The sequence below is a fragment of the Microtus pennsylvanicus genome, chromosome 1, assembly GCF_037038515.1.
Source record: "Microtus pennsylvanicus isolate mMicPen1 chromosome 1, mMicPen1.hap1, whole genome shotgun sequence".
Taxonomy (NCBI): Eukaryota; Metazoa; Chordata; class Mammalia; order Rodentia; family Cricetidae; genus Microtus; species Microtus pennsylvanicus.
In genome coordinates, this window is record NC_134579.1 from 218,977,205 (window position 1) to 219,265,562 (window position 288,358).

The following is a 288,358-nucleotide window of genomic DNA, read 5'->3' on the forward strand; positions in this document are numbered from 1 at the left end:
GCAGTCAGAGCAGGGAAGGAAAAACTTCCCAACACTGAATAGAGAAGAAGGTTGCAAATTAATTGGAAACCGTGACACAGAAATGCTGCTTCAGAAAATGATTCAATTGAAAAAAATCAGATTTCATTTCATTCCCAAAGTTCCCTTTTGTGCCCTATAAACCCCAAGCCCATGTGCTGTGGCACAATCTCCACTTAGGGAGAGAAGTTGCTGCACTGATTAAAGGGCTCTCTGTTTCTGAAAACAAAACAAAACAGATTTCAGGATTAAAAAGAAAAAACATACTCTTCCAAATTTTTACTAACTCTAGATAGATATTTCAAGCAAATATTATTAAATAAATAGAATTAGTTTCTAATTCTATGTAAGCATGTCAATTATTTCACTTTTGGAAGAATCTGTAGATATTTTTTCTATTTATGGCCAAATTGATCAGATCTCTTAAGATCTGCTCTTCATGACCCTCTACGACTCAGGCCTGGTTAGCTTTAATACTTCCCTGTGTCTCTTTTCTCTCGTTATGGAAACCCAGTCAGTCATCCTATTTGAGAACCAGTTCTTCTGCCTCACAGAATCCTCTCTGCACAGAAACATTCCTTCTCCTTTTAGTTTTCCCTAATGAAATACAGCATTCCACTTTCAACTTTGTACCTCCCTGCAGGACCTATGATTCCTGCCTGCCTTGAGTTTTAAAAAACAATCCTTTAAAATTCTGAATTAGACAAAATTCTGTTTTTCTCATAGAAAATTTTTATGTCTTCATTATACTGCCTCCCATAAATGCACATAATTTTGTTCTTGTTGTTTTTAGACATAGAGTTAGATGTATTATTAGAATTTAAGTTTCTAAATTGCAAGTCAGGGAAGAAAAAAATCTTAAATTGTTTGCTACAGACCAACACATTTTAAAATATTTTTTGAAAGTATAATATAATTAAATTATTTTTCTCTTCCTTTTCCTCCTCCCAGCCTTTCCCATAGATCTCCTCTTGCTCATGCTCACATTCATAGCCCCCTTTCCTCTCACTGCTGTCATTCATAAATAAGTGTGTTGTATATGGTAATATAAAGGGAATTCCTGCACACCTAAATACAACGGGCTCAATCCATACACTGGCGTTTTGTATGTCTCTGGTCTCAGGATTGACCCCATGGTATTGAGTAGTCTAGGGAATCTTCCCTGGGGAAGAGTATTTCTCCTGCTCTTAGCTCCCCCATTGCCTGTAGTTCATCTAGAAGACTTTACCTGTAGAAGGCAGACTCTCTCAAAGGTGGTAACAGCCATCCATGCTCCATTTCTGTTTTCCCCTTGGGGGAGTTTTCAGGATAAATAAAAAAATACATACATATATATAACACCAAAATAAAAATTCCCATGAAAATTTCCAAGTAGGCATTCACATCAAGCAGTATTAAACCTACACTCCCAGGGAATAACATTTCAGAAGAGAGTTGATGTCTTCACAAAGTATAAGTTCTCGGGAAATTGGAGAGCCCAGAGGATGCTTCCTTAGACCCTGAAAGGTTCGCAAAGACAAGTCTTGAATAGATCCACAAAAGGATTAAAAAGTCTTTTAGCTAAGGTAACCTTATACAAATCAAACCCCAAATGAAGTCTACAAGGCTATCACAAACACACACACACACACACACACACACACACACACACACACACACGGACAATCCAACTGAGAAGATTCTCCAGGACAGGAAGGTCTAGACACGGAAACTGATGGTGCAAAGGGCACCAAGCATGGTGTCTCAGTTCTCCCACGGCTGCTCAGACCCCACTTCTGACACTAGTATAGAGGACAGAGAGAGAGAGAGAGAGAGAGAGAGAGAAAGGAAAGGGATTGGAAGTATTTGAAAGTATTTCTGAAAAGTTGTTGTGTGGTAATGGAGTCTTTGTAAAATGTTATTGTCAGATGTGCATATGTGAGACCCCAACGTTCCCCTCTGTTTATTCATGAATGTACTTATTTGTTTGGTTAGAACCAGACAAACCCAGCTCCCCCTACCTTTATTTTGAATTTTGGCAAGGTTCACAGTTCCCACATGCTGTGTGGAGTTGTCTAGGTTGTACTTGTGTGTGACTGGCAGCCTAGCAACATCACAAACAGGTAACATGCTGCCCTGTGACATTCTAATGGCTACATACAAGGTGACAAGATAGTTTTTGGCTTCACATCACCATCTGATACTGTTATCTCCACAGTGCCCAGATTACTAGGGTGGAGGACTATGCATCCTGAGGTCAACTTTTCAAACTTGCCGTTCATTTTTTTCTCTACTCCATACCCTTGGCCTCTGCACAATTCTAATCCTAATACATACAACTAGGGCAAAAATAATCCCCACAAAACGCATGTGGTACCAGGTGAGTAGCTTGGAAGGGTAAGTGGACTGTGTGTTTCACTTGCTAATATAGAAACACTGTTAGTTAAAAGTAGTTAAGTTACATTTTCCTAAGCCCTTTATCCATGAGCCTAGGCATTCTTGGACATCAGTGAAAAGATTTGGGTTGAAAATATTTGTTCTTTGACTTAGCCATTTATGTCAATGTGGTCTCTGAGGTTAAGTAGCTCATGCATAAGTGAGTCATCTCTGGACAATCAAGAGGAAGATGTAGCAGGGCATTAACACATTGTGATCTTTAACACTCAGCTCATTTCATAATCAACTTTTAATTCTTTATTCTTAAACACATTTGGAGTTCCACAAATCTTGCTTGCACAGGACCCTGCCCAGGTTCCACACAGCCCCCCCGGCAGGACAGGTGTACCCACACTCTACCCACTTAGTCATCTCTTTAGAGGCCAGTCTCAGCCTGCTGTCTTCAGCTTCTCCGTGTGCTGCTTCTTTAGCCTCCTCTAGGGCTTTGCTTCTGCTCTGTTCTGTCTTACCTTCTCCTTATGTCTCTGTTCCCAGTTCAGGTGAACCCCAAGCACTGATACACCCCACTGATAACCCAGAGTTGTTACCCAGTAGTGGGTGATGTGGTATCCTGAGACTGGAGATCTTTACTGGTGGTATTCTTAAATTCCAGCCCTGCTCTTCCCCTTCAGGTGTGGGCTGCTCCCAGGAGGGTCCTTTCACCTCCCAGCTGGGCAGTGATATATTTACACATTTAAAGAAAATACAAAAGCCCAGATCTACACTTAGATTTCTTCACAGCACAGTGATTCCATCTGCCCCGGGTTATATCCCAGGGTTTATCTGTGGTGCAGAAGGAAATGATACTCGGAGTGCCCCAGCCGGTATGACAAACTATATGGTCACCCCCCTTATACACCACAATTATATGCACACGGCTAACTCTTGATGAAAACAGAAACACCTATAATCATATTAATCACCATCATCATGAACATAGGGGACATCTTTAAAATAACTCCATTTTCATTAAACATAGTTTATTAAACCACAGGAGTACAGGCATGTTTAAGAAACCAATGTGGTAGAATAAAGAAATGTAGTGATTCTGGTTCCTTGGGAGGAAGAATTAAAGTCCATGGGTACAGGGACATTTGGACCCTCCTGTAAGAGACCATAATTACAGTCTCTTAAGTAACAACCCAAAGAGCCAGAGTTTCAGCTGTGACACAGAGGGAAAGAATGGGATTTTTTTTCTACGCTTGCCCTTTAACTAAGAAGGAAAACTTCTCTCTAAGCATTTAGGGAAATAAGAGACAGCCGCAGGAAATTACAACCGTAGAATCAGCTCATGAGATTACAGGCTGCCCTCAGCGGCCATGCTGCCCGGGGAAGTCTCTTGTTATTAAACATGGATTGCCGCAAAGATATAAACTGCGGATCATGTGTTGGAAAGGACCCCTGGCTCCTCCCTGCACTTATCACAGACTGGCCAGGGGTGCATGAGCTCACACAGCAGGCAGCTGCCCATTTGCCTTTTGACCGCAGGGCTGTGGTGTTGCTTTGCCCATAATGACTTCCCCAGAACGAGAGAAGGTATTTGAGCACACGCATGCACACATTTGTCAAATACTTAGATGCCTTTTACCCACAAATATAGCCTTCTTCTTCTTCGTAATTTGATTGTGCAATTAAACTGAGTGGCCTCTTTAATGACAGTTGGGTCTCGTCACGGCCCGTGTGAGCAGGAGCCACAGGGCCATGTGCGGAAATAGGAACTATCTCTGAAGTATCCGGCCTGTGTCTCTGACCGTGAAACAGTTAAACTGTCCTGAGCTTGAGGGTCTTTCTTAAATGCAGACAGAAGCATAAAGGTTTTACTGAAACAGCAGCACCACCATGGTTCTGATCAGATGTCGGGGTCTAGCGTTGATGGAGTTCCCACATTCCAGGGTACGTGCTTGTGGATTAGAAATATTAGGCTGAAGGAACAGAGAAATAAAAGAAAATGACAGAGATGCATAATAGAGTCAGGAGGGCAACCCACATTTACTTTCCATATGCTTATATACCCCACTCCAAAAAGGAGGGAAGAAGGCAAAAGACTAGTGTTTTTATTGATTTTTTATTGAGCTCTACATTTTTCTCTGCTCTCCTCCCTGCCTCGTCCCTCCCCTTCAACTCTCTCCCAAGGTCCCCACGCTCCCAAGGTACTCAGGAGATCTTGGCAAAAGAGTAATTTAACATGCTACAAAGAACAAATGGAGCAATTACCTCTTTAATACCTAAAGCCTCAAGCAACTATACCCTGAGTTTAGTATTCTAAGTGCTCTAGTGTTTAGGCAGGACAAGCAGAGACCACACCTTAGGGAAAGCACCCTGTAGGCACTCACTCCCAGGGTCAATCCTACTGTCCTGTCGTTGAAGAAGCGGGAATAGGCCTGAACTCTCTGACCTTTGGCCAAAGTGTAATAGAGCCACCTCTGTGGGCCTTCTTAATACCCAAAACACCAAGACACCACACCCTAGGCCAGGATATCTTGTTAGCAGCCACACCTTAAGTGAATAAACTTGAAAGAGTAAAAATCAGCCTTAATTCTGACCTCTAGCCAAGGTGGAATGGACCCACTTCTGTGGGTTCCCACACCAAACCAGTGCTGTGTTTCCTGACTTGAGGGACGGAGTGAGGAAATGACCAAGCGTCTGTGTCAGGTGAGAAAAAAAGACAGAAAGCAGAATCCAGAAGGGAGGCTGACACAGTGAGCACCAGACCTTGTCCCTCGCGCACTGAAGCGGCCACAGAGGATAAACCACCGCACCCTGACCGGAGGGCAGGGGAGTGGGCCCTGCACAAGGAAATACACAGGGTGATGCCACAGACCCGAGAGAGCCCTCTGCCTCCTTCCCCATATCCCCATAAACACTGCATACTCTGCTAGTCCTGTCCACAGGAGACTGAGGCAACAGCCACAGTCTCCAGGCAGCTTGGAGAGTGGCCTGGAGTTCATGGACCTGTGTTCCCAGACAGGGGTTCATGTTATAGACTCTCTAACCTATGTGTGACTAAAGCTGCCCTCTTAAAACTGATTCATGGTGTTTTTGATTTTAGCCATTCTGACAGGTGTGAGATGAGGTATCTTAAAGTTGTCTTGATTTGCATTTCCCTGATCGCTAAGGAAGTTGAACATGACCTTAAGTGTCTTTTGGCCATTTGAACTTCTTCTGTTGAGAATTCTCTGTTCAGCTCAGTGCCCCATTTTATAATTGGGTTGATTACCCTTTTACGGTCTAGTTTCTTTATGTATTTTGGAGATCTTTATGTATTTTGGAGAACACCAATGATAGCCTTTGCTGGAGAGGTTGTGGAGAAAGGGGTACACTCATTCATTGCTGGTGGAATGCAAACTTGTGCAACCACTCTGGAAAGCAGTGTGGCGGTTTCTCAGGAAATTCGGGATCAACTTACCCCTGGACCCAGCAATACCACTCTTGGGAATATACCCAAGAGAGGCCTTATCATACAACAAAAGTATATGCTCTACTATGTTCATAGCAGCATTGTTTGTAATAGCCAGAACCTGGAAACAACCTAGATGCCCTTCAATGGAAGAATGGATCAAGAAAGTATGGAATATTTACATATTAGAGTACTACTCAGCAGTAAAAAACAAGGACTTCTTGAATTTTGCATGCAAATGGATGGAAATAGAAAACACTATCCTGAGTGAGGTAAGCCAGACCCAAAAAGAGGAGCATGGTATTTACTCACTCATATTTGGTTTCTAGCCATAAACAAAGGACATTGAGCCTATAATTAGTGATCCTAGAGAAGCTAAATAAGGAGAACCTAAAGAAAAGCATATAGGCATCCCCCTGAATATTAACCTTCATCAGGCAATGAAAGGAGACAGAGGCAGAGACCCACATTGGAGCACCGGAAAGAAATCTCAAGGTCCAAATCAGGAGCAGAAGAAGAGAGAGCACGAGCAAGGAACTCGGGACCGCAAGGGGTGCACCCACACACTGAGACAATGGGGATGTTCTATTGGGAACTCACCAAGGCCAGCTGGCCTGGGTCTGAAAAAGCCTGGGATAAAACTGGACTCGCTGAACATAGCGGACAATGAGGACTACTGAGAACTCAAGAACAATGGCAATGGGTTTCTGATCCTACTGCACGTACTGGCTTTGTGGGAGCCTAGGCAATTTGGATGCTCACCTTACAAGACCTGGATGGAGGTGGGGGTTCCTTGGACTTCCCACAGGGCAGGGAACCCTGATTGCTCTTTGGGCTGACGAGGGAGGGGGACTTGATTGGGGGAGGAAGAGGGAAATGGGAGGCAGTGGAGGGGAAGAGACAGAAATCTTTAATAAATAAATAAATTTAAAAAAACTGATTCATGGTTAGAGCATATCCCACGTAGGGCCAGCAGTCACAGTGAATTTCCATTCTTAGGATAACAACATATTCACGTGAGAGCTCAGAGCCCAGCCAATTACAAAAGCCACCCTCCAAGGACTAATGGGTCACAAAACCCAGTTAGTCCCCCAGGAAACCGGCAGGCAGACTTAGAGAGTGCCCTGATGTGTTCACACACATCTGCACCCTACCTAACAGCTGGACGGCAGCTTTGCCTCCCTCTGATGTAGGATATCCTTCTGTATATGTGTTAACTTTTATTGGATAATGAATAAAACTGCTTTGGCCAATGGCTTAGCAGAGTAAAGCAAGGTGGAAAATTCGAACAGAGATATAGAGAGAGTAGGCAGAGTCAGGGAAATTCCATGTAGCTGCCAAAGGAGGCAGACACCATGTAGCTGCCCGAGAAACAAGAGGTAGCAATCCATGAGCCTTGTGGTAAAATACAAAATAATAGAAAAGGGTTAATTAAAGATACACGAGCTAGCTAAAAATAGACCTAATTTGGCCAAACAATGTTGTAATTAATATAGTTTCTGTGTGATTATGCAGGTCTGGGCAGTCAGGAAACAAGCAAGCAGTCTCTGGTTAAACTCCACAGCTGACCAGTACACAGCTTCTGACCATCACACAAAACAGGCCAAGCCAGCCAGGAGGCAGCTTTGTTCCTGTAGTGAATGAGCCTGCTGCACATCTGGTCAGTCTGCAGTACACAGTGTGCCTGCATCCAGACCTCTAGACCCTGGATGACAGCCCCGACCACTGGTCTGAGCCATGAGCTGTGTAGTCAAATCCTAAGATTCCTGGGCAGATGCAAACATCGCCAACATCTGCCTCAAAAAACAATAATAGATTTCAAGTAGCATAATAATGCAACTCAAATAACTAAAATAAAAGAACAAATGAAACCTAAAATTTCATAAATAATAATGATCAGAGCAGAATTAAACAAAATTCAGACTAAAGGACTATACAAAAGAATATGAATCAAAAATTTATTGTTTGAAATCACCAAACCTTTAGATGAGCAAAGAAAAAAGAAAGAAGCAATTACATAAATTTATATACTAAAACAGGACACATTATCATTGATAACAGAAATGTGGAATCTTATTAAAGATCATTCCAGCAAAAGTTGGATAATCAGAAGACATGAATAGATTCATGTGCTCTTCAGGCTTATGAATTTTTGATCTTGAAGAAATAAAAAATTTAATGTCAATATTGACAAACAAAATTGATTCGACCTTTCTAATAACTGACGCTGGGAAAACTAGATATGCATCTGTGCGAAGATGAATTTAACCCCTTCCTCTCAGATCATGTTAAAATCAACACAAAATGATCAGAAAACGAAATACAAATTCTTAACCTGCAGTTTCTGGAAGAAACCAGGGTCTGGCTGGTACACCAAAGCCAGTGGGCCCCTTCCTCCACTTTGTCTTCAAGAGTTGAAGTAAAGAAAAACACCTCCTAGAGGAACCTACACCCAACTTAATAATATAATTGGGCATCAGTATCTGTGGGTTCAGCCAACCGGATGGAAAATATCTTAATCGTGTTTTTATTCAGCATGTGCACTTTTTCCTCGCTGTTCTCCCCTGAATCACACAGTTCAGCAACCACTTACACTTCATCACACTGCACCAGATCATGTCAGCAATCTAGAGATGAGCGGAACGGCGTGATTCTCTGTAAATACCAGCCTGTTTGCCTGAGGTATTGGCACGTCCATCGTGGATTTGGTAATCTGGGACCAGGCACAGTTGCTGTGGATATGAGGACATGGATACTCAGCAGATTCATCTAGAACCCTCAAGAGAAGCCTCTGTCCTCTTGATAAAGGGTCAATAGGAGAAGAGCATTATTCCAGGCCCCAGTCGGCCGTATTGTATGACTGACTCCACAGGTCTTGTTGACTGGTTCTTCTGGGGAAATAAGGACAGTCCTCATCTCCTCAAGTTATCACAGATCAGCGGTATTGTCTGCTGTTCTTGCATGAAGATTTTTAGGTAAGGAATCCAGTGAATTGAGTTCAGTCTCTTGTGCACCTTCTCTTAGAGGAGGCCCCATGCTGTCTCTCAGAAACAAAGCAGTACACCCTGTTTCATCAATACATTAGAGTAATAAAGTAAGACCTGGACAACGAATCTCGGAGCAGAGCAATTTCCCCAGACCCTGTTCTTTGCTCCTCATGGATATTAGAAGGCAAAAGATGCTGGCACACTCCACCTGAACCGGCCAACTCTCACTTTCTCCAAGTCAGTTAATTTATTAAAATAGTCACCTGTGGGTAAATGAACGCGCTCATGTTTATCTTGAGTCGAATATTATTTTTAGGATAGAATTTTTCCTGAGTCAAATGATGGCAGGCTGGGAGGACTGCTGGCTCAACCGGTTTGTTTTCCACTCATATTCTTATTAAGAAACATATTGGCTTTAGAATATTAAACTTTGCCTGACTTTATTCTTCTGCTGGCTTGGTCCTCTGAGACTGTAGCAGTGCAAAGTGTACTTAATGTTTTTGGATCCTCCTTCTTGTCTTCTCAGACCGACCTCAGTGCATCAGGCATCTGTGGGCTGGGTTATCTCCACAGTAGAAGAAAAGGCTTCCAGGCACATCCCGCTCTGACCTAAGGCCCCCAACACTGGGGCTGTGGCGCGGAGCCTTCTCCAGGCTAAGGACCCATTTGTTTTTCCAAGTCTGAGCCTCTTCACTCAGCTGGTTGTCATTAGGGCCTCTGCAGTAGCTGAGAGATTAACTACAGCCAAGTCCTTAAATTCTGACACATCCTCAAACAAAATATGATTTGCGATGTTGAAGATGAGTTGAGAAGGTGAAGGAGGAGACGTGGCTCCCTCGTGTTCTGGACACCATGACTTACATGGTTGAGAGAAAGTCCTAGCCCCTTCATAAAAACCGAATGCCTGTGCTGGGGATTCGGCTCAATTAGTAGAATATGCACAAAACTGGGTTAAATTCCCAGCAGTACAGAAACTAGGTGTGGTGGTGTATTACTGTAATCCCAGCACTCAGGGGACAGAGGCAAAAGAACCAGAGGTTCAAGGTCACCCTCAACTCCATAACAAGTTCAAGGCCAATCTTGGCTACTTGAGAATATTTTTCTCAAAACATTATGAGGAGCTAGAGGTGATTTGATTTTCAGTATTAAAATACTGAAATTTTAATACTACAATAAAGATAGATCCCAGAGAGAGCTTCAGTGTCATATTTAGATGGGAAAACAGTCTCCAGTCCATGCGGCCCTTCACTGGTCACTTCAGATCTGAACTACACAGGGCTTCATTCTGTCAGCTGTTATCCTTCCCCACGAATACTGGCGACAACCAGAAAACACTTCAAAGTAGTTTCTGGAAACATACCTCCAGGACTGGTCACGTGCAGGAGCTGCGCACCAGTGCAGGAGTGTGTCAGTGTGATGTACTTAGTAAGGGTATAGCCCATGTCTTCCAGGAACAAGGATGTGGCCTCTGATCTCTATTGACCAGGGGATTGTAGGTGTGAGGCTTGCAGGAGTCAAGGGAAGCTTTTTGGGTAGGTAGTCACCACAGCGTTAACAAATTCTGGACAGCTATTAAGTATTCTAGGCTCTGTTTAAATTTGTGAAATTATGGGAATTGAGAAAATGACCTCAAATAGACCTCCTAAGTTGCATTTACTATTAACTATCTTTGCCTCTCAGTTATCTCATAGTGATGAAATATTGGAACAAACATTCAAGTATGAACTGTGGATGCAAGCGTGTTAGATAACAGGTATTTGTAAATGTTAATCTGAAGAAATGTCTCATTTTAGCTATATTGAACAATGAATCAGATGTGAAAAAATATCTGACTATTAAGTCAGTCTCTGTGCAACCAGACATTAAAACATATTAGTGATTTTTTTTTTTTTTTTGGGTTTTTCGAGACAGGGTTTCTCTGTGGCTTTGGAGCCTGTCCTGGAACTAGCTCTTGTATACCAGGCTGGTCTCGAACTCACAGAGATCCGCCTGCCTCTGCCTCCCGAGTGCTGGGATTAAAGGCGTGCGCCACCATCGCCCGGCCATATTAGTGATTTTAAGTATAAATAAAATGAGAATAAACTGTTCAGAAGTCTTTATTTTCTGTGAAATGTACAATCATAAAGCACATATACCATTTGATTAGAAATGTCTACTCTATATGGAATAAAACATTTAACATATAATAAAATAGTTACATACTTCTATAAAATCACATTTAGTTTTTCCATAATCATTTAAATAAAATTTTTATTCTAAAATCATTACACAATCCCCAAAACAACAAACAAGCCCAAATGGTGATGTAGAGATGATGAGCAACCCTACAAAAGTAAAGGCACTTGCCACCAAGTCTGACAACCTGATGTGAGCCACATTTTTGGGATGACTTCATCTGCAATCCTAGCCATGGCGGGTTCATATATTCCATGGTAGGGGGGTTTTAAACATTAGGTAGAAGGAGTAGAGGTAAGAAACACACAGAGGCAGGATAGTAAAGGGAGGGCAACTCAGCCAATACTGAATGCTGAATTCTGACTTCTGAGTTCACCCATGTTTAATTTTCCATACACTTTTATACCAGATGCAAAAGGGGGGAAGAAGGTGGAAGACTGATTTAACATGATACAAAGGACATCCACAACACTTACTTGCCCCAATACTTAAGACATCAAGCCATTATTTCTTAAGAAAAGCATCTGATGCTTGGGGCAGTGAAAGCACCCTAGACCAAGTGTCCTGCAGGCTACTACTCCCTTAGTCAAACCTCCTATTTCAAAAGAAGGAACAGAAGCATGCTTGAATTCTCTGACCTTTGGTCAGGGTGGAGTGGACCTACCACCATGGGCTAGCCTAATGTTCAAAACAGCAAGCAACCACACCCTAGGTCAGGGCGTGTAGCCGCGCTTGTTGTCAAGAGAACAGAGTAAGCTTAAACTCTCTGACCTTCAGGGAAGGTGGAATAAGCTCACATTTTTGGACCTCCACAGGGACTTACATGGTAGAAAGTAAGAATCCAGTACCAAAAGTTTTATTTTTACTTTCACACAGAATGTGGCACATACATCAACATATAAGGTTAACTAATTAATTAAAAATCATAATTATAAAACAAAATTATATAATAGATGCAAATGTAAATACATCAATATTGAATACTTGTACTAAAATAAAAATATAATATATATTCCAATAAGAGATTCTTAGATTTTAAAAACAATTATATACTTCAAAACAAAGATAATTGAACTTTATACACAAAGAAAATACTAAGTAAATATAAAAACAGAATCTATGCCTTTCATATTCTGTACCCAAGCATGCTAGTAAGGAGAGGCTGGTTCCAGATAATAAATAAATAAGTAAGTAAGTAAATAAATAAATAGAAAAGAGCATTTTTAAATGGTAAAATGACATGTTCACCAAGACCATTTAAAACCTCAAAATGTGTATCAAAGCAGATAGGGTTCGAGGGAGAATCACAATAGAATTCAGTGACAATCACAAGCCGTGTATTATCTGAGAAATGTTCTTGTAAAGTCCGTAACACACTTCTCACTACTTGAGAGCTCAAATGTCTTCCAAATATCAGTGTGTGTTAATGCTATTAGGCTGCTCTGGTTTTAGATCCTGCTTCGGTTGTTAGCAATCAGACATGCCCCCTTTGTTGGTTGTCTTACTTGTTTTGCTTGTTTCTCTGATAACTTGTCCTGACAAAAGCAACTTAAAGAAGGGATGGACACGTTTGCTGTGGTCACAGTCTACCCTGGCAGCAGAGTCCTGGAAGCAAGAATGAGACGTAGATGGTCGCATTGCACACACTCGGAAAGCAGGGTCAATGGTTGGTGGTGGTCAGCTAGTGTTCTGTATCTACATAGTCAAGAGTTGATGCCCAGGGAATGGTGCTGCCCAAGGAATCAGGATAGCTCCTCACACGCACGTCTCCTCAGTGATTCTATAGCCTCTCAAGTTGATAACAATTATCAGTCATCACAAATCCACACTTGTGTTGATTTGACACCCAAACACATCACTTTTAAGCCATAACCTCCCAGCCCTTTTTCCATGTTTAATAATAATTTCAACCTTGTTTAAAAGGGCAACGTTCAAAGTCTCATCTGAGCTCCTAACTGTGAGCGCTCATCACACCACAAACCAAGTTATGTGCTCGGCTTCTGCCATTACTTCAGGCTGTGGACCCAGATCTCAAGATGTGGAACCAGGACAAATAAGAGAGCCTATGGTAGTGTTTTGTCCTCTGGGTCTGAGTGGCCTTACTCAGTAAAAGGTTTTCTGGTTCCATCCATTCACCTACATATTTCATGGTTCAATTTTCTTTACTGCTGAATGGAATTGCATTGTGCATACATACCATGTTTTCACTATCTTTCATCAGTTAAGGATATTTAGGTTGTTTCTATGCCCTACCTGTGTTAGTCATGGTTCTCTAGGGTAACGGACTTATAGGATTCATATTTATATACATACAGGGATTATGTAAGTATTAGAATTACTTACAGGCCACGATCCAGCTAGCCCAACAGTGGTTGCCTACCAATAGAAGGTTCAAGCATCCAGTAATTAGTTGTTCAGTCCATGAGGCAGTGTGTCTCAGCTGGTTTTCAGTATACATCAGAATCACAAAGAAGTAGGCTCTAATGCCAGTGAAGTGATAGACATGCCAACAAGACTAAGCACGCAAAGAGAAAAATTCCTTCTTCTGTGTCCTTTACAGAGGCTGCCTCAGAAGATGTGGTCAAGATTAAAGGTGAATCTTCCCACCTCAAAAGATTTCCATTTAAAGTGTTTCTTCTAACTTCAGATAATTAAGAAAAAATTCCTCACAGGTGTATGCAGCCTCTGGGTTGTAGTTAATTCCAAATGTCTTGGTGACAATCAGAAAAGCCATCACATGACCTATTGTGACAAGGGCGACAATACACATGGCTGAGCAAGAATTGGTAGAACAGGATCTTGAGTCCTTTGGGTATATGCAAGGAGTGATAGAGCTGTGTCATATGACAGATCTACATTTTATTGTTCTGAGAAATCTCCACCCTAATTTCCAGAATGGCTACGCCAGTTTGCAGTCCCACCAAAGTGAACGAGGTCCTCTTTCCCCACATCCTAAGTCACAGTTATTGTTGGTGTTTTGTTGGTCTGAGCTGGGATAAGAAAATATGTCAGAGTTATTTTAGTTTGTACTTCCTTAATTGCTAAGGATGTTAAGTTGTTTTCTTGATTTTTTTTATTTTATTTTTTGCTGTGGGATGGTGTTTTCTAGACATGGCATGTAGCTGTACCAGTGAAACCTCAACAGCACAGTTGCCTGAACAAGACCTGCACAATGAAACCACAGCTGACATGCCAACATGTCACAAGACTCCATCCCTAGGTGAAGCGCTACAGGCAACCAATGGCTGCTGAGAAGGAATAGTCGGTATGCCAGGAATGATTCCCTATAAAAGGTTACCTGAACCAAGAAGTCAGTCACGTATACATACAAGCAACACTAAATGGACTTAGGTTACACACACACACACACACACACACACACGTAAAAATAGTAATAAGGGAAAAGAGATCTTGAATGTGAGAGGAGAGAAGAGGAACCTGAGAGGAGTTAACTGCGGAGAGGGAGAGGTGGAAATGTTAAATATAGTACTCATGGAAGGAATCCTCAAAAAATTAAAAACTTCTCAACAACAAGAAAAAAAAACCCTAGTTATATACCTCTCTGTGCAGTGCCCCAAAGAAAAACATTCGCATTCCAAGGGGGTAGAATTATGTCACACTAGAGAATTCTCAGCTAACCCAGATATTCCCCATGGGTATTCCCAGGGGCTCTTCTAGACTTTGTAATTTTATCTCTCTGTATGAAACCCACAGAAGTTCTGCATCCAGCTCCCATACACACGCAAGACCCTTGCTCTTATGACCCTTGCTCTAATTCGGCTGCTCGCTGAATTCTATCAGCCAGCTCTCCTGGCAAGGTCACACAGGTTTCACGCCTACAGCCTTGATTGCCAACCACTTCAGACTGACTTTATGTAAACATTGTTGGTGTGTTTTGTGGACTTAACCATTCAAACCTGCCCTACCCAGGGAATGTCTGGGTCAGGAAACAGGTCATGTGTAAACTTAGTAAGCATTGGTGGAGAATATTGCTGGAATCATAGATCATTTCACAACCCTCGTGATTGGTGAGGTTCTCCACACTGAGCCCTCAACCGCTGGGTAGAGGCCTCTGTAGCCTAAGGTATCCTGGTGAGGGTATAGTTCCATTCCCTGTGGCTTTTTTGTTATGTCTTAGCCACTAAAGTCTTAGCCCCTTCCCCAAATGCCCACTGGCCACTGGAGTACTTACTTTGATCAAGTGTTCCTGGAGTTTGCTGCTCAGCTTTTATTGTGGCTGAATGTCTTCCTCTAGTTGATTTGTGGGTGTTCTTTCTGTGTTGTGGAGATGGATGAAAATCTTACTTTCCTAAGGTTATTCTCTGAGAAATATGTGTTCTAAATATGTGCTAAAGTCTAATTTATCCATGATCGCTATTTGAGGTAATTTGTTTTATTTTATTTATTTTATTATTGATTTTATTGAGCTCTACATTTTTCTCTGCTCCATTGTGTAAATGTACCACATTTTCCTTATCCATTCTTCAGTCGAGGGGCATTTAGGTTGTTTCCAAGTTCTGGCTATAACTAACAATGCTGCTATGAACATAGTTGAGCACATGTCCTTGTGGCACAATTGAGCATCCTTTGGATATATACCCATATTTGGGGTAATTTTTATGCCTTGAGATATTATTGGCCCCAAAGGTATCAAGACATTTATTTATAAGACAAATTTCTAGAGCAGTATTTCTCAGTCTGTGGGTTGTGACCCCTTTGGAGATCAAATGACCCTTTCAATGGAGTCATCTAAGACTTTCTGAAAACATAAATGTTTAATTTATGATTCATAACAGTAGCAAGATTACAGTTATGAAGTAGCAATGAAATAATTTTATAGTCAGGAGTCAACACAGCATGAGGAACTGTATTAAAAGATCACAGCATTAGGAAGGTTGAGAACCACTGTTCTAGAAAGACACGGCTAAATCCAACCTGACAAATGTGTGAGGGAGAACTAGAAGATAAATTTAGTGATGTCCTTCTCACAGATTTACCCAGTTTCTTATTCTTGCAATTGATGAAAAACAGAAGATAAAGTTGGTCTAATAAACAGTCACAAACTAAGTTAAAGGGTGGCATCTGAAACATCAGAAAGAACTTTCCTGGGGTTCAGGGCGAAAGAAATCAGAGCAGAAGGTTCATCAAGAGAGAAAGAAGTCCTCACTCACAGCCAATGCCTATAAAAAGGCGAGCCCGTTCCATGCCAGGGATGCTATCTTAAGGGAAGTGATTTATGCAGACATCATAAAAATGCTCAATCAAAGGACACAGATTCAAGAGTCTCTTCAGGCTGGCATAAACAATGGTGCCTTGTGCCAAGAGCATGGTCAGGCCAGGCCCGGAACATTCCTGCCCTGAAGAGTAATTGCAGCCTCAGCGTCAGAACTGAGACCAAGCTTTGCCTGTGAACTTTCTTCTTCTTTCCTCTCCAAGTCTCCTAGAACACACTCAACTGTTATTGTTTTTTGCAAACGGATTGCTGGTGATGAAAATCTGAACAGACAGCTAATTCTACTGGGAAGATTCTTCTCTAATCACAGCTCACATTCCAGAACAAACAGAATAGCTGACAGCCCTTTGTCTAAATCAAACGTTGAATTGTCCCAGCAGTCAGATAGCCCAGCGTTCAGTAAAACTAGAGATAAACACATGAGTATTTCAGGATCAGCTTTTGGGGAATTAGGAGAACACTTAAAGTCAGAACTGCTTTCTTGTTTTAGATTTTTTTTTTAACTAATAGCTTTTATCAAGAAAAAGTTTGGGAAAGAAATTGTGGCGATGACATTAAAATATCTTGTTAAATATGGAAAGCTTGGCCTGTGGGTCCTTGGCTGGCTCCATGAGCCCCACGTAGGTTGTTTGCACAATATGCTGGGACCACATTGTGAGATGCTCTTCCCACATCTGTGCCCATCTCCTCATGACATCACCACTCCTGCGAATTAGCATCTTGTGCTCATCCTTTTTTCCACTGACCGGACCTGCTTTTGTTTTGGCCCTTCTCTCGATGTTGTGGGCTCATTTCAAAGCATGTGTTCCCACAGTCATTGTCTGGATGTTGGTGATGCCGTGAACCCAGGACACCTGTGACTGCTTCTACTTGATTCACCTGTCCCTTGACTGTGACACCCACTCACTAAGCCCCTCGTGCTATGACAAAGCTGGTGCTCTCTCTCTTTTCAAAATAGTCTCTCTTGCTGTCTGTGAAAAGTGCCCACACCTGGTGCTTCCACTAAATGACAATAAAAATAAGCTTGACCCTGGGCCCAGGCACTACGGATCCTCACTGTCACCTCCAGTGACCCTTCCGTTGTCTTCACAGCCTTCTCTGCACTTACATCTTATACCTTGTCTCCCTCTCACCTGTGACTTCTGCAGCTCCCTACAGAACGTCAGTGTCCACGGATAATGAACTCCAAGCTATGTCCTCTCAGATCATGGCGGTCTTCTGAAGCCCAGAACAAGAGGGGTTTGGAATTGGCTGACACAACTCCAGTTCCTTCCTGCCTATGTGTTCCGGGTCTCCACCACCATTGTTTCTCCCCCCTGCTCCTCATCTGTCAACTGCATGAGAAATAAGGAAAGGGGGGAAGGAAACAGAGAAAAGAGAGGAAAGGGAGGAAATGGAGGAGTTTCTGAGGTCTTAAATCAGGTTGGAGACCCAGGACATGCTGATGCTACAGTCTTGGTTGAGTCTTAAGGCTTAATGAAAACTCAGTCAGAATTCCTTTTTCCCAGGGGCCTTGAGTCTTTTCTCTGAAGGCCTTCAATTGCCTAGATGGTCCCCCAACAGTAGAAAGTCCTCTATTTTACAATAAGACTACTTGTTTAAATACTTAGCTCATATATCCTATCACAGCAAACCCTATGCTGTGTTTGACACAGCAATCACAAGGAACAGAAAACGCATTATCTCAATCACAGTTTGTATGGTCCTTTTGTTCTGTCCAGCACCCTAAATTGTGTCTTCTTTAACTTTTTACCTCTTTCACTTGGAGAAAACAACTCCAAATGGACCCGGCTAGCCCCAGCCTGGCATTCCTGAGTGCTCAGAATCCTGGGATGGGCACCATATAGGTGGTAGTCAACAGACAAAATGGGCCAATGTGTTGACAGAGGTTTCTGTTCCACCCAGTCCCACAGCCTTTCAGTCCCAAAGAAACACACAGAGGTCTACATTAACTATAAACTGGTTGGCCTATTAGCTCAGGCTTCTTATTAACTCTTAAAACTTACATTAGCCCAAAATTTTGTCTGTGTTAGCCTTGTGGCTTGGTACCTTTTACCAGTGAGGCATTCTCATCTTGCTTCCTCTGCATCTGGATGACGACTGCAAACTGACTTTCCTTTTCCCAGAATTCTCCTGTTCTGGTTACCCTGCCTATACTTCCTGCCTGGCTACTGGCCAATCAGTGTTTTTATTAAAGCAATACAACCAACAAATCTTTAAAGGGTACAAGATCATTGTCCCACAGCACCAATGTGCTTCCAACCTTTCTGTTATTCAGTTTACCTGGGATCTAATCCCTGTTCTGTCATGGGCCCCATGATGACTGCAGCCTCTCTTGCCACCTGCTATACAGAGAAAGTCAGAGTTCCCCCATCCTGCCCTCTATTCTGGGCCCTTCTGTCTCCTTAGAAGGTGCCCACAGCCCAGCGAGCGTCTGAGAGCCCACCCTGTGTCATGCTTGTGTTTGTCTCAGTGTTCTTCCAGACCTGCATTGTTCTGGAATTCCTACCTGTTTCTGTCTGATGCATACATCATGGGCTCAAAGCCCATCTGGGCTGTCCCATTTACCTCTTCTCCCACCTCAGGGTTCTAACCCACACACAGTTCATTCTCCCCCTCTCCCCACAAGCAGCTGGCTCCTATCGATACCACGCACAACCCAAACATCCACAATCAAGACCTTAGTAAAGAAGCCACATCCTGCAACTGGCCTCTTCTGGTTTTTGCCAGCCCTCTTTTCCCTTGTCTTTTGTCCTCACATTGCATGGACTGCCTGATGCTTCTCTGGACAGCAAGAGTCTTTTTTCCCCAAGATCTCACTTTCCTTCTTGAAGACATCAAGATGTTTATATGGCCTGAGGCCCAGCCATGGGCTTGAAGTTTTGACTCTTTGAGTTTCCAGGGTCCTTGTCTATATTGCACATTTATCCACCATCCACTTGCTGGTGAAAACAGATGCTGCACACAAATCTCTATTGAGCATTGAGATTATCCTGATTTTCTTAAGACAAAGGAGGCTTCAGACAAAACACCATTCCGTGGAGCTCAGTGCCTGTACCACAGCAGAAAGGTGACGGCAAAAACCAGTGCAGGACTGAACCTCAAAGACAAAAACAAGGAACTGTGCCCTCAACATAAATATTCCAAGGGCTTCCAAGGTCAGAGAGTAGATTAAAGGAAGTCAGGACGTAGAAGAATGGATGCAGCCTGGGGTCATCTATGCTCAGTAATAGCCCATGGACTCTGGTCAGTCAAACCTCAGGTACTGGAACTAGCACATTCTCCTCTCCCTCTCTCTCCCTCTGTCTGTCTGTGTGTGTATGGGTGTGTGTGTGTGTGTGTGTGTGTGAGAGAGAGAGAGAGAGAGAGAGAGAGAGAGAGAGAGAGAGAGAGAGAAAGACAGAGACAGAGAGGGAGAGAAGGCGGGAGGGAGAGAGAGTTAGAGTTCTTCATTTCAGACATTTGAGAGGAACATGTGCTGCACTGATCAGTTTTGTATCAGCTGACGCAAGCTAGAGTCATCAGAGAGGAAGAAGCCTCAATTGAGGAAATGCCTCTATAAGATTCAGCTTTAAGTCATTTTTCATTCAGTAACCAATGTGGGAGGGCCCAGCCCATGGTGGTTGGTGCCATCCCTGGCCTGGTCATCCAGGGTTCTCTAAGAAAGCAGGCTAAGCAAGCCATGGGGAGCAAGCCAGTAAGCAACACCCTCCATGGCCTCTGTATCAACTCCTGCCTCCAGGTTCCTGCCCTGTTTGAGTTCCTGTCCTGACCTCCTTTGGTGATGAAAAGCAATGTAGAGGTATAAACTGGATAAACCCCTTTGTCCCCAACTTACTTTTAGGTCACTGTATTATGTTGCAGCAATAGAAACTCTAAGACAAGTGTCCTTTGCTCGGAAGAAGTGATGGGCAAGGTCCTGGGTCTTTCTGGACTTAACCAGAGATGCCATCTTCACAGTCTCAAGACAGGAACAGGAACCAGAAATGTTCAGAGTGAGTCCCAAGGAGATGGCATGTAGATTCCAATTGGACTCGGCAAGCAAAGTTTCTCAGTCAGTAAATAATTCTTAAAATACTCATCCGATGCTTCACACTTATGTTAACCAAACATATGGATCAAATTTTCCTTAACAATTCCATGCTTTGAAAACCAAGCAGGAAAATGCCTGCAAGTACTATTAAGGCTATTTTTTCAGATGGTTTGGTTTTAATTATAAATATTTTCAGAAACCCCGAAAATCCATGGGACCCACCCATCTCAACCAAAGTAATAAAAGTTACTGGCATACAAACCTCATAGCAAGTGTGGTACAGCCCCCTTGTTCCCCAGATTCCATAGCTCTGGACTCAGATGTTAGCTCAGAGTACAGCTTCATTACTTTATCCTTTATGTCAGCTTTCTTTAGCTATTGATTCTAATGCTAGTGCCTCTCACGACATTTTAATATTTAAACACAATGCAGAATTCTCACCTCAGAACAGGATAGCCCAGTGAGTTCTGGCAGCCAACATGTGCGCTTTGGGAAGCCATTTCTTTCCAGAAAATAAGTTTTTTCTTTTTTATTGATTTTTATTGCAGAAAATAAATTTTTATTTTGAATTCAAGGACCATCAGGTTACAGTGAATGAAGAGCGTCTTACTTTATGCCCCCCTTTCTTAGTTGACTGTAGTGATATTCTTCCTATAGATTTACAGAGTATGTGCATATGTCTTTACACTCTGTGTGTGTGTATGCGTGTGTGTGTGTGTGTGTGTGTGTGTGTGTGTGCCTACAGCATGCACACATGGTAGGCTGAGCCTCAGGTGCCTCCACGGCTCTGCACGTATGGAACTGGGCCCTGAACACTGGGACCACAGTGCCTCTCTTCAAGGGCTTCCAGGTCATCTCTGAGCAGCCTTTTCCTGTGACTCCTTCTTTTCTCTAGTGCCCTGTTCTTGGTTCATGAATGCGAGATCTTAAATCTCCAAGGAGAGCAGTGGTTCTTCTGGTACTGGCATACCTTTGGACCTTCTATTCTGCTTCCTTCTCTGTAGGGTTTTGTCTTCCACTGTAAGACGTCTCTTGGGTGCTCGCTCCATCCTGATTACCTAGTCAAAATTAAAACCAAGATCACATTCCTGATGTTAGAAGATGCAGTCCTTGTGGGTTCTGAAATTGACTGGAAAGTAGGGTACATGCTGCCTGCTCAGCTTCTCCTTCACAGGTTGGGTGCTTCAACCCCACTGAACACTGCTACCCAGGGCAGGACAACAGGCTGCATCCCATACTCTATACATGCAGAGATAAGCAGGTGAAAATTATCCGGACCTGGCAAGGCTGAGATCATTCACGCCTAACAGACGGCTGCTAAAAAAGACACAGCCTCTGACAGGAAGCAAGGGATGGAAAGAGGAACTAGATATCTGAGGACATTCCCGGATTCCTCCACCAGAGCCGATGGGTGGCTGGTGCTGCTCAGAGGTCAGGGGAGTGAGTGCAGCTTGGGCTGGTCCCCAGTCCTCCCCTGCTGCTTTCTCTCACCTGCGCTGCTCATCCTGGTGGGCGCGTGCGGGGAGGTGAAGTGTCTTCCTGCCTGTCACTCTTCTTTAACCCAGGTGCTGCAAGTTTTCTTCCAAGGACAACTTTGCATACAGCTCTCAATACATCTGGAAGTGACTTTGGCACACTGGAGGGATGGTTTTCCAACTGCATCCGAACAGAACGTTCTCAAATACCACTCTTTCAATCATTTGTTCTCTGAAGTCAAAGCCATGGATCGTTGGGACTGGACATCAGACAAGTTGGGTTTCGGTCCCAGAATCTGCTCCTAATTAGTTCTGTAAGTTGGGGGATCTGCTGATCCTTGTATAGCCTTGGATCTTCCTGGAATATACAGATACCAGTGTATACAATCCAAATGTCCCATGCCATCCTGGTCTGAAACTTCCACATTAAAAGGGATAGAGTCCCAATGTCCAATACCTCCCTAGCCTCAAACCTCTACATTATATAGGATGTAGCCCCAACGTCCCATGTCTCCTGGACCTCAAATCCCCACTTAAAGAGGCAGCAATCCACTGTTGATGAGGAGGCTCAGGTCTGACCACAGCGGAGGGGGGAACAGAGGACAACAATGAAGGTAAAGGGAACCCGGGCTCCCTTACATAGTCTCTCTCTCTTCCACCCCAGGATCCTTTGAAACACAAAGAAAGAAATGACTTGCGGCTTTCTCTTTGTACTTTTTTTCACGTTTGAGAAAGATAGGGAGCAGTGAGAGGGCCACCCTTACTCCACCCCAGAATATGGAATTTAAGAAGTCTCAGTCATCAATATTGACACACGAGGCCAGGAAAACCTAGAGCAAACATCCCCCCAGCAGCACCCACCCCCTTCACAGAGGACAGCAGAGAAGAACAGCTCAGCGGGGTTCTGGGGTTTTCAAAATGAGAGCCAAAGCCATCTCCAGAAGTCATCGGTGACTGTCAGCCTCTGACTACCTTGGGACATGTTCCAGGTAGGGTCACCGACACTAACACAGAAGAGATATGCACTGCAGTAAAGGGTGACAGTCAGTGCCTCCTCCCCAGGAAACTCGAAGCCTCTGTCTCTGAGCTGTGGCCCTGCTCACATTGCCACCCAGCCCCTCTGAAGACTGGGCTGACGGCATGGTCATTATCTGGTCTGTGCAGTGGACTGCATTCCCACCAGGGTCACCAGTTAGCTATGAACCTTGGTTCCAGACCCTCTGGGTTTCTCTGGTAGGTGTCCTTCAGTCAGACATCCCTGCCTGTTCTGATCAGCCTACGTGTGAAGGCGAAGGTGTAAGTCAAAAACAATCCCACACCAGTTTAGAATTATGATTAATAGAATGGTTATTTATTTAAAGGGGAAAAAACTTACAGATCACCGTCCCAGACAACAGCCCTCTGCGCAATCAGGAAGGGAGTCTGGTCGCCAGAAGTGGAGCAGGAAGTAAGAGAGAGCGAGAAGGGAAGTGGCCACTGTTTTAAAGGGAGAGAGACCATGCCCCAATGGCTATTGGCTAGAGGAGCGGAAGGACCTCCCGCAACATACGTGTATTTGTTAGGGTTTCTATTGCTGTGACGAAACACCATGACCAAAATTCAACTTGGGCAGGAAAGGGTTTATTTAGCTTAGACTTCCATATTGCTGTCTTGTTGGTCATCATTGAAGGAAGTCAGGACAGAAACTCAAACAGGGCAGAAACCTGGAGATGGGGCCTGATGAGGGATTATGGAGGGGTGCTACTTACTAGTTTTCTACTCATGGCTTGCTTATTCTATTTTCCTATAGAATCCAGGACTCTCAGCCCAGGGATGGCACCACCCACAATGGGCTGGGCCCTCCTCCATCAATCACTAATTAAGAAAATGCCTTACAACTGGAGTAGTTCTAGCTTGTGTCAAGTTGATATAAGACCAGCCACCATACCAAGTGAGGAAGTACACTAGGTTCTGTTGGTGGGCACCTCCCGTGTGTTACAAGCGGCCATCTCAGACATGAGAGCCAGGAGCCAGCTAGAACTGATCATTGTACTGAGGCAACAGTGGTAACCGGTGGACTTTGGGATAACTCTGTTCTTGTCATTCTTTCTTTATTATTTTTTCTTTATTCCAGGATATCAGATGACAAATAGGAACAACAACAGTCTAAAAACAGTCCGGCAGGCAAATTGTCACCCCAAATGCTTAAAGTAGCTATTTCAAAATATGCTATCTACTGGCAAAATGTGTTTTCCATTCTTGTTTTGGGCTCAGCCTGTATTGAGCAATCCAAGCTCCTGAGCAAAGGGTGTCCTGCTGGTACTGAGCAGCCCTCAAGAGATTGGTAGTGAGGGGTGGTCAGGAGGAGGCTGGAGCCTGGAAACCGACTTCCAGGGAAAAGAGAAACACTTGTGTAGATTCTACAAGGCTGATTAGGACTTCGAGATTGTAGAAAGTTGGAATGTTAACAGGTCCAGAGCCGAATCTATTAGTCTTAGGACCCACTGCCAGCGTCTGTGTCTAACATCTTTTCAATTACTAGATTAAACCTTTGGAATAGATTAAATTAGCACACCACTGATTTCCACCAACCAAAAAGATAGAAACGTCATCAGGTAGCTTCTGGGGCCTATGGCAGACATCCCACTGCCTTCCCTAGCCTGTCTACTCGAGGTTCACACCGATGTATTTGAAAAACGCTTTCAGTCTTTCTTTCATTTTGTGGCTATAAAGATTCGTGTGGTAGCTTCCATGTTGGAACAAGGGGCAACCTGAACTCATTTCCAGTCACGGTTACAGATATTTGGCTCAGAAAAAAAAGCTCATGTCCTCTTCCCTCTGAAGAGAGAACTGCATTCTATAAGGACAGGTGACCTTCATCTGGGTGCTCAGCCATCTTCGTAGCCCAAGACAGTGGTTATGTTTAGATCCCAAACCTACAATGGCTTTCGCTGACATCTGAGATCTCAAACTTAGCAAAGTGGAAGAACCAGTGGTTTCTCTCCTGTGAAGTAGAGCATCTAGGAACTTTTACATGGCCTCAGAAACCAAGATGGAGCCCTGGATAGCAGATTTCATGCCACAGCTGGAGCCCTGAAGCTCTGTGTGGCTGGTACATGTATGAGGTCACACAGAAACACAGGACAGGCAGAGAGGAAGATGTCAGGTCCCTATAAAGTTAAGTCAGAAAGGAAGGCCTGCTATGGAAAAGACCATTTCCCAGGGATGAAACGGCCCAGATCTGCAGGGGTGCGAACAGCCCTTAGAAGAATCTGGCGCAGTACAGCCATCTCCATTTTGACATTCTAACCTCCTTAGAAGGCTTACCTGGGGCTGTGGTGGGTTTCATAATATAACAGGTAGCCATCAAAGGGCCTCCCCAAACTAGGGCATGGAACTGGCCCCATCAGAGATGCTGAGAAACCCCACTTTCTTCATGGTCATTGGCAGTTTGGTTTCCTTCTCTGTATCGTTGACACCTGCATCTCCACCTCCCCACTGGCCTATAAACTCCTTGGCAGCAGGACTTAGCTGTTTTCATCATTGCGATGCTTTCCTTAGCATACAGCCTGGTGAGCGGCTGGCTGGGGGTTTGAACTCATAATTTCTTATCCACTGGGCTTTGCTCAAGTCATACCCAGCTTCGGGCTGTCAGACAGTAAGTGTTGCCCTCTGGAGCAATTTATTGTGCTTAATCGTATCATCATGTCCACTTGGGTACACTCACCAAAGGAAAAGGAAAATTAGTGCCCCATCCACAGAGGAGACACAGATCCCAGAATCTGCCCCGTCCACAGGTGAGACACTGGCCCCAGATCCAGACCACAGCCACAGGTGGGTCAATGATATAATCTCTTTCAAAGCAGAAAAGAAGATTTTCTGCCCACAAGGTTAAGCTAGGATAACTGACCTTTTTTGAAAAGATTTTTGTTTAATTTTGATAGATACAAAAGAACACTACAGTGTTACTTATTTAACAAGTACCATGTGAGGTCTACATACAAGCATACGTCATGTGGTGTTTACATCAGGTTCAACACAGTGTTTCCTCCAGTCCTCGTCGTGTGTTATGCTACAAACATTAAGATTTTTTTTCCTGCGGCTTCTCTAAGCGAGGGCTGTATTCGTTTCTTTTGTTGTTGTTGTTGCAACAAAATACCTGACAAAAACCACTTACAGATGGTAGAATTTATTTATTTTGGTTCACAGATCAAAGATACAGTCCACCTTTTGGCATGGAACTGATGGCCACAGGAATGTGCAGTGGCTGGTTACACTGCACCCACCATCAGGAAGCAGAGAGCGATGAGAGCTGATACTTTGATTTCTCCTTTTTATTCTGTCAAGGACCCCAACCCATGAAGAGGGACCATCTACATTTAGGGTGAGTCTTCCTACATTAAACTCATCTTTCCTACCTGGATTAATCTAGTCTAGATAAGCCCTCAGATGATGGGGGAGAGTCTTCTGTTTTGTGTTAATTTCATTGGTTAAATAAAGCGACTGCCTTGGCCCTGATAGGACAGAAATTTGAGTAGGCGGAGTAGACAGAACGGAATTCTGGGAGAAAGAAGCCGAGTCAGGCAGTTGCCATGATTCTCCCACTCCAGACAGACGCAGGTTAAGATCTTTCCTGGTAAGCCACCTTGTGGTTCTACACAGACTATTAGAAATAGGTTAGATCAATATGTAAGAGCTAGCCAATAAGAGGTTAAAACTAATGGGTCAAGCAGTGTTTAAAAGAATACAGTTTCCGTGTAATTATTTCGGGTAAAGCTAGCCAGGTGGCGGACACCGCAGTCCGCAGCTCTTACTACACTCAGAGAAATGCCCTAAGGCTTACCCCTTCAGTGTTTCTAGGTCCTGTCAAGGATCAGCATTTACTATCATAGAGAATCAGCAGGTGTCCACAGACACTGAGCAGGTGCCCGCAGACACACATGTGCAGGTCCCCACAGAGACTGTGCAGGTACCCACAGACACTGTGCAGGTGTCCACAAACACGCACATGCATGTACCCACAGACACTGAGCAGGTGCCCACAGACACTGAGCAGGTGCCCACAGACACTGTGCAGGTGCCCACAGACACTGAGCAGGTGCCCACAGACACAGCAGGTACCCACAGACACTGTGCAGGTACCCCCACACACTGAGAAGGTACCCACAGACACTGTGCAGGTGTCCACAGACACTGAACAGGTACCCACAGACACTGTGCAGGTGTCCACAGACACTGAGCAGGTGCCCACAGTTGCCTTTCATGAAGTAGTACACCAGAGGCTTTTGACTTCTGTCTGCCATTGATCAGATACCCAACCAGGCACTGTGAGGTTGCTGCCTTGTACAATAGGTAGCCAGACACTTCATCCAGCTGTCTGTGGCTGCTCAGGGGTAACTTAGAAACAGATCATGGTTAGAACCACACTGGTTGGAGTCTATGTGCCAGAGATCCCAGAGGGGATCAGCTGGGGTAGAGGATCCACATTCCAGACCCTAGCTCTGTAGGTGTTTGGGCAGGGACAAAAGGAACAGAAAGACCCAGGCCAACCAAGAAGTAACTGCTGCCCCTCGGAGTTCAGACAAATATCCAGATGGGAGAAAAGACTAGGCTGTTTCTTGGTATGGAGTCAGTTGCTGATGGCTTCTGGGAGGAGTTCAGCTAGAACCCTGCCCATAATCTTGCCTTCCATCTCCCATGGGCTCCCCCCCCAGCCTTCTCTCCCAGAAGTCCCTGGGTTCAAACTCAGCTCAGTATTGCTTCTTTTCTTCTGAGTCACAGTACCCACACAGGCACAAGGAAAGGCTCTGACCACACCCCTCAGATCCAGACCTGACAAGCGACTATGGTCTTCACAGAAACTGGTCCTACCAGGTAGGTTTTCTGACTGAGGTCTGATATTATACCTGGCCCTGCTGTGGATCACATAAAAATGTACCCAAAGTCTACATCCCGGATCTCTGTAGTCCACAAAAATAATTTCTTACACCTGAGGAGAGTAAAGTTGAATGTGGAATTAAGGGTACAGCAGTGGTTTGAAAGAAAATGACCCCCATAGAGAGTGGCACTATTAGGAGGTGTGGCCTTGCTAAAGAAAGTGTATCACATTGGGAGTAGGGTGTGAGGTCTCCCATGCTCAAGCTACACCCAGTAAAACAGTTCACTTCCTGTTGCCTGCAGATAAAGATGTAGAACACTCAGCTCCTTCTCCAGTGCCACATCTTCCTGCCACCATTGTCCTGCCATGATGATAATGGACTAAACCTCTGAAACTCTAATTAAAAACCCCTAATTAAAGATTTTCCTTTGTAAGAGTTGCCATGGTCTTGGTGTCTCTTCAAAGCAATAGAAACCCTAACTAAGACAGAAATTGGTACCAGGGATTGGGGTATTCCTGTGATAAGCCTGGAGGAATCTGGACTTTGGGAGTTTGGATTAGATCAGGAGAATACTTTAAAGACTGCTTCATGAGCCATACTGGTAGGGGCATGGAAGACAATGATGCTGAGGGTGATTTGACCTGTGGGGGCCTGGCTAAAGAGGCTTCAGAGAAAAATTTTAGTATGTTGCCTAGATATCATTCTTATGATATTTTGGTGAAGAATGTTGCTGCTTTTTGCCCTTGTCCAAAGAGTCTTCCAGAGGCTAAAGTGAAGAGATTTGGATTAATTCCACTGGAAGAAGGAAATCTCAAAACAGACTAGTACAGATTCTGTCCTGTGGTTATTACTGTTAACTCTAATGATGATATTTATAACCGAAAAGGAGCAACCTGAGGAAACAAAAAAAAATGAAATGTACATTTTGAGGAAAGAAGGACTAGGAAGTAGAATGGAATGAAGTCCTGTATTTTTATTTTGTTTTTTGGCAGTCCACTTTATAGCTTTATTGTGCAGGACAGAGGGCCACACTTCTGCATGCCCACCTCCAAACTTTTACATTGCTATTGCTCTGAGATCCTGGTGACCCCTTTCATGATCTCCACTGGAGTTTGAAGAGAGTATAACGGAGAAAGCTCAAAGCTTCCTTCCTTAAACACAGGCAGTATATTATATTACAGTTTGTCTTTACATTGAAGATGAAAACCACCCTGGAATTCATCATTAGGCTAAATTTATTTTTCCTTCTTAAATGTCTTTGCTACATACTTTTAGCTATTCTTGTGACTTCTTGTCCTTAACTTTGTGGTGCATACAACGTCTTCATCCTTTTTTGGAACTTTTGCATCTTTCTTGGCACCCCAAGTTACTTTTGGGTTAGGTTCACTGTCCAAAGTGACTCCAGTTTTTCTGGATCTCAAAGACCTGGCATCTAAATCTCCAGAGACCCCTTTCTCTTTCTGAGTCTTCAAGATTTCTGCACCAGCCTCACTTGTCTTCTCTGCTGCATGAGGCTGGGGAACTCACTCTGTCCTCCAGACCCTAAGCTCATTCTTTTCCCACTGGCTTTGCCCCAGATGTAGACCTCTTGGCTCCGTCATCTGTGTTCTGCAGATCTGTCTCCTGGGAGGCTTCTCGTTTGCCTTCATCCCGTCCTTCTCTGCAGATGCACCAGCCTTGGGTCTTGGATGCTTTTCAATCACTTCCTTTCGGTACCTGGAGTGAGAGGTGTTTTCTGATCAAGAGGGGTTGAGTTTTCTACTTAAACAGATTAAGAAATGGAATAAAGGGAATGGTGGCTTCAGAAAAAAGATCCCATCCAGCTAAGTTTCCAAGTTGGGAAAAGGAATTAAGTTTAGCGCTGGGTGTGGTGGTGCAAGCCTTTCCTCCCAGCACTCCAGAGGCAGAGGTACACAGCTTTCTGAGTTTGAGGCCAGCTGATCTTCAGAGCAAGTTCCAGAACAGCCAAGCTTAGGTAGTGAAGGAAACCATCAAAACCAAAAATACTGGTAAAGATGTAATTGAAAGATCTCTGAGTTCAAGGACATCCTGGTCTACAGAACTAGCTTCAGAGCTGCTGTGATATTTTGTTTGTGCTCTGAAAATAAATCTTGCATGGAGGTCAGAGGGCAGTGTTAACCCCTAGTTAGCAATAGAGGCCAAATAGTGGAGGCAGATCTTTAATCCCAGCACCTAGGAGGCTCAAGCCTTTGATCCCAGAGCATAGGAAGTACACACCTTTAATCTCAGCTAAGAAGGTAGAGACAGCGATGTAAGGTGAGTGGAGACAGGATTTGAATCCATTTCGTCTGAGTATTTGACCTCCCCTTCAGTCTGAGGATTTCTAGACAGAATCTCCCCCTTTCAGTCTGAGAATTCATAGAGACAGGATCACCCACCATTTGGTCTGAGGTTTCATGGTGGCTGTTCTGTTTCTCTAATCTTTCAGCTTTACCCTAATATGTAATTCTGTATTTTTATTGATTAAGACTAATTAGATTAACACTTTACAGGACAGCCAAGCTAACGCAGTGAAGGACAGAAAGCTGGACAGAAGATGTCATTGAACGAGGGGACCCTGTTCCAGCCCTAGTAAACAGCAGAACTTGGCAGCTCCAACTGCATGGTTCTGGCTTTAGAACCAACGATAGATGAAAAGAAACATGGAATGTTCATGAGGACAGCTGCTGAAGCCAGGCTTGTGGCAGGGGTGTCCCTAAATGGTGGCCCAGAGATGCCATTGCATGAAGCCGTGAAGGTGAAGCCTGGATAGCCTTGGAGATCCCAAGATGTTGGAGATGCTAGAGCCATGGGAGACCTGCTGAGGACAGCTGCTAACAGGAAGTGGAACCGATCAAGAGAATCATGCTGCAATCGACAAAGCTGAAAGGAGTTGGAGATCTGAAGAGCTCTTTGACATCACACATGGAGATGCAGAGTCTGGAATTTACCCAGTTGTTCTTCGATCTTGCTTTGGTCCAATGTTTTCTTGCTACACCCTCTTTCCCACATTTTGGAATGGTATATCCTGTGCCATTATATATTGGAAGTCTGATCTTTTTTATTTTTATTTTACAGGGGATTACAGTTAAGAGACTGTCTGAATCTCAGAAGATACTTTGAATTTTAGACCTTTAAATAAGTTTGAGACTGTTATAAACTATGGGGACTTTTGAAGTTGGACTGAATGCAGTTTTGCTTGTGAAATAGCTATAAGCTTATGAGGGCCAGGGAGTGGAAAGTGTTGGTCTAAAAGAAAATAGCTCCCACAGGTGTAGCAGCTGTGTGGAGTAGGTGTGGCCTTGTTGAAGGAAGTGTGTCACTACAGGGGTGGGCTTTGAGGCCTCCTATGCTCAAACTGCACCCAGAGAAACAGTTCACTTCCTGTTGCCTGCAGATCAAGATATTAAAATCTCAGCTCCTTCTCCAGCACCATTTCTGCCTGCTCGCCACCGTGTGTAGCCATGATGATAATGGACTATAAACCTCTGAAAATGTAAACCACCCCAATTAAATGGTTTCCCTTATAAGAGTTGCCATGGTCATGGTGTCTCTTCACAGCAATAGAAACCCTAACTAAGGCAGGTACTGATCAGTTTAGTGAGATGGGTGAGTGCCTTGGAAGAGGCAGGCAGATGCAGGAGGTCACATGAGCTGAGAAGGACAGAGACTGACAAGCACAGGGAAGACCTGGCCACCTTGCTAGCTGTGAAGCTGGAATCCAGTATTGGTTATCAGTGCTGGGCTGGCTCTTATCTTATAGCCAATGGGACACATCAGTACCTCTTGTTCTATACCTCATGGAAGAGCTGAAGGAAGGGAGGTGGCAGCACCTCTCAGCCTGGGTTAGTTCTAAAGGACCAGGGTTCCAGGCATCTAGCACTGTTAGATCAAGGATGCCTCTGATGTAAGCCACTGCACATGAAAGAACTTGTTATAACCACAAGGACAAACCAGGACAGCAGTTAGTTTCTCACACATTCCGAAACCTAATGTAAAGGTTAAAACTATACCACTGCCAGGATGGCAGACAAACCTTCACATATAACCAGGAAGGATTTTCCAGCTGATGGTGGAGAATAACACATCTCACTAGCAGCATGGTCAACCTTGCTTCCCCTCCATTGACATGGAATCATCCAGATACCCCAGTCAGTTCCTGTCAGCTCCTCAGAGTGTTTCTAGACTACTTTTCCATTCCTGTATCCTCTCTGTGTGGCTGTTTAAGTAGGTCCCTTGTTGTGTCTGGTGACTTGACAAGCCCAATTTCTGCATCCTCCCTGTGTGGCTGTTTAAGTAGGTCCCTTGTTGTGTCTGGTGACTTGACAGGCCCGGTTCTTCTACTTCAGGTTGGTTTTCAGTGTGAGTTTTATTGCCCCACAGATCACCTTCCATTCATAGGAAGCCACCTGGACCTTCACTTGAAGCATATGAGAAAGCTGTGGTTCCTCTGGAGAGCAGGACATCCTGGCAGCACAGGGCTGTTTCCATCATCCAAAACTTCTCAACGCAGCATGCACGACATTATATGTATAACAGACTTTATCTTTCCTGCTGCAGTTATCTGTAGGGGTGTGGAGTATGAGCAATGACTGTAGGTGTGTGTGTGTTGTGTGTTGTGCTGTTACAAGTATGTGAAAGTCTCCCTGGTCTCATGCAAAGGTTCCAACTGTATCTGAATAAGTAGCCGTTCCCCAAGAAGTGTCTTTTTAAAGTGCTGGCAGCCTTGATTTCCTTATTCTCTTCAGTCATGGGCTCAAGTGGCCTTTAGCTCAACGTGTGTCTCCAGATTCTCAGGAGTGACCCTGGACTGGAGTCAGAGGAACGTTCCCTGCCAAGATGGAAATCTGTCTCCACTCTGACGCGCTAAGATCATATTATTTGCTAACATTTCCTCAGCCACTGTCAAGGTGACCGAAGCTATGGTAAGCTGTTGTCCTGGACTTGCTGATGCCGAATGCCCTCACCCATGGTGTGGTAATGCACGGCCACCCTCTTCAGCGCATCGTTCCGTAGTCTTTGCTGGAGTTCGCTCTTACCAGAATTTAAATGACTCACACCTGCTTCGTAAAGCTGGTCACTGTGTTCTCCCACATTCCCGAGGCCCCAGACATGCATGAATTTATAACTATTTCCTATTTTTAAAAACCATTTTCGTCTAGACCCACAAAGCCGTCTGAGTCCAGTGTCATTTTTGTGGGATGTCTAGACCCACAAAGCTGTCTGGGTCCAGTGTCATTTTTGTGGGATGCTCTATTGCTACAGTTGTAGCTTTTATTACCTTTATTTTTGGAAGCTCAAGTTTTTCAAGATATTTCTTACTGATAGTGAATTGTGAGAGTCCATGTTAATAACTCATATGTCTTGCTTTATAGTGATTTATAAAATGAAAAAAAAGCAAAACTGGTACTTTCCAATATGGACAAAAACAAAACCTCACACGCATTATGCTTTTTGCTGGTCAGCTTGATGGTTTTGCGTTGACTGTTGGGAGCCCTTCTATTCTGTATCAGGGGACTGACAGTTCTCTAAAACTATCTGCCAGCACAAAACCTTACTGATGTCATATGTCTAGACACTCTCATTCAGCGGTGGACAGACTGACACTTTGCCTCTGTGTCAGTAGGGCGCATGCAGCCTTCTCAAGTCCCTATTCCTGGGCATCCCAGCTGACCAGTGGGGGAAGCTGAGCATCCCGGCTAGACAGTGAGGGAGCTGGGTACCCCAACTGGGCAGTGGGGGGGGGGTAGCTGAGCACCCCAGCTGGGTCATTGGGGGCAGCTGGGCATCCCAACTGGGCAGTGGGGACAGCTGGGCGTCCCAACTGGGCAGTGCGGGCAGTTGAGCATCCCGGCTGGCCGATGAGGGCAGTTGAGCATCCCGGCTGGCCGATGAGGGCAGTTGAGCATCCCGGCTGGCCGATGAGGGCAGTTGAGCATCCCGGCTGGCCGATGAGGGCAGTTGAGCATCCCGGCTGGCCGATGAGGGCAGTTGAGCATCCCGGCTGGCCGATGAGGGCAGTTGAGCATCCCGGCTGGCCGATGAGGGCAGTTGAGCATCCCGGCTGGCCGATGAGGGCAGTTGAGCATCCCGGTTGGGCCAGTTGGGGCAGCTCTGATATCAGGCTGTTCTTCTCAGCCCTGTTGCTCCTTTAATGTCAGGATTTATTAGAGCACTGAGGGAGACAGAGGGATTTTTATAGTAGATCTGTTTTTAATTATGTTTGTTTTGGTCAGAATGTTGAAAATATTTTCTTCTTTTTTATATAATTTTTGGTAGAATATATTTTCTCTAAGTGTTCTCTTAATAATTTTATCCATGAAGTTCCCTCTGGATCTAAGACCTCAAATTCATATGGCTGCGAATACACACACAGACCACACGCACGCACACACACACGCGCACACGCACACACCAGGTCTTCTCTATGGTACTGTGGGTTGGCTCAACAGTCACCATCCGCCCTGTCTCCCACCAGACTGTCAAAGCCTTGCTACGTTGCCTTTATAGAGACCCATCTGCATGTGCCCTCTGTGTTACCAGTCAGCATGTTAGACTCAGTCTGGTGTGTACCACGTTCTCACGGTCAACATCTGTTTTACTCTAATCCATTATTTTACCATTTACCGCCGTTTCCCTTTCAGGAAATAATTTCCCGCAGGTTGGAGAACACCTGCCTGCTCCCTCTGCACTCACGCATTTTAGTCGTGTTTTACATTAATTTAAACTTTTCATAATAGACCTTAAATAATGCTACTTTGCCTTTCTATGCACTTATCACATTTATGTTCTGGTATTGGTGGTGGTAGTTTTTTATTTTGTTTTATGGTTTGATTTTTAGATGTGGTCTTATGCATAGTGGGCTGGCCTCAAACATTGATCCTTCTGCCTCTCCCCACCCCCATCTGTCTGCTAGGATTATAAGCATGTGCCACCACGCCCAGTTCAGGTGGTCCTGGGGATCAAACCCGGGGTATGGTGCCTTCTAGGCTCCTCTACACACATTCATCAAAAGATCACTTTGTCAGAAGTCATGCTGTCCGTGAAAGACTATGGGGTTTTCTCTTAGAAGCTCCTTTCCCCCCTAGTGTAGTAGTTAGAACATCTTCTGACCATGACAGGAGAAAACTGAGACCCATAATCTGAACACGCCCCAGGCCTGGGACCAGATGTCTCCCAGGTGCTCAGCTCCTGGAATTTCATCTCCCAGAATACACTGGCTCCTCAGTGGCTTTCTTACAATTAGTGTGACCTTGCTCCCCAATACTAATAGGGATGTATCATTGAAGAAAAGAGAAAATGTCATCCACCCTTCAGAAATCTCCGTCACTGCAGCTTCAGAGAAACTCAGTATGTGCGTGACTACTGACTGTTGTGTGATCAAACTTAGCTTAAAACCAGAGAGGTTGACAAAGTTTATGGCAAAGAAAACATGAATGTTCTCTGCTGAGCCTGTGGCTCAGGTGTTAAGCTTCATGCTTTGGTTGTGGTCTCTCTTGATGCTGAACCAAAAACGGAAGTACTGTAAGCTCACTGAAGGGACTTTGGACTGGAGGCTCCAGTCACCCAGATTATTGGGATGAGAGCTTCCTTTCCTTAGGGACTGAGTTGCTGCTCAGGATTCTATGGCTACCAGAGTGAGGACTGCAGACCCAAGGAGCTACTGGACTAAGGCCTTCAATTCCCTGTGGTTCATTGGCTGAGTGCCTCCGTCCACTGAGTATTGAGGCGAGGTCTTTAGACCCCTATGGCTGCTGGACTAAAGTCTTCAATTCCCTATGGTTTGTTAGGGTGAGGGCTCCATTCCTGTGTGTGCTGCCGGTGTTGGGGCTGAGAACCCTGTTCCTGTGTGAGCTGCCAGTATGGGGGCTGAGGCCCCATTCCCGTGTGGGCTGTCAGTGTGGGGACTTCAGTCACATCTGTGCTGTGTGACTCTTCCCTCAGCAGTGCTATTATGATCTGAACCTGAAATGCCCACCAGCAAACTCTTGTTTCAGGTGCCTACCTCAACCAGACGCACTATTTTTAGAAGTTTTAGAGACTTTAGGAGATGGAATCTAGCTAGCATAGTTAACTTGCTGTGGGTGATAACTAAAACTCCCTGGGTCTTTCCACTGTGCTCTGTTTCCTGGCTGCCATGATGTGAACAGCTGCCTGCTGCCACATACCGCTGCTGCCATGCTGAGTCTGGGGCCCAACACATATGGACTGAACCCTGTGAACATGTAATCCTAAATAGAGAATTCTTCCCTTAACTTGGTTCTGCCATGTATTTTGGCCATAGCAATGCACAAGCAACTGTTACTGACAACAGTGGCAAAGACTTCTGACTAAACCTGTCTCATTGTTATGCCTTCAGACTGTTTATAAAAGGAAATCGGAGGAGGGTGGGGACATGAGATAGAGACGACCTGAAGGCTCACGGGGATATCTTAACGTGTGCTCAGAGGACCAGGGTGTGGATGCAAAGGACAATAAAGGACTAAGGTTCTGAAGCTTCAGACAGAACCAAGGACTGCGTTGGGAACTGTCCTAGAGACTGATCACATCACATTCTGGCAAAGAACTTGTCTACGTTTTACTCACAGACAGCAAATTTTGTGATGCTTAATTCAAAAGTCATGGGTTAATCAATTTGACATAGGAAATTCCACAATAGTGTTTAGCATTCAGGCTGTGACATGGTTATTACTGGTTGCTTTAAGGCAAGTTTGACCGTGAGAAACAGGAGCAAAAAGCAGAGAAGCGAAATGTGTAAAGCAAGCAGTTTGACCAAAACAAAGAACAGGAGCACTTTAAAAGTTGTGAACAAAGAATTGTTAAAGACATTAGTGCCTGGGGCTGGAGAGATGGCTCAGAGGTTAAGAGCACTGACTGCTCTTCTGGAGGAACTGAGTTCAATTTCCAGCACCCACATGGCAGCTCATAATTGCCTGTAACTCCAGTTTCAGGGAATTCAACACTTTCACACAGACATACATGAAGGCAAAACATGAATGTAGATGAAATAAAAATAAAGAAATTATTTAAAAAGAGAGAGAGATTAGTATGTAGCACCCTGACTTTGGTCCACGGGGACATGAAACAAGAGAGCTGACAAACAGGAGAGAGAGCAAACTGTCCTCTGATTGGCATCTCCCCAAGCAAAAATGAAATTGTAACCTTAAGCACATGTAAATTAAAAAGAGAGAAGCACATTGCACTAGGATAATAAAGAGGTAGACTGAGGGTGTTTTAGGAATTGGTGAGGCGTCATTCCATACATCACACTCTCCACTGTGTAAAACGGCAAACTCATTCGACAAATTTCCCTTTGAGAAATCCATGGCGTTGTTTAAGGAAGTCATCACAGATTCAAAACCAAGTGATACTAAGATGCCCATTGCCACAAATGCCACCATTCATACCCAACACTGCTTGAGCGGGCAGAGCTTGGTGTCATTCACATGGCATCTGGTTTAAAGGCATGCAGAATGCAAGAACCTCAGCAGCATGCAAGTTTCCCCCAGACGCTAAAGGAAGGTCTGTGAGGATGGCTGTGGATGGCAGGTTCAGATTCCCCAGGGGAGTCCCTGAAAAGACAGTGAGTGAGCTGTGTAGGTGAACCCTAAGCTGTGCTAGAGATCCAAGCATGCTGTAAACACCAGAAACACGGAGAGCTGTAGGTACTGAGTAGAGCAGCCAAGAAGAGAGACACCATGAGACTCACAGCAAAGGCATGGTGACAGGGCTGCCCAAATATGTTGGAACTCGTTGGTTCCACACATCCCTCAGATGGCAAACATGAAGCTATGGGATGACTGTTTGGCCTCTTTGGTTTTGGTCTTGGCTTTGGGTGACTCTTTCCCTGACATCATTCCATTTGTCCCCATTTGGAATGGAAGTATTTCCTCTGTGACCTTTTATATTGGAAATATTAACTTCCCTGTTGATTTTATAGCTCATCTTAATCCTCAGAAGAGAAACTTTGAGTTTGGAGTTGTAGGTAATGTTGGAACTGTTATTATTATGTAGTCTCACAACTGGGCTAAATGCATTTTGCATTGTGAGAAGGCTATAGACTTTGGGGGACCAGGGATGAAACCATGGCTTGACTATCAAAAGTCCCTCACAAGTTCATGTTTTGAATACTTGATTTCCAGGTATGGGCACTACTTGGGGGAAATTCTAGAAACGTTGGTAAATAAGACCTAGCTGGGGATAGGTCCTTAAGAAAATATTGTCCCCGTCACTGTCTGCTTCCTGGTCCACCATGGTACAAATTACTGTTCTTGGTCACAAGCTCCCACCTCTGTGATACTATTCTCAAGCAGGTAATCAGAAGTGAGGCAAAATAAGTAATTCTTCACTTATATTGTCTCTGCCGGGCATTTTGGTCACCAAGAATCAGAATTATTAACATCATGATCACAATGTCATAATTTGCTGATAAAACCTTGAAAGTCTGGAGAGCAAGAGAGAGCGAGAGACAGCAAAGAAGACCCAAAGGTGGAAATCTTCCTGTCACAGGTCTGTGCGTGAAGTCAGACATGTGGAGCTGCAATCTACTGGCTGGTCAGTTCCGACTCAAGAAAGAGACCAGGTCCTTTCACGATCAAAGCCAGAGCCTGGTTTCACTTTTCTTCATGGCCATGCATGTCTATACCTGAAAGTTTGGGTTCTTAGAGTGTTTACTAGTTTGACTTTCTAATGTTGGGAATTTCTCTGGCCTCATTTGCTCACCACAGAGTGGCGCTACCACCCACAGGGTGACGCTATCACCCACAGGGTGGTGTTATCACCCACGGGGTGGCGCTACCACCCACAGAGTGACCCTATCACCCACAGGGGGCGCTATCACCCACATACTGGTGCCGACTTGTATGCACAGAGCAATACTGACTCCCACCCACACTGTGGCACTGTCTTATACCCACCTACCAATGCTGACTGGGAGACACACAATGGTGACTGGTTTCCATATAGCTCCACTCACACATGGTGACATTGGTACCCACAGTAAGTTGCTGACTGGTACCCACTAGAGATGCGGACAGTCCTGTTTGGGGTTTTATAAACTTGACTCAAGTTAGAGTTGTCTGTGAAGAAGAAGATGCCTCCATCCATATTGCCTATAGGAAAGTCTGTATGGCATTTTCCTGATGGATGTGGAAGGGTTTGACCCACCATGGGAGGTGTCATCCCTAGGAAGGTGACCCTAGGGCATACAGAGCAAGCTGAACAAATCAGGCTGAGCAACCCAGTAAGCAGCATCCCTCCATGGTCTCTGCTTAAGTTCCTACCTCCAGATTGCTCCCTTGAGTTCCTGCCATGACTTCCCTCAGTGATAGACTGTGACCTGAGAAGTATAAGAAAAAATAAACCCCTCTTTCCACAGGTTGCCTTTGGACATGATGTTTTACCCCAGGAATAGAAACTAAGATGCTGACCAATATAATATTAAAGGTAAGTATTCATCCACTTATCCGCATAGAATCTCAGATGTGTGTGTGTGGGGGGGGGAATCCCAAATGTTACCGATACCTATTTTATTTTACTCTGAGGTCAAATATGATAATTTATGAACTCTCAAACATTTGCTATGATTAAAATATCAAACAGGTTTGTTCAAACTTTTTTTCTTAGCCGGAATAAAAACTATAGTAGATAGGAATGTAAAAAAATATCCAAGACTCTTACAGAATAGGGCAAACCCCATTTGAATTAGTAATGACTCCAAGAAACAAGAGCCTTCAACACAACCTATCAGAGCCATACATAGCAACAAGTATCTTGTAAATGGTTGAGTTCCTGGTCCAGAAGTTCCCCCTAGCAGAGCAGGGAAAGATGGAAGCGTAGAGTCAGAAAGAAGCGGAGAGGTTGTGTAAGCATGGCCCAGCTAGAAGCCTGTGGTGCTCAGATCAGATTCCAGGATTCCTTGGGAACCTATGCTCCTAGGTCACTATAATGTATGTGGCTGGGTCAGCATTGTGACTTGGTCAACAAGTCCACAGATATTTGAATGAACACAGAAATAAGATGTCTAATCAAAACTTGAACCAATAAGTGGATCAATCACCCCTTCCCTTCCCAAAATTCTGGTCCACACAAATGTGGCCTGAAGAGAATGGTGTTTTTTCTTACTTTTCTCACCAACCCAAAACATTCACATAGCAGCTTAAGGGGGAACGGGAAAGACATACCATGCTGTAAATGGGTCTCTGTACAGAGGAGACCGCTTCCCTCATCCCTGCGCAGCTTCAGGGGCTTGGCAGGCTGTAAGATGGCCAGTCACTCCTGAGACTGCTGAGGTTAGCAGCCAGCGCCCAGAGCCCAGCGCCCGCCGAGTTACTTCTGGAAAAATCTGGTCTCCGGATGCGTTTTCCATGTGGTGAGCAGAGCCTCTCTGTTCCAGCGGAGCAGCCAGCACTTCTCCCCTAGCGGCCTTAAATATTTTACAAAGTGGAAAATATTTTGCTTCCTTGGACTATGCAGGCTGCAGAAAATGGAAGGCTCTGTCCTGTGTTTGGGCTGTACACTCATTTTTCCACATCTGGTGATCTCTTAAGTCCGAGTGAACTGAAAGGGTTTCGGATTTGCAGTCGAACCTTGCAAACCAGAAATGTGTATTGTTAGCACTATAAGTAGAATCCATGTTGTTGTAACACTTTGAGTAGCATCTCCTTCCTTATCTCCTGGAAGTTGCGTTCATTTCTTTGCAGTAGAAGAGGAAAGCATTTAGATTAATGTTTATCCCTGCTGAGAACAGTGGGGTGGAAGTCTGGAGGCTAAGACAGGGTATCTGCCATTCGCAGTTCTTGGGTGCAGCGTGAGGCACACAGAACATTTGACCGCAGCCCACACCGAAACCAAACCTTACCAGCCATGCCCCCTGCACATCAATGTTTCAATCATTGTCTCAAGAAGTTAAAAAGCATACATTATAAGTTCTTAATAAAATGTTGGGTTACATACTCCTGAATAATGACCGACTAAAAACCTTAAGATTGAAATGGGATTCTTATCATTTTACTATAACTTAAATTACTACAATTGTCTTTAAAGACTCCATTTTAGCATTTTAGATTTTGTTTTCTTTAAAAGTGTAACCTATCTTCCCAGGGGCTACTCTCACACTGGCTAAGCCCATCTGACACGGAAGAACACAGTGATATATGCAGATGCTAAGCAGAATGAAGACAGGTTATATCAACTCGGGCTTTGATTTACTTTTATTGGGACAAGTCAGCTTTGACTAGGGCACTAATTTTTCAAAAAACCCAATTTGAGGAATGGTTCTCTGCAAGTGCTTTGCCAGATGACAGGAGGCTGCCAGAGCTGGAATAGATGAAGGTAAGAAGAGAAACTGTACAAAATACAATCCTTCAGGAGACAAGCCTCAGATGTAGAATTTATTCTCTAAGAAGTTTTGAGCTAGGTTGAATAATGAGTAGCAAAAAACTTAGAAACTTACATTTCCATCCACCCAACTTTATGACATTTTTCATAAGGATTATTTCTCAAAATACCTTCTGGTAAGAGCATTTGTACCCAGATCTTTATAACCAGAAGAATTAATAATTACCTTTTTATGAAAGGTGGGCAAATAATACTGGGGACAACGCAGCCCTAAAATTGAGGGCCTGGGCCTGAACTTGCCAACTTCACCTCTGTTTCCCACATCTGCTAATTAAGTCATTAGTGCCTTTGGACTCAAAAAGCTGAGGTTTCACTTGGGCTAACAGATGGGAACTGGGCCTTTAATAATTTGCTACTGAGTAAGATTCAGAAAAGATATTTGCATTTTTACTTTTTAAATTACATTAATTCTGAAAGTTAAAGTGAAATACATGTATCACATAAAGTTCTTAATTATAACCCTTAAGCCTATTACCACAACTCATGCCTGTCATCCTAGCCCTGGGGAAGCAGAGGTACAGAAAGCACTCCAAATTCAAGGCCGCCGTGGGCTACAGAGCGGCACTCTGTCTCAATGCATCTGTGCATACGAACATCAGACAGTCCACCATAGAGCAGAGTTCATAAGGCAGAATGTGTGATTGCTACCTAGGATGGGGACTTTTTTCACTCCCACAAAGGAAACTCCATGTCCTGTATCTTAGCAACAATCCCCTGTAAGCCCTAACCTGAAATCCACTGTCCCCAGATCCGCTTCTGAACATTCTCTACAAATCAAATGAGGCCGTGTGTGTGCGTGTGTGTGTTTAATGTGGTATCTGGTTTCTTTTATAGTCTTGTTGAGGCTCTTAAATACTGTAGCGTTTCTGTAATTTCTTCCATTTTTATTATGATTAAAATAACAAATAAAATTTAATCCTTAAGTCCACAGTTCAGTGGTTTTAAATATACTTGTACAATGTGCAGCTACCGTTATTACACCTCAGGTTCCCTCCCCAAGCACGCGCTCCCTGTTCCTCTTCATCCCTGGCTCCAGGCACCCACCTTGCAACTTCTTCTGTGCCTTGAAGCTGCTCGGGGGACCTTGAGTCGTGGTGTCTCTCAACACTAATACACTTCAGGGAATAGGCTGAAACCACATCAGGCCCCTTTTTGCCCATTTATTTATCATTATGGGTACAGTTTACTGTGTATCAGTTTTGTCTGAAACTTCAGTTATTGAAAAACTGGTCACATCTTCTTGGTTGTTCCTGCTGGGGAGAAACACACAGGTGCGCTAGCTGCTAGCCACATGCTCAGATGAGGAAAGAGTCAAGTGGAGGCCCCGCCCCCGCCCCGCCCCTACTCCAGCCCCCACTCTGCAGGAGTGAGCAGCTCTCTGTCTTTCAAGGAATTGTGTGCTGGGCTAAAGTGAAGGAGCTTCTAGCTCTTTCCTCCTGAACATCCAATCCTCCTCTTTCTCCTTTTCAGTATCAGTGGTATTAGACAAAGCCGGCTCACCAAAGTGCAACAGACTCCACAGGATCCGCTCCAGTTCGGTGCTCTCATGAGGAGTTTGGCTCCTGATGGTCCGTGACTCCCAACTCCAGCTTATTTTTACAGTGTGACATATTTAAAAGAAGAAGCATGGCGTATATCAGTTCGTGGACCATTTTCCTGTCATAATCTATTTTGAAAGGAAAGTAACATCTTGCCTTCCTGTAGGGCACCATCACCTCAACAGATGACTTTTCTTGTTCCAACAGGAAGGCCCAGGGCTAATAGCTACCCTTGTGCCCCAGAAATGTAATGTTAAACAAACCCCCAAATATTTAAGATCTGATTTTAATGATTGACTATGGCTTCAGAGAACTTTCAAGTGTTTGTAGGACTCAGCTGTTCACTAGTGGCACAGGAGGAAGGCCGGGTTTACATTTAAGTAAATGAATCAGTTATTTTAAAAGACATTAATTAGAACCCTAGGTGATAGCTATCTATCTCTCTGAGAGAGAGAGATATCGATATCTATATAGATATAAAGAGATATAGATAGAGAGAGAAAGAAAGAGAGAGAGAGGTCTCGTATATATCAACATAGTATGTCCATATAAAGTTGGCTATGATTACTCTTTTCTTTAGTCGTAACTTATAAACTATTTTAGGAAAAGGAAAAAAACGCAGGGTCTGGGGTCCTGACTCCCCCTACCACCATGGAAGTTTCTACAGATGCCTTTGAGCTCCTTCCGTCCCGGCAGGAAGTACTGGCTCAGCTTCAGCCACTGTAATAACCACACGCGGGTCTCTGGTTATTTAACACGCAGCCCTTGCCACAGCTTTTGCTGAGACCCCTTCCTCCTTCCTATGCTCACCAATGCTAAGAGGGAAGAAGAGGGCTAGGGAGAAGGGGTATGGAAGGGGCACAGATGTGCCTGGACCGGGGTGAACGGTTATTGGCATGCACGGGATGATGGGGAGTGTCGATGGTGTCCCTGCGAAACAGCGGAGGAGAAGGAGGACTTTTTCCTGACCTGTCCATCAGAGGCAGTATTTCTGGAACCTGTGGCCCTGTCTTCATGGACGAATTCCACCCTCTCTCACATCTGGTACACACACTTCCCCCACAAGTCTCGAATGGCAGTTCCTGTCTGGAATACCTCTTGACCCAGACCTGGGTCTTACGGGATAGACGTTTAGAAAAGCAACACTTAAAATATGCGTTATGACTGCAAAATATTCACAAACACCGCACAAGAGGAACACGCGGAATTAACCGGCCTCGTCCCCTTTGAATTTCTGATTTCACGAGTTTTAGGATTTAAATGCCTGGCAGACACACTGACATGTGGAATCCACATTCTTTCAGGCACACATGCTTTGAGTCATTGGGAAGAAGGCTAGACAGAGGTCCCAAGGATGGTTAACATGCCAGGGCACCCTGACCCTCGTGCAACAGGGCAAGAGTCGTATGGAGGGTGCGGGTCATGGCTCCCTGACTTCTCTCCTGCTCCCCTGGATGACGGAGGGATCCTCTCACTCCAGGGTTGCTTGCATGCTCCCTCAGCGGGCTTGGCAAGCTATGATGGCTCCATGACACGGCTATCCTACTTCTGACCCAGAGCTGGTTTTGAAAGAGCAGGAAGCAAAGAAGTGAGTTCTCACAGCCACGTATTCTTGTGTGCACATGGTCTCCTGACATGTGCTGTGGGTACCTACCTGCACACATATGCGTGTAACCTCACCATGTTCTTGAGTTTCTTGTCACGTGTGCTCACATGTATGTGTGCAAGGAGGAGGCAAGCCATTGGTGAAACCAAGTAGCAGAAAGCTGGAGAGGGTGGGGGACTCCACAGGCCATGAGAAGGTCTGTAGACCAGATCTGAAGCCAGCACTCTCTCTCCTTTGCAGTCTGTGCAGCAATAGCGTTTATACCCTGTCCATTCAGCTGAGATTTCTCCATCCAAACCCAGCCCGCTGACCGTGGGAAGCAGACCTAAACTCGCTTTTGGTGATCAGCACAACTGAATCTCCTGACAACATGCCCTTATGAGCGCAGAAACAATAGTTGTCAATCAGCAACAATGCAACACTATCAATGCAATGAGAGAAAGCCAAAGGGGCGCCCTGGGTGCCCCATGCCACCCACCTATGGGAGCTTTTGTGATACTGCCTTGGGTTTCTTTTTATAAACAAAAAAAAAACAAAGATTACAGGCATACTCCCAATTCTCTCACCTTCCAAGGGGGATCTGAGTGAGGTCCCATTGTGAAGGCTGTGAACGCACACACACACACACACACACACACACACACACACACACACACACACACACGTCACAGAGGCACCTCTGTCAAAAGCCTGGAGAGGGACCTGAATCCCAAGGAAAGAACAGCTAAAATATGTAGATGTGAGGCTGAGAGAGGTGAACAGGAAGAGACAGGTGGATCTGCCTGGCACTGCATTTAGAAAATAATTATTTTGTTCCCTCTGTGGCCAACTCTAATAAACGTTCCCAGCTTGCAGCATTAAATCACTAACACGTCATTTCACCATCATCTGTAAAACATGTACAGAAGAGTTGGTAAAGTCGATTACAAGGCGTGCTTCTTGATATGATAGCCCGGATTATGATGGATCAAAACCCCATTCTGTCCCAGAAGAACTCTGCTCGGACTGGAGCAGGTGCTACCTGAAGAAGGCATGTCACCTCATCATACATAAAATGTCCTTCCTGTGCACAGTTTCTGTGGAGGAGACCAAAAGTCAGTTATCAGAAAACACAAACTGAAAACAGAGCAAATCAAGTGTAGTGGTGTTGCCAGCCAGGTCTTTAGCAGGAAGCTGAACATGCCTTAGAAGCAGGGCTGTGCCCTAAGTCTGTGAGAACATGACGATCAGAGACCACAGGTGTGCCAAACCATCAAGTATGGTTGGATAGAACATGGAAAGGTCTCTGGACTGACCGCATGTGTGCAGGGGTCCACAGAATCTTCAGAAGTTCAGAGACCACATGGAGCTCCTGTGGCTCCAAGTATTACTGAGCTTGGGATGTGTACCATACGCCAAGGACAGAGTTGATGTGGATGGTTGGACCTGGCCCCAGGCCAAAGGGGTGGTGGCATTGGAGACAAATGCATGTTAAGATAATGTATAACATAAGCATATTTATTATATATTTGATTCTAATTCAGATGGAGAATTTTAACAAAGCAAAATCCAAACTTACTTCTGCACCTACATCATCAATTAAAGCAAAAGATCCTCCCAGTTCTTTAGGACATTTGACAGGAATGAATAATAGGGTCTCCCTTGGAGCTTCTATTGCTGTGATAAATCACCATGGCCATAAGCAACTTGGAGAGAGAAGGGTTTATATTGCTTCCACTTCCTCTCCCATTATGGAAGGAATTCAGGGCAGGAACTGATGCAGAGGCCATGCAGTGGGTGGAGAGTGAAAATGACTGAATGGACCCCGTCCTGGCTTACTCAGTTGTTTTGTTATAGCCCCTAGGACTGCCAGCCTGGGGGTGGTACAGCCATCTGAGCCCTCCAACATCAATTGTCAATCACAGGCTAATCTGGTGGGGTGTTTCCTCAACTGAGGCTTCTTCTTCCCAGATGACCCCAACTTGTGTCGAGTTGACATCAAACTAACCAGCACAGTGTCTGAAGCAACAATCAAGTGAGAATTGGATGTGGTTGGGAAGACTGGGACACTAAAATTCATACACGAGAGTGTGGCTCTGTATGACTCTTTTCAGAAATCTTGTTTTTTTCCCTCCTTCTTCTGTATTTATCTCCCTCCCCCTCCACAGTTAGGACCTCCTCTTTTGCCATTTCCTCCATCAAATCATGTACACCCTGATATCCCCCCTTTCTCTTGCTCCTCTCGCATCCCACCCGCATGCCCTGAAAACAGTCCCTTTTCACTTTTCTGCTTTCTGCAGTGATGCCAGGATATGTGCTCACATCTGAAGATGTAGAGCTAGCAACGTCTGATAACAGAGAGCATCCTCCCAGCTGCTATACCCCCTGCCATGATGATAATGAGCTAAACCTCGGAAACTGTAAGTCATCACCTTAATTAAATGTTTTCCTTTATAAGAGTTGCTGTGGTCATGGGGACTCTTCACAGCAACAGAAACCTGCTATGGAATATTAGTTTAAGATATGTTGTTGACAGAGGTTTCTGTCCTGCCCAGTCTCATAGCCCTTCAGTCCCAAAGAAACACACAGAGGTCTACTTTAATCATAAACTTGTTGACCTATTAGCTCAGGCTTCATATTAACTCTTACACCTGAAATTAGCACATATTTCTTGTCTGTGTCAGCCACATGGCTTGGTACCTTTTATCAGCGAGGCATTTTCATCTTGCTTCCTCTGTGTCTGGCTTTCTCTGTGATGACTGCAGACTCAGCCTTTCCTCTTCCCAGAACTCTCTTGTTCTGGTTGCCCTGCCTGGTCACCCCACCTATTCTGGTTGCCCTGCCTGGTCACCCCACCTATTCTTCTTGCCTGGTTACTGGCCAATCAGCATTTTATTAAAGAAATACAACTGACAAATCTTTACACAGTGCAAGACTATTGTCCCATGGCACTTCCCCCCTTTTTTATTCAAAACAAGAACTCTGAATCGAATCTCCCTTGTTTAGTTTCCTTCCTGACTATTATCCATAACAACTTGTAGCCAACACTCTAAACAAAGAAAAACTCCATAGTCCATTTTTTGGGAATGTAGGCATAGTTTTCTAGGCTACTTCCTGCTGATTGGGGGAACTGATAATCTCATGGGGACCTAAAGAAAATTGAGAATTATTGTCAAGTCCTAACTGGACTATTTTGTGAGTCTTGATCATCTTAGTCAACAGTCTTGAGGCTGTTCTTGATATAGAACTCAGACATCTGGGTCATTCCTCCTATTGGAGATGTCTCAGGGGTCTTCCTTGATCAACCCTGATTTTTTCTTAGCCCAGAATGAATCCACAGTCTCTCATGTCCTGTGGAAACAAAAGCGAAACCTCTTCTCCAAAGTAACATATTTTTTGACTTAAATTTTGAAGTCAAAGTATTTTCAAAATATGTATGTTGGATTAATCCAGCAGCATTTATAATCAAATGTCTTTTACTAGCTGTTGTTACTTCCTTAGCTATCAAACTATTCAAAGACAACACAATAATATACAATATCCAGACTCCCTGTGTATTTTCCATCTTTACGTGGCTCTATTTTAAACTCTATTTCTTTTCTTCTTACTTTTAATTTTTGATTTTTTTGAGACAGGGTTTCTCTGTGTATCTTTGGCTGTCCTGGAACTCACAGAGATCTGCCTGCCTCTGCCTCACTTGTTTCCCAAGTGCTGGGATTGAAGGTGTGTGCCACCACACCCAACTACTCTCTTTCTCTTCTCTTTTAAAACAGACTTCATCCTTTTTCTTTTCTCTCCCAAGCCTACAAATATTTTTAAACACACTGTAAACTGTTTAGAGGTTTTCTTCATCTGAATCTATCTTTACTGCATATCTCTTTTTTTCTGACCACATGTGATGGAGAAAGGTCATTGGTTAAAAAATAAAGAAACTGCCTTGGCCCATTTTATTGGTTAGAACATAGGTGGGTGGAGTAAACAGAACAGAATGCTGGGAGGAAGAGGAAGTGAGCTGAGAGACGCATTGCTCCCCTCTCTCTGGCAGATGCGATAGCTCTGCTCTCTGAGGCACATGCGATGAAGCTCCGACCCAGGATGGACATAGGCTAGAATCTTCCCGGTAAGACCAGTGCTACACAGTTTATTAGAGATGGGTTGATCGGGATATCAGAATTAGCCAGTAAGGGGTAGAGATAATGGGCCAAGCAGTGTTTAAAAGAATACAGTTTCCATGTAATTATTTCAGGGCATAAGCTAGCAGGCGGCCGGGGTGCTGGGGATGCAGCCCTGCCGCTCCTAATACTACACACATGAATCTTTAATTTGCTAAGTGATATGCCTAGGATTAAAATTGTGGATTTGACGGCTGGGATCCACCCCATTCCTTACCTTTCTGAGAATCTAGAAATAAGCATGGGAGCCATGCTTATTGGCACAACACTGTAGAGTTTCAAGGTCCCTGCCACCACCAAGAAGCATGCTGTTGGTTATTCACAAATACCATTTAAGTGTTTTGTGGCAGAGCCTCTTAAATGAGCCACAAGGCTTTTTCAGCTAAAGCTGAGTCAGGAAGCCTCTCTTAAATGAGATGCACTTGTCTCTAGCAAACAGAGCCCACCTGAGAAAATGCTGCTACCAAAAAGCCATGCTTAACCACGTTCTTTTGTGTCTAGAATTCCTTCCCAAGCTCTCTCCCATTTTATGTGGATGTAGTTGACCACGTTGGAATATTTGTTTAATGATGCAAAGATGTGTTGCATTCTTTTATTTTGCATTTGTTTAACTCTGTGAAGCTGTGTTACTTTGCCCATCTAAAACACCCGATTGTCTAATAAAGAGCTAAATGGCCAATAGCTAGGCAGGAGGGAGAAATAGGAGGGGCTGCCAGGTAGAGAGAAGAAATAGGAGGAGAAATCTAGGCACTAGGCTTGAGATAACAGCAGAAAAAGGAAAAGAAGACTTGAGAAAAGGAGGAGAGGAGGATGTCAGGGGCCAGTCAAACAGCCACACAGCCACACAGCCAGCCAAGGAGTAATACGTAAAGAAAAAAAAAAATATATATATATATATATATATATAATAAAGAATGATAAAAAGCCTCCATGTATTTATTCAGAAACTGGGGTGGCAGCCCCCACCCAGAGGAAAAAAACTACAGAAATACAGAAGACCTAACTAAGACAGTAACCATCAGCTCTCTAATTCAACTAATGACCTAATCAACAAGAGAAAAACCATGCCTGGTACTGGAAACCTAGTTAACTACCTGGGACTAGTGAATTCATAGATCTTGGAGGAGAGCCTATGACTGCCGTTTTACTAAACCATGGTGGTGGTGGTGGTGGTAAGACTTTGAAAGCCAGAAGATTGGGGAATTTACTGTGAGATTGTGTCTCCTAATAATGTCAAAAGTACACCCATAAAAATCTAACCAACATGACTCCCTAAACATGAGCTGGAGAAGAACAGCAACAGACATGCTCACGTGCATGCTCACACGGACAGATGAAACCCATGCGGTCTCAGTCCTACAGGCAAGTAAGGAATACTGAGAGAGAAGAAGACAATCTTCCTCAGGGAAGAGCACACCAACTAGTTATCCAATACCAAATGGTCAGTCCTAAAAACATACATGCAAATAACATTATACAGACCAAGCAGGCTATACATATGGTGTGTGTGTGTGTGTGTGTGTGTGTGTGTGTGTGTGTGTGTGTGTAAAAGAGGCCATGGATCTGAAGGAAAACAAGGAGGAATATATGGGAGAAATTGGAAGGAAGAAAGGGAATGGAAAAATGATGTGACTATATTATACTCCCAAAAAATAATTTAAAAATAAGGGGAAATATGATAAGTTAAAAATGACAATTGTTTAGTTTTTATTCCTGCAAATGTGTAAACTAGCCTGCTTTTCTGCTCGGTTTATCTTAAAATAAAACTCCCTCCTCAGAGAAAGAAGGAAGAAGCTCTTCCTCTTTCATAACGAACACAGATTTTTCTGGGAAAATACAAAAGGAGAAGATAAGTGTTGACCTTAATTCCCATTCTGTTCTGGTGACTGAGGCGAAAAGGCTGTTGTGAACTTCCCACACCACCATCCTCACACAGAGACTTCTCAATGTCTCAGGCCTTGCATAGGTGTGACTGTTGAAGGTGTGACTGTGTGAATGTTCCACCATTCCCCAAGAGTCTCAGCCGGCAGGTATTGAAGAGTGTGATCCGGTACAGAATCACCCCCATGCCCTCCAACATCCATGTTTACAGAGTCCCACTGAGAAGCCCATGTGCTACTTTCTGTCACAAGAATACGACCATTGCTCTGGTGGCTGGACCTCCTCTGGCAGATGACAGCAATGCACCCTCACTCAAGGGCTGCCTGATGGTGACCCTCTGGAATGAAAGGGGACTCTGCAGATGCTACACAGCTGACACCAAGTTCCTAGGAAACACCACAGAGCCTGGCTGTGTCCAGCTGCGAGTCAGGGATGAGGGCTGGCTGCCTGGAACAACAGAGCCCTGAGATGACTCCAGCCAGGATTTGAATGGCAGATTCAGTCCAAGAAGTGATTGACTGACACCATCCAGAGAGGAGGGGTAGGGGTCCAAGATTCGCTGAAGAAGACCCAGACTCAAACAGTATGTAAGCACAAACAGCATTTATTCTGCAGGAGTAGTCAGCATGCATGGGTCCATCATCCACAAAAAATGGCGATGGTGACCCTGGAAAAAGGTGCCCAGGCCCCTTTAACAAGGAACTTGGGGAATTCTTAGCATGAAGAGCTAATCTTTGTTCTAATTGGTCAATCAATGAGCTGTTACAGGGAGCACATGTTGATTGACCAGGGCTAATAACAGCTTTACCCATTGCAGGCTTTTTAGTCATATATGGTTAGTAGCAGCCATATTCTGTAACTTTGGGTCCCCCACACACACCTAGCTTTATAAGGTCAGGTTTGAAACTGTTTAGCTGATTGGTTAAACTTGGCTGGGGGACTTGCTGGACCCAGGCTTAGGTCGTTTTCTACAATGGAGCTGCTCTGTTAAGATGGAGTCACATTCAGGCCCCTTCAGAGCCTAGAGACAGTGCATTTATTAACCTGGAATCCCGCTGAACATGCTTCCAAGTCTCTCTTGAGTGCACATCATAAACTACACAGTGGGGTTCTTGTGAGTACCCTCTCCCTGCACTGTACCTGAGAACCACTGTACTCCTACACACACACACATGCCCATGCACGCCTGTACGCATGCACACACATGCACATGTGCATGTCCATACATGCACACATTTACACACATGCACACACATGCATGCATGCACACATGTGCGCACACACACACACACACACACACACACACACTGGTTCTGGCGACCTTCTGCATAGACGATCCAGCAGACATACTCTCTTCCACATTATTGCCATCTCCCAGCTGTATTACACACGAATGGGCCATCGATACTTGGGTCCTATGCCTGCTCCAGGCTGGATGACTACAGTTCAAACGCCTCCTTATGTAGATATTCATCTGCTTTCCCTCTTGGGTTTCTCCTGCATATCTTTACACCAATCTGTTTCCAATGGCTGTGACAGAAAAGAACAAAGACACCTGAAGAAATCAACTTAAAAGAGGAAAGGGAAACCTGGCTCATGTTTTCAGAGGTTTTGGTCCATGGTTCATGGACTCCAGTGATTGGGGGCCTGAGGTAAAGTGGAAATCATGGTGGGGAGTGTGAAACACTCACCTTGTAGAGGTCAGGAAATAACAATGAGACACAGGGGGAGACATCTGAGGATGGGGCTGGATTTTGACCATTTTGGACACCTCTGAGGCTAATCCTTCTTAAATATCACGAACCCTTTTCTGCTACACTTGCCACGAGCTATATACATGGCTGTCAGCATACACTCACATACAACTTCATGCCAAAAGTTTCTTAACCTTATTCATCATGGTGAGCTTGCTGTGGGACAATGGTTTTACCCTGTAAAGATTTGTTTCTTGTACTTGTTTAATAAAATACAGATTGGCCAGTAGCCAGGCAGGAAGTAGAGGTGGGGCAATGACAACAGGAGGATTCTGGGAAGGGGAAAGACTCAGTCTGCAGCTGTCACCCAGACACAGAGGCAGCAAGATGTGACTGCCTCGCTGAAAAAGGTACCAAGCCACATGGGCTAACACAGACAAGAATTGTGGGCTAATATAAGTTATAAAAGTTAATAAGAAGCCTGAGATAATAGGCCAATCAGTTTATAATTAATGTAGGCCTTTGTGTGTTTATTTGGGACTAAAAGGATGTGGGACCTGGTGGGGCAGAAATCTCAGCCCACAGTGAGCTGGTATATTATCCCAACTGATGTTATACACTTTCAGAATAATAGTTATAATAGTAATGATTCCCCCTGGTATTTAAGAGTATAGCTGTGCTCCTGAGCCTCTGGCCCTCAGACTTCAGGAGAGCTGGGTACTCTCCCCACCATCCAGCAGGTGCACAATGAATTGGAACATAACAAACATCCCAAGGACATGCACCAGAAGGCAAGCCCTGTAGCCTCAATGCTTCAAAACAGAGAGGCAGCCGCCCCCACAGAAACCTCCATGATGGCCCAGAATTTGTCCTTGGAGATACAGAGGGAGGTATGTTGTAGAACATTATGTTAAGATATGTTACATTTGTTTATGCTATGGAAATGTGTTTAATGATGCAAAGATGTGTTGCATTCTTTTATGTTGCATTTGTTTAACTCTGTGAAGCTGTGTTATTTTGCCTGTCTGAAACACCTGATTTATCTAATAAAGAGCAGAACGGCCAATAGCAAAGCAGGAGAAAGGACAGGCAGGGCTGGCAGGCAGAGAGGATAAATAGGAGGAGAAATCTGGGGCAAAGATAGAGCGAGAAACAGGAGAGGAGACCAGGACTCCCGGGGCCAGCCACCCAGCTACACAGCAAGCCACAGAGAAAGAAGTCCAGAAAAGTATATAGAAATAGAGAAAGATAAAAGTCCAGGTGCAAAAGGCAGACAGGATAATTTAAAGTTAAAAAATAAAAAAGCTGGCTAGAAATAAGCCATGCTAAGGTCAGGCATTCGTAAGTAAGAATACGGCTCCATGTGTATTTATTTGGTAACTGGGTGGTGGAGCCCCAAGAGAGCCAAGAAAATCAAGAGTATATAACAACCAACAGCACAGGTGTCCTCAGAGTCTTCTGGCATTGTAATGTCACATACGGGGGTACACAGAACTCCTGAGGCCTAGCTTCATTACCAGTAGGGATTGGTGATTGTGTGGAATGGGAATTCCTGCCATGGTCATATCCAGACCGGTGCACAGCAATGTGTGCACACACTGCCCACCACTGGCCCTCCCTGGCTTCTGCCGGAGTTGGGAGGCTCACAATGAAATGAATGTGTTGAGCAAATGTCTAACTGTACAACAAACCTCATAGGCTGCCTTCCTGCTGCCACCTCAGCCTCAGGCATTGATTAATAAGATCTGTGGTGGTTTGAATAAGAATGGTCCCCATAGGCTCATATATTTGAGTGCTTTGTCACCAGAGAATGTCAGCATTTGAAAGGATTAGAAGGATTAGGAGGTAAGCCCTTGTTGGAGGAGATGTGTCACTAGGAGTAAACTTTGAGGGTTTCAAAGGCTCACACCAGGCCCAGTGTGTCTATCTGTCTGTCTATCTGTGTGTGGGCGTATCAGGAATTAACATACTTAGCTACTGCTCCATCAAGCTTGCCAAAGAGGGTATTTGATAGTTTGAGTTTGGGGAGAACCTAATGGTAGCAAGTATGTAATGGCAGGCTTCACACTCAATATGAATCCTGGAAGCTGCTGTCACTACAAATGAGAAACTAAACACAAGAACAGTCAATGCCGTGGGACACTCCCACCGGCCTCATCTAGAACTCCAGGGTGACACAGAATTGCGAAATGTGTGGAAGGGGCTTTGTGTCAGTGGGAGTACCTGCCCATTTCTGGGTGTCTCCTCTGGCAGCTGCACCTGGAATCTGGCAGCTGGAGATGATGGCTAGAACCCACCTTTGGGTGAAAGCGAGGGAGTACTCGACAGGTGAGCAGGAACCCAGCTTCACAGTGAGAAGGGACTGCCTAGGGAACTGGCTCTTACTAACAGGATCAAACAGTCAAGAGCTCTGGCCTTTCCCTGTGCAAGCAGAGGCACTGTGGGAAGGAAGTTCAGCATGAGTTCCAGCCCAGAAGGGAGCTAGGGACACAGGGAGTCATGGCCTTGACACCTTTCCAGAGTTCACAGGCTGGTGGGAAGCTGGGAAAACCCAGTCACAGACCGACAGGAACCTGCTGCATGCTGTGGTGGACGGTAGGGCAGCCTTTGCAGGTGTGTATGGGGGTTGGGGTCCTTCTGGGAAGTGTAAGAAGATGAGCTATCAAGCTACAGAAGGGCCTGGGTGTCCAGGGAGTAGAAAGAAGTCCTGTCATTTAGGATTACGGGCAGGCACTAGGGAGAACTCCATGGCTGAAAATCCTGAGCAGGAGGGAGAGGATCCTGCAGTTCAGGATCAGTTCTCCTGGGGACAGTGGTGCTTTGTAGGGGGACTGGGTCAAGGCTTGGGTTCACACAGATGCATCTATATATCACCAGAGAATTGGGGCTGTCCGTAGGTGTTGTGTTCTATAATTGTGGAAGAAAGTAAACACAAAGCATTGGGAAGATCTCCACATGCTAAACAAGGGTCTAAGCATTGGGAAGATCTCAATATGCTAAACAAGGGTCTTTTTTTTATTGAAAAAAATTTCTGCCTCCTCCCAGCCTCCCATTTCACTCCCCCTCCCCCCACTTCTCTCCCCCTCCCTGTCCAGTCTGAAGAGCAGTCAGGGTTCCCTGCCCTGTGGAAAGTCCAAAGTCCTTCCCCCTCCATCCTGGTCTAGGAAGGTGAACATCCAAACTGGCTAGGCTCCCACAAAGCCAGAACATGAAGTAGGATCAAAACCCAGTGCCATTGTCCTTGGCTTCTCAGCAGCCCTCATTGTCCGCCATATTCAGAGAGTCCGGTTTTATCCCATGCTTTTTCAGTCACAGTCCTTTTTTGGTTTTTAAAGGAAGCTTTTAGCCTGTCCATGCAGATAAAATTATTTGACCATGTGCTTCAGACATAATTCGCTGCCAAAATTTCTTAACTATATATTTTTAGCAGAACCACTGCTTACCAGCACTAATTACACAGCGTTCTCTGCCTGAGAAATTACTACAGACTGCAGAGGAATTGCTAGGCTGACCTCCGATGTCCTGGTGCCATGTCCTACCAATAAAAACAACACTGCAGAAATGATATCCTTAAAAGAAGGGGAGAGATGCAGACCAATGAACCCAACTTCTTTCCTGTCATGGATATAGACAGTTAATATTTCTAAAATGGTGCAAAAAGATCTTTATTAGAATTGAACTATGGAAAATCTGTACTTCAAAACAACAGAGAAACTCCCAGAAGAACAACTCAGATGGTCCTTTGCCCTTTTTTTCACTAGGACTTGACTCACAGCACAAACTCTGCATGCACAGGAAACCAAATGAGTGTTGTTGGAGGCCGCTTGTTCGTTCCCCAGCCACCCAGACTCCCGAAATAACCACACAGAAACTATATTATTTAAATCACTGCTTAAACTACAATAATGGCTAGCTCTTACATTCTAAACTAGCCCATCTCCATTCATCTGTGTATCGCCACGTGGCTGTGGCTTAACAGATAATGTTCCGTCCCCAGCATCTGTCTCTGGCGGGGCTACATGGTGTTTCCTGACTCCACCTTCTTTCTCCCAGCATTCAGTTTAGTTTTCCCCACCTAGCTCTACTCTGCCCTATCACTGGCCAAGGCAGATTCTTTATTCATATAAAAGCAACACATATACAGAGGAACCTCCCACACCACATGAAATTTTCTGGAGTTGGAATTTACTTAAATTTGCTTCATATTTACATGTTTGTCTTTACAAGTTAACATGTTTGAAGTGTGCGCAACTTGGTCCTTGTCATAGCTTGTTTCTCTGTTGCCATGATAAAATACTGACCAAAAGCGACAGGGAGGAAAGCGCTTATTCGCATCATACGTTCTGACACAGTTCATTATTTAGCAGGCATCATGGAGGAACTAATAACTCGCTTGCTGCTCAAGGCTTGCTCAGCCCACCTGCCCAGGAGTAGCCCTGACCACAGTGGTTCCTCCCATATCAATCATTCACGAAAACGTTCCTCAGACTTGCCCACATGACAATCTGAGAGAGGTATTCCTCAGTGGAGGTCCCCTTTCTAGGTTTCTGTTGACAAAAACTAATAAGCACAACCCTTAAATACAGCAGGAAAATGGTATTTCTTGCTGGAGTGTGTTCACTGCTCAGCCTGCTGGATTGGAGGTGTCTTCTGTCACAGACTGGACAGTCTGCTGGGTTGGCTATGTCCTCTTCCTGGTGGCATCCTCTCTCACAGACTTAACACTTTGAGGGCTGGATGTGTCTTGTTCTGTATGTGCATCTTTCACATGTCACACAAAGGACATGTTCTATCCTAACCCAAACACAGAAGTGAGCTCACAAATGTGCGAGGCCTCATAGCTTTGGCTATGAAATGCGTAACCTCAGACTGGCATCTTAAATTCATTTGTTAATTCTGTAATCTCCAGGGCGAGCTAGTGTGGTGTATACAGTAGAAAAACACCACAGAGACCCTATTTTCAACAAAGTATAAGGTAAGGACTGACACTCAAGGTTTTCATCTGATATTCACACTCACTGTGGCACCGACACACCCAGGTTCAAACACACAAATGCACACACACACACACACACACACACACCACACACACACACACCACACACACACACACACACACTTATATAGCCATAGGCAAATTCTGATAAACTAGTTTTGATTATATAAGTTACTATAATACTTTTTAAACAAAATGCTTTATCTTTTTGTCCTCAGATATAAATATTGCTTTAAATATCTTCAAAGACAATAATAGTTCAATATAAAATTCCACTAAAATTAGACAAGTGGCTAATTAAAGAGGCCAAGAAAAGAAGTGGAGAAGGGTAGATGGAAATATCACAGGGAAACTCTACTTTGGAGTACCTGATACAAAAATCAATATTAAATAAAGCCTTTGCTACTATGTTTCATAGTAAAAATTACAAAATATTAATTCAAATATTAGTTACTTTTATATATTCACACTAAACAATATTTTCTGAATATGGAATCATGGCTGAAGCTTTTACCTGGCAGACAGTTCAGTGGGAAGAAGCAAGAGTGTCCAGGGATTGGTTTGATGGTCATGAACAAACAACTCTGGTGTTCAGGTCATATACAGACAGCACCATTCAGATAGTATCGATCATGATTATAACATGAAAGATTAGGAGTGGTTTTCAAAATTGAAAATGTTACTGTTATAAATATTTGCAGGCATTAAAACCTTACAGCACACCATAACCTCCCGAGTCACTGCAATGAAACTGGCATGTATGCTTACGGCAGAGACTGGGTGGCATGTGCTACTGTAGGGACTGTGCTCTTAAAATGTGAGCCAGCTGGGCAGTGCTGGCACACACCTTTAATCCCAGCACTCCGGAGGTAGAGGCAGGCGGATCTCTGTGAGCTGAGTGAGTTCCAGGAAAGCCAGGGCTGTTAGACAGAGAAGCGCTGTCTTGAAAACCAAATAAATAAATAAATACGCACACACACACAGACATACTTGTGAGCCAATTCATATGAAATGGTTTAGGTGACAGACTGGGAATCCCGTAGAGGGTGACACAGACTAAAACCAGGGCTGTTCCCCTCAGGAAGGCAAGGAGGAACCGTGCCAAGTGCCCTAGAGGTTCTGCGGCACAGCTTTGGTTGGGACAGGGGATGCGCCTAGCACAGAGTATTCACCTGAATTGTCACAAGAGTCTGGCACTGGGACACTGATGAACAGCCAGGAAAGAGGAGATGAGCACCAATGTTGGCCTTCCTGGCACAGTGTCCTTGAGGGCATTCCTGGTGCCTGTTACAAACAGCCCCACAGATTGTACTGTAGTCACTGGGGAGAGAGCAATGTAAGCCTGGGCCAACATAGAAGCTCAGCTGGGCTCACAGCTTGCAAGGTAGTAGGAGAGAAGCCAGAACATAACTAGACATGAAAGATTTCCCCAGAAGCAATCCATGGAGATCTTATCTAGAGTGGGCCAGGATATAAGGCCCTCTTTCAGAGGGAATAGAACAATAAATGATCAGCTCATGTCCATTCCCCCAAACACCTACTGTTCCTATTATCATATGGTTTTATAGCCCACCTCAGCTTCAGAGGGCAGGAGTGAAGGCATAGGCTGTAGACTTTTGGTCGACCGGTAGAGTAGTTTGCCTTTAAAGCTTGTATCGTTTCAAAGGCTTCAACCTGTAAGCTAGTTGGTTACACGGCAGTTTGTGCTAAGTGTTTGGCACCAGCAACCCCCATACAGAGCCACGGACACAAAAGACGTGTCCTGCACAGACCGGACAGATGGCGACCGGCTTCTACAGTTTACGAAACTGAAGTTCACTCATCCATTCTAGAAAAGCCTCTTGTTTTCTCTCCTGTTTCCAGTCAGACTCGTTGCCTCACACGAAGGATAATGTATACAAAGGTTCTGGACACACTCCAGGGAATTCCCGAGAAAGCTCACATTTGAGATTGCTGAGGCAAAAGAAAAAGGCTACAAAAAGCACTATTTTCTGAAATGCAGCCCAGTGAGTGGACATGCCTCCCAAATAGTGCTTACACCTGGGAGCAAGTATTCAAAACATTATCTTGTGGGGCTACTTCAGATTCAAACCACAAGATCATCTCATAAAACTACAATGATATTTGAACAAAGTAGAGTGAGAAACAGGTGGCCATTACCTAATTCAAAGGTGAAATGGTGTCTGTGTATCTGGGGTAGAAACTAACGCAGTCATTTAAATCTGCATTTGCATCAATGTTTTCATTTCCTCCTGACGCCTTTCTTCCAGACTTCACATTCACCAGCGGCTCCTCTTCTGTACTCTTGGAGAAAAACCAGAGCAGTAGTCCTTGACATCAGCCTGAGTGGTGGTCCCCCAGGAAACCCAGTCCTCACAAAGGCTGGGGAGGGCACAGTCTTAGGCACAGTGCTCTGTTGGAGGCGTGAAGTCCCAGTTGCTGCGGTGCTAGCACATGGCACCTCAACCTGAAGTTCCTCTTGTAAACAGCTTCTGTCGTAATTCAAAGGGCAACAGCCCTTGTGACTTCAGTGGTCCAGATGCTGTGGGAACCAAGGCCGCTCCCTGTGGGACACTACAGTCCCACGTGGAGACTCTTGGGTTGTGACTTGTCATCTTTGACCCCACCCGACAGGCCAGGCAAAGGACAGAAGAGCTGCTTGCCCTCTTCAGGAAGATGTTCTCTGCCCCAGCCCTCTATAAACTGTGCACTAACTGGTGCCTACCTGGGTGGGACTGTCCAGGGGGCTCCACAGCTCCAGCACAGGGATGTCAGACTCCCGCACTCGTGTTTAGAAAGAGATAAGCTGATCCTCTTTTCCAATATTCACAGGGAGAATATAACATTTCTATGAATGTAACTGTTATATAAACCAGTGTCAAGAGTCATAAAATAATCAGTGCAAGATGGCTCCCCCCTCCCCAGACTCCCTGGTTGAGGCCCAGGTACAGCCGTCCAGTCCTTATCTTCATCGTCATTTTGTTTTGTTGTCCCCATGTGAGTGACCATCCTTTCTGCCCATGTTCAGTTTCCTGATCACTCCAAACACTGCAGACACCCCCTTCAGCAGTTAGACAAATTTGTATCACTTCTCGTCTGAGCTACCTGTGCTATGTCCATTCAGCTCTTGTCTTTCTGGAATCTATGATGTCATAATGAAAGGAGAAAGGGGCACTCAACTCTCAATTTTTTAAAACACACTGTTTATGAGTTCAAGTGCATGCAGTAAGTAGATTAGTAAGACTCAGGCATCAGTAAGTGGGAGATGACTTGAAGCCTCAGGCGCCAAGGGACTAAGAGCCCCAACAGCTACCATAAATGGTCACCTACTCATCTGGGAAAATTTTTTACCAAAAAGAAAATTCCCCATGTATGTGGAGTGTCTCAACCTCTTCGGTGCCAGCAAATGTCATGAACTCAGCGTGCAAGGCACCATGGAGCTATGCCCCAGCAAACTCAGGGATAACAGGGGAACTTACACAGAAAAAACAAATCAAAGTTGATCCTAATTAGAATATGAGCAAATTTTGATCGGCAATAAAAACGGGAATAAAAGACATGAGAGAGAAAAGAACAAGGCAGCGAAGACATAGTTTTATGCTCACTCCTTTAGCGAGAAATTTCTGTGGTTAAAATGTGGTCAGGCAACCAACACACCAACAGTTCGGTTTTGCAGTAATACTGACAGTGAACTTCTGAGGGGCTGTCGCCTGTGGCCTGCATGCCCCTGAGACCCACAGACACCTGTACTGTACGTACACTTCGTCTTTTCCCCACTAGCCACCTGGTGTATGCACAGCACAGAGAACATTCATGCTAGACAGGAAAGGCCAGCTTCCTCCCAGACAGGCCTGGAATGCAGAGCAGTCTTTAAGCTGGAGACAAGAATGGGGTCCACATCTGCAAAGAAAGCCTTGCAAGGGAATGGGGAAAATGAACAAAAAATTGCTTATTCCAGAAGGTTTGGGCCAAATCCCTCTGTGGCCAGGCTTGGGACCACGACCACATTCTTGCTTTGATGTCTTCAAACACATGGATGTGCCAATGTTGAGCAAACCCATGACATATTCCCCAGAACATGAATCATTTTATCTTTCAAATACCAAAGGGAATCATAAGAACCTCCCGCTAGAGATTGAGAAGACCAAACTGAGTATGGTGTCCATCTTCTGTGCCCTGGGCCTTGTTCATCCTGAAGAAACCAAAGGGGGACATCAAGGTGGACAGTATCAGGCCATGGCATCCTTGTCACCTTGCACCCTCCAGTGCAGCTGCCACGGTAGGATGCATGAAGTGAGAAACTGCAGAGTGCAGAATAAGATGACCCGGCTTCTGTAGAGGCCAGTGCTGCTTCAGGCCCCCACCCTTCCTTCTCTCAAACGTACCAACAGGAAACAGACACCGACTCATCTTTATTGAAGAATAACTGCACAGATGGGCTATGGTTTCTAGGAGAAGGGAAGCTCAGAGGAGGGTGAGTCCTGCAGAAGGGGAATCCAGCAAGGGCCCCCTACAAAAACTGCCCCATCTGCCTCAATGGCAAGTCATGAATTCTTTCATTTCTTCCTGCAGTCTTATCCTCAGGCCAGCAGTCACTCAGCCACAAAGAGCTGAAGTTTCCCATCCAAGGTGGCAGTGGCAAGCTGTAACACAAAGGGGAGCCCTACATTACCACCAAACATTTTCTATTCACTGAGTAACCAGGGATAAAAGTGGCCACAGAGTTTACACATTAGTTGTAATGTTTCAGATCAAAGAGCAAAACTCATTAAATTAGTAAAATCTGTTGCAGTAGTATAATACTTATACTTCATTAGTCCAAGACACATTCCACTAATGCTTTAGAATCTGAAATGCTTTGACCTTAGAATTCTGAGTTTCAGAACAGCCTGGGTGATAAGATCTTATTTCCACAAAAAGTTAAAATAAAAATGGAGACCACAGGATGCATGGGGCTTTGTCAAGCAGACCAACATGTGCCCGAAGAACTCTAGGGACAAGAAGAGAATCAGGGAGAATATTTAAAGAAATATGACAAAAAAAAGAGATTCTAAAATTGATAAAAGATATATAAACATCTGTGCTCAATAGGCTCCCGAGATGAGCTAAAATAGCCTCACGCATCCATGATGCAGTAAATATCAAAAGCCAAAACCAGGCTGAATCCCAGAGGCAGCAGAAAAAAAGTGGCTCACGACCCAGGATACTCTCAGTGGCTGACAGACTAAAGAGATTAAAAGAAAGGGTCTCTCTCTGTCAACAGAGAATCCTGCATCTAGTAAACACACTTGAGTCGTGATGGGGAAATTGAGGCTTCCCAGATAGGCCAAGGGTCATTACCTCTAGTCCTGTCCTCTAAGGAACGCTAGAGGGAGCCCACTTTCCAGTGACATGAAGAACTGTGAATATGGACTTAAAGTCACATGAGGATAAAGGTCTTAATAAAGGCAAATGTATGAGCAATTACACCAATAGAACTCTATAATTTTTGAGACTTTATGTGTATGGGTGTTTTCCCTGCATGCATGTCTGTGTACCACATGCACGCAGTGCCATGGGGGCCAGAGGAGAGTGTCAGATTCCTGGGGACTGGACTTATGGAGGGTTGTGCACCATCATGTAGGCGCTGGGAGTTGAATCTAAGTCCTCTGGAAGAGCCATTTCTCCAGGCCCTCAGTAACTAATTTTAAGAGGCAAATACATTATTAAAAAATTGTTAGTGTCAAAGAATTAATGTTGTAACTTGGATTTGCAACTCTACATTTTCATACATAATTTAAGAAGCAAGTGAATTTTAAAATTATTATTGGCTTATACTTTGATGAACACACTATATTCATAAAATTGTAACTTTCAATTTTAATAACTGAAAAAAGGTTAGTGGGCTGCCCAAGCTTGACAACCTGAGTTCAATCTCAGGAACCGACGGAAAGGTGGGAGGAGGGAACAAATTCCACAAAGCTGTCCTCGGATCTCCACATGTCCACTGTGGCATGGATATTCTTCCTCAAAATAATAAAAATTTAAGCTGAAAAAGGCAGGGGTAGCAGTGATAGAAAAAGCAGAGTTTTGTGTGTTATTGAAGTTAGTCTAGTATAAATAAAATTCAAGTGTGTCAACTTTAAAAGGTTAAATGTAATCTCTACAAAGACAGTATCTATAAAATATACACAAAAGGAAATACTTTGAACCATTTTATTACAAGAATTGACTAACAACAAAGGAAGAACATATGCAAGAAAGGAGGGGAAAATCTAAACCACATGTGGGGAAAGTACAGAAGTAAGCTCCTTCTTATCTATAATTACTTTAAATGTAAGCAGATTGGCTCTGCAACAGCAAAAAGGTAAAGGTTGGAAGGATGTATTAAAACAAATGGTCCACCTATATGCTGTCTACAAGAAACTCATTTTAGATACAGCACCACAAATAAATTGAAATGAAAAGAAGGTATTCTATGCAAATAACAACCCAAAGTGAGTGGGGATGGCTCAGAAAACTAGACTTTAAATAAAATGAGATATTTTTATTGGTAAACATGTCAATGGCCCAAGACACAATGATACAAACATTCACATAGATCATAGAGACCACTGAAACACATGAAACAGAAATAAGGAAAATAAAGAGTAAGCTTTTTGACAATAACAGGTTTCAGTGCTTTCCTGTCTTCTGTCAACCCCATAGAAGGCCTGAGAAGGGAGATAATATTACTTGAGCAGGCAGGAAGTACAATCATGTAGCGTCCAAGGCGAGCAATATATGACAGAGACAATTAGCTACCTGAGCAATCACCCAAAGTCTCATTTTGCAATGTTGAAGCAACCAACTTTGGCTATGGCCTAGCATAATTTACAGACCATTTTCAGAGGCAGGAAATTTTTCAAAACTTGTCTTGGCAAGATTTGACAGTCTTTTTTTCTTGTATCCTGCTTGTCTTGTCTGGACATCATGCATTTTGTCAGTGGTCAATGCATGGGCAGTTCCTTGCCCAAAGGCCAATTTTGCCAAGAAGAAAACAAGCTCCAAGTGGAGTGTCTTTGGTGCTCAACATTCTCTCAGGAATAGATTAGTGCTGTCAGGAGCAATCATGTCTCATGTCAACAGAACCCTAAGTTATTTAAATGCCGTGTTCCACAGATCCTTGAAGTGGTTTGAAGATTACCTATCTAGACAGAATACAATCTCTATAGTGGTAAGGAACAATTGTCTATATTCTGTCAATTATGTTTTAAATAAATGTGACTGGCCAGTAGCCAGACAGGAAGGATAGATGGGACAACCAGACAGGAACTAGAGGCGGGTCAATGAGAACAGGAGAATTCTGGGAAGAGGGAATCTCCCTCTGCAGTCCTCTCCAGACAGTGAAGAAGCAAGATGTGACTATGCCACTGAAAAAGGTACCGAGCCATGTAGCTAACATAGATAAGAATAATGGGTTAATATAAGTTATAAGAGTTAATAAGAAGCCTGAGCTAATGGTCCAATCAGTTTATCATTAATATAGACCTCTGTGTGATTTCTTTGGGACTACATGGCTGTGGGACTTGGTGGGAGGACAAAAGCCGGGTAGAACAAGGACTTGGTAGGGCAAGAAACTCTGACAACATGCATCCTTGATTAAGTTCATTTCTTAGAAGCTTTCTTTTCTTTGAGGCTACTGTGAATGGAATTGTGTCCATAATCTCTTTCTCTGTATGTTTGTTGGTGGTGTGTAGAAAAGCTATTGATTTGTACAAGTTGATTCTGTATCCTGCCACATTGCTGGATTTGTTTATTGCTTCTAGATGCTTTCTGGTACAATGTTTAGAATCTCTACTGTATAGTAACTTGCCATCTTCTTTCCCTATTTCTATCCTTTGAATTTTTTTCTTGCCTTGTTGCCTCAACTAGCACTTGAGCAAAAGATTGAAAATGAGTGGGGATGCTGAAAATCCTTGTCTTATTCCTGAATTCAGTGGGATTGCATCAAGCTGTTTTTAGGATGTTGATGGCTGAGGGTTTCTCATATATAGCTTTTCTTATGTTGAGGTATGTTTCCTCCAGACCTACTCTGTCTAGAACTTTTATCATGAAGGCATCTTGGATTTTTATCAAAGGTATTTTTTTGAGATGATCATGTGATTTTTATCTTTAAGTCCATTTATGTGATATATTACCATTTATTTACTTATGTTTGCTGAATCATCCCTACATATAAGTACACAACCAACCTGTTCATGGCACATAATCTTTTTGATATATATGTGTATTCTGTTTGTAAATATTTTTTTTGATTTTCGAGACAGGGTTTCTCTGTAGCTTTTGGTTCCTGTCCTGGAACTAGCTCTTCTAGACCAGGCTGGCCTCGAACTCACAGAGATCGTCCTGCCTCTGCCTCCCAAGTGCTGGGATTAAAGGCGTGCACCACCACCACCCGGCTGTTTGTAAATATTTTATTGAATATTTTGAATCTATGTTCATCAGGAATATTGCTCTGTAGTTTTCTTTTCTATTGTTGTGTCTTTACCTGATTTGGGTATTACTATGATACTGGCTACGTAAAAGGAGTGTGGGAGAGTCCTTTTGTTTCTAACTTTTTAAAAATGAATTGTAAATGACTGACTGTAGATCTTTGAATGTCTGGTACAATTCTTCTGTGAATCCTCTAACCCTACCTTCTTTTTTTCTTAGCTGTAAATCTTTTTTTTAATTTTCCTTTAAATTTCTTTTTTTTAAGATTTTATTTATTTATTGTGTGTACAAGAGGGTACCAGATCTCATTACAGATGGTTATGAGCCACCATGTGGTTGCTGGGAATTGAACTCAGGACCTCTGGAAGAACAGTCAGTGTTCTTAATCTCTGAGCCATCTCTCCAGCCCCCAGCTGTAAAGATTTTTACGACTGTTTCAGTCTCCTCATTTGTTATGGGTCTGTTTAGGTTCTTTATTTTTCTTGATTAAATTTTGGTGGTTTGACTGAATCTAGAAATTCATTCATTCCTTTGCGGTTTTCCAGCTTAACAGAATACAGGTTTTTAAGGTACTATCTTACTATATTCTGAATTTCTTTAGTGTCTGCTGTAAAGTTTCCCTATAAGTTTCGGGGTCTCTTAATTTGGACCCTTTTCTTTCTTTTGGATAGTTGCACAAACAGTCTGTTAATCTTGCTCGTCTTCTCAAAGAGCTAGCACTGGACCCATTGGTTTTATGCACTGCTTTCTTTGCTTCTATCTCATTGATTTCTGCTCTGACTTTTATTATTTCTTGCCATTGACTGGGTTTGTTCTTATTTTTCCAACTTTTTGAACTGCATCATTAAGTCATTTATTTGTGCTCTTTATGATTTAGAGCCATAAATTCCCCTCATAGGACTGCTTTCTACGTGTCCCAGAGGTTTTGTTGTATTATATTTTTATTTAGTTCCAAGAGGTTATTTCTTTTTTGATTTTTTTTCTCTGACTCATCCATTATTCAGTAATGAATTGTTTAATCTCCATGAGTTTTGTATTTACTAGAGATTTGCTTGCTGTCAGTTTTATGTTTTATTACCTTGTGGTCAGATAGGATACAAGGAATTATTTAAATATTTTTTAATTTGTAAATATTTGGTTTTGCCCCAGTATGTGACCTATTTTAGAAGAGCTTCCACATGCTGATGAGTATAATGTGTATTCTTTGTTGTTTAGCTGGAATATTCTGTAGATAACTTTTAAGTCCATTTGATGTGTGATATCAATTAATTCTGATATTTCTCTATTCTTGTTCATTTGGCCTGTCTGTTGAAGGAAGTGGGGTAATGGGCTAGCACACTATTAATTGATTGTTAATCTGTGTCTTTCAGTAGTAGACATTTTTTTTATGAATTTGGGTGCCCAGAGTTTGGTGCAAGTATTTTTAGGATAGTATTATCTTCTTAATTGACTATTCCCTTGAGTAGAATTAAGCATCCTTCTTTTTCTCTTCTGACTGGGTTTATTTTGAAGTCCGTTTTGCTAGATGTTAGAACAGTGACAACGGCTTGCTTCCTGGTCCCTATTGGCTGGAGTATTTTCGTCCATCCCTTTGCTCTAAAACCGTACCTGTGTGGAAAGATAAGATGTGTTCCTTACAGACAACAGATGGGTGTATTCTATTCAGTTAGTCTACCTTTGATTGGAGAATTGAGGCCATTGATATTTAAAGTTATTATTGAAATATGTGTGTTAATTGTGGCCGCCATGTGGCTAATTTTTGGCATTGTTGTATTCTCAGTGTATTTGTCTTTTAATAATTATGGCACCATACTTCTTTTCATGGGTTCTCTAGAATGTTCATTCCTCTCTTCAACCTGAAATAATGCTCCTGTATTTTCCTTAGGTTTGGTGTATTGGAGATATATTTTTTAGGCTGTTTATGTTGTGAATTTTTCTCCTTTAATCATGGCAGATAGTTTTTCTGGGTATACTATTTTAGGTCTTTCAGGACTTGGAATGCATTGCTTCATGTTCTGTTATTCAAAGTTTTATTGAGAAATCAGCCATTATTCTGATGTGGTTTTCTTTATTTGTAACTTGGATTTTTCTCTTACGACTCTCAAAATGCTTTCTTTGTTACATATACTTAGTGTTTTAACTATGATATGAATTTTCTTTTCCAGTCTTGTCAATTTGATGCTCTGCATGCTTCTTGTGTCTGTACGGATGTGTCTTTCCTTGCTTGGGGAGTTTTCTGCTATGATCTTGTTGAAGACCTAGTCTATGTCACTGATTAAGGTGTCTTCTCCCTCCTGTGTGTCTATATTTCATAGTTTGGGGTGTTTTTTTCATAGTGTCCCACATTTACCATATTCCTTTCCTGCATTTTTAAAGATTGTTCATACTCCTTGCTTATTTGATCTGGATCCTTTATTTTACCTTGATATATTTTAGTCTTGATATTCTATCTTCTGCTTGATTCATTCTTCTTGTAAGGCTTTTCCTTTGAGTTTTATAGTTGAGCTACAGAGTTTTCACTTCAGTTTGAGTCCTCTTCAATATTTCTATCTCTTGATTGAGCTCCAATCTCAAGACTGTCTTTGTCATTTACATCTCTTACGTTTGTGTTTTCTTAGGCATCACTCAGACATTTCTTCTTCTTAAAGTCTTTCTCCTTAATTTCATCAAGCCATTTCTTTGTGTTTTCTTTAAAGTCTTGGATTCCTTGATGACATTTACTATTTTTTTAAATTCTGTATCCTGGGTTTATCTATGTATTTTCTGCGGGACTGGTAGATTTGGAAGTTGAATACTGACTTGATCTTTCATACTGTTTCTATCTTTGTGATGAGATCTGAGCATGTGGACTCACTTTGTTAGCTCTAAGTGTGATATGGATGGAGCAGATTGGGGCAGAAAAGAGGATGTGTGGGCAGGTTGGGCCTGGAGGCTGGAAATGGCTTGGGTAGAATCAAGTCAGGTGGACAGAGGAGATTAGGCAGTAAACTATGTTTCCTGGTCCAAGCCTATTGTGTTGGGATAAATCTGGCTGAATGGAAAGGTTGCATATGGCCTGTGAGAAACCTGTAGACTCTGGGTAGATAGGGCAGGTCCTGGCAGACACCTAGAGGTTGGTTGTGGTATAGGTAAGGGTGGCCAGACAAAGCTAGGGCATTGGATGTGGGGTCCAAGCTAGCTATGGCAGGTTGGAGAAAGGATAGGTGTGGAGAGACAGGAAGACGCATGGGACTAGAGCCTGGGTTAGGATGTGGGAGGCCTGGCTGGGTGGAGTGTTAACCAATCTTCATCATCAGTCTATCAGTAGCTTTCTGGGTTGACAATCTTTCAGACTGACATAAATGAACGATTGCTTTCTTAAGTGAATAACTAGTATCAGTGAAATTGTAGCAAGCCTGACCACCCTCTACAAGTGTCCAGGAGAATCAAAGGGAAACACAACAGAACTAGCAATGGAAGGAACTTTGCACGCTTATTAATGAGAGGCAAGATAAGAAAATATCATTAGGCTTACCTACCTGCAGGTTCAGCTTGAAAAGACAATTTTAAAACAGACTATATCCAATAGACTTCAGAAGATAAAGAATAAAGGTGATTCTTAGGAAGCAATTTTTAAAGAACAGAAAATTACACAGCTTAGATGCCAAATTGATGAGATTTTTAAAGTGTTGTTAGTAAGTTTATAGCGATGGAAATTTTACAACAAACCAAACTTCTATTTCATGGGAAGAAAAAAACAGACATTATCGGATAAAATATGGAACTTCAAAATATCAAATGTAGCTACAAAATATCACTGAAAAATCAAATAATGTATTACAAGAAAAGGAAAAAGTGACATAGAAAAAGTAGTGACCACAGAAACTGGTGAGAATTTAGCCTCTTTCTAGCAACAGCAAACCTATAGAGAGCACACCTATTGCAAACCTATAGAGAGAAAACCTATAGCAAACCCATAGAAAGCAAACTTACAATAAACCTACAGAGAGTACATCTACAGCAAACCTATAGAGAGCGCACCTATAGTAAACCTATAGAGAGCACAGCTATAGTAAACCTATGGGGGAAAACCTATAGCAAACTTATAGAGAGCACAGCTATGGTAAACCTATAGAGAGCACAACTATAGCAAACCTATAGGGAGAAAGCCTATAGCAAACCTATAGAGAGCACACCCATAGTAAACCTATAGGGAGAAAACCTATAGTAAACCCATAGAAAGCACACCTACAGTAAGCCTACAGAGAGAACACTTACAGTAAACCTATAGAGAGGACACCTATAGCAAACCTATAGAGAGCACACCTATAGCAAACCTATAGAGAGCACACCTATAGCAAACCTATAGAGAGCACAGCTATAGCAAACCTATAGGGAGAAAACCTATAGCAAACCCATAGAGAGAATGGACATGTTTGTTAGGACCTTATACTTGTCCAGGAAAAAACACATTTATCACAACTTCTGAATTTTTCAGTTGAATATTAAGTTATTAAATTCCAATTAAATTTAATTTTCAATAAATCAAAACATAAGGATAACGGTTAAAGAAAAAAGAACTATTTTATCTTCCAGTCAATAATATAAACTATATTAACTATAAGATATAAGATTATATAAAAAGCTAAATCAAACTTGAAGTAGGTGTGACCTCACTGCAGTTGTGACAGCATGTACAAAGACCTACACAAGCTCAAACCAGGCAAAATACCAGCATGGAGAGGGAAGGGAGGCACGAAGCACCAGGCCTAGCTAGGGAGCTATCGGCAACTGATAGCGAGTGGGAATTGGAGAGTCAGTTTCCTTTCTGCTTGTAGCTCCTGGTAGGTCAGCAATGCTTTAGTGGATGGACACACATCCAAGAATATGTGGACAGCAAAAACTGAACTTGAGGGTTGTTTTTAAAAAAGAAAGGAAGGAAGGGAGAGAGGAAAGAAGGGAGGGGGGAAGGGAGGGAGAGAGGGAGGAAGAGAGAGAGAGAGAGATAAATTGGATGGGTATAGAAGCAGAAGTACACCTGAAAGGAGTTGGGAAAGAAGAATAAATGTAATCAAAGTGCATTATACAACATTCTCAAAGAACTAATAATGTGCAGAAGAAAGAGATAACGAAGGGAATAACAGTAAAAGGAAGGCCTCCCAACTTCAGACATGAGGGCTGGTTTCCTGCAATGAGCTGATGAGAGCCTAGGAACCACTTCCTAAGCTTCATCAACACCACTCACCCATTGCTAACCGTGCTCTGAAAATATTAGTGTTAGGTTAGACTGCACAGGGATCATGTTGTTGGGAATATGTTTCTTGGAATTGAAAATTAACAATAAAATTATCTTTGAGTCATTGCTGCACGGGCATCTTGGGCAAGTTTGCCCACTTTCCGAATCCCTGGCCTGGTTCAGCTCTGGCTATTGTCCCTTTTCCACAGCATTACAGGAGCAGAAAAGAGTGTGATCGTGCTGGTAAGTGTGAGCTCAAAGTGACTGCCCTGCTGGCTGAAAAAGAATAAAATAGCAGCAGGGGTCAACTCAACAGGGAGCAGCACAGACAGGTAGGGCTAGCAACTCATAAAATGTGGGCAGTCTCCAAGACTGCCCTTCACTGTGTCTGAGTTTTTCACCTAGGGAACATGAAATAAACAAGTGGAACTCACTGCCTGCCTTAGGTGTCCGGGGAGAGATGAACACAGCCCAACATTTGAAGATGACGTCATGATACAATGTAAAATGATGGACATCCTTGAAGGACCACGCACAATGACCAAGCCGTGCTTACTAGGAGTGTAAAGCTGGTGGAGAATCACACTAGCTACTCCCCCGCTGATGTAGTGAAGTGTGAAGCTGGTGGAGAATCACACTAGCTACTCCCCTGCTGATGTAGTGAAGCTGGTGGAGAATCACACTAGCTACTCCCCTGCTGCTGTAGTGAAGTGTGAAGCTGGTGGAGAATCACACTAGCTACTCCCCTGCTGCTGTAGTGAAGTGTGAAGCTGGTGGAGAATCACACTAGCTACTCCCCTGCTGATGTAGTGAAGTGTGAAGCTGGTGGAGAATCACACTAACTACTCCCCTGCTGCTGTAGTGAAGTGTGAAGCTGGTGGAGAATCACACTAGCTACTCTCCTGCTGATGTAGTGAAGCTGGTGGAGAATCACACTAGCTACTCCCCTGCTGATGTAGTGAAGTGTGAAGCTGGTGGAGAATCACACTAACTACTCCCCTGCTGCTGTAGTGAAGTGTGAAGCTGGTGGAGAATCACACTAGCTACTCCCCTGCTGCTGTAGTGAAGTGTGAAGCTGGTGGAGAATCACACTAGCTACTCCCCTGCTGCTGTAGTGAAGCTGGTGGAGAATCACACTAGCTACTCCCCTGCTGCTGTAGTGAAGCTGGTGGAGCATCACACTAGCTACTCCCCTGCTGCTGTAGTGAAGCTAGTGGAGAATCACACTAGCTACTCCCCTGCTGCTGTAGTGAAGTGTGAAGCTGGTGGAGAATCACACTAGCTACTCCCCTGCTGCTGTAGTGAAGCTGGTGGAGAATCACACTAGCTACTCCCCTGCTGCTGTAGTGAAGCTGGTGGAGAATCACACTAGCTACTCCCCTGCTGCTGTAGTGAAGTGTGAAGCTGGTGGAGAATCACACTAGCTACTCCCCTGCTGCTGTAGTGAAGCTGGTGGAGAATCACACTAGCTACTCCCCTGCTGCTGTAGTGAAGCTGGTGGAGAATCACACTAGCTACTCCCCTGCTGCTGTAGTGAAGTGTGAAGCTGGTGGAGAATCACACTAGCTACTCCCCTGCTGCTGTAGTGAAGTGTGAAGCTGGTGGAGAATCACACTAGCTACTCCCCCGCTGCTGTAGTGAAGCTGGTGGAGAATCACACTAGCTACTCCCCCGCTGCTGTAGTGAAGCTGGTGGAGAATCACACTAGCTACTCCCCTGCTGCTGTAGTGAAGTGTAAAGCTGGTGGAGAATCACACTAACTACTCCCCTGCTGCTGTAGTGAAGCTGGTGGAGCATCACACTAGCTACTCCCCTGCTGCTGTAGTGAAGCTAGTGGAGAATCACACTAGCTACTCCCCTGCTGCTGTAGTGAAGTGTGAAGCTGGTGGAGAATCACACTAGCTACTCCCCTGCTGCTGTAGTGAAGTGTGAAGCTGGTGGAGAATCACACTAGCTACTCCCCTGCTGATGTAGTGAAGTGTGAAGCTGGTGGAGAATCACACTAGCTACTCCCCTGCTGATGTAGTGAAGTGTGAAGCTGGTGGAGAATCACACTAACTACTCCCCTGCTGCTGTAGTGAAGCTGGTGGAGAATCACACTAGCTACTCCCCTGCTGCTGTAGTGAAGTGTGAAGCTGGTGGAGAATCACACTAGCTACTCCCCTGCTGCTGTAGTGAAGTGTGAAGCTGGTGGAGAATCACACTAGCTACTCCCCTGCTGATGTAGTGAAGTGTGAAGCTGGTGGAGAATCACACTAGCTACTCCCCTGCTGATGTAGTGAAGTGTGAAGCTGGTGGAGAATCACACTAGCTACTCCCCTGCTGCTGTAGTGAAGCTGGTGGAGAATCACACTAGCTACTCCCCTGCTGCTGTAGTGAAGCTGGTGGAGAATCACACTAGCTACTCCCCTGCTGCTGTAGTGAAGCTGGTGGAGAATCACACTAGCTACTCCCCTGCTGCTGTAGTGAAGCTGGTGGAGAATCACACTAGCTACTCCCCTGCTGCTGTAGTGAAGCTGGTGGAGAATCACACTAGCTACTCCCCTGCTGCTGTAGTGAAGCTGGTGGAGAATCACACTAACTACTCCCCTGCTGATGTAGTGAAGCTGGTGGAGAATCACACTAGCTACTCCCCTGCTGCTGTAGTGAAGCTGGTGGAGAATCACACTAGCTACTCCCCTGCTGCTGTAGTGAAGTGTGAAGCTGGTGGAGAATCACACTAGCTACTCCCCTGCTGATGTAGTGAAGTGTGAAGCTGGTGGAGAATCACACTAACTACTCCCCTGCTGCTGTAGTGAAGCTGGTGGAGAATCACACTAGCTACTCCCCTGCTGCTGTAGTGAAGTGTGAAGCTGGTGGAGAATCACACTAGCTACTCCCCTGCTGCTGTAGTGAAGTGTGAAGCTGGTGGAGAATCACACTAGCTACTCCCCTGCTGATGTAGTGAAGTGTGAAGCTGGTGGAGAATCACACTAGCTACTCCCCTGCTGATGTAGTGAAGTGTGAAGCTGGTGGAGAATCACACTAGCTACTCCCCTGCTGCTGTAGTGAAGCTGGTGGAGAATCACACTAGCTACTCCCCTGCTGCTGTAGTGAAGCTGGTGGAGAATCACACTAGCTACTCCCCTGCTGCTGTAGTGAAGCTGGTGGAGAATCACACTAGCTACTCCCCTGCTGCTGTAGTGAAGCTGGTGGAGAATCACACTAGCTACTCCCCTGCTGCTGTAGTGAAGCTGGTGGAGAATCACACTAGCTACTCCCCTGCTGCTGTAGTGAAGCTGGTGGAGAATCACACTAACTACTCCCCTGCTGATGTAGTGAAGCTGGTGGAGAATCACACTAGCTACTCCCCTGCTGCTGTAGTGAAGCTGGTGGAGAATCACACTAGCTACTCCCCTGCTGCTGTAGTGAAGCTGGTGGAGAATCACACTAGCTACTCCCCTGCTGCTGTAGTGAAGTGTGAAGCTGGTGGAGAATCACACTAGCTACTCCCCTGCTGCTGTAGTGAAGCTGGTGGAGAATCACACTAGCTACTCCCCTGCTGATGTAGTGAAGCTGGTGGAGAATCACACTAGCTACTCCCCTGCTGCTGTAGTGAAGTGTGAAGCTGGTGGAGAATCACACTAGCTACTCCCCTGCTGATGTAGTGAAGTGTGAAGCTGGTGGAGAATCACACTAGCTACTCTCCTGCTGCTGTAGTGAAGCTGGTGGAGAATCACACTAGCTACTCCCCTGCTGATGTAGTGAAGTGTGAAGCTGGTGGAGAATCACACTAGCTACTCCCCTGCTGCTGTAGTGAAGCTGGTGGAGAATCACACTAGCTACTCCCCTGCTGCTGTAGTGAAGCTGGTGGAGAATCACATTAGCTACTCCCCTGCTGCTGTAGTGAAGCTGGTGGAGAATCACACTAGCTACTCCCCTGCTGATGTAGTGAAGCTGGTGGAGAATCACACTAGCTACTCCCCTGCTGCTGTAGTGAAGCTGGTGGAGAATCACACTAGCTACTCCCCTGCTGCTGTAGTGAAGCTGGTGGAGAATCACATTAGCTACTCCCCTGCTGCTGTAGTGAAGCTGGTGGAGAATCACACTAGCTACTCCCCTGCTGCTGTAGTGAAGCACCATGGCCAACGAACTCACAAAAGAAAATGTTTAATTAGTATTCCGTTTTCAGAGGGTTCAAGTCCATGATGGGGGAACAAAGGCATAGCTGAGAAATCTTTTCTCAAACTTCAAAGCAGGAGGCAGAGAAAATCACAATGGGAATGGCACCGCTCCCTTGAAACCTCAAAGCGTGCTAGAGATGTGACACCTCCTCTAGCAAGCCTAGGAGTCTTTCCCAAACAGCTCCACCCACTGGAGACCAAGTATTCAAACAAACACACATGGGAGTTGTTCTCCAATCAACACAAATTAGAAAGGAAGGAAGGAAGGGAGGGAGGGAGGGAGGGAGGGAGGGAGGGAGGGAGGGAGGGAGAGAGGGAGGGAAGGAAGGAGAAGGAAGGAAGAAAAAAGGAAGAAAGAAAAGAAATTCATCTGATGTACTATAATAAATTGAGTAAAGCCTGGACCATATGATCATCTCAACGGACAAAAATATGACACAGAAATTAAACAGCAAACAGACTAGCAATAAAGGGGGCTTCCTGCTACTGCACCAGGCATGCAAAGCCCACAACTAATGGCAAAGTCCTGGAAACGTCCGCTACAATCGGGAACACAACAAACAATCAGAGATCGGGAAAAAGAAACGCAACTCATCTGGAGTGGGAAGGCCTGAAACGGACTTTTTGGGTGATAGAATCATGTGTACACAAAGTAAGAAATGATCAAAAACTGTCACATACAATCAACAAGTCCAGCCAGATCACAAAGATCAATATATAAAAATTAACTTCAGCCGGGCGGTGGTGGCGCACGCCTTTAATCCCAGCACTCGGGAGGCAGAGGCAGGCGGATCTCTGTGAGTTCGAGACCAGCCTGGTCTACAAGAGCTAGTTCCAGGACAGGCTCCAAAACCACAGAGAAACCCTGTCTCGAAAAAACAAAAAACAAAACAAAAAAAAAATTAACTTCACTTTTATATGGTTATACCCCATGCCTATTCTAAAATTAAATTTAAAGATATTGGGTGGAAAGCAAGAGTAATAAATGGTACTGGCAGTTGGATCTCATTTTCTCCTGTGGACATGTGTATGTATAAACACATACACACCTACGCATACTCAGGAAGAAATACCTGAGAGCGTCCACAGTGGCCCCAGGGGGAAGGCTCAGGGCCTCAGAGATGTCACGGATTTTCCTCGTGTTTGCTCACCCTCTCCCTGTCCCCTTTCTCTCCTGCCTGTCTGTCTCTCTGTGCACACCCCTCTCCCCTTTCTCTCCTGCCTGTCTGTCTCTCTGTGCACAACCCTCTCCCCTTTCTCTCCTGCCTGTCTGTCTCTCTGTGCACAACCCTCTCCCCTTTCTCTCCTGCCTGTCTGTCTCTCTGTGCACAACCCTCTCCCCTTTCTCTCCTGCCTGTCTGTCTCTCTGTGCACAACCCTCTCCCCTTTCTCTCCTGCCTGTCTGTCTCTCTGTGCACAACCCTCTCCCCTTTCTCTCCTGCCTGTCTGTCTCTCTGTGCACAACCCTCCCCCTTCCCTTTCTCTCCTGCCTGTCTGTCTCTCTGTGCACACCCCGTCCATGTATTTCTTTCACTGTGATGGGAGTTGAACTCAGACCTTTTCTGCCTCTGAGATACAGTCCTCGCTGTCTGAAACTGGCTAACTCGAACTGGCTTCAGTTCCTGCCTCAGTCACCGAGCAGCTGGAATCGTGGACTTAATGGCCACACCTGTCATGCTTGCTCTGTTTCCCAAAATAACATGTACTATTTCTTCTTAAAAGCTGGAAAAAAATGAAAAAAAATCCAGTAATAGATGTCTCCGGAGCTATAAAAATAGTAACCCGACTAATTTTTTTGTACTTCAGGTTATATTTCCATAAAATACTGAATAATGTGTAATTTCTATTAAAGATAGATTGTTTCGTCACAGCCAAACTGTATGGATTAAGTTCCAGCTCGGATCCTTTTTTTAACCCGTCCTTGACCACAGTCAGCACAAAGGTACCAACACTTGCACAAGTCTGTGGGACACGGTTTCTGCATCTTCTCCCTTCAGAGTCTATTGCTCTCTTGAATCTGCTTGCCCTTGAGTAAAACATACTTGCCATTCTTATAATTCACAAAATTCATTAGCACAGCTCGATAACAGAACTCGATGTGTAACTGGAATCCTATGTGCTGAGAGTAACAAAAACGCTGCGACTCACATGAGATAAATTTTTAAGCTGGGTTTATAAATCACTTACAAAGAAATTGAGCAGAACTAGAATCCTGGCCCCGCTGTCACATTCCTACAGTGTGACCACAGTGTGCTCAGGGCCGGAGGCCACAGCAATGAGTGTTTGCAGACCTGGAAGCTGTGCCAGGCCATCAGGGACAAATATCCTCGCCAGCCAGATATTAGATCAACAACCATTAAACATAATCTGAACCATCTTAAGTGGCCAGGGCTCAAGAGCTGAAATCCAAACAGTCGCCCTGCCGCTGACTGTCCGTGCGCTGCACAGGCCCCTAGAGACCCCAGGGAGAACCCCAGGGCCATGCAGAGGACAGCAGCAGAGCCCAGACCTGCCTGGCATTTATCCCTCTTTCCCACGTAACTTGCAAAGCTGTTTGTTCAGGAGGCGCCTCTCCGGGGTCCCCTACTGCTCTGCACTCTCATGTGCCACGCGGTGCGGGTTTGCAGAGGACCGCACAGGACCTCTGCTGCGCGCAGATCTGACTCATGGATTCCCTGGATCGCTCACGCTGCATAATTGGCTCCATCGTGTGCAAAAACTGCTAGGGTTTGCTGCTCATCCAGCAGTGCTGCTCTAAGATGGGAGATCAGAGTCCTGGGAACTGTGATTGTTCCCTCCCTCCCTCCTTCCCTTTCTCCCTCCCAAGATGTTCCATCTCTCTGCTCTGTGGATCAAAGGAAGCAAATTCAAGAGAAGAAACGCTTCTGTCACCAAATTTTCCATGTCATAGGAGTGAATTCTATGATTTAAAAATTACATCCCTAAACAGTATTACAGGTTTCCTTGAGCACCACACCCGCTTTCTCTCTCTCTCTCTCTCTCTCTCTCTCTCTCTCTCTCTCTCTCTCTCTCTCTCTCTCCCCCCTCTCTCTCTCTCACACACACACACACACACACGCTTGTGCGCGCAGACACACACCCCGCATTGCTGAGGTCAGCAGTGTCTCTGTACCCACAGAATCTGCATCCGCTTATAGCTCCCGCCCCCCACACAGCAGTCTCCTCTGCACAGCACTCAACAGGACCCTCCTGACTGTTTCTGCTCACATGTCCATGGCTTGTTTCACACTAAGCCCCAGGGAAGCACTGATCCTCCTGTCTTGTTAGTTCCAATTCTCTGCACAGCTGAATGAGCCCTCTCCACTTTGCACCTTAAGTGGCTTTCTTGTTCGTGACCTTCCATCTCCTGTTCGGTTGTGGACTTCCTGTTTTCTTGGCTTGCTCCCACTCTTAGACCACACTTTTGCGTGTAGGTAAAAGCTGGGTAGCAATACAGCTCTGTGCAATACAGTTCTGTGCAATACAGCTCTGTGCAATACAGCAAGAGCAACATTCAAGCTTTGTCTTTTTCCTCCTGGAGTTCACCCATAATGGTTCTTTCTCTACACCTTGTCTTGAACCGAACATCCCTGTGGTGTGCACCTGATGTGAAACAGTTACCAAGCACGCCCTTCCAGGGGCCAGGAACTCGTGAACTGGAGAGCAATGCTCACACACTGGGTTTTGCTCTTCTGCTATGGTCTAGAGTTGACATCAAATGAGCTGACAGAAAATCACAACAGGTCTACATGACATCAGGGACTGTTTTGCACATCACTATCGGTTATGTCTCTCTCTGTGCAGCTGTGTGTCTAGACAGAGCACACATGACCTGTAAAGATTGATCTTAACATTGGTATGCAGACCCTAGACACTGGATTGCAAACGCTTTTTCTTTCCTATGAATATATTTAATAAGATGTCTTTAGTCTTAAGAAAACTAAACCATGCCATCTTTATTCAAAGTCAGAACACAATGAATCAAGTAGAAATTATATGCTTTTACTGTTAATGAAAGTGAAATTTTCTAAATAAATGTTTAAAGCATCTAAACTTCATTTTTAAATAATCTGAAATTTTGTTTTGATAAAAAAATATTTTCTGTATTTTTCTGTTTTATATAATTATCCTTTATCTGTTAGGGCTTTGGGTAACAGAGAACAAAGATACGCTGTGCAGGGGGCCCTGGGAATGCACAGCAGTGACCACTAGTGTCTAACAAGTCAGCCACCAGATACATGATTCCCTGAGGGGGACCCCACCCGTGGAACCGGGGGTCACTGGCTGTGGGAACCAGCTGCTCCTGTCTGCAATGTCTTCCGAGAACAGCTTTGGGTGCGTTCCCACTGCTTGTGTGTTTTATCTGGTGAAATAGTCCATCTACTGGGCACACACACAGCTATGCACGGTCAGGAGGCAGATTTCTACCATCTGTATAATTCTGATGAATAGAAAGAACACTAAGATATTTTACATTTCTCAGATTGTTACACAGACAGCTACTTTGGAGTTCAGAGCAAATTCAAAGCAAGCCAGTTCCCCATGAGACAAATATCTGGCTGTCCCTAGAGACAAATACATGAGGTCATTTTTTTCAGGTGTTGTTTTACTGACTCAAGGCTGGAGCCTGAAGTGACTTTAGCAATAAGTCCCTGCAGCAAACCTTTCTGCACGTACTCCCCAGCCTCAAGGTTCAGCCAATTGTTTTCTGTCTGGAAACCCTCCTCAAATTAGAGCTATGTACATGGGTCAGTGTGACATTCCTAGCCTAGGAGAAACTATGTGACTTGTCTGGAGTTTGCTGTGAGAGGGGGCAAAGCTGGAGAACAGAGGGCAGCAGCAATAGGGGTGGAGCGTGAAGGGTGGAGGCAGCAGTAGGGGTGGAGCGTGAAGGGTGGAGGCAGCAGTAGGGGTGGAGGGTGAAGGGTGGAGGCAGCAGTAGGGGTGGAGCGTGAAGGGTGGAGGCAGCAGTAGGGGTGGAGCGTGAAGGGTGGAGGCAGCAGTAGGGGTGGAGCGTGAAGGGTGGAGGCAGCAGGGCAGCAGCAGGGGTGGAGCGTGAAGGGTGGAGGCAGCAGGGGTGGAGCGTGAAGGGTGGAGGCAGCAGTAGAGGTGGAGCGTGAAGGGTGGAGGCAGCAGGGGTGGAGCGTGAAGGGTGGAGGCAGCAGTAGGGGTGGAGCATAAAGGGTGGAGGCAGCAGTAGGGATGGAGCGTGAAGGGTGGAGGCAGCAGGGCAGCAGCAGGGGTGGAGCGTGAAGGGTGGAGGCAGCAGGGGTGGAGCGTGAAGGGCGGAGGCAGCAGTAGAGGCGGAGCGTGAAGGGTGGAGGCAGCAGGGCAGCAGTAGGGGTGGAGCGTGAGGGAGCAGATGAAAGGGCAGCAGTAGGGGTGGAGCATGAAGGGTGGAGGCAGCAGGGGTGGAGCGTGAAGAGTGGAGGCAGCAGGGGTGGAGCGTGAAGAGTGGAGGCAGCAGGGGTGGAGTGTGAAGGGTGGAGGCAGCAGTAGGGGTGGAGCATAAAGGGTGGAGGCAGCAGTAGGGATGGAGCGTGAAGGGCGGAGGCAGCAGTAGAGGTGGAGCGTGAAGGGTGGAGGCAGCAGGGGTGGAGCGTGAAGGGTGGAGGAAGCAGTAGGGGTGGAGCATAAAGGGTGGAGGCAGCAGTAGGGATGGAGCGTGAAGGGCGGAGGCAGCAGTAGAGGTGGAGCGTGAAGGGCGGAGGCAGCAGTAGGGGTGGAGCGTGAAGGGTGGAGGCAGCAGGGGTGGAGCGTGAAGGGTGGAGGCAGCAGGGGTGGAGCGTGAAGGGCGGAGGCAGCAGTAGGGGTGGAGCATGAAGGGTGGAGGCAGCAGTAGGGGTGGAGCGTGAAGGGTGGAGGCAGCAGGGCAGCAGTAGGGGTGGAGCGTGAAGGGTGGAGGCAGCAGGGCAGCAGTAGGGGTGGAGCGTGAGGGAGCAGATGAAAGGGCAGCAGCCATGGGGCAGAGAGGAGGGAAAGCGAGAGAGATTTTAGAGAGCACCTTTTTTAAGATGAAGGAAAGAAAAAGTTAGCATCAGAAAGTGTCTGTGCTTCTTTTCCCCCTCAGATAGAAAACGTATAACCTTTAGACGGGTAAGAACTTTTCCTAGTTATCACCTCATTCGTGGATTTTCTTCTTTACCCTGGTTCTGACAGGGGGCTGGCACCCCGAGGTCAGCAAAAAAGACAAAACCTGACGGGGAGAAAAACCCACGAAGAATGGGTTATGTGGACTCCACAGGGACACACACCAACCCAGGAAGCAGCACACACAGGAGCTCTACCCCAGACCACATAGACACAGCTTTACCAGGGCCGCCATGTGGCCTCCTTCCTAAGTTCACTGCCGCACAGGACGTGTTGTTAGAGCTCTGAGTGGGCAGAAGATGCCTGTGTCACACACAAGCTCTCTAGAGGAGACTTGCTGAAGTGTCAGGCTCTCCACACGTCACGACACGACAGTCACACTGAAGAGTCAGTCCATCCACACACGACAGTCACACTGAAGAGTCAGTCCATCCACACACGACAGTCACACTGAAGAGTCAGTCCATCCACGCACGATAGTCACACTGAAGAGTCAGTCCTTCCACACACGACAGTCACACTGAAGAGTCAGTCCATCCACGCACGACAGTCACACTGAAGAGTCAGTCCATCCACACACGACAATCACACTGAAGAGTCAGTCCATCCACACACGACAGTCACACTGAAGAGTCAGTCCATCCACACATGACGGTCACACTGAAGAGTCAGTCCATCCGCACACGACGGTCACACTGAAGTGTCAGTCCATCCACACACGACAGTCACACTGAAGAGTCAGTCCATCCGCACACGACGGTCACACTGAAGAGTCAGTCCATCCACACACGACAGTCACACTGAAGAGTCAGTCCATCCACGCACGATAGTCACACTGAAGAGTCAGTCCTTCCACACACGACAGTCACACTGAAGAGTCAGTCCATCCACGCACGACAGTCACACTGAAGAGTCAGTCCATCCACACACGACAATCACACTGAAGAGTCAGTCCATCCACACACGACAGTCACACTGAAGAGTCAGTCCATCCACACATGACGGTCACACTGAAGAGTCAGTCCATCCGCACACGACGGTCACACTGAAGTGTCAGTCCATCCACACACGACAGTCACACTGAAGAGTCAGTCCATCCGCACACGACGGTCACACTGAAGAGTCAGTCCATCCACACACGACAGTCACACTGAAGAGTCAGTCCATCCACACATGACGGTCACACTGAAGAGTCAGTCCATCCACACACGACAGTCACAGTGAAGAGTCAGTCCATCCACACACGACTGTCACACTGAAGAGTCAGTCCATCCACACACGACAGTCACACTGAAGAGTCAGTCCATCCACACATGACGGTCGCACTGAAGTGTCAGTCCATCCACACACGACAGTCACACTGAAGAGTCAGTCCATCCACACACGACAGTCACACTGAAGAGTCAGTCCATCCACACACGACGGTCACACTGAAGTGTCAGTCCATCCACACACGACAGTCACACTGAAGAGTCAGTCCATCCACACACGACAGTCACACTGAAGAGTCAGTCCATCCACACACGACAGTCACACTGAAGAGTCAGTCCATCCACACACGACAGTCACACTGAAGAGTCAGTCCATCCACACACGACAGTCACACTGAAGAGTCAGTCCATCCACACATGACGGTCACACTGAAGTGTCAGTCCATCCACACACGACAGTCACACTGAAGAGTCAGTCCATCCACACACGACAGTCACACTGAAGAGTCAGTCCATCCACACATGACGGTCACACTGAAGTGTCAGTCCATCCACACACGACAGTCACACTGAAGAGTCAGTCCATCCACACACGACATCACACTGAAGAGTCAGTCCATCCACACACGACAGTCACACTGAAGAGTCAGTCCATCCACGCACGACAGTCACACTGAAGAGTCAGTCCTTCCACACACGACAGTCACACTGAAGAGTCAGTCCATCCACACACGACAGTCACACTGAAGAGTCAGTCCATCCACACATGACGGTCACACTGAAGAGTCAGTCCATCCACACATGACGGTCACACTGAAGTGTCAGTCCATCCACACACGACAGTCACACTGAAGAGTCAGTCCATCCACACACGACAGTCACACTGAAGAGTCAGTCCATCCACACATGACGGTCACACTGAAGTGTCAGTCCATCCACACACGACAGTCACACTGAAGAGTCAGTCCATCCACACACGACAGTCACACTGAAGAGTCAGTCCATCCACACATGACGGTCACACTGAAGTGTCAGTCCATCCACACACGACAGTCACACTGAAGAGTCAGTCCATCCACACACGACAGTCACACTGAAGAGTCAGTCCATCCACACACGACAGTCACACTGAAGAGTCAGTCCATCCACACATGACGGTCACACTGAAGAGTCAGTCCATCCACACACGACAGTCACACTGAAGAGTCAGTCCATCCACACATGACGGTCACACTGATGAGTCAGTCCACCCACACACGACAGTCACACTGAAGAGTCAGTCCATCCACACACGACGGTCACACTAAAGAGTCAGTCCATCCACACATGACGGTCACACTGAAGAGTCAGTCCATCCACACACGACAGTCACACTGAAGAGTCAGTCCATCCACACATGACGGTCACACTGAAGAGTCAGTCCATCCACACATGACAGTCACACTGAAGAGTCAGTCCACCCACACACGACAGTCACACTGAAGAGTCAGTCCATCCACACACGACAGTCACACTGAAGAGTCAGTCCATCCACACATGACGGTCACACTGAAGAGTCAGTCCACCCACACACGACAGTCACACTGAAGAGTCAGTCCACCCACACACGACAGTCACACTGAAGAGTCAGTCCACCCACACACGACAGTCACACTGAAGAGTCAGTCCATCCACACATGACAGTCACACTGAAGAGTCAGTCCATCCACACACGACAGTCACACTGAAGAGTCAGTCCATCCACACACGACGGTCACACTAAAGAGTCAGTCCATCCACACATGACGGTCACACTGAAGAGTCAGTCCATCCACACACGACAGTCACACTGAAGAGTCAGTCCATCCACACATGACGGTCACACTGAAGAGTCAGTCCATCCACACACGACAGTCACACTGAAGAGTCAGTCCATCCGCACATGACAGTCACACTGAAGAGTCAGTCCACCCACACACGACAGTCACACTGAAGAGTCAGTCCATCCACACACGACAGTCACACTGAAGAGTCAGTCCATCCACACATGACAGTCACACTGAAGAGTCAGTCCATCCACACACGACAGTCACACTGAAGAGTCAGTCCATCCACACACGACGGTCACACTAAAGAGTCAGTCCATCCACACATGACGGTCACACTGAAGAGTCAGTCCATCCACACACGACAGTCACACTGAAGAGTCAGTCCATCCACACATGACGGTCACACTGAAGAGTCAGTCCATCCACACACGACAGTCACACTGAAGAGTCAGTCCATCCGCACATGACGGTCACACTGAAGAGTCAGTCCACCCACACACGACAGTCACACTGAAGAGTCAGTCCATCCACACGTCCCGCACACGACAGTCACACTGAAGAGTCAGTCCATCCACACATGACGGGCACACTGAAGAGTCAGTCCATCCACACATGACAGTCACACTGAAGAGTCAGTCCACCCACACACGACAGTCACACTGAAGAGTCAGTCCATCCGCACATGACGGTCACACTGAAGAGTCAGTCCATCCACACATGACGGGCACACTGAAGAGTCAGTCCATCCACACATGACGGTCACACTGAAGAGTCAGTCCATCCACACACGACAGTCACACTGAAGAGTCAGTCCATCCGCACATGACGGTCACACTGAAGAGTCAGTCCACCCACACACGACAGTCACACTGAAGTGTCAGTCCATCCACACGTCCCGCACACGACAGTCACACTGAAGAGTCAGTCCATCCACACATGACGGGCACACTGAAGAGTCAGTCCATCCACACATGACAGTCACACTGAAGAGTCAGTCCACCCACACACGACAGTCACACGGAAGAGTCAGTCCACCCACACACGACAGTCACACTGAAGTGTCAGTCCATCCACACATGACGGTCACACTGAAGAGTCAGTCCATCCACACATGACGGGCACACTGAAGAGTCAGTTCATCCACACATGACGGTCACACTGAAGAGTCAGTCCATCCACACATGACAGTCACACTGAAGAGTCAGTCCATCCACACATGACGGTCACACTGAAGAGTCAGTCCATCCACACATGACGGTCACACTGAAGAGTCAGTCCATCCACACATGACATTCACACTGAAGAGTCAGTCCATCCACACACGACAGTCACACTGAAGAGTCAGTCCATCCACACATGACAGTCACACTGAAGAGTCAGTCCATCCACACACCCCACACATGACAGTCACACTATTGGGATATGTTTGCTCACATCAGATAAAGCTCAACTGTGTTGTTTTTCTCTATACAGGTGCATTCAGTGTGTTTTCTGATTCAGGTGTATTTAGTGAGATTGGCAGTTAAGCATCTTCTTTCATAACGTGTTAGTTGGTGGGAGAGTTCCAGTCCTTACTTTGACGAGACCTCAGACTTGGCCACCAATGGTAGACAGACATACCACAGAGCTGCATAGGGGTCTGCACAGGAGGGGTGCAAGATTCTGACAGAACTTCTCAGCTAAGGTCTACATCACATGACACCTAGACCCGGGAATTTTGGAGGAGACGGGAGGAAGACAAGTGTATAAAGAAGCTCAGCCAGGCACACTACAACACTGTCAAGAAGATGGACCCTGCCTAGAGGAAGACATGGACATGGGAACTGAAGACTCGGGGAGTCATCACAGGCTGGGAGACCACACCAGAAGAGAAAGTGTAGGACATGGAGAGGAACACAGGCACGGCCAAGCAGGTGACTTGTCATAAGATCTGGAGTAAGGCATTTTCTTACTTAGTGATTGATGACGGAGGCCCAGCCCATTGTAGATGATGCCATCCCTGGGCTGGTGGTCCTGGGCTCTATAAGAAAGCAGGACTTAGAAAGCCATGGGGAGGAAGCTAGTAAGCAGCACCCCTCCATGACCTCTGCCTCAGGTCCTGCCTCCAGGCTCCTGCCCCATTTGAGTTCCTGTCCTCACTTTCGTTGACAGTAAACTACAATCTGGAAGTGTAATCCAAAATCCTATACCCCCTCAACTTGCTTTTTGGTCATAGTGTTTCATTGCAGCAATAGAATAGGCTCATCTACCATAAATTCTCCTCCCTCTTCTTCTTTTATGATCTACTATAATCATGGAAAACAAAAGAGAAATTAAAAAGCAATAAAGAATGTGCGGTAGTTCCCTTTGTCCAGGGAAACGAGGCTGCAGCGCTGCCCAGAAGGACTTGACAAGGCTCAGCCCTAAAGTTCAGTTCAACGACTCTAGCATGTGCTATTGCTGGGTTCATGACCACCCACATTTCAGAACTGTCCGGCATCCTCTCAAGTGAGCCTCCTGTAAAGCTTGGAAGGTTAGGGAAGAGCCCCAGGGGAGAACAAAGGTAGCTTTGAAAGGGTCTGCGCCAATACACAGATTTATGTGGGCTGTTTGTAAACCATGGAAGCATATATCTGGTACACCGCTGTGGGAAATGCCAGTACTGAGCCACTGCCCCAGATCTTGTCCCCATCAAGCCCAAGTAAGCCCTTCCCACATTCTTTAATTTAGAGGAATTAAGACCAGTAACTACACACACGGCTAGGGGATCACTTTACAGCAGCATACCCAGGAGCTGCAGCGCCTGTCAGATTCCAGCCCTGGAAAATGTTCTCTGTGCCAATACAAAAACAATCCTCAAAGGGAGTGAAACTTGACATTCTGGGATAATCGCTCACATAAAGGGAAACCTTTTGTGGTTTCTAAGTATAAACCTTGCTTTTTGAGCAAGGGGGATTTTTAGGAAGGCAGCTGCAGCCTTGCACTAGGGCCAGTATCTCCCATGCAGACTGCACAACACCACTGAGTTTAGAAAACCACTTTTCTTGCCATTTAAATTCCTCTTGGTCCAGATTTCCATTTTCACTCTAAGGGCTGGAAAGTATCAGTCATTAAATATCTGCAAGAATATATTTTCCAAACTACGTCAATTGTTTTTTATAAATTTATTCTAACTGTGGCCACAAAAAATCTATTTGAACATATCTGATGTCTCTGTAGACACATGAGAAATGAATAATGAAACTGGCCTTGTTCTGAAACAACTACTTAAAACATGAATATGCTAGAAAACATGGACCTCACAATCCTCCCATAAAGACCAAGCACATTCACGCAGAACGTATACACTGGAGTCTTTCTAAGGTGAGCAATGTTCCGGGCTCTGGGAGTTTGCAGTTGGGCCATGAAGAATGGTCATGGGCAAATCAAGCGCAATCTGAAGTTCCACTGAAGATCAAGGACAAAGCAATACAGATTCTTCATTTCCTTTTATAGCTTTGGATAAATGAAGCCAGTGTACATGGCTTTGTTTACATACTAGGTACCTTAGGTCATGAAACATCCACACTGAATATGTTATACAAACACACAACAATGATTTATTTCTATAGACTTGTGACTTGTAGATTCATAAAATATAGACCCATTCACCATGTAATCCTAGTCCAGAGACATAATGCTAAACCTAACATATAGATAAGAATTCTTGTCACAGAAAACTCCAGATGCTGGGTAGGAAACAAAGGGGAAGGAAAGCAACAGAGAGAACAGGCAGAAGAATGCCAAGTAGCCCAGAGAATGGCCAACTTGGGTAATGGTGACCTAGAAAGGGTATCAGGACTCTGGACTAGGTACTAACACTAAGCCTGGAGTATATAAACTGTTTCTCAGTAAAGGTACTGTAACATGGGCCCTCATCTTCTGCCAGCTGTCAGTGTTGCTCAATTATTTATAAACAGAATGATATAATCAGTATTTTCTTCAAAATATGTAGGGTTTGTAGTTAGAGAAAGATAAACATAAAGCAAGACATGAATTGACACAGTTGAATGCAGGTCTAGTCTCAGGATGCTGAGACAAACAAACTCTATGTCAAACCATCAGATTCATGTTCACAATGTCTCCCAGTAACCGTTCACTGGTCACACAAAGGAAGAAATTTCTGGCAACAGATTGCACTTCTCTCAATTCACTTCCATCATAGAAAGTCCACACTCCAATCCACAACCCAGAACTTGTTCAGCATCAAGCGTGGCCACACTCTACACTGTAAAACTCAGAATCACCAGGTTTGGATTGTGCTAATTTATTTTGCAGGAAGAGCATATATTTATTTGATATTTCTACTACTTTATTTCTCTTTTTTATTAATTAAATGTTTTCTTTGACAATTTCAGACTTGTATAAGATGGATACAGCTCTCGCTTCGCCCTCTCAATTCTGCCCATCCCTATCTACCCAACCCTTTCCTACAAATCTCTTTCACATATTCATGCCTGTTTTGTTTCATTTTGTGACCCACACCTTTAACCCCAGCACTCAGGAGGCAAAGGCTGATGCATCTCTGAGTCAGTGTCAGCCTGGTCTACAGAGGGAGTGCCCGGACAACCAAAGCTACATTCTACCTTGAAAAACAAAAAAGACAAGGGTTTCAAAAATAGCAATTATTAATATGTTCAAGGACCTTAAAGAGGATATGAATAAACTACTTAATGAGGTCTGTGTAGACACAAGGAGTGGAATGAAAAATGGAAACAGTTTAATACATGGAAGCAGGAATAGAATCACTAAAGGAAAGCCAAACTGAGAAAAAAATGGAAATGAAAGTTTTAAGAAGTCAAGCAGAAACCTTAGAGGTGAGCCTCTCCAAGAGATAGACATGAAAGAGAGAGTCTCAGGTATTAAAAACAAGGTAGGTGTAATGAACATCTCAAAGAAAATGTTAAATCAAAGAAAGAAAGAAAGAAAGAAAGAAAGAAAGAAAGAAAGAAAGAAAGAAAGAAAGAAAGAAGAAAGGAAGAGGCACAAAACATCCAAGAGATCTTTGACACTAGGAAAAGACTAAATCTATGAATAACAGGAAAAGAAAAAGAAGAAACCCAGGTCAAAGGCAGAGAAAATAAATATTTTTAACAAAATTATGTAAGAACATTTCCCCAGCCTAAAGAAAGAAGTAGTCTATCAAGGTAATTAGAAACATACAGAATACCAAGCAGACAGGAACATAAAAGAAATTCCCCACAACACATAATAATAAAAACACTAAATATACAAACAAAGAAAGAATATTAAATGCTGAGAAGGAAAAAGACCAAGTAACGTTAAGGGCAGGTCATTTCGAATAATACCTGTCTTCTCAGTGAAGACTCCGGAAGCCAGAAGGGCCTGGCTGAATGTTCTACAAACTCTGAGAGACCACAGATGCCAGGCTAAACTATTATATCCAGCAAAACTATCAATACAATAGTTGTATAAAGAAAAAGATTCCATTATAAAACTGGAATTAAGAAATATCTACCAACCTATATCAACTCTATAGAAGGTACAAGAAGGAAAACTTCAGTCTGAAGAGGTTAAAGACACCAAAAAAGACACAAACCTGAGAATAGCAAATCAAAAGAAGGAGGGGCACTCATACCTTAACAACAAAATAACAGGATGCTTATCGATAACACTTGATATTAATGATCCAAAAATAGTGATCCTGCCTCCAGGAAACCTCAGAATGAAACTGGGGGTGAGAGCTGTCTGCTCCTGTTTTATAATCCTCTCTAGCATTGGGATTAAAGGTGTGCACCACTACCGCCTGGTTTCTATGTTTGGGGTTTCCATGGTTTCCCTTCAGCTAATGACTCAACTAGATGTGATCCATTCCTGGCACCGAATGTTTCTAATGAGGAAAGACACCCATCTGCAGCTCTGTCTTCCCCATTACTAGGTGACTCCATGTAGAGTTCTTTCATAATGTATATATTTTAGGATGCTCACTGAGTTATACATATATACAAAACATCACACTATCTTATTAAATATCAAATACCACAGCCAGTAACATCAACAAGGAAAAACTTATACCTATCAATTGATGCAGAAAGAACATTTAGCAAAAACCAAGGAGTATTTGTAATTAACAGTTCCAGTAATTTCAGAAGAATAAACAGTTACTTCAACTTTAGAAAAAGCTTCAATAAAATATTCACACATAGTATCATACTGGCTGGTATAAGTTCTAGAGAGAAATAAGCAAATGTTTATTTCATTTCATAAGAAGTGTAACAGATTAGAAAGGAAAGATAGCAGACCTACATGGAAATGATTATATGAGAATCCCCAAGAAGGCTTAAGGAACTAAGGCGAGAAGGGGGGAAAGCTTATAAGTCTAATAAATAAGTCATCAAGTCTGAAACTGTCACCATCACAGGAGGGTCACTCTTGCTTCTGAGCACTAGCAAGGACTCTGCGGTCACTCTTGAGGAAAGAATAGACTCTGTTACAACTTTTCAAACCATAGAAGCAGATGGCTCACCTGGCAGACATCTCTTCCTGCACTCTCAGATCACTAAGAGGGCTGAAATATCGAGCCTTCACCTAGACTAGGGCCACAGCCCTTTAATACAGTTCCTCATGCTGTGGTGACCCTCAACCGTTCAATTATTTTAGTGCTACTTCATACTGTAATTTTGCTACTGCTATGAACTGTAATGTAAATATCTGATATGCACGATATCTGATATGCAACCCTAAAAGAGGCTGCAATCCACAGGCTGAGAATTGCTGATCTAGACACATCTAAATGAGAGTTTCACATCAAGCACGGGAAGCAAGGCATATCTTTCCCTGCACTCAGACCCTTGATCTTATTAAGAAGGTTCCATACCAAAAGTAAAGCTTATCATGTATCCAACAGGAATCTAAAAAAGAAATTCTGGTAAAACTCTCCATCTCTCTTGCCACGTGTCCAATAACAACTGTAGAACCACCAAGCAAGATACGTGCTTTGCTAAATAGGCCTCTGGATCTTCTGAGGTTGTGAAAGGAATCACTGGTTCCCTCAGTGCAAACACAGTGCTCCAATGACTGAAAGCAATGAGCTCCCAGGACAGCAGCCCTGACCTGAGCCTCAGTCCACAGTGGGCTCCTCAGTCACTGCGCTGGTTTGTGTTTGGATTCTGCACAGAGAGAAAGCAACAGCAGGCGGAGACCATGTTTTCACTGGGATGAAGGTCTGGGTGCCAGTTATCCCTGATTATATGCTGGCTTCAATACCAAGGCCACCGTCTACAGAGGGACCTTCTCAAGGTACAGGGCATTTAGTGAATACCAGACACACAGAGTCCTAGTCTGTGATACAGGCCTACAGGGGTTGGCTAGGAGGCAGGCTCGGGGCCTGTGATTCACTGACAGAGGACCCTTCCCTGCAGTGCAGATATTTCCCTAGAGCTGGAGGAAGCAGACCTCACTGTGGTGTGTGCAGCACGTCCTCAACTCCTGCACACTTCCAGGATCCCACCCAAAGTCAACAGAGTTAAACACCAATTGGAAAATAGAAGCTAAATTACCAAAAAGGAAAAGAGAAAAAAGAATGAGCAGGTAGTTGCTCCAAGGTTCAAAAGCCCCTATTTACATTCGGGGCCACAGAGCTGCCTGCATGGAGCTCTCTAAAGCAACTGTGCATATGAAGAAATTAACGTGTCATTTCCTTCAGGGTGCTATAAAAACAGCGGCTGGGGGGGGGGGGTTGGCTCCACACCGTCTGTCCCCAGCCTGTTTTCCTTACTATCTCCACAAAGCTGCCACTAGCCAAGATCTCTGGAAACCACGGACCAGAGCCCCCTATCCACCGGACTCTGTTCCAAGACCTCTAGGGGCTGCCTAAAGCCACAGCTAGCACAAAGCCCTGTAATTCGGGGCACTTTTCCATCTTAACTAAGCTTTTGGCCACGAGTTCTACAGTCTGAGGTACAGCAACAAAACCAGTACAAATTTCTTTTTCCTTCTTCCCAGTCTGATGGAGAGAAAATCTGTTCTTATATAGATTTTAGCAATGTCAGCAGAAGCTTCGCCTTTGTCCTGTGAAGGACTCACACCACCTTCTCATGGAAAGGGAAATCTCTCTGGTCAGCTCAACTCCCACCATCAGTACTCTGGTACTTTGGGGCCACTGTGAAGACAAACAAGGGTCACTTGAAGACAAGCATATATAACAGAAGTATCCCGTGAGTGGGCAGTGAATACACTGTGGAACCTCCACAGACTACATAACTGCAGTCTCCCGTGAGTGGGTGGTGAACACACTGTGGAACCTCCACAGACTATATAACTGCAGTCTCCCTGAGTGGGAGGTGAACACACTGTGGAACCTCCACAGACTATATAACTGCAGTCTCCCGTGAGTGGGAGGTGAACACACTGTGGAACCTCCACAGACTATATAACTGCAGTCTCCCATGAGTGGGTGGTGAACACACTGTGGAACCTCCACAGACTATATAACTGCAGTCTCCCGTGAGTGGGAGGTGAACACACTGTGGAACCTCCACAGACTATATAACTGCAGTCTCCCATGAGTGGGTGGTGAACACAGTGGGCTCACTGGACAAAGGGTTGGCTAATGTCCCAGGTAAAACAGAGTAAGACGACACAGAACACTCAAAACGACAAAGAATTTAAACCTTGTAAATTATTCACTTCTGTAGTTTCTATCTAATATTTTTGGCTCATCAATGGGTAATTGAAGCTATAAACAATGACACTATGGGTATATGGGAGCTCCTGTGCTCATCTTGTGATAACTGACTTATCAGAACAGGACCATACGTTATCTACACAGCAGGGACTGTGTGTGAACTCCGTGATAAATGCCAAGTACCACAGCACATGAGAGCATGCCTCCTGACTTGCTGGGCTCGGAACCTTTCTGAAGCCTGAAGATGCCACATGCTGAGGTGCCCAGGTCCTTAGACACAGCAGGGACACAGCAGTGTCAAGGTGAAGATTAAATACAAAAAGGGCTGTCTTCATCATCTAATAAATCAAAACAAAACCAGAGTTTTGGTGTGTGTCTTCTGGATAATGACCGATTTCTGCACTCTCCTCTCTGAGGTACTCCAATATTAACGGCTAACAAAGAAGGTAAGGGGAAGATACAGACTTAAAAAAATAAAATAACAGATGGTGGGCTTGTACACACGGGGAATTGCTGGAGATGGTGGGTGTGGTTGGGAGAGGAGCTTGGTATGCTATGACATGTGTCCCAGAACCTGAAGCAGGAGAGTTTGTGTCTGACGGGAGAGAGTGGATCTGGAGCAGAGAAAGGGCAGAGGCGCGTAGGTGTCTGAAGACCACAGTGAGAAGGCAGGACAGCAGTGCCAGGAAGCCAAGAGGGCCTCCCAGGGAAGACTTGGAAACAGTGTCCGCTACTGCAGGAAGCTTTACTGTGAGACAGAAGGGACACATCCCGTGGAGCTGGCAGGCAGAGGAATCCCAGTGACTTCACCTGTTCTTTAACCATGCATCTCCCTGTATGATGCTCTGTCACGAACCTCAGAGCCAAATTGTACAGCTTTCTTGATTTCTCTTAAGTACCAAGAGAGCAACAGCCTTGTCTAGCTTCCCAGTAAAGCAGATCCTATTCTTCAACATCTTTGGGGAAGGACTGTATAATAGGCTCCCTCAGTTCATATGACCCCCGAGTTCAAACTCAACCTCTTAAGATAAGAAAGACTTATTATGAACTTGAGGTCTCTTCTGCTCCCTCCCCATCCTAATGGTCCCCAGAGCCATAACAACTGGCATGCTGCATTGGAACTCGTGACACTTGCCATGACTCTGTGTGGAGCCATGTTATCTATACTGACAATCTGGGAAATGTGTCCAAGACTGCATCTCAGGAAAAAAGTTTTGCCTCCCTTCTTGCTGGAGTGAACCTCTAAATATTAGCAATACTTGGATCAGGAGGACTAGGAGCATTTTCTAAAGCCAGGGAGGGAATGGTTTTTCATCAGGTTGGCCGCTTTCTGAGCAGAGATGTATAGAGATGTGTAACAGAGACATTATAGAGATGTATCTATAACAATGCACCTTAGACTTAGGGCTTCTGGGAACCCCCAATCTCATTCTAGAAGTAGGAATGTGGGAGTTCTACTCTGTCCTAATAAAGAGCTGAACAGACTCAACCCTGGACCCTTTCTGTGCTCCCAGAGAGAAGACCCAGGGCAAAGCAGTGACCCTACTAGAGAAAGGAGGAAAGCAAGGAACCCCTCCCGCCCAGATAGAGTGACTAAAACCAGTACCTTCAGGGACGCCGGCACTGCCCTTCACAAAGACCAAACAGGACAAGTCAGAGATTCAAACCTCCAGGGGAGAAGCCCCACTGTGAGAGCCTCCATCTCCATGGGAACCACTGGGTGTTCCTAAAACACCTAGGAGCATTTGTCCTCCTCAGGCCTGCTGTCGGGGAACCAACCAACCACAGCCCCCCTCCTGCTGGGGGCTGCTAGAGCTTAAATAACCGGAAAGGAAAAATTGTAACTTCAGTTAGCTAGCCTGTCCCATCTACAGGTAGGGTGTGAGAAGGCTGAGCCCAGGGACCAGGTTCATAAGATAAAAACCTCATCACAGCGCTAGAGGAGCTTTCAGTGCTTCCTTCAACTTAAACATTATACACCTAAATTTTAACAAAAAAATTACAAATCATACAAAAGTCCAAAAGGAATTTCAACAAATGTATCAACACCAGAAGCATATTCTACATGGTAGAGATATTAAAATGGAAACAAATTGAATTTTGAAAACTAAGATTAACTTGCTAAGGGAGAGCCCAAGGAGTAAGGCAGCCAGCATGCCAGACTGCGTGTGCTCCGAGGAGTAAGGCAGACAGCATGCCAGACTGCGCGTGCTCCGAGGAGTAAGGCAGCCAGCATGCCAGAATGCATGTGCAGTTCAAGTAGGGCAACAGAATCAGAGAATATCCATAAATAAATTCTGGAAAGCAGGACACTTAGAACAGAAGATCCAAAGAGTGTGGGGAAACATGAGCTGTGTGAATCCAAATGTGTCGTGGGAATACCCAGAAACGAGAGCGAATGGAGTAAAAGGTGTAATTTGGATGAACTGAATTTCCCTAAAGCAATGTCAGGAAGCTCAGAGAACTCACGCAGGATAAACATCAACAAAACTACAGTAGGAACAGCATTTACAAACTGAAGAAAAGTCAGAAAAGAAAAATTCTCCAAAGAAACCGGAAAGAAACGAACCTCAAAGAAAAGAGTAAGAATTCGAGCCAGTTCTCAGAAACTTTGCAAACCAGAGACAGTGATGTAGAGAATTTCAGGTACTGAAAGGGGAGAGGGAATCTCTCATTTAGTACCTTGGGAAATTCTCTAAAAAAAAAAAAAAAAAAAGTAAAACATCCTCAGCCCCCTAAAAAGAGAGAAAGAGGAGGATTTTGTTCCCAACAAAGCTTCCTCTCTAAAGCCTTCCCTGAAATCCGTTCTTTCAGCAGAAAGACAATGGTTTGGAAATTCAGATTCATGTCAAGATGAGCATCCAGGAGAAGAAACTGGAGGCAAAATAAAAGTTCCAATAATTGACGGACCTAACCCCTCTCCTCACAAACAAAAAACCCACTTGATTTAAAAGAAGAGCAACAGCGCGTTTGAAGGTGTTGGTGTGAATGCAGCTGTGCATTTGAAGGTGTCGGTGTGAATGCAGCTGTGCATTTGAAGGTGTCGGTGTGAATGCAGCTGTGCATTTGAAGGTGTCGGTGCAGTGCAACTGTGCATTTGAAGGTGTCGGTGTGAATGCAGCTGTGCATTTGAAGGTGTCGGTGCAGTGCAACTGTGCATTTGAAGGTGTCGGTGCAGTGCAACTGTGCATTTGAAGGTGTCGGTGTGAATGCAGCTGTGCATTTGAAGGTGTCGGTGCAGTGCAACTGTGCATTTGAAGGTGTCGGTGCAGTGCAACTGTGCATTTGAAGGTGTTGGTGCAATGCAACTGTGCATTTGAAGGTGTCGGTGCAGTGCAACTGTGCATTTGAAGGTGTCCGTGCAATGCAATTGTCAGTGAAATAACGGGAAATGGGAGGGATGGAGAAGAATGCGGACGTTGTTATTGTGCACTCACAGGATCTGTACGTCAGCTTGCTAGTCTGTAAACCTAGTTATAAATGTATATGAAAACTTTAGGATGAGCATCACAAGGCCAAAAGGAGTAAGAACTGAAAAGTTACAAGTTAAAGCTGATACACTAAGAAAGGAGAGAGGTGGAATCACACTCAATCAACGCCACAGAAGTCAGAAAAAGAGGGGGGAAAAAAAACCACAAAAACTGGAACAAATAACAAACCATGATAAAAATCTAGATGCATACTATTTACAAGAAACCGCATTTAAAGTACATACACATAGGTGTTAAAATCAATGGACTACGAGATAGATGTGATGCCAGCACTAACCAAACGACTCAGGAGCAGCCAATACGCTTCTCAGACACAGCGCACCTCAAACAAGAAAGTTCTCAGAGATGATAAAGGGATGAAGCTGACTCTCTACAGTGAGCGTGAACTGTGCTTGTGCCTCACAGAGCCCTACACTATACGACACGACACGACGGAAGACGGCTGGTACCACAGAGGACACAGTCCGCCGGTTCTGCTGGTGCCACCGAGAACACAGACAGTCCGCCGGTTCGGCTGGAGCTGCACCGTTCCACAGAGGACACAGAGAGCCCGGCCGGTTCAGCTGGTGCCACTGAGAACACAGACAGTCCACCGGTTCGACTGGAGCTTCACCAATACACCACCAGAAATGGGCATATGCAGCAGGCAGAACATCATAGACTCGGCTGAACTCAATCATACCATTAACCAACTGGATACAATTTATAGATTGCTTTATGCAACCACAGAATAACACACATTCTTCTCAAAGCTGCGTGGGACACTGACCAAGACAGACAACATTCAGAACTGTAACCTTATTCAGTTTAAAAGGATAAAAGTCATACAATGCCTACTCATATACAATGGGGATAAACTGGAGATCAGTAACAGAAATATAACCCAGAATAAATAACACACTTTACAGGGGGAAAAAATCTCCTAAGAAAATTTAAAATATCTTGAGTTACATAAAAATTAAAATGTTTTTATTAAAAATTGTAGAATGCCGTGAAAGCAAGGCACAGAGGGAAATTAATAGTACTGAATGCAAATATAAGAAAAGAATAAAGACCTTCTCAATCCCAGATTCCACCTTAGAAATTTGACAAAGGACATAAAATTAAATCCAGTATGAGTAGACAAAAAGAAATAAAAACCACAACAGAAATCAACACACTCAAAGGCAGAAAGTCAATGAAGAAAACCAGTAAAACCATTTCGAAATGATTAATAAAATTGACAAGCCACTGACTAAACCATGAAAAATCAACACAAAAAGAGAGAACACGTGATTATTATAAGAAACCAAGAGGTCGCGTTACTACAGATCCTGTGGATATTAAGAGAATAATGAAAGAATGCTACAAACAACTTTACGATCAATAGTCCTCCAACCTTTCCTTCACACAGAAAGAAGGAAATGCAACTAAGCTTATGATTCTTTTTAAAAACTGAATCAATAATTAATCATCTAAAACAGAGGACCAGATTCCTACAGACACTAGAAAGTTCTAGCAAACACCCAAAGAAGCACTTATGTTAATTCTCTATGATTTCTCTGGTGGACTAGCAATAAGGAGAATGCTCAGGAACTCATTCTGTGGAGCCAGGATTTACAAAGCCAAGGATCGGCACAAACAGCAACGTCACAGGGAAGAGAATCCAGACCGATCACTACCGGTCATAAACACGCATAAAGGTCCTCAGCAAACATTAGTAAGCCCGATATAATCTGTACGAAAACGATGATGCATTTCAAACAAGCAGGATTTTTGTAGTTATGCAGCTAGTTTAACATTCGAAAATCAACATAATCCATCATGCCAATTTTTAAAAAAAAAAAAGAAATAAAAATTGTAAGATCACATCAGTGATTGAAAAAAAAATCATTTGAGGAAATCTGACACACACTAATTAAAAAAAAAAACTTAGCCAACAGGAATAAAGGGAACTTTTCTTAACTCCATAAATAGCATCTACAAAAAACCGAAACTGTGGGACCTTTCCCATCAAGATCAGGAGAAACCAGGGCATCTCTTCTCACCATTTTTTGCTGCATGAAGCTAGGTTTACGAGGTAGTACATGAAATAGAGGCCTAGACTGGGCAGAACACGGTACCCAGGGAAGAGGCACTTTGCTGGAGTCTCTCTGTGCAGTGAGAATTTCAGTAGCCCTCAGCCATAACCAGCAAGCAGCTAGGGCCTTCAATCCTATGAATACAAATAATTAAACGCACCAACAGCTTGGGTGAACATGAAGGCAGACAGAATTAAAGCTACAGGAGTCCACAGCCCTGCTGATACCTTGCTTGCGCCTAATGAGTCCAGAGTTGAGGAAGCAGCCGAGTCTCACCCAGACTCTCCCTAAGCCATGATGGAGGAAGAGCAGAGGTGTATACTGGGGATCATAAGCAATTAGGTTCCTACAATGTCATTATACAGGAAAAGATACCAGTACATTTGATCAAAATATAAGTTAAAAATCTAAACTTCCTGGAAGAAGATAGGAGGTGATCTTTGCAGCCTTTGGGTCAATCTGTAGAAAATACTAGCCATAAATGTAAAATTTTGATTTTCCTCAAAATTAAAAACTTCTTTTTTTATATTTTAATCTTTATTTTTTATTGAGAAAATGAGAAAAAAAAACAAGTTTCCACCTCCTCCCAGCCTCCCATTTCCCTCCCCCTCCTCCCACCCTTCTCCCCCTCCTCCCACCCTTCTCCCCCTCCCCCCACTCCTTTCCCCCTCCCTTTCCAGTCCAAAGAGCTGTCAGGGTTCCCTGCCCTGTGGTAAGTCCTAGGTCCTCCCCACTAAAATTAAAAACTTCTGCTCCCTAAAGGATACCATTATATCCTAAAAAAGTAAGCCAGAGATTTGTGAACTTATTTATAATATACACACATATATGGCAGATGGCGAGAACATAGAAGACATTTTTCAAAGTTCTACAACTCAATAACAAAAAGTTAAAAGTCTATGAATATATGAAAAAAGTGTTTAGTATCACTGTAAAATAAATGCAAATTAAACAATTCTGTGCATCTACTTCATTGGCTAAAGTTTAAAAGACTAACAAAATTTAAAACAGCCAAGAGTCTGGAGATTGGAACCTCACTCAGACCTGTTGGGTATCACCTCGTATGACCATTTCCTTGAAGGTGGCTACACGATACCCTGAGACTGAACAAGCATGCAATTCAGGCCAGGAAGACAAGGCATCCATCCACACCAATGGTGTATAAGAACCTTCATGATGGCTTTCTACGTAATCACCAAAAATGGAGAATGAATGTTAAAAACCTGAAGAATATCGAATAGCTCATGTCACCATGTCTCCCACGTGGTCTGGAATTTCTAGGGTCAAGCAGGGAAGTAAGCCTGCACACACACTCGACACTTATGGGAGAGGCTGCCTCCTTTTGCAGTCAATGGTCATGAACAGAGAACCACAACTGGACCGTGTGAAGAAAGTGGAAGACTTGGGAGCACACAGCCCTAAATAGGACCTGGGTAGACGCAGAGGCAGAAAGGTAACAGGCAGAGGTGGTGGATGACCAAGGAGACAGCATCTTCCAGACACAATAGGACTGATGCGCAAACTCACAGATGGTGTCAGTAGGCACAAGACCCTAACAGAAATCAGAACAGATGCCTTATGAAGGTCTGTCATGGCAAAAAGAACATACTTCTTAACAAAGCCTCAACTCATAAAAAAGACATAGCAACTCTAAGTCCAACAGAGTAGTGTCGCTTCTAAACACAAGAAACTAGCAGAGTCATAGAGAAAGGGAAGAGAGGGACATCTACACACACATCAAAAAGTGACAATTGCTTAAGTGGATGCGACAGCAGAAAGCAAAGGAATTGGCCAACCCAACCCTAACTCCAATGCACAGGATCAGGGCTCAGAAAGGAACTGGGAGTAACCAGCAGCACCAGCAGGTTAGTGTTGCAGAGTTCCGGCAACCACATGCTAAGCAGCACTGATTTACATCACATGACAGGATGTCTAGAGTCAAAGCCAAGCATGTGCCAGGAACACCAGCAGGCCCTGGACCACAGCAATTCAGTGTCAGAGACAAGCATGGGTTAACAGAACGCTGTTGCACACAGGTCAGGCTGAAGCACATATAACGCGATTCCTTCTCGTAATCAAAGCTTGGGTTATAGAAAGACAGGTGAAGCTGACATTCCTGAAGACTCAGTCAGCAGATACAGAACATTTTTAAGTCTTCCACATTGTCCATAGCATCCATGTTTCTACACAGCTGGTTTGAAACTCTTATTCCCTCCTGGCCTTCAGTCATTAGGACAGTGTCTTTACAAACTCTGCGGTACCCTTCGTGCGCCCAAATTCTTTTCACACCTGTCTTCTGCTTGCTTTCTGAGTTCTGTCTACAGTGTTTGCACTTGGCTTGCACAGAGCTGCATCTGCCTTTGGGTACATATGGCTTTTATAATGCAGTAAGAGAAAACATACTCAATGTTAAAGACTTTAAGAAATCTATATTTCTCTTTCTCTCAATAAGTTTACTACCAAATTTCCTCTCCTGGTACCCAAAACTATCATATAATCTTTTCCTCGTTTTGATTTTTTTTTTGAGACAGGATCACATAAAGCCCAGGCTGACCCCGCAATGGATATGTAGCTCAGGATGACCCTTCTGCATCAATCTCTGGAGCACTGGGATTACAGGTACTGGGCACAGCTGTCTGCACTCTTTAATACCATGGAGACTTCATCAAAAGAAAACCTGGCCATCTTTTACATGTATCGTAAGACAGTATGAACTGGAGAGGCCCTGGTCACACCGGAAGACTGTACCTGAGGAGCTGCTGGGTTGAAGGCCACCTCAGTGACTGTGTCTGTGTGTCCTGCGAGACGGTAGAGGAAGCTGCTGGAGCCCATTTCATACACGTAGGCCTAGGAGACAAGACAAGCAGACGTTCGGGGCCGACAGGACTGGAGGTCACTAACTGTTAAAATCTCAGCTCCTTCACACTATGTGTGTAGCTCTCAAACCATATTATACTACATGTTTCCACTTCTTATTCTCCTACTTTAGAAGTCTTTCTAGGTAGGAGTCCTTTCTTATATGAAACTCAGAGCCTGGTGTATACCAGGTGCTCAGTATATCTGCATACGGGTCAGACCTGAGGCCCAAACCCATTTCTACAGACAATGAAGGAGAGACAAAACTTACACTTGTTAGACATCTATATTTACTAAGCAGCTGCTATATACCAGGCAAAGGGGGTGGATTGCTTTTCACTTTGACAAATGTCCAAGTCCTTATTATAGTAAAAAGAAAAGAAAAAAGGAAAGAAGGAAGGAAAGAAGGGAGGAGGGATGGAGGGAATGGAGAGAGAGAGAGAGAGAGAGAGAGAGAGAGAGAGAGAGAGAGAGAAGCCCGCTCTGCTGACTCAGCCTCCAGCGACCCCTTGCACACTTTTCAGGCAGTTTGCAGATGTTCTTTCATACACCATAGTAGTATTTTCCATGAAATATTTCTAAAACAACGGCTGTCAACCTTTCTAATGCTGTGACTTCATGCTGTGTTGATACCCAACCATAAAATTATTTTGTGGCTACTTCATAGCTGTAATTTTGCTACTGTTTGAAACCCTAATGTAAATACCTGCTATGCAGGATATCTGCTGTGCGGCTCCCAAAGGGGTCATGAGCGGTGGTTGAAAACCCCACTGCTCTGAACACTGTCTGAGTGAGGAGCGGATAGCTCTGGCTTTCATTCCAGTTTGACAAAGGAATACCAAAGCGCTCCTCCCTTTGGTGGCAGTGAAACAGTAGGATGCTTTTAAGTGCCAAACACCCATTTTTGTAAAAAGCTGAAGCACTGTGATCTATAGTACCACATGCAAAGCCAACCAGTGAGCTCTCAGAACACACTTTCCTTGGGTTGTTACCTGAATGCAAAGAGTCAGTTACAGAGAGCCTGTGGGTAATGATGGCAGACAAAATCAGAAGTGGAGTCAATGGTGTTTAAGTCTTCAGAGCTTTGTGTTAAACCTTAGAACTGCTTCTAAAAATGAAGTTGAGCAGTATTCCAGAGAAACGAGCCATTGTTCTCATGAATAAAGGGCCACACATATTTAAAGTCTTTTCTTTTCGAAGCTATTTAGTTTATTCTAGGATTTTGTTGACCACCAGTCTTCTTAATTTTGCTCCTCCTAGAGAAGGAATCAGCTGACCGTGTGAGCATTTTGCCATCCTGATGCCCTGCTTGTGAACAGAAGGTCTTGTCTTCTCCCATGGAGCCTGAGCTCCTTTCAGAGACTATGTTGCAGGACTGGGGCAGAACGAGGCGCACTGGGGCTCTTCTCTGTCCTCCAGCAGCACCAGTAAGCATCCCTCAGTCAGACCCAGGCCCTTGCTTGGGTACTACCATTTTTGGGCCTCGTGTGACTCTCAAAATGGATTTTTATGAGGACATTTTATAAAAGACAAGCCCTCAGTTCATTAAGTGACCTTTCAGATGGCAGAGGGATTTGAGACACATGGTGGAGGAAGAGGAAGGAGCCAGCAATTTCCAGCCAGGGAGCACCAAGACCTCACAAGAGGCTGGTCTCCTCTCCGGACTTAGCCTCCAGCTATGTGGCAGTGTGTCCCACAGTGCTGGGACTCTTTAGGACTTCTGTGTTCCAAGTCTGCAGGGGGTGTGGATCTGGCATGGAGGAAATGTGGCGAGGAGGGTGGCAGCTGCATGGGGAGAAGCATGCAGCTCACTACGCAATGCAATAGAGACAGGGCACCTTAGCACACATGAGCTGCACTGTATGGATTAGTGTCATCACCCTGTCAAGCCTACACCACACATTACAGGCGTTCAGGAGTGTGTGCCACTGTCTGTGATGACGAATAAGTGAAGAAGCGAGTGACGGATGGAAGTGCTACTGTGATTCAGTAAAACATAAGCCTCTGTGGCCATCTGTGGAGTGCTCATGCTGGGTGAGTCTCTTAAAATACTGTCAGGCTTGAAACAGGTCTTATTTTATCAACAAGGTCTATCTGATAACACCACGTAGAAACCCTACACTTAGAAAAAGCACAACATACATACATGTCTGTCCTCTGCACCACAGCCCACGAGCCTTCCACAAGGACTGAACGCAACTCCGCAAGGGTAGCAGCGGTGTGGATGCCCTTCAAAGCAGCGCACACACCTGCAGGGGGAGAAAGAAAGCCCTGGGCAGAAAATGACTGCGACATCTTAAGACACATTAGAAGACATCAACATGTTTTCCTTCACAAAATGAGCAAGTTAATAACTAAAAGAAAATACTTTCTTTGATGTCTGTGTGTAGTGTTGATACTCAAACCCATGTGTTTTTTTTTTTAGGCTAGACAAAACTTCTACCACTGAACTACATTCTTGAAAAAAACTTCATATTGAGAATTATTAAATGGTAGGTAATTAAGGAGACCTTTAAAATAATTCAAACTCTTTTCAAAATCATAAATTCCCAAAGATAACAAAACTAAGAGCAGATGAACCTTTATATATGAGAAATATTAAATAAGCAATTTCTATAATTTGGTTATTATAAATTCTTCAAACAAATCTTTTAAAATCGTAAATTATGGACAAAAACAGCCCATAGCTTTGGGGGAGGTGTAGCAATCTAGTAAGAGGGTTGAGTTTCATAACCACTTATCAAGTGCTGCATAAAACTTACCCATGGGGAAAAAAGACAATGATTTATGTAATTTTATTAAGAGGAATGGTCTGCACCCTTTAACAGTAGCCAAGGTCTTCCTTACATAGGTATTGAAAAGCATGGCCAGCACCTAGTGGGTACCCTGGGGCATGTTAAGACCAAACAGGGTCCCTGAATAGTAGGCAAGATCTCACTTAAACCATACAATGTAGAGGGAGGCTTTTCTATTTCTTCTACCAGCAAAGAACAAGGCACACTGCTAGTTGTTTCTGTGTGAATATCTGTGCACTATGAAAATATGTTAACACTGGCCACTTTTATGACTATACATATGTATGTATGTATGTATATATATATACATATATATGCACATATATGTAAATACCAGAAGATAAAGGTTAATGCTTAAATAGAAATGCCTTTATAAGAGGCAGATCAAGCAGCCTAAGGAGAAGTACCATCAGTGTGGCTCCAAGGGGCTATGTGAGCCCAGTGCTAGTGTCCAGTGTAAGCAAGACACATGTGGCAGGAAAAGAAAGAAACCTTCTCTGGGGTAGCTGCACTATAGTGCACACGCCATTTCTCACCTCTCTGACCCTCAGGAGCCACGTGTATGGTACGACCATAGATGAGAGATGGTAAGAATCTATGGTCTTATCATCCCCGAGTGTCGGCACTGGTTCTGTGCACAAGCCTGTCCGCTCAGAGCATACCTAGACTATTCACGGCCTTGTACTATCTGCAGCCAGGATCAGGCTGTGTTCCCAGCACAGCTCTAGCTTCCTTTGGGGCAGAGCTTTGATGCAGGCTGGCCTTACCTCAGAGTCCTCAAGTCCCACAGCCGAACCCCATCGCCAACAGCTGTGGTCAGGAAAAGATTATACGCCAGGGACTGCTGGGCGGCAAATGATGATCCCTGTTCAGTGGGGAAAACAAAAAGTCAACAAGAGCTTTCAAAAACATTTAACTGCCGGGTGGTGGTGGCACACGCCTGTAATCCTAGCACTCGGGAGGCAGAGGCAGGCGGATCTCTGTGAGTTTGAGGCCAGCCTGGTCTATGGTCTACAAGCTCTAAGGCTACAGAGAAACCCTGTCTCAAAAACAAAACATGTGTGTATGTGTGTGTGTGTGTGTGTGTGTGTGTGTGTGTGTGTGTGTACATATATAATCATTATACAACTTATTTAATTTGTTAGGGGATACATGCCACAGCATAAATTTGCAGGAGTTGGTTCTCTCTTTCTGCCATGAGGGACGTGGGGACCAAACTCACGTCATCCTCGGGCTTAGCCCCAAGTGCCCTACCTGTTTAGCCATCTCGCAGACCCCAAGATGAATCTGTAAAGGCTGATAACAGCTAACAATGCTGGAATCTAAAGGCAGAAGCCAACACAACCTTTCTCAAATGCATGGCTTGAGAGTGGGACTCTAAACCTCCATGAATAGCACAGCAACCTGTGTAGATAGCAGACTGCACATTAAACAGGGCCTCTGAAGACGGCCTGATGATGTCATAGCATACTAACCTAGGTAAGTGCACTCTGTGGCCAATGACGTAACTCTCAGAACACGACCTCAGGTTAAACGACGTCAGCGAGCATGATAACGAGGCAAATACACTCTAACCTTAGGAGTTAATGTCTGTTTGCTCCATACTCAATGCCACCGAGAGCCACAGAACTGGAAAGCAGCAAAATACAAAAAGACTAAGATGCGTACCCACCAGTGTTTGTGTCTCGGTAGTGACCATAATCTGGAATGGGGAGCATTCCTTTATGACACTTAGAGTTATTTTCCCGTTATCACCCTCTAAGACACCCGAGTGGGGTGCCTTGGTGATGAATCACATAAGGTCCTATGGGCCTCAGGACCCCGCATGTCACCAGGAGCAAATGCTCTGCAAGCCTCGGCTGTGACATCCGAGGACTCTGATGGTCCCCCGGAGAAGAATGGCTGTGTAAAACAGCTGAACACCATCGGAGGGGCCGCTAGGCTCAAATCGTTCTTTAAACACACTATAATTCATAAGAATTCCAGCTTCTTGCTTTGTCAAGATCACCTGAAATGTTACGACAGACTTGATATAAGATGGACCTAGAAGCCGTTCTCATTTACAAGCAGGAAATAAAGGCTCAGTTTAATTCCAGTGATAATCCACACTCTGAGGATTAACTGCCAGACAGCTACACACTTCTTCAGCTCTTCGTCCTTTTAGCAAACAAACTATCCAGTCCCCATCTATAGTCAGGAAATCTGATACTTGGTCTATTCACTGCCTCGCAGCTGTGAAACTCAAGCTGGTTGAACCCTGAGTTATCTGGCAGAAGAGTCTCAACTGGCGGATTGCCCAGGACAGGGGCAGTAGACTATGGTTGGTGGACAGGCTGGTGGAACCGGTCAACAGACTGTAGCTCTACGGGCAAAGCTGGTGCTGGCCCATGCAGGCAGCAGACTCCTGATGCAGTCAGTGTGGTCCTCAAACAATACATAAGACCTGAAGACGACACTGCCTCCCAAGCTCACTCAGACAGAAGCAGCCTCTCTAAAATAAAATAGCATTGTGTCTGCATCAACATAAAGGAGTTCTGAGATTTGCTATTCAACTCCATTTTACAAGGCAGGTCTGCAAGGCATCAAGGGTACGAAGAAACAGGGCCTAGCTTGTTCTCTTCCTGGGTGATAGCCCAAGGCATTCTTTTCTCTTAGGAGTCTTCACATGAAATGTGTCCGCCAGAGGCTTTAAGCTCTACTGCACGGCCTCTGTTCACGTGTGCCTGCACCGGGCCTTGTGGACTGACCAGAGACTTTAAGCTCTACTGCACGGCCTCTGTTCACGTGTGCCTGCACCGGGCCTTGTGGACTGACCAGAGGCTTTAAGCTCTACTGCACGGCCTCTGTTCACGTGTGCCTGCACCGGGCCTTGTGGACTGACCATCTTTTGAGAGTCGCTGTGCTGGGCTCTTAGATGGGAGGTGTTACGTTAGAAAAGATGGTTCTGCTTTGGGATTTTTGTTGCAAATGGGGAAATACCTCGTTTAAATTCCCGAAAGTAAACATCTGAGGGGGTGTGATGGAATGTGAGGAAGGGCACGAGGCCGCAGAGGCTCGCGGTGAGTTTCGTGGCTTGTACTCTGACATTTTTGTACACTGATGCAGAGCACGTCAGAGCGGCCAGACTCACCACAGCCGTGTGGGTGCTGTGGTTTGTGCTGGCCTTCCAGTTCAAGCACAGGAGCACTTAGGTCATACTTGACCCAAACATCAGATGTCAGTAAGAATGAAGTAGGCCAGTCTCACTCCGTGAAGCTTAGGAGCCAATGTGGTCAGTGCCAGCGAGGCTTCTTTTGAGTGTCTCTAGGCACCACCTAGAGCAGGGCTGTGAGAGAGGCCTCCAGTGGCTAAGCTGGACAGGCAGCGTTGGATTCACTGTTCTTCTGTATTAACACGAATGCCTCTGAACTGGGTTGGTGGCCAGTCTTTTCTATTGCTATGTATTATTAAATGATTAAATGCTAAATATCTATTAACTATTATTAAATCAAATGATTTATTTTTAGATTGAAAAGATTGAGTCTTAGGGTCTATTGCTATCTTTAAAATAACACCGGATCTTTCTTCTTCATTTAAAAAACCTTCACAGGTTTTCTAGTTTCTTCATGTGGCTACGGATAAAACACTGGCGATGGCAGCTTAGAGGAAGGAGAGATTGATTGGTCAGCTCAGGAACTCCTGTGTGAACCTGACCAGGGAACTCACTCACTCAGCCAAGAACGGATTGCAGTCTCATGCTTAGACAGCTTTCTTATATACCCAGGAACACAAGCCCAGTGAACGGTACGATCCATACCGAGCTGGGCTCTCTTTGCCAATTAACAATCAAAAAACCTCCCACAGACATGTCACCTTCTGCCTGGGCCAGCGCTGGCTTTGCCTGTCGAGCACCCATGCGCTGACAGTGCTGACCTGTGCACCGCCCACATCCGCTGTCCCTACCTGTGAGCACACGGTCCGTTGTCCCTATCTGTGAGCACACGGTCCCCTGTCCCCATCTGTGAGCACACGGTCCCCTGTCCCCATCTGTGAGCACACGGTCCGCTGTCCCTACCTGTGAGCACACGGTCCGCTGTCCCTACCTGTGAGCACACGGTCCGCTGTCCCTACCTGTGAGCACATGGTCCGCTGTCCCCATCTGTGAGCACACGGTCCGCTGTCCCTATCTGTGAGCACACGGTCCCCTGTCCCTATCTGTGAGCACACGGTCCCCTGTCCCCATCTGTGAGCACACGGTCCCCTGTCCCCATCTGTGAGCACACGGTCCGCTGTCCCTATCTGTGAGCACACGGTCCCCTGTCCCCATCTGTGAGCACACGGTCCCCTGTCCCCATCTGTGAGCACACGGTCCGCTATCCCCATATGTGAGCACACGGTCCGCTGTCCCCATCTGTGAGCACACGGTCCCCTGTCCCTACCTGTGAGCACACGGTCCCCTGTCCCCATCTGTGAGCACACGGTCCGCTGTCCCCATCTGTGAGCACACGGTCCCCTGTCCCTACCTGTGAGCACACGGTCCCCTGTCCCCATCTGTGAGCACACGGTCCGCTGTCCCCATCTGTGAGCACACGGTCCGCTGTCCCCATCTGTGAGCACACGGTCCCCTGTCCCCATCTGTGAGCACACAGTCCCCTGTCACTATCTGTGAGCACACGGTCCGCTGTCCCTATCTGTGAGCACACGGTCCCCTGTCCCTACCTGTGAGCACACGGTCCCCTGTCCCCATCTGTGAGCACACGGTCCCCTGTCCCTACCTGTGAGCACACGGTCCCCTGTCCCCATCTGTGAGCACACGGTCCCCTGTCCCCATCTGTGAGCACACGGTCCGCTGTCCCTACCTGTGAGCACACGGTCCCCTGTCCCCATCTGTGAGCACACGGTCCCCTGTCCCCATCTGTGAGCACACGGTCCCCTGTCCCCATCTGTGAGCACACAGTCCCCTGTCCCCATCTGTGAGCACACGGTCCCCTGTCCCTATCTGTGAGCACACGGTCCCCTGTCCCCATCTGTGAGCACACGGTCCGCTGTCCCTATCTGTGAGCACACGGTCCGCTGTCCCTGCTGACTTGCGCACCATCCACAGTCTGTTGTCCCTATCTCAGCCCCGTTACAAGAATAATGACGGACTCGTGATCAGAGGCTGCATCTTCAGGAGAGGCTGCACAAAGTGTTTAGCTGCTAAAGGGAGGATAAGAACCAGAAAACCAGGTACACCCAGACTGAGTGTGGCCTGGGGGACTTGAGGAAGGGTCTACTCAGTTCCTGCTGCACTGGACCCTCTTAGCTTGGGGTAGGGTAGAAAAGGGTGGGCTTGTGGCACTACCAAGGGAAGAGAGCCAGGCCAGTTGGCACATCCGGAGATCAAAATGATCCTAATTCTATTCATGGATATGAAACACTGGGTTCCACTGTTGTTGGGGGAATGAGCTGTTTCTGCCAGGGTGGAAAGCACTAGACTTTGTGGGACAGCGGGGAAGCAGAAGTAAGATTCCTCACATCACAGCCTGCTCACAGGTTGGAAATTATCAGGGTGGGATCTTGCTCTGAGGTCGCCACTCCCTTTACTCCAGTTCTTAATCAGCTTATCTCCTTGAACACAGGACTTAGCTCCATCCCACTTCCTGGCGCCCCTTTTCTCCTCAAATTGTTCATTTTGTGTTTTTCCTTGCTAAGCTTGCTCCTTCTCATTATAAATCTTATAACTATGAGTGTTAATAACCACACAATAGAATCTATGCTAGGCTGTTTTGAGATTTCCTCTGCCAACGGAATTAACCCAAATCTCTTCACTTTAGCCTCAGGCAGAATCTTTGGTCAAGGGCAAAAAACAGCCACATTCTTCACGAAACTCTCACAAAAATGATCTCTCTGCCACGTATTATTCTTCTCCTGAAATCTCTTGAGCCAGGCCCTCGCGGCTCATCAAATCACACTCGGCACCACTGTCTTCCATGCTCCTACTAGCTTGGCTCACTAAGCACGCCTTTAATCCCAGCACTTAGAAGGCAGAGGCAGGTGGATCTCTGTGAGTTCAAGGCCAGCCTGGTCTATAGAGTGAGTTCCAGGAAAGCCACAGAGAAACCCTGCCAAATAAATAAATAAATTAAAAAATAAACAAAAAAATAGGAGTCAGGGAAATAGCTCAGAGGGTAAAGTTTGCCTTGCAAGCCTTACTATCTGAGTTCAGCTCTCTAGAGCCCGTGAACTGGCTGTGGTCACAGCTGCCTATAATCTCAGCACGCCTACAGGAAAATGGGCGTCAGAGCTCCTGGAAGCTTGCAGGCCAGGGACAAACAACAGAGAGACCCTGCACTGAGTAAGGTTCAAGGCAAGAACTGCCACTCAAAGTCTCCCTCTGACCTTATGTGTGTCATGGTACACACTCACACACAAACACATACATATATATCACACACATACACACATCTTTTTAAAGTCAGCCTTTCTTACAAGTCTTAGATGGCCTTTAGGTGATGAGTCACTTTGGGACTGCTCTGGTTGGTTGTTTTCATTGTTGTTTTGTTTGGTTTCATCAAATTTGGCACAAACTAGAATTACCTGAGAAGAGGAACCTCAGTTAAAAAATACCTCCATCAGATGGTCTGTGCGGCGTTTTCTTGATTATCAGTTAATGTGGGAGGGCCCAGCCACGTGGGTGGTGCCTTGATTATCAGTTAATGTGGGAGGGCCCAGGCACGTGGGTGGTGCCACCCCTCGTCAGGTGTTGTCTGAGTTGTATAAGAAAGTAAGCTGAGGGCTGGAGAGATGGCTCAGAGGTTAAGCACACTGGATGCTCTTCCAAAGGTCCTAAGTTCAATTCCCAGCAACCACATGGTGGCTCACAACCATCTGTAATGAGATCGGGTGCCGTCTTCTGACCTGCAGACATCCATGCAGACTGAATGCTGTATACATAATAAATAAATAAATCTTTAAAAAAAAAAGAAGAAGAGAAGAGAAAGTAAGCAGAGCCAGGGGAAGCAAGCCGGTACGCAGCACTCCTCCATGGCTTATGCATCAGTTTCTGCCTCCCAGTTCCTCTCTTGAGCTCCTGCCCTGGCTCCCCTCCAGGATGTGACTACAAACTGCAAGCTGAAATGAATGCTTTTCTCTCCAAGTTGCTTTTGGTCAGGATATTTTATGACAGCAATAGAAACCTATTGCAATAGAAACGGACTTGGTCCGTTAGACTATCAATTAGCTCTGCCTTTCAACACATCTGAGGACAGCTTTAAAACCCACAATATCTCAAAGAGGATAACTGTATCCAACAGTGCAAGGAGAGTCTGTGGTGCAGAGACCACCACTGCCTGCAAGGGACGTGACTGCCACTCATCCCCACCATCACACACACACCCAGACACACCCAGACACACCCAGACACACCCAGACCTAACCCAGCTTCAGCGAGACTGTACACCAGTCACAGATACTTACATGGATCCACAACTAATCAAAGACAAAGAACAAACAGTCCATGTATGGGCTAGAGATGTGGGCCACGCACTGCTCTTGGAGAGGACCTGAGTGACTCCAATCACTCACGCTGGATAGCCTACAAGCCCCTCCAACTCCAGCTTCAGGACAATCTAACATCTCCGCATCCAAGAACATGGGCACACACACACACACACACACACACACACACACACACACACACACACAATTTAAAAATACTATAAAGTAGATAAATCTTTAAGAAATCTGTAGCAAAGGAAGAAAGTATAATTTGATGATTAGAAAAAGCAAATACTGGACCTGGCAGTAGTTATAAATTTGTATCATAATATATGTGTAACTCTTAAATACATTAAGCTTAGAATAAAAATTCTAATAGTTCTACTATCTACAAACTTACTTTATTCTGGCAAACTTGATGGGCAGGCCGAGAATGGACTTCGGCTATCACTGCAGCACTGCGGCCAACATTGAGGTCAAAAACTTCCACAGCCCGGTCCCGGCCAGCTGTGAGTACGATGTCTGCAGGGTTTCAGTCAAGGGATCATCTCGGCAATCTCACTATGGGCACACAGTTCTAACCCACTTCAGGAAAAAAAAGAAAAAGAAAAGAAGGGACCTCACAAGGCTCAGAAATGGATAATTAGTAAGGAATTTCTGAAGGTCCAGAGAAAATAGTCAGAGCAACTCTACCAGTTAGAGCTTTCAGTGAGGACGACAGCACCTGGCACAAGACCCAGTGGGGACATACACCAGCAACTGCCATACAGAGTGGGAGGGGAGATGAAGACACAGCCCTCCACAGTGGGGACATACACCAGCAACTGCCATACAGAGTGGGAGGGGAGATGAAGACACAGCCCTCCACAGTGGGGACATACACCAGCAACTGCCATACAGAGTGGGAGGGGAGATGAAGACACAGCCCTCCACAGTGGGGACATACACCAGCAACTGCCATACAGAGTGGGAGGGGAGATGAAGACACAGACACAGCCCTCCACAGTGAGGACATACACCAGCAACTGCCATACAGAGTGGGAGGGGAGATGAAGACACAGCCCTCCACAGTGGGGACATACACCAGCAACTGCCATACAGAGTGGGAGGGGAGATGAAGACACAGACACGGCCCTCCACAGTGAGGACATACACCAGCAACTGCCCTACAGAGTGGGAGGGGGAGATGAAGACACAGACACAGCCCTCCACAGTGGGGACATACACCAGCAACTGCCATACATAGTGTGAGGGGGAGATGAAGACACAGACACAGCCCTCCACAGTGGGGACATACACCAGCAACTGCCATACAGAGTGTGAGGGGAGATGAAGACACAGACACAGCCCTCCACAGTGGGGACATACACCAGCAACTGCCCTACAGAGTGGGAGGGGAGATGAAGACACAGACACAGCCCTCCACAGTGGGGACATACACCAGCAACTGCCATACACAGTGGGAGGGGAGATGAAGACACAGACACAGCCCTCCACAGTGGGGACATACACCAGCAACTGCCATACACAGTGTGAGGGGGAGATGAAGACACAGCCCTCCACAGTGGGGACATACACCAGCAACTGCCATACACAGTGGGAGGGGAGATGAAGACACAGACACAGCCCTCCACAGTGGGGACATACACCAGCAACTGCCATACACAGTGTGAGGGGGAGATGAAGACACAGACACAGCCCTCCACAGTGGGGACATACACCAGCAACTGCCATACATAGTGTGAGGGGAGATGAAGACACAGCCCTCCACAGTGGGGACATACACCAGCAACTGCCATACAGAGTGTGAGGGGAGATGAAGACACAGCCCTCCACAGTGGGGACATACACCAGCAACTGCCATACACAGTGTGAGGGGGAGATGAAGACACAGACACAGCCCTCCACAGTGGGGACATACACCAGCAACTGCCATACACAGTGTGAGGGGGAGATGAAGACACAGACACAGCCCTCCACAGTGGGGACATACACCAGCAACTGCCATACACAGTGTGAGGGGGAGATGAAGACACAGACACAGCCCTCCACAGTGGGGACATACACCAGCAACTGCCATACAGAGTGTGAGGGGAGATGAAGACACAGACACAGCCCTCCACAGTGGGGACATACACCAGCAACTGCCATACACAGTGGGAGGGGAGATGAAGACACAGACACAGCCCTCCATGTGGCTGTCACCAACACGAGTTGTGAACTCACACCCTGTCAAAAGCCATCTGCTGAGTTTTGCCAGCCCAGTGCCTGTAATCCTAGCATGTCCACAGCAGGGGACAGGGTACAAGGACGTCCACAGCAGGGGACAGTGTACAAGGATGTCCACAGCAGGGGACAGTGTACAAGGACGTCCACAGCAGGGGACAGATGACAAGGACGTCCACAGCAGGGGACAGGGTACAAGGACGTCCACAGCAGGGGACAGGGTACAAGGACGTCCACAGCAGGGGACAGATGACAAGGACGTCCACAGCAGGGGACAGATGACAAGGACGTCCACAGCAGGGGACAGTGTACAAGGATGTCCACAGCAGGGGACAGTGTACAAGGACGTCCACAGCAGGGGACAGATGACAAGGACGTCCACAGCAGGGGACAGGGTACAAGGACGTCCACAGCAGGGGACAGGGTACAAGGACGTCCACAGCAGGGGACAGATGACAAGGACGTCCACAGCAGGGGACAGGGTACACGGACGTCCACAGCAGGGGACAGGGTACAAGGACGTCCACAGCAGGGGACAGATGACAAGGACGTCCACAGCAGGGGACAGGGTACAAGGACGTCCACAGCAGGGGACAGGGTACAAGGACGTCCACAGCAGGGGACAGGGTACAAGGACGTCCACAGCAGGGGACAGGGTACAAGGACGTCCACAGCAGGGGACAGATGACAAGGACGTCCACAGCAGGGGACAGGGTACAAGGACGTCCACAGCAGGGGACAGTGTACAAGGACGTCCACAGCAGGGGACAGGGTACAAGGACGTCCACAGCAGGGGACAGATGACAAGGACGTCCACAGCAGGGGACAGGGTACAAGGACGTCCACAGCAGGGGACAGTGTACAAGGACGTCCACAGCAGGGGACAGATGACAAGGACGTCCACAGCAGGGGACAGTGTACAAGGACGTCCACAGCAGGGGACAGATGACAAGGACGTCCACAGCAGGGGACAGATGACAAGGACGTCCACAGCAGGGGACAGGGTACAAGGACGTCCACAGCAGGGGACAGGGTACAAGGACGTCCACAGCAGGGGACAGGGTACAAGGACGTCCACAGCAGGGGACAGATGACAAGGACGTCCACAGCAGGGGACAGATGACAAGGACGTCCACAGCAGGGGACAGATGACAAGGACGTCCACAGCAGGGGACAGTGTACAAGAACGTCCACAGCAGGGGACAGATGACAAGGACGTCCACAGCAGGGGACAGTGTACAAGGACGTCCACAGCAGGGGACAGGGTACAAGGACGTCCACAGCAGGGGACAGTGTACAAGGACGTCCACAGCAGGGGACAGGGTACAAGGATGTCCACAGCAGGTGACGGATGACAAGGACGTCCACAGCAGGGGACAGGGTACAAGGACGTCCACAGCAGGGGACAGATGACAAGGACGTCCACAGCAGGGGACAGATGACAAGGATGTCCACAGCAGGGGATAGATGACAAGGACGTCCACAGCAGGGGACAGATGACAAGGACGTCCACAGCAGGGGACAGGGTACAAGGACGTCCACAACAGGGGACAGTGTACACGGACGTCCACAGCAGGGGACAGATGACAAGGACGTCCACAGCAGGGGACAGATGACAAGGATGTCCACAGCAGGGGACAGATGACAAGGACGTCCACAGCAGGTGACAGATGACAAGGACGTCCACAGCAGGGGACAGGGTACACGGACGTCCACAGCAGGGGACAGATGACAAGGACGTCCACAGCAGGGGACAGATGACAAGGACGTCCACAGCAGGGGACAGTGTACACGGACGTCCACAGCAGGGGACAGGGTACAAGGACGTCCACAGCAGGGGACAGATGACAAGGACGTCCACAGCAGGGGACAGTGTACAAGGACGTCCACAGCAGGTGACAGATGACAAGGACGTCCACAGCAGGGGACAGATGACAAGGACGTCCACAGCAGGGGACAGGGTACACGGACGTCCACAGCAGGGGACAGGGTACAAGGACGTCCACAGCAGGGGACAGGGTACAAGGACGTCCACAGCAGGGGACAGGGTACACGGACGTCCACAGCAGGGGACAGGGTACAAGGACGTCCACAGCAGGGGACAGGGTACAAGGACGTCCACAGCAGGGGACAGATGACAAGGACGTCCACAGCAGGGGACAGTGTACAAGGACGTCCACAGCAGGGGACAGATGACAAGGACGTCCACAGCAGGGGACAGGGTACAAGGATGTCCACAGCAGGGGACAGTGTACAAGGACGTCCACAGCAGGGGACAGGGTACACGGACGTCCACAGCAGGGGACAGGGTACAAGGACGTCCACAGCAGGGGACAGATGACAAGGACGTCCACAACAGGGGACAGATGACAAGGACGTCCACAGCAGGGGACAGGGTACAAGGACGTCCACAGCAGGGGACAGATGACAAGGACGTCCACAGCAGGGGACAGATGACAAGGACGTCCACAGCAGGGGACAGATGACAAGGACATCCACAGCAGGGGACAGGGTACAAGGACGTCCACAACAGGGGACAGATGACAAGGACGTCCACAGCAGGGGACAGGGGTACAAGGACGTCCACAACAGGGGACAGATGACAAGGACGTCCACAGCAGGGGACAGATGACAAGGACGTCCACAGCAGGGGACAGATGACAAGGACGTCCACAGCAGGGGACAGGGTACAAGGACGTCCACAGCAGGGGACAGATGACAAGGACGTCCACAGCAGGGGACAGATGACAAGGACGTCCACAGCAGGGGACAGATGACAAGGACGTCCACAGCAGGGGACAGATGACAAGGACGTCCACAGCACGTGGGTCAGTTTACTATGAAAATGCACTAGGTGACTATGTATTACTCACCATGCTGTGTCATAACCCAGACTGTCTTTCCTTGGAGGCACCTCCTATTATTAAGATAAGGCTACTTCACCTACAATTGCTGCACAAGATCCCACATTCCACAAGGAGAAGCATCTATCTGTCCGTTTTTCCTAGCAGAATGCCTGAGGCTTTTCAAATGCCCAGAAAGCAATGCTTAGTGCAAGGCACAGCCACTGGGTAGGAGGAAGGATACGGGAATAAAAGTCATTCACTGCAGACAGAGTGGTCACGTCTGCCCCACTGGTTAACGGGAGCCTGAAAACAGGTTTATGCCTGCTTTTGGGTTTATACCTGGAAGAAAGGGGGAGAGATTACCAGTGTTTTTACTTCTGACTACAACTAAACATTCTACATTTAAAAGGATAAAAATGAAAATAAAGCATTTTTATTGCTTAGTCATATGTTTTAATACAGAGGGAACGAGTGAATAAGACACGCCAATATTCCTTTGGGAAATTTATTCAATTTTCTATCAGAAATTCTGGGTGGTTTTTTTCTCTAGAATGCGTCATGAAAATAACAGTATATTATACAGCCCAAAATAACTCACTCCTAACTATGAGAAAGCAAGTTTGTCTCTTAATTCTAAAATAATTACATATTCCCTTATAAGTCCTCACCCAGTTACACAGTGTTGATATCTTTTCCTAAATGTTAGTCCTCACTCCCTTCAGAAGGGTAACACGAGCATCGGGTATTGCTTTAATAGACACCCGATCTTAACCATGGAAATAATTTCCTCAGGAAAATAACTGGTAGGCCAGCCCAGCAAGGATTCTCAGCCCAGCCCGAGCATAGTTTGGCAAGGACAAGACAAAGAGAATGTCAACAGGGTCAGAGCGGTGGCACAGAGGAGCTAGGCCAGGCCGGGCAGACGCTGCACTGTCCGGGATGAGGAACACACTTGTGTTATCCAACCATGGTGGGGGGAGCTGCCTGGATGACCACTGAATCCGAGCTGAGAAACTCCGGAACAGGCCTCAGAGCAACAGACTCCAGGAGCAGGCCCAGGCCTGAAGGGACACGAAAGAGGTGACCATACAGAAGCAGAGTGCAGTCAAGTCTCGAGGGAGGCTGGAGAATTAAATGTTTCAGTATAGAATGGTCACACAGATGCCATGATGAAGCGGTGCTTCAGTTACACAGGAGGGTGGCTGAGGAAGAAGTCACTTTGTCTGGGAAAACGTGTTAAAACTAGGAAACGTAGGGTGAGGGAAGGCTCTCCTGAAAGGTGGCCAGGCAGAGGTGTGCAGAAGAAAAGAGAACCCAAAAGAAGGCCACGCAGATAACCCAGTCTTTGTCCTCAATCAGCTTCCAGAAGTAAAAGCATGTCCGTTAGAAGCCCTGGTCCCTACTCTTCACTGCTACCATCTGTATTTTGAATTAGTTATTTCTAAGCCTATGTCTGCCCAATCAGGCAAATACTGTCAAGAAAAAAAAAAACAGAAAATGAAAAGTCCATTCACACCATAAGTAAAACTGGGTTAGACTAGAAGCCATAGTGGTGATCACAGAACATATAAGCATTGGTGACTTCAAAGATGTCTGGCACAGAGCAGTTCACCAATGACGGACATCCTTGTTGGGACCCACATCACCCTACTTTAGCTTCTGGTGTTCCTGACAGGAGCTGCCAATCACAGCAGGCAGTACTTTCTGTTTGGGGATGGTATGAGTTGGAGTGGAACGGGGTGAGGCAAGGTGGAATAGGATGGGATGGGTAGGATGGAACGGGGTGGTGTAGCATAGGATGGCGTGGGGTGGGGTGAGAGAGGATGGGGTGAGAGAGGATGGGGTGAGAGAGGATGGGGTGGGGTGAGAGAGGATGGGGTGGGAGAGGATGGGGTGGGGTGAGAGAGGATGGGGTGGGGTGAGAGAGGATGGGGTGAGAGAGGATGGGGTGAGATAGGGTGGGGTGAGATAGGATGGGGTGAGAGAGGATGGGGTGGGGTGAGAGAGGATGGGATGGGGTGAGAGAGGATGGGATGGGGTGAGAGAGGATGAGGTGAGAGAGGATGGGGTGGGGTGAGAGAGGATGGGATGGGGTGAGAGAGGATGAGGTGAGAGAGGATGGGGTGGGGTGAGAGAGGATGGGGTGGGGTGAGAGAGGATGGGGTGGGGTGAGAGAGGATGGGATGGGGTGAGAGAGGATGAGGTGAGAGAGGATGGGGTGGGGTGAGAGAGGATGGGGTGAGAGAGGATGGGGTGAGAGAGGATGGGATGGGGTGAGAGAGGATGGGATGGGGTGAGAGAGGATGAGGTGAGAGAGGATGGGGTGGGGTGAGAGAGGATGGGGTGAGAGAGGATGGGGTGAGAGAGGATGGGGTGGGGTAGATTGGGATGGAGGGATGGGATCAGATGGGGAAGGACGGTACAGGATGGGGTTTGATAAATGGGATGGGGTAGGATGGGATTGGGTAGATAGGATGGGATAGAGGGATGGGATCCAATGCAATGGGATCAGATGGTATGGATGATATAGGGTGGGCTTGATAGATGGGTTGGGGTTAGATGGGATGGTATGGGAAGATGGGATATGGTGGATGAGAAGGGAAATGAGCTCAGTGCCCTGGGGTGAGTGGGATGAAAGGAGTGGGTTGGGTTAGTTTCCACACTGGACCAGAAAAATGAAAGATGGGTCTAACACCGCAGGGTCAGCCCACCGCACGAGCTCTAGGTACAGCAGACAAACAGGAGCTCCTCACTCTGACTTGTGTCATTTATACCTGCCGTGATGAGATGGTGTGTCCTGCCTATAATGACAAAGATGAAAGATTACAGTGGCCGACATCCGAGAAATTGTATGGATTCTAACAGGCATCTGCATGGTTGCCTGTGCTCCTATCAAGTCCCCTGATTAGGAAAGCCAAATCTGTTGTGTAAGGTGATAACTATAGAAGGAAAACAAAATGCCTCTTTTTATTTAAGTGATGAATATTCTACCAGACATTTTAGTATAAACCCATATTTATGAAAAAATAATTTACTTTAAATATCAAAAAGTTCTCATTATTATTAGATATTCCTCTAAGTAATATATGAATGCTTGTATTGAATTACAGAATATGAGTATCACTGTTCAACTATGCATTAAGTTTCCCAGCATTTCTACATTATACACACACTCCTTGCATCCATCTTTCCATTCATCCACAGTTATTTTCTTAAGATAATTAAAGAACAGGGGCTACAGAGGCAGAGGCAGAGGCAGAGACGTCCTCAGAGCGCCACCTAAGACGAACCAGTGCCTGCTCCTGTGGAGAGGCAAAGTGATGGCTGGGAGCAAAGATGAGCGGACCAAAGGGTTCAGGCAAAGCGGGGTGCGATGTGAGACCACAGGAACAACCGAGGAGCGAGTGACTGGAACTTCCACCTTCCTTCTTTTATAAAATGTTAAGGTGTGTGTCTCTAGGAATGAAGAGGTAGGGCGGGATCAGAAGGGCTAGAGGCAGGGAGGAGGCCACCTACCTCCTCATGTCATCCCTACAGAGGTCAATGTGGTACTTTAGGAGCCAAAGTTCAGGGCCAGAAGACAGCAGCATGAAAGCATCCATGTAGTAGAACTGTGCGGAAGTAATTGGCTTGGAGAAAGACTCTGGACCCTGTGAAGCAGACATCCGTGAGCACCGGGGTGCACTGTAGCGGTCTCCCCCAATCCCTCCTCACACTCCTGTCCTCACCCTGAACACACGTCTCGTCACAGCAGCTCAGAAAATGGGAGAACGGGGGCAAATGAAACATGGGGTATCAAGGATGAAATTGAGAACATGATTTGGAACGTGGTTCTAGGTGTCTACTGCCAACTTTGTGTCTCATGGACAGTCAGGCCCAGCTCTGGTAGAGCCCGCCCCTTCCTCTGGGGCTGCTGAGAACTCCCTAAAGGATGCTGACTCCGAACAGCCCCTCTGCCCTTCTGACCTCCCCAGAGGAGTGACTTGTGAGGTGATGAATCTGACTATGGCAGCTGAAGTGCACTCAATGCCTAGCAGATCATACAGCACCACACCAACTGGATCATACAGCATCCAGACCAACTGAGCATGTGCAGCCCAGCATGGCCAGGGAACACTGCATCTGTGGGTCGGTAGTCCTAGAAAAGGTCAAGCTTCAAAGCACAGTTTCTATCACTTTCACCTACTGTTAGGTTTAAACACTATAGTCAAACACCAGTTTAAACACTATAGTCAAACACCAGTTTAAACACTATAGTCAAACACCAGTTTAAACACTATAGTCAAACACCAGTTTAAACACTATAGTCAAACACCAGTTTAAACACTATAGTCAAACACCAGTTTAAACACTATAGTCAAACACCAGTTTAAACACTATAGTCAAACACCAGTTTAAACACTATAGTCAAACACCAGTTTAAACACTATAGTCAAACACCAGTTTAAACACTATAGTCAAACACCAGTTTAAACACTATAGTCAAACACCAGTTTAAACACTATAGTCAAACACCAGTTTAAACACTATAGTCAAACACCAGTTTAAACACTATAGTCAAACACCAGTTTAAACACTATAGTCAAACACCAGTTTAAACACTATAGTCAAACACCAGTTTAAACACTATAGTCAAACACCAGTTTAAACACTATAGTCAAACACCAGTTTAAACACTATAGTCAAACACCAGTTTAAACACTATAGTCAAACACCAGTTTAAACACTATAGTCAAACACCAGTTTAAACACTATAGTCAAATACCAGTTTAAACACTATAGTCAAACACCAGTTTAAACACTATAGTCAAACACCAGTTTAAACACTATAGTCAAACACCAGTTTAAACACTATAGTCAAACACCAGTTTAAACACTATAGTCAAACACCAGTTTAAACACTATAGTCAAACACCAGTTTAAATACTATAGTCAAATACCAGTTTAAATACTATAGTCAAAAAGTCAGCCCCTCTGACTTTTCTAAATGCTCACCACTCCTGGGTTAGGCCCTAATTCGTGAGCAGAAGCAGCATTTCCCAGCACCCTCCTCTGTCCATCTCAGTAGTGAGATTTTCGTGCTGTCTCTCTTTCCCCATGCTAGTTCCAAATAACTTCACATAGTTCATTTCAGCAAGTCCTCTTGTCCATCATTATTGCCTCTGTGATATGATGGTGAACTAACATAAAACCATCCATGTTTTACTATGGGTATTGCTGGCATTTTCATACCATTACCAATGCAAATATATATATGAAATGTATTTGTCAATGTACATATACACACCAAGAGTGTGTTCCCATGTGTTATGTATGCATGCATTTCATATGTGGATGAGTATAAGAAACTGCCCCACCATCGTGTTTCTCTGGTAGTGAAACAGCTCCTCATTCTACCTATTGCTGATCTTCCCTATAGGGAGGCAGACAGCTGTGACTGTCCACGGCTTGGGACATCACTACCCGCCATGACATATGTGCTCATGGATACATTACCAAAAGCAGCATGAGTTCTGTCCTGTGAACTGACCACACCCTCAGTGTCCGGTCCCGGCCTGTAGACAGCAGCCATCTCTTGTCGTGGCTCCAGCAGACGGTGCTCACAGCTCCATCGTGACCTAAGTATTCAGGATAAAGGGAGAACAAGGAGAATGCCTGCCTGCACCACAACAGGCCACAACTCCCTCTTCTCGAGGAGGAAGGGATGCAGTTTCTCGCTGTGAGGCAGGTGGACCAGGCCCAGTGTCAGATGACCTTGCACTAAAGGCCTATTGATGGGGCTTGTAGAGAAGGCCTTTCTAAAATCCCATGTTTCTTAAAGATGAAGTTCTGACTTTGTGTGTCCAGGCACACGCCTTTAATCCCAGCACTTAGGAGGCAGAGGCAGGCAGATCTCTGTGAGTTTGATCCCCCACACACACAAAAAAAGAGAGAGCCTTTTCTTTTGGTTTCAAGGGGAGAAAATAGAAGACTTCACTGAAGATTGGAAATACTCTCATCATTTGGTCTGGCCAATGACTGCTTTGGCTGCTGGTTTACACAGGCGCTAGCACACCTGTGGACAGCACCTGTAGGGAACCCACGGGTGCTAGCACACCTGTGGACAGCACCTCCTAGGGAACCCACAGGTGCTAGCACACCTGTGGACAGCACTTGCTAGGGAACCCACGGGTGCTAGCACACCTGTGGACAGCACCTGTCGGGAACCCACGGGTGCTAGCACACCTGTGGACAGCACCTGCTAGGAAACCCATGGGCGCTAGCACACCTGTGGACAGCACCTGCTGGGAACCCACAGACGCTAGAACACCCATGGACAGCACCTGCTAGGGAACCCACAGGTGCTAGCACACCTGTGGACAGCACCTGCTAGGGAACCCACAGGTGCTAGCACACCTGTGGACAGCACCTGCTAGGGAACCCACAGGCAGATGGAACTGCCCTTCAGTCCCCATAATCTTTCAGTGATGCAGTCCCTACTCCAGTCTTTTTCTGACAAGAAACATGTTGCCTCCTGACCCCATCTTTGCCTTCCTCGTCTCTATGAGGCAAACTTGAAACCACGGCTGCCTGAGTGTTCTGAGAAACCTAAGAGCCTGAGGATTCATGGAGCCAGATACTCAAAGACAACACCATGAGTTCTTCCCTGGGAGAACCAGTGGAAACAGGCAGATGGGGAGCTGGAGGCTGCAGTGGCAGGCGTGCACCGGGGTATCAGTAACCCAAGACTTGCTGAACCATCACATTTCGCCCCAGAGGGCTGTGTTTTGAAAACTGCAGAGTAAGGAACCGCAACGCTGACAAGAATCTAGCTAACAGGACCCTACTCGGGCTCTTCTCAGCACAAGAACTGCACACTGCAATTCAAAGGGCAGTCAGTAAATCAGTATCACCGGAGCATGCTAGCCAGAAAACCACCAAAGTAAAAATGGAAAGCCAGAAGAAAATCGTAAGTAGGATGACGCTCTGAAACGGCTTCAAAACAGCAAAAAGTTACCGTGCAGAAGTTATGTCAAATGGCTTTGCTGCCCTCTTGTGTCGAGTTCTGGCATTTTTCACAAAAGTGCAAAGGCCCACTTTTTTGTGTGTTCACGGGAGCACAAAGTGGGCGCTATGGAAGGTTCTCAAAAATCTAGGATTGAACCTACCACATGCTATCTAGCCACAGCATTCTATGCCCGAAGGACTCTGTATCCTACTCAGATATACTTCCTCATCCATGTTCTCCAGTATTGTATATCTATGTATATTGCAGTATGATTACACAATAAAATATTATCCGGCTGTTAATAAAAAAGAGACTATGAAGTCCTCAGGTAAATGGATGAGGCTGGAAGCAATCATCCTGAGTGAGGTAACCCAGACCCCGAAACACAATGTGTCGTGTTTTCTCTGATTCTTTAGATGTATGTGTGTCATCTGGAATGTCTACAGAGGCCAGGAAATTAGAATTACATGGAAGCCTACTACTGTAGAAGCTTCTTAAAATATATACTTACACAAATAAGAAGACTGTAAATGGAGGTGACAAGCCCTTACCACAGGCCAACAAATGAAAGACCCAATGTCCAGAATGGTTACCACTTCAGGAGCTGGTGACCACCGGGGTCCCACAGACCCTCAGACATTCCAGGCCATGCCAGTGTTCTTAGTTCCCATCCAGAAATTGATGGTAAGACCCCACTGAAAAGACACCACCTACTTAAGTCACATAATGTAAAGAAACCGATTGGGAAAAACATCTGCAAGTTTCTTCCAGGATGGCTAGTTTTCACAGTCCTGTGAGGTGCTATGTATGCTAGCAAAGGAGAAATAACCATAAATCTTATCTGGCTGTAAACCCTGAAATCCACAATCATGGTGGGCCTGACAGGACATGCCCACTGGTACAACAGGGCATGGATGTCATGGGGATAAACTAACTGCTTTCTGATGGCATTTAAGGCCCATCCATCAGTTGAAAGCCAAACCTGGGGACCAATACCAGGCCTAAGAATCTGTGGCTAGACAGGTCACAGGTCCTGGGGGAGAACATAATACCATTGTTCTGATAAATGGCCATAGTGTTACATTGACTCCTAGTGACTTTTTTTATATCCTTAATTAGTGCACCTCTCAACCTTCACCACATTCACTTCTTTCTTCAAGAGGTGGTGATTGCCACGAAACCCACAACTGGAAAGGGTGCAGAGACCCCCTCCTCCCAAGGCCCAGGAGTCCTTTCAGAGGGAACAGAAACGCTATAGAGCAGGGTGGTATATGACACATGGAAACTGTTTCCAGGATCAGCAGGGTGCTTGGCCTGTGAACTCACAGCAGTGTGAGACCATTCATAAGACCTGAGCAAGCTCCAGTGGAAGGCCAGACATACAAAAGTTTATGAACAACACAAATTAGAATTGATGAGTTTTAAAAAACAAAAAAAGACACAAAGTTTGGTGGGTAGGGAAGGGGTGGAATCTGGGGAGTGAAGTGTGAAGTCCTTCTGTATATGTGCTGCTTTTATTGGTTAATGAATGAAGCTGTTTTGACCTATGGCAGGACAGAATATAGCCAGGCTGGAAGAGAGAGAGAGAGAGAGAGAGAGAGAGAGCGCCCTTGTGAACGAAAGTTATAGCATTTGAATGGTTTGGTGCAGTAAAGGAAGTCCACTTTTACAGAACTATGTTTAATTTAATAAAATATTTTCATTGAAGTTATTTTGAAATTTGGTAGGATTTATAATGGATTAATGTGGAAAGTCCTTCTGTATATGTGTTGCTTTTATTGGTTTATGAATAAAGAAGCTCCTTTCGGCAAATGGCTTAGCAGAATATAGCCAGGCTATAAGATATATATATGTTCACAAGGGCTCCAGCTATAGCTTGCTGCTTTGTATTACAGAACATATGCACTGGGGAGAACACAGGCTATACCTGGTTTAGTAGCTGGCAGTGATCTGTCCCAGAAGCCCAAGCCCACTAAGAGCTACTATGTACTAAACTGGAGATTAATCTGCTGCTGGCAAACACAGCCCACAACACCCACCCTCCCTCACTTCCTATTCATCAAGATTTAGGATACCTGAAAAAGCAGCAGGTCTTCCAGAAAGGCTAGCATCAAAAACCAGGGAAAGGTGGTTAGCTAAGCCACAGGCCAACCGCTGTCCGTCCCCTGTTTAAAAAAATTAAGTAAACAGCTCAATAAAATCATAACATGGAAATCCCACTGATCAACCGACTGTTAACGTGGAGAACATTAAGATAAACGGTCATTTTTCAGGTAGTGAAGCATCTGAAAGAACACATAACAAGACTCCCAAGGTCTATCCGGCCTTGAGCCAGCCCTCAGCAGCACCCTCACAGAGCAGCTGTCTCTGGGACCATTGCAGCCTTCCTCTCACAGAAGACACGCAAAGAGACACGGCTGCAAGAGCACGACAGGGAAAGTGGGGATCTTGAGCACAGCAAACATCAAAGATGCTCACTGACAGCAGTGCACACTCAATCGTCAAAGGTGTTTGTCTAGAATTATCTGAAGAGTTCCTTTATCCAGAGTGATAAACTGTCATAACTTCTATCTGAAGGAGGTCAGGGCACCTTCACAGAGCCACAGATACTCACAAATGGCCACTTCACCCCCTTCAAACACTATCAAGAAAAACGTGAGAGCCCATAAAAGAGCTTTGGGAGGAAGGCAACTGGGGTACATTTGTGAACACAGCAGACCTGGGGAGGCCAACGCTGCTCTTCCCTGTGAGACAGGGTCCACCTGAGGGAGAGAAACAACTCACAGGCCAGTGTCACGGCCACCTTGTGATCCCTCTGTGGTCACATATCTAGCTTCTGTCTATGAAAAGCCATCTTGCCAGGCTCCTGTGTGAAGAGGTCATCATGGAAAACATATGTGTATCGTCATGGCAGCACTGAAGGACAGAAGTGTCCTGTGATGGCTCTCGTCAAGTACAATTGGAGCCTCACCTCACTCTACAGCCAACCACTGCTTATGAAAATCAGTCCCAATGTGATGACTTATCTACATTGTCAACTCAACTACATCTGGAATCAACTAAAACTTAAGCTGGGCACACCTGTGGGAGATTTCTCGATTGCATCACTTGAGTTGGGAAAACCTACCCAAGTCTGGACCAGTTGAGGTAGGATGAGCCACCCTACATCTGGATCAGCTGAGGTAGGAAGACCCACCCTAAATCTGGATCAGTTGAGGTGGGAAGACCCACCCTAAGTCTGGATCAGTTGAGGTGGGAAGACCCACCCTAAGTCTGGATCAGTTGAGGTGGGAAGACCCACCCTAAATCTGGATCAGTTGAGGTGGGAAGACCCACCCTAAGTCTGGATCAGTTGAGGTGGGAAGACCCACCCTAAATCTGGATCAGTTGAGGTGGGAAGACCCACCCTAAGTCTGGGTCAGTTGAGGTGGGAAGACCCACCCTAAGTCTGGATCAGCTGAGGTGAGAAGACCCACCCTAAGTCTGGGTCAGTTGAGGTGGGAAGACCCACCCTAAGTCTGGATCAGCTGAGGTGGGAAGACCCACCCTAAGTCTGGGTCAGTTGAGGTGAGAAGACCCACCCTAAGTCTGGATCAGCTGAGGTAGGAAGACCCACCCTAAGTCTGGATCAGCTGAGGTGGGAAGACCCACCCTAAGTCTGGGTCAGTTGAGGTGGGAAGACCCACCCTAAGTCTGGGTCAGTTGAGGTGGGAAGACCCACCCTAAGTCTGGGTCAGTTGAGGTGGGAAGACCCACCCTAAATCTGGATCAGTTGAGGTGGGAAGACCCACCCTAAGTCTGGGTCAGTTGAGGTAGGAAGACCCACCCTAAGTCTGGATCAGTTGAGGTAGGAAGACCCACCCTAAGTCTGGGTCAGTTGAGGTGGGAAGACCCACCCTAAATCTGGATCAGTTGAGGTGGGAAGACCCACCCTAAGTCTGGGTCAGTTGAGGTGGGAAGACCCACCCTAAGTCTGGACCAGTTGAGGTAGGAAGACCCATCCTAAGTCTGGGTCAGTTGACGTGGGAAGACCCATCCTAAGTCTGGGTCAGTTGAGGTGGGAAGACCCACCCTAAGTCTGGGTCAGCTGAGGTGGGAAGACCCACCCTAAGTCTGGGTCAGTTGAGGTGGGAAGACCCACCCTAAGTCTGGGTTGCACCTGGTGGCAACCTGCACAAAATGATGTGAAAGGAGAAAGCTCTTGCTTTTTGCTTACTTGCTCTTCACCGTTGCTGACAAGTTCCTCTATCCTGATGCTGGGGCATTCCTTCACTGGTGTTAGAACCTACTTCTCTGGGATCCCAATACAGCTGAAGACCAGCTGAGATATCCAGATTCAAGGACTGAACAACTACTGAATTCTTGGCCTTTCCATCAGGAAACAGACATTATTGGACTAGCTGGACTACAGGCTGCAAGTCACTCAACTCCCATGTCTATTTTTATTCTATGTGGTCTGCTCCTCTAGAGAATCCTGACCAATATAACCAAGATCTTCAAAAACAAATTTACCCCACAACAGTGGACAGAATCCAGCTGCAGGAATGAAGGGCAAATGGTTCTGAGGCTTACCTGAGTACTGCAGACAGCTCACAGCAACAGGCTCCTGAGCCACTGCAACCTGCCTGCTGAGATTTCTGGGTAGGCAATGCTCCAAAGAGAATTCCTTACTTCAAGGAAGGTCATAGAGAAAACCAAGAGATAAATTCAAGGGAGATTAGAAATAAACTAAAAATTAAGTATATTTCATTCTACTGAGATAAATCCTTTTATATTATTAAAGCTCAAAATCTATATAAAATCTTTTAGTCACACTCATGAACAGCTCTTTGAAACAGATTTATATTGTGTATTGTCAAATCTTTGTGGGTTTGTGTGTAGTATAAACATGTGCAGGGACACATGTGGGCAGGTGCATAAGGAGACCAGCGGTCATCTGCAGATGTCATTCTTCGAGCTTTCATGTGGGTGCTTAAGGATTCAAAATCAGATCCTTGTTTTCATAGCAAGCACTCTTGACCATGAAGCTGTCTTCCAAGGCCCTAATTTCACACGTCTATGGGTTGGTATTATAATACTAACTATAGTCATGGCTTGATAAACCCGAAGCCAGAAATGCACTTTGCATCCCTAACCAGAGACATGCAGGGCTCCGCTGAGCAGAGTTTGCGAGGCTCTCGGCAGTCTGTGTCTAAGGACTCACTGAGCCAGGAAGATCCACTTTCTGACCAGCATGTTGATCCGGGCATCCTCTCCCTTCTAGGTTCCCACACTGTGAAGGGGACATGAGCTTGCCTGTCTACATGGTTATGGCAGAATCAGTCACCTCGGAGGGGTCTGTCTGGTTGCCTGGATGCTATTCTGAAGGTCGGGCTATTGTTTATACATTCATGTTGAGTAGGAGCTGGTGATGCCTCCAGAAAACGAGCATCGCTCTTCCTTCCCCACACCTGTCGGTATCTGGAAACTGCTTCCTGGGGAGATTTCATTCTTAAACCTCAGGGCCCTTCCAGATCCATGCCTGCTTGCTTCCTCTCCCCACAAGAGCCAAAACTGTACAAGAAGTGGCTTGCTCAGTGTATAGAACAGAGTCGTCAGAGAAGAAAACAGCCCAGTGGGTGAGCAGGGCTCCGTATAGGAGAAAATGCATGAGGAGCACGGGGTTCAGGTCACTCTCGGGGCCCAGTATCACTGGGAACACCAAGTAAGTACTCTGTGGGATCAGACACCTTATGCTATAAATACATGGTCACCTACTGATGAGGAAACTAGTGGAAATTGACAGGAAAGGTAAAAAAAGAACAAATAATGCTTAAGAAAAATGCCAATATGTATGGCTCAAATCATACCCAGAATATCAAACACCCTGAAGAAGTGCTCTGAACATAGGCTCCCCAAAGGAATGCAATGACCAGTAAGTACATAGAGACCCCGTGTCCTGATGACAGAAAAATACAGCTTGATGTGAGTTACAGTGTCACTACACCCAAGACTACCATCCAAGAAAACAAAAAGTAAATAACAAATGCTGGGCAGGATGTGAAGGCAGAGAAACCCTTGACCCACTGTTGAGGAGATGTGAATTACAACAGCTGCCATGGAGCACACTAAGGGAGACGCCTCATAAAACTAAAATAAAAACTCTACCATATGATCCATCTTACTCCTGAGCACAGACTCGGAGGAAATAACATCACTACCAAGGAGACTCCTGCTTGTCTGTGTTCGCTGAGGCTAAGCTGAGGCCAAGTCTGTGTTCATGCAGCTAAGATACAGATCAACCTAGGTTGATCAATACGGGAATGAAAAGACATGTGGTATATATGCACCATGGAAAAGATTGAGACATGGGCTCAGCAGTTGACAACACTTGCTGTCCTTCTAGGACCAGTAATCTCTGACACCCACATGCGGCCCCTCACATTGGCCTGTGACTTCAATGGCGTGGGTGTGACACCCTCTGCTGACCTCTGCGGACACATGCATTCACAGACACATACACGAAAATTAAAATAAATCTTATAAAAGGAAATCCAGCCATTAAGAAATAACATCTGCCATTTATAGCAAACTACATGGGAAGGGAAAGATGTTGAGTAAGATACGCCAAATGCAGAACCTCAAATATCATATGTTCTCGCTCATATTTGTAAGCTTCAAAAATATTTTAAAGTTGACCTGGACATAGACTAGTGATGATTCTAGAGACCAGGAAAGTGATACAGTGAGGTCGGTCTCATCAAGGAACACTGTACATATGGGTTAAAGCAACTGATCCAAGTCAATCACAAGCACTCCATGTTCCAGTCAGCATTTCTGTAAAAACGCTCACTGTTCAAACATATGTGTGGGATATGTGAAGATGAATCTTACACTAGGCAGTCCACGATCTCTTTTTCACCAGCTATAGTATATGTTCATAATATGCCATGTACAGTTCTGCCTGAAGCAAGCCCAAGGCCCCAAACTCTCCTTGCGCATTCAGGTTGTGTTTACAGCACGTCAGGTCAATGAACCAGCCATGAACATTAAGAAGCAACTTTGGCTCTGCAACTGCCTCTTTGTCACTACGGAGACCTGAACTGTGTCTCAGGTGTGGTCAGCCACAAGACACAATACTCTCCTACAATTGCATTTTAGCAAAATCTCACTATTTCAAAACTAGCAACATAATAAAAAGAGCAGGTTTACTAAAATGAGACAACCATATTTTGTTTGAAGGATGCATGTCAGTGATATATTTGTACTCATTTTTATGCACATATAGTCATATTTCTGTTCAAAAATCAAGAGAGCACTTTAAGAGTGTTTCTAAGTTGTTCAGATTTATTTAATGCACGCACTCAATTACATACCACTTGTGACTGTTCTTGCATTTGGAAGTTCTTTTGTTAATATGCTTGATGTTGGTCTTTGGGGAAAACATAGTCCCACTGGGAGGAAAACACATATACATATATCATTCTCAACAATTATTTACATTTATAAGGAAAATTAAACATGTACAAACTTACATAATTTTCTCAGCTGCCTTCTGTCCTTGAATCCAAGAATGGTCACTCATCCTGACCCAGAGATGCCACAGTGCTACACCTCCTCTTCAGGGACCCTATCTAATGCTTTCAGCTCAAAGTTCCAGGGCAGCATCAGGACCACCACAGCCTCCCACATCACCCAGTGTGGATCCTCCAAAGCCACACTTAAGCTCACAGATTAAAATGCTGCTTTGTTCTTCTACTGTATGAATTTCCAATCCATCTATCTGCCATCATTCATTCGGGGTATGTTCTCTGGGTCATATTGTCATCTATGAAGTTCATGCTCAAAACTACTTTTATTCGATCAAATTTTAAAACTTAACACACAAAAATCTCATATTGTTTTGTGTTGGCTGTGGTCATAGCTATCCTGTAACTACCCTGTATCCAGTAGGCCACAGTTGGGACACACCTGTGACTAACTCACCCTTCTATCTATTCACCTTTCTCGCCATCTGTGATCTCTCCCTCCTTCTACCCATCTCTCTACCCATCCATCCCTCCTTTTATCTGCCTGCCATCTGTTTATCAGTGTCTTAATGAAGAGTTTAAAGAGCCAGGCACTGCCCCAAGCACAGGTCTACAGAATAGACAGGTAAACAGCACCCACAGCTCTTGCCATTGGGGAAAGAAAAGGCATGGTAAGATACTGAGGACTGAGGGGCGCGAGAGCTGCAGTTACACACAGGATGGCCGAGGTCAGAGGCCTTGGAGAGGCCTGAGTGAGGTCTCAAGGCTGAGGTGAGTGGGTGGGCATGGATAAAGGTGAGAAGGCCAACAGGGAGATGACAGAGACCAAAACTCTGTCACGTGCTCTAAGTGCATGGAGCCCACGGGAGAGAGAGAGAGAGAGAGAGAGAGAGAGAGAGAGAGAGAGAGAGAGAGAGAGAGAGAGAGAGAGAGAGAAAAGAGAGAGAGAAGAGGCTACAAATTTCAGAGAGACTGGGCTCACAAAAAGTTGAAGATGTTTAGCCAGGTTATGATGAGGTCATGCATCACCTTTATCCACTTTCCACTCTCCAGCTTCTCACTCACTACAACCAACTTTCTGAGCCGAGATCAACAGCCAGTGGGCATTTAACAAGAGTTGGCTGTTCGGCTGCCACCCTTGTGGTGACTGTGTACTCTGGGGTCTGGCTCACATTTTCCTCCTGCGCCCTGTCCACAGAACACCATCTCAGTGGTATTCAGCAGTCAGTTCTGCCTCTGACGCAAGAGGCGTGGTGGTTGGTACTTACTGCGGTGCCGATGTATAACCAGATGACCTGATTTTACTGTGGAAAACCAGGGGCCTGTCCTCCATGACACTCCTCACAGCTATGTGACAGGATACATAAGAAGCAGCACACATTTAACATCGCAATTTCACTGTCCTAGACTCCCCAAACCAGGAAGATTCTAACAAAATGACCTTCTGACCTAATGAAATGCAGGCTCCATACAGAAGCCAAAGAAAAAAAACAGCCAAAAATTCATCACGGAGACAAAAGGTGCAAAAAAGCAATGGAAAATATATTAAACCATACCACGAGTGACACCGTGCATTTATCATTTATTTTCTTTCTTGTTTCTGTTTGTTTGCTTGCTTGCTTGTTTTTGAGATAGAAATTCTCTGTGTAACAGTTCTGGCTATCCTGGAACTCACTTTGTACATTAGGTTGGCCTTGAACTCACAAAGATGCAAATGCCTCTACTTCCCAAGTGCTGGAATTAAAGGCATGTGCCACCATGCCCAGCCAACAGCATGTATTTCAAATGTGTTTGGACTACAGGCCAGTACAGGGTCCCTGCTCGAAGAACACACAGAAATGGACAACACACAGACTCAACCTGACAGGAATTCCACTGAGGGGACAACCAGGAAGAACCATGGTGAAAACAGGGACAGGCTGCCCGCCTTACAGATCAAATTCAAGGGTTTAATGACTTACTCCTCAGAATGGGCGCATGCCCTAGCTGATGGGGGCCCTAGAAACACAAGGGAGGTTTAGTGACTCATCTAACCAGGTCTGGAGATCTGGAAGAGGCCAAGCCAGTAGCCTGGGGGTAAAAGGCAGGAAACATGTAGATGTGGCATATATACAGAATGGATCTGACTGGGAGGGGCTTAATCTTCTTAACTAAGTCAGTCAGTAGACTTTAAGGGACTGTGAGTTGACACTGGAAAATGAAGGAAAACAAGGGATCATCAGTAGGCAATGATTCCTACAATATAGAAAACTGGGACACAATGAATTCCGCCTTCTAACATGAAAACTAATTTTAAACTATATTTTAAAAAATCAACATGAGGACTAGTTGGCTACAGTTTACAACAAACCAATCAAAACCTATTTTTTAATAGCCAATAAAATTTTATTTTGGCCTTGCTAATACAAGAACCCATTTCTAGTTGTGACAAGATGTGATTCTGGCAGATGTCTCAGAAACATACACTGAAGAGTGCATGATATGATAATACACCATGCAACTACTCAGGGTCCAGCAGAGGCACCATTGCAAGTCCCCCAAGGAATCACATCAGAATTGAGACAGGCCCTGGAGTTCCTATGAATTATGCCCAACTCAGGGGTGTGGAATCGAAGACAATGTGCAATAAATCTGAGAGACATAGAAGCCACGCTGGATTTACTGTAAGCGGAGACTGTTCATTCATGTTCTGGCCACCCAGACCTGAACAATCACACAGAAACTCTATTAATTACAACACTGCTTGGCTGATGGCTCAGGCATATCTCTAGCTAACTCTTACATCTTAAATTAACCCATTTCTATTCATCTATGTATCACCACGAGGTTGTGGCCTACTGGTAAGATTTTATCATCTTTCTCCTTCAGCAGCTACATGGCGTCTCCTCGACTCTGCCCCCCCCCTGTGTGTGTGTATGTGTGTGTGTGTGTGTGTGTGTGTGTGTGTGTGTGTGTGTGTGTTGTGATTTCCCACCTGGCTTGACTCTGCCATTAGCCAAACCGCTTTATTAATCAACAAACAAAAGCAGCACATATACAGAAGGACATCCCATATCGATTTATCTTTTGGCAAATTCAAGTCCCAAAGTGATGCAGCAATGCTGACTGCACGGGAGATGGCTGCAACGCACGTGTGTTTCAGAGCTGCAGGGGAGGTGGCTGCAACGCACGTGTGTTTCAGAGCTGCGGGGGAGGTGGCTGCAACGCACGTGTGTTTCAGAGCTGCGGGGGAGATGGCTGCAACGCACGTGTGTTTCAGAGCTGCAGGGGAGGTGGCTGCAACGCACGTGTGTTTCAGAGCTGCGGGGGAGGTGGCTGCAACGCACGTGTGTTTCAGAGCTGCGGGGGAGATGGCTGCAACGCACGTGTGTTTCAGAGCTGCAGGGGAGGTGGCTGCAACGCGCGTGTGTTTCAGAGCTGCGGGGGAGATGGCTGCAACGCGCGTGTGTTTCAGAGCTGCAGGGGAGGTGGCTGCAATGCACGTGTGTTTCAGAGCTGCAGAGGAGATGGCTGCAACGCACGTGTGTTTCAGAGCTGCGGGGGAGATGGCTGCAATGTATGTGTGTTTCAGAGCTGCGGGGGAGATGGCTGCAACGCGCCTGTGTTTCAGAGCTGCAGGGGAGGTGGCTGCAATGCACGTGTGTTTCAGAGCTGCAGAGGAGATGGCTGCAACGCACGTGTGTTTCAGAGCTGCGGGGGAGATGGCTGCAATGTATGTGTGTTTCAGAGCTGCGGGGGAGATGGCTGCAACGCACGTGTGTTTCAGAGCTGCGGGGGAGATGGCTGCAATGCACGTGTGTTTCAGAGCTGCGGGGGAGATGGCTGCAATGCACGTGTGTTTCAGAGCTGCGGGGGAGATGGCTGCAACGCACGTCTGTTTCAGAGCTGCGGGGGAGATGGCTGCAATGCACGTGTGTTTCAGAGCTGCGGGGGAGGTGGCTGCAAGGCACGTCTGTTTCAGAGCTGCAGGGGAGGTGGCTGCAACGCACGTGTGTTTCAGAGCTGCGGGGGAGATGGCTGCAACGCACATGTGTTTCAGAGCTGCGGGGGAGATGGCTGCAACGCACATGTGTTTCAGAGCTGCAGGGGAGGTGGCTGCAACGCACATGTGTTTCAGAGCTGCGGGGGAGATGGCTGCAACGCACATGTGTTTCAGAGCTGCGGGGGAGGTGGCTGCAATGCACGTGTGTTTCAGAGCTGCGGGGGAGATGGCTGCAATGCACGTGTGTTTCAGAGCTGCAGGGACGGTGGCTGCAATGTATGTGTGTTTCAGAGCGTGTTGTACTAACCATGTCGTTTGCTATTGGCAGGCTTAGGAAGGCTTTCCTTAACAACTCCAGAATACAGTGGAGAGGTTGGTAGGACACAGGAGCTAAAATAAGAACAGTCACACGGTGAGAGCAATGATATGACAGAACTGTTTCAACGCAACATAAATTTTTAAGAACAATGTAAGATTAGCTCATTCAAATGTAGATTTACAATATTTGGAAATTAAAACTACCAAGGTCCTTATCTTTATGAGAAAAATATTGATATGCTTTAATGAAAGTGCTATTTTATTATTTGCACTCTACTTTGAAATAAACTAGCATTTTATGTTAAACTATGAAGCATTTAGGTTCGAGTAAAAAAAAAATCATGGCATAAAACATTTGTCCTTTCAGAGAGCATTAGTTTGCTGAGTGTCGCCAATGTTCCAGTATTTCTTCACTTGAAAAAGATCTAAACCGCAGCCAGGCGGTGAGCAGCACGTAACTGCAATCTGAGAAAGACTTACCTTGGCAGCACGGAAAGCGCTCTCCCGGCACCGGGGCTCCTCTGGGAGCTCAGCAGGGCAGCCAGGCTGACGTCCAACACGGCGATCTTGTTTCCAAACATAGATGAGAGCATGCACAGTGCCTGTGGGACACTTAGAAGGTGAGCAGCACGCTGGGCTGGGGGCCCGTGGGTGCACCCCAACTCTCCAGTCGCAAACACAGCTTCACATTTACAAACGGGATCCACGTGTAGTGAGTCATAATTTCACATATGAAACACCACCAAGACTGTTGTCACAATGAAGAGGTACATGTCAGAGCACAGGGAAGTGTGTTAGACAGAACTGTTGTCACGATGAAGAGGTACATGTCAGAGCACAGGGAAGTGTGTTAGACACAACTGTTGTCACAATGAAGAGGTACATGTCAGAGCACAGGGAAGTGTGTTAGAACTGTTGTCACGATGAAGAGGTACATGTCAGAGCACAGGGAAGTGTGTTAGACAGAACTGTTGTCACGATGAAGAGGTACATGTCAGAGCACAGGGAAGTGTGTTAGAACTGTTGTCACGATGAAGAGGTACATGTCAGAGCACAGGGAAGTGTGTTAGACAGAACTGTTGTCACGATGAAGAGGTACATGTCAGAGCACAGGGAAGTGTGTTAGAACTGTTGTCATGATGAAGAGGTACATGTCAGAGCACAGGGAAGTGTGTTAGACACAACTGTTGTCACGATGAAGAGGCACATGTCAGAGCACAGGGAAGTGTGTTAGACACAACTGTTGTCACGATGAAGAGGCACATGTCAGAGCACAGGGAAGTGTGTTAGACAGAACTGTTGTCACGATGAAGAGGTACATGTCAGAGCACAGGGAAGTGTGTTAGAACTGTTGTCATGATGAAGAGGTACATGTCAGAGCACAGGGAAGTGTGTTAGACACAACTGTTGTCACGATGAAGAGGCACATGTCAGAGCACAGGGAAGTGTGTTAGACACAACTGTTGTCACGATGAAGAGGCACATGTCAGAGCACAGGGAAGTGTGTTAGACACAACTGTTGTCACGATGAAGAGGTACATGTCAGAGCACAGGGAAGTGTGTTAGACACAACTGTTGTCACGATGAAGAGGTACATGTCAGAGCACAGGGAAGTGTGTTAGACACAACTGTTGTCATGATGAAGAGGCACATGTCAGAGCACAGGGAAGTGTGTTAGAACTGTTGTCATGATGAAGAGGTACATGTCAGAGCACAGGGAAGTGTGTTAGACACAACTGTTGTCATGATGAAGAGGCACATGTCAGAGCACAGGGAAGTGTGTTAGAACTGTTGTCATGATGAAGAGGTACATGTCAGAGCACAGGGAAGTGTGTTAGACACAACTGTTGTCACAATGAAGAGGTACATGTCAGAGCACAGGGAAGTGTGTTAGACACAACTGTTGTCACAATGAAGAGGTACATGTCAGAGCACAGGGAAGTGTGTTAGACACAACTGTTGTCACAATGAAGAGGTACATGTCAGAGCACAGGGAAGTGTGTTAGACACAACTGTTGTCACGATGAAGAGGCACATGTCAGAGCACAGGGAAGTGTGTTAGACACAACTGTTGTCACAATGAAGAGGCACATGTCAGAGCACAGGGAAGTGTGTTAGAACTGTTGTCACGATGAAGAGGTACATGTCAGAGCACAGGGAAGTGTGTTAGAACTGTTGTCACGATGAAGAGGTACATGTCAGAGCACAGGGAAGTGTGTTAGACACAACTGTTGTCACAATGAAGGGTACATGTCAGAGCACAGGGAAGTGTGTTAGAACTGTTGTCATGATGAAGAGGTACATGTCAGAGCACAGGGAAGTGTGTTAGACAGAACTGTTGTCACGATGAAGAGGTACATGTCAGAGCACAGGGAAGTGTGTTAGACACAACTGTTGTCACAATGAAGGGTACATGTCAGAGCACAGGGAAGTGTGTTAGAACTGTTGTCATGATGAAGAGGTACATGTCAGAGCACAGGGAAGTGTGTTAGACAGAACTGTTGTCACAATGAAGAGGTACATGTCAGAGCACAGGGAAGTGTGTTAGACACAACTGTTGTCATGATGAAGAGGTACATGTCAGAGCACAGGGAAGTGTGTTAGAACTGTTGTCATGATGAAGAGGTACATGTCAGAGCACAGGGAAGTGTGTTAGACACAACTGTTGTCACAATGAAGAGGTACATATCAGAGCACAGGGAAGTGTGTTAGACAGAACTGGCCACTGCACAAGCCTCACCACTCACCTTGGGGCTCATGGCCTCACTCATCACTGCACAGGACCCAGCGACTTGGACACTCAGGCTCTGAAATTCTTAATTTTCATCAAAATAAACATTTGAGAGGTGAATAAATGAAGATTAATAGCTCGCTCATTTGTTCAGCCTAGCTACAACTACCACATAAGTGTTCATGTGCTGTAAGGTGTGTGCCTGGACAGAGGCCCACAGATGGGGATACAAGGTGGAAAGAGAAGGGTTCTTTTCCACACAGTCAGCTGGGAAGGAATCCAGACACAGGCCAGAGCACAAGCATGCAAGGGAGAGGAAATACAAATGACAAATGACAGGGACACTGAACCTCTGGGACCAGAAGCAAAGACCGCCTAGGGGAAGGGGAATTTTGTGCTGAACATACATTTATCCAGCCGAGGTATAGAGAAGAAGATTAGAATACCTAACGAGAGTGGGGTGTTATGGAAAACAGAACTGTGGGAAAGGACCAAGCAGCAACCCTGCTCGCCACAAACAGCAGGCAAGCCCCAGAATCTAAAGAACAGACACAAGAGAACTGAGGAACAAAGAGCCTGGGGCTTCTGGGCAGGAGGAAGTGTGGGTACCCATGGGGAAGTCTTTGTCCCAGGGCTAGAGAGGACAGCTCCTCCTGTAGGTTGTCTGGACCAACGCCAAGTGTTCAGAGTGAACTGCAGTATTGCCAGCAGTACTGACAGAAGAACACGGCGGGGAAAGAACCTGTAGGAGCCTGTGGTCCATCTAGGAGCCTGATATACAGGGGAAGGAGAGCCTCATGGTTCCCAACACAAAGATGGGAGGAGAGTGAATGAAGGAGGGCTTCACAGAATTCTGACACACCAGGATGGAGGAGGGCCCCACACAGTCCTGACATACTAGGACAAAGGCCTGAGAGGCGTACTTGGGAGATGGAAGTGCTGGACTGAAGCTCTGTCCTTCAGATTCTGCAGCATGGAGCTTAGCGACAGTCTGAGCAGGTAGCCATGTGTGGCCACTGATAAACTTATCCTCAAATTCAAATGCTCAGACTTTCTACCCTAAACTTGTACTCCCCATCAATCTTTTTTAAGAAAATGAAGTTATAAGAGAGTAACATCAAAGATTACTGAGTTCAAGATCTCACCCTTGAAATGTAAAGCAGCTTCTAATTCAATGCTTGCCGGGTTAAATACGAATAAAGCTGTCGAGCTTCCAATCCACAGGCATTTGGTGCACTCAAAGGAAAAACTAATCTTAGAAAGAAACAAACAGTCTTCCTTAAGGTTAGTGCCACAGCATCCCCCGGCATTCCTGGTCCTCCATACGGTGAGGACGGACACACATCTGTGTGACTAACGCAAACGCTGTCTCCACCAACACTTCAGCTAGTCACACTGGGAAAGGTGCTTAGCTTCAAAGAAGCCACCCCTGTCTATTGGACACAAGTATCCCCAAGAGTAAGAGCACGGCCATGGCTCAGTTCTGACAACCATGGTTTATACCTTCTCCTGAGTTGTCAAAAGCAGTTGGTGGCAAAGTTACCAAAAGCCTGGTGATGTGAGAATCTAGGCAAGTGTCAGAGGAGCCACGGGCATCAATGGAGCTTACGGAACACAGCCCAGAGGATAGCAAAGCTGCTCTGGGTACATCTCGAAGGGGCAAAGCCTGAAAAGATTGTTTCCAGAACACCCTCTGCTTCTGCTGCGCTCCCTCCTGCTTGTTGCTGCTGTGTTCCTGGTGTATTTGGCATGGTGTGATTGCTATATGAAGGAATCCTACTGTATCTTGTGTAGTGTGGTTGTTTCCTGGGAAAATCCCACTCCTCACTGCACAATTTACTTGAAAATCATAATGAAGATGATTTTTCTAAGAGCAATGATGATTAGTTAGACCTATGATTTAATTGGTGGTTACGACAGTTGGTAAAGACAATTAGGGAAATGGCTTAGGTAATTCTGTAAATTGCTCCAATAAGAGATATGAAAAACATTAAAATAGGCTAGAAGTTAGTTACCCTTTGTTGGAACTGATGTTTGCAGAAGATGGAAAATAAAAACAAGGAAGTTTCATGCATTCCGCCTGTAGTAAAAACAGGCTGATAATCAAATAAATCAATTATGTCCCCACACTCAAGGAAAGGCCTGAGTTCCTTGGTCATGTACCTTACAGAATTAATCACAGGCCCTGGTATGCACCTTGAAAAAACAAAGTTGTGAAAGGAAATTAAATGACTTATTGTGTGTAGAGAAAAATAGACGGTTAGTTGAGCACTCTAAAGTTTCTCTAGACTAGAACTAAGAAGAGGAATCTGCGACACTGAAACCGCAAACAGCTACCCACCAGAACAAAGGAACTGCTGACATGTACCTGGCCTGCTTAAAACTTTGTTAACAAACTATAAAAGAAGTACTGATTTGGGGTGAAGATGTTATAGTGGGAAAATTAAAACAAAGAAAAATGTTTAATTACTTGTGGGCTTCTAAGAAAGACATGTAACTTGTGATCATAATATAATTTCTTCATGTGTAAAAATTTTAATTTGTTTTTGGAAAATATATAACTTATGGTTGTGAGGTTATCTTTTCTTGCATGAAAATTGATGTCTTAGGAGGTATAAAAGGGATAGAAAAAGTAAGAGAGGTAGAAGAAAAATGTAGAAGCAAAATCAGGGAAGACATTAGGAAGAGAACTACAAGGAAGATGGAGAAGGACAATGTAGGGGAGATGGAGGAGGAGAACGTAGGGAGGATGGAGGAGAACATAGGAAAGATGGAGGAGGAGAACATAGGAAGGATGGAGGAGAACATAGGAAAGATGGAGGAGGAGAACATAGGGAAGATGGAGAAGAATGTAGGAAAGATGGAGGAGGAGAACATAGGGAAGATGGAGGAGGAGAACATAGGGAAGATGGAGAAGAATGTAGGAAAGATGGAGGAGGAGAATGTAGGGAAGATGGAGGAGGAGAACGTAGGGAAGATGGAGGAGGAGAACATAGGGAAGATGGAGGAGGAGAACGTAGGGAAGATGGAGGAGGAGAATGTAGGGAAGATGGAGGAGGAGAACATAGGGAAGATGGAGGAGGAGAACGTAGGGAGGATGGAGGAGGAGAACATAGGGAAGATGGAGGAGGAGAACGTAGGGAAGATGGAGGAGGAGAATGTAGGGAAGATGGAGGAGGAGAACGTAGGGAAGATGGAGGAGGAGAACATAGGGAAGATGGAGGAGGAGAACGTAGGGAAGATGGAGGAGGAGAATGTAGGGAAGATGGAGGAGGAGAACATAGGGAAGATGGAGGAGGAGAACGTAGGGAGGATGGAGGAGGAGAACATAGGGAAGATGGAGGAGGAGAACGTAGGGAAGATGGAGGAGGAGAATGTAGGGAAGATGGAGGAGGAGAACGTAGGGAAGATGGAGGAGGAGAACATAGGGAAGATGGAGGAGGAGAACGTAGGGAAGATGGAGGAGGAGAATGTAGGGAAGATGGAGGAGGAGAACATAGGGAAGATGGAGGAGGAGAACGTAGGGAGGATGGAGGAGGAGAACATAGGGAAGATGGAGGAGGAGAACGTAGGGAAGATGGAGGAGGAGAATGTAGGGAAGATGGAGGAGGAGAACATAGGGAAGATGGAGGAGGAGAACGTAGGGAGGATGGAGGAGGAGAACATAGGGAAGATGGAGGAGGAGAACGTAGGGAAGATGGAGGAGGAAAACATAGGGAAGATGGAGGAGGAGAACGTAGGGAAGATGGAGGAGGAGAACATAGGGAAGATGGAGAAGAATGTAGGGAAGATGGAGGAGGAGAATGTAGGGAAGATGGAGGAGGAGAACGTAGGGAAGATGGAGGAGGAAAACATAGGGAAGATGGAGGAGGAGAACGTAGGGAAGATGGAGGAGGAGAACATAGGGAAGATGGAGGAGGAGAACATAGGGAAGATGGAGGAGGAGAACATAGGGAAGATGGAGGAGGAGAACGTAGGGAAGATGGAGGAGGAGAACATAGGGAAGATGGAGAAGAATGTAGGGAAGATGGAGGAGGAGAATGTAGGGAAGATGGAGGAGGAGAACATAGGGAAGATGGAGGAGGAGAACGTAGGGAAGATGGAGGAGGAAAACATAGGGAAGATGGAGGAGGAGAACGTAGGGAAGATGGAGGAGGAGAACATAGGGAAGATGGAGGAGGAGAACATAGGGAAGATGGAGGAGGAGAACATAGGGAAGATGGAGAAGAATGTAGGGAAGATGGAGGAGGAGAATGTAGGGAAGATGGAGGAGGAGAACATAGGGAAGATGGAGGAGGAGAATGTAGGGAAGATGGAGGAGGAGAACATAGGGAAGATGGAGGAGGAGAACGTAGGGAAGATGGAGGAGGAAAATGTAGGGAAGAGAAAGGATAACAACAAGGAATAAGAACAGAAAAGAGAAAGAGCAGAGTAGGAACAAGCAGGAGATAGAAAAATAAAATGAACTAAGCTTTGGCCCTCAGAAAAGTCCCCTGTGTGTGTGCAGCTCCACTAACACCACACCTCTTTTCCAGACTCTCTGACCTGCTGAGTGTTGACCCTTCAGCAGCACAAGGTCACCAACATGCTGCCAGTTCCATTTGTGAAAATAAAGATAAGCTCAGAGAGGAGCTCTGGTCCACAGTGGCAGAACTCATCAGAAAGCCAACATGTGTCTGTTTTTTATCAATCAGCCTCATTCAAACTTGGTTTGCACTAACTGTCCTCTCCCATCCGCACTGTCTGTCCCTTCATTCTACCCCTCCCTCTCACTAGAGCAGGCAGCAGGCACCCCCTCCTCAGACCCACAGTACACAATCCAGCACTTTCCACATCACCTGACAAATCAAGGTGGACAGGGTTCAGTAGTGTGGCCCTGGCTTTGCCTGCAGGAACTCTCAGTACTCTGTGAGAGGACACAAGTCCTGTGACTCAGGGCAGGAACCAGCCCTCCTCCAGCCTCTGTTTTGCCAGCATAGCATGGACTAGGAAGGAGTCCTCCATTCCCAGGGCCCAGGCAGTGAAATGAGCTCTCCTCACTTGTAAACAATCTCTACCATCTAGAGCTGAATTTGCAGATGCTAGAGCTGCTGAGCTTTCTCGGGGGAAGAGGTAGGCTCTGAGACAATGCTTCCTTGTGTTCCCAAGAATCCATAATATTTCTGCCATGCTCAGAAATAACTGAGTCAAACTCACTTGGGATCAGTTTTAGTGTGGAACACCTGGGAGGACAGAGAGTGGGCGAAGACTGATGTGTCCACCCAAGAAAAAGTCCTTCTACAGAGGCTCTATCTGCCTGAATCTGCTTAGAAAAGTTATCTCTCAAAGAAAACCGGCAAAGTTTACCAAATCTCAGGCAAAATATGTGATTTTTGGAACAATTACAATCAGTAACAATAAGAGACACAACACTTGTTTCCTTTAACCATTCACAAATCTGAATTTAGGTCCACTTAAGAAAGTTAGTGACCTACGGTTTTGGCCCGTTAATCATACGCACGCTCCATTCTGGTTGTCGGGCAGGCAGAGGTCACAGTGTGCCAGGCTCAGGACAGGGAATGTGGCTTCAGCTTCTTCCCTTTTATCCACCTCAGGTGTGGAGTGGTACTGACTGTCTTCTAGGGAACAGAGTTATTATTGATTACCTAACAACAAAGTTCTTAGCGGTCAGCTAATAGAAAAGAACAGACGCAAAGACCCTTCAGAAATGCATGTTTCGTGAATCAAAAAGGCATTTAGACTTTGAGTACTAAGAAAAATAAAGCTAAATAAAGAGAACCCTATATTGATTCTATAAGGGGTGGGGAAAGAGACGGCCATTGCAGAGGTCAATGCCACCATTCCTAAAATGGATCTGGGCTGTAGTAAAGAATGAGCAACTGCTTATAAAAAAACAAGTGACAAAAATCATGGCTTGATATTTTAAGAGAAAGAGAGATATAGGACAATAATTTCTGCCCTAATTTAAAAAAAATCATTTAAAGCCACACACAAAATATAAACTAAGGGAGGAGTGACTATGTGTAGGAACAAATATATAGGGCAGGAGAGTGGCAAGGGAGCTAGTACACACGCCATAACGGCTCTCAGCCTCTCTGAGAAAAGACGCCGTCACTCCTCAAGTCAGTGCCAGCCCCACCAGGGACCTAGAGCAGCACGAGAGGCATGGAGGAGACCGGTGTGGACAAGCTGGTGCAAGCTTGGACATCAGAGCTGGGGAGGAGCTTAGGGGAGGGGGCAAGGATGCAGAGGCAGGGTCTGAGACCTGAAGGAGGAGATGGATCAGCATTTGGAATGGGAACAATGAAGCAGCAACCTGGGGACAACGCTCCAGTTTGCACAGATGCACCATTCAGATGCTGCAGGGCTGCCCTCTGGGGTCCCTGCTGTGATGACAACCAAGGGTTTGTGTTCTCCCGTTCTCTGAGTCCTTGGACTCCACACAGTGATCTGTGATGTAGCCTCCAGCCCAGGGCACAGAACCTATGGACCTCCCACCCTGTCCACGGAGATCCCAGTGATTCTAAACGCTGCCTCCATGCAGGAGGCCTACAGGGCACAAGACGCACACCTGGAAGGCTGCACTGCCTGGCCAGCATTCTTCGAGTGGAGAAAGTGCCACTTTTCTTCCTCAGGTCCACATGTGCCACACAGTGATAGTGGTGACTCTCCATCAAACTAAATATCCACAGCTACAATAACAAAATATGGAGACACAGATCTCTTTCAAGAATTGATATTTACTGTAAAATCCAAAGGGAAGTGGGCCAGAGCAGATAAGCCGCCTCAGATATGCTCCTGGGTTCTCCTAGACACTTGGGCTGCCCTGAATATTGCTTTTAGCCCCTCTTTGAAAGTTGCACAACTTCTAAGCAGGTGATTACAGGGGGAAGTTTGTCCAGAACCTTAGGTCAGACATGGCTGTGATTCAGAGTCACCTATGGGGTCCCAAGTTCACTAACACCTACCCAGCACATGCTACAGTCTTTGAGCCACGAGTACTTCTACCATGTTACTGGCCCTAGCACACACAGTAATGACAGCTGAACTTATGAAGAAGAAAACAAAATAATAAACTATCTTACCTTCCGAATGTACGACTTCATCATATTTATATCGAGTGTCTTTATAAAATAAGACTAAAGTGTTTACATTACATTTTTTAAAATAAATATCTTCAGTTTTAAAGTCATCTGATGCTAATGGCTGAGCAAGTGATTCTAACGTTTGCTGCATTCAGGTACTGCATAGCATTGTTAAAACGTGCAGATCGAGGTCAGTGCTGCAGACCCACGGCCTCCCAACCCCACCCCAGTGCTGAGGTGCACAGGGGGGACAAAGTCCTAACACTGCAGGAGACAACACAAAGGAGAGGCCTGGGCACACGTCTCACCTGGCCATCCGCACTGCCAGTGACCAGCTGTCTGTTTTCTTCACGGATAAGCAAACTCAGGAGAGGGTAAGCTGAGGGGGAACACAGGGCATTCAGTATGGACAGTGCATCTTCTAGTTGACTTAGCACTACTCTAAATCTTCATACCAAGAGGCAAAATTATAAATGCATAGAAATTTGGAAACATTCGTGAGCAAGAAAGAAAAAAGGAATGCTGTCCCAAATAAGAATGGTGGGGTATATTGCAGCCAGGATGTAAAATTAAAAAACAAATAAATAGATTCAGTTTTTTAAAAAAAGCGGTGGGAATGAGCTCCAGCTGACTGCTGGTATATCCTGGTTACCCCTTCTCATCTGCCCACACTAGAGCAACTGTCGGTAGCCAGGAAGATGGAAGTACAGCTCAGCCAGCATTTTAAACAGGGCAGAGCGGTTCCTGTAGGCTAAAAACAATGAAATCATAGACTTGGCAATAAAAACAGTTAAACAGATGCCATACAAAAAAACAAATAAACAAAAGAACTCCCTAAGATTTAATTTTATTTAGAATGTAGTCTAAAGTATCAAGAATTTGGAACAACTAGATAAACAGAGCTTAGGAAACACTGTGTGTCCTAACTAAGCTATAAATGGCATTCATGGTGAGTCTACAGCAGCCTGCAATTGTGTTCCTCAATCAACATGTTCTACAAGATTATATTCAGGAAAACCCAACAAACTTACAGAAAATGCACTTCATGCCCAAGCTTGGCGGAAAACTCCAGGCTGTCAGAACACAACATTCTTTATGTGGGTAATTGACCTAAAAATGCTCGATCCTGGAAAACTACAACAGTAACTCCAGCAGGCCACCAAGCCATCTGTTTTCCGTAAGTGGCATTCTCATGAGCCATCCCAAAGGAAGGAAAGCTCCCAACATCAGCCATCCTGCCCTCCCACAACACTGCTGCATACATGGAGGGCCATGGGAAGAACCCCAGAATCAACCCATGAGACGCAGGGAGGAAACAGGGACCCGAGTGAAACATTCCCCTGGCTCACACACAACGCCTCAGGTCCCCAGAGAGCCAGACCACAGAAACTGGTCACTCCTCTGTACAAGGTGTTAGTTCCATTGCCCACAAAAAAAGACAATTTGATGAAAGAAACAATTATCCTAGAATTCACAGGATGGACGAAAGCATCCAAGCTAACCAAGGACTTGCATGCTGCCCAGTCCCCTGGCCACGGGTGAGAGAGGTGTCCCTCCAAACTCTGCCAGCTCTGGGCCTCTCCACAGGACAACAGGGACCCTATCTTAGGCACTTAATCTGAGAGCTAACCTACTCCACACACTTACCTGAGAGAGAAGCCCAGACACCGTGTGTGTGTGTGCGCGTGCGTGTGTGTGTGTGTGTGTGTGTGTGTGTGTGCGCGCGCGCGCGCGCGCGCCCGGAACTGTGAACAGGAGTCAGAAGTGATGGCTGCATACAGACGAGGCCGGTGACTCCAGCTGTCGCCCCCCTACTCTGGAGTGACAGTCACACCAGGACAGTTTATTCACACAGCCTGCTTGGCTAGAACTTAAGAGTCTTTGATTTACCTGTTAAAATGGATGAGTTGTATATCGAGGATCCCACACAATAGTCCCAGACCTTTAAATGAAAGACATTTCTTTAAGAGACATAAAACGGTGTTAATATTACTAAACCATAGACTAATTTTAAGCAATTAAAAATTAATCTGTATAAATAATAATTAAAGAATTAAAATTCACATAGTGGATGAATCACTGCACTATTAAAACCCAAGACTTCAGAAAACATCCTAACTCCAAAGACGACTACCTATGGATTTGGGAGGACTGAAGACACACCTAAGAGACAGCAAACATCACATAGGCTCACTCATAAGTGGCTTTTAGACATAAAGCAAAGAAAACCAGTCTACAATTCACAACCCCAGAGAACCTAGACAACAAAGAGGACACTAAGGGAGACATACATGGATCTAATCTACATGGGGATTAGAAAAAGACAAGATCTCCTGAGTAAATTGGGAGCATGGGGATCTTGGGAGAGGGTAAAAGAGGAGGCGAGAGGAAGGGAGGGGACCAGAGAAAAATTTATAGCTCAATAAAATCAATTTTAAAAAGAAGAAAAAAAAGATAGAGCAAACCCTGGGTACATAATCAGTACTTCACTGGAAACTCGGTGAAGAAGGGCCAGCATGTCCCTGGGTCTATGCCCCACATGTAGAGGGTGCTCAGCCACAGGACTACATTCTAACCATGACAGTCACACGTGTTTGCTATCCCTTCTATGGTGGCCACACCTCCAAGGACATTCCAAAATACCAATTCTCTTCATTCTCATGATCACCAGTGAAACAAGAGGCCCCATTGTATCTATCTGAAACATAAAACTGAGTGCAACATAGTTTACCCAAGTATGGCTTTCTGCCCCAACTGTTGCTGACTCCCGGGGGAAGTCGGGACCCACTGGGTCTTATCAGATGGGTATTTTTAAATGACAATAGTATGAATTTCATAACTTCTGTGGTTTGATACACATGTGTGACTTTTAGCTTTTAGGACAGTGATAAATGTCCACCCTTTGACAGTAAAACCACAGTTACAATAGCTAACTTGGGGCTGCTCAGAAGTGAACCGGCATTTTGCTTTGTTTTTTTTCTGAAACTCACTTTAGTTCTTACTGAATCCTCACTGGGGACACTGGGTCCTCAGCTGCTGCTGGTCATTTGGAAACACTGCAGATACACACTGGCCCCTCTATGTTTAAATGTGAGAAAGTCCCCACAGTTGTCCAGTCTCTAATTGCTGGAGGTCTAGGAAGTGCATGAAGGGGTACCCAGCCCAACAAGAGCATCAAAACTGCCCTTTCGTGTGGGTGAGGAAACAGCCTCCTCAGGGATGCGCTTTAACTGCAGTCGTTTCTTTTCTGTGTGTATGAGAGCTTGGCTTGCACACTAGTATGTGTACCACAGCTGTGCGGTGTCCATGGAGGCCAGATAAAGCATTGGTTCTCCCAGAATCAGAATCCCAGACTGTTGTGCACCACTGTGTGGCTGCTGAGAGCAGAGTCCTGAACAGTGGAGCCTTAAACCACTGGGCCATCTTGTCTTCAGCTCCATCATGCTTGTGTTACAAGAAAAAAAAACTTGCACAGCAGTGGCAATCCAACAGCAGTGTCATCAACAAAATCACTATGTCCATAGCGACCCTATGTCCACAGAGTCCTTATGTCCACAGCATCCTATGTCCACAGCATCCCTATGTCCACAGTGTCCCTACATCCAGAGCCCCTGCTGCCCACCTTAAAGGTTCTGTCTTCAGACACTGAGATGAGGATGTGTGCTTGCCAGGGACAGAACTCCACAGCTGTCACTGAGCCTTGATGTCCCTGCAGCTCCACCAGCACAGACTGCTTCTAGGAGGATTTGTCAAAGGTTACTCAAGGAATTTCCTAGAATTATCAACATCAAGAAATCACAGTCCACCACAGAAAAGAGAGTTGCTGAAGTAAATTCTACAAGGCCAGACAAAGGGCTCAGCAGGTAAAGGCCCTTTCCCCCCCCGAGTCCGAAGACTTAAGTTCTGTCCCTGTAACGCACATGATGGAAGAAGAGAACCAATTCTATAGGTGTCTTCTGGCCTCTACACACGTGCTATGGCATGCGTTCCTGCATGCACATGCATGCATTTTCACACACACACATACACACACACACACACACACACACACACACACACTGTTTTTAATGTAAAGGATAAACTCCATTTTATATACCACTCCTTCCACATCTGGGCCTACCCTACCCATATCACAGTTAAACCTGATACCCAAGATCTGAGACAGGGGCATCATCAGAAAGGGAAAGGTGAGAACAGGCTGAATTTGACCTTGTAGGAAACAGGGAGCCAGAGTCTCCTAGACTTCCTGCTCTCTGTGGCTTTCTCCTGTCAGCCTCTTCTCAACAACCCATGTGGTTCAGGGTAAAGGTAACACTTACCATCTACTGTTCCTTTATGTCTCTGTTTCTGTCATCTGTTTTCTCCATCACTGTTGCCTACCCCCCACACACCTATCTGAATGTGCCTGTCCTATCTTCTACCTCCCTTTGAAGCTGATCTCCAGTAGAAAGTAACTAAAATATAACAAGACACCGTGGTAACAGCTACTAGGGAGTGAGCTATCCCTTTCTTCAATTCTTAACTTCACACAGCCCAGGCTTGGCCTAGAAGTAAACGGACTGGCTCACATTCTAACAAGCCCTAAGCAACATGCTGTGAGAACAACAGGACCTGAGAGTCACAGCTGCCTCTCAGCTCTGGTCCCAGTGGGCTCCCTGTCCAGTGGCAGGAAGATGCTTGAATGTTACGATGCCTTATGCAGACTGTAAGGACAACTCAGGCATACAAAGATATATAATGACAGATCATAGGTCTACAGATGATCCACAGACAGACAGGTACAACCCCGATAGACGAGGTTTAGAGTTGCATGCTGCCATGTTCCCTGCTGAGACGACAGTGGACTAAGCTCCTGATCAAATGCTGTCTCTGTAAGAGTGGCCTTGGCCACGGTGTCTCTTCACAGCGGTAGAACGGTGACCAGGACATTTCATATCCCCAAATGTCTCACGCATCCTAGGGCCGAGGATGAGCGCCTCGTCGTTCTTGGCTGTCGTCTTTCCTTGCCCGAGAGTTTTGAAGTAGATCACAAGGAAAGCCGTAGCAGACAGAGCTCCTCCGTAGCTGTGTTACCCAACAACGGGGTAAGACAGCCACTCCAAGCATTGGGCACTCTCCATGGACTCGGGGAGCAGAGGCTCCTTCCCTCTCTCCAGGGAGATCTTCTAACACCTGGCACCGCTTTCCCATGCTCAAGCCCAGTGCCCAACAAATGCTGGGCTAGAATCCCCAATCTAGGAGATATACACTTTTAGGTAAACTGACTCAAGTAAGAAACAAGGGAGAAGTCTGAGCCACCGAGGGAAGTGGGTTTTGACAAGTACACAGCTGAAGCACTGGGCTGTGCAGATTCTGGGGGACTCCTAAGGCAGGAGACTCATCAAGAAAGAACTGTTTTGGTAAATGTGCCAACGGAAAATATCCCTGACACAAATTCACATTAACATGATTCTAGTGTCTTATCAATTACAAGATCAAGATGTTTTCTTTGGATTACACACATACATACACACACACACACACACACATCTTTACAAAATACATCAAACCAAACTGCCACTATAAAAAGGGAAGGAGGAGTGAAATACTCACCAACAGGAACCCAGCCTGGAAGGTGCCACCCAATGTGTGCTTGGCACCTCCACGTGTGTCGTCCTTACCTCCACATCCATCACGGATATTTTGTTTCCAGCACACACTGCAACAGCACGATCGTCTGGACTAAATCTCAAACAGAGCACTGTTTGTAAAAGGGAGCCCAGGACAGTCCCTCGAGGAGTCACCCCTAGAGCAAATTCCAGGTACGAGCGTCAGGTCATCAGATGTCACAAGAATGGGTCCTGGACGGTTCTCTGCTCCAGGGCTACAAGCAGAGGAACAACTGGCTGGGAGGTGATTGTGGGCACAGTCTTTGTTCTGAAGCAGCTCAATGCAGGACCAAGGTGATAAAGAAACTGGTCTTCAGATGGCCACGGGCACACAGAAGAGCTGCACAGACCAACCCAGCACTTTTCCCTGTGTCCCTTGCCATCCAGCTCTGGCAGTGACCAACTCTGACCAGTGTTGCAGACAGCGTGCTATGAGAACTCTGAACCCGGAGGCTCTTACTGCCAAGGTGACATCTCCACGGCAGCCTGCAGAGCCCTGGGTAACAATGCGGAACCTGCAGAGAAGACTGGATGGAGCTAACCAGAAAAGACGGTGCTTGCCATCTGCCCTGAGCCTCAGAAACCACTGCTAATCACGACAGATGTGTCACCAGGCAAACAAAAGACCCTGTATGTGGTGGCTCAGCTTAGCTGTCAATCTGACTACAGATCAACTAAAACCCAAGCAGTGGGGCACATCTGTGAAGGACTTTCTTGGTTGGACCATCTGAGGAAGGAAGACCCACCCTAAATCCAATCACTTGATGTTGAAGGACTTACCCTAAGTCTATAACACACCTTCAGTGACAGTCTACATAAAGAACATGAAAAGAGGAACTTTCATTCTCTGCCTGCTTGCCCTCACTCCTGCGTGCAAATTCATCTACCTTGTTCCCGGGGCATTCCTTTGCTGTCAGAGCCCACTGTGAGGGGATTCTAAGACAGACGGAAGGCCAGCCGCTCTCCAGGAATTCCAAGGGACTCCAGCACCAAACTGGAACTGGTGAGACATCCAGTTTCAGGGACTGAATTGCAAGATTCCTGGCCTTTTAGGAAACAATCATTATTGATCTACACAGCCTATAAGGTGCTCTGATACTCCCCTCCACACACGTGTGTGCGCACACACATATGCGCACACACACACACACACACACGCACACACACATTCACTGTACCAGTTCTCTATGTTTCATGCTACCAGCTCTGATCCTTCAGAGAACCCTGACTGAATGCTACAGAAAGGAATGCATGCGTGTCACAAACAAAACCACTCACTCAGGATTTGCCTTCTTTCACAAGCACCGGGACTACACATGCTATGCCAGCCTGGGCTACACATGCCAGCCTGGGCTACACATGCTATGCCAGCCTGGGCTACACATGCTATGCCAGCCTGGGCTACACATGCTATGCCAGCCTGGGCTACACATGCCAGCCTGGGCTACACATGCTATGCCAGCCTGGGCTACACATGCTATGCCAGCCTGGGCTACACATGCCAGCCTGGGCTACACATGCTATGCCAGCCTAGGCTACACATGCCAGCCTGGGCTACACATGCTATGCCAGCCTGGGCTACATATGCCAGCCTGGGCTACACATGCTATGCCAGCCTGGGCTACACATGCTATTCCAGCATCTTTTCAGCATCTGCAGGATCAGCTCCCAAGAGACAGCCTCTGCCTCTGTGGAAGATTAACATGCATGAGGAGAAGACACAGCAGTTAACCCCAGGAGGCGAAACAGATGACTGAGTTACAAGGACCAGTGATGCAGCCCACATAAAGGCGTGGCACATCGGGGAGGGCAGAGACCAAGCAGCGGGAGGACAAGGGCAGCCAACACCTGTGTCCAGACCTAAGGACTCCGTGACGCTGGCAGTGGCTGCAACAGGCTGAGGGTGGGGCTGCATGCATGGCTCTTTCTCTGCATGGGTGAGGAGTTGCTGGGCTTTGAGGAAACACTTGGACAGAAACTGAGTAACTTTGAAAGTACCCTCGGGCTACTGAGTTGAGAATTAAACACAGGCACAGAGAGATGGAGGCAAAAGAAGATGGTTAGAAGTAAATCAGAATTCAGAAGGATTTGGCAGCTTGTGCCTTTAACACCTATGGACGTGTGACAGGTGACTAAATGCAAGACAGGGTTTAAAGGTAAAACAGATGGAACTCAACAATGATTGGGTACGGAGTGAGCTGAGGTCCTAACCTGAGCGACTGAAGGACGGAGCTCTGATGAATCCAGACAGAAAGATGGTGAGAGGGGGCTCTGTAGAACAGAAGCGGCAGTTCCTGCCATCTAAAGTGCTTAGACAAGACGAGGAACTTCTGACAGGAAGTCTCTGGAGGCCGAATTAGGAGGAGCTCCAGAGGGAAACAAGGGGTAAGCCTTCAGCACATGAATTGTTGGGTAAGATCATCAAGGGAATTCTGATGAGAAAAAAGAAAAACCTGTATTTCAGTGAGGGGACGCAAGTCAGAAGACGGGAGCCAAGCAGCCAGAAGTGTCTCAGAGTAAGACTGACCACAGTGGGGAGCCAAGCAGCCAGCAGGGTCCCAGGGCAAGACTGACCACAGTGGGGAGCCAAACAGCCAGCAGGGTCCCAGGGCAAGACTGACCACAGTGGGGAGCCAAACAGCCAGCAGGGTCCCAGGGCAAGACTGACCACAGTGGGGAGCCAAACAGCCAGCAGGGTCCCAGAGTAAGACTGACCACAGTGGGGAGCCAAACAGCCAGCAGGGTCCCAGGGCAAGACTGACCACAGTGGGGAGCCAAACAGCCAGCAGGATCCCAGAGTAAGACTGACCACAGTGGGGAGCCAAACAGCCAGCAGGGTCCCAGGGCAAGACTGACCACAGTGGGGAGTCAAACAGCCAGAAGTGTCTCAGAGTAAGACTGACCACAGTGGGGAGTCAAACAGCCAGCAGGGTGCCAGGGAAAGACTGACCACAGTGGGGAGCCAAACAGCCAGCAGGGTCCCAGAGTAAGACTGACCACAGTGGGGATCCAAACAGCCAGCAGGGTCCCAGGGCAAGACTGACCACAGTGGGGAGCCAAACAGCCAGCAGGGTCCCAGGGCAAGACTGACCACACTCACCACTGTAGAAGCAATAACCACCTCCTTCTCCAAACACAGCTACCTTCAGTGCGCCCAGGAACCAAATACAATTAGGCGCCAACTCCTGTACAGACAGAGCCACGCGGAGAGCTTCCAGCTCCCAGGAGTTACTCTCCCCTCAAACCCATAATACAAGTAAATTCTCATCTCCAGGAGCTTCAGCATAGTAGATTAGACATGGAACGATCTGTACATACAGCGGAAGATGCCAAGTGGGCACTGGTGCTGTGATCCAGAAAGAAGCTTCTACCCAGGAGAAACCATTCAGGCATCAACATCCATGTAGGAACCTAAAACACAGTAACCATGAACACGGGAAAACAAAAACCTCACAACACTGACAACACAGACAGCTGCGGATCTACAGCCTCAGAAGTGCAGCCACTTCTAAAACAGAGGATGGTGTAGCCACGACACCAGGAGCACAGCTCCTCCAGCACACAGCCGTCTACACACAGCCTGAGCACAGCTCCTCCAGCACACACAGCCTGAGTACAGCTTCTCTAACACACACAGCCGTCTACACACAGCCTGGGCACAGCTCCTCCAGCACACACGGCCGTCTACACACAGCCTGGGCACAGCTCCTCCAGCACACAGCCGTCTACACACAGCCTGAGCACAGCTCCTCCAGCACACACGGCCGTCTACACACAGCCTGAGCACAGCTCCTCCAGCACACACAGCCGTCTACACACAGCCTGAGTACAGCTTCTCTAACACACACGGCCGTCTACACACAGCCTGAGCACAGCTCCTCCAGCACACACAGCCGTCTACACACAGCCTGAGTACAGCTTCTCTAACACACACGGCCGTCTACACACAGCCTGGGCACAGCTCCTCCAGCACACAGCCGTCTACACACAGCCTGAGTACAGCTTCTCTAACACACACGGCCGTCTACACACAGCCTGGGCACAGCTCCTCCAACACACACAGCCGTCTACACACAGCCTGAGCACAGCTCCTCCAGCACACACGGCCATCTACACACAGCCTGAGTACAGCTCCTCCAGCACACAGCCGTCTACACACAGCCTGAGTACAGCTTCTCTAACACACACAGCCGTCTACACACAGCCTGAGTACAGCTCCTCCAGCACACACACGGCCATCTACACACAGCCTGAGTACAGCTCCTCCAGCACACACGGCCGTCTACACACAGCCTGAGTACAGCTCCTCCAGCACACACGGCCGTCTACACACAGCCTGAGCACAGCTCCTCCAACACACACGGCCGTCTACACACAGCCTGAGTACAGCTTCTCTAACACACATGGCCGTCTATCCACAGCCCCAGAGAAGCTAAGGAACAAGAAGGATCCTAAGAGGGAAATGCATGGATCACCCTAGGAAGGGGAGATAAGATTTCCAGGGTAAACTGGCAGTGGGGAAGAAGGGATGGGATGGGTAATGAAAACATAAGGGAATGGGATGGTCAAGTTGAGGGAGGGACAGAGAGGGAGAGCAATGAAAGAGACATCTTGATAGAGGGAGCTGTTATGGGGTTAGGGAGAAATCTGGTGCTAGGGAAATTCCCAGGAATTCACGGGATGACCCAGGTAAGACTCCTAGCAGTAGTGGAGTGGGTGCCTGAACTGGCCTTCTCTAATCAGATTGGTGACTACCCTAATTGTCATCATAGAACCTTCAACCAGTAACTGATGGAAGCAGATGCAGAGGTCCACAGCCCAGCACTGGGCTAAGCTCCTGGTCCAGTCAAAGAGAGGGAAGACAGGTTATATGAGCAAGGGGTATTAAGATCCTGATGGGGAAACCCACTGAAACAGTTGACCCGAGCTAGTGGGTGCTCGGGACTCTGGACTAACAGCTGTGGAGGCCCTAAGAATGTGGGCGACAGTTGTGTGGCTTGGTCTGTTTGTGGGATCCCTGGCAGTGGGACCAGAATCTATCCCTGGTGCATGAATTGGCTTTTTGGAGCCCATTCCCTATGGTGGGATACCTTGCTCAGACTTGATGCGGGGGGGGGGGGGCTCTTGATCCTGCCTCAACTCGATATGCCAAGCTTAGTTGACTCCCCATGGGAGGGATTACCTTCTCTGAGGAGTCAATGGAGGAAAGTGGGGAGAAAGAGGAGGAGAGGGAGGGGGAACTGTAGTTGGTATGTAAAATTAGTAGAAAATTTAAAATAAAAAACAGCATAGATTTCTCTATTAGATTACAGGGTAGAAGGGATTGTCTGGTAATTGCTGCCATTGAAGCTGCCATGACTTGTGAAATCGTTATTACTAAAAAATATTGTTAAATTGTGCAAAGACATAAACCTGTCTGGCTATGTTCCTGGCTCACTTCGCTCACAGCACTGAGGTACACACAGTTTCACAATTCTGTGATTACCCGGCATCTCTAAACACAATCCGATAAACACACATCTGGGATGTTACCTGGCATCTCTAAACACAATCCGATAAACACACATCTGGGATGTTACCTGGCATCTCTAAACACAATCCTATAAACACACATCTGGGACGTTACCTGACATCTCTAAACACAATCCTATAAACACACATCTGGGACGTTACCTGGAATCTCTAAACACAATCCTATGAACACACATCTGGGATGTTACCTGGCATCTCTAAACACAATCCTATAAACACACATCTGGGATGATACCTGGCATCTCTAAACACAATTCTATAAACACACATCTGGGATGTTACCTGGCATCTCTAAACACAATCCTATAAACACACATCTGGGATGTTACCTGGCATCTCTAAACACAATCCTATGAACACACATCTGGGATGTTACCTGGCATCTCTAAACACAATCCTATGAACACACATCTGGGATGTTACCTGGCATCTCTAAACACAATCCTATGAACACACATCTGGGACGTGGGCCCACCTGAGCCATCAGCCTCAGCTGGGAAAGCTCTTATCACACACACTTCCTCAGTCCCTGCCGGCCAGGCCCTTCCGTGTCTACCCCAGCCCCAGCTGAGTCCTCCCCATCTTCAGCTGCAGTCACAGTTCTGCAGAAGTCGCCTGTGTGCAAGCATGCTGTCCTAAGTGGGAAACATCCCCGCAGAGAGCAAGCCTTACCCCTTCGCCACTGTGTTTGCAACATGAAACACAGCAAGCACCGAGGTTATCTACACAGGAATGAGGTAAGACATCAAACTGCCCACGGATCCCTGGAGGTCTAAAAATCAATACCAACAAGCCTCTGCATTTGTATATCGCACAGCAAAGGTCAGCGGGGTTGGTGTCAAGGTACATTTATTTAGATACCTGTAGCACTGAAGGGACTGTAAAAGGCCCTACTCCTGACGTTACAAGGGTACTTGTAGAAACGATTCACTCCTGCATGGTGCTAGGATTAAACCATGGTCTCCTCCATGGAAGGTGTCTTAATTAGGACTTCTGTTGCCATGATAAAATGTGATGGCCAAAAGGACAGGGATGAAAGGTTTATTTCATCTTACACCTTACAGGTCATTGTCCAGGAAAGTCAGGGCAGGAACTCAAGATAGGAACTGATGCAGAATCCATGATGGAACACTCATTACTGACTTGTTTCTCATGGCTTGATCAATGTTTTTTAATACCCCTGGACCACCCGCCTGGGATCACATGACCAACTATGGTCTGGGCCCTTCTATTCCAATTTCCCATCAAGAAAATGCCCTCATGTCTGCCTAGAGGCCAATCTTATGGAGGCCTTTTCCTCACCTGAGGTTCCCTCAGATGACTCTAGACCGTGTCGAGCTGAAGACAGACTGACTAGGAAAGCCGTGAGCACTCTCCCTACACGCGGATGCGTCACCAGCACCTCGCCACCTGAATGTTGCTGAGCTGTGCTTCCCATCTCTGCTTACCTTTGAGTGTCTTCTCTCGGCATGAGTCCACATTCCACATAATAATACAATCCTGGGAGGCAGAACAGAGTTGATGTGGATCTATTTGATTTCCAAAAGCCACAGCGGTAATCAGCTGATGGTGTCCTTGTAAGGTGAGGAGCTTAAAAAACAAATAGGTTGATTATAACATTGAAAATATATAGAGAAACAATATAATTTCAAACCTGGGCTTGGCTTTTAATTCATTAAAACTCCCCGCATGCGATGCATCACTATTGGTTGTTACCATGAATTGTTACAACGAGGCAGGGACTCATGCTTCTCTTCCTTACTATGCGTTAACAAATGTGTACTGAGTACTCAGTGGATGCAGAAGATACTCAGTGCATACTGACAGCTAAGAAGAGAGGAGCTGGCAGAGGATGAGCACATTTGGACCATTAGACAGCAGGATACAGAGGCTCTCCTGGCTACAACAAATAAGGATGTAGGGTGTGTGGCTTGAGACTGCTGCAGACACTATACGTGCCAAGACACTGAAACCAGTACTCAAGTACAAGCAGAGGATACTGGGATGTATGTGTGTATGAGTGCGGAAGAGACACTAGCAATCAGAACTTGTAGGCTAGAGAATTAGCAAATCTGTTGTAGACAGAGAGAGGGGACAAACAAACTCCCATAGTCAAAAGAAAAGGGAAAGGCGTACAAATGGAAGATGGGGTGAGGGGCCAGGATGTCGGGGTGCTTCAGTCCTTTGGAAGTTCAAGTGCACAGAAGTTGACAATAAGCAATTTGGGATAAGGGGTATTATTGGACAGGACAAGAAACACTCCACTCCTGGTAACACAGGCTTGTCTAATGGCACACGATTCTTGGTGAGAAAGACAAGAAAACCGGAAGACATGCAAGACTTAATGGCTTTTTTTAAAAAAAGAAACCCTGTCTCGAAAAACCAAAAAAAAAAAAGATTTATTTATTAAGTAGACAATGTACTGCTGGCAAGGAAGGCTCCAGGTCTCGTCACAGATGGCTGTGAGCCACCATATGGTTGCTGGGAACTGAACTCAGGACCTCTAGAGCCAGTGCTCTTACCCTCTGAGCCATCTCTCCAGCCCTGGCTTTTCTTGAAGACATGAGAAAATGATCACAGGACCTGTAGGCACCTGTCCTACAATGACATCATCCCAAGGGCTGGGGCTGTAGCCCAGGTAGAGCATTTGCCTACCATCCATGAGGTCCTGGATCTGATTCCTAGTACTCCCAGAAAGAAAGAAAATCTCCCTCAAAAGTAATGGTCAGACATTCTACAAAACACAGTTGAGAAACTTAGATATTAAACATTAAAAGACCTAAGAACTGAGATACAATATAACCAAATGTATCCTTTTCAAGAACATATCAAAATACCATATAAGAGGAGGGATAAACACATTTCTGCTAAAATTCAACACACTAGGACAGGAGCATCATGCTGCCAACATCCAGCCTTAGAATAGGAATCCAAAAAAGACCAAATACAAGAAGCAAAGAAACTCCTGCCCTTATCATGGCAAGCTACCAGAAGCAAACATAAATCCTATCTGAAAAGGAAGTTCATCCTGAACAATCTATAAATATCTTCTTCGCACCAACATGAAAAAAAAGATAACCTAACAGAAAAATAAACAAACAAACAAAAATTCAAGAGATCCAGCTAAAGGGGAAGGCCCTGGACACACACTCCAGCAAAGTGTGTATCTAAGTGGCCACTCATCATGCAGTAAGACTCTGGCTCGTAGGCATCATAATGCATGAAAGAATGTGTAACGGGGGACTGCTATTCCACCAGGGCTAACATGAAAGGGTCAAGTGTGATCAGCTGTGGCCCTGACCATCAGCAAAGACACAGCTTTATAGTCACTTGAGAAACTCCCGAATAATATCTATTAAGTCTGTGCATCTCCTGTAACTCAACCATTTTCATGTGTGCCCCCAGAAAATGGCAAGAAACAAGTAAACAAACAGATAAAAGAAAGAAACTTCCACCAACAGTACTGGATGAAATAAATGGTCTATTTGGTGTAAGCCGTGAACAGGAAGAGGTACTGGACTCTTCTAAAGGCATGTGAAGGAAAGAGATGCTACAGCAGAATGTACAATGAGGAATTCCATTCCCATCAAGTTAAAACATGAGGGAACTGTGCCTCTTTGCCAGAAGTCAAGATGGCGTTGCGTCTGGTAGGAGAAGAGACCTGGCCTGGCCATGGTTTCCCAGGTGACACTTTTCTCCTAAACATTTTATTCGTCACTGCAAAGCAAGAAAGCTCAAGCTGAGTATGAATGGAGGAGGCTTCCTTGAGTTAGGATGAGCTTTTTCTTGTTCATATTCGTTAAAGACTTTTTAAAGAAAGTCAATTCCATCAGGCAGGGATGGCAGACACATTTAATCCTAGCACTCAGGAGGGAGAGGCAGGCAAATCTCTGTGAGTTCAAGGCCAACCTGGTCTACAGAATAAGTTCTAGGACAGCTCACAGAGAAATCCTGTCTTGAAAAAATCAAAAAAGAAAAGTAAGTTAATTCCAGCCCATTTATATTGTAGAAATAAGAACTTAACAAAATGATTGTTTCTCAACACCGCTCTGTCATAGTTCACAGTCGACTCCATGGTTGCTAATATTTCCAGAGTATGGGAGAAATTAAGAGACAAGACAAGGTCTCTATGACCCTGGATCTCACAAGAACACCCTTGGTTTGTGACCTGCCTGGTGAGAAGGATCCCTGGGGCTCCACACACAGAGATGGTTCCCATCTAAAGGAAAAGCACAGTACTGTGTGCTGCAAGCAAGTGGAACATGGGCTGTGGACTTCTTGGACTCAACCAGGTATCTTTCTGCAACTATATCACTGGAGTGGGCATCAGTGGAGGGCATCTCTGGAACTGTGTCCATTATCCGTCTGAAAACACAAAGCAAGAGCAAGGTGAGGGCAGGTCAGCATGAAAGTCTAGTTAAGTCATCATATTAGCCTGAGTACACATATCACACTTACCCACTCATCCCCACCTCCCCACAAAATGGAAAAGGAACCCGTAAACAAGGAATGACCTCTACTGCTTTCCCATGATCTCCACTTCACAGGCCTTCCTCCACCTTCTGGGTCTCTTTCAGGATCAGGAAGGTGAACAGCCACCTCCCAGTGACCTGGCCTAACAGAGGGCCCCTGCATAAGTGGTGTGGTAATTCAAATGTAATTGATCCCCAGAAGATCACAGGGAGTGGCACTATTAGGAGGTGTGGCTTTGTGGAATAGGTATGACCTTGTTGGAGGAAGTGTGTCGCTGTGGAGGTGGGGTCTGAGGTCTCATATATGCTCAAGCCAACAGACTACTTCCTGATGCCTGCCAGTCAAGGTATAAGACTCTCAGGTCCTTCTCCAGCACCATGTCTGCCTGCATGCCACCATGCTGAACCATGATGATGATGGACTGAACCTCTGAGGCTGTAAGCCACCCCAATTAAATGTTTTTCCTTTATAAGAACTGCCATGGTCGTGGTGTCTCTTCACAGCAATGGAAACTATATTTGAGACAAGTGGAGTTGGTGATGAACTCCAGTAAGAACCAGGAACCCTCAGAGCAGCCCTGGGATGCACTTAAATATCTCAGTTCTCTGGTAAGAGTTAGTTTACTATGGGCTACATCATCTGTGGTTCGTGGCTAAGTATCACCAAGCATACTCTAACAAAAATGCTTCAGATATTTTATTTACTTTATTGGATAGACCCATGTGGCACTAGGCTAGAAGATTCCTTGATGCCACTCCTTCCCACATCCCTCTGTGAGCACAGATGTACTTGACGGCACACCCAACAAATTTTGAAGCAGGTGGTTTCTGGTCATCACGATGTCCTCACCTTGCTATAAACAGAGCTGATCACGCCCTAGTCCAGTCTTTAGAACCTTGTCATTGGAAGTGAAAGTGTCTCTAAGAACAAACATTCTTGCTGAGAACTACAAATAGTGGAATTTAAATAAAACACAGAGTAACTGATTTCTGGGCCTTTACAGTAAACCTTGTAAAACTGGGTAGTAGATGTTCTGACAAGTGTGCTGGCTGCATGTCTGTGTTTGATGAAATCATGTGCCCCTGTTCCTGCAGTGCCCATTACAGGTGATTCTTTTTTTTTAATTTATTTATTTATTAAGGATTTCTGCCTCCTCCCCGCAACCACCTCCCATTTCCCTCCCCCTCCCCCGATCAAGTCACCCTCCCTCATCTGCTCAAAGAGCAATCAGGGTTCCCTGACCTGTGGGAAGCCCAAGGACCGCCCACTAATTTATGCTCATGTATTTTAAAATATAACATATTGCAGCCCAAGACTATAGGAACTAATGTTGCTGTTTTGTTTTTATGGGCATGCTGGGCCTAGGGAACTGCCTTCTAAGTATCTGTTTCTGCTCACAGGTTAACGCTGCTCTCAGCTGTGCTCAGGGAAGCTTCCTTTTAAAGTGGGCAGCAGTCACTGCAGAGACTAAATACAAGCGGCTGTCGAATGACCAGTCACTAAGAGACATCTGTACTACTCCCTCCAAGGCTCAGGGATGTCAAGGAGGAGAGGAAAGAGGGTAAGAGCCAGAGAAAGAGGTGGAATGTTGTGAAACAGTCTTCTGGGCAGGGCATGGCCAATGCCCTCTTGCGAATCCACAGCATCTGTGATTATCTATGTGAAACTGAGCCTGTCAAGATTCTGTCGTGGAGGAGGGTGTTCACGAGTCCCCACCTCTTCCTCGGGATTTATGGGTAATTTATAGTTAATAGCTGCTAGGGAAGAGAGAGACGCTTCCTTCAGTAGCTCCATACTGGTAAGGGGCCCATGTTTCTGTCAATAGCCTTTCACCCGCTTCCTTCAGTGGCTACATACTGGTAAGGGGCCCATGTTTCTATCAATAGCCTTTCACCCTTGCTCCTGTAAACACTCATTGGGCCGCAGAAAAAAAATGATATGAAAAATAGAAGAACTAATTGGGAAAAGGGTGCAATTAGTTGGGGTGGGAGATGTGAATATGATCAAAACATACACGTGTTTAAAATGTCACAAGGGAAATCATCACTGTCTAGTTAATACATGCAAATAAAAATAATTAAACTGGGGCCTGAGCATCAGAAATCTGTCAGCTTCCTATGAATGCAGTATGACCAGCCACCGCACACTCCAGGCATCCCTAAGACTCCCTCCATTTCAGATCACACATGTTCTATGTTCAACCATCCCCACCTCCCGTGATGCCTCTTCTCCCATCCCCAATATCCATTCTAGTCCAGGTCTCTACCAACATTCCAGGTTAAACTAACAAATCTCAGAAATCAAAGCGGTACTCCGTTATCAGAGGACATGCAGTGTTTGACCTCCAGGGCCTCAGTTATCTTAATGCATTTTCCAGTTCCATCCACTACTCTGCAAAGTTCACGTTTTTGTTTTTCTTTACAGCTGAGTAAAATTCTATTGTGCACAGGCACCACATCCTTCTTGTCCATCTAAGCTGGCTCCATCTGCTGCTGTGAGCGGAACGGCAGTGGACAGATGTGCCAGTGTCTCTGCAGTAGGATGCACAGTCCCTTGGATATGTTCCATCCCGGTACAGTTGGATCATAAGCACTCTTGTGTTTGTTTAGGAACTGCCAGGCTGATTTCTGCAGCAGCTGCACAGGCTCACCCTCCTACCAACAGCAGCTAAGCATCTCCAGTCTCCACATCCACACCAGCATTTGCTGTCATTTGTGCTTGTGGTGGCCACCATGGCTGGAACGAGGTGGAATCTCAGTGTAGTTTTAATCTGCACTCCCCGGGTAGCTAAGGATGTTAACACGATTTTAGTGTTCACTAGACATGTATAAACAGGTGAACTTCTTCTGTGAACTCTGTTCCGTTCCATAGGCCATTTTTAATTGGGTAGTTTGTTTAGGTTTTTTTTGTGGGGGGATGGATCCTTTGTATATCCCACACGATAATCTGATCAAGCACATAGCTAGCAAAGATTTTCAGCCACTGCATTGTCAGAGTTATGCAGTCTTCCCTGCGCCCTTAAGTGAAGTTTATGCCCAACTATTTCCTTTGGCGGTTTCAGTTTCAAAGACCTCAGTTTTATACCCAGCTCAAACTACCACTGGTCTACTAAAGAACACGCCCATGAAACTGTAACACAAGATGACCACAGACCAGACCTGGCACACAGCAGGCACCCACACACACTCACGAGGGACCAACACAGGGCAGGCACTTGTGCATATCTGTGACTAAGGGCCCTGTACTATCCCTCATCTTCAGGCAACCTGCCTCTTCCTCCAACTCAAACAGTTGCCTTGTGGATTAGCAGTGTGAACTAAATTAGAATATAAACTCTCCAATCTCCCCAAACCCCAGCTACCACAGCTTGGAATGCCCTATATAGCTGGAGCTTTTGTTTCTGGGACTGGTGCTGGTGTCTTCCGTCGGCCACAGATTTGCTTCTGAAGAACAACTCTTGTCTGACAGTGAGGGCAAGAATCTGCAAGCCCGCCCTGGCTATGGAAACAGATATCTGCTTAGAGACACTGAAAGATGGATCCACAGACGCTAGGGTTTCTAACAGTGAACAGACTCGGCAACACTACGGGGCATACCCAAGCTTAGGACCACAGTAGGTGAGACAGGAACAATGCCCTGCAGCACGGATGAACCTGTGGGTGCTAGGGGCTAATTGAGGGAGTCTAACATGCTTCCTAGGTTGTTGGCCTAAGCAACGAGGCTGCTGTTTCTAAGACAGAACAGCGTGTAGTATCATAAATCAACTTGGGAATGTGGTGATTAGAATCTGCAAAGCTTCCATGTGGCATTCTCTAGGCTCTGAGTCCAACTTTCTAGCATGGGAAGAAACGGGAGCCAGTTTCCTACCCCATGGGGTGTAAATTCAGAGAGTAGCAATTTGAGTGCCTCGTGCTGCTCTTAGCATCCAGGGGCTGGCAGGATGGGTGAGTCTAAACACACGGGAATACGAAAGGAGGCATGATATTAACTGATGGGGGAGAGTCTTCTGTTTTGTGTTAATTTCATTGGTTAAATAAAGAGACTGCCTTGGCCCTTTAATAAGACATAAAATTAGGTAGGCGGAGTAAACAGAACAGAATGCTGGGAGAAAGAAGCTGAGTCAAGGAGTCGCCATGATTCTCCTACCGGATACAGCCGCAGTTTAAGATCTTCCCTGGTAAGCCACCTCATGGGCTACACAGATTATTAGAAATGGGTTAGGTCAATATGTAAGAGCTAGCCAATAAGAGGCTGGAACTAATGTGCCAGGCAGTGTTTAAAAGAATACAGCTTCCATGTAATTATTTCGGGGCATAAGCTAGAGCTAGCTGGCGGCCGGGAGCTGGGGCAGCAGGGAAGCAGCCCGCAGCTCCTCACAACAATTAACACTCTACAAGATCCCACATCTCAGGTGGAGCAGGGAAGGCAAGCCTCTGAGGAAGACAGTAAGTGCAGGAAATTCTATGTTAAGAGCCCAAACACATATACAAACACACGTGGTCATGGGCACACACATACATACCAACTCATACTCACCACACTTGAGCATATACCATACACACATAAATAGGACTGGTAGAGAAGAAATATGGTAAAAAAAAAAAAAAACAAACTTAAGGACACTGTGTTGGTCAGAATTCTCTAGAGCAACAGAACTGAGAGATGCAATCAATACAGACAGAGGTTTTATTGAAGTGGCTGTAGTCTAGCTAAGCCAACTCTGGAAGTCCACACATCCAGTAGTGTTCAGTTCACAAGGCTGAATGCTCTGCAGTATACGCCAGGACGCCAAAGTAGGCACTTCGTGCCCATGATGGGATGAAGTCGAGTCAGAGTAAGGGCAAGCAGAAGACAAAGAACTTCTTTCTTCCTTGTCGTTTCTATAGGGTGCCATGAGGAGGTGTGGCCCAGGTTACAAGTGTGTCTCTCTCACTTCAGATGACTAAGAATAAAAACCTCTCACAGGTGTGCCCAGCCACTTGGGCTTTAGTAAAGTCCAGATGTGGTCAAAGTCAATAACCAAGAATAAATGTCACAGAAAGTGCCACATCTTTTTAATATAGTATGATTTATTCCTTGAGAATTCCATACAGTTAGACAATGTATTTTGGTCATATCCAGTCTTTCTCCTTCAACTCCTCCTGGACTCGCCTACCATCACATGCTCCTCCCATCTTCCTGTCCTCTTCCTTTTTGTTCTTTGAAATAACCCATGAGCACAGGTCTGTGGCTATTCAGCCGGGCATGAGCAACCTCCCGGGGGCCACACCACCAAAGAAAATAGACTCTCTCTCCCCTCGAAGCTATCAGTTGCCAATAGTTCTTCACGTAGGGATGAGGTCTCATGTTGGAATTTTGATGAGTCTGACCTTGTAGAAGTCTTGAACTGTCACAGAACTTAGAAGTAAAAACAGAAAGCAAACAAAACAGCCCCTGGCATTCAGCATCTGCCATTCCTGAAACTGTTTCCAAGCAGGAGTAAGTATAAATCCACCTTAGTGTGCTGAGATCTCACGAAAGGGAAAGTGGCTGTCCAGTGTGAAACAGTCATTGGAGACAGCCTTGAGCATCAAGGGAAGGGAAGCCCAACTGTGCAGACACATAGCTGTCTTCAAGAGGTGAGTCCAGGGTCCAAAGCCGTCGTCAACCTGGTACAGCTGACACTGCTGCTGCAACCTCTCTGTGCTGCTGACGCTCGACCTTCTCAGCGCAGCACCTGCTTCTCCTGGATGCAGCAGTGTGCAGCAGTCAGAGATGTGGGGGAATCTGGAAAACCAGGCCATTCTACAGGAAGGCTGAGAGACACACACACTTGCAGCTGCAGAGCGCTGGGTTGGCTAACAATCTGTCCTCTCTGATCAGAGCTCAGATGGGCCCCTAAAATTGATTGTCATGACAGAGCTAGTTTTTATGTGAACACATTTGTTTTTCTAATCAATAGCCTGGCAGTCGTCTATCGGTTTTTCACCCAATACTTTTGGCTTTTTCCCTAGAGCCACGGGAATGTAGCAAGACCTACACTTCCCAGCTCTCTAGAAGTCGGGGCAGCTGAGCAGCAAAGCTCCATCAAGTAGAGCTTCAGAAGAGTTACCCCACTGGTGCACAAGCGTGGTCTAGACAGTCCCCAGAGCTGTGTTAAACTACTGACATTCTGCGATTACTTTCCACACTTCTCCATACCAACACATAACCAGACACCTCGAAAGAGGATTTGGTGATACTGTGGTTCACTGCTGGGTAACCTGACCAAGTTGGAGGCAAAGAAAGTCCTACAAGACCCAGGAGAGCCCAATGTTCATGTCATGCTAAGACTTTCTAAGAGCCTGGAAGCCTGACTTGAGCTCTACAGGAAATTATCAGAAAGAAAGTTAGCAGCCCAAGCATAAGCCTAATGTGAGAGCAGAGAGAAGCAGAAAGTGCGCAGAAGCATGGAGGCTTCCAGGCTGGGCTCAGACATCTCAAGGTGCCCAAGTCAGGCACAAAGAATGGCCAAGACTTGGCCTTTTAGCCAAAAGCAATTCCTGAACAGCTAGGGCTACAGGGATGAATCCTGTCACGAATTGTTTTTAGATAAAAGAACAAATTACTTTTAGTCCATGTTGTAGCGATATATTTTGTTTGTAATCTAACAAATAAAGCTTGCCTGAATATCAGAGTGCAGAGCTAAGTCACTAATTAGCCATAAGGCCAGGCAGTAACAGCACACACCATTAATCCCAGTACTCAGGAGAAGGAGGCAGATGGATCACTATTCAAGGTCACCCTTCACTACGTGAAGTTGATCTAATCTAAAAGAAAAACAGAGCCAGACAGCAGTGGTTTACCCTTTAATTGCAGTACTAGGGAGACAGAAAGGGATATGGCTGGGTGGAGAAAGGAATGTAAGGTGGGAGAAGACAGGAGCTCAGAGGCAGTCTGAGGATGCGGTCTGAAGAAGAAGTCTGAAGATGCAGTCGGAGGACCCTGTCTGAAGACAGGATTGCCCTTTTGGTCTGAGGATTCGGTAGAGGTAAAAGTCTCTCTAGTGGCTGGCTGCATTGCTTCTCTGATTTCTCAACTTTCACCCCTGTTGCCTGAGGTTTCTGTCCTGCCTGGTCCTACAGCTGTTCAGTCCCAAATAAATACACCGAGGTCTATATTAATTATAAACTTGTAAAACTTTAAGACAATTCTGAAGCCATGTTTGAGGCCTCTCAGCAATAGGGTTCCCTTCCCTCCTAAGAACCAAGGACCTAACAGTTACAAATGCACATACTGAAATGTGGGGAACTTTCCATTTCCCTGAGTCTTTGTGAATGTTCTCCAGAAATTAGGGTAAGATAACCCTTAGGTGTTGACTCAGTTCCTGATGTTTTGACTCAGTCCCTGGGAAAGGGGCAAAGTGACCCTCAGATGTTTTCCCTTACCTCATCCGATCTGGCAACCACCTCCAGCCAATTATTGGTAATAGCCCTTTTGAATAAGTCAATCATAATAATCAAAGAACAACCCCCAGACACCCCCCTTGCTTCTGTGGCTTTTTCTGCTTCTGTACCAGCTATCCGGGGTCTTTCTGGCCTAATACTGAAAGACCCTGTCATGACAGAATTAATAAAATCCTCATGTTTTTACATTAGCTGTGGTATGAGAGATGGTCTCTTGGGGCAACTCCTCCTCAGTGATTAGACTCTAGGGTCCAACAAACTGATTGGTCTATTAGCTTAAGCTTCTCATTAATAAATTCTTTTATCTTACATTAACTCATTATTCTCATCTGTGTTAGCCACGTGGCTTGGTATCTTTTTCTGCAAGGCAGTCCATCTTGCTATCTTGCTTCTTCTGCAGCTGGGTCATGAATGACAACTGAGACTTTCCTCTCCCCATAACTCTCGTTGTCAAGCCTCTACTACCTACTCGGTCGCTGTCATCTACCTATACTTCCTGCCTGGCTACTGGCCAATCAGTATTTTATTAAAAATAATACAAGTGACAGGATAAAAGACCATATAAGTTATAAGACTTAATAAGAAGCCTGAGCTAATATGCCAATCAGTTTATGATTAATGTAGACCTCTGTGTATTTCTTTGGGACTGAATGACAGTGGGATCTGGTAGGACAGAAACTTCTGTCAACAAATGGTGCCCAATGTGGACATCTACCTCCACATAAAGTCTGAGAGAACTTGGGAAGTTATTCTAGATAGAAAAGAATAGTTAGACGCGGCTTCTTGATAGCAACACTTTCTTGGGTGAGCTCTGTTTGCTAGAGGCAAGCACTCTCATTTAAGAGAGGCTTTCTGACTCAGCTTTAACTATAAAACCTTGCATCTCTTTCAAGAGATCCTGCCACAAAATGCTTAAATGATGTTGATGAAAAGCTGACTGTATACTTTTTGGTGATGGCAGGGACCTTGAAACACCATAGAGCTGTGGCAATAAACATGTCTCTGGCAGTACCTCAGCCATGAGGCTAGACCCTCAGAAAAATAGCTAAGAAATAAGCTGAATCCAGCTATGAAAGCCATGACTTTAATCCTAGCCATATTGCTTAGAAAACTAAAGACTCATGTGGTCAAAAAAGAGAGATATACAGTAAAGATATATTCAAAGATGAAGAAAACCTCTAAACGGTTTACTGTATATTTAAAAATATATGAGGGCTTAGGTGGGGAAAGGGATAAATTCCTTAAAAGAAAAAAGAAAGTAGTTTGGTGTGGTGGCACACACCTTTAATCCCAACACTTGGGAGGCAGAGGCAGGAGAATCTCTGTAAGTTCAAGGACAGTCTGGTCTACAGAGTGAATTCCAGGACAGCCAAAGATACACAGAGAAGCCCTGTCTCAAAAAGCCAAAAAATAAAAATAAAAGAAATAGAGTTTAAAATAAAGCCAGATAAGGATGAAAAATACACAGAGAGTCTGGACACTGTATGTTATTGTGTTGTCTCTGAATTGTTTGATGACTGAGGAAGGAGTAAAAGCTGCTAAAAGACATTTGATTATAAATGCTGCTGGATTAAGTTTCAACTTTAAAATTTATGTCAAAAGGTATGTTACTTTGGAGAAAGGGTTTTGCTTTTGTTTCCACAGGAAATGAGAGGCTGTGGATTCATTCTGGGCTAAGAAAAATCAGGTCTGGTAAAGGAAGAACCCTGAGAAATCTCCGATAGGAACAGATGGCCCAGATGTCTAAGTTCTACATCCAGAACAGTTCAAAGACTGTTGCCTGAGATGATCAAGCCTCATAGGATACTCCAGTCAGGACTCGATCAGAATTCTAAATTTTCTTTAGGTCTACATAAGATTATCAGCACCTCCAATGAGCAGGAAGTAGCCTGGAAAACTTTGTCCACATTCCCAAAAAATGGACTATGGATATTTTTCTTTGTTTAGAATGTTGGTTCCAAGTTGTTATGGATAATGGTCAGGAAGAATGCTAAACAAGGGAGTTTCGATTCAGAGTTCTTGCTTAAAAAGGGGGGAAGTGCCATGGGACAATAGTCTTTTATCCTGTCACTTGTATTATATTTAATAAAATCTGATTGGCCAGTAGCCAGGTAGGTATAAGTGGAGTGACGGTGACCAGGCAGGAAGTAGAGGCGAAGCAACAAGAATTATGGGAAGAGGAAAGTTTCAGTCTACAGTAGTCACCCAGACACAGAGGAAGCAAGATGTGACTACCTCACTGAGAAAGGTACCAAACCGCATGGCTAACAGAGACAAGAATTATGGGCTAATATAAGCTCTAAGAGTTAATAAGAAGCCTGAGCTAATAGGACAATCAGTTTATTATTAATGTGGGACCTGATGGGACAGAAACTTCTATCAACACACCCCTGATATCTGACTCTGGGATTTAACTATTAAGAACAACTAGAAGCAGGGCGGTGGTGGCACACGCCTTTAATCCCAGCACTCGGGACGCAGAGGCAGGCAGATCTCTGTGAGTTCGAGACCAGCCTGGTCTACAAGAGCTAGTTCCAGGACAGGCTCCAAAACCACAGAGAAACCCTGTCTTAAAAAAAAAAACAAAAAAAAAGAACAACTAGAATTCATGCTTAAGAAGACTGAGGATAACATTAGAGGCGTCTGCACCTGGAGCAAAGGGGGCTCCCAGTGGTGAGAGTCTACTGTGTTCCAGGGATCCATGAGGTCAAGAAAGAAATCAATAGTTGTGTGGCAGTGGTGGCCACACCTTTATTCCCAACACCTGGGAGGGTCTGAGTTCAAGGCGAGTCTGGTCAAGAGTTCCGGACAGCTGGGGCTACAGGGATTAACCCTGTCTTGGAAAAACCACAGAAAACACACACACACACTCCACGCAGTGCACCTCCCACAGGGATGGGCCATCACTCTAATATCCTCAGTAGCCATGTCACGTGTGGAAAAACCACAGAAAACACACACACACTCCATCCGGTGCACCTCCCACAGGGATGGGCCATCACTGTACATATCCTCAGTAGCCATGTCACGTGTGGCCATAGTGGAAACACAGGGTAGAACAAAGGACCTTTAAAAAAAAAAGAGCAGAATCGGGGTGAAATCAGAGAAATATTCCCAACTCCAACCAGCAGGACCTTAGAGCGGGCATGAGCAGCTTCTGAAGTCTCCATTACAGTAACCTGGCCACACTGAGGCTCCGAGGTCTCTGGGCCGGAGAAGCCTCCGTCAGGCCCCATCAGGAGAATGTGTGAGGAGGGTGGCTATGCCCTCCATGCTAGGTCCCCCTGCGAGGCAGCGAATGTCTTCTGATTGAGATCCACAGAGAAAGAGATGTTTGTTAGGAGACAGGAAACTGCTTATTTTTCACCAAACTACTGTGGTTTGGGGGAAGGCATATCAGATACCCTGCATATCAGATATTTACATTATGATTTATAGCAGCAGCAAAATTACAGCTATGAAGTAGCAACATGAGGCACTGTACTAAAGGGTCACAGTGTTACAAAGTTTGAGAACCACTGCTCTCGGCACAAAATAAACCATCACTACTCAGTTCCCCTGTAGTCAGGTACAACCGCATGGCTGTGTGCTAGCCAGAGCGGCAGGGACAAACATGTAAGCATGAGTAACACATTTCACTTTGTAAGCTTGACCCTTGAAAGCCTCACCTACATGAGAGTGGGTGAATGGAAAGTCTGGGGGAGGGGGTGTTGGGGCACATCAGACAAAGAAGGCTAAGAAAGACTACATTTATTTTTCTAGTAAGATTACAGTGTATGTAAGAGCTGGGAAGCAATTCAAGAAATGTAATGATGAGAGACAGATAGAGACAACTTGGCTTTAAGGCTAAATCAGTAAACAAGAATAGTCATCTCAGATAGACTAGGAGCTGTACATAACACAGAAATAAAAACATGTGATGATCCTCTATTGCCCAAGGACCATCACTGTTGAAACTGGTTCATTCTATCTGCATACTCCTTGAAAAAAAATTGTTTCCTTCTGATTATATAATATTAAAAATGTTTCTCAGTAGCTACAGTGGTAGAATCAGGTCACTTCATTCTTGGGTTTGGAAAATATAATGGGGCAATTCAACAGCAAATGGGTTCCCAGAGAAAAAGGCAGCATCATCAAACACCAGAAGCTTTCCTCACAGCGAAAGACGAAAATCTCTGCATTAGCTAGAAAGAGAGTCGGTTTCCAACACAGGTTCTCGACAGACCTAGACCTTGAGGACGACACTGTATCTATTAACTACAGTTAACAGAGGTACAAAAATGCATCAAAATGACACCTGGATATTACTAAGGCTTCAGTTCTTCTATAAATTATTAAATGTGCCCGAAGTTCCTATCTTTATACTTAAGAGTGTTTTGTTTTCTTAATCTAAAAAATAACTAGTACCCTGCTTTTGTTGGCCTGCGATATAAAGTACCATTTTCAAGCCTAATTTTGAACTTTCGTGCCACCATAGAATATTACATAATGTTCTTGTTTGAATATGTCCCCCCTACAAAATTTCTATGTGGAACCCTCTCGTCCAAGGTGATGGTCTTAAGGCTCAGCGGGGGCCATAGGCGATCTGGTGGTGAGGTGGCGCCTCCTGGAGCAGCTTTGGTGCACTTGTAAACGCGTCCCAAGAACTACTTGACTTTCCAGTACTGAAGCCAAACATTTATAAACTAGGGAGACTCTCCAAACAGTAAATATGATCTGAAGAAGGAGTGGGGGATAACAAGCAATTGTTTCTGACACTCGGTTAAGTCTCTGGTGTGGGGCTGAAGAGATGGCTCAGAGGTCGAGAGCACTGGCTGCTCTACCAGAGGTCCTGAGATCAATTCCCAGCAAACATGGTGGCTCACAACCATCCGTGATGAAGTCTGGCGCCCTCTTCTGTTGTGACAGAACAATGTATACATAATAAACAAACACACAAAGTCTACAGTGTGCTGTTATATAAACTGGAGCGGACTCAGAAAAAAATCACTCTTACTAATAGTTCTCACGCGGAAATACAAATTTTTCCTTCTGCCATGGTTTAAGACAAATCCAAAAGTATCTCTCCCGGTGCTGCCTGCACTCCCGAGGGCTTGCAGGATCCCGGGCTCAGCGAGCGCCCTGTGGCGGCTGCGCAGATAGGCCGACGGCTTGGCGCGTGCGCAGTCCGGGCTGGCCGCGCGTTCCCGCCCCATCCCCGCCCCCACGTGCGGCCCGTGGGAGAGGAAGCTGGGCGGCGCCATCAGGGACGCCCGCCCGCCCGCGCGCGTCTCCGTCCTCCGTCGTACCGGAGTGGGCTCTCTGGCCGTCCCCTCTCAGGAGCCTGTCGCCGGAAGACGTCGCGGACACACGCGCCAACGCCACGCCGCGGCCTCTGGCCGCCTCCCCCGCCGTCTCCCGAACTGGCCGCTAGCGTCTTCGCATCACTATGGTTACGAGAAAGCGAACCCTTGACCCTACACGCCTCCTCTCTACTCTCGCGAGAGCGCGGCATTGACTCACTTCCGGTCCGTAGGCCTGAGTCCGTTCCCGAAAGTTCTCGCTTCCGGCGTACCACACTTCCGGGCACGGCTTCTCTTCCGCCTGCTGGGGCGAGTTCCAGGTTGAGGCCGGATGCTGCGGGTGCTGCGTGGCCTGCGGGGTGTGGCGGTGAGTCCGGGGTCAGCAACCCCGCTCCTCTCCAGACACCTGTGCCCCCAGGGCCCTGTCCTACCGCCACTCTCTTCCCACCCCGCCTCCTCCTCCCCTTTCTGCCGTTCCCTACTCTTTACCCCTTCTCTCCACCCCCTTCCCCACTCTCGGTGCCCGGGACCCAGCTGCACGCATCTTGGTCGCCTGGACGAGCACCCCCGGTCAAGCCTGTTACCCGCGCCTTCCCACCACAGCGGCTGCAGATGAGGGAGTCCCCGAGTTGAGTGTCTCGGCGATGGCTACTCCCTGGAGGTGCGCCCTGTTGATGATCCTGGCGTCCCAGGTGGTGACCCTGGTAAAATGCTTGGAAGAGGACGACGTCCCGGAGGAGTGGCTCCTTCTGCACGTGGTCCAAGGCCAGATAGGAGCCGGGAATTACAGCTACTTGCGGTTGAACCACGAGGGTAAAATTATTCTCAGGATGCAGAGCCTTAGAGGGGATGCGGACCTGTACGTGTCCGACACCACTCTACACCCAAGCTTTGACGACTATGAGCTGCAGTCGGTCACTTGCGGCCAGGATGTGGTCTCTATACCGGCGCACTTCCAGCGCCCGGTGGGGATAGGAATTTATGGACACCCCTCACACCATGAAAGCGACTTTGAGATGAGGGTGTACTCTGACAGAACTGTGGATCAGTACCCATTTGGAGAGGCTGCCTATTCTGCTGACCCCACAGGAGCCAGTCAGAACCAAGCTTATGCTCCAGAGGAGGCAGCCCAAGAGGAGGAATCGGTCCTCTGGACGATATTGATTAGCATTTTGAAATTGGTGCTGGAAATTCTCTTCTAAACCTTTATTTGCACGGATCGACTGGTTTGCCGCGGACCTTGTTACTTGACCTGGTGAAATTCTGGTTACTTTTTCTAGACTAGGATGGAAAAATAAAGCCATACAGTTTTGTTACCTCAGTTTACTCCCCAAGCAGGAAAAGCAGCAAGCACAAATTTTATAGATTAAAATTTCTACAAAAGGAGTCTGCTCAATAAAATGTTTAAATACATTTTGATTAGTCAGGTGAGTAAAATGATCCCTTCAGTAACAGGCTGTATAAATCAGATTAAACTTTTGTGCTAGTGCAGATGAAATTAAAAGGCTGTAGAATTTATTCTATAGACATTCTAAATGAAGTCCAGCACTTGGAGCTTTAATGAGGTCCTAAAGCCAGGTCGGGAATGCGATGACAGCCTCTGTGCACAGGAGGGACAGGGTACCTGATACTCAAGGCCTCTGCAGACTGTTGCTGTGCCAGCTGATGACCGTCCCGGATCCAGTTGGACCAGGTCTTGGGCTGACAGGAATAACCTTGATACTGCCTACGCAGGCCAGGACAGTCATAGCAGACGGTAACTTTGACTCAAGAAGTATTTTAAATTAAGTTGATACATTTTTCTTCTGATCTCCGGAAAAAGACAGCACAAAAGAGATTAAAATCTGGGGAAATGAGCCATTTCTCTTGACTTTCTTTCAAGGGTAGGAGTTGCTAATGATGAAATAAATCAACTTGAAGATGTTTAAGGTCATAGTTAATTTCAAAAAAAGTTCTTTATTGGCATAAAAATGAAAGTGTAAATAAATTTGCACCAAATATCCCAAACATGAGGGTCAAAAACCTATTTTTAGCCCTCTTTGCTGTTTTTTCCCCTTCTGCCCACTTTCCTGGGTGTTGGGGGAGCTCGCTGACAACAGTCACAAATCCAGCGACCTAGGAGAAAAATTGTTAGTTAATACGGAGTGGAATTTTATTTTTATAGGACTGAGTACAAACCACCTAAACTCATTCCTGAGCTATCTATCCATAGTGATAACTCTGGGACTTTTCAGTGGGGGAGGGAGTGCTGAGCTCCTTAAACAAGGAAGAAAACAAAAACAGCCCTAATCAGTGTAACCAATGCAGGGTAGGATTCAGTGCACGGAGGGCACAAAACAATCATTTGTACCTTTAAAAAGATACATTATAATCCTTCCTAAAATTCAGATACCATCATGCTCTAAAACCTCAGCAGCACATGTCCTAATGGAGAGCCTGCCGATGAGTCTGCCTTCTGGGACCTCTCCTCACTATTCTCATGGTTCTCTCCATGGCACTTTAAAGCCAGCACCTCTACCACACACTTGAGCTGAATTACTACAGAACCTTAAGTGATGGAATTCCAGGAAACTTACAAAGTACTATACAGTGTTAACTATGCAACTAAGTTCTTAAAATTGCACAATTACCTGTATAATATTTCAATAGAATTACTGTGATTTACTATTTGATTCTGTGTCCATCCTAAAATTATCTGGAATTGTCATGCTGCCTCCTTTATAGAAAGATGTATTAGTCTATAAAGGCTTAACAGCCACTTTGTTAAGTTTCTAAATAGATGACCTTTAAAAATAAAAATCAAAGCATTGGAACAAACTGGGTGTTACTTTAGCAATTTTAGTAGAAAACACCAGCTCGTTCTATCCCCAGACAATACTTGCAGACATAACCTAAGCACTATTTCATTTCTTCTTTGGTTGCACTAAGGATGGAAGTCAGGTAGCTGTGATATGGACAATAACAACCTGATCATAATTGGAACACTTATGCAGCCTTAAAAAAAGTGCTGGGAGATCTTCAACACACATCTTTACCTGATGGAATAGCACCAAGGCCCACACAAAAAGTATGATAACCTCTGTCACACACATCACAGAACATCATTTCTTCTTCGTGGTGGGGCTGTCCACATATAATGCATGTCTTACATTCCATACACTGCCATGGGTAGGTCTTAATCATAGAAACAAGCTCCATGGTCATATCCAAGCAAGAAGGGTGGCCTAAATCAAAACCAACATTAATAGCATTTCACAATAAAACTTTTAACTTAATGCATATAAAATATTAGTTCCCAAGATTGGCTGTCATGATTACTATCACCATAAACATCAAAATCAAGGCACAAGACACATGGGTCCATTTGTTGGTTCTTTGGTGGATGCCTGGCTGACAACTATGAACCCTAGTTTCTGAGGCGACACGCAGGGGGAGGTTAGAATCTTAAGGAGACATCTCTACTTACCACTGTTATCACACTGGGAGCAGTGTATAAGTGATTCAGCCTTTCCTTTCTTGTTGGACTCCTTACCCTTCAGACAAATTCCACATAGAGCATTTGGAATGACCTTTGGCTGGAAGGGTAGAAGAGGGCTATAAATTCATGCCAGAAGAACTCACTATGGTTCAAAAGGGATTCTGTTTTTACCTTTACTTTTGGTAATTTGATAATGAGAACCTTATAACTGGAAATAAAACATAAAACCCCCTACCTATGGAAACCTAGGCTGCACCCCATAACATAGCATTAAACTGTGCTGCCTGGATGTAGCTCTGTGCTCCCTGCACACAAAGCATCAGCTATATAAAGACCAGGAAAGGAAAAATGAAATAGGATATCAAATGCCACTAATAAGTGGTAAAGAAAATCCACGTGCCAAATGACCACACATAAAAGCTAAGCCTAAGTTTTAAGCAACTTATATATTCACTTTATTTCAAAGTCTGATATTTTTCCAGAGATACAAGCTGAACCTAAAAAAATCTAAGTTAAAAAAACCAATATTTTAACATTTTAATTGAAAGATTTCTCATTCATCCACTGTTGTACATAAATGTCTTTAGAAATCTGAGTTGTATGCAAATCCTGTTCCATGTCTAAAAAGTTAGGAGAGCAGCATTCGCTTCCCTGTGACACGTCAGGCACAAAAAGTGCTTCCAGACAAGGAAAGTTAGGGTCAAGGAAATAGACAGAGCATATTTTGAGTATTATCTTTCAGATTAAAGACATACACATTATTAGGACTTTAAACATATGTAGGATAAAGAATAAGGGGTTCCCTAAACCTAAAATGGCAGGGAAAGGAAGGGCGTAGGCAAAGAAGGGCTCTCTGAGCATCACAAGCCTGACCTCCACGTGGTACTCACATGGACTACATACAGGTGCGCATCAGTAAATGGTAAAAAGGGGAGGGACAAGGATGATAACAGGGTAATAGTCTAGCAGTCAAATACACTGTTTCTTTTCTAAATTACTGTACCACAGACATCTAAACTCAAACTTTCACAAAGCAGCATCACTGTAAATGCTTCATTGCCACTTGTATATCTTGTCAGACCTAAATAATTTGTTTTTACTTTTAATATTTTCTTGGCAAAAGATGACAGAGGCATTCAAAAACAATTTTTGGGTTATTTATTTTTTAAAAAGTCAACCTTATACATAAATATGATAAAACAATGTCTAAACAATCACAAATGTCTCTACAAAATAATAAATATCATGAAGTTAAACACACATATAAAATGTCCCCAGTGACTACGCTCCATCTCCTCTGTGTATTCTATACCCTGCTCTCCCAGAACTGGCAGCAGCTAGTTACTCTGCTGTTCTTGCTTCATCCTAAGTACATGGTTTCACTGCGTCCAGGAAGTTCAGTTCTAACGCTGCATCTTAACTGCCATACTGTGCAGCAGAACTTTCAACAACCTGCACTAAATGGAAAAGATAAACTTACTGGATACTGAGTTCAGTTAGACACTGGCGTAGTAAGTACTCTCATTTCTTTCACTAAAGTCAGGGAAGAAACTACACAATATTCAATTGTGAAAAGAGAATTCCTCATAGGAGACTCTTTACAAAGCAACTCAAAAAGAATAAAACACAAATCTAGTTATTCACATTCTAGAGCAATTCAAGTACTACAGTCACTAAAATACATGTAATGCCTACAACAAGAGAGACACTAAGAAAATTCAAGGTTTACCTTTAAAATTATACATGTTTTGTTAAACCATTTAAAAAAAAATTTCTTACCCAATAATCTTCATCTTGTTGAAAAGAAAAATATGGGAAAAGACAGAATGGGAGCAGGGAAGAAGGATGAAGAAAGAAGGTGACAGGGAGAGGACAGCACTGCAGGGTTGTCTACGGTGATGCTACAGGTCAGCACCCAGGCTCTAACACGTCAGAGATCCTGCGTCCAGGGCCTCACAGACAGTCTAAAGACAGCACTGAGGGGGAGAGGGAAGGTGCAAAGTCCCTTGAAGACCATGGGGGAGACCCTCTGCCTCTTATGAGACCCTCTGATCTCTTTCAAACAACTGCAACAACCTTTTAGTTTTCTTCACCCGACAGCCCTCGGCATCTCAAATAAAAGGCTCATGTATACTTACTTCTCTTGTTGAAAATAGCAAAATAAGTTGAAACTTTGATGGTAGCACTAACATAGTATAGATTTTAATTATGTGTGTGTAGGCCGGAAGCCTAACAATTATACTTTAATTTCAGGTTAATGTAACCTAAGTAATACTGTCCTACAAGTTAAGGGCAAGCACTAGTCCTCTTAGTAAATCACATACATGATCATGTGTGTTTGTGTGTATCTATGTCTGAGTGTCAGCTTGAAGTACCCTAATTTAGGCACATCTTGGCTCATTAATACTTTTCATAGAGAGGTTAACTTTTAATAATCATGTTCACATTAATATATAATATCTATATATTGACTGTTCCTATCTTTGAAATACCTGAAACATTTTTAGTTACTAAAAATGTTTACAGATTATAAAATGTTTACTTTGCATATGCAGCTCCCTTGAGTACTATTAACTAAGATTAATCTATATGATCCATTCACTAGATCAGTAATGATATGGATAGTTCTTCATTGGTAGCCTGTATTATATGTCTATGTCAATATTTTCTATTTTATAATGCATGATCAAACAGCTTCCTCAGCCCTGGGAGCTCTAAGACAGTGACACATACTGGCCCCTGCAGGCTGTTTCTAAAATGTCATCTTTGGAGTTTGTTTGGTTTCAATTATTAAGCAGTAACTGAAATCTTTAGTTTACAAAGCATAGATAAGCTATACATGTATAAAAAAAATACAATCTGCTGGCCATACACAAAAGCATGTGGCATTTCTAATAGCTCATGGAACATTATATTAATGATGTACACTCAGCAAGTGTTCCAGTGAGGCTGAGGAAAATGGCTCACAGCTCACTTCTGCTTGTTTTCTGTGCCACGTGCTATGGTTCCAATGCTAACACGTACAGTCCAGCACACCAGGACCAGAACTGTAAGCTGGGCAGCGCCATCCACGTCATACAGCTGACCACTAAGTCCATTCCTCCTACGCTCACACCCTCTGCACCACTAGAGCTGCTCCCCTCACCCAACCTTCTGAAGGAGAGGTAGACAAAAACACTAAAAACACCAGAGCTTCTGGTCCTCCAGGACCTTACTCAGAATAATCAGATCCTTGTCGACCATGGTACCCCACTATCTGCCAGAGGTTCCACAAAAGCATGATGTAAGCAACAGGCTTCATGGTTGTCTATCCCAAACTTGGCAGATTTGGCAACTGGACCAACAGTCCTTAGAGAAACCCCAGATCTTCTCAGTGAAGGCACTACAGAAACACCACCTGATGAGCCCCACTCCTACTTCACAGCTCACCAAGCTTAGCTTTACCACCTGCTCAGATAGCTAACATTCTAGACAATTATGCCCTGTCCTCAAAAAAAAAAAAAAAAATCAGGTTCTGCCTTGAAACAATGCTTTAAAAACTCATATCCGCCTGGCTATTACTAAAAGGGATGAAGACCCATAATTTGTTTATATGCAGGAAACAGAAGCCATACCATGGCCGAAAGTGACAAGAAAGCCACCAGGGAAGGAAAGCAGTGGGCAGGTGCGCAGCACAGGGACGGAGCGAGCTCAACGAGCTCAGCTCCTCAGCTCAGAGCTAACGGAAGAGGCTGAGTCAGGGGCTTTTTTCTTCTACCTTGTACCCAGGAACTGACTTGGACAGTACAGAGCGTTTGGAGCCATCTTTTCTTGGAGTGGCCACTTTGTCTTTTGATTTCTGTCTTCCCTGGAAGGCGTCCTCCTGGCTGTCAGGGGGGCTGTCCCCTTCAGACACATTGCCTGAGGAGCTGTCCTGTAGCAAAACAAGTAAAAACAAAGGTTCCTTGGAATTAAGACCAACTTGAGTCTCAGGTTTTTGTTTTGTTTGTTTCAAAACAGGGTTTCACTGTGTAGTTCTGGCTGTCCTGGTACTCACTCTGTAGACCAGGCTGGCCTCGAACTCGCCTGTCTCGCCTCCTGTGCCGGATGGGATTAGAGGTGTGGGCCACCACCACCCACCAAGTCTCAATTGTTTAAGAAAACATTGAAGTTTTAAAAAGTTTTATCCAATGAAAATTATAAAGATGGTTCTAAGAAATTTATTTCTAATAGAGTTTTTTAAAGGCCACGTTATTTCTATTAGCAAATATCCTGGTCAACTCTGTTTTCTGATTTAAGTCAGCACAAATGGACTTACTGACTTCACTACTGTATTACACAAATGGACTTACTGACTTCACTACTATATTATACACAAATGGACTTACTGACTTCACTACTATATTATACACAAATGGACTTACTGACTTCACTACTATATTATACACAAATGGACTTACTGACTTCACTACTATATTATACACAAATGGACTTACTGACTTCACTACTGTATTATACACAAATGGACTTACTGACTTCACTACTATATTATACACAAATGGACTTACTGACTTCACTACTGTATTATACACAAATGGACTTACTGACTTCACTACTGTATTATACACAAATGGACTTACTGACTTCACTACTATATTATACACAAATGGACTTACTGACTTCACTACTATATTACACACAAATGGACTTACTGACTTCACTACTGTATTATACACAAATGGACTTACTGACTTCACTACTGTATTACACAAATGGACTTACTGACTTCACTACTATATTATACACAAATGGACTTACTGACCTCACTACTGTATTACACAAATGGACTTACTGACTTCACTACTATATTATACACAAATGGACTTACTGACTTCACTACTGTATTACACAAATGGACTTACTGACTTCACTACTGTATTATACACAAATGGACTTACTGACTTCACTACTGTATTACACAAATGGACTTACTGACTTCACTACTATATTATACACAAATGGACTTACTGACTTCACTACTGTATTACACAAATGGACTTACTGACTTCACTACTGTATTATACACAAATGGACTTACTGACTTCACTACTGTATTACACAAATGGACTTACTGACTTCACTACTGTATTACACAAATGGACTTACTGACTTCACTACTGTATTATACACAAATGGACTTACTGACTTCACTACTGTATTATACACAAATGGACTTACTGACTTCACTACTGTATTACACAAATGGACTTACTGACTTCACTACTATATTATACACAAATGGACTTACTGACTTCACTACTATATTATACACAAATGGACTTACTGAATTCACTACTGTATTATACACAAATGGACTTACTGACTTCACTACTATATTATACACAAATGGACTTACTGACTTCACTACTGTATTACACAAATGGACTTACTGACTTCACTACTATATTATACACAAATGGACTTACTGACTTCACTACTATATTATACACAAATGGACTTACTGACTTCACTACTGTATTATACACAAATGGACTTACTGACTTCACTACTGTATTACACAAATGGACTTACTGACTTCACTACTGTATTACACAAATGGACTTACTGACTTCACTACTATATTATACACAAATGGACTTACTGACTTCACTACTGTATTTTACACAAATGGACTTACTGACTTCACTACTGTATTACACAAATGGACTTACTGACTTCACTACTATATTATACACAAATGGACTTACTGACTTCACTACTGTATTATACACAAATGGACTTACTGACTTCACTACTGTATTATACACAAATGGACTTACTGACTTCACTACTGTATTATACACAAATGGACTTACTGACTTCACTACTGTATTACACAAATGGACTTACTGACTTCACTACTGTATTATACACAAATGGACTTACTGACTTCACTACTATATTATACACAAATGGACTTACTGACTTCACTACTGTATTACACAAATGGACTTACTGACTTCACTACTGTATTACACAAATGGACTTACTGACTTCACTACTGTATTACACAAATGGACTTACTGACTTCACTACTGTATTACACAAATGGACTTACTGACTTCACTACTGTATTATACACAAATGGACTTACTGACTTCACTACTGTATTACACAAATGGACTTACTGACTTCACTACTACATTACACAGCTTCAGTGTTTTTCATGCCACAGGATGCACTGTGTGTTTATATTTATAAATACTTCTCCTCTGAGTGACAGAAGTCACTATCAAAGTCCTTCAGATACATAACCATGTTCATCCTGTAAAGATGCAAGGCCATGTCCCTACCTACAATAGTATGACATATTTTATTTGTTCCAAGGATAAGGCCTCATTATCAGTTCATTTAATTCATTTTATAATTTAAAGTTTTATACCAACTTTATATTCACATATAAATGTGAAAACTGAAGGGAAAAATCAAGCTGCCATAACCACCTGATAAATTCCCCGCAATGGCTGAGCACGTGCTGACGTCTCCTCTCTGGCTTCTCCGTGCACTTAGGTTCTGCAGAAGCCCAGGCTCTCACGCATACCCTAGATCCTCAGAATGTGTTTTCATCCTGACAGTAATCCACAAAAGTGTGCGCACATGTGATCATGCTGGATGCAGCCGTGTGCACAGCATCACATACAGACTGCGCATGTGAGTCACACATGTGCTAATGTGCTTTTGTCTTGTTGGTAAAGTACTACATGCATTGTCTCATATTCTTTGAACTGCATTTCTTTTGTGTAAATGTATCACCACTGTAGATAAAATTTATTTCTAATTTCTATAACACTAAAATCAACTCTTTTTTTTCTCTATTTTCAAATTTTGCTCGTATCTAATGAAGTCCTTAGAATCAATTGTTAGCAAATTTCCAGGTCAAAATCTGTGGGAAAAAAAAATCTGGTTATACTGTCAAAATGCTTCCTCAAATATGAGATTAATTTACATTCCTCAGAACGGTGTGATAAAACTGGGTTTGTCATTCCTAACTTCCACAGTTCCTTTCCAGGACAGGACTTGGATAAGACCTTGTTTCACATACTACACAGGATTGAGTGTGTGTCAGAAGCTGTCATAGACAAACACAATGCTCAATGCTGGCACATATTTGGGCTGGCTGCCATGTGGACAGAGTCATAGCCCCGACTCGCCTCAGGGCAAAAGAAGGCATGGAGAAAAACAAAATACACAATACAACATTTTAGTAAGCTAATGTTTTCCTACGGAAGCCTCAGGAAGCAAAAGGAGCAATGTGCTGGCCCAGCCCAAGAAACACACATTTCTCTACGGCAGAAGATCAGAATATTTTGTTCAGTATTTTAATCTACATAAGCAGCAAGATGGATATAAGAATATTAATGTTCTATAAAACTGCCTACCTTGATCAAAATAGAAGGTTTTCAATACAAAACATGCCTAAAAGAGCAATGCTCAACCTGCTTATGTCAACAAACAGTAAACATTCATGGTGAAAACGTAGAAATACACGCACTTGTCCTGTTCAAAACAGTACGGTAAGAGAGTCCAACCTAACATCCAGGAACGCAGTCACAAGTTATCAAAGGACACCTGCCAAGGTCACAGTCCTACCGAGGTGCCTTTATTCTTCCGCTTCTCATCCCCTCGACCATCTTCGCCATCATCTGAATCACCGTCACTATCTAGTGCCGGGAGCTCTGGGTCCAGGGGCGGCTCATACAGGGCTGTGTTTAATGGCAAATACCGGAGCTCATCTGGTGAGTACCTAAATTTAGAAAGATCGCTTTCATTCTTCCTTTAATGTTAAATAAGAAAAAAAAAAACACCACCCTTTAAGCTGTGAAATTAACCTTAAGCTTCTCACTTACAAATACCTGTCAAAAATGCAGAGGGAGAATGTTTTCATTTTGGTCATCAGGTGGGGATAAGTAGTAAATTGTAGAAATCTGCACGTTTTCCCAACCAATCGTGCAGCTGATCCTATCTAAATGTACTGTCTTTCCCTTTACCCTCAAAACAAGAAAAGGTAATAAATAATGAATGTCTAACATGTCAACAGGCAGGGGTGACCCGGACAGCCCCGTCACCTCTCAGTCGTGTTCCCACACCCTGCCCGAGCGGGGCCGTGTCTGCTCTGCATCCTTACACTCAGTTCCATCAAGTGCACAACATTTACAGGTCTCCTAGTCTGGTACCACACAGCCCTCCTGGCCTCAAGAGAGCTAGCTACTTCACCACGACAGAACCAAGAGAGTGGCAGAACACCACCAGATTTTTAGTAACTTCCAGATTAAAAAGAAAAAAATTTCAGTTAAAATTTTGCACAGTTTAGACTATGGAACGGCAAGTCCAGTCCATGCTCTGCAGAACACCGAGGTCATCTGCTGGAACAACAGGAAATGAGTGTCTTTGAGGAGGGCGTGCCCATGCCTGCCTGCACCCGCTCTCTCCTCTTATTCCTGTCCAGTCTATTACACATCCCGCTCTCTCCTCTTATTCCTGTCCAGTCTATTACACATCCCGCTCTCTCCTCTTATTCCTGTCCAGTCTATTACACATCCCGCTCTGCTCTCTTATTCCTGTCCAGTCTATTACACATCCCGCTCTCTCCTCTTATTCCTGTCCAGTCTATTACACATCCCGCTCTCTCCTCTTATTCCTGTCCAGTCTATTACACATCCCGCTCTGCTCTCTTATTCCTGTCCAGTCTATTACACATCCCGCTCTCTCCTCTTATTCCTGTCCAGTCTATTACACATCCCGCTCTGCTCTCTTATTCCTGTCCAGTCTATTACACATCCCGCTCTCTCCTCTTATTCCTGTCCAGTCTATTACACATCCCGCTCTCTCCTCTTATTCCTGTCCAGTCTATTACACATCCCGCTCTGCTCTCTTATTCCTGTCCAGTCTATTACACATCCCGCTCTCTCCTCTTATTCCTGTCCAGTCTATTACACATCCCGCTCTCTCCTCTTATTCCTGTCCAGTCTATTACACATCCCGCTCTGCTCTCTTATTCCTGTCCAGTCTATTACACATCCCGCTCTCTCCTCTTATTCCTGTCCAGTCTATTACACATCCCGCTCTACCCTCTTATTCCTGTCCAGTCTATTACACATCCCGCTCTGCTCTCTTATTCCTGTCCAGTCTATTACACATCCCGCTCTACCCTCTTATTCCTGTCCAGTCTATTACACATCCCGCTCTGCTCTCTTATTCCTGTCCAGTCTATTACACATCCCGCTCTACCCTCTTATTCCTGTCCAGTCTATTACACATCCCGCTCTGCTCTCTTATTCCTGTCCAGTCTATTACACATCCCGCTCTACCCTCTTATTCCTGTCCAGTCTATTACACATCCCGCTCTACCCTCTTATTCCTGTCCAGTCTATTACACATCCCGCTCTCTCCTCTTATTCCTGTCCAGTCTATTACACATCCCGCTCTCTCCTCTTATTCCTGTCCAGTCTATTACACATCCCGCTCTCTCCTCTTATTCCTGTCCAGTCTATTACACATCCCGCTCTGCTCTCTTATTCCTGTCCAGTCTATTACACATCCCGCTCTACCCTCTTATTCCTGTCCAGTCTATTACACATCCCGCTCTCTCCTCTTATTCCTGTCCAGTCTATTACACATCCCGCTCTCTCCTCTTATTCCTGTCCAGTCTATTACACATCCCGCTCTCTCCTCTTATTCCTGTCCAGTCTATTACACATCCCGCTCTGCTCTCTTATTCCTGTCCAGTCTATTACACATCCCGCTCTGCTCTCTTATTCCTGTCCAGTCTATTACACATCCCGCTCTGCTCTCTTATTCCTGTCCAGTCTATTACACATCCCGCTCTGCTCTCTTATTCCTGTCCAGTCTATTACACATCCCGCTCTCTCCTCTTATTCCTGTCCAGTCTATTACACATCCCGCTCTACCCTCTTATTCCTGTCCAGTCTATTACACATCCCGCTCTGCTCTCTTATTCCTGTCCAGTCTATTACACATCCCGCTCTCTCCTCTTATTCCTGTCCAGTCTATTACACATCCCGCTCTGCTCTCTTATTCCTGTCCAGTCTATTACACATCCCGCTCTCTCCTCTTATTCCTGTCCAGTCTATTACACATCCCGCTCTGCTCTCTTATTCCTGTCCAGTCTATTACACATCCCGCTCTGCTCTCTTATTCCTGTCCAGTCTATTACACATCCCGCTCTCTCCTCTTATTCCTGTCCAGTCTATTACACATCCCCCTCTGCCCCACATTTTGTGAGCACCACTTCAGTGTGGACTGGAGAGGAATCTGAAGCTGAACCTACCTGAGGCTCTGATTTCAAAAGCTTCCCAATAATACCAAACTACTGGGCTACATGCCATACTCTGAGTACCAAGAAGCTACAGGAACTTAGGTACTTGTCTGTGACAAATCCAGTCAGGGCAGGAAGAGCCATGGGCACTCCAGACTTCATCAGCAGGTCTTCCATTTCAGATAGAATGGTGTTCTTTACACAGAACCCAAGATAAATGCAGACACAAATCCTACACATTTAGGAGGCTCTGAAAGCAAATGTAACTGAAGTACTGAATACCTCTTATAGTACTCCTGGAACTGTCCGGGGATGAGCGCCACTGGGTAAGAACTGACTTTTGTCCGCTCTGTGGGCAGCACTTTGTACTTTCCTTGAGGCACTTGGATAACCTGTGTTAACATCGGGAAACATAAAAACTGATCCCAACCTGGGAGCCATGTGTTCATTACATCTATGTCCCGATCCCACAGACGAGCTAGCAATTTAAGTGACACCTAACAGCCACCTCAGGGATGCTGGGCTTTCTGGCTGTCACACACCAAGCACACAGACTCTGAGGAAAGGTGCTATGTCGGCTCACCACACTCTTTCACAGAGTTGGAAACCTCTCTATAACTCAACTGCTCATTTCATGAATTGTGGGGATACTGGTCTAACGTCACAGGGCTCCCATCAAAACCAGAGACAAGCACAGTTTGCTGCTCTACCACTCTTGGGACACAGGAATTAGGATACATAGCTACTGTTAGTCTTGCTCAGTAAATTCTCAATCATAACGCAAAGAGATTTCAGGCAGGAGGGAGGGAAAGAGGGCAGGCAAATAGCATTACTCAATACATCATTAAAAATGGTGTCTTAACTTCTGTGAGAAAAGAAACTCAGCTAGCACCATAATAATAAATGATAATAATCATAAAGAAGTGAAGACCACTCTGCAGTAACAACCAAAAAGCCCCAGGTGTGACTGAACTGGGTCACCCTACATGCGTCTGTAAGTCAAAATACGCTCTTCTCTCTTCCATGCGTTCCCGGTTTAAGTTGCTGTTGAATTCAGCTGCTTTCTTGGCAGCTTTCTTAATGTACTCAGGCACTTTGCTGGCTTCGACTTTCTGAGTATTCTGTTGTTGCATTTGCTGAAGGAAAAACATTACAGTTAGAATCATAATTTTATAAAAATATTGTTTCCCCACCCCCTAAAACAGATGTCAGTGACCTCAAATCACTTACAGAATACTCTTTATAATGGTCTGTAATTCTCTGACGTTCCTTTTCTTGTAGAATAACAGAATATTCAGCATGTTTAGCTGGATATTCTTTAATCATTAGATCAATTACTTCATCACTGCGCAATGCTGTTAAACCTATTTTAGAACACCCCCCAAAAAGTAAAGAAAATCTTTTAAGGACAAGTCGACACAGGTACTGTTTCAAAACTGTTTCTCTTTCAAACTATCCTACATTTAAAAAAAAAATACAATCACCAGAGAAAAATTACTCTTTATATAAAGTCAAGCAATCAAACTAAAGGTTACCTTGTAAAGACAAAGAAATCAATTTTTCAACCAAATTGGGTATCTTTTAAATTTTATGTAAATTATAAGAATATACTTAGAAATAATTGTGAAATAATGATATAATTATAATGTATAAAAATGGTATAATTCACTAATACAAGGATATATAAAGTAATTATTTCTCAATATATATTTCCTAGTCTCCAAATCTGTATCAGAAATACAGTCATTCACACTCGCAGTCTACAAAGCTATGTAACTTTCACAACATGCAGCATCAGATTCTGCCCACTGCTGTGATGAATTTAACACTGAAAATTTAACAAAAGATTCGTCTTTTAAAAAGTAAGGATCTACGGGTTCAATTCCCAGCACTACAGAAAGATAAAGGTCTACACTTAGGTACAAACCTAAGTTGTATTCATGTCAACAACTTAGCATTTAAATACTCTATTTTGTTAACTTTGCAAACACTTTAGGTCGATGCCCAGCACAAAGGACACACCAGCTGATTACCTAGTGTACACTGTGTCTCCGTAATGACGTTTAATTCTCTCAGGTAGAGTTTCTCCTTGTGAGATAAATCTCGTCGCTCTAAATCTCCAAAATCAGAACAAAAGGAATGTTAAAAACTAAAACTATACATCTAAAAACTTTTAAAAATTTAAAAAACTATTTAAAAATACATTTCTTACTGCATATTCTAAGTATCATTAATATTGAGGTAACCACACCAAAAAATTCTTACAATTATAGAAATAAACATTGGAAAACTAAAACTAAAATAATCCCAAGTATGCATTTAATCACACATGTCTCCCTACAATCCAGGTATGGCTTAGAGCTAACTAGCCTTGAGGTCACAACAGTAACAATCAAAAACCTTGGCTATAAAATGATTTTTTTTTTCCAAAACTAACCTCAAGTATTTAGGTATGGTGGCACACACCTCTAATCTCAGTACTTATTCTGCCCTTAACTTGGTGGAACTAAATACATACTATAGAGTCTGAGCTGCTGAGTGCTATGAAAATTAAATTCAGCAAGTGTACTTGCTTTTTAGGTATATAAAACAAATCATACTCAAGACTGGAATGAATGCCCTGTCTTGTCAGAAGTCAGATGTCATCCATCATACACACCAAGCCTGAAGTACCTGGATATTTCCGCTTGAAGGAGGTCACACCCAGATATTCGCTGACTTGCTCCTGAAGCATATAGTACTCTCCTGTCTCATCAGGTGGCCATTTGTACTCTATTAAGTTTTCTGCTGGGTAGTAACTAAAGCTGAGACAGAAACACATATTATGCCTTACGTGTGGCACTTATTATATTTTAATCATATTTATAATTCAAATTATTTTCAAAACAATTTGAAGGATTGAAATTTATTTTTATTACTGCTACACTTATCAAGAAAATTACAAAATTATTAAAAATAATGATACAAAACTTCACATAAAAAAGTTCGCTGAAAGTGGCAATTTCTATTCACGCCAAGAACCTGAGGCTAGAAAGAAGGCGCAGTTGTTAAGAGCACTCGCGGCTCTTGCCGAAGACAAGGTCCAGTTCCCAGTCGCACGTCAGGCAGCTCACAGCCACCTAGGACTCCAACTCCCGGAGAACTGTGTGATCATCTGGTCTCTGCAGGTACACACACGTGCATGCACACATAAAGACACATCAATAAGAACACAGACTCCTAACATGTGTGTGCATGCACACATCAATAAGGACACAGACTCCTAACACGTGTGCATGCACACATCAATAAGAACACAGACTCCTAACACGTGTGCATGCACACATCAATAAGGACACAAGACTCCTAACACGTGTGCATGCACACATCAATAAGAACACAGACTCCTAACATGTGTGCATGCACACATCAATAAGGACACAAGACTCCTAACACGTGTGCATGCACACATCAATAAGAACACAGACTCCTAACATGTGTGCATGCACACATCAATAAGGACACAGACTCCTAACACGTGTGCATGCACACATCAATAAGAACACAGACTCCTAACATGTGTGCATGCACACATCAATAAGGACACGAGACTCCTTACCTCTAGGCTGGCCAAACCCTAACTTCTAGAGACCAAAGCACGGCAGCAACACCTCCCTAGTCTTTTTATTTTATATTCACCACAATTACTTCATGCATATGAGGTACAACTTAGAAACTTCTGATCCCTGTCTATTGCTGAATAAGTCACAAACAACTGAGAAAACAGAATCCCAAGGACCTCTTTCTCAGTGAGCTGAACAATAAGCTATAATTCCTTTCTTATGCTCTACAAACCCAGAAGCAAAAACCAGACCTCTTTTGAAAGTTCCAGTTCACTGCATAAAACTGCGATCCTGAATCTCAAAGGGCACAGCGACTGCCTCCATCTAGATCCCCAACTTCTATATGAGAGGCAGAAGTGCAACAGTGTTTTATTGCATTTATTCTTGTTTTTAAGATTTATTTATTATATAAAGTCTTCTCCATTTATGCCTGCAGGCCAGAAGAGGACACCATATCTCATTACAGATGGTTGTGAGCCACCATGTGGGTGCTGGGAATTAACTCGGGTCCTCCGGAAGAGGAGCCATTGCTCTTGACCTTTGAGCCATCTCTCCAGCTCCTGCATTTATTCATTTAAAAAAACAGCTTTCCATTTCTTTTTTGCTGTTATGGGACTTCTCTATGTATTCTGCACATTAATCCCTTTACGTGGCTTGTAAGTTTGTTTTCTGGCATCCTATGCCCCTTTTCCCCCTACAGTTGACAATGTCTATTTCCCTTTTTAGATTTTGATGCTTTGTCTGTTATGTATCTTTTGTTTTTATCATTATCTCTAATATCTTGCTAACTCGGGGTTTTCTGGGAAGTTTTTATATTTAGGAATGATTCCTTCTGAGCTACTTTTCGCTTGTGAACATGACAGGAGATAAGGCTCCTTTCTGTAACTATTTAGTGTTTCTATTGTTTCCTAGCACCAGGTTTGGCAACAGGATGCCATGGTGCGTGCCTTTAATCTCAGCACTCTGACCTTGAGGCCAGCCTCCTCTGTGTAGTGAATTCCAGGACAGCCAGAGCTACCTAGTAAGACCCTGTCTTGAAAAAAAAAAAAAAAGAAGAAGAAGAAGAGGAGGAGGAGGAGGAGGAGGAGAAAAAGGAAACAAAGAAAGAAAACAGATGTTTCTCCAAAATACAAATCAAATAATCAAAAAGAACCTAAGAAGATATTCAACAAATATTCTAGCCATAACATAGATAACATCAAACAAGCAAAAACCACAAATAATGTTGCAAGGTTATGAAAAAATCAGAAATTTTGTGTATTGTTGGTGGGAATACAGAATGGAGAAACTGCTGTGGGAATGTATGGAGAGTCCTCAAAAATACAAAATTACCACATGATAACAACTTCCTACTACTAGCTAGACACCAAGCTGTTGAAAACAGATTCTGAATGCCACTGTGCATTGATTACCCCAGCCTACGGTGAATAAATAAAATGTAGTGATAAACATCAGGGAATACCGTTCAGACTTAAGGACATGCTGACATCAACTCCAACACTGATGACCCGTGAAGACATTATGCTAAAGATAAGCCAGATACCACAGGGCAAGTACCGTCTGGCTCACTCTTGGGAGCAGGAAGCTAGAGGGGAAAAACAGGAGGTACGGACGGTTGCGCCCTCTGAGTCCCTGGAGTTTTGGAGAGGGATGACTGTGCAGCCGTACAATGTTGTGAACGGAATCAACACCACTGAACTATGCACTTGAACAGTGTTACAATGCTGAGCATCATGGACGAATTTACCATCACTTTTTAAACAGTTCTCAGGAACAAGATCTACTTTGGTGTTACATGACTTTTTTTCTTAAGGTTTGGAGCTTTTTATTTTTTGCTTTGTGTATGTATGTGTGTATGAGTGAGTGTGTGTGTGTGTGTGTGTGTGTGAGAGAGAGAGAGAGAGAGAGAGAGAGAGAGAGAGAGAGAGAGAGAGAGAGAATGTGTGTGTGTGCACGCATGTGCACACTCATCTGTTCGGGCCAGAATGGGGTATCAGATCCTCTGGAGCCCACAGGCCACTGTGAGCAGCCATGTGGACACCCGTAAACAAACTCTAGCCCTCTGAAAGGGGATCAAGCACCCCTAACTGCTGAACCATCTCTGTAGCCCATAAATATAACTTTTAACAATTGCTCCTGATGCCTGGGGGTGGCAAGGGCAGTACCTGAGATCCTGACTTGAAGTCTCACAACTTCTGGAGCTGTCTCCTGAGCCCATTCGCCTCCTTTTAGATGGATGGGTCCCATCATTTGAATTATCTTCATTATCATCCTGTACATTGAAACAAGTTAAAAAATAATTAATAGAAAAATAAAAGAACGAGTTAAAAAACAAATGATCCTTTCAGTTCTCCTAAGACTCAACAAGAGAAAGCATATTTCTAATTAGTGTCTTTAGAAAACTTAATTTCCTACAATAATTAAAAAGACAAAGACTTTGTTGTAAGCAAGAAATGGAATAAAACTAAAAGCTGACCTTCAATTCAAACAAAATAAAAATTTCAACTACAATTTTTAAAATATATTCTGCTTGTACTTTCTTACCAACTGGGTCGGTGTACACCCCTCTAAAATGAAAGCAAGCCTTCCTATTTGAGCTGGGAAAAAAACATATCAACAAATTCTACAGCATCCTCCGACTTACTGATCCACAGGAGGATATTCTAACTACTACTCTGGATACACAGGACTGAACACGGGCTACCAAGTCTAATTCCTAACTCCCATCCATCTAAAAGGAGGCGAATGGGCTCCAGAGCCGGCTGGAGAAGTTGTAAGACGTCAAGATCACAGGTACAGCTACCGAGGTTCCGCCTACCTGTGCTGGAGTTCTCTTTCTTACACTGTAGAAATTCAGCACATTGTGATACGCTCATCTATGATATATCTTGTTCGGCTATTTCATTAAGGGGATGAGTAATCAAATGGTTTTAAAACAATTTATTTACATATTACTTGAGGCTTAAAGTCCTATTTTCTTAAGGTAATGTAGTTCCTAACATTGCTACTCTTACTATATATTAAATAAAAACCTGAGAGAGAGAGAGAGAGAGAGAGAGAGAGAGAGAGAGAGAGAGAGAGAGAGAGAGAGAGAGAATGAGAATAAAGAGGCAGCACAGGTCAGCATGCCAAGGTGTCTTACTGGAAACTGCCCTTCACCAGCTGTGTGGTAATGCTTGCTGCAAGCTTCTCCTAGTCTGCAAAGTTAAGTGGCTGATGCAAGGATCAGAATTAAGTAAAACGTGGATGGCACCAGGAGCAAGGGTTAGCACATAACTGTCTGATATATAGTAAGTAGCTTTATGATTACTGGTCAGTCTTTACATTTCGTCTTAGCACCTAGGAACTTACTAAAATTATTTTCCAAATAGAAGAACACAGAAATAATTCTCCTTTTCAGTCATGAACACTGAAGTCAATTAAACAGACTGACTATTCCCCTTAGGACTAACAATCAAGTAGAGTTGGAAAAGAATATTTTTTCTTAAAATTTATCTTTTTATAGTATTCGTATTTCATACTTTAGACAGTTCATTTTAAGCAGTGGAGTACCTATTTTATGTGTGAACATCTTAAGCACACTTTTTATATGCCAACAATTTCCTTTAGTTAAAAACAACGATTCATTTGGAAATAAACAAAAACGGAAGTTGACACTGAGAAGTTTAAAAGCAAACGGTGGGAACTGCGAGGTCTACTTTCGTTACGGGTCCTCTCAGCGGCACGACCGAGGCTCGGGCCGGGCTACCGGAGAGGGGCACCGACAAGCAGCCGGGGGCCCAGTGGAAAGGGACGGGGCACGTGGCTCCGGCCCCGGACAGAGGTCCTCGCCACCGCGGCTGGCTGAGTCCGCCACCTCGGGACACCGAGCGCGGGTCCCGCCCCGCGTCGTCCCGACCGAGCTCCGCGAAGGCCGCAACTTTTCCGAGTGTCCCAGGCTGCGGGCGGGCGAGCCGCCCGGGCGCCCCGGCTTCGCCACAATCCCCGTCTTCTCCGGCCCCCGCTATTCCCGGACAACTTCTCACCCCGCCGGCCGCCCCTAGGTCAGCGCCCACCGTGCGCCGCACTTGTTGCTCCCCGACCCTCCGCTCCCCAGCCGGGCCCGGCCCGGCCAGGCCCGGCCCACCGCCGCCGTTGGGCAGCGCGTTCCGCTCACCTTCGGGGACTGCGCTCCGGGGGAGGCCGGGTCGCTGTCGCACCGCCGCGGGGACAGCGCCGCCCCGGGCCCGGCCGCTGCCATCAGCCCCAGCGCCCCGCGCCGCCGCCGGCGCCGCCGCCGCCGCTTAGTTCCGGCCGCCGCCGCTGCCGCCGCTGCCGCCGCCGTCGCGCGGGCCGCCCGGCGCCCCGGCCCCGCCCCCTCCGCCCGCCCGCCCGGGGGCCGGCCCCTGCCGCCGCGCGCCCCGCGGCCCGCCAGCGCCACCGCCATGGCCGCCAGCGCGCCGCCCGCCGAGCCCCGCACGCCGCTCACGTCAGCCGGCCGCAGCTGCGCGTCCGCCGGCCTCCGCAAGGCCCGCCACCCGGCCGCCCTCGCCCGGCGCGCCGCGCCCGGCCCGAGCCCCGCTGGCCCGCCGCAGCCCCTGCCCCGCCCGGCTTCCCGGCTTCCCGGCCGCCCGGCGAGCTCGCCGCCACCCCTTCCCTGCGCCCCCGGCCCGGCCCTCCGCGTCAGCCGCGGCTCCGCGCCGCCCCGCCCCGCCGCGGTCCCGCCCCCTCCCCTCCTCCGCCGCGCGTCAGCTGGGGGTCCCCAGCCCGCGGCGCCTTCCCCTTCCCCACCTGGGTCCCCAGCTCCTCCCCTCCAAGAGGAGCCCCCGCCACGTGGTGTCCTCCTACCCCCGCAGCCTGGTCCCCAGCCCCTCCCCTCAGTCGGGGGTCCGCGTACCCGGGGGGACTCTTCCCTCCTCCTCCAGGGTCCATGCTCCCTCCTATAAAGGCAGCAAGGGTCTCCCCACTCGGCTTCCCCGTCTCCGCAGCCAGGAGGGTCAGCCCCGCCTCCTCCCCCGTTGGAACCCTCTCTCCAGCAGCGCCCTTTCCCCACCCTATATCCTTCCCACCCCTCCACCCCACCTCTCCACCTCTCTGCACGCCCCAGGGTCCCCAAGCGCCCCTGGCTCCTTTGTTTTACATCTGCCTCGGCTGCGACCTTGGCACGGTGGCCGTCGTGGCCTCTGGAAAAGTCAGAGTGGCTCTCTAGCTGACCCGCACAGCCAAGACCATAGGATGAGACTGGCAGGGCCGTAAGCACCTGAAGGACACAGGACTGGGAGGGCCTGGAAATGGAAGCCCTGGTTTTTGGATAGGATTTCTAATTTAGCTCTTGGACTTCGCCATGACATCTGAAAGTCGGACTCTGCCATTGAAAGGAGCACGGGAGGCCAAGTCCAGAGGACAAAGGAGGGGCAGAGATCCCCAACCCCTCCACTCCCCACCCGCCTCCAAAACAGTACAGGACCAGATGTACCTGCAAGGTGATGGTGATCTAGCAGGAGTTCCCTTTCATCCCCAGGGCGGTTCACAGCACTCCAGAATCTGCCAGACCTCATGGGTGGCTCCTAGCTCCTGATAACACCGACACCTTTCTCCCCACCTGAATTATGCAGTGTGTCCAGACGAAAGATGAAGTCCACAAATCCAGACTCGGCCTGCACTTACAGAGTGAAGGGTGTGCTGTAGATCAGGATGTCTGCCTACAGATCAGCAGCTTCAAGCTGAAGCAACAACACACAAGCACACTGAACCTAAGGTCAGCTTAGGTGGGAGAGGGCTTACTTACAACTAAAAACACGATTTTAATGTTATAAAACTTGAAAGACAGACAAATACAGGTAGATGTAACATGGAGATTGGATTTGTCTGTTGTGATTAAAAACTCTGACAAAGCAATCATGGGAGAACGGGTTTCTCTGGCTCAGCTCAGCAGGCACATCACACCCAACCTGGTGCAGAGAGAAGCATGGCTGCTGCACTCAGCTCGCTTTTGCTTTCTGTGTGGTCCTGGATCCTACCCCAGGGTATGGTGCTGCCCACAGTGGCGCTGTCTCCCCCAAAGCATATCCAGAGACTAGCCTATCCTAGTCCAATCTAGATGAAACAGGAAGTGTGTTCAGGTTGAGAACAGGGCAAATGAAACAGGAGTTAGGAGACAATGTGACCTATAGAGAAGACACGGATTGAGAATTAAGACTTTGGTTAAGATCTCAGCACTGTTATTAACTGTGTGACTGGAGGAAAATTTAATCCCTCTGGCCCTATCTGAAAGTGAATAATGATGGTGCCCAACTGCCTGCATCCATGAACTCAGCCCCCAGACAGTGGCAGTACAGCAGAAACCTTATGAGGCCAGTAAAATATGTAACTATATGTAATATGTAACTATAGGTTAGAAAAAGGCCCAATCTAGAGGCACCTGACTTTTGGCAATAAGATGGAGGGGGGACTTTCAAGTATTGGAAGCCTTGAGAAGCATTTCAGAAAGAGTGGTCAGTTTAGCAATTGGGGAATAATCAGCTATCTTGAATTTTTGATGAAATTCTGGTAGAGTGGTGGTTTCCGAGACCAGGTTGAAGTGAATGAAAGAAAGTTATAGGAAGACTAGGAATTGGAGGGAAAAAAGACAACCCAGAGAAATTCTGTTAAAGAAGTTAAGCACAAAACCAGAGTTGCATGAGAGGTGCAGGTCCTGAGTGGGACATTCTCACTTGGCTTCACAGGATTTTTCCTTCCTACTCTCTGGCATGCTATCCTTTTATTTATTTATTTATTTATTTATTTATTTATTTATTTATTTATTTATTTATTTATTATGTATACAATATTCTGTCTGTATGCCTGAAGGGCAGAAGAGGGCGCCAGACCTCTTTACAGATGGTTGTGAGCCACCATGTGGTTGTTGGGAATTGAACTCAGGACCTTTGGAAGAGCAGGCAGTGCTCCTAACCTCTGAGCCATCTCTCCAGCCCCCATGCTATCCTTTCTTAAGCTTACTATGGATGGACCTTTCCCTCTGTTTTCAGCTGCTGGTCTTAAGGCAATACAAGGCTTCTGAGGAGAAACTGGGTTTGCTCCACACTGTCTCCTGTGATGGAATTGTTCCGGGCCCTATCCGTTTACCTTTTTAACAGGTGCCCTCCAGCTGCATTTCCTTCTCCATCGTCATGACGTTCCCCCTTCCTAAGGTACATTTCTCACACCTCACACAAATGTGCATGTGTGCCTCTGTCCCCAAAACCTAAATCTAAGTATGGATTTGACTAAGAATTCCCTAAAGTCAGTTTCTGTTAACTGGCAGAAGGAGGAATTTATTATATAGGAGAGCACTGATCCTTAAACATCTTTCCTCTGAGCTTAGGGATGCCTTTCAAAAAAACAAATACAAAACATTAAAACACCACCCAAGATGCATCTGTCCTAAGTTTTCCAAAATGTATCTTCCACTTACATTATCTCAGACTTCAGCTTAGCTCAGAATGGGGTATAAGAAAGGGCTCTTTATTTAGGGGTAGACTCACAGATCACAGTCCTCTGCGCAAGCGGGGAACAGAAACCAAATCCCCCAGCTGAGAGAGAGACTACGCAAGCTTTACTTCTTTTTACATTTACAGTACAAGAGGCCACACACAAGTGGGCTGGGATCTTAGCGGCTATTGGCTAAAGGAATTCCCACACATGCTAATAGGAAATATAGCTGGCTCTTCAATGTTTGTTGTTAAGATAACAAGAGGCTTACACACTGTACATGTCATTTATTTTGGAAACTTAGTCCTGAGCTATTCGCAGTAGAGAGCAAATACCAAAACCAGCGCCACGTAAGACTCTGTTTCATGCTGAGCTTGGACCCAGCTGTCCCACGCCACATCCCAGATCCATCTGCTGGCAATCTGTGAGAGAAAAATTTAAAGACTCAGATAGCATGTGTTAAGTATCTTTTAAATTACATAATCCAATTTTTTAAAGTGTGTCAGTATCTCAGAAAATCATATTTAAGAAATAATTTGTTAGGCTGGGTGGGGTAATTCAAATGGCAACAACCTGCCGGGTATGCTCAAAGCTCTCAGTTCCATCCTAGCATATGAGGAAAATCGAGAGACTAGAGCAATGGCTCCACAGAGAAGAGCATATATTATGTTTCCAGAAGAGCCGAGTTCAGTTCCCAGCACCCACACCAGATGGCTTACAACCGTAGCCCCACCTCCACAGGAATCTGTCACCTTTGGCCTCTTCACGGGCCTTCAGTCTTGAGCACACACCCCCATCCCCCAAACACACACTAGATGATTAAAAAGTAAATATTATTTAAGGACATGTCCCATTTTCCCTTCCGTGGAGAGACTCGGGAGTGGGACTGCTTGGCTCCCTTCCTTGTTGGAGGCTGGGAGTTGCCTTACAGGGAGCCTAGGCAGGGTCAGAAGGCTCTATAGTAGCTCTGCCTATAGCCCTAGGCTACTGTTACAGACCCAGCTTCTTACCACATTTAGAAACCTACAACCAAAAGCTTCGAGTCTTGTCTGGCAGCAACGGTGCTGATTGTATAAATGGGCCATGACTACGTTGTGATGCCTGCAAGGACAAGCTTTACTGTCTGTGATGGATCCAAAATGGCCACACATTCTTCAAGGCAGGAACCTGGGGGCAGGAGCTGAGCAGAGGCCATGGAGAAGCTGTTTACCAGCTTGTTCAGCCTGTTTCTTTACAGCAACCAGGACCACTGGTCCAGGGCTGGAGTCTCCCACATCAATCACTAATTGAGAAAATGCCCTGCAGGACTGCCTACAGCCCAGTCTTATGGAGGCAATTTTTCAACGGGGGTTCCTTCCTCTCGGATGATTCTAGCTAGCTTGTGTTAAGTTGACATAAAACTAGAAAACACAATTGACTCAACAGGACACATAAGCATATCATTAAGCCATATCCTTGTTCATCCCTGATCATACATCAATAACATCACAATGTATAATATTCTTCATTACTTAACATGCCTAAATGAAACTTGCTGGTAAATTAATATTTATTTTGATGTTTTCAAGACAAGGCTTCTCTGTGTAGCCTTGGATGTCTGGCCTTGAACTCACAGAGATCCACTGCCTGTGTCTCCTGATGCTGGGATTAAAGGTGTGCATCACTACCCCTAGCTTACTGGTTAATTAATTTAAATGACATTTAAATTATCAAAATTGCTATGACCAAGAAGCAGGCTACATAATCTAGTAAATTATTGATAGCAAAATTGTATTTCTAGGCTAGTATTTTTTAAATAATTTGCAATGAAAAAAGTTTGCTTTTTTTTTTTTTTTAACAAACTGACCTTTGTATTCAAGAGGTTCTTCATGATCTCTACACCCCCTGGGAACACCTCAAATCTCAAATGAATGAATGTTAGGTCACTGGGGCACTTACATTTATTGCTTGACCAGTCTTTTGAATAAATAATACTTTTATAATGAATTTATAACGGTGGTACCCAAATTCTTTGACTGCTGCCAATACTCGATCTGCCAAGTCAAGTGACAAATGAGAGAAGGCTTTATCATCATATTTGACATCTTTAAGACTTTCCTTTAAAAAAATTAAGAAAAAAGTTTCAATTTTTAAACAAAATGTTTTTATAAAAGTAGAAAACATGTATCTAAATAATACATACAACTGTTTTAAGATACATAATAGTCCTGAAAATTACCATATAATATACTTACCAATTTATTTTCAGTAACAATTTTGAAAAAATGCTTTCAAAATTATGTTCAGTTGTAAAAAGCCAGGTTTGGTGGCACAAGCCTTTAATTTTAGCACTCAGGCCAAGGCAAATGGCTCCCTATAGTGGTAGGCCAGCCTGACTAGACAGTAAGTTCCCGGCCAAACACACCTACAACACTGAGACTCGGTTTCAAAACCATGGGTTCAGTTCCCTTCATCACCAACTCTCGGGCTGTGAGTTCCTGCTTATGAGGCTGCTCTGTCAGCTACAATAACCCAGTTTCCATTCTTCACTAGGGAGACAAAAGAATTTCAGAAAGTTTCTGGAAATTCGTAGTAAAGGAAGGAAACCTCGTGTGGCTGTGATTACACGTTGGCTTTATGTCACTGTGTCCTCTGGGTCTCCTACTCCGTATGGCATCAACAACTTAGTGTATTTACTAATTAACACATCTAAGAAAGAGACGTGGCTCACAGACCGTGACGCAGGAGCCTTTCTTTAAAACATAAACCAGATTTACTTTAAATGTATGACTGCTCTGCCTACATACATGTCTGTGCACCGCGTGTGTTCTGAGGCCACAGGAAGGTAGGGGAGGGGAGGGAACCTGTGAGATTGGAGTTTTAAATGGTTGTGAGGCGCTATGTGGATCCACTCTTCATCCCAGGAGCCATTCTTACAAACTGAGCAAAGCTGAACTGAGGAGAGAGCTGAGCACAAACAAACCCTTTGATTAACCGGCTTTCTGGGAGCACACCGGACTGTGCACTAAGTTCTGGTGATAACAAATGGGCTACTATCAATCAACTGCATAGAAACAAAACGTCAAGTAAATGTCCTCCTTGATTCCCTGCACCCTGCTAGCTCTACCCTCTTTCCTCTCGGCTCCCTCCCAACCTCTCCTAGTGGCTCCCTGATAGGTTTCTTCCATGTATATAGCTGGTCTAAGGCCTGCATTTCATCTTGCATCTATCTTCCCAATACTCCATATCATCTGCTTTCTTCTGAGTCTAACTCAAATTCAAGGTCAGTCTTCTCTCAAAGTAAACCCAACACATTGCATGTCTGCCTAGGAGACTCTTTGACTCCATATTCTGACTGTAACTCTGGCCTCAGGAGCCAGGGGTGGCTGATCTATAGGTTGATCCAGAGGTTCAACCCTATTCCGTTTTTTCAACTTTGTTTAATTTCATTTACGTGGTAGAATCAAGTGAGAGACCAGAAATATACACTCACATCACACATACTATTAGTGTTGATTATAATTCTTTCCCCCAAATATCAATCACTGTGAAATACATAGTTAGCACTGGAGGGATGGAAGGTCGTAGAAAGGTTCAGATTATACATCCTTAAATGTGTTGCTCTCTCGTGTAATTTTGACCCAAGACAGGGAAGAGGAACAGACACACCACTTCAACTAGCCCGACTTTCCTAGGCACATGTCTGGGATCCCTGCCTCAGCTCAAACACCTTTAATCAGGCTTCCAAACTTTTCTAACCTGTATCCCAACTAGTATACAAGAGCTTGACTCTGCCTTTCCACACCTTTATCTTCCTCACGAAGTCTTCCATGTACAGGTAGAAGTTACTAAAGTTTGCTTTTCTCTAGATTTGCCTTATAGTATTTTAATTATTAGGTGAGGTGGAAACTTAAAGGGAGAGACGTGTTCTCCTGTAGACGAGGGGACTACAGCTGCTGGAAACCAAATGTTGACCCTCAGCATGCAGATGCAAGGTGAGCTCCTGGTCATACAGGCTGAGAATGGGACCCATAAATTAAGCAGTGGAGTGCGAAATCAAGTCCATTTCACAGTGAACGTCAGGTTCTCCAAACCCATGCTGAGTCAGTTATGAACTGGCATGAGTAGAATAGACATTCTTAGCAGCTGCAGAAAAGTCAGTGCTTTTACTGAAGAAAACCTTCAGTGGAAACATTTAGAATTACCTCTACCTTACTCAAAAATAGTATGGTATCATGAAGGGGATGTATAAAGCATCACCACTGTGACTGTTACCACGTCCTCTTTCCATCTGTTTGGCTGTTCTGTAAGCTTGGCCCAGGCAGCATCTACAGCTGCAGCTGTTGTATGGTACATGGTCTCACTGCAACACATCTTTGGTACCATCTATGTAGTTACTGACATGGAAAAACAGCCTTTTTCTTCATACCTACCCATAAGAGCTATTAGAAGCAGTTTGCTTTTAGTTAGCAAAGCCAGACTAAATCCTACCTGAAGTCTACCAACTGTTCAGCCCTGTAAACAGAGGCGGAGTTTTCCTGTCTCAACAGCCCGGTCCCAAATAAAACATACAGAGGCTTATATATAACTATAAATGCTCTACCAATAGCTCAGGTTTATTACTAACTAGCTCTTACATTTAAACTAACCATTTCTATTAATCTATATATTGCCATGTGGCTTGTGGCTTTACCTGTCCTCTAGCATCTTGCTTCTTGAGCGACTTGCTGGTGTCTCCCTCAAGTCCGCCCTTCATCCCTGTCCTCAGTTTGATTTTCCCACCTAACTTTATCCTGCCTTGCTATAGGCAAATATGTTTTATTATTAACTAATGAAAGTAATACATAGTCACAGCATACAGAAGAATTATCCCACACACAGCACAGTCCCATGTCAGAATTTAGTTTACAGAGAACTTGGTTGTCCTTCAGGTTCAGACTGAATTCAACACTCAGAATTGTAGGACCATTTTGCCTCTATATTTTTACAAGGAGTCACTGTAGGGAATACACACACACCTTCCTCAATAGATATCACATGACTTATTTTGACCTAGCATGGCCTCAATAGTCTCATAGACAAGTGTCTACCACTGAGCTATATCCTTGGGCCCTGATTACCTTTAAGATCTGCTGGATTTTAGTTTCTACTGAATGTGCTTGGAATTTCTTCAATGGCTCCATTCTATATGAATTAGCAAACTTTAATTTTGCCAGGGCACTCTTCCATTCTTTGCCTATATCAGCAATTGAATCATCAAACGGAGGTTCCACATACTGAACATCATGAAAAGATTCTCTCAGTCTTTCTCTTAAGATCTGTGCATACTGAAAGAGGAAGGGAGAAAGATTACATTTCAGACTTTAAGAATCTGCATACACTGGAGGCTGAGCTAACAAACCTGAAATCTTCTAGGCAGACTTCAATGTAGTCACTAAATCTTAAGACTATTAACTTCCAACTATTAACAGTTTCTATCATCAATTTGAGACTAAATAACCACCTGAGAGATAGGCTTTTGGCTTGCCTAAGGATGATGATGATGATGATGATGATGATGATGATTATTATTATTTTTGAGACAGGATTTCTCCATAGCTTTTTTGGTTCCTGTCCTGGAACTAGCTCTTGTAGACCAGGCTGGCCTCGAACTCAGAGATCTGCCTGCCTCTGCCTCCCACGATTATTTTGATTTGATTAAAGATAATGACAAGACCTATCCTGACCTGTATAGAAAGGAGACAGTGCGTGGAGCACAAGTAATCACTGCTCTCTGCCTCCAAAGTGTGGATTCAATGTGATCAAAACCCCCGCTGCCGTGACTTCTCTGTCTTGGTGGACTGTACCCTGGCACCCTGAGGCCAAAACAAACTCTTCTTTATTAAGCTGCTTTTGTAAGGGTATTTATCACAACAACAGGACATACACAAATATAAAATATGCAAGCTTGTGTGCTTATATCTAGAATACCTAAAAAATATCCAAAAGGACAAGAAACAAGAGTAGCCTCAGAGAGTGCCTGAGGGATAAAGATCTAACAACTTTCCATGTTTCCTTACAACCTGCAATTATGGAAATATTATCCATACATTTAGTTATCTTTAAATAAATAACAGATTTAAGTAATACACTATAAATCTTAACTTGAAAAGATAACAAAGGCATATATATTATATATGACATGAAATGTATCAGTCCATGATCTTTAACACGATGCCATCTGAAGTATCTAATTTGTGTTAATAAAATAACTAGAGACCTACCGATGTGCCCGCCCTGTGACTGTGGTGCAGTGCATGTGCCCCAGGCTGTCTATGGACACTGTGGTAACAATGCTGAACATCTGTAGATGACAAAGCCACGCAGCAGTTTCAAAGCCCTGGACAACACTGCCGCAGTTCCTAGATCACCTCCTTGGCCTTAGAGTGGAGAGCTTCATTGTCTTAATAACCGGGAATTTCTTTCTGTACCTACTTGCTTGGCTAGAACTTCCAGTTTCATGTTGACCACAAGTGATGAACACGAGATGAATGGACAAAGCCTTAGTCCTGCTGGAGGACAAAGTTTTAGTCTCCTACCACTGAATATAATGTTGGCTATGGGATTTTAATACATGGATTTTTAATATTCTGATAATTCCAGTAGTTTTTTCATCACGAAAGGGTAAATTTTGACAAAAATGATTTTTCGTAATCAATGGATATGATCACATAACTTACTACTTCGTTGTATTACTACATCGGTAGACTTTTATATGATGACCTATCTTTGCATCCAGAAAAACTTGGTCACACTGTATAACTCTTTGAAGACTGATACTAGTGCTTTTTGCAAAGTGTTTGGTTTTTCTTTTGCAATAATATTCACAGGGCTATTAGTTTTCTTTTTTGGTTTAGTTACGCTTTATTTGCCAGCAGGGGATGGTGTATGCTCTGGTATACATAAAGGACACATAAAAACTTACATGTACATATCTGTGTACACATATTTGTGTACTATTCTAGCTTCATAGAAGTTCATTGAGGTGTATAGACTTTGGATCTGGTTAATTTCAGTGCGTAACTTTTTTTATTTGCAAGTTTTTATAATAAAGTTTATTGAAAGCTAAAAAATTCTGTGGTTGGAGATCATGCATACCTAGGGCCTCATGCACGATAGAGAGATGCTCCACACAAGGCAGATCCAGCACTGCCATTTTTTGAAGGTGTATTACTGAAATCTCCCACTATAATATTAGGCTGGTGTATGTCTCCTTTAAACCTATACACTGTCCTCTCACATACTCGGATGCTGCACCATCCATTGTATATTCGCAAGAATTGGTCTGTCTTCCCAGACAACTGGCCCCATCCTCGCTATGCAATGCCTCACTTCATCACTGATGACTTCACTTGCTTTGCTTTTGCTTTGCTACTCCTGTGTGTGTGTGTGTGTGTGCTTTTTTTAAGACAGGATTTCTCTATGTAACAGTCCTACCTGTCCTGGAACTAGATCTTGTAGACCAGGCTGACCTCAAACTCACAGAGATCTGCCAGCCTCTGCCTCCCAAGTGCTAGGATTAAAGGCATGCACCACTACCGCTCAGCTAAATGTAGGCTTTTTTGTTTGATTGTTTGTTTGTTTGAGACAGGGTTTCTCTATATATCTTTGGCTGTCCTGGAATTCATCCTGTAAACCAGGCTGGCCTCAAACTCACAGAGATTCGTTTGCCTCTGCTTCCTGAGTGCTGGGATTAAAGGTGTGCACCATCACTGCCCGGCTAACTTCTACTTAATTTTAAAATTAATGTGTCTTTCTCCACCCATCTACTTTTATGTATATTTTAAGTGACATTATAAACACAGTTGAGTTCTAGTTTAATTAACTCTGACAACTGTTGTTTTAAATTGCTGTATTCAAACCAATGATAACGTGATTATGGAACGACTGGATTAATAGTTATGATATTTGTTACTCTTTTCTAATTGATGCCCTTGTTCTTTGTGTTCTTGTCTTTCATTCTTTTTGATTGTGACTTAAACTGAGTATTTAATGTGATTCCTCTCCTCTGATTTCTCAGCATGTTAATTCCTCTTCCTCCACCTCCTCTACTTCCTCTCTTAACACCAGAGTTTGGAAATATGTGTTGCAGGTAATTCAAACCCACTTTCAACTAACACTGTAACACTCATGGACAGTATAAATTAATATAACAAAATAACTCTAATTCTTTCTGCCATGCTGCCCTTCATCTCACCTGTAACAGATACACACTTAACATGTATTCATAAGCAAACATAACTGTTTCTTTCCTGTTATCTGTTAGAGTACAAAGAGGAGCATTAAAGGTTCTTAATTAAAAAACTTGACATTTTGTGTATGGCAGATTTATTGGAGACAAATTTCTTTTGTTATTTTGTCTAAAACATTTTTTCCTTATTTGAGAGTTTTCTTATATTTATTTATTATGTAAACAATATTCTGTCTACATGTACATCTGCAGGCCAGAAGAGGGCACCAGACCTCATTACAGATGGTTGTGAGCCACCATGTGGTTGCTGAGAATTGAACTCAGGACCTTTGGAAGAACAGGCAATGCTCTTAACTGCTGAGCCATCTCTCCAGCCCCAGAGTAGTTTTCTTTACGGGGTATAAAATCCTAAAATCTTAGGGCTGGAGAGATGGCTCAGTGGCTAAGAGCACTGGCTGCTCTTCCAGAAGACCTGGGTTCAATTCTCAGCACTCACATGGCCACTCACAACTGTCTGTAACTACAGTTCCAGGGGATCAGACACCCTCACACAGGTAAACATGCAGGAAAAACACCAATGCATATAAAATAAATAAATATCCTAACTTGTCACTCTCAGCTGAGTACTTTTACTTCACTCTATCCTTCATCATTTCTGTGAATATGAATGTAACTTTCTCTTATAGGTAGTCTGTTTTGTCTTCTGGCACTTCTGGATTTTTCTTCATCTTTAATTTCTGTAGACTGAGACTATATCTCTACATACAGATTGAATTTTGGCTTGTTTTCCTACTGTGTTCTCTGACCTTCCTGGCACTGTGGTATAGCCCCTAATTCATACATCTTATAGTATCTTATATTCCATCCTCTATCTGTGATTTCCATTATGAATAATTTACAACTTCTATAACTGCCTCAAAGTTTTCAAACATTCTCTTCTTTTTCAGTCTGGACATTTCTATGATACTTTGATTCCTGTAGTTTATGGTTCTTGCTTGCTCTCTTTGGGGTGTTTACTACTCAGTACACCTTGTAATTGTTTTCCTTGATAGTCAGACCAACTCATAGTGTCAGACCTTCTGCAAAAGGCCTCCTAATGTGGTTTTACACACTGTGGGTTATTTGTACAGAGGCACGGCTCTTTTAAGAGGCCCTGCTACTGAGCACTTGAATGGGTTTATGAGCAGAGGGCAGTGTGATACTCAGTGGAGAGGGACGAGGTAGAGTGCCTACCAGAGCTGGGCAGATAGATAAGACAGCTCCAGGTCAGAGCCCGCAGGTATGAGGCTCCATTCTCACTGGCCTGAAAGGGGCTGAGCTAGCTGCCAGATCAGTGCTAAGCAAAGACACAGCACTGAGGGTCTAGAAGCTGCTTAGCAGTTTTTGGGTTTGGCTTATGTGGTCAGAGAACACTGCAGACATACAAAAAAGTCAGGTCCAGACTGAGAAAACCTCTAAATAGATATAGTATGCTTTAAAATGTGCTTAGATGAAGAAAGAAAAGAAAATGGGTATCGACAGCCATAGAAAAATAAATAGTTTAAAATAATAAAGTCTTTAAAGAGAGAGTAATCTAAAAGGAAAAAGCCTCATAAAGACAGGAAATACACAGAGTGTCTGGATCCTGTATGGTCCTTTGCCATGTGGTTGTGGCCTACCGGTAAGGTTCTGTCCAGCATATCTCCTGCAGTGGCTAAATGGCATCTCCCTGACTTCGCCCACTCTCTCTCTACATCTGTTTGGATTTCCTGCCTGGCTTTAGTCTGTTAAACCATTGGCTGAAAGCAGCTTCTTTATTAACCAATAACAATAAAACATATTCACAGCATACATTGGGAAATCCCACATCATTCTACTCTTAAAGTATTATACCTATGCAGTTCATTTTAAAGTATAATTTATAATTAAGAAATACAGGCTGGTGGTTATTCACTTATTATAATCAACTTGTAGTCATGTTAGGTATATTTTCAAGGTCAAATAGGTATTAATCAACTTGTAGTCATGTTAGGTATATTTTCAAGGTCAAACAGATATTTTAGATAGGCAGATGGTCTTCAAACACTTCAGAGACCTACAGAGCATAACATTTAAGATGTTTTAATAACCTAAGACTTTTCATGACACATCTGCTCCTGGCAGCACCAATTTACTTAAAAAAAAAAAAAGGATGATGGACATCAAAGAACCTCTATATGGAGTTTGCTTTTACTGTGGCAAAGGTAGCCACTGGGCAAGAAACAGCCCTTAACTCAATTGCTGATAGTATGCTGTCCAAACAGGACAAGCGGGACACAAAAGAAAGTGACTGCTAACTTTGCCAGGGCAAAGTAAGACCATCCTTCAAAATTCCTGCTTCACAGAAAATTTTGTCAAATAATCTAGGCCTGTAGGTCAAAGATGGACGTCCAACACTGCAGAGAAATCCTGGGTGACTGTCCAGGCATCCAGCTATCTCTGTCCTTTCTATAGTTTTGGAAGCTGTTTTCTCTGCACTTCCTGTTTACTCAGGAAATATACCATTCTTGGGTCTTTGATGGGATTGACGGCTAGATGGTTATAGTTACAGTTTTCCTTGTTACAAATTCAGAGAAGAAACTTACATAAGAGATGTAAGGTGCATAAGGTTGGGAGACATAAAAGCTTAAGTTGTTTATCCAAGAAAATGTTTTTAAGCCTAAAAAGATAATTTAAGGACGGTCATACAAGTTATGACAGAAAGGTATAAAACTTGGACCCACTAAGATAAGGGAGATAATATGGTAATTTCTCCAAATTTGCTAAGTACAAATGAACTAGACATTGTGAATGCAATTCTTCCTTGATAATGGTTCTTACTATATATAATTTTACTGTACTAGAGCTAAAACCTTTCCTTTTATTTAGACAAAAAGGAGAAACTGTTGTGGGAAGTTTGTACACTGTTCCAAGATGTATTGCTGTGACTGGTATGATAAAAAGCTGAATGACCAGTAGTTACGCAGGAGGTATAGGCGGGACTTCTGTGCAGAGAGAGAGAGAAGCTGGGAGGAGGAATCTAGGTGCACAATTTCCTCAGCAGACATGTAGGCTAGTCAGATGTGCTGCACTAAGAGGTAACTGAGCTACATTGTAGAACACAGATTTGAAAAATATATAGGTTAATTGCTAGGTGGTGGTGGCACATGCCTCTAATCGCAGCACTTGGAAGGTAGAGGCAGGAGGATTTCTGTGAGTTTGAGGCCAGCCTGGTCTACAGAGCTAGTTCCAGGAGAGCTAGAGCTATTATTACACAGAGAAACCCTGCCTTGGGGGGAAAAAAAAGAGTTAATTAACTTATAAGAGCTAATTGGGGAAAAGCCTAAGCTAAAGTCAAGCTTTCATAATTAATAGTAAGTCTCCAGGTCATTATTTGTGGGCTGGCAGTCCAAAGTTAGTCCAACAAGAAAGCTTGCTACACACACACACACACACACACACACACACACACACACACACACACACGCACGCACGCGCGCGCTTAGAAGGGGACTATAGTAGTTTACCCATTACATTTCAGGTTTTCATACCCTACCACTAGAAGCCTGAGTCTCTCTACCAGCTATCACTAACCTTTGTGGTAGTAATTTGTGCTATAATCACTTTTCTAATGTATTTAAAAACTGATTTGAGGTTTGTAATTTTTTACTTTTATTTAAATGTAGGGACTTCAACTTCCTTATATCACACTTTGGAATTCTGTTTTTGAGATATATTTTAGCCGCATATGGTATTCTAGGTATGATTTTCTTTCAGTGAAGATGATGCTCCAGTGTTTTCTGATTCAGATGGTTTCTGAGAAGCCTATTTTCTCTTTCATAAAAATATTTATACCACTGGTTTCAAGTATGTCGCGGCAAAATTTCTTGTGCCTGGAATTCACTGAGATTCTTTGGTTTATGGGTTTAGTTTTCATATTTGTCTCTTTTCATCTAGAATTTCAAACATTATTTGTTAACCTTCCTTTATCCTTTAGGGACTCAAATAACAAGACTACTAAGACACTTCACTGACCTTGAACACCTTTTCAAAACTCTTCCCTCATGCTTCTAAGCATACTGGTCTTCTTTCTGTGAGATTAAATCTGCGAGCTCATTCAGTGCACCTGATCTGACATGATGTTTGTTTACGGAAGGCTGATTCAACCTTTCTCTTAAGAAGCAACTGTTAGGGGGCTGGAGAGATGGCTCAGTGGTTAAGAGCATTGCCTGCTCTTCCAAAGGTCCTGAGTTCAATTCCCAGCAACCACATGGTGGCTCACAACCATCTGTAATGAGGTCTGGTGCCCTCTTCTGGCCTGCAGACATACACACAGACAGAACATTGTATACATAATAAATAAAGAAAAAAAAGAAGCAACTGCTACCTTCTTTTCTACTACAACACACTCAAGGGATACACTATTAATGCACTGTATGACTAGCCGTGTTTTCAAGGTTGCATGATTCTTCTGGGAATAGGACACATGAAGCTCCAAATTAACCCTTAGTGAGCAGACTACTTTGAGAACTGCATTTCTGACATTTCTTCTTTATATATAATATTCGTCACTTGATTTTGCATACCCTTATTAAAAGTACTTTATTCTTTCAGCTGAGATGAAATCCTTATCATCTTTTTAAATGCCGCCAAATTTGTTATCAATATAAGCTACTATCTGTCGTTTATCTACGTGGTGGCTACTTACAGACCTAGAACAAACTGAGCTTACTGATGTCATTATTCCAATGAGATATTTAATTATTTAGCAAAAGTGGTATTTATTATGGTTTCAAATACACATGTTTGAGTGGGATTGACAAAGCTGCCAATTTTTAGTAATCTGGCCTAAGTAATCTCTGTTGTAAAGACCTAACTCCTGCTAAGCAAAAATGCATTTTGTTGGAAAGATGGTAGTAATTCACAGACAAGGCAGAAAACTATAATAACTAGACTCAGAAAGACACAAGGACATTCCAGTTTGCATCTGTCATTATAATACACCTAAGCCTTTTCTTAGGTCCTTAAATAAATCTAATTTTGTTTCATCTTGCTACAAAGTTTAAGTTGTCACCTACACCACTAAAGCCTACCAAGCTGCAGATGAGCTACTTTTCTGAAAATACTCCCTAGAAAAACAGAAACAGACACATGGGGCTGGAGAGCGCCTGCAGAAGACACAGCGGTCCCCAGCGACCACTTGGTGGCTCACAACCACTGCTGCCACTGCACATACACCCAGGCACACCAGGTACACATACCTGTGCATAAAAAAAATGAATCATTTTCTACAAATGAATATGGGACATGCTGATTCAAGTGTGTCCTGACTTTTCATGTTCTCAGAAACACAGAAAACACTGGCCACTTGAAATTAACGTTCAGTGTTGGTGAGCAAACAAGTGGGGTCCTGTTCTAATTTCTTTTTAATTGCTGGCCTACGCAAAGTTTTTACCTTCAGAGGACTAGACTTTAAGGGATGACCTTTTCTACTGCTATCAGAGAAATAACTAGATTATTTTCTAACTTTCCTCTTAAATATTCTTCAAATAACAAACAAGAGTGCACGCCATTATTTTTTCCTAGTGTGCTTTCTCTTTCTCTGTGTTGATCTGCACGCCATTATTTTTTTCCTAGTGCGCTCTCTCTCTCTCTCTCTCTCTCTCTCTCTCTCTCTCTGTGTGTGTGTGTGTGTGTTTAAGGTGCATATGTATGGTATAAACTCACTTAGTGTTGGTAAGCTATGTATATACTAAAATTGCGTTTGGAAGGCGCAATGTATACAACTATTGGATAACTTTGGACATTGGCCAGGTAAGTCTGAAAAGAACTGGGAACGATCTTGTAAAAACTTTCCATTAGTTAACGTATGGCCTTTTGGATTTAACAACGAAAAACCCTCGGCCTTCGACGTCTAAACCACGTGGTTCGACCTAAACTCGCAAGGGTCAAGAAAACGGAAAGAAGGTGAAGGACAACCATCCTTCCCGCGGCTCGGGACGACGATTGGGACAGAGCAGCTTCGTCTAGGGGTCGGGAAGCTGCGTCGGGCCTGCGCTCTGCACTCACTGCCTCCTTCTCGAACATGCTAGGCCTCCTTTCCCTCTTAGGCGCCACCGGGGAGTGATGCGGCGCTTGGCTGGTGGTCTGCTTCGTCATTCGGGCTCGCCGGTCCATCTTGATCGGTTTTCGCCCAGGCTCCGCGCCTCCCGCCTCTGCAGTCGCCCAACGCCCCGGCCGCGACGCCAGCGACCGAATCTCGCGCCAGCGCCGCGCCCGCAGTCGCGTCCCGGAAGTCGCGGCGGAAAGACGTGCGTCATCAGAGAGCGCCACGTCCAAGCCGGAAGCGATGGAGGTAGGGTGACTGCCGCCTACCGGGGGTTCCCGCGCGGCCCTGTCCAGACCCGGTCACTGTCCTGGGATCCCTGCGGTGTGGGGTTGGACATTGCTAGTCGGTGTCGCCCTAGTGGCAGGCCCGAAGCGGGATGATAAGCTGCAGGGAAAGCCAATGTACACAACACCGTGTTTGATGAGCGGGAGGAAGCGTGGTGGAAACAGAAAAGTCGGGATCCGTCATTCCACGCACCTCCTCGGTGCTTCTCGGCCTGAAATTGTGTTCCATACCAAGGACGGAAATGTTCTGTTCCCCCACTCTCTGTGAAAAACCGCTGATTTTGATCACTGCGGCATAAAGGAGTGTCAGAGGGAATGGCAATGCATTGTTCAAAAAAATCGCCGAACCTCTGAACTCCGGCACCAGCAAGGTTGATTAAAGAAAAGATTTAAGGCTTTCAACATGCACTTTAAAGCAGACCCATAAAATACGCATCGTGTCTAAGCACGGTTAGACACATGCAGCTATTACGGTATCCAGACAGCATATTAACAGCTTCCCTACCTTAGTTCTGTCTGTATGTAGGATAGGATTTTCTTTTGACTTGGATGTAACAGTGAGTGTTTTATATATGTTTTATATTTCAGATTTTAACAGGAGATCCCATTACCACATGCCTTTCTCCTTTAGTGCATGACTTGATTTGTAACCTTGGCTTTGAACTCAGAGAAAAATGTGATATTGATAGCATTGTCACTCAAAATGGTGAAGTACTCTGGAAAGCAATTACAGACCGTGTGCGCTATGCAGAATCAGGTTTGTATTGTCAGTTAGTACCGGTCCACTTAAAATGTTTTTACCTGTAAAACCCTCCTTGGTTCTTTTTCTTGGAGGGTGTAATAATGTATTTGTCAGAGGAGAAAAAGAAAACTGGAAAATATAGAAAAGTCAAGACATGCTTAGCTGAGAAAATTGTGTGTGAGCAGGAGGCAGCCAGGGATGCTGGAATCCATCTCAGAGCCTGGATTTGCTAGTCACTAGGTGAATATACAGCATGGATACCTGGATAAAGGACAAGACAGAATGGGGTGGCGCCTTCCTCGTGTTTCTCAGAACAGCACCTAGTTGACACTATGGATTATTTCTGGCATTTGATATTTTTTGTTGATTGTGAGTGGCTAAAAGTATAGCTACACGTTCCTCACTGGTAGTAAAGCCTTCTGTAATTCATTTCTACTGAGCTGCAAGGACATTTACCATATCTCCAGTTATAAGCTGCTTGATTTAGGAACATTTTGTAATTAAAGCTTTTCTTTGATTTAACCTTTTTTTTTTCATCCTGGGGCATACAGCTGTGGAACTAAAACATACTTCTCCTCCTATAGGGCGGAGTCTGGATTACAGGGAAAGCGTACGACTGCTGGGTCCTGTCTGTGAGGCCATCCATCTACATACCTTGTCTCTGACCAGGGCACAGTTTGAAATGAAGTATTCACCATGGTTCCAGTGGACAGCCTATCCAGAGGTTTGACATTTGCACAGCTCTAGAAATAAAAGACTTTGGAAATTGGAAATCCTCATTACTTGCCAAGTTAAGGGTGTCTTTTTCCATTTTGGCCTTCCAACGTTGAAGAGGTCCTGGGAGCTGCAAGAGAAATCTAAGTAGTTTATTTATAGAATCTGAAGCCTGAGTTGAGGAACACACTTTGGACAACTTTTGTGCTCAACTAGGGAGGCATTTGTCTTAGACTTATATTGCTGTGAAGAGACACCATGACCACGACAACTCCTATACAGGAAAGCATTTAACTGGGGCTGGCTTACAGTCTCCTAGGTTAGTTCATTGTCATCATGGTGGGAAAGCAGGGCAGCACGGAGGCAGACATGGTGCTGGAGCGGGAGCTCTGAGTGCTACATCTTCATCCACAGGCAACAGAAAGTGACCTGGATTGAGCTTCCTCCAACAAGGCCACACCTACTCCAACAATAGTGCCGCTCCCTGTGGGCCAGGAATCCAAACACATGAATCCCTGGGGGCCATTCCCATTCACACCACCATAGCAGTGTGGTGTGAAAATAAAGTCTACTTTAGCATCAGGACAGAACTCCCAGGGAGACAATCACAAGGTTAGCTCAGAGAGTAGGTGCTTGGTTTCTTCATTCATAGTGAATTGTAAAATATATAGTCATTGGGGTCCTAATGCAAGCATTGTGTGGTTTGCTTTATTCTTTTCCTATGTTTCATTTGACACAGGAGCATAATAAAGCAGTACCTGTAATATCTGATTCTAAAACAGTCTGTTCAGGTGAGCTGCCTTAGCGGAGCTAAACTAAATTGTTACAGGAAATAAGGAGTAGGTCAAAATATTTGGTTTCACTATTATGCCAGACGTATGCTTTGAATAAACATTTAAAGAAAGAACTTTCAAAGAACTCTTTATGTATTAAATAATTTTATTATAATATTTCAGTAGAAACTGTTTGCTTATACCAAACATTTAAATGTAGCAGTTGAAATATTGAGGCTTGACTTCAGTAATAGTAGTAACTCAAAAATAATTTTTGTTTTGAGAATGATTTTCCTTCAGTCTGAGCTCTAATGTGTGTTTTACTCTGAATAGCTGTTTCTTGAAATATTTGATGCCTTGGAAGGCCTGCACTCTGCTGCTATCTCCCTCGGTGTGATGAAACTGACCTCCTGTCTGGAGCGAGCCTTAGGTGATGTGAGTGTGGGGGTCCTCGTTATTTGCTAGATTGCCTGAATGAACACAAAACCTTCAGATTTCTTGATTTTTATTATTTTTTCCTGTAAAATACAATGATTTTCTTTTCATATAATTAAGAAATCCTAGTACCTGTGAGCTGGGAGAAGTTTCAATAGATCCAAGTACTTTGTGTAAGCATGCGTTCCTGGATTTAGATTACAGCACCCATGTTTAAAAAATAAAAAGCTGTGTGTGGTTGATTCTACACTGGGGGTGGGGAGATTGTGGACAGAGGACCACTGGGGCTTTCTGGCCTCTGTTCTAGCTCTAGTTTCAGTAAAAGACCCTCTGTCCAGAGCATAAGATGCAGAGTGACACCCGCTGTTCTCCTCTGGCCTCTGGTGTGTGCAGCCAGCACGCACGCGCACACGGAAGGAAATCTGTCTAGCTCATTTGTGCTATACATCCTAAATGATGCTCTGTTTTAAAATACTGCCTCATTGTAATGCAGTTATTATATGATATCTGTTTGAACTTTAGGTGTTTTTACTGATTGGAAAGGAGTGCCCCTTCCTTCTGAGAGATCTCCTTGCATCTGCAGAGCTTGCACAAGTCTTTGGGCACGCTGCGGTAAGTGTGTGCACAGCACATAAAGCAGAGAGGAGCTGGCACGAGCTGTGCTTTTGATCCTCTAAAACGACAGTCCTCTGGGAGAGCTAACCGTCTCATGGATTTAAGTTCTTCTTCCTTCCCCCGGGAACTGTCCTGCCTGCACTATTCCAGGATCTCTCTCCCCAGATGCCATGGTGTTGGGATAACCACATAGGTCCAGCCGGAGGGACAGTTAGAGCATATCACTGTATTCAGTGAAGTATTCACAGTGCTTGTACTAAGTCGCTGCAGCCCGTGGTTAGCACTTTGGAATGATAGTATGGCATTTTTGTCCTAAAATACCTGTGTTTTAGCAGGTAAGAATTTATACATTTTGCAGTTATCCAGACTTAGAGTAGCAAAAAAAAAAATAGAACTTGGTAAGAAATTACAGACACTGTTGCATTTCTCAAAATGTTCTAGAGGGACTGTAATCAAGAGACTTCAGACTCTTGGCAGACATATGGGCAGCTCAGTGAGGGAGAAGACTAGAAAGAACGGCCATCTTAGTTGGACCGGAATTCCACCAGACTCACTATCTGGGGCTGAGACACCCAGACACCGTCTCCAGTGAACACTCCCAATACTCACTGGATCATCTCCCTTGCCAGCCTGAAAACGGTTTTCTGGTCGAGAGCCTGAAATGGGGTTCCCACAAGTTGTCCTCTGACCTTTACATCCTGGCACATTCCAATGAAACTGCATAAAATTTTGGTGTTAGTTTCATTGTTACTATGTTATACTGGCTCTCTTAGTTCTAAGGGAGCCGCAAACACTGTAGGGTGAGTTTATTTACTCTGCTCGTCAGTAATCTGCTCTCTTAATGGATTAGATGGACGTACTGAAAGTCTTCATCGGGTCTCCCTGTGGACTCAACCTGAGGAACATCCTCTGGCACGGCTTTGCTGCCCCCCAAGACATCCCTCCAAAGTAAGTTGTTGGCTGAGTGACTTTCCTCCTCAGTCTGCTTCAGAATGTGCGTTATCTCGGATCTCCTAAGAGGAGAGGGTTAACTGTGAAAGGTGGGAGAATGTCGGTGCCTCGCACCCCAGAAGAACACATCCAGAAGTCTGGATAGGCAGGAGCCCAGCGTCTGTCCTGAGCTCTCAGTGGATAGGCAGGAGCCCAGCGTCTGTCCTGAGCTCTCAGTGGGTAGGCAGGAGCCCAGTGTCCTGAGCTCTCAGTGGGTAGGCAGGAGCCCAGTGTCCTGAGATCTCAGTGGCCTTCCTTGCTATTACTCAGCTTAGCTCCATCTGTGGAGAGTTCTGGAGTTTGATGGTTTCTTTCTTAATTCTTTTATGTTTTATTTTCATTGGTTCATGCACATATACAGCATTTGTGTGGAAGTCAAAGGACAACTGTGGGGAGTGGGTCTTCCCTTCCAGATGTGGTCCAGCCCTCAGCCTGAGGTTTGCAGCTGGGCTGTTGCCTCCTTCACCTGCTGACCCATCTCAGTCCTCCTTCCTGCATAATTTTAGCATTTTTTTCCTAAGAAAAGTGCTTTGTGTGTAGACTAAGTTCATTTTCTGGTTTCTGCTCGTCCCTAGGTACTGTTCAGCTATGCTGTTGTTGACAGCAGGACTGGGCCAGTTGCTGAAGAGCTACCTTCACCAAACGAAAGTCACATTGGCACATCGCCCTTTTGTCACTCTTACAAACCTAGAGGACGTGATTGTTTTTCCTGGCAAGTTCTGTGTTTCACACTGCCCCCTTACGTCTTCATGGGGACTTAGATTCCTGGTGAAGTACTCACTGCCATTGCCAAGTTGGCTTGGTGAGTGACTTGAAGACCTTTTAAGCTTCCCCACTTCTAGCTGTCCTGGGTGCTGTTGGGGACCCTGAGGGCACTCTCTGGTGCTGCCCAAGTCCCTACAGTTCATTTGCCCATTTCCTCTTGGCAGGCTTCCTGAGGCCACCCCACTGTGGCCGTAGGTCAGGCGCTCTTTAGGAGTGCTCTGCCCCAGGTCAGTCTATCTGTCCACATGTGCTCCTGACTTCTTTTGGTTGGCTGCTGTGACTGTATTTATAAAGATGCTTGCTCTTCCACAGGTGTTACCTATGAGGTGCTCTCAGCAGTAGAGAATACCACGATGAACTCCGCCTTCGTATTAAAAGCTATGTTACCATATTGGGAACTGGCAGTGGCCAAGTTCAAGGCGCACAGGTAACAAGGTGGTGTGGTGGTGTTGGTGCTTAGATGAGAGGTCTGCTCTGTGCCCTTCGCTGTCTGAAAGTCACCCACTGTCCTGACTGAGTAGAGGAGAGGCTGACACAGATCAGGCTCAGTACAGAGTGTTTTTCTTTGGTAACTTAGACAGGCTGTAACTGTTTCAAGTGTTCTGTCATCCTCTTGGGTACAATTGATAGGACTTTTTTGGTTTTTCTGGACAGGGTTTCTCTGTAACAGTCCTGGCTGTCCTGGAACTCACTTTGTAGACTAGGCTGGCCTGTAACTCATTGACATCCGCCTGCCTCTGCTTCCCAAGTGCTGAGATTAAACTGTGCACCACCACTTGCTGGCCATATAACTTTATTTTTTAAGAATAAACTTCTTAGTTTATTTTCTGAGTCCTTGCTCTAAGAAAAACTTGAACCTAGCATTACAGATGTGCTTGCCCATTGGGTTCCCTCCAAGGCCAACCCTGGGTGACAGCCAGGAATAGCACGTTTTCAGGGAAGCAGAGACCAGAGAACTAATCAGTTGGCCCTTGCTGGTCTGCAGTAACCTTGTTCTTGGATTCACTTTGCACTTCAGCTGCCCTCTGGAGCTTTGTTGTTCTGGCTGTCCTCAGAGGTGACAGGCAGCATATACAGATGTTTGATGACATTTCGTTCTACTGAAACTACTAAAAACATCCCATTAAGGATTAAAACACCAAAAATGGCCGTCTAGGCTGCCGCGCTCTACCTCACTCTAGTGCCACGTTGGCCGTCTAGGCTGCCGCGCTCTACCTCACTCTAGTGCCACGTTGGCCGTCTAGGCTGCCGCGCTCTACCTCACTCTAGTGCCACGTTGGCCGTCTAGGCTGCCGCGCTCTACCTCACTCTAGTGCCACGTTGGCCGTCTAGGCTGCCGCGCTCTACCTCACTCTAGTGCCACGTTGGCCGTCTAGGCTGCCGCGCTCTACCTCACTCTAGTGCCACGTTGGCCGTCTAGGCTGCAGTGCTCTACCTCACTCTCAGTGCCACGTTGGCCGTCTAGGCTGCCGCGCTCTACCTCACTCTAGTGCCACGTTGGCCGTCTAGGCTGCCGCGCTCTACCTCACTCTAGTGCCACGTTGGCCGTCTAGGCTGCCGCGCTCTACCTCACTCTAGTGCCACGTTGGCCGTCTAGGCTGCCGCGCTCTACCTCACTCTAGTGCCACGTTGGCCGTCTAGGCTGCCGCGCTCTACCTCACTCTAGTGCCACGTTGGCCGTCTAGGCTGCCGCGCTCTACCTCACTCTAGTGCCACGTTGGCCGTCTAGGCTGCCGCGCTCTACCTCACTCTAGTGCCACGTTGTCCGTCTAGGCTGCCGCGCTCTACCTCACTCTAGTGCCACGTTGGCCGTCTAGGCTGCAGTGCTCTACCTCACTCTAGTGCCACGTTGTCCGTCTAGGCTGCCGCGCTCTACCTTACTCTAGTGCCACGTTGGCCGTCTAGGCTGCCGCGCTCTACCTCACTCTAGTGCCACGTTGTCCGTCTAGGCTGCCGCGCTCTGCCTCACTCTAGTGCCACGTTGTCCGTCTAGGCTGCCGCGCTCTACCTCACTCTAGTGCCACGTTGTCCGTCTAGGCTGCCGCGCTCTACCTCACTCTAGTGCCACGTTGGCCGGCTAGGATGCCGTGCTCTACCTCACTCTAGTGCCACGTTGGCCGTCTAGGCTGCAGTGCAGTTGCTGCAGCATTTGCTGATTTCCTCGGATTCCACAGGTTTGCCGACTGCACCATGCTGTTGCTGTCACAGCTAGAAGCTGGACTTAGGAGAGTTTTTGCTGCAATTAACAAATGCCCTGCTAGACTCCTCACGGCCGAGGTACACGTGTTTCTGCTACTCACTGTGACTGTGGGGACTATATTGATAATCTTCTGTGGCTATTTGGAAGTTTTAAAGGCTAGAGATGTAGCTAAGTTGGCTAAGCACTTGCCTAATGTAGACAGAGGCTGCTTGTTCCCAGCTGCCCAGACCCAAAATAATCACACAGAAACTATATTAATTGAAACACTGTTTGGCCAATGACTCTAGCGTATTCCTAGCTAAATATTACATCTTAAATTAACTCATTCCTATTATTTTATGTATTGCCACGAGGCTCATGGTTTACCAATAAGGTTCTGGGAGCATTTGTCTCCTTCAGTAGCTACATAGTGTCTCCCTGACTAAGCCTACTCTCTTGCTACATCTCTGTTCAGATTTTCTGTCTGGTTTTACTCTATTAAGCCATTGGCCGAAAACAGCTTTTTTATTAACTAATGGGAATAAACATTCACAGCATACAGAGGGGAATCCCACATCCTCCTAATATGTACAAAACCCTGGGTTCAATCCCTTACAGTACACACACACACACACACACACACACACACACACAAAAATCACATCTTATTTGCTGTTCAAACACACAAGTATTTTAATTGTGATTATGGACTTCCCACAGGGCAGGGAACCCTGACTGCTCTTTGGACTGGAGAGGGAGGGGGAGGGGGAATGATGGGAGGAGGGGAGGAGGTAAAAATTTGTAGTAATAATAGTAATAAAAATAAAAAAAATATAAAAAAAGATAGTGTCCTTTAAACTTCATGTTATGAAAGCAGCACCTTCTGAGAGGCAGAATTGTTTTTCTTTGAGTGATATTACTGTTTTAATTATTTCTCTTTTATCTCTTCCCCTTTCTACAGTCAACAATTCTATATACCACATTTGATGAAGTAAGTAGTCAAATTTGCAAAAAACCTTGGAAAATAATCATCCTCTTTTAAATACAAATTAAAACACAATGATTGAGGCTAGAGAGATGGTTCAGTCATTAGGAGCACTTGCTGTTGTTGCAGAGGACCTGGGTTGGATTCCAAGAACTTATATGGTGGCTCACAGCCATGCATAGGCTGTACATGGTACACATGCATACATGCAGGCAAACACTTACGCACATAGAATAAGTAAATTTAAAATAATTTAATACTATGAATTAAAATCCACAAAGATTAAGTAGCGTACTTACAGGAAAATGTTGATAAGCAAGAAGAAGAAGAAGCTTGTGCTAGATTTGAATACAGCTCTAGGACCATATTTCAGTGGACTGAGTGCTTGAATGGCGTTCATGAAGCGTGGGTTGATTCTGCAGCACTGAGTATACCCAGCACAGTGGCACACACCTGAATCCCATCCCTGGTGATGTAGAAGCAGGATTTGAAGGCAACTTGTAATACATGAAACTTGTTTCAAATAAATAAAGCTTTCAGGTTAAGGTTTGAGGCCCGGTATTATTAATCTCGTTTCTGAGGTTGTACAAACACAAAGTGGGAAAATGCAAACAGATTGACACCGTTGGCTGTAACCACTGTTGACAACAGCTGCCCTTAGCCAGTGCAACAACGTTAGAAATCAAATATTCTGACTGACTGTGTACAGATCAGTGTCCGTGTATGTGCAGGTACATGAATCGGGTTGTTGTATGCTTGTGCGTGTGTCAGTTTAACAGCTTATTGATGAATCTGTTTTGGTGTTTTAGATTCTGGCAAAGCACTTGAATGATGGTAGCATCAGCCGGCTTCCTCATTTCCTGGGAGAGCCTGCCATGGTAAAGTACCGGGCATCTCCAGTCCTAGGTCTCCAGCAGCGTGAATGTGTTTGCGGTGTGCTCGGCAGCCGGCCTGCTGCTGTGGTGTGACAGACACCCGTCAGGGGTGCCTGCATAGAAGCACTGGGCTTGTTTATTCTGGTTACTGCCATGCCCTTTGAATGCCTGATGACCTGGTGTCTCTTAAGTGTTGGATAAAACAGAATTAATGTTTCGACCCCTTTTTCAATCAGCATTTAATATTTTATGAGGATGTTATAGTGACTGCTCTAGACTATAGTAGCTACTTTTTGTTTATTCTGTCACACTGAGAGACGATCTGGATTCTGCTTCCCATTCCTTATGTGATTCTGGCATCCCTTCCTGCCCTCAGACAGCAAGATGATAAATATGTCTGTCTTGAGTCCCCCGGGACTCGCCCTCTGTTGGCAGTCTGCCCACATCAGTGGTTTTCTGACCTTCTCTCTGTAGGCTGGCAGAGAGAGGTTTTGGGGAGCTACTGTTAAGAGGGGCAAGCAGCTTTGTTGATGTAAGATGCAGGAGTGGTCCACGGGTAAGTGCAAGAGAAAGAACTGGACCAACGGACGCCTGCTTGGTTCTGCTCATTCCAGCAAGAGCAGCGACTTAAGGCTTTTTTTGGATGTTTATTTCCCTTCCAGATAGGAGGGTCAGAGTAGCAAAGATAGGAGTGCTTAGGTTGCAGCTCCTTCCAGGCCGCAGCCTCCGTGGTTGGTCCTCGGCTCCTGCAGGCAGGCTGTACAGAGCATGCGCTCCCCACCCCAGTTCCAGCTGCAGGACGGGGTGAATGCCCTCTTTGAGACTCATATTTCCCATTAGTTTGTAAACAAGCCAGGGACTGCTTGGAACCCTGCCTTCTGCTCTTCCCTTTGCTCACAACACTAACAGAATGCCTCTGTTAATTTTCTAAAAGGAATTCTTGTGGGATTTCCTGAACTATCAGGAGGGTCCTCGTATCCGGGACCGTCTAAGCCATGGGGAGATCAACTTACGTGAATTTCCGAGAGAAGCAGCAAGCCAGCTGCTCACGTTCTCCCTGGTGCTTCTGCTCAGGTTCACTGAGGAAGACACGTTGTCAGAGCTGAAGGTACCACAGCGGGGGAGGGTGGCTGGATCTACCACCTCTAGCAATGGAAGAACATGTCTTATTTTTCAAATATGATTATCTATTCATCAATTTTCATTTTAATTTAAATTACAGTCTTACTTCATCTGAATAACTATAAATTAACAACATATATGTATGAAAATCAGAGTCATGAATCTGAAATAATTTGTCCTCTCTTAAATACATCTTTGCCTTTGCTCTTTGTTAGTGTTAAAAACCAAAGAACAGGTTATAAACATGATTAACCAAATGTAGGAAACCCCTACAAGTATATGTCAAATTGATGGAACAGGGTATTTGCATTTCTGAAACGAATTATTTTGTTAAAGTGAATAGTTTTTGTTTTCAGGATATATATATATATATATATATATATATATATATATATATGACAATTATTTTTTAAATTGCTTAACAGTCCAAGCAAGCTGGGTGGTGGTGGTACATGCCTTTAATCCAAACACTTGTGGGGCAGAGACAGGTGAAACTCCATGAGTTCGAGGCCAGCCAGGTCAACAGAGTGAGTTCCAGGACAGGCTCCAAAGCTACACAGGGAAGCCCTGTCTCAACATAAATGAATAATAAAGTCCAAGCCATCAGGAACCCCCTTTGCCAGAAATGGAAACTGTTAAAAGTTGATGTCCTTGCTTCTCTGTCTTTCTGTGCTGTCTTCAGATGGACTCACAGGAAGAAAGCTTTGTTCTTTAAACAGTGTTTTTTACTAGTGTAGTTTGGGTCTCTGCTGTGTCTGTTCTCTTTGTTAGCGCCTGCCAGTCTGCCATAGACCATTGTTTATCTAAACCATCTCCGTTGATATGTGAGCTGTACCTTTGCCTGATGAAACTCCCTGTAACGGTGGACTGTGTTCGTATGTTAGGAAGGCCTGTGTTCGTATGTTAGGAAGGCCTGTGTTCGTATGTTAGGAAGTTTGCAAAAGCAAAACCTGTGGCTAATAACAGCAAGGCCTGGTTTTTCTCCTCACAGATGCTGCTGTTCCTACATTGTCTTAGCTCACCTTTCTTTTCCCACCGCCTTATTAACCTTGCTGCTGTTCTTAGAGAGGTACCACCTGTAACGGTTTTTTAGCTCCGGTTCCTTTTCCTTTGGCTTCTGCCTTTGATGTCATTCTTGAAAGCTTCTTTGCATTCCAAAAATTATAAACATAATCATTATTTTCCTAGGTTTTTATTTTTGTTTTTTTGTTTGTTTGTTTGTTTTAGTTTGGTTTTATTTTTTTCTAGACAGGGTTTCTCTGTGGCTTTGGAGCCTGTCCTAGAACTAGCTCTTGTAGATCAGACTGGCCTTGAACTCACAGAGATACGCCTGCCTCTGCCTCCCAAGTGCTGGGATTAAAGGTGTACACCACCACTACCTGGCCTTTTCCTAGTGGTTTTTTTAATCTTTTGCTCCAGGTAGAATTTAGTTCCTCTTGGGAGTGAAGTAAAGAACCTAGTTTTCACTGTTTTCTTGTTGAAATTGCTAGCAACTTCTCTGAATGCCATGTGGAGAATTGATATCTTTATTCACTGTGCATCAGGCTTCAGCCCTGGACTCCCTTGCTGGAAGCTCTTCCCTCTGCTGAGTCTTCATGACACAGTTTAGTGTCTTGACACTAAGGACAATCCGTTTCTGTCTCCTCAGAACTGTCTCGTCTGTTCTCACTGTTTATATTCCGTGTGAGCTATGACCTTAAAGTAAACACAGACATGAAAAACAAACTAAAAAGAATAATTTAGTGGAACCATATAGGGAAACTGAACACTGCTCAGCTGGTAGAGTGCTTGCCTAGCATATGTGGAGACCTGAGCTGGCTGTTTAGCACTGCATAAGCCAGCTGTGGTGGTCCACACCTGTGATCCCAGCCCTGGCTCGGAAGGTTCTCCTCAGCTCCATGGAGTTTCAGACCAGCCTGGGATGTATAAGACCCTGTGTCAGAGAAAAACATTATCAGTAATAAGTATGTCCTGACTTCAGGCCTATGATGAGTATGGACCCCACCCTCCCATCTAAGTAGTACATCTCCAAAAGTGGCTTCTGAGGCTCACAGACCTCCAGGCCTCCCTCCCCTTCACACTCTGTACTCAGTTTTCTGTCTGAAAATACGTCTTGAATCTATTACTCAATGTTATTCCATTACCACCACTTGCCCGAATCCCCCTCACTTCCTGGAGGGGTGCTTGCCCTGACATCCTTTCTTCTTTCCTTTCTTCAACACGGCCCCAGATCCTCTCTCAGATATTATGTTCCTCTATGGAGAGGCTGTCTGGGATTTCATATCCTAGAGCAGAAGGAGCGCTCTATTCTGCCTGAAGGCATACTTTGTCCTCCTGTGCTTATTCCAGCCCTCACCCCCAGCCTTCACAAGTCTCTGCCCAGCTGGGACCACAGCCACAAGGATGCTGCCCACGGCATGGCTGTGGCTCTGGCCAGCGGTTATCAGCAAATGAGAAGTTGAGCATGTCCCCAGCACTTTGATCTTGTGGTCATTTCAGGCATTTGCTCTGTACTGTTGAGAAAATGGCAGTTTGTGCCCTGACTTCTGCCAGCTTTCGGCCCCCTGACTTTATCCTTTTGTAGTGTGCAGTGGCTGGCCTGGGTTTGCAGTTAGACATTTGTGACAGCTGATGGAATATATTATAATATTTTATCCTTGTTTTTTAATATTTATATGTTTAGCAAGTAACTGTTTATGGTCATGTAATTCTCTTCTAATTGTATTGATTTTCAGTCCTTGAAAACTTCCCTTTTGTCTTGGGATCCTTTTCTCCTTGTGTATTTGTTGTTGGCCATGCTCTGGACAGGGTGGATGTGATCTTTGTAAATTATAGTGGCCAGTTAGCTCCATTTCAGTCAGCTGGTGACTTCCAGGTCCATCCTCCTTCAGTGAAGAGTTTGAAAGATTGGGATCCTTAAGTGACTGTGATTCAGAAGAAGACACCATAATGACATCATTATATACAATGACTAAAAGCAATGTTTCCAAACTAGGAGGAAGCAGGAATACAGTTGCTGGTTAGTCTAGCTGAAGGCTACAGATCCCGCTGCCACCCAGCCTTCCAGCTTCAAAAACAGGTATGCCGCATGCAGTGTTTGGGAGTCGGAACCACGCGTGACACTGTTCTTCCTTCAGAGACATCAGAAGGGTCCCAGGGCTTTGTCTGCTCAGTCTTCTGAGCTTACAGCTCAAGTTCTATGTCTCAGAGTTAAAGGTGGCTTTAGTCTCAAGGATGACAGGTGGAGTATTTAGCATGCAGCCTTTGTTACTGCTCACTGCCCAGAGAGAGAAGCAAGTTTTATTAAGTGAGGAATGTCATTTTTTCTTCTACCATATGAGACAACTTTCTGTTAACTTATAATTTTAAAAAACAAACTTTCAAGCATTTCCATCAGGTAGTTTGGGGAATTATTTCAAATGCTTTATACTCTTTTTTTTTTAAATTTTATGTAGGGGGCTGCAGTATATATGCATAAATCTATAAGCACAGGTGCCCTTGGAGGCCAGAGGTCTCTGATCCACTGGAACTGGGGTTACAGGTGTAAGCCACACAGCAGATGTTGGGACTTGAACTCAGGTCCTCTGCAGTAGTACTTGCTGTTAACCACTGAGCATCTCCCAGCCCTCAGACGATGGGAGACAGGACAAGAACGGCCATGAATGTCAGTCACACTCAGAATGGCTCTTGCACCCTCACTGGGCTGTGTGCACTGGTATGTGAGCGTAGGGGAGACCTAGAGAGGCAGTGTCGGAGGCCAAGACTGACCAGTGCTGTCTTCTGACAAACACGTCCATGGTGAGACTTTCCCTGGGGAGATGTGAGCAAACATCGGTTCTCTCCAGATAGAGCCCCAACCACAGATCAGAGAACCATTCCACCCAGGTCTGCCACAGTCAACCAGCGAGTTTTGGGAGTTCCTAACAGGAACCTCGATGCCTTAGGCAGCTGCACCTAGTGACATCCATCCCAGCAACAGTGACAACTCGCAAGGCTACCCTTTAGGGTTCTCTATACAGCTTGTGGTCAGAGAAGCCACGGGTGTTCTCTTCCCAGCGGTTGTCATGCGCTTTTATAACCATGGGGGCGGGCTTTTGAATCTTGTAAGTTTCATAGCTTCCCAAGTCTTCAGAAGGTTCCTCCAGGTGGGGCGTTTGAGTCAGGAGGAAATACCTAAGCAGCGTGGGTGAGAAGGGGATGCCAGCACACTAGTCTCTGTTCTGTGGCCAGACAAGAGTGTGGAGGATGTCCCTCACGATTCTTTCCAAGGTACCATTATAGAGGACAGGAGGGAAAGCTCTGGAAGGAAGGGAAGCTTCCAGATGGTAGACTATTAGGTGACCTGATTGCTGAGTCCCCAGGCTGTGCCCTTTGCTGTCCTCTGCCATGGCCCCAGGTAGCGCCCTGGCTGTTTTGGACCCTCATCTGCTCTCCGTGTCCTGTGCTGTATAAGGTCATTGCTACAGAAAATCGCTCACATTCAGTGTTGTCCACACAGCTGCCACTTCATTTGCTCCTATGGTCCTGGGGCAGCACGTGCTGGAGGATCTGTGTGTGTCTTCACCTGGGTGCTGACAGGTGGTGACAGTGCTGACAGGCCTCCCGTCACAGTTCATAGGAGGGGCAGGTCCCTCTCAACCGACAGTGTCATATTTGTGAACATGCTCATCATCACCCCAACAGCAAGGACCAGCAGTATTTGTAATCAAATGAGCATGTGAAACACTTGAGCTCACCATATGCTTTTCAAATATGCAATCTGCAACAATTTTGCAAATATTTTCTAGGAAGTGATTCAATATCCATGACAGTTGAAAACCCACTTTCTAGGATATTGTAAAACCTTAGACAGAACAGTCAAATATTTCTACCCAGGTCCTGAGCTGTGAGGAAAGCCTCAGGATGTGGGATGTGCTGCCTTTGCCAGAAGAGCCTCGACAGGAAGCAGCCAGGTGCGTGTCGTCTGGACTGGGTGTACCGTGGCTGGCAGGTGCCGTCAGCACCAAAGCTCTTCTTCCTTCTTACACTTTGGGAAGGAACTGCTGGGCCAGTTTTTGGCTGTTGAGCACAGACTGGAGGTGTCTGTCAGGAAGATAAGGGGCTCTTCAGTAAGGGTTTGGCAGACATGAAGAAGGTCTGGACCTGAGGAGGAGGAGGAAGAGGAGGAGGAGGAGGAGGAGGAGGAGGAGGAGGAGGAGGAGGAGGACAGGTTTGGGGACTGCAGACATAGCACTGGAACTAATGGGGCAGCCACAACTCACCTCTGCACAGTGCCTGCTCTCAGTCCTCACCTCTGCACAGTGCCTGCTCTCAGTCCTCACCTCTGCACAGTGCCTGCTCTCAGTCCTCACCTCTGCACAGTGCCTGCTCTCAGTCCTCACCTCTGCACAGTGCCTGCTCTCAGTCCTCACCTCTGCACAGTGCCTGCTCTCAGTCCTCACCTCTGCACAGTGCCTGCTCTCAGTCCTCACCTCTGCACAGTGCCTGCTCTCAGTCCTCACTCCACTCCTGTTATCTTCTCATGATGCCTGTTTTCATTTTGTGTAGATCACATCCACTGTGCAGTAAACATCATTGTATATTATCAATAACGGGGGAGTTTTAATCATTGGCATATACCTTTAAATATCGTGTGTTCTTCAGATTAGAAGATAATTCTGAAGCACATGCCTGCAACTCTTTAATTAGTAAGATTCTGTGTGAGCTCTGCCGCCATGTGCCTGGGAGTACCTGTGCTGTAGGTGGCTCGGATGGTCTTCCCCCCGAGAGGTGAGTCCTGAGGAACCATACTGGTAGTTTATGGTAGCAGATGAGACTTACTGTTTCCACTCTGAACTTTAGCAGTTTGGTATTGTGTCCCAGAAGAGGTCGTCAAGTGAGGTTAGGTGATCTCTGTGCAAGTGGCTCGTGTCTAGTGAAGTCACCATGTGTAGTGAGGTCATCTGTTCACTGCAGCTGCGTTTTACCTACCTGTCACTTGCTGAGGTCCCACTTGTACCAGCAGACCCAGACCAACACAGGTTCAGGAAAAGAGATGGCAGTGGCATCCGCTGGTGTTGTGTCCCCTGATTGTTACGCTATCCCTGCACTTGAGATGGCAGTGGCGCCCCCTGGTGTTGTGTGTCCCCTGATTGCTGCACTCTCCCTGCAGGTGAGATGTCAGTGGCGCCCCCTGGTGTTGTGTGTGCCTGATTGCTGCACTCTCCCTGCAGGTGGCCCCAGCTGCTCCAGGAGCTCTGCAGCACACGCATTCCTACCCTCTTCTGCCCCAGGCTTGTCCTAGAAGTTGTGGTTGTGCTCCGAGGCATCAGCTCCCAATGCCAGCGCGTGTCTGCCCAGGTCATTGCCTCTTTGCAGCTGAGACACAGGCAGTGGGTGGAGCGCAAGCTGCGCTCGAGGCAGCGTCAGAACTATCTGCGCATGCTTAACAGGTAGGTCCATCCCCTCCTCAGCACCCTCTACTCAAGCTGCCAGAGAATAATTATGGTGTATATGTTTTATAAAAAAATTTTTTTTTTTTTTGGTTTTTCAAGACAGGGTTTCTCTGTGGTTTTGGAGCCTGTCCTGGAACTAGCTCTGTAGACCAGGCTGGTCTCGAACTCACAGAGATCCGCCTGCCTCTGCCTCCCGAGTGCTGGGATTAAAGGCGTGCGCCACCACCGCCCGGCTGTTTTATAAAAATTTTAAATTTTACCCTTGGGAGAGGATCCCACCACCCAAGCAACTGTGTGGACTTAAGCCCGAGAGCATGTTCTCTGGATTGGCCAGCTCTATAGGTCTTCACATTTCCTTGAGAAATAGCTGTTCTGGACACATATCTAGAACTTTGGGTTAAATGGTGGGGTGTTTCGTAGGCCTAGTAGAACACTTGCTTATTCTGGAAGGCACTGACCTTCCAGAAGTTTCTCAGTGTGTACTCAGGTAGTTTATACAGAAGTGCTACAATGGAGTGCACTGGTTTTAATTATCTCTGCTGGCCTCATGGGCAAAATAAGGCCGGGGTTTCATAGGAATTTCTTGGAATCTAGCGAAGTTAGAACACACTTTCTCCTCTTGGTGCGAGTGGACACAGAGCGTGGGACCCAGCGCAGTCCCTGGGGCTGACCTGTAAGTGTTCTTGGAGGCAGCTGAGACTGAGCCAGACTCAGAGAAGTTGCTGGTGCCAGGGAGCGGAGCATTTTGTGACCTGGATGTGAAGGGCAAGGAGGGGTAGGGCAGGGCCCAGCAGGGCAGACCTTCCCAGATATTTGGATTTAGGGATACTTTTTAAAGGTGTTGGCAAAAAAAACTACATGCTTTTTGTTTTGTTGCTGCCTTTTTCCCCTTCTCATTTTGTCTGTTTTTGTTGTGGTTGTTGTTTGTTTCGATTTTTATTTTGTTTTGTGTATGTATTGTGTGTGTGTGTTGAAAGAGAGGGCACACTTACAAACAAAGTTGGGTGTGTTGGAAGATGGGGAGGATCTGGGAGGAGTTGGAAAAAGGGGAAAATCATGATCAAAATATATAAATTTTTTAATTAAAAAAGCTGTTGATTAGGTGACGTGCTGTTTCCTTATGAAAATGGAGAGAGGACTGTCAGCATCCTAACTCTGCTTCCTCCTTTCTAGTGTTAGACTTCTGTCTGCTGGGCTTTACCTGGTTTTGTTGCTCCTTGCACTGGAGTTGGTCAGTGTTCATGCTGTCCTTGGCAAAAGCACTCCGGAGCGTCAGCACTATCTCAGGTAAGGTGACCTGCTCAGAAGGAAGGAGACAGTTCTTGGGTGACTTTGAGAAGTGTTGACTCCTCTTGGCTATTCCTTGGTGATGTTTTTAACCCCACAGTTTCTCCTGCTAGTCTTCTCCATATGATGTGATGCTAAGTTTATGGACATTTGAAACTGCTTCCTTAAAGGTACATTTCACACAACTGAATCCAGTTTACCTGGGAATCCTCTCAGAACTCGCCAGTCCACAGTTTGGTGCCCACGTGCAAGCTGAGTTAAGACTGTAGGGATGGTCTTGGAGGAAGACCCTGAAATGTGACCTAAAGTCAGAGCCCTAAGGCAGACTCCGCACATCCAGGTGACTCACAGTCACTTCAGTTGTGTATAGCTAACGGTGTCGACTTAAGGAGTCTACCTTTCTGCAGCATCCAGGTCTAGGGATCTGAAACTGGAGAAAACCTTTATGTAACCCACTCCACATGCAGAGGTCCCAGAGCTCACCAGACTCCTTAGTTCAGATGGTATCCTGTGGTCAGTTGTCTGTAACTGTGTGACGTAGCCTCCATCCATGCCCATAAGTTTTTCATACCTTAGCTGGCTTTATGCTGTACTTGGCAAGGGGTAGGAATCCTTATGTAGTATGGATTACAGTGATGTGGGGGGGTGTTTGGGTGTGTCTATGTGGGAAGTGGTATGTGGTGTGTGTGCTTTAGACAGGGTCTCATTATGTAATCTTGACTGGCCTAGAACTCACTATGTAGTCCAGGCTAGCCTTAAACTCACAAAGGTCAGCCTGCCTCTGCTTTCCGGGCGTTGGTGTTAAGGGCATATGCCAACCACCATGTCTAGATTTTTAGATACCCCTAAAAAGTATTTTTTCAATTACTTTGGGGGAGGAGGGTTGAGGGGGGAGTTGTGAAGGTCAGAAGAGGACTTTGTGTGGTACGGTCTTTTCTTCCTCCTTACGTGAGTTCCTGATTGAACTCAGGCCAGCAGACTTGCTTGGAGAGTGTCCTCTCTGTTGGACCGTCTTCCTGGCCTGCACTGGTGTTTCAGTTGCCAGCTTGACCCAACCCGGAGATGCAAGTTTCAGCTGAAGAATGTTTTAGATCAGGGTGACCTGTGGGCATGTTTGTAGGAATTGTCTTGATTGTTAGTTGATGTAGAAGAGCACAGACCGTTGTAGCCCATTATAACCCATTGTAGCCCGTTGTAGATGGCACCATTCCCTGGACCCTGGACCGTTGAAAAGGGGGGGGCTACCTGAGCACTAAACAGGCAGCGGGGGTGCATCTGTTTCTCTCTGATCTTGATTGACTTTGGATGTGGTCTGGCCACATCTCAGGCTCCTGCCACTGTGCCTCCCTGCAATAATAGACCGTAACCTGGACTTCTAAGCTGGATGAGCCCTTCTTCCCCTGAGCTGATTTTTATAAGGTGGTCTTATCACAGCAGCAGGAATGAAACCAGGACGTGCGTAGACGAACAGAGCTGAGGCAAGTGCAGATAGCACGCCCGGAAAGCAGTGTGCAAGGCTGGCGATGGCGTGGGGAAGTGCAGATAGCACGCCCGGAAAGCAGTGTGCAAGGCTGGCGATGGCGTGGGGAAGTGCAGATAGCACGCCCGGAAAGCAGTGTGCAAGGCTGGCGATGACGCTGGGACTCAGCCTTACACCACTGGCGCGTGATCTGTAGCCTCTCTGTGTGCTGCGTGTTGCTGCGTGTTGCTGCGTGTTGCTGCGTGTCATGCGTGGCATCTGGCCACAGGCTAGTAGCACTTTCCCAGTGGCATCACCAAGAGTCCCCCAGGAGAGGAGCCTCCCCTAGACCAAGGCTCTGTGGGTTTCGTTGAACGATTCATTTGACATATTTATAAAAATTATATAAATAATTATGGGAAAGTCTCCACTGCTCGGGGAACTGAGGGGAGTCTGAAAATGTAAAAATGATGTTTATCCTAGTCAGCTGGGATATCTTTAAGGAAACTGTTTTCTTTTATATATATATTTATGATTTATTTAGCTTTATGTGCATTGGTGTGAAGGTGTCAGACCCCCTGCAACTGGATCTTCAGACAGTTGTGAGCTGCCATGTGGGTGCTGGGAATTGAACCCGGGTCGTCTGGAAGAGCAGTCAGTGCTCTTAACCACTGAGCCATTTCTCCAGCCCCTAAGGAAACTGTTTTCAATGGTGGCACAGTAACAGTGTTTCTCTTCAGAGAGACATGACAGCACAGGGGGAAGAGAACCATGATGCCACGTTAGCACCCAGAGAGACTTGTGGATCCTTCTCTCGCTGCGTGTCTGTCATGTCTCAGTCTGAGCCCGATGGCCCTGGAGTCTTTGGAATTCTGTCCCATCTCTGAGAAACATCATGTCAAGATCTGAGAGCGTGAGAAGGGTCTGGGACTCGTAGCTCATTCCAGCTGACAGCATTGGCCTCCACATTTTTGCTTTCTCTAGTTTCTCTTATTTTCATTTTGCATGCATTTCTTCTTGAATCCACACACAATTATTTCCAAGAGAAGACATGTATGCTGCTATGTTTTATAACAGCACAGACAAAGAAACTAAAATTCTGCATTGTCTTTCCAATAGGTTCTTAAAGTTGATTCTGCAGTACACCGAGAACCTCGCGGCCTATACTAACCAAGAGAAGAACAAATGGAACGAAGCCGTCAGTCTTACACATGCAGTTCTGTTGAGAATTTGGACTTGCAGTGAGAAGAAACAAATGTTACTGCATTTAGCCAAAAACTCCACAAATCAAGTTGACACAAGTTGACAAAGAAAACAAAAGTCAGGCTCCTTATGGTCATAAGAGAAAACTCAAGTGAATTCAACAGCAGTGGAGTTGGGTAGCATCCAAAGGTGGGATGGGTTCTGTGGTCACTCTGGTCATGGACCAGGAATGCTGGTATTCTAGGGGATAATGGGACATCCCATGGCGTGAAGAAATAGTTGAATGTCTAGGAGAGACAGAAGACCAAGACATGAGAGAGGGAAAGCAACAGCTTCACTGAAGGAAGGGCTATGAGGGGACCCACTGCAGTGGGTATTTTAACAGGGCTCCCCGTCCTCATCTTTCCTTTAGTGGTTCTGTTGAGAGTCTTCCCTCTGCCTGATGTCTCTTTACACAGTGTCTCCTGGAAACAAGAAGATGCCATCCAAGAGAGGCTGCTTTTGCTTTCCCTGTCTACCTCTGTCCCTTTAATTCTCCCCCAGGGCTCAGGCTCTCCTTTCTCTGAAGCTTTCTGGTTTGGTGTCATTGTGACCCCTAAGCTAGTCTTAATGCCTGCAGCAGGTTTGGGTTTTCATGTCCTCATGGTGCACATTGGAGGATGTGGTCACTGCTTTGCCCCTAGTTGCCCAGAAGCACATGGCTTCACATGTCTTGTTAATCACATGCTCATTTTAGAAGCTATCCAGTAGCTAGAGTCTAGTCATACAGACAGTGGGGGTGGGCTAGTTACAGTTACCCCTGGGAGCAGGATCGTGTTCATCTGTGCTCATTTCATGGGTCAGTAATAAGCACTAGGAACCTGTGCAGGTGGAAGTCACAGAGGTGGGTGATGGACCCCAGGTCCCCAGTGAGCGTTTAGCAACAAATACATTTCTAGATGTGAAGGCTGAGTGTAGGAGGCTCTGAAAAGTTGGAGGAGAAGAAGTCATTTTCATTGGATCCCAAGAGTTCCTTGAAATGCCACTTGGTTGTTTCAGGATCTGGGAAGATAGTCTTCCACCTCAGTTGTAGTGGCTGCGTTGCCTGCATGTGTGATAATGCACTCAGCCATCCAACCTCAGTGGGTCATGGCTTCTTGGATCCACCTTTCAGACCTTGACTGGATACGTCCTGTGACACTGAACTGAGCCATGGAGAAGACTTTGGGGTGCTTTGGACCAGCTGCACGTTCCGCTTGTTCCTTTGTACTTCTAACCCCACCCCTAACATACACACCAGTCAGCTTCTGGATGAAAGAGTAAAAGTACCAAGACACTGTTTATCAGTTGGATTTAACACCTTATTTAAAGGAACAGTACCCTACATGGTGCCGTACCTTCAGTGAGTCCCGTGAAGGACACATGATCCACACACGTGAAGATGTATTCGACATCTCTTCAAGGGCATCTTGTTCTTATGCATAATGACTTGTCCTTGTGTGTCAATCAGGGGTACATGATCGTGAGTCCTTTATTACATCACTTCAAGGAAATGCAGTTCATATACATGACGACGTGCCCTGTGTCACATCAGAGGTCTGTAATTCACGCACAAGCCATTCTCAGCCCATCACGCCAAGGGTCCATCCACCCTTTTGTGTGTTGTCATTTGTTGTAGCGCAGCAGGAGGCGTTGTGTTTGTTCTGTTACTGTAGTGTGGAAATTGATAGCCGTCCTAGTAGGTCAAGGTCAGACTTCTTTACTACGTGGCGTCTCTACCTTTTGAAGTTAACTAAAAAACAGTTTGATACTTGAACCTTATACATATCTTTTTACCATAGACCCTCTCCAAATGCTGATAGTTCTTGCCTCTCAACCCACTTTGTTAATTAAATGTTTGTTCTATTTTGTTTTTTAATTTTTACTGTGAGCTCCATGTTGGCTTTCATTTTCCTCAAGGAAGATATCTCTTAGGTGTGGTGATACATGCTTGTAATTCCAGTACTTGGAAGCCAGAGTCACGAGGATCAAAAGATTGCCACCAGCCTGGGCTACGTAAGGAGACCGTGTGTGTGTGTGTGTGTGTGTGTGTGTGTACACTTTCTGTCAGAATTGTCAACTGTTTGTAGAAACAAGAGTGAGGCCAGGTGATAGAAGTTTGGAGACTCACTTTCCCCTACATGTTATCAGAAGAGGAAGGAAACAAATTCAAGTATCAGAGCGAATGTTGGTTGAAGGTGCTGCTGGCTGGCTGGAGCCAGTTGCCCAGTGTACCTGCCAGTAAGGCCCAGCCTGCCCTGCCCATGCAGGGCTGCTCAGCTCTCAGCAAACAGTAGGAGGTGCACATACAGATTTAGGTTCTAAAAGATAATCATGGGGGGGGGATGAATGAGTGTTTTTCAGCCTGTAGTCCTGGGCACTGCCCTCCTAACTCCCAGCAGGGTGGGCCTGTCTGGGTGGACACCACTCCAGACCCTCTTTAGGCTGGCTAGAAGCAGTACTGGAAGAAATGAGCTGTTAAGTCCTAGGTTGGTGTTCGGAGAACAGAAGGAACCAGGGCTGGGGGCCATGCTGTGGAGACTGGTGGGAAGCATCAGGAAGAGAGCCCATGGAGGTACACGGAGTCAAGAGCAGACAGTGCCTGGTTAGATGTGAGGTCAAGTGATCCTCAACTGTCCTGTGTGCGGATCTCTGCCTCTAGAAGATACCAGTCATTTCGGGAGCGACCCTAGAAGTGGCAGCAGAAGCACAGAGGTCAGAAGATAGGTTGGCAGTGCAGACCCAGCCTGGGGAAGGGGATATGAGAATCCTTCCTCCATATCTTACCAGGTGTGTGGGCAACCTTGTGGTTAACTTGTGGCAAGGTGTTTTCATCTGTTCGTGCTGATGGTGACATTGCCATTGAACACTTCATTTGACCGACACCAGGGAAGGGGAAGCAATGCTGGAAATGTTTTGCTTTGTCCTGACATCAACAGACACTGTCTTTCCTTGTTCCTCAAGGATGATGGGAAGTGATTTGGATTCTGTCATCTTAGGCTGTGTATGTGTGCGTGGTGTGGAATGTGTGTGTCTGTACAGTATGAGTCCGAAATTCCAGATATCCACAGCCTTATGTAAATGAAGTGGTGGGAAAATAGTAACCCATTTCAAGTCCTCACCTGAAGTCCCAGCTGAGAGTAATTTGGCTCCACAAGAAATGCCCCTTCCCTGTAGATCTGAACCCTGGCATGGGTGTGCATCCAAACAGGATTGTCAGCGTAAGCAAACAGTCTCACTGCAGGCTGTTTCTAACTAGGGTACCGGTGGGGCCTCTTTCTAGCCTTGCTTCTTGAAGGATCTGGGGAAGAACCCACCTTAAGGAGAAGCAAGCACCCTTAGAGCACAGTGACGCTGGATTCCATTACAGCACCTCTCCGTCTAGTTCCGGACTGTGTTTTCCCTGATCAGACACAGGGTGGCACTCTTCGTTAAGCTGTGAGCGAAGACGTCTTCCGTGATCGCCTGCGACTCCAGGGAAATGAATTCTTTCCTTTTTCCTCTGGCTGCAGTGAGGTAGCTTTCAGGTGACAGGAGAGAGTTTGAGCGCTGTCCTCTGGCCACTGGGACTGTGGATCCTCACGCTTACCTTCCAATCATCAATGCTGTATTGACGAAAGACAGGAAACAATCACAGTCCATAACCTTTCCCATCTCCTCGGAGAAGGATTGGGATTGTATTGTGTGAATTAATCCCTTGGGGGAAGACAGGAGAATGAGGGAGGTACCAAGGTCACCATTAACCAACCACCAATCACCGTCCTGCGGATGGGGGAGGGGAACCCTTTGTCTGCGGGAACTGGATTGAGCCTGGCAGAGAAGGAGTGGAAACTGGCTTCTAACCACTCGCCCTCCCCAGCTGCAGCCCGAATTCACACCTTGACATCACAGTCAATCTGCTGCCAAGGCTTGGGGCCCGTTGGGGATTGGCTGTTAGGGGCTGACAAAGAAAATTCTTTACATTGGGTAAAAGGGAGTGTCTGTGGTTTGCATTATAGCCCTACTAAGTAATTTTAATGAAACCAAATCACCTCGCTACCTCCTGAGTCTGGGCTTTAGAGGGCCAGAAACAAGCCTTCTGTGGGCTGTGTTGTCTGGATTGTAGCGTGTCCATATGAATTAACTAAGAATGTTGAAGATAAATCTTTGATTACATCTTAAGTTCTCCAAATGAGACCCTGGATAGAGACAGGAAGTCCCCTTGCCACATCAATTAATTAATTGGAAATGAAATATACTAAGTTCAAAAAAGCCGGTCATAAAACTAAGTCCTGCACCAGCAGTTAGAGTTATGGAGCCTATGAGCACAGACTTGTCATTATAAATATCAAGTTCCGCCTTCACAGAAAGCTTACGTATTTTCAAAGCCCTTTGAGATTCTTAATTGCTCAGGACTTCGAATACCCCCAAGACAATGTAATTAACTCCATTTAAGAGAATGAAAACTAAGTCCAGAAAACCTGGAACTCATTGTCCTGTGAAGAAGACATGGGGTATGCCAGTGTCCTCAGCTGACAGGCCTTGTCTTTGTGGAGATCTGCTGGGCCCTGCAGCGCCCTTCCTCCTCCTCTCAGTGCTCACTCTCCTCCTGGTTCACTGGCAACCCCTCTGAATTCCAGAAATGATCTTTCTGAAATCTCACAATCAACCTTCCAGCAACTTGGTGGGATCAACAAGACAGTGGTGTGGTCCACAGGCTCAGGGTGCAGGGGCTGCTGTACTAAGGCCATGTGGCCCAAGAGGCCCCAGTCAGAGCAGAGGCCGGGGCTGCAGGTGATGTAGGGACAGTGGGCACAGAAGTCTCTTGTGTGTCTGTGTCCATTTTAGTTAGGAAACCCGTGAAAGCAGCTTAGGACCTTGCTCATGTCTGAGCACTGTAAACTTCACATAGTACTTCTGGGCCATCACTGAGCCTCTTCTTCCCCAAGCTGTTGACCAGCACCTCCCACTTCCTATTTTACACAGGTGCATGCTAGCCCTTCCTCGGGAATCTGTGTTAGTTGTCTTCCGGAGGTTGGAATTCGGATTATCCATCTGGACCTGGGCGGTCTGCGCTTCTGCATGCCTTGTTTGTTTGTTGTTGTTTCTTTCCATTACCTGTAAATGGTAGAAAAGCTAATGGCGACTCTTCAGTTGGACCCATCCTGTGCAGTTAATCAATGTATTTACGTATTGATCTTAGCTGCTGTGAGCTGTTAGTCAGTGTGGGAACAGGAGGTGTGAAGCCACACCTCAGGGGTCCTCCATGAGGTGTGATACTCACCGGCTGACAAACGGTGGGAATATTGCCCTCCTTAAGTGCTGGTCATATCCAGATGGTGCTCAATATCCGGTGCTGTGCCCCACATCCCCCTCACCCCCCACCCAGCTCTTCTGTCCCTCCCCTGTGCTGTGCCCCACATCCCCCTCACCCCCCACCCAGCTCTTCTGTCCCTCCCCTGTGCTGTGCCCCACATCCCCCTCACCCCCCACCCAGCTCTTCTGTCCCTCCCCGGCGCTGTGCCCCACATCCCCCTCACCCCCCCACCCAGCTCTTCTGCCCCTCCCCGGTGCTGTGCCCTACATCCCCCCACATCCCCCCACACCCCTCCACCCAGCTCTTCTGCCCCCCAGCTCCCTTTAAGCCCTTTGCCTGAGGCCCCCAGTGCCTGAAACCCCCAGTGCTTTCCATGTGAACTATCTCTAAGGCTCGGGCCTGAAATTTGAAGACCATTCAGGAATCAGTTCTTACAGTCTGTGACATTTCACACGTCACTCTGAAATGGCTGGTCACCCCAGGCCTGTGCCATCAGACCGAACTTCATGGTTTTTTGTTTGTTTGTGTGTTTGTTTTGGCAGAGGATACCCCCCCAAGTTTGAAATAGCTGCCAGGAAGAGCAGGGCTCATGGTACCCTCAGGCCCAGGGCCATCCTCCCATGCCAGGACTGTGCAGGCTAGACTTGCTGAGTCTGCAGCTACAGTGTCTGTGCTTTTATCTCTGCCTCCACTGCTTCCGCTACCCCGTTTTGGAACCCACGGGATAATATGCCCTGGTCCCTTAAGGATGTAGAGGAAGGAACCATTTCCATATCCATTTGACTCAAGTTACCACAGTCAGCTGCTGGCTGAGCAAACTGACCTAAGATGAGTCACAATGTAGCTCACGAAGGTCACAGTTCAGTCAGACTCTGATGTCTGTGCTCAGGATGCTAGTGGATGCAAAGGGGGCAGGAGGGGGATGCTGCATTCAGGAGACCACAGTGAGACCGACCTGGAGACCCCAGCAGGGGTGGATGGCCAAAGGGCAAGGCAAGAGTTGGTAGGGAGTTGGCGAGACTGAGCAGGGGCAGGAGCTGCTGAATGGGACCCTGGGAGCTGCTGGGCTTCCAAATCCAGAGTGCTTTCCAGACCAAAGGAGGGGGAACTGACCCCAGAGTGACCACAGGAGGGACACGGGCAGCAGCAGTGTCACTGTGACTGGATTACCTGTGAGTCCGTCACCTCTGTGATCTGCTCATACCACTCTGACATATCTGAGTTGGTCCTCACAGCCACTGGAGAACAGGTGATGGAATCCGACTGTGGTCTACAGGGGAAGGACATGGATCGCCCCGAGGGACATTATCAGATCACCAGGTCAGCACAGAAACCCCATCTTCCACCAGGCGTTATTGCAGGTCTCCAGAACCCCCAGGGTTTGATTTGTCAGCACTCATCTTTTCCTGTCTGGCTCCTCGCTGGTTCCAGGAAAGCTCTGGGCAGGTTGCAAATATCTGGGTTGAAACAGCTCTTCCAGGGGGAGGATGCAAGAGAGACTGACAGCAGTGTGTGTGTGTGTGTGTGTGTGTGTGTGTGTGTGTGTGTGTGTGTATGTGTGTGTGTGTGTGTGTATGTGTGTGTGTGTATGTGTGTGTGTGTATGTGTGTGTGTGTGTGTATGTGTGTGTGGGGGGGGGAGGAGATATCTGCTTTGCCATCCTGCAAAAAGCTGCAGATTCCACCTGCCCTGACTAGGCTTGCTTCCAGAACAAGCAGGCTGCACTCAGCCCCAGCATTTCCACATGCCTGACACACTGCAAACCATGGAATGTTGCCTGGGTGTGCTAGTGCAGGCAGCATCCGGAAGTGCCTGACTTCCTGGTGTCCTGCGGACTGTTGGTAAGGAAGCCAGCTTGAGGAGTTGCTGCAGGAAGCAGCTCAAGTCAGGGATCCTTGCAATGGCTTAGGAAGTGGCTTTCATCATTGCGAGTGGCAAGATAGAGGCAGTCAGGGAGGAAATGGACGGTGACTCCAGAGCACTCCAAGGTCACTCCCGCAAACACTGCACCAAAATGATTGCTCTGTGAAGTCAAAGGGAGTTGAGTTTTTCTATCTGGAAAATAATGTTTACTATTTGAGGCTTTGAGTTTCACAAAAAGTGTTCAAAATTTAAAAAGAGAATTTTACACTCCAAAATTGGAATTTAAATCTTCAGTGCTGAATGGGGTGTAATTCACATAGATCAGAAATCAAAAACCCCAGACCATGGAATATACAGTTTGCTGTCCATGCATACCCTCCACAGCCCTCGGGGAAAGAAATTACTTCTTGTTGATTTCTAGGCCCTATATAATAAAACTGTGAACTGTGATTAGTTTTCCAGCGCACATATAAGCAGATAATTTCGCCACACGTTCATCCTCTCCAGTTCTTACACAAATCGTAGCGTATTGTACAAATACATTGTGTGCAGCACAAGGTTTTGATGAACAATGTAAGTCTCCCATAGTAGTATACAAAGAACATCTCCATTTTTAACAGCTGCTTAAAAATTGGGAGCTTTGTTCTGCCTTTGTTTTCACTTTTGTTTTGAGACAGGGTCTCTCTCTGGATGACCTGCAACTCGCTCTGTAGACCACCTGCCTGTGCCTCCAGAGTGCTGGGGTTAAAGGCGTTTCCCGCATCACTGAGAGATGAAACTGTGTAGAACTTTAACATTGTACTATGAATGGGCACCAAGTTAGTTCATTATTTCCTGTTACAGTAAACCAAGCTAACTCTTGCATGCATGCCATGGGCTAGTCTTCACAGTTATCCCAGAGGTGATGATGCTGGGTCAGAAGATACACACATGCCTTTGTCATTCATTAACTCAGCCACGCCTCTCTGGGCTCTTTGTGTCCTGAATTCTCTGTCTTTTACTGAAGCTTGGAGTCAGTTTCCCGGCTCTTCCCCAGCAGTCAAAGCATATGAAAAAACATGAAGATCATAAGAATGCTCAGCTTACTTTTATCAGGTATATTAATCTATAAATCATGCCAGGGGCGATGGCTGACAATGTCCAGTTCGCTTGCCCAAAGTTGTTATTGTCCTTATGCTGACTTAGACATTCTTGTGTGGACACTTTAGGGTGTTTAAACACAGTTTCACACAGGGCTGCACTTTCTTGTTTAAACTTACTAGAAACTCTGTCCATCCCTTATGGCTAACTGAGTGAGAGAATTCCTTCTTTACACCTTCAAAGCTGTTTCTATATAGCACTTTATAATCTGCTATGTCAATCAATAGATTTTCTAATTTGTAGGTTTTCATTGGATCTTTTTTTAGGGGGTGGAGTGGAGCCGAGATGGATATAATTGCTATCATATGAATCCTACTTATTTTTTAATTGCTGAATTTTATTGCTCTTAAAAATTCTATGAGTTTAATACTAATTTTTACTTTTGAGCCTGTCAAAAGATAGAATTACCTATAGCCAGTTTTTTAAATCATCTTTTTTTAAAGTTCTTGAATTTGATTTTCATATCATTAGCTAGTCTCATTACCATGTATCATTCAAACCCCAATAAGAATATTATTAAACATTTGGAACTCAGCAGCACGCTGATTTCATCTGAAAAAATACTAAGCAGAAGAAAACTTGAAGCATGGCCGTGCCATGACTGCAAACCTTACAGTCTTCCCTAAGTTTGAAAAGAGAACGAATGCTTGCTTTAATGATGAAAACTAATTTGCATTATGCTCATGTTAATTCCTTCTTGAGAACAACAGACAAGTATGGACCAGTGGGTTGAGAGTGGTAAATAGGTTGTTAGACATTATCAGATAAACATCGTTAGTACATTTAAATTAACAAAGCACACAGTTTCTAAACCCTTTCTTAAATAACAAACGGGAAATGCACAGGAGGTCTGAAGCACAAATATGCTCCTGTGAGGTAGACCCCTGATGCTGGTCTCCATGGAAACCATAGAGTGCAGGAGGAACGGTCCAAGGTGATATCACCATAAGTCATCCCTATCCTGACACAGCACCAGTCCTGTCCACAGTTCATTTGCTTTGTGGAGTCACACTGATTTGTGATGTCTACCTTCAAGGCATAGAACAAGCTTGTAACATTGAAGGAATCATCTAGATTTTTGCCATGTATTCGTCTCCTAGGGAGTAGCAGAGCAGAGAACAGTCGTTACATTGTTACACAGATCCTAACATCCCCTGCAATGTCTGCTATGTCACAAAGGGGCCTCAACAGCCCAGATACACAGTTGTCTGGCTCAGTTGTTTGTTTCCCCTTTGATAAACTAGCAATAAGTGAATCTCCCAGAAGCCTGGGGAGGGAAAGACGATTATCAAATTGATGGCACCCCGCTGTTCTGAATTAACTTCCATGGAACAAGTGGGCAGGGACTGCTTCCCCTCCAAGCTGGCTCCAGTAGTTGGGGGGCAGACTTCACAAGAGCGACCGGGTACAGAGCTCAGCACCATGTTCTCAGATGGCGGTGTAAAAATTTTGTTGGTGCCAATCCATGACTTTGAAAAGCTTCAATATTCTCATCTTTTAAAAATTCCCTCGGGAGGCAGAGGCAGGCGGATCTCTGGGAGTTTGAGGCCAGCCTGGTCGACAAGAGCTACAGAGAAACCCTGTCTCGAAAAACCAAAAAAAAAAAAAAAAAAAAAAAATTCCCACTGCTAGCTGGGTGGTGGTGGCACACGGCTCTAATCCCAGCACTCTGGAGGCAGTGGCGGGCAGATCTCTGAGTTTGAGGCCAGCCTGGTCTACAGAGCAAGGACAGCCAAGGTGGCACAGAGAAACCCTGTCTGGAAAACAAAACAACAAAACCACCACTAGTACTTAAAATTCATTAGCACTGCAGCACTGAGACTGAGCTTGCTTCTCAGCTGTCCGTGGTCTCCCTGTTTGTAAATCTGTGCACATCTGACTCTCGCGATCATTGTTTGGTTTCCCTGAGTGAGTTTTCATCTACGTGCATAAAGACACTCATCAGAATAAGCAGAAGAAATAGAGGACCAGGAAAGGACATCAGTGAGCAAGGCAACATATGGTCAGGAAGTCATAGTGAGCAAGTCCAGGTGGAAGGCAGACGAGAGTAGTTGTTTTCTAAAGAATTTGCACACCTTTAATTCCAGTACTTAAGAAGCAGGCAGAGCTCTTTAAGTTTGAAGCCAGCCTGGTCTACATAGTTCTAGGCTAGCGAGGGCAACGTAGTAAAACCTTGTCAGAGAGGAGGGTCTATCCATGCTAGCGGTGAACAAGTTCTTTACTCCTTCCTACTTCGTGAAGCTTGGCTACAGAAAGTAATGGGAAACACGTGCTTCTCTGAGCCACACACACAGCCTCCGTCCGTCAGGAAGCCCCCCAGTATAGTAGACACCTCCATGGAGAAGCCTGATTAAGATGAGTGACTGTGTCCTCTGCAGGGGTGATTGCTGGTGTCCTCGTGGGCACCGGCAAGCACTGGATAAGCAGAACACCTTTTTCAGTGAGCCAGACGACCATGTGAGACTCCCGTTGTGATGCAGAATTCCTGTGCAGAACGTGCTTTGCCTTCTCCCGAGACTCTTCAGGGCAATCCGCAGTAGATCACATGCTTGCTGGTCCAGAGGGGCAGCATATCCAATGCTGTCCCAGGCAGGAAGCAGCCTTGGCTTGAGCTGAGACTGTAAAGAACATAGCTTCCATTCGTTGTTCCCCAGGAGACAGACCACCACCTCCCCCTGTCATACTTGCCACTGAGCCTGGCAAAATCAGAGGTGAGGTGGTAATAATACTTTCATATATATAAAAGAAAGGAGTTTGGACACGTGTGTCAGATCGAAAGAATTTTCTTGATAGCTATTTGCTGTGGTGGTTAATATGGATTGTGAACTTGATAAGGTCTAGAATCACCTAGGAGGAACATCTCCGGGCTTCTCTGTAAGCGAGTTTCTAGATGGGAAGACCTCCCCTTACCTCCCCTTATATGGATGGCACCACTTCCTAGGCTGTCCCTCCCCGGATGAATGAAAAAGAGAAGCAAGCTGGGCGCCAGCTTTCATCCCCTTTATTCCTGACTGAAGATTCAGTGTGACCAACTCCTGCCCCTGCCGTGACCTTCCTACCTTGTGGGACTAAACCCTCAAACCGAGGCCGCATAAACCCTTACTTCCTAAGCTGCTTCTGACTGGAATTTTGTCACAGCAATGGGGAAAATCACTAAATCGCATGCCCACAAATGCACCTGCTGTGGCCGGACCTGACCTGAAAACCCTCTCCTGACCTTCTAGGGGCACCACGGCTGAACTCCCTCTCAAGGAAAGGAAAGGAACTTCCCAATGTGAGAACTGGAGGCCTGCGCCTGCGGTGCCTCCCCTCCCCCTATGCCACCCTGATCTTTAGTGGAATGTTTAAACAAGCACTGATAACAGGTTCCCCCAACAGCCCAAATAAAGTTTTACAAGGAGAACAGGTGGGCCTGTTTGTAAGATCAACTTTCCCCAAAGCAACAATCAGACAAGCTCCTCAACCTTGCTGCTTGGTTAATGTTTCTCCCTGGGCCCCTGCTGTGTGTGCCCCGCGTGGCTGCCTGCTTGGCTTTTCACCTGCTGTCCGCAAGAGTGGCCTCGGTCATTACACACCATTAATACTTGTACTTGAATCCTAGATCTCCAACCCCTCCCCCGCCTGCCTGCCCCGCCCCTATGGGCCCTGGATACTTGGGCTTCCACATTGTTTGAGCACTGCAGGTGGGCACCCAAATACCACTTTCACTTCCCAGACTCCAGGGCTTTATTCCCTGCCTGGGTTAGAGCCAGTCAACTCTTTGGTACTTCCCATCTATTCATCTCTTATCTCAGACTTGGCTGAGAGACGTCCCCACATCCCGAGGGGCTCAGCCTACAGATAAGGTGTAGCCTCAAGCAAGGTGTTCTGTAGATGCCTTGGGTGGGAAGCTGCTCTTCCTATTGCTCCTCCTCTGAGTTCCCCAGCTCTTTGTTCCTGACCCAGAGTAAGCAGAGGAAGGCAAGCCTCAAAGGCTAGAGGTCAGGATGCTTTTCTCCCATAGCAACCTGAAGCGTAGTGTGCGAGCACGGCAAACGGACAGGAGGCAGAGCTCAGCAACAAAGCCGAAGGGTGCTGTGGGTGGCGGGAGCCCTGGTGCATAGCTGCTGTTCTGGACAAGATCATGCTCCTTACTCAGTCTACTGTCTTACTACGCCAACCCCAAACCATAGCTGTGTAAGCCTGTCTGGGTTGTGGATGGTGGGCTAGCCTCTGACCCACTTGCTTTGCTTCTCCCTGGTTGACTCCTAAACAGATTTTCTCACATTCTCAAAGACTGGGTGGAGCTCCCAGAGCCACTAGAACCTGTCCTTGAAATTAGCCTCCCAAGCACCTCAGCTTCTTCCTGGTCCATCTCTCATGGTCTAGCCTCTGAGCTGGCTGCTCAGCTAAATGGGAGACCATTGCCCCATCGGACCCCAAGTACAGATCCTATACTAGTGGTAATGAGTTCATGGATCCCCAACAAACCTGTGTGGATTCAGCGGGCTCAAGATGGACTTTGAGGTTGGGCTTGCTGTTGGCAGAACTCCAGTCCCTGCCACGCTCCATCTAGTCTTCCGGGAGCCCAGCAGTACCTTCTGGAGGAAAAGTCAAGGTGCGAACCTGTCAGCAACAGTCCCCAGGGTTTGCTTCCTTCTGGTGGCTGCTGACATCCCCGTCTCCTCCCGGGGATGCTCACAACTTTCAGCTACTGTGTGGTGTTCTCCCAGACCTTTCTGATTCTCTGCCACGTGTGAGGTGGGTCCATCACTCCTGAATGTGTATGTGTGTGTAGATATAGATACATTCCTCTGTTAGACTACTGGGCCTTGCCTCCCATCACTGGTTAACCAAACAGCCACCTGACACTGGCTCCTTCCCTATGAGGGGATTATTTTGAGGTCTGTTACCCTCTCCATTGCACTAGTGAGTAGCTCAGGCCCAGGAATGGGCCAGGTCATGTTTTAATAGACTATGGGCACAGATAGCATCCTGTTGTAGCCTTACAGCAGACATTTTGGCTGCAAAGCCATTCATTTACCCACTTTTTAAAAAGTTGTCCCAAGTTTTGGTGTCACTTGCAGGTTCTCCTCCTGCCTGCAGCCTATGCAGCTCCACCCTCTCTGAAGGGCAGGGTCAGCAAACAGCCAGAAAATAAGGAGTTTAGTCCTGTGAGCCTGCAGGCTCCGCTCCATCTGCCTATCAACCATAGCTAGAGGCTGAGCCAACAGGTGGGTGTGTCTGGCTCTGGAAAAAAAATGTTATCTGAAGCTGCCTAGGGTTATGGTTGTAATCTGCTTATGGGCCCTGCCATCCTTGGTTGGTGGGCCATCTGGTTGGTGGGCGCAGAGTGTGTCTGGGGTGGGTAGCCAGTCATTTCTACTGTATGTTGTTTATTTTATTGCTGAGGAAATGAGCCAGCAGTTTCTCAGGTCCTCCCGTCTGCTAGGTGGATTACAGTTTGAACCTCTGAGGTCCATCTGACCTCAAAGCCTCGGCACTTTCCCCAGTCTGAGCCAAAATCCCGCTGGTCCCACTAATGAGGGGTATGATTTGGGCAACCACAGTGTGTCTCTCTGATGCTAAGAAGCTCCTGGCTGGAAGATGAAAGCCGAGATCAGTGCCCTCCACAGGCCATTTCCATTTGGAGCAATTTCACGTAGCACCAGGAGGAGGGTGGAATGGCCCTTGGAGTCCCTTCAGGACCCTACCAGTAGCTGAGTCCTAGACTCTTATCTCTAGAATAGAGATAAATACGGTAAACCTTCCATCTTGCCCTGTTGGCCTCATACTGAAAATCCAGCAGGCTTCAGAGAGTCCTGGTGCACTTCCTCCTCGAATTCTGCGTGTGCTGATTTCTTACGCTACCTTGGTGTTAGACTAATGGCTCTGGGTTCTGCAACCCCAAGAGCCAGGTCCAGATGAAAGCCCGTATTCCAAGTCCACATGGACCTGGCTTCAAGCTCTTGACATGGGTAGACACAGTCTCACACAGAGCCCTGGGGTGTCAGGGGGAAGAGAACAGCAGACAGTATAAGTGTGGTGTGTGCAGATCTTAGCAGAGAACCATAGTTAATGGTTCAGGTGCAGTAGTTGTGCTGATGGAAGCAAGTGTGAATTAAAGTATTGACTATTTAAATTTTAAATCTAGTTTGTTTTTACTAATTTGAAAAGATTTAAAATTAATCTGCATTATTTCAAAAATTGTTTAATATAATCTAATTCAATGAAATGGTTGAAGAATGGCTTTGAGGTCCAGATTAAGTACTTTTGTTGCTATTGTTTTAGAAAAATAATTCTGTGTCTTTAAAGTCTACCTGGTAAAAGTCTCTAAACCAATTCTTCAAGATTCCAAGAGTAGATACCATTTAAGAAAAATTGAATCTTTTTCTTATGTAGAACTCATAAAAGTATGGGGCATAAAACAAAGAGCCCTGAGTAATCTTGTTTGGTCAAGGTCGCTTTATCTTCAGTAAACAAGCATCTCAGGTATAGTTTGAGTTCTGTTCCCAGAGGTTAGCTTTCTGAATATGTTAAATACGAATATGTAACTCCTGAAAACATAAGTATGCTTTACACCCTGAAGCACAAATGCACCTGCTTTTTTATTTTAATAAAAAAGATTTCATATGTTATGCCCTGGCTTAATCTTAAAACTGTAAAGTTGATGTTTAAGTGAGAAACATTGGGAAAGAACTGGAAATGCAAGCTCCAGGAAGCTTACAGCAGGATCTGCTCTGCTCCACGGAGTCCATGACCTGATGGCTCTCAAGTATTTTGGAAGTTATGCCAGGATTTAATTGGTTGGTGTGTGTGTGTGTTCCTGTTCCTTCGTCTTAGTCTTCAGGTAACATATCCACCTTCATTACACGGTGATCTGTTATGGGTTGTCTTTTGATTAGTAGGAATGATTATTTTTGACGACTCTTGACGAGGATGACCTGGGATTTTCCTCACCGTGGTATGCGTTGGTGTCACGTCAACCTTATCTTCTCCCCTCCACCATCCCTTTGACGCCTCTCTCACTATCAGGATTTTGACATGTGCATGTCCTTTTCTTCTCCTTTTTTTTTTATTTTTGCTATCTCCCATTCTCTCTGTTTTTCTCTCTACCACTGGCTCACAGTTTCAAGCATATTGTACGCACTGGTATGAAAACCCCTCAGATCTATTAGTTAACTAACTTCTTCATTAAAATTAATTTCCTTTTTTCTTTTTATTTTTCATTATGGCTTTTTATACATTGTCATGTAGAGCTTCAGGGAGCTGGGCCTAGACCATCTTAAGAAAATATACCTGGATATAAGGTTCAAGTGGGGCCTGAAGTTACTGAGCCCTGTTATGTGAAGAGGCTTTCCCTGGCTCACCTGTCTCACAGCGATGCCGTCTGCAGGAGCAGAGGCCACTGGGCCGGTTCAGGAGTTTGTCAAAGAACACTTTGAGAAACATGGTTAAACACTTGGAGCTTAGACTCTCACTTCCCAGGAACCTGTGTTAAGAGCAGCTCATGTGAATTCTGCAGATGGTTAAACTCACCATGCTGATCTTGGAGACCAGACAGGAATCTTGGTTTCTAAGGTACAAGAACAGAGGGTGCAATCCAGGAGGGCCTCAGTAACTAGGGATCCTCGGGGAACATTTCCCTCGGGGGAATTAATCCCAGGCTGAGTCCGCTTATGACTTACACACACCTCATAGTTAAAAGATCCACATTCTAAAGGGACTGCAGGAACCTTTGCCCCCAGAGAACAAAAGCAGGAGATTAGCTCTGTGTTATCAATCAGTGTTGTCAGGATGGAATAGAAAAGCTAACTTTAAAGGCTTCACCTGTTGAAGCCTTAGTTAGAGCTTTCCCTGGAATCAAAGGTCACTTCTGCTTGACGTTTTGTGTCTTGAGTCCTCAAATGGGCACACTGAATTACCTTTAAAAGTAGCCTCAAAGCACCGGAGATGAAGCATGGATTAGCGTCTTAATCTTAATAGCACGAGGCCTGTAGTTAGGGTTTGGGACTCACTGGACTCGGTAGCATTGTCTGGGGCTGTCCCCGGCATGCGGTACTATTAGAGGTGGGCGGGGGGATGAGGGTGGGCTTTGTCCCTCAGAGCCTTTGACGGGCTTTCGGGGTGTTCTCGCAAAGCCCTGCCAGCTGAGTTGGCGTCCACCCGCGGACAATGGGATTTGTCAAGAGCCAAACAAATGAAATATTGGGCTCAGGCAGGGAAGGGTGGACACCCTGCCTCTGGTATTTATGTGGAAAACAATGGCAGCTGGGTACAAGCCTAGGCCTAAGAAGGCTGGACATGGAAATGCTACATGAAATCTCTTTCCCTTCAAAGTCAGAACCACCCAAGAACAGCTGAAGCTGACTGGGAATTGCCTTCTCTGATCGCGGTCCCTACCTAGTGGCAGGAAGAGTTTCTGTTTGTATGTACACAACAGCCTGTTGTAGAGCTATCTCACGTTAGACACATGGGTGACCAGGCACTTCAAGGCCCCAGCATAGAGATACTGGTGGTTTTTCACAATGTCAGAATTTATTGAATAACAGTCCATTCACAAGCCGAGTTGGTTTCATTGGCTATATTATTGGAATGGTTGGGTCCATTGATGCCATCTTTCACTAAAATCAAAGTCTGAATTCCTTAGTCTTTTGGTGTGAATTGAAGGCCACACCTCTCCAGGAACCCTACAGTCCTTCAGTGCCAGATGGGCACCGATGAGGTCTTGGGCCTTGTTGAGTGAGCAGAGACCAGGCTCTTAGCATCTTCACTGTGAAGAGCTATTGCTGAACTACGCATGCTGAATTGTGTAAGCCAATCTCCTAAATGCCCTTTCGATATGTTTCCTTCTATGAATTCTGCTCTGCTGGAGAAGTTTCTCTTCTTAGAATGTCTTTGTTCCTGCCAGTTGATTCCAGGTGAACTTTTTCAAGTAGTCCTTATTCCTTGGTAGTTGGTCCAAGCAAGCACAGGTTCTTTCATTCTGGTCTTAACTAATAACTTTTGGAGAGTTTGTTGTTACATATCAAACAGTAATTTCATCTATTACCTCTGTATCCGTGGGTTACAGAATGGTTACAGAGGGTTGGAGAGGCTCAGTCCTGTGTACCACATGACCAAACCTATCTCGCATGGAGAGATACTTTCTTCTGGAGCCTGCACCTCACAGGTGCACCCTGCTTCCTGCTCCCATCCTTCCCCATCCCACCCCATATGACACTGGATCCTCCATTGTATAGTGAGTGAATCCTGGGACCCTGTGGACTCCCACTAGTGTCTCTACAGTTCACGGACACATTACTTCCCAGTCTTTCCCCATGGTCCCTAGGTATGATAGTTCCTTCCCTGTTGGCTTCTTCCTCTCTTTGGTCTAAATGTGGCCCACTGACAGCGAGTGAATGGTGAAATTCAATGAATACTGAATTGCTGAAATTGATTTCACTTGGAGATTGTTGGTTCACCAATGATCTTGGTTAAGATGGGAGGAGAAAAAGATACACCTGGCTAGTGTTTGTCTCCTTCCCCAGGCTCATCATTTAAGCCATGGATGCTGATGGTGGTGGAAATTGGCAGCTCTGACTCCCCCAAACGTTTTGCTGACAGTCCTTGCCTTTTATCCCTGACTTCCTTCCCTGGGGCTTCCACATCCCCTGGTGACTGTGAGCAGTGGAGAAAGGGAAGACGTGAGATGGGAGGGGCTGCCTTGGCTGAGCTAGTCTGAGAACTTGCCAGAATGTTTGCTCCTTGTGTTTTTGGCAAATCTCCATTTCCATTTCATAGCTGCACAGGAACACACGCCCCACTGTGTGCCAGTATTCTCTCCAGCGCGGTGGAACCCGGTGGTGGCAGAGCAGGCTGCAGCGTGGTCACAGCTGTACGTGACAGATAAGGGCTGTGATTTCTTCCGGAAGAAAAGAGGCCAGGAGTATGGGTAGGGCTCCCCACTGTCCACGGTGGCTCCCCACAGTGTATGTCAAAGAGAACTGTGTGGCCCAACTCCGCTTGCCTTTCTCTGTTGCACAGACAGACACACTCTTCAGTTGAGCCAGCAGTGGCCGGTTTTAGGGTCAGGGCTGGTCCGGGTCATCCTTCTTCTCAGGACTTAAGCTCCCTGGTTGTGCAGATGAGGAATCAGGGAGTACTCTCCTCGCTTAGGGAGCCTGAGTCCTGAGCGGCCATGCTTGTGCAAAGCCCAGTCCCAAGCCCATCTAGACTGAGGTCCAAGTGAGACGCTTCTGCTGGGAGAAAACATGGCGTTTCCAGGCCTGTGTATCCAGCGAGCTCCTTCTGCATCCTCACTGCACTGACCTGAACTCAATCCCTTTGGTTCCATCTTGAAAACAGAAAAACAAACTTTCAGACTTGCATGAGAAGAAGTGAGATGCTGGGGAAAGGACTTTTGGTTTGCAGCTGGTATTGCTGAAAAGGTGCCGTGGGCTGAGACAGTCATGACCTCCTGCAGTTAGTCAGCTAGAGCAATGCCAACCACCTAGGGTCTCCTTGACCGTGGTACCTGTTGAGCTGATACTTCCTGGAGGAGAACACAGTATCAGTGTGGGGAAAGCATAGTTTGTCACCTCAAAACCACCCTACAGACATGCCCACTGGAAGGAAGGGAGCACCTGGTATGGTCTGAATATTAACAGGTATCCGTCTTGAGAAGGCAGTCCATAGAAGTACCCTCTGTGACAGTCGCTGAGAGAGTTCTCTCTTGTGTCAAAGGGCCATAGCAGGTAGAGGATGCCTGGGGTGGTTCCCTATTCTAAACCCAAGAGTTAGGTTTTTTTTTTCCTCCTGTAACAGAATATCAGGGGGTTGTGTGGAGACCACAGTGATGTGTTCGTATCCTAAGGTCTCCATCTCTTCATTCTGTGTCCCTCTGTTTGTGGCTTTTCTGTTTTCCCTAATCACACCATTTCCCTGTGTGTCTCCTGAGCTATCTCAAGCCCCACAATAAGGTTCTTAAGACACCAGTGAGAAATCTAAGGCCAGGGTTAGGACTTGCTGCAGTAGAGACTGAAGCTCCTGGATCTCAGCTTTGGGGACGGTGGATGAGTGACTCTCCCAGGCACTCAGCTTCCCCTAGTCACCAGCTGGCCCTGCAGGGCTTCCCAGGGCCCAGGTATCTGACCCCAGTCCTGGCTTAGAGGGAGAGATGCCCCAGTGCGGGGTCACATATTGTTCCTGTCATTCATAGCACGAACTTTCCCGAGCCCTCGTGTATGACCAGTGTCTTGGCCACAGTGCTATGGATGTGGAGGAAACATCATGATCGAGAGAGCTGTTAGGAAGGAAAGCATTGAACTGGGGCCTTGCTTACATTTCAGAGGTCTAGTTCAGTATTACCTTAACAGGGATCATGGCAGATTGCAGGCAGGCCCAGGAGCCGGAGCTGACAACTATACCCTGATCTATAAGTTAAGAGATAGAGCCTAGGGCTGGCGCAGGCCCCAGTGACTCACTCCAACCAGTCAACACCTTCTAATCCTTTCAAATGGCGCCACTTCCTGGTGTCTAAGCATTCAGATATATGAGCCTATGCAGGCCATTTTAATCCAAACCACCACAGCTAGCATGACCTGCGTTCCTCCTGAACTAATGTCTTTCCCAGAAACCACATCCCTTCCCAGCAACCACATGCCCAGGAACACACTTCCTTGCTTCCTTGGATGCTGTCGCCCAAGGAAGGAGACCTGCCCAGGCTTTCTCACAATGTATCATGTCCCACACAAGCTGAACTTATGTTTAGATGCTAGGCAGGGACAGAAGTGGAAGGCAGGTGCCCACAGGGACTGGGAATGTAGATCTAAACATGATATTGTGACACCATGAGCTTTTAAAAAGAAAACACTATGTGAGCATCAGGGGGCAGGGGAGGGCATAGTGGTCTGCAGGCCAAATCGGCGTCATTGGCCACAAGCTTGCCACTTCCCTCTACCCTTTAAGCTTCCTCCAGTTTCATTCATTCATTCATTTAATACTTACTGTGCCAGAATCAGGCTGAGGCTGAAGACCAGACACGTGGTTGCCTCGGGCATTCTTGGTGAATAAGCCTGAGGGATAGGGCTTTCAGCCTCCGAGGTAGGAGGCAACAGAGAAGGGTTGCCCTAGCTGGACAGGTATGGCTGTGCCATGGCACAGGGAAACCAGAGAGGCATAGGAATGGAAGACTTCATCTGCAACTATCTGCTCTTTGTTTGCTCGCTGTTTATTTGTTATAGCAATGCTGGGGTTGACCCAGGGTTTGGCACATGCAGAACCTCATTCAACCTCTTTATATTTTAAAGGCCCACTGCAGCCAAAGGTGATGATGGCTGGCAGATGACAAAGACTAGGCAGGACAGAAGTGACCATAAGCCCAGCAAGGACTGCAAGGATGTATTTTAGGACTAAAGACGACAGACTAGAGGTAGAAGTTGAGGTGAACCCAGACGAAAACAGACTCATGGGTGGCTCAGTGGTTTGGCCTGGAAAATCGTGTAGACACTCAAGCTGAGTAAAATAAAAGGTTTGTGGCTCTCTTACCAAAGTGTCCACTCATATCCTAGTGGGTGCAGAGACAGGCTGCAGGAACAACCCCAGGGCTGGGCAGTCTGTGAGCCTCACTTGTGGGCAGCAGCCTTTTATGGAGCTGGACAAAATCTCTTAAGACAGGTAGAAGGAGACTTTTCTTGAAGATGAGTAGAATGTTGGAAACCCAGGGAGAAACTACTCAGGAAGCAAATGCTGTTGTTTAGCTTAAGTAACTTCCCAGGAAAGATGGCCCTGATGACCCTGGCTCCCGAGTAGTCAGAGGGAAACTTCCAGGAGCCAAGCCCATTGCTAGACCCTAGGGCTCTTTTTCATATGCGTTTTTTACATATCTACCCTCCCTTCTTTCCTCCCTTCCTTCCTATCTTTCTCTTTTTCTTATATACGCATCTTTCTTCCTTTCTTCCTCCCCCTTCTCTCCCTCCTTTCCTCCATTTCTTCCTTTCATCCATCTTTCCCTTCCCCTCTCTCCTTCTCTCCCTCCCTTTCTCTCTCCCTCTCTTTCTCTTTTCCTCCGATTCCTTCTTTCCTTTCTTCCTTCTTCCTCCCCATCTCTCATTCTTTCTGAAAAAAAAATGTAAACTTTAATTTATGTTGCAGCACGTCTTAGAGTCCCCTAGAGGAGCTGCAGTGCAGTGGGTTCAGGGTTCCTTAGGAGGAGCTGCAGCAGGATCAGGGTTCCCTGGGAGGAGCTGCAGCAGGGTCAGGGTTCCCTGGGAGGAGCTGCAGCAGGGTCAGGGTTCCCTGGGAGGTGCTGCAGCAGGGTCAGGGTTCCCTGGGAGGAGCTGCAGCAGGGTCTGGTTTCTCTAGGAGGAGCTGCAGCAGGGTCAGGGTTCCCTGGGAGGAGCTGCAGCAGGGTCAGGGTTCCCTGGGAGGAGCTGCAGCAGGGTCAGGGTTCCCTGGGAGGAGCTGCAGCAGGGTCTGGTTTCTCTGGGAGGAGCAGTAGCAGGGTCAGGGTTCCCTGGGAGGAGCTGCAGCAGGGTCAGGGTTCCCTGGGAGGAGCTGCAGCAGGGTCGGGGTTCCCTGGGAGGAGCAGTAGCAGGGTCAGGGTTCCCTGGGAGGAGCTGCAGCAGGGTCGGGGTTCCCTGGGAGGAGCTGCAGCAGGGTCGGGGTTCCCTGGGAGGAGCTGCAGCAGGGTCGGGGTTCCCTGGGAGGAGCTGCAGCAGGGTCAGGGTTCCCTGGGAGGTGCTGCAGCAGGGTCAGGGTTCCCTGGGAGGAGCTGCAGCAGGGTCTGGTTTCTCTAGGAGGAGCTGCAGCAGGGTCAGGGTTCCCTGGGAGGAGCTGCAGCAGGGTCAGGGTTCCCTGGGAGGAGCTGCAGCAGGGTCAGGGTTCCCTGGGAGGAGCTGCAGCAGGGTCTGGTTTCTCTAGGAGGAGCTGCAGCAGGGTCAGGGTTCCCTGGGAGGAGCTGCAGCAGGGTCAGGGTTCCCTGGGAGGAGCTGCAGCAGGGTCGGGGTTCCCTGGGAGGAGCTGCAGCAGGGTTCAGGGTTCCCTGGGAGGAGCTGCAGCAGGGTCAGGGTTCCCTGGGAGGAGCTGCAGCAGGGTCAGGGTTCCCTGGGAGGAGCTGCAGCAGGGTCTGGTTTCTCTAGGAGGAGCAGTAGCAGGGTCAGGGTTCCCTGGGAGGAGCTGCAGCAGGGTCGGGGTTCCCTGGGAGGAGCTGCAGCAGGGTCAGGGTTCCCTGGGAGGAGCTGCAGCAGGGTCAGGGTTCCCTGGGAGGAGCTGCAGCAGGGTCAGGGTTCCCTGGGAGGAGCTGCAGCAGGGTCAGGGTTCCCTGGGAGGAGCTGCAGCACGGTCGGGGTTCCCTGGGAGGTGCTGCAGCAGGGTCTGGTTTCTCTAGGAGGAGCTGCAGCAGGATCGGGGTTCCCTGGGAGGTGCTGCAGCAGGATCGGGGTTCCCTGGGAGGTGCTGCAGCAGGGTCGGGGTTCCCTGGGAGGTGCTGCAGCAGGGTCGGGGTTCCCTGGGAGGTGCTGCAGCAGGGTCGGTGTTCCCTGGGAGGAGCAGTAGCAGGGTCAGGGTTCTCTAGGAGGAGCTGCAGCAGGGTCGGGGTTCCCTGGGAGGTGCTGCAGCAGGGTCTGGTTTCTCTAGGAGGAGCTGCAGCAGGGTCGGGGTTCCCTGGGAGGTGCTGCAGCAGGGTCTGGTTTCTCTAGGAGGAGCTGCAGCAGGGTCTGGTTTCTCTAGGAGGAGCTGCAGCAGGGTCGGGGTTCCCTGGGAGGAGCTGCAGCAGGGTCTGGTTTCTCTAGGAGGAGCAGTAGCAGGGTCAGGGTTCCCTGGGAGGAGCTGCAGCAGGGTTAGGGTTCCCTGGGAGGTGCTGCAGCAGGGTCAGGGTTCCCTGGGAGGAGCTGCAGCAGGATTGGAGTGCCCTGCCCCTCTCTTAGCCTGCATTGGCAGCCTTACATTTTGTATCCAGGAGGAGAATCTATCCATTACCAGGTACCTATTACCAAGGGAGACAAAATATGTTCTCAGATTGAGAGAAGCAAAGGCAATTTAAATCCAGTAGATTTGTGTTTTATGAACTATCATGGAAATGCTTTAGACAGGACTGATAGGAAAGCAAAGAGAATGGTGGCATCAGGGTACACAAAAGAGGTTCTTTCTTTTAATTTCTTAAAAACACGCAGGATGGATGAGAGTAAAGTTTGTGACAGTCTTCACGTTGCAGATGGAATGCATCACATGGGGTGCGAAGGGATGCAGGGAGTTCCTGGGTGGGCAAAACATCAGGGGTTCAGTACCAGAAACACAGCCAAGAAGTCTGTAGTGATTCGGACTTTGCCTAAACTAAAATCCACAGACAAGGTTTGAGTCCAGAGGAACCCACTGGGATGTCCCAGGGGTGCTTATTCAAGTCCTTAGATATTTTAAGAATTGGACCAGGGGTGGTGGTTAGCAATCGAGACAGTTTATTAAGAAAGAGAAAGCGCTTCCATTAGGCGTTAGTGAGTCAGTGAGCTTCATTCACAGGGTAATGTTGATGCGCGTCAGACTCCATTGCTAAGCTGGGGCTATTACACACGTCCACACATGCACTGGGTCTCGTAAAACGGCACCAAAAGAAGCTTTCCTTCATTGTTTATAAATGAACAAGAGTCAAGTATGTGTACGTGTGCACGTGTGTGCATGCGCCTGTGTGTGTGTGTGTGTGCGTGTGTGTGTGTGTGTGTGTGCGTGCGTGTACGTGTGCGTGTGTGTGTGACAGGAAGAACACAGTCCACCAGACGTTCACGTTCCAGTCAGGTCTTGTGTTTGTTAGTTTACCTGACAAAGGGGACGCAAGCATATGGGGCCAGTGTGGTCGATCAACTGTCCTTAGACAGTCAGGACTCTCCCAGGCAAGACCATCTTCACCGCAGGCTCTACAGATACAGTGAGATTCTGTGTCAGAAAGACTTGGTCTTGGGCTAGCCTGTAGCTCGTATAGAGAGCTTTCCTGGCATTTGCCAGACCCTGGATTCTGTCCTTAGTATTGGGGACCGGGGTCTGACAGAGACTAAAACAACCATTGATAGCTCAGGAAACAGAGTAACAGGGTGGCCAGCAGGCTCAGTCTTTCTTGTATCTTCCAGAAGCCAGAAAACAACAGCGAAAGTGCTCATTCTTCCCCTAGTTCTGTTGACACCTGAACTGTAGCCCAGGAGACCTTTCTGGACTTAGAGGCTGTGGAGTAGGGAAGGCGTCAGTTTGCTATGGCGGGTGTCCTTCTGGACTCCTTGGTGGGCCTTCATTTATGCTGATGCCCCTCGGTGCAGAGAAGATGCTGACCCCTGAATCTCTTGGGGACGTACTGTGTCTAGGTTCTAGGATTGGAGAGCCTGTCCCCATCACTCTCTGGCAGGTACCACCACGAAAAACCTGCATGTCCAGGCCCCACATCTGGGTGAGACCCAGGGGTTTTCCAGTCTTGTGCCTCTCAGGGAACAGAAAGCCGTGACCTGGGCAAGTTTTGTCTTCTGCCCTAATTAGAAATCCAGACTTCTTCTGGCCAGGTCATCCTTGTGAGGTTATTTTGATTCTCATCAGCTCATTTCCCCAGCCCTGGTTGTTGAGCACAGCAGGGGAGAATTATACTCCAGGCAGGTCTGGCAGGGCAGCTCTTCCCTGTGTCCTTCGGTCCCCTACACTACAGCTGCGGCCTTGTCACACTGTGAGATGCGGGGTGGGGCCAGAAACAAACACTGGCAGATGGTGACACTTGGTCTCGGCTCTGATGATCTGCAAGAACCTCCTGTTGGAAGCACCAATTACCACCCCATCCCCTCAGGGAAGACCTATCAGATGTATGTGGGCTTGTAATAATGATTTGGAAGAAGCTGCCCTCTGAGCACAGCGATCTGGGCATGCAAGTCAGCAGGTTGTAATTAGTTAATTAAACGCCTGGGCTGACAGAATGGCCCCATGGGTCGCTGCCATGCAGGCCGGCTCCAGACAGGAGCAGGAAATGCTGGAATCCGTGGGGCCTTTCCCCATAAAAGGTCACTGCGAGGCAGAAGAAGGACGTGGTGGGCAATTTCATGTCCGAGATTGCCGAGACAAAACGGAGAGACAGATGCAGGCTTCGTAAGGCTCTAGACATCTGTAGATGCTGGGGCCATGGCTGCGGTAGGCAGCGGATGAGTAAGTGGCCTCCTGGAAGAGCCTGCAAAGCAGAGTCCAGCTGAAGGATGGTGGCCAGGGAGGGTTGCTGAGGGTAGGGAATGAGGGGAAGTGCCAGGGAGGGAGGGAGCAGAGGCAGAGGAACTGACACAGGAGAGTCTGCTGAATCCTGCTGTTGTCAGAATAAGCTTTGTACCATGAGAGAAGCTGTGTGGGTACAAGGCACAGGGCATTTTAAAATCTCCAATCACCGTTGCGTAGATCCTTACAAAAGGGTTTTCATGTGAGTCTACCTTCGGCCAGACAGAGACAATGGATGACCCCAGATACCCAGGCTGGGCTGCCTATCCCAAGACGGCGGAATGTTCAGTTTATACAGTGGATCCCATTGATAAAACCTCCCTAGAATTCGTGCCTCTCTTTCTTTCATAACCAGCCCACCGTGCCGGGCTGACCCCATCATCAGAAGCCGAGCAGCTCCTTCTACCTCAGAAGTCTCCAAGTTTCACCCAGCGTTCTCAGTGGGCAACAGCCGTGAGGTGGCCTCTACATACTCCCTCTACCCCACTCACCTCGTTTCTCCTCAGGAGCCACGAGATCTTGAGATAATGCGGCAGGCCATGTTGTTCCTGCCTGAAACAGTCCCTCGAGTCCCCATTGGTCTGAGCACACTGGAGCTCCAGCCTGTCCTATATACCTCGCAGCCCCACGACCTGCCTGCCTGTTCTTTTCTTGTTTCTTCTCTAGGCTCCTTTTAATTCTTGAATATCCTAAGATTAGGGGCCAAGTGCTTGCTTACTGTCATGGGATAGTTCTCTTTAAGGCAGGCATGGCATCCTTTCCTGCATTCTCCAAACTGGAGCGGTTTTTAATGAATCCTCTAGGGTTTTCCAGATTAATCACATGACATTTGCAAACAATAGTATTCTGACCAAACTCTAGTATATATTTTATTAGTGAATTTTTTTAAAAAAAGTGCTGAGAGCCACATATAACCCTCAGATTCTAAAACTGATGGTGCTGTCCTCTCAAAAAGGACCTAAAGATGCAAACCTGAACTTGACAGGGAGGTTCCTGCTTCTGAAACCTTGGGGTCAGGAACATGATTTGCCCCAGACTCCAGATGCTTCAGGGGAAGACTGACGGCAATGGCGTCCAGTGAGTTCAACCTCCAAGAAGACTGTAAGGAGCTCTGGGCCCTGGTTCTACCCGGATCCCAGACTTAGATCTGTAACAGCAGTCAGTCATTTCTAAAATTTCCACTTGGAGGGATTTTTACTGGCAAGTGCTAATAAAAAGAACCTGCATCTTTCTGGATATAGAGAACACACTTCTGTATGCTGTGAGTGGATTCAGTCCATCGCTCAAGTTCACCGCATCTTCAAAATTAATAGCAGGCTACTGTCTGTGAGGTCCCATAACACCAGGAAGGTTGGTGGCCCCAGGCCAAGGCCTGATCGCCTGGCTCAGCACAAACAAGGTCTTCTTTCGGTATCCTGTTGTCTTCCTGACGGCGTTGAGGAGGAGTGACAGTCTGGGCTCAGGACACCTGGACAGGATCAATCCTTTACTTCATTTCATTGTGGACCACTGAGTCTCTTGAGGCTAACTGGGAAGTGATGGCCAATAGAAGGACATTGCACTGAACTAAAACCCAGGGTGAATACTTTGTTGTCTGAACTCTTGACAGATGAAATCACAATCATGGGACATGAGTTTTATGCTGTTATTTACCCTCTCTTTTTTTCTCCCCCTACACTCTGTGTGTGTGTGTGTGTGTGTGTGTGTGTGTGTGTATGGGGGGCAGCCTCAGGGGCTCAGGGATCATTCCTCAAGTGCTTCCCATCTCTTTTTTTGAAACATAGGCTGGCTGTCCAGTAAGACCCATGCAGGGATCTATGTTGTTTTTGCCTCCCTCATCACCATATGTGGTAGTTTGAATGTAATTGGCCCCCATAATGTCAGGGAGTGACACTATTAGGAGGTGTGGCTTTGTTGGAGTGGGTGTGGCCTCGTTAGAGGAAGTGTCACTCTGGCGGCAGGCATTGAGGTCTCATTCTAAAGCCATGCCCAGTGTGTCAGACCACTTCTTGTTGCCATGTCTCACCATGATGATAACAGACTGAACTTCTGAACTGTAAGCTACCGAGTTAAATGTGTTCCCTTCTAAGAGTGGCCATGGTCATGGTGTCTCCACACAGCAATAGAACCCCTAACTAAGAAACCATGTCAGAATTTTACCCAGGATCTGGGGATTAAACTCAGGTCCTCGTGCCTACAAGGAAATACTTTACTGACTACACTGTCTTTGCAGCCCCTTTTTCATCTTGAGATCCCTTGTACTCACTGCGCTTGTTGTTCTTATTGCTGACCAGGAGTCCAGTTGGTTTTCCTCTTTTGAACAGTTTCTGCTGCCTAGTTTAATCCACTCATTTCTAACTGGATTGTTACTACAAGGTGTAAAATGAATTTACACCTCCCGCTTACACTCAAGAACTTATCGAATACTTACAGAGAACAGGAACTGAATCTTATACTATGGTAGATAATTTGTCAATTTTTCTAAAACAAATAATCTCAATAAATATTTGAAAATTAATCAAGGAATCAACATTGAGGTTATTTTAATGATTCAATACTCAGGTATTCGGTCCATGTCTAGGTTCAGCCTGGGGTAGACCAGTTATCTCGTTTCCTAAGGGCAGTATTGGTTAGGTTCCCTGAGAAGGTGCTGTGTCCCCAGGGTACTTTCTTCTGCCCTAGAGTACCTCCTCATGAAGGGAAAGGGCAGAGGGTACCAAGAATCTTTCCAATCCCTTCCCAGCCTTTTTCTCACAAGGCAGTCTCGGGTTATTCAGAAGTTACTACTAGGTGATGGCTGGGTTCCTTCCTGTCACTTCCAGCACACAAGGACCTTGAGGGTCCTGAAGACAAGACTTTCCCAGCAGGGTTGCCTTTGCATTAGGGTTACCTGTGATTGACTTGTGGGCTATTCCCAGTCAAATCAAATGGGATATGCAGTTGGATTCTTTCTATAATTTGTTGTAATAAGAGCAGCGGGCCATGTCCCGCCACCCAGCTGCCCACACGGCTAGCTTTACCCAAAATAATTACACGGAAACTGTATTTTTTAAAACACTATCTGGCCTATTAGTTTCAGCCTCTTATTGGTTAGCTCTTACATATTGATCTAACCCATTTCTAATATTTTGTGTAGCACCCTGAACTGGCTTACTAGGAAAGATCTTAACCTGCATCTGTCTGGAGTGGGAGAATCATGGCGACTCCTTGACTTAGCTTCTTTCTCCCAGCATTCTGTTCTGTCTACTCTGCCTACCTAATTTTCTGTCCTATTAGGGCCAAGCAGTTTTCTTTATTAATTAATCAATGAAACAACAGATAGAAAGATGACCCTCCTCCACCAATAATTCATACTCAGCAGGAGATTATTTCAGCAGCTGTAAATTAACTACCTAGCTCCTCACTTTTGAAGATCTTTCTCCAAGCTGAGGAAGTGTAGATGTGAAAGAAATCAGACTTGTAGTTGAATGAACTACCTTAACATGTAGCAGTCACTATGGAAACAGATATGATGACCTAACAGCTTACTGTGTATAACCTTATTTCTGAACAGAGAACTGGCATTATTTAGTGACTGGTTTGATTACTGCTTTAAAATTATAAGGCTATGGCAATGCTCTTTTTGTTTGTATGTTTTGTTTTGAAAGAAGGTCTCACTAACTAGCCCTCACTGGCCTGAACTTGATATTTAGACTATGCTGGCCTTGAACTCAGATATCTGCCTGTCTCTGATTCCTGAGTGCTGAGATTAAAGGCACGTGTTATCATACCTGACTATAGAAATGGTATTTAATGGTAGTGTCAACTTGCATGTTCTGAAAGAACTGGACGGTGTAGTGGGATACAGATTGTGGGTAGGATGATGTTTCTCTGAGAAGAGTCACGGATACTCTCTAGTTTAAGTGTCCCTCATTTCATTGGTAGGATGTGCAGTTCATAGGAAGTTGAGTAAAACTCGGTGAGTGTAAGTGAAGTAGCTAATGCCTGGGGAAATCTTACTTTTTGGAGAGAGTTTCCATAGAGAAACTTTGTCATGGGTACATACTCCCCTTCCTAGTTCCTGTACCTTCCTTCCTCATAGAAGGCTAGCTTCCCTTGGGTGACGGCTTATCTGCAGCTGTGGTAAGAAAACCTAAAGGTGTAAAAAGAAAAATCTTTTGTGCTTTGGCTTTTAATTTGGGTTGATGTGTTCCACCAAAAGCAATCATAGCCATATGAACAGGATTAAACAAAATCTGAACTTACTTAAAAGCAAGGCATAACAATAAGAGCAATAGTGTTGCCCGAGGCTGCTTGTCTATTTCCTGACCACCCTGACTCAGAATAATCACACAGAAACTATATTATTTGAAATACTCTTTGGCCAATAGCTTAAGCATATTTCTAGCTTGCTTTTATATCCTAAGCTAGCCCTTCTCCATTAATCTGTGTATCGACATGTGGCTGTGGCTTACCAGATAAAGTTCCTTCCAGCGTCTATCTCTAGTGGGGCTACATGGCTTCTCATTGACTCCGCCTACTCTCTCTCTCTCTCTCCATATATATATATATATATATATATATATATATATATATATATATTCCAGCCTTGCTATATTCTGTTAAGCAATTGACTAAAAGCAGCTTCTTTACTCATTAACCAATAAAAGCAACACATATACAGAAGGACTTCCCACACCACAATAGAAGACAGGCTGGAGAGATGGCTCAGTGGTTAAGAACACCGGCTTCTCTCTAGAGGACACAGGTTTGAGTCCCAGTACCCACACAACCCATAGTAATTCTAGTTGCAGGGGATGCAACACCCTTAGTCTTACACCAGGCACACACATGGTGCGCAGAAATACACACAAGCAAAACACCCATACACAAAATAAAAATAAGTAAATCTTTAAAAAACACAAAAAAACCAAAGGTGTATGGTATCATGTGTTAAATGGTACAAATGAGGTGGCTGCTATTGTACCCCAGCAATGTAGAAAATACCACAGAACAGTGGACTGTGAAAATGTATATTTTAGAATTTCTTATCAACAGAGTGTAAACATAACTGTTTAATATATAAATAGAAACTTATTTTATGAAAAATATTTGCATTTGTGATAAAACACCATAGGTCCAGGGTGCAGTAATTGCAAAAGTGAACTAATGAACTTGCTTGTACCTTTCAAAGCCACTTGGCTTAACAGTTTCTTGCAGCTGAACAGCTGAATTACATAGCTGGTGTACCCACAGATATGCCTGCCAAGAGTTAGATCTCTGAGCCGCTCCTTCTTTTCACAAGTCATTAAAGCCCATGCAGATGTGAGCCTGCAAGAAGGGCTGGCTGGTCAGCCGGGATCCCCTGAGGGCTCAGCGCTCCCTTCCCTTCCCTGAACAAGCACTCCATCTGGCTGGAGGCTTGGCCAGGCTTGGGCCATCTGGCTGCACCTGCTCATCACATGGGAACACCTGCTCTGCCGGGGCTCAGTACCCAGGTGCTCTCTCTAGAGATAAACCTAGTTGCGAGTCCCTTCTCTCTCTCTACCAAGGAGTTTTGTGTCTTCAGGGGTCTCACCATTGGCTAAACATTCATTTCTTTGCATGGTGAGTGCTGTGTTGGAAAGTATCCACCCTGATAAACAGAGGTTTGGGAGGAACCAGAGAGGTTAAAAGCACAATTCCTATTGCAGGGGGAGACTGACAGCGGCCTGTTTAGGGCATGGTGTTTGATTTGGTTTTCTACATCTCTGGTCTCTGACACCCATCAAGATTTCCTCTGGACATGATTGATTAGCATTCTTGGGGCGGGGGACTCAAGTGATTGGGGTGTTTATGGGAGGGAGAGTAGAGAGTAGTTCTATTTGTCAGGACCCAAACTGGTAAAACACCATAGAGATAGACAGATAGTTGGTCTCCAAGTCACACTAGTGGCAGGTGTTCAAGGATGTGGGGGCTTTGGCTGGCAGACCTTCCTATGGACTGTGGCAGCCTTGGCTTTGACACCCCACTAGGCTTCGGCTGAGTGGATTCAAACAAGTCCTAACTGAGTCTGCACGTCTTGCTCCGAATGCACGAAAGAGAGCCCACACCTAGCCCGGAAAGCTCAGTTTTCCTTATCTGGAAATGGGAATAATGAAACCTGTGGCTGCAGGAGGGAAAGGCCAGCGCACAGCTAGCATTTAGTAAATACCGTCTGCGGTACTCACCGCAATTCTGTCAGGGGAATCCTCAGTGAATTACCTGCTTATGTGTGTGTGTCTGTGGTCGCCTCCCTCAGGCAGCTTTCCCCAAACCTCAGTGACAACTTCCCTGGTGTCCTGTTAAAGTGAAAACTGGCTCAGTGAGACTGGGGAGAAGCCCAGGACTGTTCTATGAGGTTCACAGGTGAAGTGCAGGTACAGTGATCAGCGGGATTCTACAGCGCCACAACCAGCCTCACTATCTGTACTATCGAGGTATCTGGCATAGTGTCTGCATGTGGTAGGGTCTATAAAACTTTTCTTTTTCTTTTTAGTAATGAATTCACTGGAGAACTGCGCAGCTAAAGGAAGCAGCGTTAATGCAATGACTGCTGTAAGGCACTGTAGTGCAAACAGGCATGCTTTGCTAATGAGCCTGTGCTAAAGAATCTGTGAAGGTGTGGCAGAGAAATATACTCATTATCAGGAACACTCCTGTCTGAGATGTGAGGGTAGCTGTTGTCCTTGGTGGCTGAGCAGAAAGCTTCATAGGGGGCCTCCTATTTCCTCTGTCCAGCCAGAGAGCAGGTGCTGGTTGACTGGGCCACTGACTCTTTGTTTGCTTGTCCTACCAGTTTCTACCATAGAATGAGTGTGTAGGAGAGTTCAGCAAACATAATTTGAATGAGAAGAGAAAGGAACAAGAATAATCAAACACCTGGGGCAGTAATGCCTGCCAGAAAGGTTTGAACCCATGTGCTGTGGGTGTGCAGAGAAGAGAGCACATCAGCCTGATGGAAAGGGTAACGGGCAGCTGTAACGAGCTCTTTATGAGCCAGGACATCACAGAAAACCAAAGGCAACATTCTCTAATTGTTACTGTTCTGTTTTATCGATCCCTGGGCCCTGTTCTTCAGTCCTACCAAACTTAAGTGCCTACAGATGATGTGTTCAGGTCTTCTGCATACCTGTGACATGTGATCACTCCACCGTGAACTTGAGGAGGTTAGACGCCAGACAAGAAGAACACATGGAGGCAGCAGGAAGGACTGAGGCGAGCAGGAAAGTCCGCAAGAGATGTTCAGGTCTTTTTCAAGGAGGATCCCTGCCTCAGAAGGGCTGCACACCTTGGCCAGTGCTTGGTTCTGGCATGAGCTGTGGAATCTTTCATAATGGGTATGAGATAAGAGGCCATGAGGTAACGGGATACAGGAAGGGAGGCTCCCGCGCCTTCCAGAGCTGGCACAACCTTTTTCCTTTTGAGGTGGCTTTCTTGTCAGGTGGGAGGGCGCAACCAGCCTCCCCTCCAGCGAAGGTCACCCTTGCAAAGAGCTCCGTGGTTTCTGGGCATGCTGTGTATCTCCATGTCTTTTTCGCAGCTCTCTGTGCTCAAGAACACAGAGCGTGGGGTTGATCTCATGCAACTGAGGCTTAAGACATGGAATTGCGGGATGCATACAGACATAATATGGTGATAGGAATAAAGCAGCCTGCCACATATGTAATGGCCAGGAGTGGTTGTGTGGTCCATAAGATCTCTGGGCCTGTCTACCAGCAGGCTCCTGTTTTATGATCACTGTTTTAGCATCTCTCTCTCTCTCTCTCTCTCTCTCTCTCTCTCTCTCTCTCTCTCTGTGTGTGTGTGTATGTGTGTGTCCATGTTCACAAGTGAGTGAGACTTGCCTATTTCACTTACTATACTGGACTCCAGTTCCATCCATACTACTACAGATGATATGATTGCCTTTGGATGGCGCAGTGATGCTACATGGTATAAATGCATCACTCTATCTTTATTGCTCACCCACTGGAGGGCATTCAGGTTGATTGCACATCTTGGCTCTTAGGCACTGTCACATTGCACATGGGAATGCAGGTGTCCCTCCCACAGACTGACTTCATCTCCCTGAGGTGTGTATCCAGAGAGTACTGGCTAGCTCTGTTTTCCATCTCTACATTTTAATACCAGGAGCTCACATGCCTCTCGTGGGCAGCTAGAAAATGTCATACTCTGAGATCAGAGTCCATGTGTCACGTGGAGCCAGCCAGTACAGGAGCACAGCGTTCCGCTCTCTACCCCACCGTGTCCACACAGACATTCTCCTTTCTCTTGAGTATCTCCAGTGGTCCAGTCTTCCCTGCTCTGTTTTATCTGCAATAATTTACCTGCACACCAGTGTAGGACTTTGGCACTGGAGAACTTTGTGCATTTTCTTGGAATTCTAAGACACCAGAAACGATGGCAAGATGCTAATGCCAATGCTGTCAACCCAGTGCGTATGGTGGGTTAGCATTGGGTTCCTGGCCGTGCTCCCCAGAGACCACTTAGACTTGGATCCATGACACTGGTGGATGTCATTCTCAGCCAGAAAATCGCTATTGGTCCTGGGGTGCCCCATGAGAGGGTGTTTGGCCTTGTGGGGTAAGTAGCTATCACTTGACATTTCATGGCAAATGCTGTCTTTGTTACGGAGGAGGGCGACCGTCCCTGTTGCTACGGGCTTGTGAGGCGCTGCCTTCTGATGCGGCTCATCTCTGTGTCTGCATCTGCCACGTTGTCTGTGCCGTCATGTGGGCTTGGCAGCAGGATCCCCATGCGGGGTGCCTCACTGAAGGAGTACAGAGACACCACACCCATCAGGCAGGCAAGGCTGCCTGGTGAGTTCCATAGGGCCAGGGGGTAAGAGGGAAGGAGAGGGCCAAGGCCCTGATCACCTAGAGATATTTTTTTTAGCACTGCAGAGGCTCCTCTCTTGGCCGTGTGGTGAACCTGTGAAGTCTGTGCTTTGGAGATAGCTCGGTAGCTCTGTGGATTTCTGATGCCTTCTCTTATGGATCCTAGTGTTTGAGAAGCCAGCTGTTCCTCTTTAATACCATGTCCTATCTATAAACCTGAGGGGCTGAATGACCATTCAGAATGCTCTGTGCCTGTGGACAGCATTAGCTGGCCAGTCAAAGGCTCTGCAATGTGCTATTGGGCTTCCTTTATAATCCAGATCACTCGGCCATATGTGAAGCTACTGGTGGATCCCCAGAGCTCCCAGACTTGTCAATTTTTTTTCTTTAACATGATATAGCACCCTAGCTCCCCATCAGTTACCACTTACTCCACATACCCCCGTATCCCTCAGTGGCACCAAATCGTATATAAGAATGGTTGACCTCATTCTATGTTAATTCCTTATTTATAAAAACACCTTTGTGTGGAAACTTACTTGTAAACCCAGAACCTAAACTCCCTGGTGCGCTGTGGGCGTTGAAGACATTTCCAGAGCAGTGGAAAATTCAAATCTCTGACGTTGTGGTGCTAGTTGAGAATTAAGAAGGAGAAAATGAGTGTCCCCACACCGGCCTCTTCGGTGTCCATTGTTTTGTGCCCTCGAGTATCGGAGTGAATGGCCCAGACCCGGTGACGTGCTGACTCCTGTTTCCAAGTCACTTAAGAGGGAAGCAACCTCGTTTACGTTAATACAATTCAGCTTCATTAAAACTTGGGGATGAAACCGTGACTCTTTGAGAGACAGTCTTGCTGGCTTCATGCAATGTCTGGAATGGGAGAGGGCTCAGTTGGGCTTGTTGGATAATTCCATGAGGCCTTACTGAAGGGGCAAATTAGGCAATAAGAACAAACTTCATACGTGGGATTCTCTGGCTTGGTCCTCTTGGTGCCTGTTACCACATGGTCTCACAGCATGGGACACCATCTTGTGGGCTGGGGAACGGTGAATAGTGTTCTCTGCTCTTGGCTCTGTGATCTTGGTCACCGTCTTCAAACATCTGTAAGCAAGACCTTGAAAGGAGGAATTTCCAGGTGAGGCATCCAGGCAGTCACTGAATTTAAGCAAAAGCTGAGCAAGAGAGTCACAGCTTCAAGAAGTGGCCAGAGAACTGGCTGGCAGGGATTTCCCCTTGTGGGCATGAATTCACGTGTTCTAAAGAGATGTGTTACCAAACTTGGACTGTTTGAAATGGAGAAAGGATGAGCTCAGTATCCAGAATGGATTCATGAGAAAAGCCTTGTCCCCAAGGTGACCCCAGGTCTTCCTGCTACCTTGTGTTCATCTTCGATCAGAGTCTGTTCGGATTTGTCTGTGTGGCACTGAACATGGCAGAGGGGCTTATGGAGTTGCCAGGTTAGGCTATAGATGCGTAATGGCTTCTCTTTTCTCTCACACTTGGATGGCTTGCCAAGTTCTATGTCTGGACGATGCTCTCTCATCCCTGGGGAAAAGCCTTCTGACATCATGGCAGTGAGCCCATCTGGCAGTGGTTCCTCTGGCCCCTGGCAAGCTTTTGATTCTACAGCCCCTTGGACCAGAACCTATCTGGCAAAGTTACTGCAAGATTCTTGGCTTCTAGAAATTGCATGGGATGGTCAATATTTGTTGTCTAAACTGTTAAAATCTAGCACAATTTGTTGCAGAGCCATGTATGACTAATGCTCAGCCTTCATCAGCTCAAAGCAGAGGATTCTGATGATGATGTCATGATAAACTTCCTGCATCTCTTCAGCTCCCTGATCCTGGCATCCCAGGCCATTTGTCTGACCCTAAGAGGTGCTGTGAAAGGCAGGAGATCGTCAGCTCAGGTCATCAAGAGACCCCTTGCCACAATGGCAACACGACCATGCCTCAGAAATTCCCAAGTTTCCGAGTTCTGGCCAATCAATGGATAGATAAAAGTCTCAAGAAGTATATGCCCTAGTGTCAGGAGAGTTGAAAAACCAATTGAATGTGGTCCAGAGCTCGCATCATGCAAGATCTTCCACTTCCGTTAGCCCTTCTTGACATTCAAGCCATCTTGACGTGACATGCCATTTCCCTTCTTTTGGCTCCACAATGACGCATGTTGACCTGGAAACTTGTGTGTGAAGTGATTGATTTAGAGTTTGGTAGTGTTCGCTGATGCAGTATCCCGAACCGTGTGGGACTGATTCACTGTGTATCAATTAAAATTGCATGAAATCTTAAGGTCACTGACTCAAGTAGGTCCGCACAGCCTCCACTCATGATGTCCATACTGGATTGTGTAGATTAGGGGGTATCCCATTGTGCAGAGCAAGGCTGGACAGGGAATATCTAAAAAGAGATGCATCCCAAGTCTCCCTGAGCTGTTCCCTCGTGACACTGTGCTCTGTAGAACACAGAGTGTGGCCATGCTGTCTTGACCCTGATGATCCCTCTGGAATTGTACCAGCTTAGGACTCAGGAGATCCTAGAAACAGCAGTCTCGCCTCTTCCTGGCCCCTTAGAGACAGAGGCCTGTTCTTGTATCTGTGCCAGATTGAGGGTGAACGCTGAGGTTCACATTGGAGGTGTGGGTGGAGTTGAGTCGCCACACATTTCTTAAAGAACTCTTTCTGGGAAATGGAACAGTGGCCTGGGGTTTTTAGAACTGATACCCTGGCTTCCTGCCTCTGCAGCCCCTTCCCTGGCTTCCTCCGAGGGCACTGAAAGCTGGGCACTGCCTCTTCCACAGGGCTGTAACCGTGGCTGCTATTTAATGACTTCTCCTGGCATCCGGACCAGGACGGCCCCAGTTCTGTGCCAAGCTGAGCGCACTGTTGCCTCTGAGAGTCTTGAATGTCACTTTGTCACGTGTAACCAACCTCTCAAGCAGCAGCCAAAAGTCCTGGGCTTGTTTGGGACTCACATTCGACAGCTGTTACCTTTGCTCCTCGCTGGCTATTTGGTGGCTGCCTGTTGACTGCACTGTTACCAGGCACAGCTAAGCCCCTGATGCTGCCTGGGCCGAGCAGTTTTCTCTCTCAGCCTTCACAACTTGTGTTCCTGCCTCCTCTTCTCTTTTCCTGCATCCCTTCTTACTCTATTCTATCTGCAAACTGTTGGAAGTCATAAAGATGATGGTGGCTTTTTGTCCAGGCTGTCTGTCTCTCTCAGCGTTGGAGGTCAAGGGCACAGTGGTCCCCTTCTTGTTTCTCCATTTGCCTGGATACTCCTCTAGATCTGCAGCCCCAGCTTCACTTTGTGGATATCAGGGCTTGGCAGAAAGACTGTTATGGGAAGGTGCTTGTAGGTACTATCTGTACGGCCCTAGAGAGGCGCTGTCTAGTGCATCAGCTGGAATATGTATATATATATATATATATAGTGTATGTATATATATTTAGTATGTGTGTGTGAATGTGTGTGCATCCTTCTGTTTGTATATGAGAGAAATGAAGAAGACGGGGACTACTTTATTTTTTTATTTTTATTTTTTATTTTTTAAAGATTTATTTATTTATTCATTGCATGCATAGTGTTCCACCTGCATGTAAGTCTGTATGCCAGAAGAGGGCATCAGATCTCATTACAGATGGTTGTGAGCCACCTTGTGGTTGCTGGGAATTGAACTCAGGACCTCTGGAAGAGCAGCCAGTGCTCTTAACCTCTGAGCCATCTCTCCAGCCCAGAGGGGGACTACTTTAAATGAGGCAGTGGTCCAGTGAAAAGGAAACAGGAGACGTAGTGGCAGGTAACTGGGTGATGAGAATCTGACCAAGGTGCAAGGGTATATGTAGGAAAATGACTATGAAAACGTTGTCTTGTACAACTAAAACATTTCATGAAAACATTTTCTCAAACATTCCCAAAGGTGAAGAGGGAAGTGTTGGTGATTTCCCTTACCAAGGCTCAAAAAACATTATAGCATCCTCAGGATGGCTTTGTCTCTGTACACACTTAACAGCTGATCTCAGATAAACACCTATAATTTCCTTCCTATCCCTACCAGCTTGGTTCCCATTTTTTTAAATTTAATTTAATTTTATTTTTGTTTTTTTGAGACTGGTTTCTCTGTAGCTTTGGGGTCTGTCTTGGAACTAGCTCTTGTAGTATTAACCCATTTCCAGTATTTTCTATTTTACCACGAGGCTCGTGGCCTCCTCTCAGTCTCTAGTGGTGGCTCTATGGCTTCTCCCTGACCCCAGCATTCAGTTCAGTTTTCCCCACCTAGCTCTACTCTACCCTGTCACAGGCCAAGACAGTTTATTTATTTATTGACTTAGTGCTTAGATGATAGGGAATAATTCATGCAGTCCACAAAGCCAAATGAGCCAAACATGACTGGTCAAAAAAAAGTCAATAAAGTGATTCCTGATAATATTCTGCTATTATAAATTCTGCTATATCATATAGCAGTGCCTAGCTCAGTCATCATCAGAGAGCCTTCCTATAGCAGCTGATGCTGAGTGGATGCAAAGACCCACAGCCAATCATCAGGTGGAGCTAGGGGAACCCCATGGAAGAGGATGAGGAAGGATTGTAGGGCTCACAGGGACGAACGTGGCAACCACAGAACCTGCATGCGTCTGTGCTAGACCCTCAGCATACATTCTGTGGTTGTTTATCTTGGGGTTTTTGTTGGACTCCTAACAATGGGAACAGATGCTGTCTCTGACTCTGTTGCCTGCTCTTAGGACGCTTTTCCTCCCACTGGGTTGCCTTGTTCTGCCTCGATATGAGGGTTTGTGCCTAGTCTCTTTGCATCTTGTTATGCAGTGTTTGGTTGGTATCCTTGGGAGGCCTCCTTTTTTTCTGAAGGGAAATGGAGGAGCAGTGGATCTGAGGGAGAGGGGCAGTGAAGGAGGGAATGAGGAATTGGGGAAGGGGAAATGTGGTCAGGATGTATTACATGAGAGATGAATAAATAAAAAGAAAAAGGATACTGAAAAATAATCTTCATTTGATTCCAATTTTAAATGCAGATTTTCTCCCCTTTAATTGAAAAAAAAGTGTTTTTTCCCCCTAATATACTATATCCTGATTATGGCTTCCCCTCCTGCTACTCTTTCCAATTCCTCCTCATCTCCTCTTTCATCAAGAGTCACCCCCTTTCTGCTCTCATTAGAAAACAACCAGATTTCTAAGGGATAATAGTAAAATAAAATATAACAAGATGAAACAAGAACTAACATACTGAAATAGGGCAATAGGAGTAGAAGGAAAAGAGCCAATGGGAAGGCACAAGAAACAGGCACAGAGACCCACTCAGCCACACTCAGGAGCCCCATGAAAACACAAAGCTGGAAGCCACAATATTTATGTGTAAAGGACCCGTAGAGTAGAGAGAGGGAAAAAGAGGGAATGTATAAATAAAGTGAGGATAAAGATGGAAAGATTAAGAAGCCCTGACGTGACGTTGTGAGACAAAGACCCTCCAAGGATGCCGCTGGGCTTGTTCTCGCTCACCATCCACCACTGTGCTTGTGGCTTTACCCTAAGAGTAGCTGGTTTCCACTGAGAGATTCCCTTAGAGAGAACTAAATTTTCATTTACAAGTATCAGTCAATAGGAGGTAGCTTCTGGGTTGGGGGTGGGGGCTCATGATCACTCTCCTTTTAGTTCTAGGACCCCATCTGGTACAGACCTGTTCGGGGCCTGTGAGCACTGCCTCAGCCTCTGTGAGTTCATGTGTCATAGATCATGAATCATGTGTCGATTCAGAGGGTCTTGTTTCCTTGGTGTCCTGTGTCCCCTCTGGTTCTAACATTCTTTCCACTTCCTCTTTCACAGTGTTCCCTGAACCCTGAGGGCTGGGGTTTGCTGGAGGCATCCTATTTACATCTGTGTGTTCTTAGTCTCTCACTCTCTACGTATTGTTTGGCTGTGGTCTCTGTAGTTCTTTCCATAGGCAGGAGGAAGCTCTTCTGATGATGACTGAGCAAGGCTCAGATCTATAAGTACAGCAGAATATCATCAGGACTCATTTTATTGTTAGGATTTTTTTATTTTCCCAGTAGAACAATAGTGTTTGGTTTTACCCTAGGTTCCTGGCCTATCTAGTCTCAGGTTCTTGGTTACCCAAGCATGGTCAGGTATAAGTTTCATCTTGTGCCTTAAGTCAAATTAGATATTGGTTGGTTACTCCCTCACAGTTTGTTCCCACTATTGCCCTATCATATCTCGCAGGCAGGACACTGTGGTGGTCAAAGGGTTTGTAGGTGGGTTGTGTTTATGTTTCTCCTTTGAGTACCTTCCCGTATCAAGGACACTAGCTGTAGGGGAAAAGGCTTTATGTAGGCCCCAGCTCAGCTTCTCTGTGTTTGATGAGTTATGTAGTATTGCCTTTGGTAACAGGGCTTTACTGTCAGCCTTGCAGAAAGCAGCCTATAGTCTTGGCAGTAGCCTGGGTTGCTTAGGGATTCCCATGGGAACTCTTAGGCCAACAATTCAACTAGATGTAACCCATTTCCAGTACTGGAAACTTCATTTTGTGACAAGAATGCCCAGTTGGGACTCTATCTCTCCCATTATTTTACAATTTCATTTAGATTACTTTTGTATCTGTGTATATTTTTGGAAGCTTCTACTGTATTAGGTTTCCATACTATCTGATGTGGGATTCCCCTCTGTATGCTATGTTTCATTATCATTGGTTAATAAAGAAGCTGCTTCAGCCTATGGCAAGGCAGAATAGAGCCAGGCTGAAAGAGCTATTGAGAGAGAGTAGGTGGGGTCAAATAGACACCATGTAGCTGCAAAAGGAGGCAGACACCATGTAGCCACCTAAGAAGCAAGAGGTAACAAACCATGAGCCTCATGGTAAAACATAAAATAAAAGAAATAGGTTAATTTAAGATGTAAGAGTTAATAAGAAGGCTGAGCTAATAGGCCAAACAGTGTTGTAATTAACATCGTTTCTGTGTGCTTATTTGGGTCTGGGCAACTGGGAAATGAAAGAGCCATCTCTGCTCACAAAATGGCACACCAATGGGATCGACTACATCCACATAAATCCTGAGAGAGCTTGGGAAGGAATTCTAGACACAAAAGAACAGAATTAAGCATGGCTCCTTGGTAGCAGCATTTTCTTGTGTAGACTCTGTTTGCTGGAGGCAAGCAAAACCATGATTCCTTTAAGAGAAGGCTTCCTGATGCAGCATTAGTGCAAAAATTGCATGGCTCTTTTAAGAGCTGGATTCCTGGTTTGTGCTGGTCCTGTTATGGAGCACTTAAATGGAGTCTGTGAGCATCATGTTACAGATTGCTTAATGGCAACATAGACCTGCTACCTCCCTGGAGCATGGCTTGCAGAGGCAGTGAGCATGTCTCTGCATTGTGGACTGGGCAGAGCAAACAGGCAGGGCTGCAGAGTTGGTCCAAGCCATGCCCACTTAGCATAAAAAACAAAAACAAAAAAATGCTCCTGGTCAGAAAATGATTACAAATACGCAATAAAGAAAGATTCAGATAAAAAAAAAAGGCCTCTGAATGTGTCACAGTGTTGGATAAATGTATGTAGGCTTAGGAGAGAAAGAGTATAGACAATTATAAAGAGAAATAGGTTGGATAGGAGAACAGGGAAGCACAATTCTTAGTTAAGGGAGCCACCTTAGGGTTGGCAAGAGACGTGAACCTAGAGTGGCTCCCATGAGCCCAAGGCTATGTCCCCAGTTAGTTCCTTGGGCAGCTGAGGATAGGGAACCTGAAATGACCCTATCCTATAGCAATACTGACGAATATCTTGCATATCACCATAGAACCTTCATCTGGTAATGGATGGAGATAGAGACAGAGACCCACACTGGAGCACTGGACTGAGCTCCCAAGGTCCCAATGAGGAGCGGAAGGAGGGAAAAGATGAGCAAGGAAGTCAGGACCACGAGGGGTGCACCCACCCACTGAGACAGTGGGGCTGATCTATGGGGAGCTCACCAAGGCCAGCTGGACTATGACTGAAAAAGCATGGGATAAAACCAGACTCTCTGAACATGGCGAGCAATGAGGGCTGATGAGAAGCCAAGGACAATGGCACGGGGTTTTGATCCTACTTCATGTTCTGGCTTTGTGGGAGGAGGGGGAGGGAAATGGGAGGCTGGGAGGAGGCTGAAACTTTTTTTTCCTTTTCTCAATAAAAAAAAGAAATAGGTTAAAAAAATAAAGTCTTTAAAAATGCAGTAAAAGTGATATAAAAGAATACAGATAATCATAGATTAAAGGAGTAAAGAAAATAAGCCACATAAAGATGAAATATACACAGAAAATCTGAATTATGTATATTATTGTGTTTTCTTTGAATGTTTGGACTTCAGAGAGATATTTGATTCTGAGGGCTGATAAGATAAAGAACATAAAGGTGTTTTGACTTTAAAATTTGAGTCTAAGGATATGTTACTTTGGAAAAGAGGTTCTGCTTTTGTTTCCACAGAAAATGAGAGTCTGTGGATTCCTTTCAAGTTAATGTGGTTTGATGGAACAATACCCCCTGAAAGGTCTCTATGAACCCTAAGAATACTTTGCCCAACAATCAGAAGGAAGTAGTCTCAAGACTATGACCAAATTCCCAAATATTGTTTATAAATGTTCGTTTTCATTTAAAGGAGGTTGATTATAAATTGTTAATGGTCACGATCAAGTTCTTTCTTAAGAAAACAGGGAGAGGGGGCTGGAGAGATGGCTCAGTTGTTAAGAGCATTGCCTGATCTTCCAAAGGTCCTGAGTTCAATTCCCACATGGTGGCTCACAACCATCTGTAATGAGGTCTGGTGCCGTCTTCTGGCATGCAGGCATACATGTAGAAAGAATATTGTATACATAATAAATAAGTAAATATTTTTTTAAAGAATGAAAACAGGGAGATATGATATAGAGATGAATACTTTGTATTGGTATGGATCTTGGCCTAATGATACAAATTTAAGGTCAATTTTGTTACAGTGTGTATATGTATTTCTGCTCTTGTTTAAAGTATTGTTTGTTCAGCTCCTTTAAAAATGCAATGTATAATTAAGAAATACAGATTAATAGATAGTCATCTATAATAATCAACTTTTAATTATGTTAGTCAGGTTTTCTAGATATACAAAGATATATAGCGATATATTTCAGTTAGATAGGTATTCTTCAAACCTTTCAAAGACTTACAGGATATGGCATTTAAAATGTTTTAAGAACTTAGATCTTTTTCTGCTGGTAAGTCATGTCTGCTTCTGGCAGCACCAATTACTTCAGAGAGGTTGATGGGCATTGAAGAAACTTGTTATGGAATTTGCCTTGAATGTGACAAGGCTAGCCAGTTAGGCAAGAAACTGCTCTTGCCTGGACCACTTGATGGTGTGTTATATGTACTGGGCATGCAGGCCCCACAGAAAATGACTGTTGAACATTCTAAAAGACAGGATAGTCCTTAAGGTTCTCTGCTTCACAGAAGAAACTGCCAGACATTCTGCAAGATACAGAAAAAAGTGACTGACAAACTTCCAAGATAGGCAAAACAGCCTTTCAAATTTCCTGCTTCATGGAAAAGTCTGATACTATGGGCCTGTAGGCTGAAGACGGATGCTCCAACATTACAGAAGAACTTTGAGTGACTGTCCAGGCAGCAAAATGTCTCTGTCAATACTAGAGTTTTGGAAGTTGCTTACAATGCACTTCCTGTTTACTTAGGTAATATTACATCCTTCTGGGGTCTTTGAAGACTTGAAGACAGATACATATAGTTTTCCTTAGTTATGATAAAAGATAAATTAGATATAAAACTTTAGAGTCATGAACATAATATACCTGATAAAGTATGTTCCTTAATTTGCCAAATATAAATGGACTAAATATTGTAACTATAATTCTTGCTTGATAACTGTTTTGTTATATGTAATTTTACTATGTTAAAGTTAAAACCTTCCTTTTTATTTAGACAGGAAAGGGAAGATGATGTGGGATTCCCCTCTGTATGCTAAGAATATGTTTTATTAACATTGGTTAATAAAGAAGCTGCTTCAGCCTATGGCAGGGCAGAATATAACTAGGTTGGAAGAGATACATAGAGAGAGTAGGCAGAATCAGATAGATGCCATGTAGCTGCCAAAGGGGGCAGATACCATGTAGCCACCTAAGAAGCAAGAGGAAACAAGCCACAAGTCTCATGGTAAAACATAAAATAATAGAAAATGAGTTAATTTAAGATGTAAGAGTTAGTTAATAAGAAGCCTGAGCTAATAGACCAAACAGTGTTGTAATTAACACGGTTTCTGTGTGATTGTTCGGGTCTGGGCAGCTGGAAAAAGAAAGAGAAGTCTCCACTTACAAATATCCCTTTAAATGGATCTTAATTTTAACTGCTTCTCCTTGTATTCCTACTTCTTCCCCCACCCTCTCTACTTGATCCTTCCACTCCATCACGACCCCTCTCATTCATCTATAACTATCTCTTCTATTTCCCTTTCCTAGAGAGATCCATCCCACCCTCATACCCTTACTCTAAACCCAGCCTCCATGGTTTTACAGATTGTAGCTTGGATCATTGACTTAATAGCTAATATCCTCATATTAGCAAATATGTACCATGTTTGTCTTTCTGGGTCTGGGGTATCCCAGACATCACATAAGATAATGATTTTTTTTTCTAATTCCATCCATTTGTCTGCAAATTTCAAGATTTTATTTTTTTTTATTGACTGAGAAATACCCCTTTGTGTAAATGTACCACATTTTCTTTACCCATTCATCTGTTGAGGCTCAACTACATTGTTTCCAGTTTCTGGCTATTATGAATATAGAAGCAACTATAAAGATAGTATGCTCAAAAGATCAATTCCCAGCTTCATGAGGACCCACCACACTGATTTCCACAGAGACTATACAAGTTTGCACTCCCACTAGCAATGCATGACTAAGGATGATGAACATTTCTTTGTTTCTTAGCTATTTGAATTTTGTCTTTTGGTAATTCTCCATTTACATCTATACCCATTTTTTGATTGGGTTATTTGTTTTCCTGATATCCAGTTCTCTGAGTATATATGGATATTTTATATATATTTGGATATTAGCCCTCTGTTGGATGTGTAGTTGTTAAAAAAAATTCCCATTCAATAGGCTGACACTTTGTCCAAATGATGGTGTCTTCAAGGTAAATATTTGACGTTTAGCTTTTATTCACAGATGGCTAACGGTCCGGGTGATGTAAGTAGTTAATATTTTATAATCAAAGCTTTCTCAAGATTCTAGCTGCACTGCAAAGTTTTAAGAATGAGAACTCTTTCCCTCGGAGTCACAGAGGCCTCTGGACAGGTGAGGTTTGCACTGCAGTGTGTGTCTGTGAGCCGTGCACACCGGGAGAGGGAGTGCTCTGCCTCCTTGCTCACTGGGTTTTAGTTCTGTTTTCTTTGTGTGTGTTTTGCTTTTTGTTTTCTTTTAGCTTTATGGGACAAGGTTTTACTCTGTATTCCAGGCTGGCCTGGAATTTTCAGCTATCCTTTAGAGTCTTCCTCTCGAGCACTGGGATCACAGATGGGAGATACAGGACCGGTGGTCACAGGAGGTAGTGAATGCGGAGCTAGACTAGAGATTGGAGGTGGTCTGGCTTTGGAAACAGAGGCCAGGGCCCTGGTTCTGAGGTGGTGTTTGGCACTTTACAGGAAAGGGGACAAAATCTGAGGACAGGGACCACAGGGTGGCTGTGGTGAGAGAGTGATGATAGTTAACATGCTGCAGGAGGGGGGGACACCCCAGGGGCCCAGCCAGGACTGTGAGGTGAGTGGCAGTGGTCACAAACACTTTGATCTCGTCTTCCCTGTGGTCTTGCTGTGCAAGCAAAAGCAAGTGCAGCACCAGCTTGTATTTCACGGACCTTATCTTCAGGGTTGGAAATCCCCTTGGTCATAGCACTGCTCGCTGAATCCAGGTGGGTTGTGGGCTAACAAAACCTACAGAGGTGGGGGGGGAAACGTGAGAAGTTGTGGTGCAAGATCCTGGCCAAGGACTGGGTTTAGACTTTAAGTAGCTGTTGGTGACCTGAGCTTGGCAGGGTTGTCAGGACAGCTCAGCTTGGCTTGTTCATCTGTCACTTCCAGCGTGTGATTCTAGGTTCACCATCCCCTGCACCCTGGTTGTGTGTCTCTCTGTGGCCCTATGGAGTTCACTCTTAAAACACACACAGGCATGCCACAGCAGACACTGGGGTGTGTCTGCCAATGGGCCACACTCTATTGTAGTGGCAAGAACACAGACTGGACGCCATGCAAGTTTCCTGTCCTGATGAAATCTGTCCTTCCTCTCCTGGGGACATGGCTGATGATGCAGCTATACACCTGTGCATGCCCTCCTGCCCACAGGCATCCAGTGATGCTGGTATGGGTGACATCGGTTTCCTGGGGTGGGGAGGTTGGGACTGGGAAATGCCATCTGAGATCTACTTCAAGAGACTGGAGGTTTGCACCCTCTTCCACGTTTCTGTGTCTCAGGCACTGGGGATTAGTGTCAGTCTGGGTGTCCTTATCCAGACATGAGAGCAGATTCCTGGAATTAGTGTGTATAGTTCGGTGGGTAGGTGGTGCTGGCTCATGCGCAGGCAGGACATAGGAGCCGTGTGTGCAGTGACTTCCACGTATACAAAGGAGGCACTGCCGTGATGGAACACCACATCAGGTCCCTCACAGCATTTATTGTAGGGAATGGATTCATGCATCCTTCTTGGTCCAGGACTGCAGGGAGGAAGGCAAGCCATGAGGCCATCCTGGACCTTGGGAGGGTGTGTGAGCAGGAGGGAGGGTGGACGGTCACTGCTTTCCACCCCTGCGTTTCTCCCAGCTCCTCTCATCCAGACAGGACAGCAGTGTGTCTCCAGGCAAAGTGACCAAGCCGCCTCAGACAGGCAGCTGGTGACAGAGCAGAGCACGTGTCTCCTCTGTGGTTTTCATCTTCATACTTCACAAGACCGCAGTCTGATTGATGGAATTTTTTAAAGCGTTGCTTTCTGGAGGCTGGGAGCCCTCCTCCTCACCCGCACGGAACATATGTGCACACATTCCCCGGGGTGGCGTTTGAATGTGTGCATCGTGTGGCCGCGTTTGTTTAGTGTGTGCCTCTCCCCATCTGAGGGGACCTTTCCCATGACCCTCGGCTTCCTCGGTGGGCTGGGGTGGGGGTCTTCCTGGGAGCAACCACCCTCCTCCCACAGCCACGCTCCGGGCTGATGGATCGTCTGAAGCAGCAGCCTGCTTTCTTCTTCCCCATAGCTGCTGGCGGGGTGGGGTGGGGGGAGGCGAGGGAGAGGAAAAGGAATAAAGGATCCCAAACAGCTCCCATCTGTTGCGGGAAGATCATAATGCTTGCATTTACCCAGTCCCTCAACTGAGGGACTCTGAGAGTTTTATTATTTTATGAGCCCTCAGAGTACACAGAGTGCAGACCAGATCTAGCAAGCCAGTTTAAGTGGCTGTGTGGAGGGCTCCCGGCCAGCCTCAAGCTCTCGTTTCCTGCTGTCCTGGTCTGCGCACATCTCCCTCCATCCTGCATGTGTACCTGACCATGGCCTCCAGCCCTCCTTGCCCTTTTCCAGTCCCCTTCCCTGTTCATGTCTTGTCCAGGTCCCCTCTTGAGTCTGAGACTTCTCTTGGCCTCCTGGGTGTCCTTGTGTTTGGGTCCTGCGCAGAGTCATTGTGACACCTGAGTCTCAGTGTCTCATCCCTGTGGGTGGAAGCAATGGCCTCCATGTTTAGGGTCAGCAAACAATCAGTAGAACCAGCCTTGCCATTGTCCCCACCTGTGGAGGTCCTGGTGGGAGGCTGTTGCTAAGTGAGTTTTCCTGTCACACACTTCCAGGCCATGTGACCATGTGACCAGGCCAGAGCAGTGTAACACGAATGTCACAGGGAAGTCCCCCTGTCATGTTGAAAGGCACCGTAGATTTCAGCTTGCCCTGACAGGGAAAACAGCGAATGCTGTGACCAGAGATTAAGAAGCTAGCATGCTGTGCCTCCTTCAGCAAGTCACTTCCCTCTGACCTTGCAGCTCTCTGACCATAGCAGGGAGCTATGGCATGGAGATGTGCTGGCCTGAGTCCCAGCCTTCAGAGAATCTTCTAGACTTCTAAAATGCAACCTCTGGATGGTAGTGGGACCATCTACAGCTGTGATTCTCAAGCTGTGGTCAAGTCCCCTTTGGGAGTCACGTCTCAGATATCCTGCATATCTGATATTTATATGATGATTCATTACAATAGCAAAATTAGAGTTATGATGATTCAATGAAATAATTTTATGGTTGGGGGTCACCACAACATGAGGAGCTGTATTAAAAGGTCACAGTGTTAGTTAGGAAGGTTGAGAACCACTTCTCTATAAAGACCTGAAAGATCAGTCTGATAGATACGCTTTCATCACCCAAACGGTGGCACCAAAACAGATGAGCTAAGTAGGATCTAGCAGGTGCTTGCCTGTGTGCAGAGCCCGGAACATCTGGATCCACAGCACACAAACAGAGGGACATATTCCAGCACTCCCTCTTCTGAGAGCACCCGTCTGTAACTGGCAGCAGACTCCAGGGAGCCAGTCTCTTCACTTTTGCCCATAAAGAGAGGCTGGAATCACAAGTCGCCAGGGTTTTCTATACGAAAGAAGAAAGAAGACTATTCCAAGTTCTGGGTTCAGAGCCTTATCAACTGGAAGCTAGCTCTCCTAGACTAGGCTCTGGTTTGAATTCTATGGGACGCTTACATTTTCAACTCAAACTTCATAGTGTACACATCAAAATGTAATTACGTGGAGCTGGAGGAGAAAGCTCAGTATTTAAAATATTGATCGTATAGTCATGAGGTCCTGAATTTGAGTCTCCAGCATCTGGGCAGCAGTGTGTGTCTGTAACCCCAGCAATGGTGGGGGGTGGGCAGAGACAAGTAGATTCTGGGGGCTTGATGGCCAGCCAATCTAGCTGGAGCTCTAGGTTCTGAGAGAGACTGCTCAAAGAAAGGCAGAGAGCTGGTAAGATAGCTCATTGGGTAGAAATGACGATGAGTTTGGTTTTCTAATCCGTGTGGTGAAAGAACAGAACCAACTCCTTCAAGTTGTCCTCTGTCCTCCACACATATGCCGTGGCATGCATAGCCACTACATACCTGCTGCCCCCACATAAATAAATTAAATTAATGTAGTTACATTTTAATAGTGGTTAGAATTGAGGATGATACTAGACATTAAGCTCTATCTTCTACATATGCACACATAGGTATTTGACACACAAAGACATGTATGCACACACGCATACAACACATGCATGCACACATGCACACCTGAGTACATGCATGAACTTCTACTTGCATACACATACAGATGTAATATAAAATTAACAAAGGTTGATAAATTTTAAAGTGTAAATTGAGATCTGAGCTCCTGAATAAAGATCTGGGGGAAAAGTCTGTGGCTTTCATGGCTGTCTCAAAAGGGCACTGTGACATTGACACCCTCACTGTGTCTTTGGCTGATAGTGCTCTCTAGCCTGACACTTTACTGTGCAGAAAATTTCCAAGGGTTCTTAAAGCACAGACTTCTGGGTCCCTGCAGGGCTGAGTGCTGGCTCTGTACTGGTGATAACGGCTCAAGTGTCTTCAGCTTGACATCTGGTCAACCACGTTCCCTGGAAATATGTTGGCTCCTGCATATATACGGACGCTAAGGACCTGCTCTGTCACTGCAGAGTGGCCTGGGCTCTGTGTTATCCCTCTAAGAGGCCAGGTGGCTTCTGAGTACTAGAAATCTCAGAGCCTCAATAGAGGAGAAGGGGGAGGAGGACTCTTGACAGCTAATCCATCCTTTATCCTCAGGAGATAGGACCAAGAAGACCTTCTCACAGTGCCTCATACTCAGAACTCAAAGATTTCCCGGAAACCAAGCCTCTTGAATAGAATGGAATGGGAAGATCACATGCCAAGTCAGCAGTCAGCATTGTCAGAGGATTCATGTCCTTCCAGGGTGACCTGATTCTAGACAGGGGCCCAGATTCATGAACCAGCTGATGGGCACAGCTCTCTGTCAGGGGGAGTCTAGTCAGTGGGGTATGGAGAACTCACAACTTACAGTCTATGTTTGCCCAGGAAGGCCACTTCCCATTTTCCCCTCCAGAAGCACATTTTTCTAGACTGAGACTCTATTAGTTGTGTCATGGCATGTCATATGATTAGGATGATCTTGTCATGGCATGTGGTATGACTGGGAATGGACTGTTGGTACTTCTGTAAGCTGTTATGTTTATCTTTGGATAAATATTAATCCACTCTAGTTACGCACATTAATACATTGCTGTGCCGCTTCTCACACACACACACACACACACACACACACACACACACACACACGTCTTCATGGACACACAGACACTCGGCAACATTTGTCTCATGTCTGTGCTTTAAATATTTAACAAAGAGAAAACAGTGTTATGGGAAGAGCAGCTTAAGACCCAGACATGTTGGCCCGAGGAAGTGATGTTGCCTCTTTATGTTTAGCTGCTTTATTTTTAGCAACAACACACAGATCCCAGAGCCCTTTCTGTCTGTGATTTCCTGGGTAAGGCATCATCATGGAGATGCTGTGTCTTTCTATTCAGGGCTGCGTTCTCTCAGCCCAGAAGGAAACCCGTTCACTCAGATGTCTCCAAACTAGAGGCCAATCTGGCCAGTCTGGGAGCGTGAGCCCCACAGAGAGTTCCACAATGCAGCCCCCAAAGGATGAGAGACCCGTGACTTGGGCCTCTGTATCTGTTGATGCTAGTTTTGCACAGTAGGTCTGTTCCCAGTAGTACACAGACCTGAAGGAGCCACATTCCTGGCTCTGGGTGGATGCAACTGCCAACAAAGAATAAATAGAAACGCACGCCGTCTTAGCTAGTGTGCTTGGTCTTTGTGGATGTCTGAGAGGTGTGAGCTGGGAAGTGTGTCAGAAGATCAGTATGCAAGTCTGCCTGTGAGTGTGTCAGTGGGTGAGGGTAGGAGAGTAGGCATCTAACAACGAATGAGGACCTAAGCGTGTCAGTGTGGGGATCTGAGTGTGATCGGGGTGCTCGTGTGAATGGGTAAATCAGAGTGAGTGTGAGTATGGGTGTAACTGTGGGAGAGAGAGAGCATGGGGTGTGAGGAGTGTAAATCAAAGCAGGCAGGCACAAACCTGCATTTGACTTGACCAGCCTGGGTCCTGCCCAGCTTCCAGTCGAGGGCTCCTCCCACCCTTCCCACTTTCCACCTCCTGCTCTCAGGCAAACTGCCTTTCTAAAGGTTGAAGGTAGGCTGCCCATTTGGGGGGTGGTGTGAACTTTCCCTTTTCTCCAAGGACCAAAGCAGCGTCCCTGGAGCTGAGATCCCAAGGTCACTCTTGTGACCAGGCCTTTAATTACCTGCTCAACAGGTTGCAGCCGCCTCACCTGGCCTCACACCCTTTCCTCAATCCTGGTTCTGGGACAGCACTGTGGTCTGTGGTTTACATCAGGATGGAGCATGTTGACCAAGACGCCACCAGCAACACCCATGCAACTCCCTCATGCATGCATGAGCATGCTCACACCGATCACACGTGCACACGCATACTTTATGCATTCACACCCGCACGTACTACACAACACAGGCATGCATGTGCATATGTATCCATTCACACATGAACACGATGTTCATTTACATGTCCTCCTACACACTCACTCACAAAAGGTTTATATGTGCACATAAATCCACACACACACATAAACTCCATATTAAACTGTGTATATGTATGCACTCAGAGTTGTACACACTGAAATAGGTTAGCACAGAGGTGGCGGCTGGCTGTCCCCACCATTCAGAGATAACTGATATATGCAGCTTTGTGAGGACTCCATGAAGGAACATTTTGCAAGCATCCATTGCTGCTGGCCCAGCCATGTAGCCAGCAAGAGGACTGTATAGGAAGAGCTAGGACCACCGTTCCAACTCAACTGAGCTTCCATTGGTGGCAGATGAGGGGAGTTAGCCTGGCCCAGAACAAGCACCTTAGACTGAAGAACCTGAGTTGATAGGATCCAGGGTCCTACCTAGTCCCATTGCCTTGAGTGGGCCACTCAATTCTGAAATCTGATCTGGCCTCTTCTGAGGAGAATGTTAGTTCCGGACAAGGGACCCAAGCCGAGAACCTTGTAAAGGGGAATGACTGGTATAGGACGTGTCATAGGAGAGGGAAGAGAACAGCAAGGCTTGTGTTTATCATGGAGTGGGATGCAGACTGCTGCTGCTCCAACCCTGTCTGTGCTCACTGGGTCCCACATGGTGAAGGTTCCCTATGCCTTTCCATGGCCAGCCCAGAGCACAGCTTCAGGACAGTCTAGGCTGACTGTATACTTCTCTATCCGGACATCCCAACAAGGGGCTTCTGCTTGCCTCGGCTGGGCAGGATCTCCGAGCATGCAGTTGAGATCTGCCCCTGGACAGAAATGGTACATGTGGTGCCTACGGCAGAGTCAGAGGGAGAGGTTCTTGGAGAAAGTGTTAGCGTGTGGGGAAGGCACCTGCTAATGAGAAGACATGTTCAGAAGCAACGAAGGCAGAGACTGAGCCTGATGTCTAGTTCCCCACATTAGCCTGTGAGCCTCTGGGATTCATGTTCACTTTGCGGTTAGTTTTATCATGGCCGTTATCTTGTTGGCAGCTCCTCTTTTCACAAGGCATCCTGGAATTTTCATTGCACCACAGTCAACTTCAGATTTGGGCCTGGCACTGTTCCTACTCCGTACCCGGTCTTGGGATCTGTGTTATTACAGCTCCTGCATCATGGGCCCAAGGACTTCTTGTTGACAGAGGTTTCTGTCCTGCTTAGTCCTGAAACCATTCAGTCTTAAAGAAACACACAGAGGTCTACATTAATAATAAACTGGTTGACCTATTAGCTCAGGCTTCTTATTAACTTTTGCATCCTACATTAACCCATAATTCTTGTTTGTGTTAGCCACATGGTTTGGTACCTTTATCAGTGGAGCATTTTCATCTTGCTTCCTCTGGGTGACGACTACAGACTGAACCTTTTCCCAGAATTCTCCTGTTCTGGTTGCCCTGTCTTATACTGCTCTCCCAGAGGATCAGAGTTCAGTTCCCAGCACTCACATGGCAGCTCACAAACTGTCTGTAACTCCAGTTCCAGGGGATCTGACACCTCACGCCGATGCACCTGTAAAATAAGAGTTACACCTATCTTCCAGCAGTTGAAGTCACTTATAGAAGTCTGCAATGTCCCTGTCCTTGTAGAGATGGCAGTTTGTCAGCTCAGTGGCTCAGACTTATATGACAACGGCCGCTTTGCCTTTTCTGGGGCGATGCCTTCTGATTCTACCTGTTAGCATTCCGACTTCTGGGGAATTGATGTAACTGTGGCAGCATGAGAAGGGAATGGGAGGCCTCTGTCTGGGGCTGTGCTATCTGGGAGTGACTTCTGCTTGTGTCCACACCACCATTCTCCTATGAAGATCTAAGGGTGGTATTGCAGGTTGGGACTTTTCCTAAATGGCCTATAAAATCTTACACACTTTTCTGCAAAGAGACAGGAATGAGATCTTTCAGGACTTTAGTGAACCATGACTTGTTTCAACCACTCAGCCCTGTTGTCATGAACTAGCCATGGCCTTGTGTCAACAGAGGTGCTGCCTGGCTGGAGATGGAGCAGCTGGCGGACCTCTCGCCATGGTGTGCTAGTCCTCGTTTGACAGGAAGCACAATGCTTTTGTCTTGCCTGTACCATCTGTGAGGGTGCGCTTTTGCTGTTGTTGTTGTTGTTGTTTGTGTTTTTTGGGCCTTTTTTTTTTTTGGATAAGTGAAACTCTGGGCACAAAGCATGGTGTGTCTGCCCAACTCTTTTGTCTCACTTATGCAGATGTTCTGAGTTCTTCCTCAAAGGCATCAACATACCTGTCTATCCCAGCTTCTACAAACTGTCAGCATTACCCGGGCCAGGTATTGATTAGCCACGTCTGCCATGGATGTGTGTGTGTGTGTGTGTGTGTGTGTGTGTGTGTGTGTGTGTGTGTGCACAGTGGGCAATGCTGGGTTCCATTGCTTCCTTTAAAGTCCCTGCTCATCTCCAACACCAGTGCTATTGCTTATCATATCACATGCTGTTTTCTAGGCTTAATCCCAAATCATGGACACCAGCGGTAAGACTGGTGGATATAGAGCCAGTACCTCCCGAACCACACGGCATTGCTCAACAAGTGATATAAGCAGGGTGTTCATTTTTGTAGAACTGAATGCATTTGTGGAAGTGGGGAGTGACACCCAGAGCCCCTTTTACAAGCAACCTTTACCCATACTTGGTGGCTCTCTCTTTGGCCACCAGGTTCCTCTAGAACTATCTCTAAATAGATTGTCTTCACCTGGCATTGGTCAGTGTCTTGCCTCTACAGTGTGAGGTGCATATAAGCCCAGGTGCTTTATAAAGAAAAGGTGATTTAGCACACAGGTCTAGAAGGTGGAAGTCTAAACAGCATACTGCCAACAGCTCTGGTAAAGGCTTGTTTGGCTGCAAGGGAAACCCATCAGCTCCATAGACTCCAGTGGGCCAGGTAGAGTCTCTTTTTCTGTTTGAGACCTCTCGTCTCGGAATTCTAGTCCTTTTACCTTCAGGCCACTCACTCCTGAAACTGCTGTCTGGCCATTCCCTCTCACCCCCTGTTTCCTCAGTTCCAGCCCTAGGGATAACTTTTGTGTAGAAACATATCTTAAGATTCAGTGTGACTGTCTCACCCAACTGTGATCTGAGCAGACAAGGCAGAGTGGATGGGGGAAGCCTGT

General features: G+C 45.7%; 5 protein-coding genes across 13 annotated transcripts; 2 read left to right on the plus strand and 3 right to left on the minus strand.

Annotated features, from left to right (window-relative positions):
- Positions 1-60,366: 60,366 nt before the first annotated feature.
- Wdr27 (WD repeat domain 27) lies at positions 60,367-173,386 on the minus strand. The gene is made up of 25 exons (XM_075951460.1): positions 173,171-173,386; positions 160,158-160,350; positions 157,434-157,575; positions 150,466-150,590; positions 148,428-148,541; positions 146,696-146,747; positions 145,114-145,184; positions 144,292-144,412; positions 143,221-143,338; positions 138,866-138,969; positions 137,737-137,804; positions 135,470-135,591; positions 134,979-135,061; positions 131,958-132,036; positions 130,537-130,614; positions 127,754-127,851; positions 125,257-125,346; positions 121,690-121,811; positions 119,710-119,843; positions 116,435-116,532; positions 111,522-111,643; positions 104,431-104,528; positions 103,015-103,117; positions 100,761-100,859; positions 60,367-61,498 (listed from the first exon to the last, which is right to left on the minus strand). The coding sequence occupies exons 1-25, from the start codon at positions 173,374-173,376 to the stop codon at positions 61,448-61,450; spliced, it is 2,691 nt and encodes an 896-aa protein (XP_075807575.1). The 5' UTR covers positions 173,377-173,386; the 3' UTR covers positions 60,367-61,447.
- A 22-nt stretch (positions 173,387-173,408) lies between these two features.
- On the plus strand, positions 173,409-175,020 carry C1H6orf120 (chromosome 1 C6orf120 homolog). Of its 2 annotated transcripts, none has more exons than XM_075951510.1 (2): positions 173,409-173,531; positions 173,699-175,020. In XM_075951510.1, exon 2 carries the CDS (start codon positions 173,809-173,811, stop codon positions 174,364-174,366), a length of 558 nt encoding a protein of 185 aa, XP_075807625.1. In that variant the 5' UTR covers positions 173,409-173,531; positions 173,699-173,808; the 3' UTR covers positions 174,367-175,020. The 2 variants fall into 2 exon arrangements, with proteins under 2 accessions (XP_075807625.1, XP_075807615.1); XM_075951500.1 differs by having other exon boundaries at positions 173,444-173,531; positions 173,768-175,020.
- Positions 175,021-175,100: 80 nt separating this feature from the next.
- On the minus strand, positions 175,101-195,090 carry Phf10 (PHD finger protein 10). Of its 2 annotated transcripts, none has more exons than XM_075951484.1 (12): positions 194,716-195,090; positions 192,725-192,831; positions 189,631-189,761; positions 188,991-189,068; positions 188,188-188,321; positions 187,944-188,093; positions 187,240-187,349; positions 184,272-184,425; positions 180,400-180,555; positions 176,631-176,739; positions 176,200-176,388; positions 175,101-175,279 (listed from the first exon to the last, which is right to left on the minus strand). In XM_075951484.1, the coding sequence occupies exons 1-12, from the start codon at positions 194,983-194,985 to the stop codon at positions 175,194-175,196; spliced, it is 1,674 nt and encodes a 557-aa protein (XP_075807599.1). In that variant the 5' UTR covers positions 194,986-195,090; the 3' UTR covers positions 175,101-175,193. The 2 variants fall into 2 exon arrangements, with proteins under 2 accessions (XP_075807599.1, XP_075807588.1); XM_075951473.1 differs by having other exon boundaries at positions 188,991-189,074; positions 194,716-194,931.
- A 3,227-nt stretch (positions 195,091-198,317) lies between these two features.
- On the minus strand, positions 198,318-212,457 carry Dynlt2 (dynein light chain Tctex-type 2). Its single transcript, XM_075951581.1, has 4 exons — positions 212,284-212,457; positions 203,108-203,314; positions 199,947-200,105; positions 198,318-198,430 (listed from the first exon to the last, which is right to left on the minus strand). Exons 1-4 carry the CDS (start codon positions 212,389-212,391, stop codon positions 198,320-198,322), a joined length of 585 nt encoding a protein of 194 aa, XP_075807696.1. The 5' UTR covers positions 212,392-212,457; the 3' UTR covers positions 198,318-198,319.
- On the plus strand, positions 209,899-235,088 carry Ermard (ER membrane associated RNA degradation). Of its 7 annotated transcripts, none has more exons than XM_075951522.1 (18): positions 209,899-212,569; positions 213,196-213,364; positions 213,934-214,073; positions 215,170-215,271; positions 215,794-215,883; positions 216,737-216,834; positions 217,452-217,588; positions 217,954-218,068; positions 219,816-219,918; positions 220,782-220,811; positions 221,615-221,683; positions 222,615-222,788; positions 225,798-225,881; positions 227,678-227,754; positions 228,446-228,571; positions 229,015-229,233; positions 230,410-230,523; positions 233,102-235,088. In XM_075951522.1, the coding sequence occupies exons 1-18, from the start codon at positions 212,564-212,566 to the stop codon at positions 233,286-233,288; spliced, it is 2,040 nt and encodes a 679-aa protein (XP_075807637.1). In that variant the 5' UTR covers positions 209,899-212,563; the 3' UTR covers positions 233,289-235,088. The 7 variants fall into 7 exon arrangements, with proteins under 7 accessions (XP_075807637.1, XP_075807642.1, XP_075807649.1 ...); XM_075951527.1 differs by having other exon boundaries at positions 229,075-229,233; XM_075951548.1 differs by having other exon boundaries at positions 212,552-212,569; positions 213,934-214,382.
- The last annotated feature ends 53,270 nt before the right edge of the window (positions 235,089-288,358 follow it).

What these genes read in the sequence shown, in the direction of transcription:
- Wdr27 (XM_075951460.1), bottom strand. Translation starts at nt 173,376, where the DNA reads ATGCCGCGCTCTCGCGAGAGTAGAGAGGAGGCGTGTAGGGTCAAGGGT. An exon ending in CTGGCAGTGCGGATGGCCAG is followed by an intron (nt 144,413 to 145,113) that starts GTGAGACGTGTG and finishes TTGTTATTGTAG; the next exon opens with CTGTGGATATTTAGTTTGAT. An exon ending in TGCCAATAGCAAACGACATG is followed by an intron (nt 132,037 to 134,978) that starts GTTAGTACAACA and finishes CCTGTCACATAG; the next exon opens with CTGTGAGGAGTGTCATGGAG.
- C1H6orf120 (XM_075951510.1), top strand. Translation starts at nt 173,809, where the DNA reads ATGGCTACTCCCTGGAGGTGCGCCCTGTTGATGATCCTGGCGTCCCAG.
- Phf10 (XM_075951484.1), bottom strand. Translation starts at nt 194,985, where the DNA reads ATGGCGGTGGCGCTGGCGGGCCGCGGGGCGCGCGGCGGCAGGGGCCGG. An exon ending in ACTTCAAGTCAGGATCTCAG is followed by an intron (nt 189,762 to 192,724) that starts GTACTGCCCTTG and finishes TTTCTGTCTCAG; the next exon opens with CTTTAGTTACTACCCAGCAG. An exon ending in CCTTGGTGCTATTCCATCAG is followed by an intron (nt 175,280 to 176,199) that starts GTAAAGATGTGT and finishes TTTTTCTCCTAG; the next exon opens with GTCGCTGGATTTGTGACTGT.
- Dynlt2 (XM_075951581.1), bottom strand. Translation starts at nt 212,391, where the DNA reads ATGGACCGGCGAGCCCGAATGACGAAGCAGACCACCAGCCAAGCGCCG. An exon ending in GCATGTTCGAGAAGGAGGCA is followed by an intron (nt 203,315 to 212,283) that starts GTGAGTGCAGAG and finishes TTCCTCTTTCAG; the next exon opens with TATGCACAGATCTTAAGAGA. An exon ending in AAATCCAGCAGATCTTAAAG is followed by an intron (nt 200,106 to 203,107) that starts GTAATCAGGGCC and finishes ATTTTTTTAAAG; the next exon opens with GAAAGTCTTAAAGATGTCAA.
- Ermard (XM_075951522.1), top strand. An exon ending in TATATACCACATTTGATGAA is followed by an intron (nt 220,812 to 221,614) that starts GTAAGTAGTCAA and finishes TTGGTGTTTTAG; the next exon opens with ATTCTGGCAAAGCACTTGAA. An exon ending in GAGCGTCAGCACTATCTCAG is followed by an intron (nt 230,524 to 233,101) that starts GTAAGGTGACCT and finishes TCTTTCCAATAG; the next exon opens with GTTCTTAAAGTTGATTCTGC.